The sequence below is a fragment of the Ursus arctos genome, unplaced genomic scaffold (genome assembly GCF_023065955.2).
Source record: "Ursus arctos isolate Adak ecotype North America unplaced genomic scaffold, UrsArc2.0 scaffold_12, whole genome shotgun sequence".
NCBI lineage: Eukaryota > Metazoa > Chordata > Mammalia > Carnivora > Ursidae > Ursus > Ursus arctos.
Genome location: NW_026622786.1, coordinates 24,329,613 through 24,617,970, shown reverse-complemented (window position 1 = coordinate 24,617,970; position 288,358 = coordinate 24,329,613). Strand labels below are relative to the sequence as shown.

The 288,358-nt window shown below is 36.8% G+C and overlaps 2 protein-coding genes and 1 non-coding gene across 11 annotated transcripts; 2 read left to right on the top strand and 1 right to left on the bottom strand.

Annotated features, from left to right (window-relative positions):
• Nucleotides 1-41,394: 41,394 nt before the first annotated feature.
• On the top strand, nucleotides 41,395-41,829 carry LOC113254231 (mediator of RNA polymerase II transcription subunit 21-like). The gene has a single exon (XM_044383941.1). It carries the CDS (start codon nucleotides 41,395-41,397, stop codon nucleotides 41,827-41,829), a length of 435 nt encoding a protein of 144 aa, XP_044239876.1.
• A 46,041-nt stretch (nucleotides 41,830-87,870) lies between these two features.
• On the top strand, nucleotides 87,871-248,067 carry SNX7 (sorting nexin 7). 9 transcript variants are annotated; one of them, XR_007190312.2, is made up of 11 exons: nucleotides 87,871-88,082; nucleotides 112,524-112,706; nucleotides 118,395-118,505; nucleotides 118,846-119,010; nucleotides 121,086-121,284; nucleotides 125,870-126,069; nucleotides 129,098-129,184; nucleotides 159,336-159,488; nucleotides 241,488-241,862; nucleotides 245,032-245,168; nucleotides 246,987-248,067. XR_007190312.2 is itself a non-coding variant. In XM_026497554.4 (9 exons), exons 1-9 carry the CDS (start codon nucleotides 87,903-87,905, stop codon nucleotides 241,512-241,514), a joined length of 1,305 nt encoding a protein of 434 aa, XP_026353339.1. In that variant the 5' UTR covers nucleotides 87,871-87,902; the 3' UTR covers nucleotides 241,515-245,370. The 9 variants fall into 9 exon arrangements, 5 of the variants coding, with proteins under 5 accessions (XP_026353339.1, XP_044239555.1, XP_048076235.1 ...); XR_003315755.4 differs by adding an exon at nucleotides 208,674-208,794 and having other exon boundaries at nucleotides 245,032-248,067; XR_007190311.2 differs by having other exon boundaries at nucleotides 245,032-248,067.
• LOC113254867 (U6 spliceosomal RNA) lies at nucleotides 241,303-241,404 on the bottom strand. The gene has a single exon (XR_003315989.1). It is a non-coding gene; the product is annotated as a U6 spliceosomal RNA (small nuclear RNA).
• Nucleotides 248,068-288,358: the final 40,291 nt, after the last annotated feature.

The window sequence follows — 288,358 nt, the reverse complement described above, 5'->3', positions numbered from 1 at the left end:
GTGATGATACTATAAATTGTTTTATGTGCTGCCTAAACATTTCCTCCTGTCACTAAAACTTTCTCTTGATTATTTTTCCATAGCACTTGTACATTTATTGAGCATGTAGTGGGTGCTCAATGAATGTTAAAAAGATCCACTACCTGGACCTTCTTTAAATGCTAATTATCTACTGTATCTCTTCCTTTTTAATTGCCACTCCTCATTGCAGCCGTTAGCATTATTTACCTTCTCCCCCCCCACCAACAGTTTATTTTGAACAGATTTCAAACCTATTATTGCTCAAAATAATAGTGCAATCAACAGCCATGTACCCTTTACCTATGTGCACTCATTCTTACCTTCTGCCACATTTGCTCCTTTTTTAAAATCTACACACACTTTTTTTTCTGAAGCATTTGAAAGCAAGTTAGAAACTTCTCGATACTTTGCCATTAAATACATTTGCACAAAACTCCAAAGAATAAGAGCATTTTCCAACATAACTACAAACCATTTTTATACCTAAGAAATGTAGTATGTATGTAATAATGGTATCTAATATGGACGGAGTTTATATCCACATTTTCCCCACTACCGAAACTATGTCCTTTACAGCTATTTTGTTATTTTTTGTTCTGCCGTTGCAAAATACAATCAAATATCATTCATGGCATTTAGTCTCATCTTTTTCCTGAACACTTTGGTTGCTGTGTAATAGATCTTGTAGTGCCTCAATTTAACATTTCCTTATTGCTGAATAATTGTATTGTCATAAGTAAAATTTTAAATTCAAATATTTTACCATAAAATTAATTTATTTCATAATATAGAAATCAGAAAATATAGACAAAAGCTGAAGAATAGCTCTGCTTATATGTTGATGTATATTCTTTCTGTGCATGGTAGAGATTTATATAAATGTGTTTACAAAAACATATAGCAAATGTATATTTTACATAGGTATATTACACACATGTATGGACACACATGTATTTTTTAACAGTATGTAGGGAAGTATTTCTGCATCAATAAATAGTCCGTAATTATATCATTCTAATGGCTGCTTAGAACTTCTTTACTATTTCATCATTATTTAATCAATCTATTTTTATATAATTAAAATTTCAGTATTTTAAGAAAACAATAATTATTATTTTTTATTGAATTATTTTAGCAAATAGTCATTATTTCTTTAAGCTATATTGCTAATCTTGAAACTGATAAATTAAATAGAGTCATATTTTTAGGCTTTTGTTCTTTATTGCCAGAATGCTCCAGAGAAAGATTGTTACCAATTTCTACCCCTATCAGAAGTTTGTACACTGTTTGGAAGAATATAACTTTTAGTTTTCAAAATGTTTGAACCATGTGTTCAATAAACTCTTCAGTAAAACTTTCTCTGCTGTGTAATTTGAAATGCTTAATTTAGCCAGCAATTCTCAAACATTTTGGTTTTTTGAATCATGTTACACTCTTAAGTATTTCTGATGACCTCAAACACCTGTGTGTGGAATATAAATAACAAAAACAGGTTACATCTCTCAATATTGACTGTGTTAGAGATGAAAACTCAGATATTTGTATAATATTTATTTATTGAAAACAATAATAGATCCATTACATACTAATATAAATAACACTTTATAAAAAATAATATTTCCAAAAGAAAAGCATTTAGTGAGATGAGTGGCTTTGCAAAAATATTTTTGCAAATATCTTTCCTGTCTAGCTTAGTAGAAGGCAGCTGAATTATCTGCATCTCTATTGAATCTGTTGCAATAACACATGCCATATAGCCTCTGGAAAACTCTACTATATGCTTGTAGGAGAATGAGAGAAAATATTTTAGTGGTATTATAAAAATGCCTTTGATCTTCTGTTTGGAAAAGTTTCAGGGACCCGAGGGGTCCTCAATGCACACTTTAAGGACCTCTGCTTTAGCTACAGTAAAAGTGGTTTAATGCATGTTTAGGACCATGGGCTCCAGGAGCCAGACTGCCTAGATACAAATCGAGTCTCCGCAACTGCGTTGGGTGGCTTCAGGAAAGTTATTTACACCCTACCAAGCTGTATTTGCAAATAAGTAGCTAACGGTGCCTACCCCACAGAGTTGCGGTGAGAAGGAAAGGAATGCCTGGAACATGCCTGGAACAGGGTTAGTGCTGTATGTTTGTGCAAGCTGTATATTGGAGTGTGATTCCGTATTTGCCATTCTTTCCCATGTATCTTTCTATATCTGTAACAGTCCCAAGCTGTTTTAATAATTATAATGTTAACATACATTTTTAATATGTGGTAGGACACAGCCTCCTTCATTAATCTTCATTTTCAAAATATCTTGGCTGATAAAGCATGTTTAGTCTTTCAGATCATTTACCAAATTCAAGGAATATTGAGAATTGATCAGGATTGCATAATAATTAAAATTAATTTGGCTGGAGTTGATATCATTATAATATTAAGCTTTTAAATTGTGAAACAAAATATTTCTGTTTATTTGAACAGACACTTTGAAATCTCAGTAACTTATAAATAATTCAAGCTCTAAAGTTGCTAGGTAATCATGGAAGAGTCTTTGTCATGAAAAGATTTCCATTTTTAAAACTGAGAAATAAAACTTCAGCTTAGAAAAGTTTTATTTGTAACCTCTAATAACAATGGTTTTGATAAGCATGAAAAATATGTTCAATGCCTTTGTTGGGTCTGGATGCCTAGAGGCATAATCAGCAGCATTTTAATTTGGGTAGATAATTCCTCTTTGCAAAATAATTCACAAGTAAATACATTTCTATGATCAAAATTTTCTTATATCAGTAATAGGAACAGATTTTCTTTCACACTAATATTTTTTTATTTCAGCAGATAATCATATAAATCCCCTATAGCTATAGACTTACCTGATTACAAAACTAGCAGAGAATGACATTGTTAATTGTTAATATGTAAGGGAATACCTATAGAATGTAAAAAAATATTTTCAGTGGAAATTTATATGTAAACACTGCTTAAGTACATATTCATTGAATGCCTACCATGTTACCAGTAAATACATTGGGCCATTGCATATGATATACAGCCTCCTCCCTTGAGCTCTGAATGGTTAAGTCATTTGCTAGAGATAAATCATACAGCTATGAAGTAACAGAGACCAGTTTTTAACCCAAATCTGTTTGACTTCATATCCTATGTGCATTTTTTTTTTCTCCTGGGAAATTTGGAGGCCCTTTCTTCTCCTTCTTCTTCTTCTTCTCCTTCTCCTTCTCCTTCTTCTTCTTTTTCTTCTTCTTCTTCTTTTTCTTCTTCTTCTTCTTCTTCTTCTTCTTCTTCTTCTTCTTCTTCTTCTTCTTCTTCTTCCTCTTCTTCTTCTTCAGATTTCATTCATTTGAGAGAGAAAGCACGCGCCTGAGGGGGGGGGGGGAGGGGCAGACTCCCTACTGAGCGCAGATCCAGATCCCAGGACTCTGAGATCATGACCTAAGCAAAAGTCAGACACTTAACGGACTGAGCCCCCCCAGTACCCCTGGAAGCTCTTTGACGCTGCAACAAATCTCCCGAGAATAAGGAGAGGCTGTTTATTCACAAGTGGTTACTCCTGTGTAAGCCTTTAAGACCCCTTCGTTTCTGAGGTCTCCCCCCATGCTGTAAAGGCTCCTTCCTGCCAGCTTGACAGTATCTGCTTCATGCTAGTATGGTGGTCAGAGTTCCCTTCTTACTACTTCTCAGAACACATTTTCCATCAGTTCTCATGGCTACAACCTGTCCACAACCCTTTCCTTTTCCTTCTCCCTCCCCTATTTGTTCTTCCATCCATGTATTTATTCACTCATACTCAAGTATTTATTGTGTCTACTATGTGCCATTGTGCAAGGTTCTAAGTGCTGGTACCTTCCCGCACCCCTCTCTTTTAGCCTTTCTGGTCTTCTCTTATTAAAGTCCTATTCTTTATTTCAAGGCTCTGTGGTTTATGAGTGATCTGAATTAATCCTTTGAAGGGAAGCAGAGCTAAAAATCTTGCCTGGCAAAATGCCATGAAGACCTAAAATAAAGTCTTCCTTTTAATTATTCTGTTTAGTGACCTTGGTAAAAACTTGCCTTCTCTGACTTCAGACTTTTTAAAAAAATTCTTGTTGAGTATATGTAACTGCTAAAGCTGGGTATTGATTAACTTCAGCAGTATGGATCACCTCCCAGTCCTGTAGTCTCCGCAGAGCCAGGTCACTTGTATTATGTTAAATCGCATGCTAACCCAGGAAAACTCTTACAAGGTGAATAGTGACATTCCATAGCTATCCTGGGATTATACTTTCACTCTTCTCTATCAGGAAAATTTGAATATTTGTTCTGCTAATAAATGATATTCTTTAAACAGTAACCTCTTTGTGGAAAATAAAAAATGCTTTTCATATTTAATTTTTCCAGGCAAAAAAGTCCCCCTAAATCAACTAACTTTGTATAATTCAAAGTAGGGCAGGTTAACATCAAACCCTTATATAGATTATAAAAAATCCATTTGTTGACATAAATACCTGTTTCTAATTCACCTATTAATTTATGGATGCTACGAGGCATTAATTAGAAATTATGATATCACATTTACCACCAATTTTAAAAATGCCCAAAACCCTGGTCCCATAGCAGTAGCAACAAAATATTGCATTGAGAAAGACCAGTCTTCTAAAGAAGGGTCAGGTGAACTGGTCAGTGTCCCTGGGCTGCAAATACACAGTTGGCTTTATGAACATGATCTAGAGTACATTTTTACACACTCAAAATAGAAACATTAGTATGAGAGGATAAAAGGATGTATTCCTAAGAGGCTGAATTAATCATACATCTAACTTTACTCCTTTTCTAAACTTGAATAAAGCTCATGAGTATAATTTTTGGAGGAATATAAATTATTGTACTTTTTCTCAGATTGCCAGTGTAAGGTGTTGGTTGGAAAATAATAGAGACGATTTTTCATGTATTAAAAAATCTTTTCAGACGTGCAAAAATGAAGACATCCAATGACAAACCAAGTGTTTGTTATAATATTTAGTAGAAAGTTATCTTGGCACTCTGACAGTCCTAACATAATTTTGTTGAACATCTAACTACTAGAATGTAGATCTCTTTGAAGTCTGCAACACCAACTTTTTATCTGTGTACTTACAAATAGAAATAATATCAAGGTCAGGAGGCTTGACCACATAAACTATGTCTGAGAAAGTTGTCCTCTGGTAGAAGAATTTACAGAGGCTGCCACACAAATATTGACTGATAATAATAGAGCAACACACATCCATACAAAGAGAGCCAACCACCCCATCCTACATGAAGCAGGGGCTATCAGCTTCTCATGGGATCCCTTATCAGTGCTTTTGCATCCAGGTTAAGTCTATCACTAGCTCTCGCCAGTGGGCTCCAACCTCTCCAACACCTGGAACTGTCTGATTTACTGACTGACATTTATTTAAATGTCTTTGCGAGTAGTGAGTATATATGAACTTCCTGTTTGGTACAGAACGGGGCCTTACCTGCATTCTTTTCAACATTATTGCAAAAGCCCTCATGCTGCTTATGGATATACCTGCTGGCCAGCCTTGACCTCCAGTCAGTGTTTATTCTTTCGTTTTTTGTCTTGTCTGCCTCGGTTCCTGAACCCTGCCTGACTCTAATTCCTAGTGTCCATCCACTTGCCACTGATAAGCTCTTGCTCTGTCCTTCCCTACCATCTCAATCACTCCTAGATTTCCACTAATAACCTCGGGTTCTGGGTGCTCTGAAATGTCTAGTAGCATTTCCACTCTTTCAGTCTTGTTAGTCCACGTTTTTAGGCTTTGCCAAAGTTTGAAGGAGTGATCCAGCAGGATGATTGGATCACAGTTTGTTTCTACATTGTATTTTCCTTTGACTACATGTATTTGAAACAAAATAGTATTGGGAACTTAAAATGGATGAAGGAATGAGTAGCATACAGATAGACAGAAATCCCAGAAAGTTGGTTGGTTGGTTGGTTGGTTGGTTGGTTGGTTTACAGTAAATGTCTACCTTCCCTCCAAATCTCTGTTCCAGCTTAGCTGCCTGAATTTGTTCTTGCTTTAAAGTGTTAAGATCAAAGTTTCAAAATAGCCGAAGTAAAGCCAATGAATCACTAATGTAGTAATTAGTAAAAAATTTACTGTGCACACACCAAAAAGTTTGCAAACAGAGAATACTCAAACCAGAATATGCAGTAAAGCTCAGTGGTATATTGTTATAAAGCAGTTTTGGGGTGCCTAGGGGCCTCAGTCATTTGGGCATCTGAGTCTTGATTTCGTCTCACATCATGATCTCAGGATCATGTGATCGAGCCCCGTGTCAGGCTCTGCACTCACCACACTCTGCTTGTGCCTCTCAGCCTCTGCTCCTACCTCTTGCTCTCGCTCTTTCTCTCAAATAAATAAGATCTTAAAAAAAATAAAACAGCTTATATCACGAGAGCAGTGGCTGTTTATTTTTCATAGCGATTGCCTACAATATTAGAACTTTCAGTGATTACTTCACATCAACCTTGGGAAAGGGTTCAAATTTTGAGTATCATTTCCAGAGGCACAAGCAAGAAATGATCCAGGTCAAGTTAGCCTTGCAAAATAAGCTAAATTGAGCTTTGGATGATTAAACTGGTTTAGTCTGCTTAGAATTAAAAAGAGAGAGATGGGGAATAGTGTTAAGATCAAAATAAAACCCACTGTCCCCTGGAACAAAGATCTCAACAGTAAGTGTTCAATAAGTATTTGTTATTGCTATTATGATTGCCACTTTTGACATTTCAGGAATCAAATGGCCCCATTAAAAGCAAATTCAGTCATATTTAAAAAATTTAGAAAAAAGAAGTCACTTGATGCCCTAAGTGACTTTGCTCCTTTCTCGTGGATAAAAAGAAAGAAAGAACAGAATAGTCTCAAATCAATTTTAGGATTTTTACAAACTTTCAAGTATACCAGTCTTTCAAAATGATCCCATCATGCTGTGACCTTCTCTGAGTCATACGATGTCTGTAATGCTCAGTTTCTTCTTGTAAAACACGGGGAATGGACAGCAGGATTATAAAGCAGCATTTTCCCCTAAATATCTTAGATGTATGATTTTAAACATATCAGTATGTTGGATATACTGAAATGTGTTGCTGTGGCAATCATGCCTTGTCATATATATTATTCAAGGATTTTTTTTTTTTGTGCAATGAGTTTTTTTTTTAATCATTCAAACTGTCATTTATAATTTTAAAAATTCTTAGTATGGGGCGCCTGGGTGGCTCAGTCATTAAGCGTCTGCCTTCGGCTCAGGGTGTGATCCCAGGGTCCTGGGATCGAGCCCCACATCAGGCTCCTCCGCTGGGAGCCTGCTTCTTCCTCTCCCACTCCCCTTGCTTGTGTTCCCTCTCTCACTGGCTGTCTCGCTCTCTGTCAAATAAATAAATAAAATCTTAAATAAATAAATAAATAATAAAAATAAAAATTCTTAGTATGGAATGCGTACAGCTTTGAAATTGATAGAAATTTAGTTGATAAAGTACCTTTGATGACGTTTAAGAATTTAGGATGAATTTTGGTATTGATAAAGAAATTAAATCAAGCACAAGTTCCCTATCCTGGGAGAAACTAGTATTTTGCCTGAGTTTTATATAGTGCCAAAGATCATAAATAAATACCTGAACTTTAAAATGTACTCAAGCTGAAACTTGAAAACCTAGTTAATTTGTAAAGTTGGAAATTGTTTTTATAAATTTGTGAAATTGAAATACCACTTATCTTTACAAAAATCACTTGAATTTTCACAATTGTTGAGATATCTGTCCTAAGTATATTACTTTTTAAAGTTGAAATAAAATTCTAAATATGAATGTAAATATGTTCCTTGCAATGTTTGGCAATTCTTGAATAAGAGGAGAAAATTATCGAAGAAAATTATCTTAATCCAAAGGCTCTGGTTCCAAAGAAAGCCTTCCCTTAAAATTTAACATAATTCAATAACGTTTTATGAGAAAGAGTGCAGAACAAGGATTTCCACTGCTATATTCAGCCCTGCCACTAATTTATAATACATGTCTTTGTATATCAGTTTACTTCACTGGACCTAAATTTTATCCTATAAAATAAAGGTGTTGCCTTAGAACAATGCGTCCTAAATTGTGATTCTGAAACAGTAATTGTTCTTCTAGTAAGGTCAGGTTGTATAAGACAATAGAGGTATCTATTTCAATTTTTATGTTTGAGAATATCAGTAAAGTAAGCATTCAAACTTTTCCCTTTAAATTGGAACTGTATTGGAGCCTGTGTAGTTGCACACTGGCAGAATGTCTCCACAGTAATGTTTTCCCAGTAAAAACCCTTCTTAATTTCAATGCTCAAAGTTCCCAGAATGTAAATATCCTTCAGTAATTTTTTCACCTGATGTTTACATATGGAAATTTTATATTGACATCCTTGGAACTCAATACAAATTAGAAAAACAAAAGTTTTATGGGAAAAGTCTTGAAATACAATCCAATTATAATTAGTAGTAAATAGAGTATTTGAAAAGTATCAACAAAACAACAATAAAGTGATTATGATTCTTAAATGTTGCTGGTATTAAGGGAGGTCCTGGCATTACATACGCAGAGATTGTTTTGTTTTGTTTTTTTACAAGCATGTTGTTTGATGGTTACAAAGTGATGGTTTCCATGTTCCTAATGTAATAATTTGTTATTATATACAGGCCTTTTCCCCCCTAGCTTTTAATTAGGAGTTTGGAGTTGACCAGCATCAATTTTCCCTCTTAAAGTACTAGAAAATGCCTCCTGGCTAGATATTTTTTAATTAAGTTTCTAATTTTAATTCCACTATAGTTAACAGTGTTATATTAGTTTCAGGTGTACAATATAGTGATTCAACAATTCTATGCATTACTCATTGCTCACTGTGATAAGTGTACTCTTTAATCCCCACACGTATTTCACCCATTCCTCCACCCACCTCCCCTCTGGTAGCCATCAGTTTGTTCTGTATAGTTAAGAGTGTTTCTTGGTTTCTCTTTATCTCTCTCTCTCTCTCTCTCTCTCTCTCTCCCTCCCTCCCTCCCCCTCCTTTTCTTTGCAAAGAATGTCTGAATGGATTAATAATGTTAAGCTAGAGATTCCTATGTATAGCTTTCTACTTTTATCACATTTTGGTCTATATATATATATATATATATATATAATAAAACATTTGTTAAAGACAAAATAATGGGAAAGAAATAAATATCTGTTAGAACAGTGTATAAATTAATCACCAATAAGTTCTTTTCTAGTTAATGGGCAAGACAACAATAATTGTTTCTGTTTTTTTAATTTTTATTTTTTATTAAGTTTTTAATTTTAATTCCAGTATAGTTAACATAGTTACATTAGTTTCAGGTGTACAATATGGTGGTTCAACAATTCTATACATTACTCAGTGCTCATCATGATAAGTGCACTCTTTATTGTTTGCAATTAGAGGTATGGAATAAGCTTGAAATAGGATAATAAGGCAGGCCAACACAACTGTGAAGGAAAAAACAGCACAGGAGGAGGGGTAAAACCTCATATTTATTGAGTTCCAACTATGGTTACAACATGGTATATTCTGTCCTTATACATCTTTTCCAGAATGCTATCAGATAATCAGTAGCGTTTTTATTTTACAACTGAGGACGCAGCCTTAGGGAGGTTATGTAATTCACCCAAACCTACATGAGTATGCAATGTAGAATTCAGATTTGCATCCTGTGTCTCAGTCTCCAAAGTCTATTCTTATTCCTCCATAAAAAAATATTACCTCTAAGAGAGCAAGTTTAGAGGAAGGAATTAGAATAACTACTATTTTAGCTAGGTATTATTAAGTGTTTGTTTGCTGCACACTAAATGGTAAGCACGTTGCTTATATTTTAAAATTTCTTAAATCTGAATTGATTTGCATTCAATACATTTATCTCAAGTAAAATATGAGAAATGAACAAGTCTACTGGGATCCTGTCTAAACCATACTATTTGTGATATGCTTATTCCTAAGTGCCCTCTACTCCATTTCTGCTTCATTTTTATCTATAGTTCCCACCATCTAGCATAAGTTACTCATTTTGTTTATATTCTGTCTCCCCTATCTAAAATATAAGCCTCATGAAGGTAGAAATGTTTATTTTATTGTTTGTTTGCTTTCTAGTGAATGCAGCTCCCAACCTTGTGCATGTATGCTCACTCTGAAAGCTGTTGGAATCTCCTTAATTTTTGTGTTCCAAACTTTGCTGATGCTGTAGCTTTTAGGGGGTTTGGAGGTGATAGTCTATGATAGTTTTCAATCTGATGATTTTTGATCTTCACCTCTGGATAATTTTCCTCTATTATTAATTTGATAGTCCTCAACACCACTACCCATTTTCTCCTGTCTGCTTCTCTGGACGCCTCTTGGTCAAAGTGTTAATAGATGTTTTTTTCTTCTATGGTCCATTTATGTGTTATTTTTTCTTTCTGAGAAATTTACTTAGCTTTATCTTCCACTCTCCTTTTACAATTTTTATATGTCTATTTCATGTTTCCTGATTATTTTTTCATAGTACCATGTTCTTTGATGGAAGCAATATTTTACCTATCTGATATCATAGTGCTTATAATGTTTGTTTGAAATTTTTAGCTTTTCCTGTCTCATCTCCATTTTCTTAGAATTCCATTTATCGTATGGGGATTTTTTGTTTGTTTTTTAGTATCCCTCATTCATTTGGAAGTTTCCTCAAACATCTGATGTTTTCTGTCTGCTCATTCATATTTTAAAGTGTAGTTCTTAAAAAGCTGATTAGGTCAAGCCTGGTGGATCTCACCCTAGCATGACCAATTAGGCAGTAATCTGACCATTTAATTTAGTGCTAGTCCCACTTTACAATTTGTTAGAATTGTAAGATCTTTCTGTTAGACCTTTAATTTCTTCAGAAGATATTAAATGCCCACAGTTTTTCTGGAAATAGAGCAAGGTTGTCTTTCAGTATGCAGACTTTTTACTCAGTCTGTATATATTACCCCAACCCTCTGGAATGCTTAGCATTCTATAATCCAGGCATCTTCTGCTTAAATTATCCCGAGAACACACCTCTGGACTATGCCAGAGAGATATGGAATTTGAATGGTTGTAGGAGGAGAAGAGGGCACCACAGGTACCACTCCATTTACAGCTTCCTAAGCAATCTGCCTCTGTTCAGCCATGTACCACCCTCACAGATCTGCTATACCAGCTCACTCCAAGCCTCAATGCCCTCAGCGTTTCTTTGTGGCAAATCAGAAAGCACCTGTGGATAAGTCCTTATCCAATCTGCAAGAACACAAGATTGAAGCTCCTTCTGTCCAGCTCATTCACATACCATCCACCTGCTTTAAGCCTACAAACTTTTTGTTGAAATAACTGGTCCATTAAAGTGTTTTCTCTTTTTCTTTGTCTTCAAGACTTTACACACTTTTGTTCTTTAATTCTCCCGTTAGTGGGAAATGAAGAGGTGAGGAGGACAATGCACATAATGCATTTACCTTTATGTAGCCAGAAACCCCCCGATACCAATTTTTTTGAGAAGTACTTAGGCATGGCTATCTGATAAAACTTCCCCTTTTTTATTGTTTAGGAACAAAATACAAATACTAAAAAATATAAAACAAAACCATTTTTGCAAGAGTAAAAAATAGAAAAATTCCAAGTATGAGGTCATGGAAGCTGTTTCTGTTTATCTTGATACTATAGCAAGTAGTTAAATTGTAAATGCATTTACAATGATAAAAGTTAAATAAGTTTATTTTATTTTGAAATGCATACTTATACTATATACTTTCTGTTACAATTATTTTAAAGTAAACAGAATGGGAAAATTTTCAATAGATCAAATTCAAAATTTTCTTTATGTATGATGAATACTAGAAAGTCTGCATTGAAACTAATTATATAAAAATCTTTAATAATAAATTGGTCTAAACCATTTTATTTCAAACAACTTCACCATATGCTATGCAAATTTTTTAAATAAAATTTTTAAAGCATCACATGATAAATTTTATTCTGAAAAGAATTTGTGATTTAATACATTTTATAAAGTGCTAAGTGAGATCCCCTGTAGCCCTTTCTGATGTTGGTGAAACTCTAATAGTTCTATTATTTGTAAATTATATTTTAACATTCACTTATTTCTTAAAGTGCATTCTGAATGTAAGATATTTTTAAATTATTTAACAAATACAGATCTTCCTCAACTTATGATGAGGTAATGTCTCAATAAACCCATCCTGAAATTGAAAATATTGTAAGTCAAAAATGCATTTAATACCCCTAACCTACCAGATATCGTAGATTAACCTAGCATGCCTTAAATGTGTTCAGAATACTTAAATTTGCCTGCAGTTGGGCAAAATCATCCAACACAAAACCTATTTTATAATAAAGTGTTGAAAATCTCCTGTAATTTATTGGACACTGTACCAAAAGTGAGAAACAGAATTATTGGATGTTACAGAATGGTTGTAATTGTATGGGTTGTTTACCCTTGTGATCAGGAGACTGACTGGCAGCTGTGGCTGCTGTTGCCCAGCATCTTGGGAAAGGATCTCACTGCATATTGCTAGCTAGGGAAAAGCTCAACATTCAGAATCTTACCGGTTTCTGTGGAACATGTATTGCTTTCACACCATTGTAAAGTCAAAAATTCCTACATTGAACCATTGTAAGCTGGAGACTATGTGTGTTTCCTAAACAGTAATTATATGACAGAAACTCTTCTTGGCACCAAGGATATAATAGTGAAGAAAGTAGTAAGGTCTTTAATGAAGCTTACATTCTTGGGGTGGGAAGTGGAGATAACAGTAAACAAACTAACATATATGGACAGGATAATTCAAATAAAAACACATGTAGGGAAAAATAAAAGGATATGATAGAGAATATCTGGCTTATGGAGTGGGAAGCATTACTTTTCAGGTGGGTGACATTCCTCCATCTCTTCAGGTTTTGGGGGGAAAGTGTTGGACCAATTGTTGTTTCATCCTTTCTTTCAAATTATTGAAGTAATAATTTCAATATTATTGAGGCATAGTGGCTAGACACACCTAGCACTTTGGTCATGGTCAGGGTGGACTTGATGAAAGCCTGAGCACAGATAGTAGACAGCTTTTGGGATGTCTGCTCACTCACAGTAACCCTTGTGTTATTCCTTCCCCAACCCGTAGGATTTGGCTCCTAGAGTCATCTTTGTAAAACAAGATACTCCTGCTCTGGGCATAGTTGATTAGACTAGGTCAGGATCAAGACCAAGTTAGTGACTCAACCCTCAATGTGGTTGGAAATAGAATAGGAGCTAGGAGCCACCAACTTTGACTATCTTGTGGAAGCCAACTGAATGAGAAAGATGAAGCAGGTATGCTAAGAGAAGCATCATCGACAGGGGACAGAGTTCTCAGTCAGTTACTTGTCCCAACTACCTTCAGGTACTCAAATTCAGGCCTTTAGGCACTGTAGCCACATTCTAACTCCCAATTCTTATCAGAAAAGAACATTTTAAAAAATTAAGTCTAGTTCCCACTGGTTTCTATTATCGAAGAGCCTATGCTTAGAAAATATATTAATGACAATGTGTAATTTATCTGAATATTGAAAACATGATTAATTTTAACACAGACACGCAAGTCATAAATGAGTAACATTTGACTCACTCACCACTCACTAAAGAATTATGCATACTACTTACTAAATGACTCTACTGCATGTGATTAACCTTCATTATTTGATTTTATTTGTATCCCCCCAAACAAACCCATCTTGATTCTGATGTTTAATATAATAATTTCTGGTGAATTCCTAAACTGATTTGTAGTTAGTCCATCTAAAGGGAATGTGAGCACAGGGAAAATTGTGACCCAATTAATAATATTAAAATCTGAAATATTGTTTTTATCTTCTTTTTTGTTTTGTTTTTATCTTCTGTAAAGTTTTTTTTTTTAATTGTGGGTAAGCATCTACAAACATAAAATTTACCATTGTACCCTTTTTAAGTATACAGTTTGGTTCATTAAGTACATACTCATTTTTCTGCAAAAAATCACACCCACATACTCACACCACTTGCACGCAGACTAGAATGATTATTACCATTTGCATTGAATATTTTAAAAATTAACAATGTTAGTAACAATGATATTATTCTGAAAGAGATAAGCAAAATTTTTATTAATTCATTCATCAAAAGTTTGCTTATTTTGTATCTGTCACTCTGCTAGAAATTAGAGATTTGAAGATGAGTAACACTTGTCCCTGCCTACAAAGAATTTGCAATCAGTTAGGGAGTTCGATATTAGGACAAATACTTGCACTATAGTTTAATAAAGGACTTTATACAAGATAAATAAAAGAAGATAAGTAAAGGCTTCATATCGGAGTAGATGCAGAAGCTAAGTTAAGTGGAAAAGGCTGGGGGAGATACACAAGCTAAGGCACCAGCACAGCAAAGGCACAGAAGTCTGAAACAGCAAAGTGTATTTGTAGAAAGGCAAGTAGTCTGGCTTGGTGGGGATCCTAGTTGTGTTTTCCAGACTTAGTGATCTGCATCTTAGGTTTCTGATTTTTACCATATCCATGAAACAAGTATAATACTTTCAAAAGATTTTTTCCCATATTTGCACATCATTTATATTTATTCCTTAGTATCATCATTAAACCACTCAATTCGGTTCTTAAATAAAATAAATGTATTTTAAAAGGAAGTTCTATTTCACTGTCCTAAATTTTTACAAAAGTTTTTTGATAATAAAAAGTAATACAATAAAACTAAAACAAATAAATTATTTAATTCTAGCTATATAACATTGACTGTTAAGAGGCTGTAAAAGGAGACCTATTAGCTTTTGGTTTAAAGGAAATTAGTTCTAAAAACAAACAAAAATGAGCCTTTCCTCTTGAAGTAGTCTGAATATATGAGGGAGAATTGAAAGAATAATGTTTTCTTGCTGTGTGGTTCCATCTTATTTAAGACCATGTTCGTGTATATCCCAAAATCATTTCAAGTACTACCAGGGGACACATTTCACACTTTAGAAAAGCTGGCTTACAGAATTTTGGTGGTGGAGGTGATAACAAATAGACAGGAAAGACTTCAAATATTTAGGGCCTAAGGGGCCCAGCCTACACAATTGTTAAAATGTAGTATAGATTACTTACACCATAAAAAAGTTAGGAAATGAGTCAGGGCTTAAAGGAGAAGCAGGGCTGTTAAGACAAAGAGGGAAGGAGTTCATACAAGGGAAATTGCTTTGGCAAAATATATTGTAGATGCTCAAAAAATGTTTGTTTTGTGGTCCACTGAGTCAGGAGTCAAAAGAGCACAAGTGTTGGACATTAAGGAAAGAGTATTTGGAAGAAGTAAGAAATCCATTTAATAAAGAGGGTGTGTAGGACGCCTGGGTAGTGCAGTCGTTAAGCGTCTGCCTTTGGCTCAGGGTGTGATCCTGGCGTTGTGGGATCGAGCCCCACATCAGGTTCCTCCGCTGGGAGCCTGCTTCTCCCTCTCCCACTCCCCCTGCTTTGTGTTCCCTCTCTCGCTGGCTGGCTCTCTGTCAAATAAATAAATAAAATCTTTAAAAAAAAAAAAAAGAGGGTGTGAGTTAACATTTTATGAGACTGAATGAATTAGTTTTATTTCCCTCTAAAGTCTGTTCCTTCCCTGCTTCCTCTTTTGGTGAATGGCACTACTTCCTGGATGTGAATTTCTCTGGTTGCAGGACTGGAAGCAGTTATGAGTTTCTGTGCCAGCGGATTTGTTGCTACCTTCCAGGGAGCTGCCTGGATGTTGTAACTGATCATGTTCCTCTTACTGAATAACCTACTAAACAGCTTGTGCTAAATCGATTTGTGACCCATCTCTAACAAGTTTTCAAGCCTTCATTAAATTTGTTCATGTACTCATGCCACTTCTGGTTTTATTTTATTTTGTTATAAGACCATACTTTTCTATATGCCTCTTTTTCTTTTTCCTTTGATCTTAATTATAATTCTTTGTAAGCCACCTTAAACATTTTTGAAAAATTGTGTGTTGGTGTATAAGATAAAGAAACAGACTTCAAATTCCACTCAGTTACCCAAATCAGAGTCTGCAGTCAGTTTCAATATCAACTTTTTTCTATATCCCCTTATCTAATCAAGCAATACATGTTACCTATTCTATTCTCAACATCTTTTCAATCTTTTTACATCAATTCAGAGTTGCTGCTTTCATTACGGATTCAGATTTCTTAAATAAGTTGATACAGAGCTATCTAACTGATCAGATGGCCTTCTGTTTCTCCTGCTTTAAGCTTTTCTTCATAGAGTTTCCAGAATGAACTTTCACAAAATAACAAAACAAACCAAAACAACAATTCACTAATATGTTACTCTCCTGCTCAGTGTCACTCAGGGCCTCTCCAACTTTCAGAATCAAGTCCAAACTCTTCCCTACGGCATATAAGACACCTGACAATATGCCTTCCATCTTTTGCTGACCCCTCCTTCAAACTTCTCCAGCCCCGTCCGTCATAATGAATCTCTCGAATGCTGTGTTTTAGTTCCACTGAGCTATTTGTGATTTTCTACCACACCATGCACTCTCAACTTTCTCTGGTTGAAATACTCTTTCAGAACTGTGCAGCGCTGGAACAAAATGCCCTTGAATTAATGAAGTATCAGATGGCTATTTTTAAATTAATGAATATTGGCCAGTAGCCTAGTCTATGAGCAAGGTCATCTTAGGAGGTAGATGACAAAATGGATGGATGAGCTACATCTTGTCCAGGGCTGCTAAAAGAACTAAGAGAGAACAGGCAATTCTCAACTCCACCTTGCCTAAGGCAATAGATATATTGCAAATTCATGAAAGAATACTTTGTTCCATCACCATCTACCATCATACATCTTAGATTATTGGCAGATGGCCTAGTGTTATGTGAATAACAATGTAAGTGATTAGAACTTCTGGTCAAACGGGTACCATGACTTCTTTACTCTCAAAATGCTTTTCTTATTTTTTATATAGGTAGAGTAAGAAATCTTCATTTCTGTCAGTCTCTGCAATCCCTAACTTCTTGAAAGAATCTGTACAAAATGAAAAAAAAAAAAAGAAGTGGCCCTATGTACCCCAATCTGGAGAGAAATACCCAGCTGATCTCAAAAGATATAAGGTATGTTTATTATAGAATAAAATTCAAAATTCTATGTTACAAAATTCTGTATTTTAAAATTCTGTGTTATAACTTTTATGATAACATTAATTATTAACATCCAATTGCCTCTTTGCTTTCTGGCATGGAAGGCTAACTTTAAATTTCCTTGAGAGAATATATAGATTCTTAAACACAGCAATATCAGTGGCAAAAAAGGGAACAGTAATTACTTGGAAACAAGAAACTGCTCCTTCAAGAAAGGAGCGGATGTTGGATTTAAGCGATGGACTCCATTTGAGAAAAGTGTACCCATTAAAAAATCAATACTTCTAGCTCTAGGGGGTCAGAGCAAATGTTTTCAGATCCTGCCAAAAAAATTAAGAACTTGGGAGCATTTCACCTGGCAAACATTTTAAGCTTAAGATTTGTCAGACTTTTAAACTTAAGAAGATATATCAAACAAACAACCAACCAACCAACCTCTAAGTATTGATGGACAAAGCCTTTGCAGAATCAAAATATCATAAAGGCAGTATCTATAGAAACAAGCTGTATAGTCATACCTATGATAGAATTGCCTAAGTCAGAAGGGAAGATGCATATTGTTTACTAATGTAATTTTTTCTTCTTATACTAAAGACTAAATGAGACAACATGAACTTAGTTTCCCCAATAATATAAGTTGAATGAGTTCTTAAAGGTGATTGGCACAGATTTTATGTTTTCTGGGGTTTTTTTTTGAGGGGATTTGGAAAAATTTTAAAGTCTTGCCATTTTTGAGGGTAATATTCAACTGCTAGAGGTTTATCTATCATCCCAGTGGCATAGTTGATAATTCACTTCAAAATCAATGACAGTTCATCATTCCCCACAGGGCTTCAATGTTTCTATTTGAAATCTACAGAAAGCTGAGCCAAGTACATGCAGCAAATTTTATTTTGGATCCCCAGCTGGGATAATTCCGTGGTAAGCTAAAGAATGAAAAGTCCAATTCTTCTAAGGCTCAATCAAAATATCCCGACTTTAAAACCAGGAAATCATCAATGAAAATAACATATTTGGAATCAGTTAAATGTGTTTATTCTTTTCCCCCTCAGCTCACCCTATATCAACAGATCTACCTCTCACAATAAAATAGAAGGGAACATGCCACATTCTCCCATCTCACTATTTTATGAGTTACTGGAAATAAAAACCAAATAGAACACATATGTGAACTCTGCTTAGAAAGGTGAGTCACAGAGGCAAGGTAGTGTGAGGGAATTACATGGAATTTCCCCTAGGGTGCAGGATTATTTCATTCTGATTGGACACCTGCACAATTTATTTGTTCATGAAATATGAAAGGGATTATTAGCAACACTAATGATATCTTTTGCTTGTAAGTTAAAAAAAAACTAAAAGTAACTGATGTTTTTATTATATGAAACAATTAGACTGGCTAAGGAGAACAAAGGAAAATGCTGGGTAGGTGTGGCTGTTTCAGTTGCATGCAAAAGCCTCATTCAATCTGTGCACTTAATTTCTACTCTAAAATAACCTAAGAGATTCAGGGCTTTCAGTTCTTTTTCTTTTTCCATATCCTTTTATAAATACTTAAAGACATCTAACAAATTAATATCCTTTCAAACGTTGTTTTCTTCTTGCAGGGGAATTTTTTTTCTAAGCAACTAGTAAATATTAGCTCCAATCCTAACATCAATTTGATTCCTGATTTGGGTCAATTTTATAAGTCACCTTTGTATTTCTCCTTGACTTTGCTTATCTTTCCTTGAGCTTTTCTCTCTAAATCACTCTTTTTAGATTGCTTTCCAATAAACAGAGCTCTGTATCATTCTGTTGATATAAAGGGCTGCATTTTGAAGACGGCAAAATGGCAGTTAGATATTGATTTGTTGATACACTGGAACTTTACTGCCACATTTCCCACCAATCTCAGACTCCTGGGCCATGATGGATTCCAAATTTGATGATGCCGTTGTCTTGAGCTATTCAAAAAGTAGCACGAGCAAGGGGCAAAGAGTCTTACAGAGTAAATGCACAGGTGGGACCTCAGAAATCGTCCACCCAAATCCCTCAGTTCTACCGATGAAGAAGTGACCCAGGAAACACTAAGTTATGCACCAAAGGATGCACATTTACTAAGTGGCAATGACAGCACTTGAAATCGGGCTTTATGATTTCCTCTCCAGGGAGGAATACCACAGATGACTTCCCTACATTAAATATGGGCATGTGTTAGTAACCTATTATGCCTCCTTTATAGGACTTAATCACTCATTTGCTTTTAGTTGAATAGTTCTTCCTTCATCAAAAGTAAAACCAAGATAGGAGAGTATAGAGAATTAAATATATGTATTTCCACTAGCATCTGGAAACCCTATGTATTGAAGTCTAAGAACTATCTCAATTTTAAAATAATAATATGGGGGCGCCTGGGTGGCTCTGGAGCACCTGAGTGGCTCAGTCGTTAAGCATCTGCCTTCGGCTCAGGGCATGACCCCAGGGTCCTGGGATCGAGCCCCACATGGGGCTCCCTGCTCTGCTGGGTGTCTGCTTCTTCTTCTCCCACTCCCCCTACTTGTGTTCCCTCTCTCACTGGCTGTCTCTCTCTCTCTCTGTAAAATAAATAAATAAATAAATAAATAAATAAATCTAATATAATAATAATATGCTCCGTGTTTTATATAATTGTTCTCATTTAGACCTCAAAATACTCTATGAGGAGGGTATAAATAGTATCCCTACCAAAAATTCTTTTCTAGGGGCACCTGGGTGGCTTAGTCAGTTGAGTGTCTGCTTCAGCTCAGGTCATGATCCTGGAGTTCCAGGATCGAGCCCCTCATTGGACTCCCTGTTCAGTAGAGAGCCCGCTTCTCCCTCTGTCCCTCACCCAGCTTATGCTTGCTCTTTCTCTCAGATAAGTAAAAAAAATCTTAAAAAAAAACAAAACCAAAAACTTATTTTCTAAAGAATATATTCGTATTTTCCTCATAGGAAATTTAGGTTAGTGTTCACTATTTGTGTTATGACTACCATGAAGTTCAGCTTTAGGACCACAGCAAAAACATTGACAGACTAAATTTTTTCTTAGCTTTATTTTTTATTCTATTTTTGTACTTCCTGGTCTCTCCTATGTTTTATTTTATATCTTCTCACTAGCTTGAATATGAACATTTGGTGCACCTATAGTAGAAGACTGGAATTACAAGGCCAAGGTTTGCTACACATGAAATATATAAAACTGCCTATAGTTTTCAACAATTATGTTGTGTAAATCTCATTCCCATTGCTAACAGCGCCCTGCTTTTTTAAGTCTCAACAATGTAAAAAACCCATTTGGAAGTTACAATTATAAGATCACAATTTAAAGAAGAAATAATGATGAAAAGGAGCTTAAAAATGATAATGGAAATCAGAAAATAGTTAAAATTGAACAATGATGAAAACATTATGTATCAAAACTTATGAGATACAGCTAAGCATCTCTTAGAAGAAGTAGTATTAAATGCATTTATTACAAAAAGAAAATTTTTAAAAAATGAGTGGAGCATTCCATTCAGGAAACCAGGGTCACAAAAAGAGTAAAACTAAAGACAAAAGAAGTGATAAAATAGCGAATCCAAAATAACAAAATAGAAACAATAAGAAAACTTTTCTATTTTGTAAAATAAACGTAGTTATTAAACAAAATGTCTCTCAGAAATATCTTGATTAAAATTAAGAACAGAGATGTTTTTGAAAAAGTACAAATAAACAGGAGAGTAGTAAAATGAAATGGTTAATACCACAGACAATAAAGCTTCTAAGGGCCAGGCACAGGACAAAACTAAGACTCAGGTTAAACCAGGAAAGCAGAAAAACTTCCCTATGACTAGAATTAGGTTATCAAATACAGAGTAACAAAAGACAGTGGTAGTCTACTACTGGGCAGAGGCAGGACAGTGGAAAAACCTTCCTCCCTTGCCTGTTCCATGATCAGATATATAGGGATGCATGAATATCGAGGGTAGAGAGAGCACAAACATTGAGAAAAATTCAGCAGCACTCCAGCCTGCACCCTATGTACAAGATATTGCTAGACTAATTGAAGTCTGGGGTGCATTGTAGATGAACATAGCAGTAACAAAATCAAACTCATGACTACATTTACTCATCCCCCCACACTAACTGACAGAAGAAGAGTGTCCGTGACAAGCATAAAAACTATTTACTTCCGTCTCTATTGTTCTACCTATGATATGTATCATTAAGTCTTTAAAAACATTATGAAACACACTAAAAAGGAAGATAAAACAGCTCATTGTCAAGAGACAAAGCAATCGACAGACCCAGACTCAGAGGAGAGCCACGTGCTCGCACTATGAAACAGGAACTTCAAGTTAGTGTAACTAGTGTATTAAAGATTTCGTGGAAATGTGGACAACATGTATAAACAGTTATGGAATTTCAGCACAAAAAGAGAAGCAAACAAACTAAAAAAAGAAAAAAACAGATAAAATGGAAATGCTTGAAATTACACACACAGCATTAGAGAAGACGAACTTCTTTAACAGCTCTTTCTATAGACTGGAAATGGTTGAGGAAAGAATCAGAGAACTTGAAGAAAGGTCAGTAGAAATTATTCAGTGTGTGAAAAAAAAATTCAAGAATTGTGGGACAATACCTAACAAACTTTTAACTTCCCAAAAGAAGAAGGGAGAACATAGGGAGAAAGAAAGATGTAAAGAGATAACGGCAACAAATTTTCCTGAATAACAAAACATTACAAACAGCATGTCCAAGAATCTCAGAGAAATCTAAGCAGTATAAATAATTTTTTTAAATCCCAAAGACAATACATACTCAAATTGTTAAAAAGAAAAAAAAAACAATACAGGTAATGAGAAAATTTGAAGACTAACAGGGGAAAAAGACACATTACATAGAAGAACAAAAATTAAGATTACAATGGACCTTGTTAGAAACTACACAAGCCACAAGACAATGTTATCTTTAAAGTACTAAAAGAAAGACAGAAAGGAAGAAAAGAAACCTGTCAACCCAGAATTGTATACCCAATAAAAATAAAGGTCTTTGTATTTTAAACAAGAGATAATAGAATTCATTACCAGCATTCATACACTTTAGGGAATGTTAAATGGAGTCTTTCAGAAAGAATTTTGGAAATGTATAAAAAAAGAATAGCCCTGGAAATAGCAGAAATTAAAGTCTAAATAAAATAATATTTTTAAATGTAACCTAAAATTATCTAAAGCAAAACACAAAGCAAAACAAAAAAACAGTAACAATGTTTTTGAATTTATAACATAGATAAAATAAAAGTATGACAATAATAACACAGTGGAAGGGAAGGAGGAATTGAAAGTATGCTGTTAGAAGTTTCTTACAGGATAAACAAAGTGATATTTAATATTTGAAGTTAGATTGCAATAAATAAAATTATACTGTAAACTCGGGCAACCACTAACAAGAAAATTAGAGGAAGTAGTTTAACTAATAAGACAATTGTGGAGATAAAGTATAATCATAGAAAACATTCAACTAATCAAAAAAACAGAAAAAGAAAACAAAAGAAACAAATGATAAAAGGACTTCATTAAGCTGAAATAAAAGTTCACTAATTAGTAACAGGAAAACATATGGAAGTATTAATTTCACCAGTACAGGTAGATATATAGTAAAATTCAGAATAATCTGATGTTACAAAGTTTGTGGGTTAATTACTTAGAAAGCTAGTCTGAAGTTAAAAGTCAAAAGCAGTAAAATATGATTATATCTCCAGTAATTTGTTAATGAATACACAAGATGAAAAGGTGTATATTTTGACATCAAAAACATGAAGTGTGTTGGGGGGGTAAGAATGTAGAGTTTTAGAATGTGTTCAGACTTGTTACCAACTTAAAATTGACTGTTATAAATATAAGTTGTTTTATGTATGTCTCATGGTAACCACAAAGTAAAAACCTATAGTAGATATATAAAAGATAAAGGGAAAGGAACAAGTAACAGATATGAAAATAGAAAAAAAAAAACTAAAAAAGTATTGGTTTAAATCTAACAATAATTACATTGAATGTAATGGCCTAAGCACTCCATTTAAAAAGCAGAAATGGCAAGAACCCAATTTTAAACATAAAAATAGAGAGGCACCTGGGTGGCTTAGTCAGTTACATGCCTGCCTCTTGGTTTTTGTTCAGGTCATGATCTCAGAGTTGTGAGATCAAGCCTCACATCAGGCTCCACACTCAGTGTGGAGTCTGCTTGAGATTCTCCCTTTTCCTCCCCCTGTGCACTCTCTAAATAAATTAATAATCTTTAAAATAAATAAATATAAAAATAATGATATGTTAAAAATAAAAGAATGGAAAAGAAGACATGTCATGTAAAATTTAGTCAAAAGAAAAATTGATCAGTTATATTAATAGCAGACAAAGTGGACTTCAAAACAAGATTACCAAAAATAAAGAGATTACATAATGTTAACTATTATATCACTAATAAAAGTGTTAACTCATTAAGAAGGTACAATAATGCTAAATGTATATGCATCTAACAACAGAGCTTCTGAAAATACATGAGTCAAAACTGATAGAGATAAAAGTAGAAATCAACAAATCTACAATTATGGTTGGAGACTTCACACATCTCTCTCAGTAACTGATAGAATATATATGCTGGAAATCAATAAGGATATAGAATTGAACAACACCATCAACCAGCTTGAACTAATTGACATATATAGAACACTATATTGAACAAAAGCTGATTACATATGCTTTTCAAGTATATAGAGGCAATTACTAAAACAGCATATTGGACCATAAAACAAACTTCAGCAAAAATTTAAAAGAATTAAAAGCATATTAGGTATATTATCTGATCACAATAGAATTTAACTAGAAATCAGTAGTCAAAAGATATTTGGAAAATATCAAAATATTTATCCAATATTCCAAATATTGGAATTAAACAACACAGTTCCAAATAATTGCTGAATCATCAAGAATATCAAAATATGTATCAGTATTTTTAATTGAATGAAAATTAAAACATATCACATTAAAAAATGGATGTATCAGAAGTGCCTAAAGGAAAATTTATAGCATTAAATGATTAAGAAAGGAAAAAATATCAAAATCAATAATCTAAAGTTCCACTTTAGAAAACTAGGAAGAGAAAAATAAATTAAACTAAAAGCAAGCAAGAGGAGAAAAATAGTAAAGACAAGAATAGAAATCAATGAAATTGAAATATAGTAGAGAAAAATCAATGTAACCAAAACTGTTTCTTTGAGAAATTGATAAAATTGTCAGATTTATAGCCATATTTGTCCTTTAAAAAGAGGAGACACAAGTTAAAAACATTAGGAATAAAAGAACAGCATCACTACAGAACCTGGAGACATTAAGATACAAGGAAATATTATGAATGATGTTTTTGGATAAATTCCACAATAATGAAATGGATAATAAGTTCACTGAGAGACATAGTCTACAAACACTCAAGATGAACTAAATAAGTTGAATAGTTGAATGTATATGAAATTTAATTCACAATTAAAAACAGTTAGTAGATTTCTTATGAAGTTAAAAGCCATTTGATTCAGCAATTCCCAAACTATGTGTTATCCCAAGTCAAATGAAAACATACTTTCACATGAAAACCTGTATCATCATAATTATGATGGCTTTATTCACAGTCATGAAAAACTTGAAGCAACCTAAATTGTCCATCAACTGGGGAATAAACATACGTAAATTCATACAATGGAAGTCTACTGAGTAATAAAAAGAAATAAACTATTGATAACATGCAACAACATGAATAAGTCTCAAAAGCATTATGATCTGTAAAAGAACTATACTCAAATGTTCTGTATTTTTAATATTCCATTTATGTGACATCTTGGAAAAGGAATGTCTGTTGGGGCAGAAAACAAATCAATCATTGTCAAGGACTAAAAAGCAAGGAAGGAACTGACAACAAAAGGTCACAAGTGAACTTTTTGGGACAATATAATGTTCTTTTTCTTGGTTATGACAATAGTAGTACCATGAACTGTATTTTTCAATATTCATTGAACTGTACAACAAGGGTGAATTTTATTTACATCCAACAAGAGTGAATTTTATCAAGTGTAAATTGAACTTCAGTAAATCTTACTATAAAAAAAGAAACTCTAGTCTCTAAAAGGAGATTTAAAACAAAAATATATCAAAATAATTCAGTATATTGACATTATCATCTAATTAAAATCAGAAGGAGTATTTACTGCATCTTAAATTTCCTTTGAAGAACCCTGAACCAGATATTTAAGTAGAAATCTTCTGTTTAGTAAAGAACCTCAGAAAACACCAGTAGAGGAGTGGGGAAGTGTGACAGAAACAGAAGCAAGCCAATAAATTATGTAAAATCAAAAAAGTTACTGCTATGGGCAGCTTGAACTGCATTTCACCACAAAATTCTGGGAGGCGTGACAGAATACCCATCTCAAAGTCAGCCTACTTACGGGGCAAGAGATCTGGATAGTTATCTTTCAATTCCTATCAGTCGTTGGTAGAAGGTTGCCTCCAGTTGTTATCAATGTCTAGTGCTCCTGTTTGCCATAAACACTGAAACAGAGGGAAAGACCTTGAACACGGGGATGTATCTGCTGTAACCTGGATGTATTGCTGCTGTGACTAGAAATTGTAAGACCCAAGGATATAGACAGGACGGTCTTCCACACTTAACAAACTGGGAGAAGAGAACATTTCTGCAACTTGAAAAACATATAGACAATATCATTCCTATTGGCGAAATTATAGAAGCACTTTCCTTAAAATTAGAAATAAGACAAAAAATATCTACTATCACTGATGTAAGTCTGTATTATATTGGCAGACCTCACTGATGCAATAAAAACTGGATAAAGAGATAAGTGACATAAGGACTGGGAACGAAAAGATGAGATCATCATTATTTGCAGGTGATATATGTATATTTCTACATAGTAAATGCTGGTAAAGCCGTAGGCAAACTATGGAATAATATTAAGAGAATTCAGCATGATTTCTGAACATAGATCAGTATATGAAAGCATAACTCTCCCATATACCAGCAATAACCACATAGAAAATGTAATAGAAATAAAGACCATGTACTCACTAGTAATAAAAACTATAAACTAATAGTAACATAAAGAAAGTTTAAAAAATTTTACTAAGTAATATAAAATATCTAAGCAACTTGAAAGAAACATTTTTCACGAATGAAGATTCAATACTGTAAAGATGTCAGTTCATGCAAATTAATTCATAAATTCAGTGCCATTCCAATAGAAATTCAAAGAATAATTCTGAAGGAATTTGACAAAATCATTCTAAAATTCAGACAAAGTAAGAAAGTTCAGAAAGGAGTGTGGAAAAGGAACTTACCATATATCAAGATATGTTACAAAATACGAGCATTAAAACTGTATTTTTGGCACAGGGGTAGGTAGGTAGATCAATAGAAGAAAATAGAGAACCTGGAAATAGACACAGTTCTTGCAAAACCTGCTGTAAGATAAATGGGACATTTCAAATTAATTAAGAATAGACTATATTCCATTAAAAGCATTGACCCAACTGGCTTTTTCTATGGAAAAAATAATGAAATCATAGCATTACCTCACACTATACAGAGACCTAATTTCCAATTGGATTAAAAACCTAAATATAAGAAATTTTTTTATTATGTTCAGTTAGCCAAAAAAATGTTTAAATAATTGAAAAAAATATGAGATTAATTTTATGCATCTAAAATAGGAAGCTTTTCTTAACAAAAGTAACAAAAAGTAAATCATAAAAGAAGTATTGGTTACATTTGACATACAAATTATTTTTGTGTGTGTGGAACATAGGCGCTATAAAATTTTGTAAGAAACAGAAGGGGAAAATATCCCAACTCATTTACCAAAAATGTAAGTCAGATAGCTGATACATAGATTAGATATAGGTGATGATGATGGTGATGATGATGATAGATAGTTGATAGATAGATAGACGATATTTCTTTAAGAATTCTGATTAGAATTCCGTTAACCACCTTCTCTATATCTTTTCTACATCTAATAGAATTAAATTACATATACCATCCAAAATAAAACCACTTCTCAAATTGTGCACTCGGGCTCAAGCAACATCATCCAGGTGCTCACTGTTAACATTACTTGTGCTCACTTTTACATTGAACAAATAGGACTTGCGTTTCTATACATTGTGGATAAAAATCAGGCCATGTTTCAAGACTCCTTTGGGCACTCTCAGCAGGATGTCCTCTGATTCTTAAGCGGTCACCTACTAATGTTGTTCTGTTTTCAACTTTCAAAATACTGTGCAATTCAATATTCTCAAGCAACCTCTACTTTCAGTCAAGATGGAGTAACAGGGACCAGATTTTCCCCCATTTGAAACAAATAACAGACAGTATGTATGTTTACACCATACAACAAAAGCTAGTGCTTTCCAAGGGATGGGAAGCAAAAGAGATGAGCCCTGCAATCACTATAGCTTACTGCTTTGAATTTCTGGGAGGCCGTGCTTGAAGGGGGAACTGAAGCAGAATCCTGTTGACTCCCTGAGCTGAGGGGCAGAGCTGGTGCTGGAAACACTAAGGCAGCTGGAGCTGTGGGGCAGAATGACAGAAAAGTGAAAACTGCACAGATAAAGAACACGGGAAATCTACAGAAGGTCCCACCGAATTCTGTAGGACTATAGATCAATGTGAGGAAACCGCCCAAGGCTGGAGACAGAATCATCTGAAAGGAATAGAGGGAACAATGTCCAGTTCTCACCCTGCCTTGCCCTCAACCCAGTCTCAGCTAACTGTTCTCTTGTCTTTACCAATAACTGTACTCCTTCCATAAGGTCAGTTAAAACCTTCCCACTCTCTAGCCACCACCTGTTACCTTCTGGGCTTACTTTCTTCATATGCTGACTGCAACACTTCCACGGGGATAAGAAAGGAATAAGAAAACGTTAGCAAATCACTACAATTAATATCACCAAAAAAAGATAAGATTTATCTCATTTCTAGCACAAAAGAGATGCAATGATAAAGGGACATGCACACAAAGCACTTGGAAATTAAAAGTATGTTAACCAAAAATTTTAAATTCCACGGAATGGCAAAATACACCTTCAAAAAAGTAAGACTAGGAAATATATTTTGTCATGCACTGTTTCTCTGAAAGCTAGTGAAGGATGTCATCTAGAAAAACAAGGCAATAATCCACAAAGAGGAAACAATGGGATCCAGGAAACAAGGGTCTAAAGCAGGAGAGTAGAAAAAGAAGTCCCCAAAGGGACATCTGTGCAATAGATGAAACCTGTCCAGAATAGAGGGTACATGGAAGGGTCTGGAGGACATTCTCCGGAAAGAAATATATATACGTGTATACATACACACACACACACACACACAGAGAAAGAAAGAGAGAGATTATTTGTATAAGTACTTGGAAAGCTATATGAACTTACTGGTACTGTTGGGAAGAATTAACACACACTTAAAGTAAATGAAATGAAAAAGAGAATTATTTATTTGGGCAATGTGGAGGATAGAGAAGATTGTGCTAGGAAGGAAACAATCATGATGCTACGGGGCTTCACAATGACTAATATCCATATCGACATGAGGTAGGCACTGCCTATTGACTTAATCAAATGTTGTGATAGAACTGTTTTTTAAAGGATGCAGAGGAGAATCAATAGGGATAGAAGAATGAATATAAAATGAAGTTAATGATACATTAAAAATTAAGCCAAGTAATAGCAACAGAAGTGTATTATATGCAAATACTGGGGGGGAAATGGCAAAGAGTTGAAAAATGATTGTTCCTGAAGAGAAGGACTGAAGGATAAAGCAGAGAGGACTTTTTAACACTGACTTTTTCATCTTTACCACGATCAAATTAAAAATTTATTTTAAAATATGCTTATAAACATTTTTATTGTTAGCCACCTCAGATTCTTTTGTGAATCAAATGAGTGGGAAATATAAATAAATAAATAAGTAAATAAATAAATAAAGGCTTTTTGTGTATTCGTTTATCCACCATCACTCATTGATTTACTAGATAATTGTCCTTGAGCCAAAATGTATGGAAATGCAATTCAATAATGCTTCCTCATAGTAGTTATCAAAAGCTTATTGTTAATCTGACTCAGTATCCAGCATTTCAAGACAGATGCTGTCCAAACCGGGCAAGTGTCCAGGCCTGTCTCCACCGTGGCTTCTCAGTTTTTAATCAGAACGGTTTTAGTTATCTTCATGAGAGCTGGATGTATGTTTTTTCTCAAACAAAAGACGGGTATTCTCCTTCATACTAACGGCACGGACTATTTCTACTAAATGAAACATTTTTAGAAATTGCTATAGGTGTTGACTAAGTGCGCAGCCCATTCTCTTTTGTACCAGCTTCTGCTTCGGCTTTGCAAGAAGTTTCACTAATTGTGGCAACCGCTTTCCCCAGAGTGCTGCTGATTAGCGGGTGTCCACTGAGTGTTATTGCTGCTGCTGATTGTCTCCTCTTGGCCAACTCGGCTGATACTTCGTGTTTGACTACAGTCTTAGAAAATGCCTCTTTTCTGGAAATTTTGGAAACTTTTCTGGAAATGGTGCCGTGCCGGCATGCAGAACCTTACTGACCCTAATTAAGGACAAACCCAAAGTTGAAATGTGATGTGTTTTAAAGATACTAGGAAGCCTAACTTCAAATGTCTGATTACCCTCTGAGCTATTCTGCTCTTGAATTCAGCATGTAACATTACTTAATTCAAAGAACATGTGTTTCATCCTCTTTCTATGAATGATTATTGACTTCCCTCTCTCTATCAGCTGTCTGGCTCTCTTTCAGAGCTCTGGGCCACTCTATCTAGTGTTTGTCATATGTCACCATTTGAATGCAACCACAGTGACTCACTGTAAGTCTGTAACTTATCTTCTTCCCCTTCATTTATTCCTAGTCTTAGTAAATATGCCATTATTTATGTGATCCTCATTCTAGTTCCTGTGTAACTGCTTCTCTGTGCTGGCTGACAGAGTCATCCATGGAACCTTACAAAATGCAGATGCTTAGTACCCACCTAGGCCTATTACCTCAGAATTTCCACAGATGAGGTTAACTAGGTATAATTTTTAAAAACATCACAGTAATTATGCTAGGGAATTAAGTTTGAGAACCATGATATATCTCCCATTCCCCCAGTCACTGTCTACATTTGGACCTCATCACCTCTTGCCTAGATCATTGCTGTAGTTTCCAACTGCCTTTCATGTATTTTGTTTCAACCTTTTTAATATGCTGTCCTTTTTTTTAAATTTAACAAATATTAATTGGAGGCCTTGCTTGGCAAGGGTTTTTCTCCACCATGTTGCTAGAGTCATTTTTCTAAAACGCAGGTCTTATCATGATGTTCTGTTGCTTAAAATCCTGTAATAGTTCTTTCTTCACCCTCAGAATAAACTCTAAACTCATTCAAGATCATTGATCTTGCCGCATATTTTTTAACCAACTCGAATCCATTCAATACCTTGGCCATGGTATTTGTTGTTTTCTAAATAGTTAAAAATCTAATGGAATAATCTAATATAATATTTAAGGGCTCATGCATGGAATCACTTAGATCTGATTTCAATATACCACTTACATACCACTTTGGCACTTACTATCTACATGTCCATAGCAAGATACTTAATTGTTTAAGTCTCAATGTTCTTCTCTGCAAAATAGATGTAATAATGACTACCTTATATAGATATTGGGATGAGTAAATTAAATAATTTATCTAAAGTGCATAGCACAAAATAAGTCCCCAGTTTTGGTGACTATTACTGGTGGCTACTATTTACACATGCTATTTTCTGCTTAGAATGTTATTCCTTCACTCATTTTCACCTGAATTATCCCCTACTTGATATTTAAGCCTCAGCTAGTCATACTTTTCTCTCCAGGAAGCCTTCTCTTACAATCACTTTTCACAAGAACCCTAATCTTTCTTCTATCTCAGGGGTCACCCAACTAGGGCCTACAGGCCAAGCCTGCCCTACTACCTATTTTGTATAGACCATGAGCAAAGGATGTTTTTTATATTTTTATTTTATTTTTTTAAGACTTCTTCTTCTTCTTTTTTTTTTTTTTTTTTTGATGTAGTGTTCAACAATTCATTAGTTGCATATAACACCCGGTACTCATCACCACACCTGCCCTTCCTAATGCCCATCATCTGGTTACTCCATTCCCCTACCCCCCTCCCTTCTGTAACCCTCAGTTTGTTTCCTGGAGTCCAGAGTCTCTCATTCTTTATCTCCCTCTCTGATTTTTTCCCATTTAGTTTTCCTTCCCTTCCCCTGTGGTCCTCCATGCTATTCCTTATGTTCCACATATGAGTGAAACCATATGATAATTGTCTTTCTCTGCTTGACTTATTTCACTTAGCATATTCCCCTCCAGTTCCATCCATGTCTTTGCAAATAGTGCATATTCATCTTTTCTGATGGCTGAGTAATATCTGTGGTGTATATGAACCACATCTTCTTTATCATTCATCTGTTGAAGGACATCTTGGCTCCTTCCACAGTGTGGCTATTGTGAACATTGCTGCTATGAACATTGGGTGCATGTGCCCCTTCTTTTCACGATGTCTGTATCTTTAGGGTAAATACCTAGTAGTGCAATTGCTGGGTTGTAGGGTAGCTCTATTTTTAACGTTTTTTTTTTTTTTTAAGATTTTATTTATTTATTTGACAGAGAGAGACAGCAAGAGAGGAAACACAAGCAGGGGGAGTGGAAGAGGAAGAAGCAGCCTTCCCACCGAGTGGTTAGCCTGATGCAGGGCTCGATCCCAGGACCCTGGGATCATGACCTGAGCCGAAGGCAGACGCTTAACAACTGAGCCACCCAGGCGCCCCTACCTATGTGTCAGTTAATTTTATAGCCCCTAATATATATTATTTCATAAAGCACAGCCCTAAGAAATTAATCATGTTATTGTTCCTTTTTTATAAGAAATGAGGGGCACAGGGGCGCCTGGGTGGCACAGCGGTTAAGCGTCTGCCTTCGGCTCCGGGCGTGATCCCGGCGTTATGGGATCGAGCCCCACATCAGGCTCCTCCGCTATGAGGCTGCTTCTTCCTCTCCCACTCCCCCTGCTTGTGTTCCCTCTCTCACTGGCTGTCTCTCTCTCTGTCGAATAAATAAATAAAATCTTTAAAAAAAAAAAAAAAAGAAAAGAAAAGAAATGAGGGGCACAAAGAGCTCAAGTAATTTGACTAAGGTCCCAGAATTAGAAAGTAACAAAGCTGGACAATCTCACTCAGAGCCCTCTCTCTTACTATGTTAGAAAGCCTTATAGTGAAAATGAAGAGGGAGCTGAAATAAGATGAGGTGTTTGTTTTAACAAGCATTATTTTATTTTATTTTATTTTATTTTATTATTTTATTTTATTTTATTTTATTTTTTAATGATTTTTTTATTATATTATGTTAGTCACTGAAGCATTATTTTAAACAACAGTGTTCTAAAATAAGTTCAAAATAAAATGTGAAAATGTAGATTAGCTCATTCTGGACAGTCCTTCATGATAAAATACAGAAGAGTACATGTTAGATCATAGTATATGCTTGAATCTTAATGATCTGTTCTTGTTGTCACTTTTGTCAGGCAAATGCTGAAAAACATTCAAAGAGCCTTATTACTTCTCTATTATAAAATGTAACTTAAAGCTGGACTGTTGGTTTTGCTTAATGTTAAAAGTGAATAGCAAGAATACATGACAAAAGCAACCCTTTAGAAATATGATTCTGTCAGTCCCCAGAACACACCTCACATCTTAGATGAAATATAAAGAAACATTATTAAATGGAAACTTTCTAGAATCATGTCAAAATTAATAAATGATCATTTAAGTGCTAGAGTAGAGAAAAATTCAGTTGCATTCAAACATATTGAAAGTATTTGCTTAGACATTGATAAAATATGACAAAAATAAATAAGATCTTTAAAAATAGACAAATTATATGCTAATATAATCTCAGTAGTTGGTAATATATCTCAAGTTGCTTTATATATATTAAATAATTCCACTATTATTGTTTTAGCTGGAATTCTCATTGTTTAAGCCTTTTTTCATATCAATATCATTATTACTGCTTTTGTATAGCATAGGTCTCTCTACACACAAAGAATGATTATACTATTTTCAACTCGTTACAACTAATAGTAGGATAAAATAAAAATTGTAGCGATACATCAAGTACTTATAGTAATAAAAATGTTCTCAGAAGAGTTACATTTTTATGCATATTAAGTAGAATTTATTAAATAGAAATGATAAATTTAATGTTTCATTAGAAAATAATGGGCAGAGATGGTGGATCTTTATTTTAGAAAAGTAAAAAAATTCATAGCAATGTTGTAGATATAAACCCAAAGATAACAATAATTATATTAAATGAAAATATAATACTGAATAATATAATAATAATAATAATATATAATAATATAATAATATTTTACTGAAGGTAAAAGACAAAGATTTTCAGAGTGGACTAAAAAAAAAAAAAGACCAAACTCCATGCTGATTTAAAGCAACCTATTCAAATATGAAGACATAGGGGTGCCTGGGTAGCCTAGCTGGTTAAGCGTCCAACTATTGGTTTTGGCTGCGGTCGTGGTCTCAGGGTCATGAGATTGAGCCCCAGGTGGAGCTCCATGCTCAGTGCAGAATCTGCTTGAGATTCTCTCTTTCTCTTCTCTGTTCCCTCCCTTTCTAAAATAAATAAGTAAAATCTTTTTTAATATAAAATAAATAAATAGATATAAAGACACATATAGGTAAAAGTAAAAAAAAAAGAAAGAAAGAAAGAAAAACATATACCATGCTAATGCTAAACATAAAAAAATCTGGCTTTATTAATGCCAAAGTAAATTTTCAAAACAAGAAACATTACCAGAGAAAAGATATTCATTTAGTTATGACAAAAGGATCAATTTACCAAAAACATACATCTTAAATGTTTATATACGTAATTATAGTCTCAAAACAAATGAAGCAAAAATTGACAACTCAAGGGAGAAATAGACAAATCAATTATAGCTTGAGTTCAACTATATTCTCTCAGTAATTCATAAAACAGATAGAAAACCAATAAAGTTACAGATATTTTAATAACACCATCAAACTACTGGACCATACATATATAAATATATAATATAATAATAAAAAAAAAGTAATATAATAATAAAATAATTATAACATATAATTATTATGTATCTAAATAATCCACCCAACAACAGCTGAAAGTGTTATTTCTCACGTGTACATGGGACATTCACCAAGATAAACCATATTCATGCTAATTCATAAGATAAATCTCAGCAATTTTAAAAAGAATGAAGTCATAAAGTTTGATTACAGTGAATTTAGGTCAAAAATCAGTAACAGAAATCTTCCTAGAAAACCTTAATATCTGGAGATTAAACAATACATTTCTAAATAAATTGTTGATCAAAGAAGAAATTAAAAAGAAAAATATATTTTGAAATGAATTAACTAAATGAAAATACAACATGAATATCCATGAAATGCAGTTAAACTGTGATTAGAGTGCAATATATAATTATAAATGTTGACATTATAAAAAGAAATACCTAAAATGAATTATGTAAACTTTCACCGTAAGAAGCTAAAAACAAAATAAAAGAGATAAAGAATTTTTAAAATTTTTAAAAAAGTTTTTATTTAAATTCCAGTTAGCTAACAGGCCGTGTAATATCAGTTTCGGTTGTAGAACTTAGTGATTCATCATGCATATACACCAAGTGCTCATCACCAGTGCCCTCTTTAAACTCCATCACCTGTTCAACCCATACTCCCTGCCTACATCTCCTCTTGTAACTATCAGTTTGTTCTCCATAGTTAAGAGTCTGTTTCTTGGTTTGCCTCTCTTTTTTTCCCTGTGATCATTTGTTTTGTTTTTTAAAGTCCACAAATGAGTAAAATCAACAGCAGAAGAAACAGCAAGTTTTGGCAAGGGCGTGGAGAAACAGAGCCCTCTTGCACTGTTGGTGGGAATGCAAACTGGTGCAGCCACTCTGGAAGAGTATGGAGGTTCCTCAAAAAGTTAAAAATAGAACTACCTTATGATCCAGAAATTGCATTACTAGGTATTTACCCAAAGAATACAAAAACACTAATTCAAAGAGATAAAGAATTTTTTTAAAAGTAAAACCACATGTTAGTTTTTTGAAAATGTAAGCAAAATTGATAAACTCCTGTTAGACTGAAGACGAAAAAGAGGGCAAACACAAATTATCAATTGAGGAACATAAGAGGTGTTATTGCCACAGATCATATAGATATTAGAAGGACAATAAAGGAAAACTATGAACAACTTTATAAATTTGATAACCTAGATCAAGACAAAATTATCAAAACTACCTAAAAAAAAATTTAAAAATCTGAATAGGACCATCTCTGTCAAAGAAATGGGAGTTATGATATAAAATCTTCCTGCAAAAAAACTCAGCCCCGAAAATTTCACTGGTGAATGATATCAAGTCTTTAAGGAAGAAAATATTAATTCTGACTCTTTCGGAAAATAGAAGAGGCACTGCCTTGATACCAAAACTAAAAATAACCAGAGAGAAAGAATAGCAGACCAATATACTGCATGAACAACAACAAAACTTTTTAAAAGGTTAGCAGTCACATGCAGCAATAAAGTATAATAAATCTTGACCAAGTGGAATTTATCCCAGAAACAGCATTTATCCCAAGTTTTGTTTAGCATTTAAATATCAATTGTAATTTACCATTTTAACAAAATAAGGAGAAATTTTTTAGAATCATTTCAATAGATGTAGAAAATCATTTAACAAATTTGACATCCATTGATGATGAGCTCCTAAAAAAAAGGGGGGGGGGGGGACAGGAGAGGCACCTGGCTGGCTCAATCGGTTAAGCATCTTCTTGGTTTCAGTTCAGGTCATGACCTCAGGGTTGTGAGATGGAGCCCCACGTCAGGCTCCCCACTCAGCCTGGAGTCTGCTTGAAATTCCCTCTACCCCTCTCTCCCTGCCCCTCTCTCTCAAATAAATATATAAATCTTTTTTTTTTTTTAAAGAACGGAAAGGAGTCTCTTCAATTGGATATAGGGTTTTATTTAAAATCTTTTTCTAACCTCATAATTAAGAGTGAAATACTAGATGCTTTCTCCCTAATACTAGGAACAAGGAAGTCTTATTTAGTGTAATATGTAAGAATACAAAAAAAGAAGCACACAGATTATTTTCTAAAGTATGTGCACCATTTTACAAGCCCACCAGCAACATGTGAGGGTTCTTATTTTACCACATTCTTATCAATACTTGTTTTCTCTGTGAAAGATATATGTATATTTTCATAAATATTTCCACAAATATACAATAGGTATATTTTCATAAATATTTTTGTAAATATAATAAAGAGGCATACAAATTGGAAAGGAAGGTGTAGAAATCTCTTATTCATTATCCAGATGACAGAAAATACACCGAAACTCCTAAGAAATCTGTGAAAAATCCAGTTGAACTAAGAAGTAAGCTTGTATAGTCTCAGGATTCTAGGCATCATATACAAAATACAATTACCTTTCTATACTAGTAATGAAAAACTGAAATTGAAATTTTAAAAAATACCATTTATAATATCATTAGAAAACATGACTATCTTCTGGGTAACAATATATGCAAGATCTGCACAATAACAACTGTAAATTATGGCTGAGAAAAGACTGAAATAAATGAAGAGATATATTCATTAATTGGACGAGACAGTACTTTTATTTTTTTAATTATTTTTTTAAGTAGGCTCCATGCCCAGGGTGGAGCTCAACACAAGGCTTGAACTCAATCAAGACCTAAGCTGAGATCAAGAGTCAGGCATTTAACTGACTGAGCCACCCAGGCACCCTGGAAAAGTCAGTATTTTAAAATATCAAGTCTACCCAAATTGATGAAGAGATTTAAGACAGTCTTGATCAAAAGCCCAGCAAGACTTTTTATAGCAATTGACAAGTTGATTCTAAAATTAATATTGGAATTGGAAGAAGCTAGATAGACAAAACAATTTTGAAAAAGCAGAACAAATTTGGAGGACTTATACCACCTTATTTCAAGATTCATGTCATAGCTACAGCCATGAAGACAGCACAGCATTGGTGTGAGGTTAGATATATAAATCAATGGAATTAAATTGAGAGTTTAGAAGTAGATCCACAAATGTATGGCTAATTAAATTTTTTTTAAGTTGAGAAGATAATTTTGTGGGTAATAGATAATATTTTCAACAATTGGGCCTGGAAAAATTACATGTCCATTTGTAAGCAAATAAATCTGATCTTGATGAACTTTATCTCCTTCCACATGCAAAAAGGTAATTTAATAAGATTCATAAAAGCCAAAAGTGTAAAACACATAGAAGAAAATGTAGGAGAAAACCTTCATGACTTAGGGACATACTAAGATTTCTCAGCTAACACAAATGAACACAACTTTTAAAAAATAATAAATTGGTCTTTTTTTTCCCCCTAGAGAAAGAGTGTCTGTGGGGGGTGGAGGACAGAAAGGATCTTAAGCAGGCTCCACACCCAGCATAGAGCCCAATGAGGGTCTTGATCTAATGACTCCAAGATCATGACCTAAGCCAGAATCAAGAGTTGGATGCTTAATGGACTGAGCCACCCAGGCACCCCAAAAAATGATAAATTGGTCTTAATCAAAATGAAAACCTTCTGTTCTTCAAAAGACATGGTTGAGAAAATGAGAATGCAAGCCACAAACTGGGAAAAAGTATTTACAATAAGTTTATCTGATGAAAGACTTGCATCCAAACTATATAAATAGATGATGATAGAAGATAGGTAGGTAGATAGGTGAGTAGATAGATAGATAGATAGATAGATAGATAGATAGACAGACACTAGATATAGGTATAGTTACAAACTCCTACAACTCTGTCAGAAACAAACAACTAAATTTGTTTAAGTAGCAGAAATTTGAATGGAAACTCAGTAAAGAAGATGTAAGAATGGTCAATAAGAATAGGTAAAGATGCTCAACATCCTTCATCATCAGAGAAATGCAAACTAAAACTGTTATAAAATAACTTACACATTCACGAGAATGGCAACATGTAAATGACCGATGATACCAAGTGTTAGCAAGAATGTTGAGCAACTGGATCTCTCTCTGTTACTGATAGGATATAAAATTGTGTAACCAGTTTGCTCCGTTTGGCAATCCATCTGACAAAGTTTGACCCAGAGAATCCACTGTTGAGTCCCCTCCCCCAAAATGAAAAACATACATACATGCAAAAATTTATACACAAATGTTTATGGTAGCTTTATTCAAATATCAAAAACTGAAAATAACTCAAATATCCATGAATCTGTGTATTGTTAAATGAATCATATTTTTACAAGTGAATACTACTCAGCAATAAAAAAGAATGAACTACTGATAAATACAAAAACATGATTGAATCTGGACACAAATGAATATATACCATCCAATTTCATTTATGTGAAACTTGACAAACAACATATCTATTATATAGTAACAGAAAGCAGATCAATGGCTTCCAGGTGCTAAAAGATGGGTATGGGAATCACCTGGGTGAGGCTCAAGGGAACACTTGGAGTGATAAAAATATTTTTTATCTTTAATGTGGAGGTGATTATACAGATATGTAAATTTTATCTCAATAAGGTTGATTATAAAATATTATAGTAGATAAAACTTTTCATTCATCTGTGTAAAAAACTAAAAATTTTTTATTATAGGCATAGATTTATCAAATCAGTATGTTGTATACCTGAAACAAATGTAACATTTTGTGTCAACTATGCTTCAATAAAAAAATTGATAATAGGCTTTGGAAAAATAGATGCTTTCAAACATATTGCCTGATATATGAAATGCATAACTTTAACCTAAGGCAATTTCACAATATTTTTAAAAATTAAATATATATATACATATTTTAATATATTTAACACATAAATATATACTTAAAATATATAAAATAAAAGTATATTTAATATATATATTTTTTTTTCTGACTCTCTACTTCCAGAATAAAGAATGTATACTAGAGGTACATGCTCCCATGTTCAATGTGACATATGTATAAGGTTTTCATTCCATAACTGTTTATAATAGTAAAAAAATGAAATAACCCAAATGTCTATCAATAGAAGATTGGCTAGTAAAACAAATGAGAATATATTCATTCAGTGGAATACTATCCAGCTATAAAAAATAATGACAATGTCCTTTATATATTGAAGTGGAATAATCTGTAAGATACACTATTAAAAAAAAAACAAGGTGCAGATCAATTTTTATAGTATATTATTTTTTGGCTTATAACGTATTTGCTTTTGTGCGCTTAAAGTTCTCAGGGAGGATATACAGAAAATCTGTCAAACTGGATATTCTAAATGGGAAACACTGTGATTGGGAGTCAGAAGTTGAAGGAGAATTTTTAATGAATACAATTCTAAACTTTCTGACTTGGAACCACTTAAAAAATTAGTAGAATTAAAAAGCAATATAGGGGCGCCTGGCTATCTCAGTCAGTAGAGCATGCAATTCTTGATCTCAGGATTGTGAGTTTGACCCCCGCATTGGGTGTAGAGATTATCTAAAAATAAAAAAATCTTTTAAAAAAAAGCAGTGTAAATTTTTAAAAATGAGAATGCCATTGGTATAGGAATAAACAAAATAGGCAAAGAAGTGTAGTATTGTTAAGCAACACACTCATGAATTTTTGCAAATTGATGTCAAAGTAAAGGAGTCATCCAAATTATGAAGATAGAATTGCCTATTTCATATATAGTGTTAGATAGTTGAAAAAAATAAGACCTGAATTATGTGAGTAATGTTTTCAAATCAAGTACCTCAAAAGCAAGCTCAGACTGGTTTCAGATAATTTATTGGCTTACCCAGCAAATGTTTAGGGGGGTACTGAGTTCATGTGTGTCTTGATGCCATGCCACAATACATACAATATTATCAGGATCTGCTTCTCTTACTGTCTTCGTTTTGTTCTTTTTTTCTGTGTGCTGACTTCATTGTTCGATAAGGTCTTTGCCTAAGCTACAGCAACTCTAAACATCATATTTCTCTCTTCACATCCAGTGAATAGTCTTATAATTTAAAATGAATTGAGTTTCATCTATCAATTATAATTCATGATATTAATAGACTAAAGGGAAAAATATGTAATTTTTACAATTGGGGCTAAAAAGACATTTGCTAAAAGGCAAGCTATGGCTTTCCAAAAGGCATTAGCAAATTAGGAATAGAAGAGGACGATCTTGGGATACCTAAGTGGCTCAGCGGTTGAGTGTCTGACTCTTGATTTCAGCTCAGGTCATGATCTTGGGGTCATAAGATCGAACCCCATGTCAGGCTCCACACTCAGTGGTGAGTCTGTTTGAGATTCTCTCTCTCCCTCTCCCTCTGCCCCTCCCCTCCCATGCTCTCTTTCTCTCTCTCCCTCCCTCCCTCTCTCTAGAAATAAGTAAGTAAATAAATAAATAATCAAACTTTTTTTTTTAAAGTAGAGAAATATATTTTACATGGTAAGATATATATACCAAAACTTACAACAAACTTTGTACCTAATAGAAAAACTTTTAATGCATTCCCTTTAAGATGAGGAACAGTACTAACACTGCTACCATTTAACATGCTATTGGAGGTTCTGGCAAAGCTATAATGAAAGAAAAATAAATAATATAAGCGTTAGAGGGTAAGACATAAAACTGACATAATTTGCAGATTATGTGAATATCTACTTAAGAGAGATTTGGCTCTCTACAACCAACAATAGCCAAATAGAAATTAACTTTAAGAGGATAATGCAATAGCAACAATAACAATAAATTGCCTGGGAATATCCTTAAAAGAATAGGTAAGATCTCTGTGGACAAAACCTCAAAGCTCTAAATAACATAGAAGATGATTTAAATGAAAAGAGAGGTGTTCCATGCTCTTGGATGATATGTCTCAATATTATAAAGAGTCACTGCTGTCTAAATCAACCTAAATGTTCAAGGGAGCTACAAACAAACTTTGTTGTATTTTTTGAGGAATAATTACTCCAAAATTAATTTTAAAAGAAGGGCTTTAGCCTCCCTTAGCTTATGGAGGAACATGGCAGACGGGCTCACGCAGCTGCAAGACGTGATGCATTGGCTTGCAGATCGGTTTTGTAATGCCATTGGAGGGCTGGAGCACTGTAGCCCTCCTGCTTCCTTTACTAATATTCAGACAGCAATTAACAAAGATCAGCCTGCTAATCCTAACAAAGAGTATGTCCAGTTTTTTGCAGCAGTGATTGCACGAACAGCAAAAGATACTGATGTTTTGATAGACTCATTCCCCAGTGAAGAATCCACAGTGGCTTTACAGCCTGCTCGCTTGTATAAGCTGGAAGAAGAAAACCATGAAGCTGCTACGTGTCTGGAGGATGTTGTTTATGGAGGGGACATGCTTCTAGAAAAGATACAAAATGCACTTGCTGATAATATGCAGTCACAATTGAAGACAAGGAGTGGTACCATTATCCAGTTTCTTCTAGACTCGTAGTACCAGCATATACCGTGTGGCTGAGAAAAGAACCATTTCAGTGCCATTAAGAATTCTGCATCAGATTTAGATGGAAGCCTTACCAACAGCTACAGAAACATTAAGCACTATGACACATATTATCTTTTTAGCTATTTTTAATAATCTTCTCTTTTCACTCTTGATAAATAAGCCTCTAAAACTGCAATTGAACTAGCTTTAAACCATCATTATACCATCATTTTTTATTATTAGAATGAAGCTATTGAGGCAGATATTGCATTAATGGTTATAGTATAATTAAACAGATGTACTTTAAAATTTAAAAAACATAAAAAAAAATAAAAACAAAAAAGGGAGACTTGTTCTACCAGATATATTAAGATATTCTACAAAATAGTAATAAATGTTATATACTGTTGGTGCAGTAACATATAAATGAACCACAGACTATTCCGATGAGTCCAAACAGACCTATATAGATATGAGAACTTAATGCACAATAAAGGCAACACTGCAAAACAATGAAGAAATCTGTCAAGACCAAATGTTGCAGAGGATTTGGTTCAATGGGAATTTTTATGCCAGAGGGAATGTAAATTGCTATGGCCACTTTGGAATGTAATTTGGAATGAACATTCTCATGCACCATTATACAACTTTTGCACAGGTGCCCTGAGATTCTTTTTTTTTTTTTTTTTTAAGATTTTTTTATTTATTTATTCGACAGAGATAGAGACAGCCAGCGAGAGAGGGAACACAAGCAGGGGAGTGGGAGAGGAAGAAGCAGGCTCATAGCGGAGGAGCCTGATGTGGGGCTCGATCCCGTAACACCGGGATCACGCCCTGAGCCGAAGGCAGACGCTTTAACCGCTGTGCCACCCAGGCGCCCCATGCCCTGAGATTCTTATATAACTATGTTCTTAGCAGCACCATGGTTATAAAGAAAGAATGTGGAACCAATCCAAATATCAATCAATGAATAAATAAAGAATGAGAATGAAAAAAAAAATTATGTTGACTTAACTTTATTCACGAGAGTGTACATAGTAGTAAAATTAATGAATTACAAATATACAAAAAAACCCAAATATATGAATTTCAGAAACTTGATGTTGAATGAAAAAATCCAGAGAACTACATAACGTATGATATCACATACATGATACCACAAAACAATAATATATTGCTTAGAGGGATGTGTGTGTATGTGTGTGAAATTACACTAAAAAAGAACAAAAAGCAAGTTCTCTGGAACATCTAGCTTGCCTTATCCACTCCAGAGAAATCCTAGAGGCAGAAATCCCCTGCAGACACTTGCAGCCAGTACTCCATCCGTATTTATAGGAATGGTGAATGCCAAGAGGATGTAGGTGGGGCACTGACAATGTCTGCTACACAAAGATATGTGAACACAAATTGCGGAAAGCAATGACTTAGGGCAGAAACAGATGCATGCAATGCAGGAGAGCACTTAGCAGATATCTGTGACTTTCTAATTCTCATATTTCAGATGGTTTGTGTTGTTAATTTTATTATTATTCTTCCTATCCTACATATATTTGTTCAACACTTCATTAATATGATAAAAGGAAAAATAAAACACTTTTCTTGACATGAAAAAATAAATTAAAAAAATAAAACTTTCCAATTTGGAAAAAAATTGTTTCTAGTTACAAAAACCTGTTAATTGCCCAGTCTGTTTTCAGCAGAGTACAAATATGATGTTATTTTTCTTCAATAATTTACTTTTCCTTTTTGGTCTCTTAAGACAGTTGGGCAGAATATATAGCCACGTATTCATTTTCAGGTGTTAAAAGTCCAGTTGATTGCATCTTATAGATAATTCAGTGCTCACCCTCTCACTGCCAGTGTGTGCGAGATATCAGATGGAGAGCAGGTGCCCTGTGGTGCACATTTTCATTCCTCTTGCCCCGCAATGTCTCTCCTCCTTCAGGCATCTCCAGGGCTGGGAAAAGGAAGGAGGCATTAGAGAGAAGGAGTAAGGAAGCTCTTACCAGCCGTTAATAGTCTACTTTTGGTTGCTCGTGTCCTCGGCACAAGCAGGTGCCCATTTGCTTCTTGCCAAGCCATTTGGGAAGCCCCAGGAGAGGAGTCTAATTGCCACTGTTCATTTTCCTCATGCAGAGAACTCTGTCCTCTTCAATCTCTCTATGTTCCCACAGCCTTTGGTACATGTTAGAGGAGGTCATCGAGAGGATGTGACTGCCAGGTAACTGGAAAACTGGACCCAGGCAATTCGAGGCTCCTCATCCCTCCCCAGTGCTTGAAATGTAAGTTCTCCCCACACCGTTCCCACAATGGGAGCCATTTTCAAGGACACAGCCTTGAGAGATCGATATGTTGCTGAGACCATCCGGATAGTATACGTGACTGAATTCAGTTAAGGCCTCTATATAAGGCCTCTAGAAAGATTTGGCAGACAGGTGTGGAAATCTACTCATCTTGTGACTGCCCAAGAAAAGCCTCCTAAGTTAATTCCCTCACTTTTTTAACCTTCCACCTACCTATCTGGAGTTGCCTGACTCTTTCCTTGGGGTTTCCCTGCCCTCCTCCTCCCCTTGAGGAGCATGTTTCAGATGACACCCGGGAAGCTCCCGGGGTTTGTGAAGCAACGGTATATTCCGTAGCCTCTGGCTACTGGGGTTTTCTCATCTGGCCATGATCTTAAGAGGAGTGCCAGGAAAAACAGTGGAAACCCAGGTGTCTGCCATGTCCGTTTTAAAAGCTTATGGGATGCCCACTTTAGCATATTGGCCTATATTATCTTATTTAATTCTCATGACAATCCTATGAGGTAAGTACTATTTTTAACTTTATTTTGCAAATAACAGAAGTGTAACTTAAAGATACTGACAAGCCTGCAGCTAACTATTGAGTGCTGGAGCTGGATAGAACCAACCACTCTTACTTTAGAACCTGAAGCCAATTGATAATCAATATGATGCTGGGAGGAAATGAAATCAGACGAATGGAGGTCATTTCACCCAGGCCACGCTCAGATATGATGAATCATTCCTGTCTACAACAGAAACTTTATTCATTTTCCTTAAAATTCAGTGTCTATCATTCCTGAAATGTGCTGGTTGTTTAATTACTGGTCTTTAAATGTCAACACTTTGCCCTTTGACGTATGTTTTCTAAATTCCCGCATCAATTACCATTTTCTTTAGCTATGTTTAAAAACATCAGCCAGGCTACAGTTTTATCATGATTAGAATTTTATGTGGATTTTACTTTCTTTTTTAAAGAGGATAATCTTCTCTCACCCAAATATAAGTTATTTGGAAGACATAGTACTGTTTCTTACCTTTGTAACTACAAAAAGAGCTGTAATATCCAAATTTATGATGATGTATATAGGAAAACCAAAAATGTCTGCAAAACAGTTTCTGGAACTAAAGACCATTTTTAGAATGATCTCATGATACAAGATCGATATACAAAAGTTAATCACAATCTTAATTACTAGCAAAATTGGAATTTTAAATTTTAAAAATACCATTTACACTAGCTACTCTAAATATGAAACCATTAGGAACAAAGCTAACAAAGTTTGTGCAGAATTTTTATGCAGAAAACTAAAAAAAAATCGAAAGATATCAGAGAAAACCTAAATAAATGGAGAGATACACTGTGTTTATGTTTTGAAGACACAATATTGCTAAGACATAAATTCTCTTCAATTTAATCTATAGATTCAAGGCAATTCTAATCAAAACCCCAAGGTTTTGGGTTTCTTAAAAAATACTCACAAGTATCTTCTGAAATATAAACAGAAAGATAAAGAAACAGAATAATAAAAACAATTCTGAAAAAGATCAAAGTGGAAGACTCATACCACCCGATTTCAGGACTACATATGAGTTATGGTAAGAAGACAAGAAAGAACATTGTGGTATTGGTGAAAGAATAGACACACAGATCAATGGTACAGAATGGATTGGCTACCTGATATTGATCATTTGTGTCATCTATTTTTCCTTGATAGATAGAAATAGAGGTTTATCAATCTTCTTGATCTTCTCAAATACGAGATCAGGCCTAGCATTTGGGTCTGATTTGTATTTCATTGATTTTCTCTATGACCTTTATTATTTCTTTTCTTCTGCTTAATTTTGGTTCATTTGCTTTGTTCCTTTTCTTCTAGTTTGTTAAGATGAAAACTGAAGCAATTGATTTAGGATCTTCATTCATTCCCAATATAAATGTTTAGTGGCTTAATTTTCCCCAAAGGACTGCTTTTGGTTCATCCCCCAAATTTTAGTATATTGTGTTTTAATTTTCATTCAGATGAAAACATATTTTTAATTTCCCTTTTGATATTTTCTTTGACTGATGGGTAATTTAGATGTGTGTTACTTACTTTCTGTGAATTTATTTCCTTTTTTCTATAAAAAATTTAATTTTGTATGTCAACTTGACTAGACCGTAGTGACCATAGTTTGTTGGGCAAACACTAGTTTAGATGTTGCTGTAAAGGTAATTTTTAGGTGTAATTTACATTTATAATCAGTTGACTCAAAGTAAAGCAGATTATGTTCCATAATGTGGGTGGACCCTATACAATTAGTTGAAAGCCTTAAGAGAAAAGACAGGTATCACAAAGAAGAAGGAATTCTGCCTCCAGATTGCAACATAAAAATTCCTCCTGAGTTTGCAGCCTTTAGATGCAAAAATGCAACATCATCTCTTTCCTGAATTTCTAGTCTGCTGGCTTGAAAAACAGATTTCAGATTTGACAGTCACCACAATTACATGAACCAATGAGCTAAATCTTTAAAATCTTTCTCTTTTCTTTCTCTGTTATATATATATATATATATATATATATATATATACACATATATTCCATGGATGGGATTCAAGGGATCCAGGAACATCTATAAATTGTTATATATGTATGTTTGCAGGGAAAGGGATTCTTAACTTCCAGGAGATTCTCAAAGGACCCCTTAAGTCCAAAAGAGGCCAAGGATCATTGGTATAATAAAAAAAAAATGAAGTATTAGTACATGGTACAACATGGAAACATGGATGAACATTTAGAGAGAGAGAGAGAGAGAGAGAGAGATGATAGACAAAAGATATAAAGATAGATACAAATATAGATATAGTATATTGGTTCTGTTTCTTTGGAGAATTTTGACTAAAACAATTTTCAAGTATTTGGGGATTTTTCAGAGATCTTTCTATTTTTGATTTCTAATTCATTCCATTATAGTCAAACAACATATTTTATATGATTTAAATCCTTTTAAATTTAGTGAGACTTGTTTTATTGCCCCAAATATGACAGTCTTGGCAAATGTTATGTGTGCATTTGAAAATAATGCTGTCATTGGGGAAAATGTTCCAGAAATGTCTATTAGGTCAAATTCCTTGAGAATGTTGTTCAAATTTCTATACCTTTACTGATTTACTATTCCATTATATAGTATACTTGTTTTGTCCATTTTGCAAGAGGGAAAATGAAATCTCCCTCATGCAATTATGAATTTTTTAGTTCTCCTTACAGATCTGTGAGTTTTTGCTTCATTATTTTCAAATTCTGCTCATAAGTTTATAAATATTTAGGAATGCTGACATGAGGGTTTGTAAAAAAAAAAAAGTTTAGGAATGCTACATGTATGTTTGGATTGACCCCTTTATCTTTATGAAATGATTTTATGCATGACAGTATTTTTATTGATCTGAAATCTGTCTTTTCTGCTTACTTCTTTGTGCAGCTTATTTCTGAGTGCAGTGGCATTTTATTATTTATTTATTTATCTACTTACTAGTTTTCTACTTATTCCATCTGTTCTTTTTCTTTATTTGTTTTCTTTCTATTTGTTTCACCTGCTTTTTCTCCTTTTCCCCCCTCTATTTGCCTTCTTTCGGATTGTGTATGTTTTATTATTTCATTTCATCTTTTTCATTCACTTATTAGTTATAACACAGTTTTTTGTTATTTTAATGGTTGGATCAGCATTTACAGAGTATATCTTTAACTCTTTCCCATTGTAATATTATTTCTTACAACACCATACTTTCATTTCCCCCTTCTGGCCTTTGTTATCCGATGCTTACTTCTACACGGGTTATAAACCCCACACAAAAAGAAGTGTTACCCTCCTATGTTGTTACTTGTCCTGAAGCTGACTTACATGGTAGGTTACTACAGTTCTGGGAAAACAGTCCCCTTTCCTATAAATAAAAACAGATGGCCTCTCTTTGGCTACAATTAGAGGTATCCAAGTAAAGAAGGATAAACTAAGGTCTCTTATTAGTGCCTTCAGTAAACCATATTCTTTTTTGAAATAACTATTTTACACTTGAGGTGTATTTTGCCAAACTTTAGCTGAGCTTCTTTACTTTTGATGGTGCTAAGCAATAATTACACTAGCATATAATGATCTTGTGTGGGGGGAAACAAACATATATACATTATTTATATCATATAAGTCATTGTATATGATGTATATGATAAATATGTTTATGATATATATGATATTTATGATATATATCATAAATATGTTTATGATAAATATGTTTATGACCACATATAAATATGGTCTTTATAATTCAATATTCAAATTTTACCTTGTGTAACATCTAACATGTCAGCTATTTTGCATCTTAATATAATGTATAAAATGCTTACAAAAGTTACAGTCACATTGGAATTTTTTGGTTTAGATGCTTGATAAATTGGCTTCTGGCTTCTGGAAAAAAAATGGATATAGTCACAGACAAGTATATGGCAACTTCTCAAGCAATAAATCACTGGGTTCATTAATTACTACATGAGAAGACAATGAAATATTTGAGTAAATGAATGCATCATTTCAGTATTTTAGTAAATAGATAGACCTAATTGAATGGTATATGTTATCCTAAATATAGTTAATTTAATGAGAAAACTACAAGTTATTGAAGAAAACTATAAAATTTTTTGAAAATCATGCAATATGATCTGAATGAATGCAGAAACATTCTGTGTTTCAGTATTTGATCTTAGGTGGTCCTAAATAGTCCTAAATATTAATCCTTTCCAAATTTTTATGTGCTTGTCTATATGTGTATATTTAATGCAATTAAATTACATCTGATGTAACGCTTAACAAAATTTCTTAACTGGACAAAATCATTCTAAAGTTCATAGAATAGATGTGTGAGAATTTTCAAGAAAATCATCTTATCAGAGAATAAACCTTATTAAAAAGCAATGGTGAACAGAAATATAGTAGTGAACAAAAAACACACAAAAATATCAGTGAAAGATAATAGAAGTCCTAATAATGGATTCAAGAATATGTAACAAAGTTCATATATGAAAAGGGAAAAGAAAGTGTTATTAAATTAATATTTTAGGGCGATTGGCTCTTAATTCAGAAGAAAATGAATATATAACCCAATTTTATACTAAAAAAATTTCCAAATTTAGCAAAGATAAAAATATAAAGAATAAATTAACAAAACATGAAAAATAATATGGCCAAGTATACTTATAATTTGAATTGAGGAAGACCTTCCTAAGCATTAGAGGAAACTGAGAGTCATACAGAAAAACAATACTTGATTTAAATATGTAAAAATGGACATTTCTGTATGACAAGAGAACATTACTAAAGTTAAAAAAAAAGGAAAAAGGAGTAGGACAAAAAGGATGAAAAATTAATATTCCTAAAATTAATTTAAAAAACAAGAAGATACAAGTGGGCAATGATTATGAATAGGCATTTGATGAACAAGGAAATATAAATGGCCAATCACCATGGAAAATAATCTATCAGATAGTGAAAACAGAAATCACTACAAGCATTTCTAACAGGGAGGAATTTATTACAGGAAATCAAATGCTTACACACTCATTGAAATAGCTGAGAAAAAGTCAGAAATGGCCACCAAGGCTCTGATGTTCACCACCTGGCTTCAGGGACCCAGAAGGTTGCTACTGTTGCCAAGGCCAGGCACTGTGGTAATCTTTCTCTGGTAGTTACAGCTGCCACAGGCAGAAGTGAGAGATTTGCAGAGGTTGCTGCAAAACCTCACTTTCTTGTGTGTGTGTGTGTGTGTTTTGGGAGGTGGGTTTTTAAAATTATTTATTTATATTTCAATTTTTTATTTAAATTCCAGTTAACTAACATACAATATAATATTAGTTTCAGGTATAGAATTGATTCATTATTTACATACAACACCCAGTGCTCATCAAAACCAGTGTCCTCCTTAATACCCATCACCCATTTTACCCACCTCCCCTCCAGCCTCCCTCAGTTTGTTTTCTATAGTTAAGAGTCTGTTTTATGGTTTGCCTCTCTCTTTGTTTTCCCCTACGTTCATCTGTTACATTTCTTAAGTTCCACATATGAGTAAAATGATATGGTATTTGTCTTTCTCTGACTGACTTATTTTGCTTAGCATAATACTCTCTAGCTCTATCCATGCCATTTCAAATGGCAAGATTTCATTCTATTTTTATGGCTGAGTAATATTCCATTGTATATATAGACCACACCTTCTTTATCCATTCATCAGTGGATGGACCTTTGGGCTCTTCCTATAATTTGGCTATTGTTGGTAATGCTGCTATAAACATTGCAGTACATGTATCCCTTCGAATCAATATTTTTGTATCCTTTGGGTAAATACCTAATAGTGCAATTTCTGGGTATAGGTTAGCTCTATTTTTAACTTTTTGAGGAACATCCATACTGTTTTCCAGAGTGGCTGGAAAACATTCCCACCAATAGTGTAAGAAGGTTCCCCTTTCTCCACATCCTTGCCAACACCCATTTTTTCCTATGTTGCAAATTTTAACCATACTGACAGGTGTGAGATGTTATCTCGTTGTAGTTTTTATTTGTATTTCCCTGACAATGAGTGATGCTGAGAATCATTTCATGTGTCTGTTGGCCATCTGTATGTCTTTGGAAAAATGTCTGTTCATGTCTTCTGCCCATTTTTTTAGCTAGATTATTTGTTCTTTGGGTGTTGAGTCTGATAAGTTCTTTATGTATTTTGGATACCAACCCTTCATAGATATGTCATTTGCAAATATCTTCTCCCTTTTCATAGGTTGCCTTTTAGTTTTATTGATTGTTTCCTTCGCTGTGCAGAAGTTTTTTATCTTGATGAAGTCCCAATAGTTTATTTTTCCTTTTGTTTCCCTTGCCTCAGGAAATTATCTAGTGAGAAATTGCTATGGCCGAAGTCAGAGGTTACTGCCTGTATTCTCCTGAGATTTTGATGGTTTCCTGTCTCACATTTAGGCCTTCCATCCATTTTGAATTTATTTTTGTGTATGCTGTAAGGAAATCATCCAGTTTCCTTCTTGTGCATGTTGCTATCCAGTTTTCCCAACACCATTTGTTGAAGAGACTGTCTTTTTTCATTGGATATTCTTTCCTGCTTTTTTAAAAGATTCATGACCATATAGTCCATTTCTGGGTATTCTACTCTGTTTCATTGACATATATGTCTGTTTTTGCACCAGAATCATACTGTCTTGATGACTACAGCTTTGTAATATGATTTGAAGTCTGGAATCGTGATGCCTCCGGATGTACTTTTTTTTTTTCAAGATTGCTTTGGGTATTCGGGGCCTTTTGCGAGTCCATACAAATTTTAGGATTGTTTATCCTACCTCTATGAAAAACGCTGATGGTATTTTGATAGGGATTGCATTAAATGTGTAGATTGCTTTGGGTAGTATAGACATTTTAACAATATTTTTCTTCCAATCCATAAGCATGGAATGTTTTTGCATTTCTCTTTGTCATCTTCAATTTCTTACATAAGTGTTTTATAGTTTTTGGAGTATAGATCTTTTACCTCTGTGCTTAGGCTTATTGCCAGGTATCTTATGATTTTTGGTGCGAATGTAAATGGAATAGGTTCTTTGGTTTCTCTTTCTTTTTTTTTTTAAAGATTTTATTTATTAATTTGACAGAGAGAGACAGCCAGCGAGAGAGGGAACACAAGCAGGGGGAGTGGGAGAGGAAGTAGCAGGCTCCTAGCGGAGGAGCCTGATGTGGGGCTCAATTCCAGAACGCTGGGATCACACCCTGAGCCGAAGGCAGACGCTTAAAGACTGCGCCACGCAGGCGCCCCTGGTTTCTCTTTCTGCTGCTTCATTGTTGTTAAAGAAATGCAACATATTTTTGTATGTTGATTTTGTATCCTGCAACCTTACTGCACTTGTCTATCAGTTCTAGCAACTTTTTGGTGGAGTCTTCCAGGTTTTCTATATAGAGAAGCATGTCATCGGCAAATAGTGAAAGTTTGACTTCTTCCTTGCTGATTTGGATGACTTTTTATTTCTTTTTGTTGTCTGGTTGCTGACGCTTGGACTTCCAGTACTATGTTAAATAACAATGGTGAGAGTGGACATCCCTGTCTTGTTCCTGACCACGGAGGAAAAGCTCTCAGCTTTTCCGCATTGAGGATGATATTAGCTGTGAGTCTTTCATATATGGTCTTTATGATGTTGACGATGTTCCTTCTATCCCTACTTTGTTGAGGGTTTTTATCAAGAATGAATGCTGTACTTTGTCAAATGTTTTCTCTGCAGCTATTGAGAGGATCAGATAATTCATATCCTTTCTTTTATTAATGTGGTGTATCACATTGCTTGATTTACGAATATTGAGCCACCCTTGCAACACAGGAACAAATTCCACTTGACCGTGATAGAATGATTCTTTTAATGTACTGTTGGATTTGATTTGTTAGTATTTTGTTGATAATTTTTGCAACCATGTTCATCAGGGATATTGGTCTGTAATCTTTAGCGGGGTCTTTGGATTTGGAATCAGGGAAATGCTGGCCTCGCCAAATGAGTTTGAAAGTTTTCCTTCCATTTCTATTTTTTGGAATAGTTTGAGAGGAACAGATACTAACTCTTCTTTAAATGTTTCGTAGAATTCCCCTGGGAAGCTATTTGTCCCTGGACTTTTGTTTTTTGGGAGTTTTTTGATTGTTGACTCAATTTCTTTGCTGGTTATCAGTCTATTCAAGTTTTCCATTTCTTCCTGTTTTAGTTTTGGTAGTTTATATGTTTCTAGGAATTTATCCATTTCTTCCAAATTGCCCAATTTGTTGGCACATAATTTTTCATAAGATTCTCTTATAATTGTATTTCTGTGGTGTTGCTTGTGATTTTTTCCTCTCTTATTTGTCATTTTATTCATTTGGCTCCTTTCTCTTTTCTTTTTGATAAGCCTCGCTGGGGGTTTATCAATTTTATTTTTTTCAAAGAGCCAGCTTCTGGTTTCATCGATTTGTTTTACTGTTTTTTTCAGTTTCTATTTCATTTATTCTGCTCTAATCTTTATTATTTCACTTCTTATGCTGGCTTTGGGCTTTATTTGTTCTTTTTCTAGCTCCTTTAGCTGTAAGGTTCGGTTGTGTATGTGGTATTTTTCTTGCTTTCTGAGGTAGGCCTGTATTGCTGTATACTGCCTGTATACATCCCTCTTTGACTGTTTTTGCTACATCCCAAAGGTTTGGGACTGTTGTGTATTCATTTTCATTTGTTTCCATGTACTTTTTTTATTTCTTCTTTAATTTCTTGGTTGACCCATTCATTGTTTAGTAGCATATTTTTGAACCTCCATATATTTGTGGTCTTTCCAGATTTTTTCATGTTGTTGACTTCAAGTTTCATAGTAATTTGGTCAGAAAATATGCATGCTATGAGCTCAGTCTTTTTGTACTTGTTGAGGCCTGATTTGTGACCTAGTGTGTAATCTGTTCTAGAGAATGTCCCATGTGCACTTGAAAAGAATGTGTATTCTGCTGATTTAGGATGAAATATTTTGAACATATCTGTTAAGCCCATCTGGTGAGTGTGTCCTTCAAAGCCTTGTTTCCTTGTTGATTTTCTGCTTAGATGACCTGTCCATTGATGTTAGTGGGGTGTTAAAGTCCCCTACTATTATTGTATTATTATCAATGAGTTCCTTTATGTTTGTTATTAATTGTTTTATATATTTGGGTGCTCCCAAGTTGGGGCCATAAATATTTACAATTGTTACATCTTCTTGTTGGATAGACTTCTTTGTTATTATATAGTGCCCTTCTTCATCTCTTGTTACAGTCTTTGGTTTAAAATCTAGTTTTTTCTCATACGAGTATTGCTACTCTAGCTTTCTTTGCATAGTAAATGTTTCTCCATCTCTTTACTTTCAACCTGCAGTTGTCTTTAGATCTAAAATGAGTCTGTTGTAGTCAGCATATGGATTATCCATCCTGACACCTTATTTCTTTTGATTGGATCCTTTAGGTCATTTACATTCAGAGTATTGATAGATGTGAATTTATTGCCATATTATGGAATGATATGAATTTAGTGCCATATTATTACATTTTTGTCATTGTTTCTGGAGATTTCCTCTGTTTCTTTCTTGTCTTTGTCACTTTCGGCCTTTCCCACTCCAAGTGTCCCCTTTAATATTTTTTGCAGGATTGGTTTAGTGGTCACCAAATCCTTCAGTTTTTGTTTGTCTAGGAAATTCTTTGTCGCTCCTATTCTGAATGATAGCCTTGCTGGATAGAGTATTCTTGGCTGCAGATTTTCCCCATTCAGCATGTTAAATATCCCTTCCTTCCGGCCTGCCAAGTTTCTGTGGAGAGATCTGCTGCTAAACTTATTTGTCTTCTCTTGTAAGTTAGGGACTTCTTTTGTCTTGCTGCTTTTAGGTTTTTTTTTTTCTTTATCACTATATTTTGCAAATTTAAATCCAATATGTCTTGGTGTTGGCCTGCTTTTGTTGATTTTGTTGGAAGTTCTCTGTGACTCCTGGATTTGGATGTCTGTTTCCTTCTCCAGATTAGGGAAGTTTTCAGCCTTAATTTCCGGCCCCCTTTTCTCTCTCTTCTTCTTCTGGGACTCCTATAATATGAATGTTATTATGCTTTATGGATATGCCAAATTCCCTAAATCTACATTTGTGATCCAGTATTTTTCTTTCCCTCTTCTTTTCCACTTCATTATTTTCCATAATTTTATCTTCTAGATCACTTATTCATTCTTCTGCTTCTCCATCCTTGTGGTCATCATATCCATTGGTTTTAAATCTCAGTTGTTGCATTTTTTATTTCAGCCTGACTAGGTTTTAGCTTTTTTATCCCTGCAGTTAGGGACTCCCTGGTGTCTACTATGCTTTTCTCAAGCCCAGTTTGTATCCGTGTGATTGTTGCTTTAAAATCTGATCAGTCATATTATGTATATCTGTTTGGATTGGATCCTTCATGCTTTCCTTGTGCAATCCCCTGTGCACTCCTTTCTCTCTGTGGCTTCTATCCGAGACAAGGGCTCCTTTGCCTCTGCAGCACCAGAGATCTGTTTCTCCCTCAAATTACATCTCTGCACGCCCTACCTTCCATGATGTGGCCTCTTCTCTCCCTCCAGTTGTGCAGTTTGTTCTGTCATTCCTCAGATTGATTTCTTGAGTATTCAGAATGATTTGATATTTATCTAGCTGTGTTTGAGGGATGAGACAAGCCTGGGGTCTTCCTACTATTACACCCCTCACTTTGATTTAATCTCATTCATTTGCCTACCATCGACAGAGGAAGAACAACTTCTGTTTACCTTACACCTTCCACATATTGCAAGAAAATTCTAATTGGCAGAATTTTAACTGGAATGCTTCTGGCAAGGGATTCTGAAAAAGATAATTCTCAGAATTCCAATCTAGGTTTATAAGGGAGAAAAGAGAATGGGAAAGAATGGTAGTAAATGCCAAGATCATTTTCATCTGAAAACATTATGAATGCAAAATAAAACAAACCAGATACTATATTTTTTATTAGATTGGAAAACATTTTAAAAGTTGAGTACTTGTAGTACTAACATATAATCTCAAACACAATAAGAGAGCAAATTTGTAAAAATTGTTTTGTAGGACACTGTGGCAACAAATTTGTAAAAAAATCTCATTAAATTATTTTATTTAATCTAGCAATTCCATTCTCAGGAATTCTTCCTTCAAAAACTAAAGAAATAGTATATAAAGATGCATCAGTGTTTATTGCAACATTGTGCATGATATCAAAAAATGTAAGCAATTCTACTAAGGGGAAGTTCACACATATATTATGGAACATTCATTCCATGGAATAGTATTCAGTTATTATAAAGAATTAAGTAGATCTACACATAATGACCTATAAAGACAAATACGACATATTTAGTTAAATGAATACTTTACCTATATGTAGCTATATATATATGTCAATATATATTTGTATATGAATATAATATTCTTATATAAAAATGTGTACACATTTCTCATATAAAAATATGTGTATTTAGCTCTATTTGCATATATTAGAGAAAACTTAACAAGGTTATAGGCCAAATCATCAACAGCAGTTACATATGCATGATGAATGTGTATGGCAAAATGAATATGAATTAAAATTATTACCTTATAAATTCTTTTAAAAAGCTTGTGGCATTATAGTGACTTGGTTGTTACTATTTGTACATTACAGGCCCAGATTGATGACATAATCAAAGAATCAGCAAGCAAAAGTACTTCCAAAATAACTCTTTTTTATTTGCCTTTCTCGAAAACTGAAGGACACCTACAGATCAAAATCACACTTCTTAAAATCTCTTATGCTTCACTTCCTCAAAGGCAAATGGTTTCATGATTCTTTCTTTTAAACTATCCCAAACCAAGCTTATGCACAAAAATCTTGACTTTCTTACTCAAACAGCCACACCAAACCCCAAAGAACCAATCTTGTAAATGGTGGTTTTACCAAGTATAGCATGTTTGATATTTCCAAAATAATTGTTCTTTACCCCAGCAATCGCATGGGAATTGTCTGTTTCTCTGACATGTTGAGGTTGTGCTTGGCCATGGCACTTGTTTTGGCCAGTGGAATATACGATGTATCTAGGCCTTTAGAGGCATCCCCATGTTCTACTTGTTCTGAGTACTTCCGTTCTTGACCATAATAAGAGCATGCCAGTGAAAACTGCCACCCCTCACTTTGGGTTCCAGTTGACTCGCACATTGCTGTGTTCAAATGTCCTCATTGCTTTACATAACTGAGCAAATTGCATCCTCATAACAACCTTTGAGGTAGGTAAGGTTATTGCCTCTATTTTATAGATGAGGAGGCTGAAGCAAAAAGAATAAATTACTCACGTTTATAGCAGTAGGTAAGATTTAAATATACTCTGCTTCAGATACTGCTCTTTGACCAATGATATTTAACAATGCTTTTCTTTTCCAAAATGTTACTAGAAGATCATTCTAAGTTTAATCCTGTAAAGTTTTAAATATTTTGTATTACAATTTCCAATCTTTTAGCCATCTATGAAAAATTTGTGTCATATAGATTTTCCTCTTAGCATGAAATGCTGATTAAAATGTCCTCAGTACCTGATACTTATTTTTTTCCATTGGAAGCAATCAAATACATCTCTGCAGAATTTAATATTTCTTGGTGTTTCTTTATTTTATGCCATCATTAACAATTTAAACCAAAGCACATTGGCCGCTGTCTACTCCTGATTCTCTGGGCACCACTGCCCCTGTATGTATCCATATACAAATAAATGGATAATAATATTTATAATATAGAAACAGAAACATGTCCATCCTTGATGCAGAAAACCTTCAGTTTTATTGCCTGAAAGCTCCCCAGTAATCTCCATTCTCAAATTCATCATAAAACCAGACCACAGAATTTTTCTTTTCATATGGCTTAAAGAACCCCTGACAAGAGGCACCAATGAGTAAATGCACCCATAAGTTATGATTGAAGGTCATTAAGAATTGGGATGAAGAGGAGGAGGTGAAAGGAGAATGACTGAAATTGTTGACATGACCAGTGCACTTTAGAAAATAAAAGTTTATACTTATCTTTTTTACTTTTGGGTAACAATATAAAAGATAGAAAAGTATGATATATAATAGATTAAAGTGAGTTCATCTGTCACTGTCTTAAAAATACATAAAACTAAAACTAGATTATAATATGTGAAAAAAATAATTCATTTTTTGCACTTATCACTTTTTGAAAATGAAAAGGTGAGCCAAAATAATTTTTGAAAATGAAAAGTTGAGCTAAAATATAATTTAGGTAATTTTTTAAAATCTTATTTTATGAAGTGCTTTGTATACAATGTGTCAGTGACTTTTATTGTGCATGCTGTATATTAAAGATTAATTGAATCGTTCATGGACTATTTAAGGCTTGAGGGAACATAGTCTTTAATGGAAGTATAAACCCAATACTCTTTATGGATTATTTATTGTTTTCAGCTTCTCATAGCATTTATATTAAGTTATATATTTAAGGTGCTATGCAATTATTTCTAAATTTTGTCTCATCACTTGCCAGTGATCTAGCTCAATATTCCCATCTCCATTTAATTGGAAGAAAATGTGAAGTTGGAGATTGAATGAGGTAGTTTAGCTTCTCACACAAAATTAGGAGATGTAATAAGTTTATTATTTTTAGATTTCATAGACTAAGCTAACAACTTCTTTCTCGGAATTATAATTTAATGAAGTATAATGTGCTCTTTCTATTCAACTCTGGACGTTTCTAACATTGGCACACCATGTTCTCAAATAAGAAAAAAATACTCACTTTTGTAAGGACATATTAATAAATGAAGGCCAAGTTCTAAACTTATATTTGTGTGTGTGTGTGTGTGTGTGTATACATGAACCACCTAGCTCTCAAGGATACAGGGATTCTTCCTCTTGATGTCCATCAATAGCACTTTTCCTAATATGACTACATTTTCTAGAACATAATGCACAGCCCATCATCCACTATTTCCAGCATTTGCTTCCTTGAAATTGTAACTCTTGATGGATGTAGAAAGAGAGTAGATGCTAGTGTAGTAAGGGAAAAAAAGCAAAGGAAGAGACTAGATGTTGGTGTGGCAAAGGAATAAAGGCAAGGGAAGCACACTGATGTTTATGCATGAAATTTCACCTCAAGTCCTGATAGAATGACTTGGACAACCAAGTGTTAGATGCTATCTCCAGAGGTCATTCAAAGTTTTACATATCTTCTTTTGGCCAATACTTCTTTTCTGGGTCAGAATGAAAAGCATACATATTACTAGTTTATTCTTAAAAAAAAAAAAATCCCCAATGAAAATGATGCTAGTAGAAAATTCCCAAGGAAGGTCTATGTTTACTCTTTCTCTTCAAGCACACATGCAGGGGTGTGTGTGTGTGTGTGTGTGTGTGTGTGTGTGTGTGTGTGTCTTTAAGGACATTCCTATAGAAAGTGTTATGGGTTTCCAAGTCTTCTACTCAAATAATCCCTGTCCCCTACCTTTCTGACATTCGAAGTTTAGCTAAAAACTGACTATATGTGAAAATCAGCCTAGTTCCTGGGCCTAGATCTAAGAAGGTGAAGTATGTCACTGAATAAGCAGAATGTAAAGGGCTATCTGTAAGAAAATTGAGTCTACCTTATCTGACAAGTAATGTGACACCTGCATAGATCTCTTCTATTTGAAAACGAGAAATAAAGAAATAGAAACAAGAAAAGCAATATGGAGCCTTTGAAAAACATTTTGCTGCCAAAGGAAAAGAGACACTGAAAAGAAAACACTAACTTTGAACATGTCTTAACATAGGAAACAGAAGAAGATTTTATAAATATACTTCATATCTTCTGAAACTCCAATAGGCATCTTCACAATGTACTGTAATCAAGGAGCAGTTGAAAGTAAAGGCAGAAGTGAAAAGGCATATGGCTGAAAGAGAAATAATGCAAGGGAATGGGAATGGGTTAACAGAACTAGGTCTGCACTTAGAAATGTAAAATCATAGACACGTGATAAAAATAAATAACTGATATCAGGAGAGATGAGAGAGATTGACATAATTGAGAAAATGCAAGGAAGCATCAGCTCCACCAAAAACAAACTAGCAGAATGGGAGAGTGGAGGTAAATGATATGTGGCAAGATGGCCTTTCCCACCTACCCTCCTCTTTTTAGAAGAAACAAAGGTTGATGACCAGATTGCCTCACACAAAAACAATTATACCAAATTGATCTGTGTGGAACTGCTCCATTCACAGCAAATAGGGAGGGAAAATGCTTCCTTTTGTTATTGCCCAAACCAGCTTGACCCAGTAAGTGTAAGGACTGATAGTACCATGGGATAGCAACGCAAAAAAAATTCTAAATAAAATATTAGTAAGTAGAATTGAAAGTATACGTTTGCCGTGATTAAATAGGCTCTTGCTGGGAGTGGAAAGATGATTTAATATAAAGCAATCTATTAAGATCCACCATTTAGTATGTCCAGAGGGGAGGAAAATTGTTATCTTCATAGACTAAAAAGTATTAGATAAGATTTAAAACATCCATTTAAGAGATTCCCATTAAAATAGGACACAGAGATATCTACTTATTATGATGAATATATATATATATAATGTAAAAGACTAACATGGATGTGTGTGTGTGTTTGTATACACATCAGTCCAAAAGCTAAAATCAGACTGAATGTTTCAGCAATAGAAGCATTCATATTAAAAGAAGAAAAATGCTCATTATTGCTACTATCATTAATTATTCTGGCAGATCTAGCCAAGGTATTTAGCAAGAGAAAGAATACGAAGCATAACATTTAGAGGGAGAATGCAGTATTTTCACTAATGTAGATAAGTATTATTCTATTCTTTAAAAAGCAAAAGAATAATCTGTCAAGTTATTAGACACAAAGAAACCAGTAAGTATGCTAGATATATAAAAATGTATTACATTTCTATATATAAACAGCAACCTGTTAGAAAATATGATGGAAATAAAAGTCAAATTTAAAAGGAACATCCCATGTGAGACACTAAAGAAAAAACTTAATGAGAAGGGTAGTGTATTTATATAACAAAAATTTTAAATGCTACTAAGGGACATTAAAAAAGATCTGAATAAATGCCAAGATTTATTGTATTCTTGGGTAAGAGGAGACAATATTGTAAATATGGCAGTTCTTTAAATTTTAAAACCAGGCAAGCTAATTCTAAAGTTTATATAGAAAAAACAAGTTACTGAGAATAGCCAGCAACTTTGAAAAAGGAAATAAAGAAAGACTAATTCTACCAGACATTATAATGTCACAGCAATTAAAACTCTGCTGATATAAAACTATATGCAATAAAGGTGGAAAAAAGATGGATGGACTAAAATAAGCACCACCACATTCCTTTTATCAAATTAGGTTTGAAATATCAGTGATTTAGTAAAGCCATAAAAGGTCTAAAATGAAATATGGGAGCATTTTTCCACAATAATCTTAGCATTAGGAATGCTTTATAAGGCATAAACCCCAGACATGATAGGGGAAGAATGATTAATTTTACCATATAAAAATCAAAATATCTGCATAAAAACATATAAAGTCTTGTGACAAAAAGAGAAAAAGTGCAACACATTTGATAAATGGCTAATTTTTTTCATCTTTGTAGAGATATTTCAAATCAATAAGAAAAAAACAACAAAAAATATGGGCAGAGGACAGTTCTCAGAAAATGAAAAATATTAGGTGTTTAAATATTTTTTAAAAGTTACTTTATCTTATAAATATATGCTAGATGAAAGTGATGATATCACTTCTTAACCTATTATTTTAAGAAATGCACAGGTATTTGAAAACTCACACTGTTGGAGAGCAGATAGGAGAAAAGGCATCCTCAGACACAACCAAGTAGGAGTATAAATTGCATAAACTCTTTGGAGATCAATTTTGTAATGTCTATCAAAATTAGAAATGTGCACGCTCTTTTACCTAGTGGTTCAACTTTGAGTAATATCTTACAGTTATACTGGTGAAATTGCCAAATGACATGTGTACAACTTTATTGAATTATTGTTTTTAACATCAAAACCCTGGATTATATAAATGTTCATCAGTGGTTTCTTAGTCAATTCAGGCTGCTATAAGTGGATACCATAGACTAGGTGGCTTACATAACAAACATTTATTTTTCACTATTTCATTATTTCAGAGGCCAGGGAGTCTGAGATCAGGGTGTCCATGTGGCCAGGCTCTGGTGAGGGCCTTCTTCTGGATTTACTCACGTATCGAAGAGAGTGCAAGAGTTTGGGTCTCTTCATCCCCTTATAAGAGCACCAATCCCACCATAGTGGTTCTACCTCCACCTCCATGATCTCATCCAAACTTAATTATTTCACAAAGGTTCGACCTCCAAACACCATCACATTGGAGGGTAAAGCTTCAACATAAGAACTGTGGGGGCGGGGGGCACATAAAAATTCAAATCATAGCCGTGTTCAAATGAATTATGATTCATCCATGTAATGACACAGTTTGTAGTAATGAAAAATTTTTTTCAACATTTTTATGCAGCATTTTCCTTGGCTTACAGAATTTAGTGGTTTTGTGTGAATCTATGAGAAAAGAATTCTCTGTTTTAGTTTGTTCAAAAATCTTAAATTCATCTTCATTTTTGGAAAATAATTTCATTGTTTAGCAGTTGGTTTCTTGCAGCAATTTAATACTCTGCTTCGGGTTTTGGCTTGCTTGTCTTGAAGGTCTTATTTTTCTATTTTAAAGTAATGACTCCATTTCCTTTTGACAGTTTACAATGTTCTCTTTGTCTGATATACCTTGATGCCATTTCCTTTGTATTTTCTTGCTTGGTGTTTGTAACAATTCTTGAATCTATCAGTGATGACTTCAATTTCCAATTTGTAAAATTCTTAGCCATTATCTCTTTCAAATATTGACTCTTTCTCATTCTCCCCTCTGCCTGGAGACTTTAGTACAAATATTTTAATTTATTTTATTCATTTCCATGTATCTTTTAGGCTCTTTTCTGAATTTTTCATCTTATTTGCCCTCTCCATGCTTTAGTCCAGATATTTTATATTGACTTTTCTCCCAGTTCACTAATGATCTCCTCAGCTGTCTTTTATCTGCTATTAATCAATGTATTAATTTCTTAATTTTAGTTATCTTATTTGTGCATTCTAGGATATCCATCTTGCTCATTTATGGATTCCAGCAACCTACTGGAAGTATATGTTTTGTGATATATTTAAAAAATATATTAAAGTTATTTTAAAGTCTAAGTTTAGTAACTCCAATATATGTATCACCTGTGGGTCTGTTTATACTGCCTATTTCTCTGTTGTTTCAATTATTTAATACACTATCCCATCTTACAGGAATTTTGTCTTATTTTGCTTTTAATGCCAGATAACGCGTATGCACATTGGAAGTCTAGATGATGTCCTCTTTCTTCATAGATTTACATTTGTTTCTGGCTGTCAGCCTGATATGGCAGTGTATCACCTTAATCCAGTATGGACTGAGCTGTTGAAAAACTGGGTTCAATCTTTGTGAGGGATAATCTATTTTTTTGTTTATCCTTTGTAGGACTTTCTGTCTATCATATGTATTTGTAGGATGTAACTGTTAAGGAAACCTAACAGACTATCTAAGGTAACTTCTAGGGGCTTCATCCTTGGTAGGTCCTGAATTGAAGTTTGTCTTCCTCATACCATGAGTGCTGAAAATTCTGCTAGTTTTCTCAGTTTTTTAGTTGCTGCTTTCTGCTTGACTTCTCACTCTTAGCTACAACTTAAAAACAAAAACACTTCAAGGGGAATAGTGACACCAAATGTTAGGCTAAGCTCAATGCATTTTCCTTCACTCTCGGATCCTGGTTTCTCAGGTTCTGAATGCCATCCGTGGTTGTTCCCTAATAATTATGAACAGTCTTTATTTTTTATCTAAAATCATTTACAATTGTCCATTGTGGGAATTTTGGTCTAATACAAGTTAACTCTTAATAGCCAAAAGTGGAAATCTGAATTAGGTACTTCTGAGGTGTGGGCATTTTGAATAACTTTTTATTTACTATTGTCATCACAAAAAAGTTTCTTTCACATATGTCTATTGTAGAAAATACATTTAATTGTTAGACATAGAATGAATTCATTTGCAGACGACTAAAAATGATAATAGGACAGAAGTAAAAAACCAAGAGAACATGAAATAATTAAAGTCAAAAAAGTAGATTATTCAAGACTGTAAGAGAATAATTTGTTGACTGATTCTGAGAAGTTAAGTAAGATTAAAAAAAAAGGAAATGTGTAAGGATATCAATACTGATTCCAAATATTGATACTAAGGCACAAATATTACAAGTGTGGTATAGGTGTCAGATATATCGATTGAATAAAATAAAAAGCTGATAAGCAGGCACAAAAATCCACACAACCATAAATGTCATTATTTTATTATATAGGTGGTGTTTATATATAAAGGTGGTGTTTCAAGTCAATGAAGAAAATTAGTGTTTGAATAAATAGCATTGCCACTCCTTGGTGCACTTAGGAAAAAAAAATAGATCCTTAATTCATACCTTATATCAAAACAATTTCTAGAGAGATCAAAGACAGAAACCATATAAAATACCATACAGAAATAGAGATATATAAGATTCAATTCTTTTCTTTTGTTTTTCTTTTTTAACAAAAAAAAAAAAAAATTGGGAGCCTAGGTGGCTCAGTTGGTTAAGTGTCTGCCTTCAGCTCAGATCATGATCCGGGGTCCTGGGATGGAGCCCCCCCCATCAGGCTCCCTGCTCAGTGGGGAGTCTGCTTCTCCCTCTCCCTCTGTCCCTACCCCCTGCTTATGCTCTCTCTCTCTCAAATAAATTAATTAAATCTTAAAAAAAAAGAAAAAATGTATTCATAAATATTCAGGAAGATATATTTATTCTTAAAATGTAAAAAGTCTCTAGAGAAAATTTTAAAAAATAAATTAAAATTTATTTTAGAAATCATGAAAAAGTTGGAATTACTACTTTGTCAAACAATATTGGAAAAACTAAAAAAGATAAATTTACTTGTAAAAATTGAGAAATTTAGAAGTAATATGCAAAAGCAAGTAAGTTAACAATAGTAGGTTGTTGTTTTAATTTAAAAGAATGTTATATGCAAACCCAAGCTAGTGCATCTCAATGAAATAGATATTTTTGTAGAAATTTAAGAAGTATCATAATTGACAAAACTAGCTATTAATTAAACATACTATTTAAGGAAAATTTGAGGGAAAAGTATTAAATGATTATAATTATCACTGTCCAGAATGTTTTGGGCCATGTAGTTTTGTGGACATGAGTATTTAATATTTTGAAGAATAGAATTTTCTGATTCTAGTATAATTTATTCCAGGCTAAGGGAAATGATAAAGAGCTGCCCAATTAATCAGACAGATATAGGATAATTCTAAATCCAAATCAATAAAGATTGCAGAAAAAAATCATACACAACTTTATTTACATAAAGAGTTACACATCTTAAATTATTTAAAAAATATATTCAGCAGTTTGTTTTGAAAGTTTTCTATAATTAATAGATTGTACTTAAACAAGTATTCAATACCACTCAGCAGGCACGGCTTATTTTTAAAAATGTTTTTGAGGGGTGCCTGGGTAGCTCAGTCAGTTAAGCGACCAACTCTTGATTTCATCTCAGGTCATGATCTCCGGGTCAAGAGTTGAGCCTGCATGGGGCTCCGTGCTCACTGGGGAGTCTGCATGGGATTCTCTCTTTCCCTCTTCCTCTATCCCCTCTCCCCCCTCCTCAAATAAATAAATAAATCTTTTTAAAAAGTAAAATAAAATGCTTTGAAAAGTATGTATTAAAGAATATATCCTTAACATAAGGAAACTCTTCCCAATGGTGAAATCATATTTAAGAGTAATTTTAATAGTTTCTTCCATTTATTGGGCATTTATTTCAATTAATCATCTCAACACTAGAAAGTAAGTTATTGCTTTGCTTTTAAAATTTACTTTAAACAGAAAATAAATGGAAGAACTAGGCTATGAAGCGGCTTAACCATTACAGTGGAACAACAGAAGCATTACCATTTATTTTGAGTAAAAAAAGAGATCTGCTTTAGAAACAGTAAAGATCTTACACCAGAGACCACCAAAAGCAAAAGTGAAAAGTCACCTGCATTCTGGAAAAAAAATACTTCAATTCATCTGATAGAAAATGGGTTAATGCCATTAATATAAAATCAGAAAATGTGTTTTCTTAATTTAATATATTTTTTTAGAAAAGCCATCAACTCAAATCTTTTTTATACTTTGGATGTTATAACTGTTTTCTTTCTGATAACAATTATAGATTTCTCTCCTTCTTACCTAAGCTTATTGTCTTTTCTGGAGATGGAAAAGGAATAAGCATTAGAGAAATTTTTCATGAAAATTACTCTGTATTTAACTTCTATTAAAATGCACTATCTTTGATGATTCAATCCACTTTGACTTTAAAAATATTCCTGGGCTTCATAGTAAGATACTATCATCTTTGTATTTTTTTTTTTTGACTCTTCAAAACAAGTAATTAAATTTTCTCACTTTCATATATTGATTTTATTCTTAGCCTAAATATGTCCTAACTATATTTCAGGAAATTTCTGTCTTTAGTCATTGGAGAAATTTAATTCCCTTTGATCAGCTAACCAAGTTAAACAACTTCATCAGGAGATAAAATTTTAATTAACAGAGAAATATATTGGAACTAAGAGAAAAAAGTTACTAAAACAAGTTGAATACAAAATATTACCCATTGTTATTCATTCATGATAAAAATATTAGCCTGAGCCTTTATGAGATGTTAGGTATTTACTACATTCTCATTTTTTTCCAGTCTGTCCAAATCTTTTTTTTTTTTCCTTAAGATTTATTTATTTATTTTAGAGAAAGAGAGAGAGTGTGGGGAGGAGCAGAGGGAAAGGGAGAGACAAACTTTAGCAGATTCCTCGCTGAGCTCAGAGCCTGATGCAGGGCTTGAACTGGGGACCCTGAGATCATGACCAGAGCTGAAACTGAGAGTTGGATGCTCAACCAGCGGCGCCACCCAGGGGCCCCTTTGTCTATGTCTTTTATTTAAATGTTACAAAATAGTTGGGCAGAGAATTGTGTGTAAGTTAAGTGACCAACTCTTGATTTCAGCTCAGGTCGTGATCTCCACGTGGAGAGTAATTTTCAAAACATATGCTATTTTTAAAGAGACATTCCTAAAATAATTTTCATTCTCATTTTCATTGGTATTACGTGTGAAATAGACAAATACAGGCGGATCTATCTATCAGGGGTTCATGGGGCAGCAGGTCAATTTAACTTCTCCGTTCTCTCATCTTCTTTAGTGGGCATCAGTCTAAGGTATCATCAGTCTTCACCTGGAGCCTCAGCCAAACTTGGAGCCAATGCCAAAAGAACATTTCCTCACATGCTTTTAAGGCTTGTTTTCTTGTTTATTCTTTCTGTTCTGAACACACAGGTTTAGTGTTAAATCACCATCCAGATGTTAGTTGACTGGAAACTAGTCATAGCTATCTCTTATGCAATTTCATTATGAGAAGAATTTCTGTTTGAAGTTTATGTTTGAGGTTCCACTATACTTCCTTAGTTGTCTGCTTCCCTAGATACTTAATGGTGAGCTATAATCCTGTAAATGGTCCCTCATTTATTCCATTGTTCATCAAGTATTTATTGAGTGTTCACTGTGTCCCTGGTGTTACAGTAATTATTGGGGTTACATGTGGAAATAAGGCACAATCCTTTGTCTAGCTCTTCGATTTTATCTCTTGTCATTTCTTAGGTCACGTCTTGGGCTCTATTAACATCACATTGCTCAGGCTATTCACGTTTACATCTCTCCTGTCTTTCAAGATTAAGGTCAAGTCCCGTTCAAGCATCCCTGTCTCATATCATCCCTTTCTCATATCTGTTGGAGGCTTCACTAATTGCTCCTCGTCAGGGTTTCTTGGTGTCTAGGTAATCATTGTGTTTACTTCTTTGTACTGAAAATATCAGGTTATAAGCCAAGATTATAAGAACAGAATTGCATCATAGTCCTCTTTATATCACCCTCATTTGTCTGGTTATAATGTAATAGCCACTCTCTAAGTGTTGATTGAACTCATGTAAACTATACTGAACTGAGTCTAGTAGGTGAGTAACATATCCAGAGATATAATATGGCAAAATAGAGATATTAACAAGACAGGAACAAGGTGTTGCAGAACCAGCACGTAAAGAAGGAAAAAAGAGCTAATTTGGTGTGCAAGTTTTTTAGCTATTATCTCTCAGATCCAGACTCAGCCTTTTATATTTTTTCTGTGACTCTGGGACTGGGACTGTGGCAAGGGGAGGTGGAGAAGGGGCTTCCCCCTTTATGGTCTCCTTGCTGATCTTGACAGTGTTTCTCAGCCATGGAGTGATGCCACAGCCAGGAGTAGTTGGTTTCAGAGAGCAGCTTCTTTCAAGACTCCTAGAACCATCCTTATCTTGGTCCTTTACAGGAGCCATCAATAGCAGCCATGACTCCCTCCTTAGAAGGATTCAAGCTCAGCTCCATAGGACTTTACCTCTGAGCTTCTAGTTCTGATAACCCCAACCTCTTCCCTTTGTTCCCCAGCCTTTGTGTGGCAAAATAGAGATATTAACAAAACAGGAACAAGGTGTTCCTGCAGTTGTTATTTCTTCCTTACCCATGGCCTGTGTTTTGATTTGCCAGCTCCCTAACATCTCTGTAACTAGTTCTTTTTGCTAAGTCTTCTTTATGAAGACTTACAGTGATCTACTTCTAATTGCAGTATTGTAAGACTTCATTTGAACTAGGAATTCTTCAGCCTACAAAAATAAAGTTTGAGAAGTAATACTCTAATCCAAAAATATGAATGAACCTGATTGGGAATATGTCTGTGACCATTGTATTCAATCTTATTAATAATAAAATCCTTTCTGGTTCTCATATATGATCTGCTTTGATCTTTTCAATAACATTGTAAATTAACCTGTGTAAGTATTTTAAATGGGTGTCCCAAAGTCATATAGCTTGTGAGAGACAGATTCCATTAGCATCTATATTCTAATGTAAAATCCAATGTATTCTTTATATACCATGTGGTCTTTATTGCAGACAAAAGCTGTTTGGAGGCAGAAAGTGTTTATAGCTCTGTCAGATCATAGCATGCTCCCAGAGGGCCCTCTAAACATGGGCAGGGTACCCTTTTTCGTAGTAAGAACTAATAGTCATTTGGTAAGTACTATTTGCAAGGCATTTTACAAATCGTTTCTTATAGGTTATGTCATTCAGTTGTCACAACTATTACTCTACTATAGAAATGAGAAAACGAAGGCTTGAAGGTGTCAAATAATTATCACGCAGTTGGTAAGGGATAAAGTCAGAATTTTATAGCAGGCATTCTGAATCCAGAGCCCACATGCTTAATCACTATACTCTGGTATCTCCTGCAAAAAGGTATTCTTGTTTCTTAAATTCCACATAGGAGTGAACATAGGGGAAAGAAAAGAGAAAAAAAAAAGAGAAAGAGAGAGAGAGAGGCAAACCATAAAACAGACTCTTAACTATAGAGAACAAACTGAGGGTTGCTAGAGGGGAGACGGGTGGGGGGATAGGCTGAATGCTTGGAGGGCACCTGTGATGAGATCTGGGTGTTGTTTTACATGAGTGATGAATCACTAAATTCTACTCTTGAAACTAATATAACACTATATGTTAACTAACTAGAATTTAAATAAAAACTTGAAAGATTAAAAAAGAAAACACAAAGGTATTCTTAAACTATCTTGTGGGGAAGGATATTTTCATCCTAAATGTCTGAATGAATAAATAACATTTTTACATTATGAGTTAAAATGGAATGAATGTAGTCATTTGCATGTCGCTGTAAGCTTGAAACAAAGTGAATTTGTTAGAACATTGTAAAGTTGGAAGAAACAATTGGATTCTAACACTAAACTGAAACTATTTTTATTGAAGTATTATCAAACTTATTAACACTGGAAAATTGAAATTGTCTATATATTAATAACTGATGTAGATACATAAACTTTCATAATTTTCTGAATAACTTTTTTCTTTTGTGAATTTAAAATATGATCCCATGGTCAAAAGTAAATTTGTTGGAAAAGACTGCTGTTATTTTTCAAAGACTTTGATATTATTATATATTTATATACTAGAGTTTGTACCACCTTCAGATTCTGCTTTTTCCCCCATTTGTAGATCCTATTGAAAGGACCACTTCACTTTCTCTCACATGATCTGTCCATGATATTTCAATTCCTAAAGAACTAACATTAATTACTTTTTAAAAGCTATTCAATTGTCAACTAAACTGGCAAATAAAATCAAGATAAAATATGTCACTGCTTTTGTAGTCTAAATTGATTTTTTTAAAAAAACGAATAAAACATTTATAGAAAATTTATTTTTGAAATACAAACGAACGTCTAATAATTGCTTTGAATAACAATGTAAGTCATGAAAATTTTTGATAAAGATTTTTTAATAATCACAATGTAAACTGTCATTTTGGAATATACTGATGTGAAAAACTTCAAAAATTGGTTTTAAAGGGCATGAGAATAAAATTAGTTCACTTTATCTGTCCAGTATGTTGACCTTTAAATCAAACCAAATCAAGTGACATTCAGCTACCATTTTCTTCTTCTAAGGGCAGTGACCATGCAGCTGTTCAACTTAATAATAGCAAAGTTTGCAAATTGTCATCACTCTTACTGATCCGAAAGTCTAAAGCTTAAGCAACGAATTCAGGCAGTTTCCTACCAAAATTCCTGTAGGACAGTTAAGTTGTCTTGCTGGATTCTTTTGTCGGGGTCCCTGACATGTCTCATTTTGCCATCTCTCCCAGGACGGTAGGAGCCTCCTCGGCCTTCAGCTATCTGCTTCATTTCCTGTACACTGAGTCTTGCTTTTTCTTTTCCTAGTATTCTATCTTGACAGAATATTTGGAATGACACTGCTAGCCCTGTATCTGACACACTTAAAATCTCTATTCATGTTTGCAAAGCTGTTTCCGCCGACCCCCAATCACTTCTCTGCAAATCACTTTGTTCCTTTAGTTCCCTAATTCATTTTCAAACATTTTAAGATCACATGATCATATCCAAACAATATTAAATATAAATACATATGCATATACAAATATAGGTTTTTTAAATCATTATTTTATAAAATAAATTATACTTTTTTCTATAGTCCTATTTTTACCTATAGGCATAACAATACTTTGGAAAACCCTGCCAAGTTAACATATATGGCTGGAATTCATTTCTTATACTGGCTGCATAATATTCCAGAATACATTTCACAATTTATTTTTCTAATCATTTATAGATAGGCATTCAAACCCTTTCCAATTTCAGCCACCATATTTAATGCTAAAATTAAAAATTGTTATAGACTGGTTCTCTTGCTTTAAGGACCAGAAGTCAGTTCTTAAATTTTAATAGACATTTCAATAGATACGTTTTATACTTTAGCGTATATCATGAGATTTCTTTCACAAAGTGGTGCAATAATTTATCTACCCACTGGTATTTAGGAGAGTAGTTTCTACCTGTGCCCACAACAGCAGCAGGTCTGATTAATTTCCAGTCTTCTTTTGTAGCCACCTGGCTCCAGGGCAGAGGAAAGGCATCTGCATAGCTAACCATTCCTGAGCCCACACATTTTCAGTCAAAAATACTTGAGGCCTTTAATTCCTAAATGTTTATGAAGTGGAAATTAGGTACCTTTTCCCACTTTTCCCCCAAGTCCTGAAAACTTGCTTTCTTTGGCATGTTAAGTCAGGCAGTGCTTACCCATCTCCATTTCAGTGTCACCTAGCTTCCTGTCTAATCTTTGGTTTTCTGTTATTTGTTTAAAATTATTAACAAATAAGATAAATTTAAAGAATAGGTACATATGAAGAATGTATTATAGTTTTCAGTTAAACTTTGTGAATCCAGGTTTTATGTATGACAAATGGCTACCAATGAACTCTTTTAACGGATGGAAATATTCTATACCATGATTATGGTTGTGGTCACACTATTACATATAATTGTTAAAATTTATCAAGTTGTACATTTAAATTTGGTGCAATTTGCTATACATTATACCTAACTAAATCTGATCCAAATTTTAAAAGCCATAGTAGCATCTATATCCAGTAATAGTAGATTAGGTATTTCAGATCAACTTCTCTATCAGAAAAAAGTACTGAATTAAGTATTCAAAACGTGAAATATGCTTTTGTCTTGAAGGCATTTGGCAATCCAGAAGTATAGAACTTTAGACTTTCCAGTCTCATATGAGTAGATAAGAAATGTCACACCCTATATAATACGGGGGGTTTAACAAAAGCCCCCATCTCACCCCTCTCACATTCCATAATAATTGTGTGGGTAAGAGTAGACTGGAAGTGGAATCTCCATGTAACCATTTTTAAGTCAACTTGAATTTGGTATTTTTTTCAGAATGTAGGGAAAAAGAGTGACTCAAATAACTTAAAATTAAGACATCTATCATTTCAATCTGCATGTACAACCATGGAATCTTTGATAAGGACACTGCCAACTTTGCTTGATAAAAACTTAATACTGTCTTTATGGATCCAAATATTTTCTCATCTCTGTCTGTTAACTGTATAGTGTTGGTTTCGTTTTCAGGATAAAACCTCCTGTAGTCCCCAAATGGGCTCAACATTTCCAGATGTCAAATACAGAACCAACAAGTTCCAGGTCTTCAGAAGTTGGGCAAGTATTCCAATGGAGAGGGAAGGAGGATTGCATGTAGGCAGAAGTGAGTGAGTCTGTATGTTTGACACTTCTATTTTCTTTATAAAGTAGGAGATAAAGTCACCTGCTGAGAGTAAGGAGGGAGGTTATGCAAGCAGGGTTCAGAGTCTTCTCTGAACTTTTGAGTTCTATCCAACTTTTGAAACAGTCATCGCGGGGAGTAAGAAGAGGAGTGGAACAAAGAAACACTAGAATAACTGGGTATCGGTGAGGACCCAGTTGAGGTAGGTGATTATGAAGTTACACTGAGAACAATTTGTCATGTTCAGTAATTCTCACTCAGCTACTCATGTGTGAATACTGAGAAAATGAATAGCTGTAATTATCCAGATTGAGGGTAGTAGAGGCATGTGTAAAGGAAGAAAAAAGGGATGAGGGGACTGAGTACTAGAATGACTGAAATGAAGGAGCAGGAAATCTGAGCTGAACAGTGATGTGTTAGAGAGAAGTAGTGAGAGCAATGACCTGAGGGCCCACTGAGACACAAGAATAATCACAGAGGGAGCAGTTGAAAGAATAAGCTAGAATAATAGAAGATTCTGCTCGGGAAACACAATGCTTGAATTAGTGCTTTGGTGGCAGAGGAGCTTTTTAAAAATTAATTCTTTATAAAGCATGAAAACATGAATGCATTCCCCTTTAAATGTTGGAGAAAAACCAAAATCTTTGATGCATTTGAGTAAAAGCTAAAGCATTTTTGGCTACCCACATCCTCTCTCCCTTTCTGCAAAGGTAAACCACAATAAGAGTTTGATGTCTATTTCATGTCCAAACATACCTAGCCACAGAGAATATATGTTATTGGTTTGTGTGTATGTATAGAGCTAGGTGGCTATGTATTTGTTGTATATACATATCAATCTGCTGCTTACTTTTTTTCATGTAATGATGTTTTATTTAACAACCGCATCTGGCTTTATTGATACGTGGAGCTGCTGTTCATTCCTCTAACTAACATAGATCATTTCATTATATGAATATGTTATACTTAATTTTATCATTTCCTTATTGGAGGTACATTGGTCAGGGTTCAGTTCGGGAAACAAATAGCTGTATGTAGATTAAGCAGGTAGAGATAACATATAGGGAATTGGGACTTACGAAATCATTAGAAAGGCTAAAAAGACGGTTCTCAGTGGGCCCATCAGGAATATCTTCCAAAACAGTACAGAATTGACCAACTAATGTAGCTATTACCTCTGAGACCACCTCTGAAGTTGTACCAAAATCAAGATGCCAGCCCTGTTTCTGCTGCTTCCGCCACAACCTCCTATCGACACCCAGGAAGCTGGGGAATGGATCCTGGAATGCTGCTGCCCTGGGAACAATCAACCAACCAGAGCAAGAGCAAAAAGACTGTACATTTCTACTACTTTGCTGACCTTCGGAAATTACCAGGTAAAAACAAGAAGATGGTGTCCACCTCACTTCCAAATGCCACACGAATGCATCGAAGTCGTTGACCCAATTTGTACCCAGAGCCCCAGCTGCAATAGTGTCAGAAAATAAAGTTCTTGGTGTTCCAAATTTGAAGAGGAGGTAAAATGAAACCTGAATGAGCAAATTCACAATATCTAACACAGAAGAAGAGCACTGGAATTATTTCCAATTCTTTGCAATTACAAAAATGCTGTAATGAGCATTCCCAATTGTGTCCCCATGTCTTTATCTAGATAAAAGACCTATAACTGGAATTTCTGAGTCAAAGGTATTGTGTTAGTTAGCTCAGGCTGCCAAAATGATACCACAGACTGAGTGACATAACAGAAATGCGTTTTCTCATAATTCTGGAGGCCAGAAGTCCAAGATCACGGTGCTGTCAGGGTTTTGGTTTCTTGTGAGACCTCTCCTCCTGGCTTGTATATAACGTCTTTCTCATTTCCTAAGTGGTTTGTCCTCTGTGCCCATGTGGAGACAGAGAATGCTCTGGGGTCTTTTCCTCCTATTTTAAGGACACCAGTCTTATCAGATTAGGTCCCTACACTTGTGACCTCATTTAATTTTTATTACATCTTGATAGGCCCTATTTTCAAATACAGTCATGTGGGGGTGGGGAAGGGACACAATTTAGCCATAACATCTATGTAGAATTTTTATTTGATAAATACCACCAGGTTGCTCTCCAAAGAAGTTTTACCAAATTTATCAAATTCTCTAAGCAATAAAATTTGAAAAAGTAAACTTTGAGATCTTGTACAATCATATAAATAAAAACTGGAACTTACTGTGAATTTTATCTGTATCTTTTATCTTTGCATTTGAGTGTCTTTTTATAGGCTTAAAATCAAGTTTTATATATATATAATGTTTTTTATTTTTATTTTTTTGTGACAGTAGAAATGACTGACTGAGTCAAAACAGCCAAGGAAACCTTTAGAGTTGAAGAAGAGAAGGAACTTATAGGTCGGTCATCATGTGGAATAGATTTACTCAGGATGAGTGTAGGATTCTGAATATAAAGAAAGGCAGCGGACCTGATGCCAAAAATGTTCTATATTAAAAGGAGCAATAGAAAAGTAAGTAGATGGTGTTAACAAGAATGGGGAGAGTATGCTATATCCAAATGGCAAACGCCTCAATGGAGTTTGATATGCAAGATCACATAGTAAACAAATACTCTTTAGATTCTTATGAAAGATGGTATGCCAGGGTTTCTACCTTCAAAGGCTGTGCGCTCCGGTGGTTCACCCGTATTGTCACAATTAAATCATTCTTTGGATGTAGCCATCTGAAAGAGAGAGAAACATTTTTACTTTAGATTTCTACATAAAAAATTCTCATTATCTTTTTAAAACAAAACAAGACAGTTTTACTTTGTAAGATCAAACATCTATATGACATGTCTGAAGCAATATTCCATCTCATAATGACAACTGGAGTGTTTTCGAGAGGAGATGGCTGAGGTTAAAACTGGCGTTTCATACTTAAGAACATAAACTGTTGCCTCTGTTCTCAAAGTATATTAAATATTCACTGCACATTTTCTTTTTCCTGAAGATATTAAATGTGGGAGTTTTAATGTACTTCTTTGTCTTTTTTACATACTTACTTTGCATCATCATTATTTACAACCCAGTAGAAATTTTAAAGAGTTGATTTTTAAAATAACACTTTTTCTTAAACTGTATCTAATATAGATATTTTAAAATATTTCTCCAGGCCGAAGTGTTGATCCTAAGTTCTGATACTAAGGATATTGCTTGACAAGTTCCTTTTTGAAATAAAAATGCCATTTTAATTAAGAAAAATCAAAGAAATAGAAGTTTACCCTGGGATCATGCTGCATTACAATACTCATGTCTTCCAAAGTCTGCATCATAATGAAAAGGGGTGAAAACTACTCTTGCTCTGAGCAATTTTTTTGACTTTGTGTTATTCACAGAAAGTAAGCGTTTGAGACAACTTCCAGAATAGCTGCATGAGGAGCTCTGCAGACCTGCTCCCCCCACTCCCGAGAGACAACCATAAATGGTAACTGACCTAAGGGCATGTAGGAAATGTAGAAACATTTATTCAAGAAAATCTAAAATCTGTCAGAGCAGTGAGAGTCCGTTGGCTTGAGACACAACCTGCTCTCTCTTTTCTCCCTCCCAGCGCATGGTGATGGAAGCTCTACTCTAGGTGAGTGTACCTCAGAAGACAAGGTTCCTTCTTCCTCCAGCTATAGTTAAGAGCTTCAGTATCTCCCTGTGAGGGGTAGGCACCAGCGTTTCCATTCCTCCCCTCCCCTCGCTCATGTTCCAGAGGTTAAATCTGAGGCAAGTGCTATCAACGACCATACGGGGGTCCTTTCCTCCACCCGCTCCCACACATAGGTGGAGGCTCTACTGTAGTCATGACAGGCCAAGAATGTTGGGCTGCGATAATCCTCCTGTGGCTCAGTCACAGGACAGAATTTTCACCCCAGGAGGACAAAATCCCCATTATTCTCTCAATCCCCATTATTCTCTCAATCCTATGTGATCTTGCATATCAAACTTGAGACAATCCGAAACACATTCATGATAAAAAAAAAAAAAAACACTCAGTCAACTAGAAACAAAAAGGTATTGCCTCAGCCTGATAAAAGACATGTATTAAGACCACACTAACATCAAACTTAATGGTAAATTTTGAGTTCCTTCTCTCTAAAATCAGAAACACGACAAGGATGTCTGCTGTCTTGTGTCTAGTCAACCCACTGCAGTTTCTAGCCAGGTTAATTAGGTAAGTGTGAGGGTAATTTTATGTGTCAACTTGCTGGGCTATGAAGTGCCCAGGTATTTGGTCAAACACTATTCTGTGTGTGTCTGTGAGGTTGTTTCTTGATGAGATTCACATTCAAATTGGTAGGCTGAGTAAAGTAGATTGCTCTCTCTAATGTGCATGGGCCTCATCTAATCAGTTGAAGGCCTGAATAGAACAAAAAGACTAAGCAAGAGGGAAATCCTCCCAGTGGGCAGAACTCAAGCAGTGCGGCTGGTCATTCATTTTGTGTGGAAAGAGCAATGGCCAGGGATATGATTATATACCAATTCATTGCCTCTGGCTGGTGGTTTAGTTGAATGGTCAGGGACTTAGAAGGAATTTGATTGGAATATCGATGACAAAGAAATTTGGGCAGAAGATATGTAGCTAGACCTCTCTGAATGGGCAAACTAGGTGAAGATATTTGTGTCCTACATAAATGTTCACCAAACGGCAACCTTCGCAGAGGAACTTTTAACAATCAAATGGAGAGGATGACCATTCTGTAATTACCACTCATCCTCTTCCCTTGGTCACCCTTGTCACCAAGGAGAAATAGGACTGCTACTCCACAACAGAGGTAAGGAAGAGTATATATGGAATACGGGAGATCCCTTAGGACATTTCAGCATTGCCATGCTCTGTCATTAAAATCAATGGCAAACTAGAGCAACCCAAACGAGGCAGGACTAGTAATGGCCCAAACTCTTCAGGAATGAAGGTTTGGGTGGCTCCATCACATAAAGAACCATGACCAGCTGGGGTGCTTGCTGAAGGCAAAAGGAATACAGAATGAGTAATAAAGAGATGGTAGTTATAAGTGTCAGCTATGAACACATGACCTGTTACAGAAATTATGACTCTAATTGTTATGAGTATTTCATCCTTACTCCTTGTTTTATTATGGATATATTTGTGTATGGGTGTGTATGTGTGTGCATGTATATACATATATAAAAAGGACAAAGATGTTTGCCATTTCTTTCCTCTTATTCCCTTGTCATGTAACATAAGATGTATTGACTTTATATCATAGTAGTTAAGCATTGTTAATTTTACGTCATAGTATTTAGGTCATGGAATATCAAGGAAAACAGTAAACATCACCCAAGGACTTCACCTCTTCTTCTGGGACAGGAGCATTTTGGGTTGTATGCAAGATAGTTATATCATGCTGGGTAGAATTATGACCTTGTTATTTCTTGATTTGGATATGAAGTATGGCTTAAAGAGATGTGAATGGGAGTGCCTGGGTGGCTCAGTCAGTTAAGCATCTGCCTTCAGCTCTGGTCATGATCCCAGCATTCTGGGATAGAGTCTGCATCAGGCTCCCTGCTAAGCAGGGAGCCTGCTTCTCCCTCTCTCTCTGCCCCTCCCCCCACTTGTGCGTGCATGCACTGTCCCTCTCTCTCTGTAATAAATAAATAAAATCTTTAAAAAAGAGAGATGTGAATGGGTGCCAGATTGACAAGGAGTGAACTTGTGATGGTTAATTTTATGTGTCAAACTGACTGGGCTGTGGGGTGTCCACATATAAGCTTAAACATTATTCCGGATATTTCTGTGAGGGTGTTTCTGGATGAGATTACATTTGAATTGGTATACTGAGTAAAGCAGATTGCTCTCCCTAAAGTGAGTGGGTCTTAGCCAATCAGTTGAAGGACTTAAAAAAAAAAAAAGTTGAGTAAGATGAAACTCCTGCCTGACTGCCTTCAGGCTGGGACAATGGCTTTTTCCTTCTTTTGGACTTGAACTGGAATGATGGCTCTTTCTGTGTCTTGAGCCTGCTGCTCTTCAGACTGGAACTACACCATGGGTTCTTCTGGAACTCCACCATGCTGATAGCAGATCTTAAGACTTGTCAGCTTCCATAATTGTGTGAGCCAATTATTCATTATATTATTGGTTGTGTTTCTCTGGAGAACCCTGACTAATACAGCAAGCAAATGAAATAAAAGGCAACTATATTGGAAACAAAGATGTGAAACTATCTATATTTGAAGATTACTTGATTGTGCATATTGGAAATCTCAAAGAATTCACTAAAAAAATATTAAACTGAATAATCAAGTCAAGAAGCTTATAAGGCACAAGATCAAAATAAAAAAATTCAGGGTGTCTGGGTGGTTCAGTCAGTTAAGTGTCTGACTCTCGATTTTGACTCAGGGCATGATCTCAGGGTTCTTGAATGAGCCCCACATCGGGCTCTGAGCTGGATGTGGAGCCTGCTTAAGATTCTTTCTCTCCCTCTCCCTCTCAAAATAAATAAATAAAAAATAAATAAGTAATAAATCAATAAATTAATTAAAATTAATAATAGAAACAAAATTCAAAAATTCAATCATAATTCTATACAATAGCAATGAAAAGTCTGTAAATAAAATTAAGAACATAATTCCATTTATAGGAATATAAGAAAGAATAAAATATTTAGAAGTAAATTTAATAAGAGAAATGCAAAACTTACATGCTAAAAACTATTAAACATTGTTCAAAGAAGTTAAATAAGACTTAAATAAATGGAAAGACACTCCATTTTCATGGATAGAAGATTTAATACTATTCTATGATTCCACTTATATGAAATGTGCAGAACTAGGCAAATCTATAGAGAAAAAATAGTAGTTGCCATGGGCTGGGAGCTGGGGATAAATGGGAGTGCTTGCTAATGGGTATAGGGGCTTCTTTTGGGGGATGATAGAAATGATAGAAATTTTGTATATATGCAAATATATAAAAACCACTGACTTTTGTAACTTAGATGGGTGGATTGTATGGTATGTGAATTGTATCTCAATAAAGCTATTAATTTTTTAAAAAGAGAAAGAAAATATCTGAGTCTCACTTTTATGGCTTCTCTGTTACATAACCCCTTCATTTACAAGCATTACCTAGCACACGGGACAACTGGGTGGCTCAGTCAATTAAGCGTCGGACTCTTTAATTTTGGCTCAGGTCTTGATCTCAGTGTCATGAGATTGAGCTCCACCGCTGGCTCCAAGCACAGCAAAGAGTCTGCTTGAGAGTCTCTCCCTCTCCCTCTGCCCCTCCCCCAACTTGTGCTAGCACTTCCTTTCTCTCTCCCTCTCTCTAAAATAAATAAATCTTTTAAAAAAAAATTACCAAGGACATATTACTTGTTGGAAATTTTTTTCTAAAGTTTCCCTAAAGCAAATATCTTCAAATGAACTTTTCTTCTAGAATTGAAACGAACTGGAGATAAATTCCCATTATACTAGGTATCACTTAAATGAAATTCCATGATAGCAATGTCTTTCTAATGGGTCTGTCCATAGGAAAAGAGTATGGTAGATCTGAGAAACGGAAAATTTGTTAAACATCAGCATCTTATTTATTTTTTAGGATTTTATTTATTTATTTGAGAGAGAGGTGAGCATAAGCGGCGGTGTGCAGGGTGGTGCCAAGGGAAATAGAGAGGGAGATGGAGCAGGGAGCCCCACATGTGGCCCAGTTCTGGGACCTGGAGATCATGACCTGAGCTGAAGTCAGACACTTAACCAACTGAGCCACCCAGGCGCCCCAAAACATCATTTAAAAAGCAAGTTTGGCAATAATAAACTGTTTTTAAATCAGTTCATTCATCCAGTTAATTAGGTAACAATTTTTGAACAATTATCTTACTATGCCGGCCTTCTCATCCCTCTTACCTCCTTATTTCTAGTTATGTTAGATAGTAAATTTCCTTCTTGTTTTCAATGAAAATCATTTCTAGCTTTCCTGGTAGTAGGGTCATTGCTTTACATTCAACAGAAAAGCAGGCCATTATCGGTCAGGGAATTACATGCATATTCCATGTCCTTTGGGTTTTGATGAGTTAAAGATGTTTAAAATCATGTTGCCTTATTATTCTAACACATTTATTTGTTTCTTTGTCACAATTAATGACAGAGGACTTGAAATTGCCAGTGTTCCTTAATAAGTAAGGGAAACCTTAAAAACAAAAACCAAACCCATATATCCTAATCAAACTGCAAAAAATTATGTTACATTATGAGAACTAACCCAGACATTACTACTTAGGTGTCTAAATGAAATTATGGAGAAAATATGGCAATCATAGGCTACTGCTTATATTAATAATATTAATAGTAATGAAACAATTAAGATTTGTATATGTCTTTATTTCACAAATTATTTCACATATATTAGTTTCTTTGATCCTCATTGCCTTTGTAGTATATACTAATTATCCCCACTTTGTAGATGAGAAAACTGAAGCTAATAATTTAAAATACTTGCTTGAATTTTTTAAGCCAGTAAGGAATTCTCTTTAAAGAACTGTACACTTGCAGAATAAATGGGTATTAATCACAGACTTGGGTTATTGCTTTCCCTCATCTTGTCTTTGCCTCATGTTAATTACCTAGAATTAACCACATATAGGTTGTAACTGTCATTTGTGCTATTCATCAAGTATTTTTGACCCTCTGCCTATTGAACATATGATTGTACTTCATGACCCCCTTGGGGGTCTGACCAATTTGTTGTGAACAAAAGAGACATGAGTCATTTTGGGGCCAGAAGAGATGGGATGAAAAGCATACAGGGTATGGGGTATATGTAAGAATAGTTGATTCCATGTGCATGAGCTTATGATTTCCTTTGCTGTAAAATAAGTTTTTTCATTTTAATCAGATGGAATGCCTTATGGAATGCCATGATGGTGAATAAGATACTCTGTGAACTCATCAATGGTGGTGTTGGCAAAAACAATGGCAGGAAAGGAAAACTCATCCAGAATTTCTGTTTCAATGAGGATGAACCTCTACCTACTCCATGAAGGCATACATCCAGTGTAATCAGCTTGCCACCAGATGACTGGCTTGCCATCGCACATCCCCAAAATGGTACCACACTGAGGATACGATGTTGGTCTGAGCTGTTGGCAAATTGATATGCAACAGCAACACTAGTCAGGTCAGCTTTGGTAAAGGTACGTCCATGTTATCAGGCTTATGCGTAGACTCCATTCCTGCCACCACTGCCACTTCAGTTCACAGGCCCATTAAGTAAGGAATGTGATAGCTAGGGAGAAAGGATGATTGACATTCCTGGAGTCTATAGTTTTCCACTGACCATTAAGAACCTCCTCTGCAATAGAAGTCCTTTGGTAGACATTTCACATTCACCAATATTGTCATAGTCTGTGCCCCTTCAGAAAGTCCATTGACATATTTCTTCCCTAAGCTCCCTATTCATCAGCTTTCCAATATTCTTTCCAAGTCCTTAACCATCTAACCAAACCATTTACAACTACCCTTGAATTAATACAGACCTATATTTCTGGACATTTCTCACTCCAGATATAGTAGATGACCACATTTCATACCTGAAGTTCTGACCACTGAGAGGATTTTTCTTCACCACTGTTCTTCGGGTTCACCCTTAAGTGGGGCTATAATGCTGCGGCTGCTACTTGGAGGTACTACTAGCTACTAACATATCACAAAGACTCATCTGTAGGCCAGGTTCAGGGTTATTTTTTCCTCAGTCAGCTGATTGTAAGGAGATTCCCAGAATGCCATTTTTGTAGGTCTATCTCCTAGGACCATTCCTAGTACTAGTGCTATGTTGTTCAAGGTCCAGGCAGGAGATAGGACCCATGATCATTTAAAAAGGGAAAGTTTAATATAAAGCTTTATTAGAAAGGGATTGAAGGAGAGTTTCAAAGAATTCTAAAGTAAGAATAGCAGATAAAGATGTGACCACTACCCCTAGGGTTGAGATAGGTAACCAAGAAAATGTCCTCCACTGTTAGGGATAAGATCCAGATATCAATGGAAAGAATACCACATTGGATTCCTGAATGGCAAAGTCAGCAAAGTGCTTCATTAGTGGAACCTGCTGGAAATCTACCCTCTGGGATGTGCTAAGCCTTAGAACTTATTAGGCACCAAGAGAAGCTGCTAGACACTGTTGGAGTCAGGAGCTTGAGAGGTCCCCCTCTTCAGGAGTCTGGTGCACTTCTATGTTCAATTCAAACTGGATTGGCTCTGGGCTGGGTGCAGGACAAAGTTCAGGGGATGGCCTCCAGTTCCCCTGGTGTATGTCCATGCTTGGGACTGAGGAGAGGGTATGGGGTGTGGCAACCTAGGCTGGGGGCAGGCTATCTGGGTCTCTAGACTATTCCACCACAGCCATATGAGTTTAATGGTGGGTAAAACACCATCAAAGCTGTGCCCTGTAGGAACCTTACACTAGAGGAACTGCGTAGGGGCTGAACAAAGGAGGAAAAACAGCTCTCCACAGGACACTGGTAAGATAGCATAACAGAAACAGGAAGAGGAAAATCCTTCCTCCTCCAGTGGGTCCAGGCCCTCCACTGACAAGGCGTAACATCATGCTAAGTGGCGAAGCAGAAGTATTGACAAGGCCCAGCGCCATCATTACAGAGCAGACAACAAGAGTTGATCTGGAGTGAAGAGGCAAAAAAATCAACCATCAGCACAACTGTATTTTTCATTTCTCAATTTTTAGTTATTTTTGTAGCATCTTGTAGTTATTTTCACTCTTTATTTAAATTAAATAATTTATATTTTTATGTACTGCTTAAAATTCTTTAGGCTCTAATCCTTTCAATAGTTTTATATAGTGATTCTGGCACATGGTAGATGGTTTCCTTGAACATTTTTAACTTGAATTGTGATCTCATCTGCAGTACAGTTTTATCTGTAGAAACCCTGTCCGAAGTGTTTCGAAGAGAGATTTTGTGTCTGGTTGTGTCAGAGGTTCCAGGTATATATCCTTAGCCCAGGGACATTTGGAGTTTTTTGAAGTCTGACTTCCTAGGCCATGGTTAGGAACTTTTTTTTGGGGGTGGAGGGATATCTTTCCCACATAGAGTCAAGGCTGATGGAGAAAAGTTTTGTTATTGAGTGCATATTTTACAAACCTTCACTTCCATTATTCTTCCATGACAATTCAAGCTTTTAGATTAGAGAGACCAATCCTACCACCCCATCCTGGGGGCAGGCAGAGCGTCAGCTGAAATGTTTAGTCTCATTCTCTCAAGAACCAAGAATCCCCAAATATCCTTATAATTCCTCTTTTCTGTTTTTTTAAGGCAACACACATAACACTGTCTTTCAGTGAGCTATAAATTATTTACCACTTACTACTTACCTTGGATAAGTTACTAAACCTTTCTGTTCATCAGTTTCCTCATCTATAAAATGGGGATGTTAATAATAACACCTCTCATAAGGTGTTTTTGAGAATTAAATGAGTGAACATACATAATGTACAAATAACATTGTCTGACTCAAAGTAGGTACCAATTAGCTACCATTGCTAATATTATTGGTGAGCCTGTGGAAACGGGATGCTCTCTGGAACCTGTGACAAGTTCTGAAAGGGAATCAAAAACACCTAAGTTTTAAGGCAAAACATGTCCTCCTTTTTTCATTTAGGAAACCAGCCCTTGGCTTGCTATGGGGTTTTGACAAGTACTAAATACCTAAGCATGGGACATCACGTGGCTATGTGACCTGAGCAGCTCATCATGAAATAGGTGCCATAATATATCAACAAAAAATCATAAAATTAGATATGCCTTCAGCAAACCATACTCATGTGGAAATGGTGTATATAAAAATAGTCCTAAAAACATACATCGCATGAGCATTTGGCTCTTGCTACCAAGAGGCATACTGTTAGGATCTCACAGGGAGTTCCATTTGAACAGTTAACTAAGGGGTAAAAATTTCAAATCTGGGTTACAGATGGTTCTTTATCATATTCTGGAATCAGTGTACTGCTGTGAAAAAGGGCAATGGAATAGAGAAATCCTCGCCATGGTATTTAGCAACGCCCACTATGCTTCAAAGGAGAGAGGCTGGGATGAAGATTCTATATTTCTCCAAGGACACGGGCTAAAAGGGTTGTTGGGTGGGACTTAGAAGGAACAGGTAGGATCTAGAAGTCAAGGAGGCTTGAGAAAATGTATGTGGATGGGCCTCTTGGAATGGTCCCAGAATAAAAGCATATTTGTAGACCATGGCAATGTTTTGCCAAAACTCCATTTCATGAATTTATATGATCAAATAGTATGTTTGATAAGAATTCTTGTTCTGTGGATGCTAATACTATTGCTTTCCCAGGCACTCCTATGCTTGTTCCATGGCCATGGTTGTGGGGATCATGTATGCTATGCACCAGCTTAACAGCAGGGATTTCCCACACACTAAAGGACAACTGGCCATGTCCATGGCTAAGTGTTCATCTTGCCACAGCAGCAACTACTTCTGGTCCACCCCCTGCTACCCATCTGGAGGATGCCATGATTTGTCCTTAGTGGCAAAGATACATTGGGTTTGCTTTTCCTGCTCAGTTTCTCCCAACATGATCATCCATGAACTCACTGACTGGTTGCTTTCCCATCAGATTTTATAGGTAACATTTTTTTCTACTCAATTAAAGCATCTTCCAGCAAAAGAAGTAGAACCATTGGGCAATACCCAAGGGGTGGCCTATCGTATCATGAATCCCATTACCAGAAACAGCTAAATTTATGGATGGCCAAATGTAATATTAAAGACTCAGTAATGGTCTCAGGAGATTCCAACTGGAAAGGGTGAGCGAGAGGAAAGTTTTTGACAAGATGTACATTCTCAGAACCAAAATTTAATATATGATACTATTTCTCCTATAACCAGAATAAGAGTCCAGGAACCAAGGGACAGCACTGGGTAGGACTCCTCTTAATAGTACACCTGTACTTAAAATTTTGAACCATGCTGGTTCAGAGGCTTTAGTACCCAAATAAGAATTCTTCCATTAAAGAACCCAGTGATGATCCCATTTAATGGGAAGCTTAGACTGTTACGTGGCAGTTTAGGATTTTTCATGCCGTTGCATAAGCAAGCATGGCATGTTGGTGATTAAATTCAAACATTTAGTCCATAAGTTGCAGAAGGAATAGACTTATTAGACTTGGAGCTGCACCCGTAATGAATAGGTTTGGGTTTTCTTCCTTTGGGAAGGTAAGAACTATATTCCCCAGTGCTTGAGGCATAGCTGAACTATATTCAGCAGTAATGGAGGTGGGGGGAAGAAAGTATGTGAAGAAACATGATATTAATGTTAGGCAGTCAAAGGAGTGAACTCTAGTGGTAGGGCTTTTTTTTTTTTCCTTCTGACCAGCATCAATATGGCCTTTCTATGTTTAGAAAATTCTTTGCCTTAGAAATATCTGTGGGATTTGGCCAGGCGGGTCAAGCAGATCTTTCCTTCAGGGTTTTGAAACTGGAACTATGAACATTGAGAAAGAGGACTGTGGGGCATTTTTGTGGCAGTAATAGCAGAGGTGCTTCTCAGAGGCAGCTGTGATACTGATATTGGTGACGGCACCCCAAGTCCAGTGACATCAGTGTCAGTGGCAGGACGTGCAGGTCCTGGGGCATCCAGTGCTCAGCAACGGTGGCAGCAACGGCACATTACTTCTGTGGCATGGTTTTGGCTGTGATCCAACCTGTGTAGTCCCGGTTTGTTCTGCCCATTTTCTGAGCCTCTCTCTACGCTTTCTGGCAATCGTATGAGTCACAGTATCCTTAAGAATTTCCTGGTTCAGACTGCAGTTAGAAAACCTTGAATCTCTCACTAATCAGAATGAGCTTAGAGAGGGGAAAAAAATAGTCTTTTAATAACTTGTATTCCTTTTAGACATTAGCACAGAGCCTTTTTAAGCGAGTATATCTGACACTGTGGCTTATTAATAAATAATGTGAGCCCTAACCTTAAAATGTTAGTTTGCTAAGAAATATAAGGCATTTACGTGAAATAAATACAGTCTATCAGATGGCATAAAATTAAATGCTAAACTGGGAACAGGCAGTGTTAACTTGGAAAGTCTTCCAGAAAGAGATGGGACTATAGTTACTTCCTGAAGGATGAGCAGGAGATGGTATTCTGGGTACAGGAACCAAAGAGTGTAGGAAGAAGACTGTATATTCACAGGGCAGCTGACCTGCCTGACTAAAGATGCGCATATGTGAACTGAAAGCAAGGCGAGGTACATCTGAATGGTTAAGAGGGAACATATTACTAGGGCCATGTTCTCTAATCAGAAGTAGAGAAATGCTCTATTTCCCCAAATATCTTTATAAATATCTTTATTTTATTAAGAATTCTAAACATTGGGTTAAATATTTTGCCAGGAGTCAACTCTGACTTAGCCTCCTCCCTGCCTATGTGCAAACTTATTAGATATTCTTTCCAGGGCCAATGGAAAAAAGCTGGCTGAGACTGAGGGGAGTTAAATAGTAAAACATGAAGATAGTCCCAAAATATATCAATTTGTGTTCAATTTTCCTTTTTTTTTTCATTTTTTAAAAACAGCTTTATTCAATTTTCCTTTTTTTTAACTTTTTTTTTTTTTTTAAAGTGTTAAGCAGTGAATAACTACTTATAGCTTGGCATTGGCAGCGCAAAGATTGAAGATTATTTCTTGGTGGCAAGGTCCAGTGCTGCTCGTTGTCCTCGGCTCTTAGAAACGTTCCTCCTCATTAACTTCAGGAAGACTTCCAGAAGTAAAGGCACATTTGAAAGTGGCTGAAAATAGTTTTTAAATCCAACTTCCCAGGCTTGACAGTGAGATGACCACACAGTCTGGTCACTGGGTCAAAAATCAATTACAAAAACAGAGGGAGCTTTTCAGGTCTTTTATTTTTGCATTAGCCTTAGTAAAAAACGGACTCCAAAACCACAACCAAGAAGAAAGACAACCATTTAAAATACAGGAAATACAGTATTGGCTTTTTCTCTCGGCGGGATGGGTCGGCTGCCTTCCAGCCTCGCTGTGGATCCCCCGAAGTTGACGGCTCGCTCTGTCGCTTGTGCCCAGACCCCCGCCCCGCGGGAACCCACGCTCTGCAGTCCCCGAGCCAGGGCCGTGCGAGGACGCCCTCCTCCTACCTTCGAGTGCTTGGCTTTCCTCCAGCGGACCCCGGCCCTTTCCCCACCCTAGCCAGGGCCCGCGAGCCGCACTCCCGCGTCTCCTGCAGGCCCCACGCCAGGTGGGGACGAGCCGGCCCCGCGCTGGCCCCGGCAGTTCCGCGTCTGCGCAGCGGGCGAGGGGCTGGAGCGGGGCCGGCCGGGGAGGCGCAGGATGCGCGGGAGCCAATGGGCACGCTCGGGGGAGCCGGGCTGGCAGCGGCGGCGGGCCGGGCGCGCACTGTCGGGATGGAGGGCGAGCGCCTGGCATCTCAGGGGCGCTCCTCCGGCCTCCCGGCTGGGGGCGCCACGGGGGAGAGCCCGGGGGTCGACGCCCCCCTCCTGGGCAGCAGCGGCTCCTCCGCCCTGCTGCAGGCCGAGGTGCTGGATCTGGACGAGGACGAGGACGACCTGGAGGTGTTCAGTAAGGTGAGGGCGGCGGCGGCGCGTCCCGGGAAAGTTCCAAGTCAACTCCAGGAGTTGGCACCGTGCTGCGGCGACCGCCCCCAGCGCGTTCGCCGGGCCCCTGCGGAGGCTCCGAGCGGGAGGTGGGTGGGGTCTCCCCGGCCGCCCAACCCCGCCGGGCGGCTCGCCGCACCCAGGGCTGCGTCCTGGCCGGGCCGCGAACTGCAGCCGCGCCTTCCTCTGCACTTTGACCTTCCGTTCGGCACGGCCATGGGTCTGTGGAGTCGGCAAAGTTGCGATTCCCCCCCCCCCTTTTTCTCTTTCTCGTTTCTGGTCTGACGCAGACACCTCATCCGGACAGTTTCCGACCCCGGGAGGCGGTGGCCGGAGAGTGCCCCCGCCCTAGCCTCTCCTTTTCGGGCGCAGCCAGCCCAGAACTCCGGGAGAGAAATCACCCTAGTCGAGAGAGATTACTCCTGATTTAGTGGTACTGATTGTGGGTTTAAGACTGGGCTGACTGACACCAGAGGTGAGCCTCAAGCCCAGTGAGGATAGGTGGCAAAGGAATCCCCTCTTCAGGAGTAAACGGGTCCTGTGTCCAACAGGAAGCACGTCTGCTGAGGAGTTCAGGATTTTTCAGGGAACTACTGCCCCCCACCCACCGCCAGCCGCTTTCGTTTTTCCTTGCCCTGGGGAAATCCAGGACCGAAGGGCCCTCCTAACTTGTAGTAGAGTTTGGAGAGAAATAGACTCGGGTTAATGCTAGACTTGGGGTGCCTGTGACTGGTGCCTGTAATTTCTTTTTGGAAAAGAAAAATACCTTTCTTGCAGGGCTGTTAAAATGTCAACCCAGTTTTTTAACGTTGCTGCTGGTAGAAGATTTGAGATGGGAACAATGTATTAATTAATAAGAAGCCTGTGCAGTAGTTAAATGTTATCTTGGAGTGTTAGGTAAAGCGACCTTCCTAACCACTGGTATATTCTGGGAGAGCGAACTGAAGTTACAAAGTTAACAAGCATACTCTGGCCCCAGAGGACTATGTAAAACTCCTTTCTCAGAACTTTAGGATTAAATGAAATGGTAGGCACAATCAGATTCTAGATGTTCAGACGGAGTAACAGTTTTGTGCTTGAGAAAGTTATTTGACCTTTCAATGTGTTTAAATTGTAAAACAATGGAATTATTTAATGTTCACTTGTAAAAAAAAATTAACACTGCTGTTCTATATTCCACACGTACTTTATGTTCAGGTCGAGGACAACTGCCCTATCCTTCACATTGCCTTCTAAGATACTGTTAGTCTTTGCATATTAGTGTAGGGCTCTGCACTGTGAAACTTCCAGCGTGGGGGAGGGAGAGTGTTGGGAGTGGCAGTTGTGTTATCAGAATCATCTAGGATTGTTTTAACCTAGTCTTGTGCTTTCTCTTTTCCCAGATTCTAAGTCCCAGTCCCCTCCTGAGATTCATTGTTTTAATGGGGCCCTGTGGTCAGAGGCTGATCTAAGATGAAGCTAATGAAATTGAAGCTTCAGATGTTTATGCACTTAGGCCTCTGGAAATGTTGAGAGTTACTGGGAATTGTTGCTGTTTTAGGTGGGAAGGGAATGACAGATTGCGACCAGCAGCATTTCTAAGTTAGCATTTCTGGTAAATTGCCTAAAGCTATCTCAGAAGAAAGGCATCTAGATCTCCAAGGCTCCAAAGAGTTGTTGAGATTTCTTTTCTCATTCTAAATCTGTTTTTCTATCTGATTTTGTTTTGTAAGTTTGTATTCTTTTTGAAAGGGATGTAAGCTTCAGCTCCGTACACCTGGATCCACTCTACCTGTTGGTGCTTTGTAACTCCATGTGTTGGATGCTTAGAAAAAAGTTAAGAACCACTTCTATAGAGACTGGCCACATAGATTAAGGTAAAGATGTAATGTTAGTTTAAGTCTGAAAACAATACTTGGAAAAATTTTAAGTTAGCTGCCTGCGTATAAAGTGAATTTTATAACCATTAACCACAGTTAGTTAGACAAGCAGATTTAAGAAAGTCCTTTGCATTTGGCCTGCTCTCTCTACCACTCCCTTTCTTTTTTCTTTTTTTTTTTTTAATAAATGACAATCTTTAATTTCTCCTTGTGACCATTTACTAAGAAAAATGAAATGTGAAACTGAACACTGAACCAATTTCCAAAATTTTGTTTGGAAAGGGAAACTTCTGGAGATTCTCTTAATCCCAGCTGATAATGTCAACTTCCACTCCCTTTCTAACCTGCTCCTCTGTAGAACTCTCCCACTGAGCAGTTTACCCTGGGATATTTTCAACAATTTCTTCTAAAGTATACTGTCACTACCCTTTAGTACTTTGAGATCCACTGCTTTAATATTCAGCTTACATTTGTCATTCCTTATTCCCTTAGATTATTTGGGACTACATATCATAATCCCCTCCAGAAGCTTTTTAAAGAGTAGAATCTTTGGCTTATTACTGATTTTTTTCTTCCCACAATACCTTAAAAGCACAGAGCAAATACATGTTACATATTTTTGTGTAAGAAACTATTTGGAAAAAAGAAAGACATGATTCAGTTCTTGCTGTCAGTCTTGGAGTCCTGGTAGAAGATGTGACAGAAACTCCAAATGGCCATACAAATCAAGAGAGATGGGAAACAAAACAAAGTATTGTTCTAAGTTTTCAGGTAAGCCAGGGGGAGGAAAACGATACCAAATCTCAAGAGACCATAGGGAATGCAGAGGATATTGACTTAAAAGAGTAAATATAGATGTTGGAAGGTAGGGGAACCTGACCGATGATTCAAAAACAGAAAAAAGAAAAAGGATAACAATTATAACAATAGTGTAAGACTAGTATTAGAACGTGTGACTTGCAAAAAATTTAGAGGAAAGAGTCCAGTTTCTCTATATTAAAAAAAAGTTCTTTTTGTGGAAATAATATATTAAAATAAAATAGCCTTTATTTTAATTAAACACTGTAATGTGTAGAAGGAGGAGCAATTGAAACATAGCAAAGGTAACTAGGTCACAGTGAAGCACTGGGGTACTTATCTGGTACTCGGTAGATGATAGATCTTGTTATTGGTCTTTTTAAAAGGTATTCAGGACCATAAAATGAGATCTGTATCATCTAGGATAAACAGGGGATTTACAGATATAATTATCCTCATCACCACTAGTCATGTTTGAAGGGAAAGGGATTGTAGGCGTGGTGCACCATTAACTAAAAAAAGAAAAAAATTCTTTTTTTTTTTAATATAGTGGACAAAAAAGTCCTGGAAGGTATGGGCAGGCTTAATTTCAATCTCCAGTGAAGCTATCAAACCTATAGAACTATTTAGTATTTTGTTTATAACCACTTTGAAAAGAAAGAGGTGATCTGATTTTATAACAATGATAGAAAATAGTTTTGTGGTAAATCAGAAATATAACAATAAGTATGTTTATTTGAACAACACTTTTGAAGGAATCACTCATTTTTGTGAAAAAGGTTGTTTTCGAAGGAATAGTAGAATATAGCTGTTGAGACATCCAGCTCCTATCTATATTGGATCTCTGTTAATCCCGACATAGTGATAGAGGGACAGAATTGTACAATTCAACAATGATATCAGATACTTAGTAGGCGATATTGGAAGTTTGGTTATTAATTTTTCATATTTGTTCCCCGAACTGTCTCTATTTAGCTCCTATTGTGTGCTTGTATCAGTCATGGCCCTATTAAGAATCAGAATTCTCTCCGATGATTTAAACCAAGAGTGTTTAATGCAAGAACTACTTACAGGATTTTGGGCAGGGTTTAGGAACAAACAAGGGGTACCGAGGTACTTAGAAACTTGCAGAGGCAAAAAAGCCATTAGCATCCAGAGTTTAATAGGAAGAGAAATAGAGTGTTGCTGGAATCCAGTGAAAACTGGACCTGTAGGGAAGGGGCCACTTCCACGGGAGCTGTATGTACAGAGAGATGTCTGTAGATGTGTACCCCTGCCAGCAATGTGGTGTCAACGCAGGGAAGAAATAGTATATTCCCGGAGCTCCTCTTCTGCTGCTCTTGGATCGCCTGCTTGGGACCCTCCCTGGGCAAGCGGCTCAGGTGAGGTCATCCATACAGAGAGTAGATGGTGGGAGCTGGGAGATTAGGGGCAAAAATAAAGAATAACTAGCATAATACATGGTACAAAAGTGTGGCCAGTAGCTTTGGATAAAGATAGGCACATCTCTGTCTCCTATTCCATATGCTTTTCTGTAAAGTGACCTGCCACCTTCCTAACGAGAGATGGGGTCTCTCCCCCTCTCCTTGAATCTGGATAGGATTGTGACTGTGTAACCAGTAAGGCATGTGGAAGTGAAACCGTGCAGCTTCCAGGGCTGGATGACAAAAGGCGGTGCAGGCTGTGCTTTGTCCAGTGGGACACTGTACCATTACCGTTCCGAGCTGATATGTAAGAAATGTCTGTATTTGAAATCCTGGCTCCACCGCCTGATAGCTTTGTGTCCTTGGGCACATTACTTAACCTCTCAATGCCTCAGATTCTTCCTCTGTAAAATGAGGGCAGATAATAAATACAAGAATTAAATAAGTTGCTATATATAAAGAGCTTGTGACTAGTTCCTGCCCTTTAGTAAAGACTCTGGACCATTGATCAGCTATGCACAGACACCATAGGATTCTGTTGTCCACGAAGCAGTGCAACAGTGGACCTGTTCTGGATCTGCCTGTCCACTGTAGCAGCCGCTAGCCACATGTGGCTTTCGAGCACGTGAAATGTGGCTAGTACATCTGAGGAACTGGCCTTTTAACTGTATTTAATTAATTTACATTTAAACATAAGTAGCCACCTGTGGCTAGCGGTTATCAGTTTGAGCAGAAGTCTAAACAAATCTTTATTTCATTACAAGCTTGACTTATGAATACTCGAGAAGGATTCTTGAATGAAGGAGTAGTTCCCTTGGTGATCTGCACTGAACTATATAAAATACACACATGCACTGTACACAACATGTGCACACACATACGTGCACATGTGTGTGTAGTGTGTTCATGCATGGATGCGTACTTATGTCTATATTATGTGTGTTAGTGTGCGAGCATGAAGGTATGTGAATATTTGTGTGTGTGTGCTCAACTGTCCAACTCACTTAGAATCTAGAATGCAGGATTTCAGCATTCAGGTCATGTGTTGGATTTCAGCATTCAGGTCATGTGTTCTTTCCTGGTCTGTATCGTGATCCTGCCTCGGTGGGTCTTACCATTTTGATGGTTAAAAAAAGAGGAACCTCCTACCACTCGCGGTTCCACTAGCTGCCATCATAGGCCTCTTATATGTTAAGTACTCTTATATTCCTGCCAGATGAGGAAGTGGGGTGAAGTAGAGAGAAGATTAAAAAATCCTCAAGTTCTCCTTATGAGTGAGCATATACGGTCAACAATAGAATTTAAATAAATAAGGAAATTTCAGAGTAAGTTTAGGAAGACCTTTTCCGGGCCCGTTTTGTTTTTTTAAAAATGTATTTATTTATTTTAAAGAGTGAGCGTGTGTGCACGAGCAGGATTGCAGAACCCAATGCGGGGCTCAATTCCGCGACCCCCGAGACCCATAACCTGAGCCAAAAGCAAGAGTCAGATGCCCAACTGACTGTGCCACCCAGGCACCCCATATCCTCTGTATTTTAAAGGGGAATGGATTATATCAGAAAATGGGAAGGGAATGTTATCTCATCTGCAGATGCCAGTCGCTTGTTACTGATTCTTTGGAATGCCGTATTGAGATTGAGCCTGAGAGCTTGTCTGGGCTCCGCAGAAAGAGGGCTTGGGTCCATCTACACTGCTTTCCACTAGCCTGAGCAGTGGGGAGGGCGGCCCCAGCAACAGTCTTGCCTCACATTTGCCATCGTGAAGGAGAATAAACAAAGGGGTTTCACTGATGATATGTTTTGGCAACCATGGCCTATGAAGAAAGGCTGGGGAAGAACAATAAGTAGTTTAGATTGGAAAAGACTTGGGTTAATTCTTTATGGAGAGTTATTATGATCTAGGTTGATTAGATGTTTGTAGTTTTGAAGGGTGAAACTAGAATTGCTAGGTCAAAACTATGAGGAGACAAGTTTTAGGTCAATTTATTGAAGAATTTTCTCAGTGAAGGTTCCAAAATGAAAAGGATTACTCAGCGTGGCCATGAATTCTGTCACGAAAAATGTTCGAGCACAAGCTGGATGACTAACTGTCCCAGAGGAGAGGAGGGTGTGGCAACCGGACTGTCCCTTTGCTGTTACAAGTGGAATTTTAACTTATACTAAATTTAACTACAAGAGCAGTGGGAAGTCTTAATTAGATGGTCCTACTCGTCTCTTCAACTTAATTTCCAAATCATATTATCTTCTGCCATTCCCTAGTTTTTATACTTCTCTTCCCACATTGGTTATGGTTTCCTTTTGATTCTCTGCTAATGATGTGACAACTTCTTAGATAGCCAGGATAAAATGCCTAGTGTTACTTTCTATTTATCCCTTTCAGTCTCTCTCCATGTGTCTGCCATATCTAAGAAGTCCCCAACAGTGTATCTTCTTGGTGTCTCCAGAATCCAGGCCTTCTTTCTGTTCCCACTGCTACCATCAGAGTTGTTACACAGTTACTTCTGAGAACCGTTAAAATAGTCTCATAAAGTCTCAGTCTTCTCTTCTGCCTCTAGTCTATCCCATGTGCTCACAAGCACACTGATGTTTCCAGAGCACAGAGTTCTGATCTTATCGGTCACATTTTGCCATTCAAGATGCTTGATCCGGCTGCCGCCTGCAGCTCTCCCCGCCTCCGCGCTCTGTCCTCTACAGCCTTGCTCCTCAGAGTCCCTGAATCTGTTGCATCACCTGGGAGCTCATTAGGGTTGCAGTCTCAGAACCCACCTTCCAAGCCAGATGAATCAATCTGTATGTTACCAGGAGTCCGCATTGATTTGTTTGCACCTTAGAGTTTGAAAAGTACTGATCTAGAAGCACTGATCTAAGTTGGTTCCCTTGCCACGACATGAGCTTGCTTGGGATTTTTCTACCTCTGCGTGATTATTGTTGGGTTGACAAAGCAAATTCCTTTTGTGTTTCTTATGGCCTAATGTAAAGCTACCTCTTACTTAAGAACTTCTTCATTCTTCAGCTAGAATTAATTTCTCCACTCTGTGCTTCCCATGATTCTGTTTTGAATCTTGTAATACTTACTACATTACCTTACGAATAGGTATTTATTTCTCATTGGTAAAACCTTGATTGCTTGTCTCTCTCCAATAGATTAAACTTCTTGGTGGTAGGGGAGTGGGAACTTTAAATATTTATGGGATAATTATGTTAATGAATGATATGGCCTATGACTTTTTTCCTATGTATAGACCCATTTATTACAGTAATTTGCTAATGATCTGTTTTCCGTAAATTCAATTTATATTGTGTTGGTCCTTCCTATCAGGAGACTAAACCAAATGGAATTAGAACAAATTGTCTTAATAAATGGTGAGTAAATGTTATTGCTGGATGATACAGAGCTATGTTGAATGTCCGTCCTGGACAAAATCACCTTTTCGAATTGTATTAGAAGAAATAAACACAAAACCAAAAAACAAAACAACAACAATAAACATAACAACAACAACAAAAACTCCCAACAACCCCAAGGAATCACTTAAGAACCTTCTTTTACTAGGAAAAATAATTTTTAGAGCTAATATCACCTATCTCAATCAGAAAGCTTGGTGGCAAGCAGTGGAAACTTATTCCTGCAGGAAAGGAATGGAATGGTGCCTAGTAGGTACTCACAAAGTCGATGTGAAGGCTGGAGATGGCAGGTGCAGAAAGGGATAAGCACTAGTAGAAACTATAGTCAACGTTGTATTTGGAAAGGGGATTGGATGTTGTATAGCCGAAAGAAAAAAAAATCCATGAGAACCTTTAGGAAAGGTTTTTATGTGGACAACAGTATTTATTTATTGATCCATGACAATGGGAAATATTATTAAAAATATTTTGGGAAACTGATGTCAAAAGGCACCAGATTTGAACATAATAAAAAATCTAAAAAATACTTTATTGAGTTTTAAAGATGCAATTTTGGGGGCGCCTGGGTGGCTCAGACGGTTAAGCGTCTGCCTTCCCCCCAGGTCATGATCCCGGAGTCCTGGGGTCGAGTCCTACATTGGGCTCCCTGCTCAGCGGGGAGCCTGCTTCTCCCTCTGTCTGCTGCTGCCCCTGCATGTGTTCTCTCTCTCTGTCGAATACATAAATAAAATCTTTAAAAAAAAAAATAAAGGTGCAATTTTATTTCTGTATCCTTGAGGTTCCGATAGGGTGCTCTGGTACAGCTCTTAACTGATAACCTGCTCCATTGTTACAAATGGCTAGTGTGATCCAAAAGAAACACAGATTCAATAGCTATGTGGTTGTATTGTTCAAAGTGTATTTTATTCTTATATTTATTTGTATCCCACACTTTCCAAAGAAGATAGAAGACTAAAAGTTAAAGTAAACTTTCATAGTTACTCACTTTAGGAATGTATGTTAAAGTTTTCTCAATAAACCAAGGAAAAGTTACATGCTTGAAAGATTTTCTCTGGTTTACATAGAATATTTTATTAACTCTGACACTGCATATACCAATCATTCTGGATAACACAGTGTTGCTATCTGTAGTATTAATAAAAAAGGATAAAGTCTGGAAATCAAATTTATTAGGAAATACTGACATAAAAAATCAGTAAAATGCTCTTACGATAGAACGGAGGGTTAAACCAGTAATTTTTAAAATTAAAACTGAAATAATTATAGATACATATATATTTTTTTATTTTGAAAATGCTTTGGTATGACATACTCTTTTTTATTGTTTTAAAGTAACTTCACTGAGGTATAATTTATATACTATAAACTTCATCCAGAGGTGATTTTTTTTTTATTTTTTTATTTTTTATTTTTTTTTTTTTATTTTTTTTTTTTTTAAAGATTTTATTTATTTATGTGACAGAGAGACAGCCAGCGAGAGAGGGAACACAGCAGGGGGAGTGGGAGAGGAAGAAGCAGGCTCATAGCAGAGGAGCCCGATGTGGGACTCGATCCCGGTACGCCGGGATCACGCCCTGAGCCGAAGGCAGACGCTTTAACGACTGCGCTACCCAGGCGCCCGGTGATTTTTTTTTTTTTAATTAAATTTACCAAGTTGCATAACCATCCTTGTAAACCAGTTTTGGAACATTTTTATATCCCCCCAAAAATCTATGACATCATTTACAATTAATCTCTGTTTTCACTCCCAGCCATAGACAACCACTAATCTACTATTTTCTGTCTCTACAGATTTGTCTTTTCAGGAAATTTCATATAAATGGAATCAGACAATATGTGGTCGTTTGTGTCTGGTTTCTTTCATTTAATTAACATAATATTTTTAGGTTCATTTTTCTTGTAATTTTATTATTTTTTTAGTCATGGCTTTAATTTTTTGGTATAAGAAAGAAAGTTTTTATTTTGAAATGAAAAACAGAGCTTAATCATTTGAAATGAAATATTGGGGATAGAAATTCTGTTTACTATTGAAATGGAAGCCTTATTATGTGTGACCAAAAGCAAATGGAAAACTCTTTATATAAGAATCTTCAAAATTGGGGGAAAAAAATCCCCAATTTGTTCTTTTGTACTAACTCTAAGAAAGTTTAGTGTGTGTTAATACACACATATATAAATATGTATTTATATATTTAATCTAATTGAACATTGAATAATGTTTTCATCGGCTTTCACTAATTATGCTGTAGTATAAGTAACAAGATCTCAGTGACTTACCTACAATAAAGGCTTATTTCTTTTTCATGAACCTGTCAGCTGTAACTGGGCTATGAGTCTGTTCCAAGTTTTGAGTCTGTTTCACATGTCTTCTTCCTTTTGGGATCAAGACTGAAGGAGAGACCCCTAATTTGGACATGTGATTCCTCTGGCAGAGGGAACAGAATAGCACTGGTGGAAACAGGCAATGGCTTCCAAATCTGCACAGACACATGCCATTATCTAAACTAAGTCACTGATCAAATCCATTGCGGTGGGAAACTATTTTCCTTCCGTAAGGATGCACTGAAAGTTACCTGGCAGTTAGCCAGGAGATAAAATCCTCTTGTCGGAAGACAGAGGGCTACTGGGAACAATCCTACCATCTCCCACAGCGGTCTTGTGGCAGAGCCAGAGGCAAATGGCATGCTGGACCTCTCTGAATAAGGAAAAACATTTTTTTTTCTATTGGGTATTAAATACAAAAAAATTTTTTTCACTAGGTAAGGAGCATAACTGAGACAAATAGAAAAGCATTAGTCATGATTATTAGTCTCCAGTTGGCTAATGCTAATGATTGTCAGAGTAAGACCATACAGAGCCTTAAAAAAACCTCTAGCTGTACAACAAATGTCTCACTTTGGGATTTTTAGGTGAAACAGTCATTTATCATGGAGTTCTCCCCTCCCTTTTTACAAGACCTGTAAGATGAAAATGTGAATACTTATAATTCTGACACAGTAAATGTTAAAATGAGTTCTGTTGTTCATACCTTCACCAAAGCCTGTGTTCCCGCCATTTGCCACCTTTCTGGTCCCTGCAACATTCTGAGTCCTTTCCTGTCATAGGCTTCATTGGTTCTCCAGACTAGAATCCTTTTCCCTCAGTGTTTTTCATGACTGGCTCATTTTCAGTATTACCTCCTGAAAGACAGCTTCCCTGGTAGCTCTATCAGGAGCGCTTCTCTTTCTCCCTGCCCTAACCCCTTACCCCAGCAAGCAACCCCACTTTTGGGGGGAATTTATAAACTTGTTTATCAATATTTATTCAAATCTGGAATTTTCTTGTTTTTTCTCTGTGTTTACTTGTTTATTATCTCCAACCCTCCCACTTAACCAAAGTGTAAGCTTCGTGAGAGCCCAGGAAGCATGCCATCTTGGCTGCTGTTGTAGCCCCGACCTAGTGCCTTGACACATGGTTGACATTCAGTGAACATTTGTAAAATGAAGTAAAGCTTCTACACTGGGTGCTTTTTGTGTGTGCATATGGCTGTTGGTGATGGTCGTGGTGATTGAGTCTTGGCTCTGCCTGTTGAGATAAGTGATTTGGGGAGAATTATCATCATCCCTATGCCACAGATTTATCAGTTTATCTGTAAGATGCAGATGATGATGATTGCACTTACTTCCATCATGTTGTTGACAGGAGTAAATGAAGTAATGTTAAGTATATGGTGGTGCAAGACACAGTCCCTGTCCCTTAGAAAATCGCAGTATTTGCTATTGTGGTACATAAGACTAATGTTTCTAAGTTGTAGATGCATCTGTTTTGCAGTTTGTAATGAGATCTTCAGAGACTCACAGACATACGTTTGTTCCTATATGTTTTTTAGTTACTATTGAGAGTGCTATCAGAATTTTGGTATTGCCCCTTAAATGCTATGTCATAGGCTTATTCATTTTATTGTTCTTTCCTCTATTGTGGGCTTCGCAAATATTGCATTTTTTACTAGTTGAACATCTGTGGTAACCTTGTGTCAAGCAATTCTCTTGACACAATTTTCCCAACAGTATTTGCTCACTTTGTGTCTCTGTGTCACATCTTGGAAATTCTGTGATATTTCAAACTTTTTAACTATTATTATATTTGTTACTGACCTGTGATCAGTAATGTTTGATGTTATTATGGTAATTTGCTTTGGGGTGCCACGAACAGCACCCATATGAGATGGAGACTTCATACATAAATGTTGTATGTGTTCTAGAAATGATTAAGCTTCGTGAGGAAGCATGTCGAAAGTCAAGGTATTCTAAAAGCTATCCCTCTTGCACCAAACAGCCAAGTTGTGAATGCAAAAGAAATGTTCTTAAAGGAAGTTTTAAATGCTACTCTAGTGAATACGTGAATGGTAAAAAAAATGAAACAGTCTTATTACTGATATGGAGAAAAAGATCAAACCAGCCACAGTATTTCCTTAACCCAAAGCCTAAGCCAGAGCCAGGCCTTAACTCTTCAATTCTGTGAAGGCTGAGAGAGGTGAGGAAGCTGCAGGAGAAACTTAGAACCTAGCAGAGGTTGGTTAGTGAGGTTTAAGGAAAGAAGCCATCACCGTAACAGAAAAGTGCAAGGTGAAGCAGCAAGTGCTGGTGTGGAAGTTGCAACAAGGTACCCAGAAAATCTAGCAAAGATAGTTAATGAAGGTGGCTACACTAAACAACATATTTTCAGTGTAGAAGAAACAGCTTTCTATTGGAAGAAGGTGCCATCTACAACTTTCATAGCTAGAGAGAAGTCAGTGCCTGGCTTTAAAGCTTCAAAAGACAGGCTGACTCTGTTTTTAGGAGCTCATGCAGCTGGTGACTTTATAAGTTGAAGCCAGTGCTCATTTGCCATTCTGAAAATCCTAGAGCCCTTAAGAATTACAAATCTACTCTGTCTGTGCTCCATAAATGGAACAACAAAGCCTGGATGACAGCACATCTGTTTACAATATGGTTTACTGAGTATTTTAAGCCCACTGTTGAGACCTCCTTCTCAGAAAAAAGATTCTTTTCAAAATATGATGGCTCATTGACAATGCACTTGGTCACCCACGAGCTCTGATGGAGCTGGACAATGAGATTAATGTTGTTCTCATACCTGCTAACACAACATCCATTCCGCAGCCCATAGATCAAGGAGTGATTTCTACTCTTAAGTCTTATTATTTAAGAAATACATCTCATAAGGCTATAGCTGCCATGGTGATATCTCTGATGGATCTGGGGGCAAAGTCCATTGAAAACCTTCTGGGAAGGATTCACCATTCTAGATGCCACTGAGAACATTCATGATTCATGGGAAGAGGTCCCAGTATCAACATGAACAGGAGTTTGGAAGAACTTGGTCCCAGCCCTCATGGATGACGTGGAGGGTTCTGGACTCCAGTGGAGGCAGTAACTGCAGGTGTGGTGGGAACCGCCAGAGGACTAGAAGCAGCCGTGGAGCCCGGACATGGGACTGAATGGCTGCAATCTCAGGATCGAACCTTCACGGCTGAGGGGCTGCTTCTCACGGAAGAGCAAAGACAGTGGTTCCCTGAGCTGGAATCTACTGCTGGTGAAGATGCTGTGAAGATTGTTGAGATGACAACAGAGGATTTAGACCATGACATACACTCAGTTGATAAAGCAGCAGCAGGGCTTGAGAGGACCGACTCCAAGGGTGAAAGAAGTTCTCCTGTGGGTAAAATGCTTCAAACAGCGTCACACGCTACAGAGAAATCATTCACGAAAGGGTGAGTCAATATTTGCAGCAAACTTCAGTGTTGTCTTATTTTAAGAAACTGCCACCACCACCTCAGCCTCCAGCAGCTGCCACCCTGGTCAGTCAGTGGTCATCACATTGAAGCAAGACCCTCTGCCAGCAAAAAGATTACAACTCACTAAAAGCTCTGATCATGGTTAACATTTTTTAGCAAAAAAATGTTTTGCAATTAAGGTATGTACTGTACATTTTCTAGTCATAATGCTATTGCACACTTAAGAGACTAGAGAGTAGTGTAAACATAACTTCTCTACGCACTGGGAACTAAAATTCATTTGACTCACTTTATTGCAGTATTCCCTGTATTGTGGTTGTCTGGAACCAAACCCTCAATATCTCCAGAGTGCCTGCGTGTGTAAATGGCTCCCCAGTTGAATGATTCATGATATGTAGTATTTGTCATGTTATTTGAATTACTAGAGGATAAGATTATTCTTGGTATAGCTGTTTTAACTGTCTACTAGTTTTCTTGATATAAGTATATATTAAGTCTCTTAGGAATGCTTTTAAGGTCGTTGGTGTGGCTGGATATCAAGGCAACTCAGCCTTTTCCCTGGAAACCATCTAGTAAGTTGAAACTTTGGTTTAGGGGAGTAGTTATAATTTACTGTATGCCAGAATCCATTTTAGTCATGCCTATTAAGTGTACAGTCAGTTGGCTGTGCTCCTTAGGAACCTTTTTTTTTTTTTTTTTAATTTTATTACGTTCCTAAGTTCGGTCTGCAGTGTTGTCTGCCCATAGAACATATTTTCAACTTCTTCAGGAGTTCTGGTTAGAGTAATTCTTTTTCCTGGCTTGCTCTGCTCCTACTTAGTCATCACTGAATCTGTAATAGGTAGTTGACTGAATACTGTGTTTAATACATGTATCCAGTAGCCCACACTTATTTTGAGGCAAGTTTAATAGACCTTTGTCATTTGTGGATTTAACATTAAGGGCTTTAAATGTCTTTGGCATGCAGTAACGTGACCTGTTGGTGAGGCGTACATAGAACTGTACCAGTGGCTTGGAGGACACACTTCGTGTGGGAGCCTTGTCTGTCTTTCAGCCTTAACATTTTACCTGTTATTTACTTGTCCTAGCTTACATACGCAGTGATCTTTACTGACGTGAATAAGAGCATTGATGTGTGTGTGTGTGTGTGTGTGTGTGTGTGTGTGTGTTGTCTGAGTATAAAAAAAAAGAGGCCCTTAAAATAATACAAATGCTAAAAATCTGGAACTCACTTACCTTTGCCTACCTATGAACTGTCAACAGGACTTTATTTTTATTTCTAAGTTTTATGAGAAAACTTTAAAAGAAAATTACTGGACATTTTCAGTAATCAAGAATTTATCCTTATCCTGTTTGAACACACCTTTTATAACTTTTTTTAAAAGATTTTATTTATTTGAGAGAGAGAGAAGGAGCGAGCACAAGTGGGGGGGTAAAGGGAGAGGGAAAAACAGACTCCCCGCTGACCAGGGAGCCAGACACAGGACCCCTGGAATCCCCCAGGACCCTGGGATCAAGACGTGAGCTGAAGGCAGATACTTAACAGAGTGAGCCCCCCAGGTGCCCCCCTTTTATAAGTTTTTAAATAATTTTTTTATTATTGAGTATTTTCATGCATAGAAAAAAATATACAGATCTTCCTTCACTTATGATGGGTTACATCCTGGCAGACCCATTGTAAATTAAAAATATTGTGAGTTGAAATACATTTAATACACCTAACCCAGCAAACATCATAGCTAGCCTAGCCTGCCTTAAACATAATCAGAATATTTACATTAGCCTACAATTGGGCCAAATCATCTAACACAGAGCCTATTTTATAATAAAGTGGTGACTATCTCATTCACCTGTGATACTGAGTTTGTTGAATACTGTCCTGAAAGTGAAAAACAAGTTGACTGCATGGGTGCAGCATGGTGGTAAGTGTATTGGCTGTTTACCCTTGTGATCACGTGGCTGACTGGAACACTGCCATCCAGCGTTAAGAAAGAGTGTTGTGTTGCGTATATATCGCTAGCCCAAGAAAAGATCAAAATTCAAAATCAAAGTATGGTTTCTGCTGGACATGTGTCCCTTTCTCACTGTTGTAAAGTCAAAAATCGTAAGTATTGCTGTCTGGTTAAAAAAAAAAGGTAGGGAGGAGAAATAGAACATACTCAGCAGGGTTGTGGTAAGGTTTACCTAAGATAATTCATACAAAACCTTTAAGCAGATAATGTGTATATCACATTTCTTCTTCTTTTTTTTCCTCTCCGTAACCTCTGTGATCCCAGGTGAGATATGACCTCTCTGCCTGACTACAGAGACTTTTTCTTTTAATATACTACATTTTGGGGGAGATGGACAGAAGGGAATGTTCTGTCAAATAGAATGATGTGAAAAATTACTATGGTTAGTACATAGCTTTGTAGTGCACAAAACCTGAGGAAGTCCAAGTACATTCAAGGCAACAGTGTTAGAAAATAGAAATGCTAGAAACAGAAAAATGGATAAATAAATTATCATATATGCATACAAGTGGATATATCCTACATAGCCCTGGAAATTATGTCAAACAAGATTAGAGTGTTGTATGCCCCTTTATAGAACATGACACAGGCTGGCTTTTCCCCCAATCACATTTTCAACAGTGTTCCACAGAAGGCCTTTCTGATTTTTTATTATTATTATAAGCAGGCAGATTGGAAGGAGCTGTAAACCAAAACACAGCTGGTAAGTCTAAATTTAGGCCCATCAGGATGAGTGTCCCTCATAACACAGTTTCTCAAACTCCTTCCACTTTAAGTTGCTTTTTTACCAGATGTCTCTTGGCGGGCGTGTTTCTTGCGCATCAGCAAATTTTATTTGCATGGCCTTTTCATGCCACCGTTCTGATTTATCACACTTCTCACATTGATTTTTCCCCCTCTACTTGTAAAAAGAAAATAGCTGTTTGTGCACAGATGGTGGATACAATTTAGTATTATAAGAGCAATTCATGTTATATTTATGAGATGTTTCCAAGTAGCCTTTTAGTGGGAGATATTCAGGAAGGACACCTCTTAGAAAGGTCGTATCTCACCTTTTAACCTGTTCCTTTTGGTGTTTATCTCCTGAGTACTCAAATATTGGCAGGCCATTGTTTGTTTTAAATTTCAGTGATGTATTTTATTTATTTCAGTAGTAGAACCTTGGAACCACGGAAGAGCATTAAAGGAGGGAGGCAAAAATGTTTCTCAGAAATTACTAGAGTTGATTGTTAACCTGTAAGAAAATGAAGGAGTGGAGCAAGGATGAAATGCAGTCATCATAATTCCTTCCTTTCCACCCTTGCTTCCTTCCTTAAATTTTTATTGTCTACAACTCTACGTGTAGAAATGCTGTCAGTTTGCCAGGGCTGCCGTAACAAAACACCATACTCGAGGTGTCTGTGTCTGAAATGTCTGCAACAAGAGACATTTATTTACCTTTTTCACAGTTCTGGAAGCCAGAAGTCTGAAGTGAACGTGTCGGTGGGCTTGGTTCCTTCTGAGAGCAGTGAGGAAGGAATCTGTTCCAGCCTCTCCACCTGGCTTGGAGATGGCTGTCTTCTCCTTATGTTTCTTAACATTGCGTTCCCTCTATACATGTCTCTGTGTCCAAATTTGTTCTTTTTATTAAGACACCAGTCATATTGCATAAGGACCCACCCCAATTTGACTTAATAACCTCTGTAAAGACCCTCTCTCACATTCTGAGGTCTGGGGTGTTAGGTCTATTCAACATATGAATTTTGGAAGGACATAATTTAACCCATAACAAATGCTTATACTAAACCAAATGTAACAAAAAGGAAAACTTAGACTAAATTTGTAAGTGATGGTGTCAATAAATTTCAATATCATGCTAACAGAATTCTAATGTCCATTTATTTCAGTAAAGTCGTTTAAGTGGTTTCTCTCATGGATGGGTTGGTTTGGAATAAGGGTAGAAGACAGTGACTTCTTGCAATAATTTGGCTTTGCTGTTAATACATGTTCACATCTAGGCTTGAAACCATCCCAGGATTTTTGGTGTGTGTGTGTGCCTGTGTGTCTTCACTACGCTAGCTATAAGAAAGGTAGTCAATGTTATTTAAGAAGTAGAGATATACCACACAGATCATTTCCCTTCTGCTTTAATGTCTTGAAGAAAGAAAATGAAACGGTGTACTTTGATCGTCTGAAAGATCAGAAGATAATGGACATCTATCCAAATGCTAAGAATGAATGAATGTATAAATAAAGTTCAGGGGTGGGGGCGGGAAGAGAGAAAAGAGAAAGAGAGAGATAACAGGAGAAAGAAGCGCACATTATTGTGGAGGTGAGACCTTTGTTTGGAAAGAACAGATTTTAATGATCCATTTCTCCTGAAAAGCAGCCACCACAAAAGGTTAAATGGAGGGCTTTTTGGTTAATTGCTTCTTTGGATCTTCTCAAACACTTATTTTCTCCTCTTATTCATGTAAATCTTTTAAGCATTGTCATTATATTTTCTTTCCCTTTTTTGAAGTGAATATAAAACTCTTTGGATAGTCAGTTTTATTGAGGTTTTAAGAATGTTTTTGAGTGATTCATAGTAATTTAAATCCTTCTACTGAAATCTTGGATGTTGCTAAATTTCAGCCTGTAATTTTCTTCCTTTGCTCGATATTGAAGCATATTTTTGACACCACACTATGCTCATTGGAATCGTGAGCCTTTGTAAATTCATGCAGATCTTTCCCGCTCTACAAAAGGATGCATTTTAAGCAGAAGAAATAGAATGCTAAATTATGTAGTAGGTATAAGAAGTGGGTTGTGGTGAGTTAAGAGGGTGACTACAAAGAATACCAAAGCACATGGTTGTGTGCAGTGTCAGGGAAACTTAAAAGTATGTTTGCCTGTCAAATTACAATTTGTCGGCTTAAAAAGCTACTACAGCGCCCCCCCCCCCCCCATCTGAAAGTAGAGCATTCCTATGAAACCTTTTGTAAGCTGAAATGGTGTAAAGCGAAGGAGCAGTTACCATTAATCTATATGGAAAATTTTTCTGAGCATTCCCGGACCCAAAACACAACCTCTCTTAGGCTTTTCTGACACCTTAGGACACATTTTGCTAATGGATGCACCAAATCAATGGGAATAAAGCACAGATGCTCACAGACACAGTTCAAGCCATGATGCTGAGTGTAGTTCCTGGGGAAGGAGCTTGGTGGCGCCACTCTTACTGCTTGGGGTACACGCCCCCTCTCTAAGGGCTTGCTGCAGAACAGTTGCTGAACACTATTTTTTCTTTTCACCTTTTTTCATAAGAGTAAAAATCTTCTTTGGATTGCAAAAACAGATTCTTATGTAGTGAAGCGGCTATACTATATGCAATATATACTATACAGAGAGATATTTTTGGCCGTGCTGATTGCATATTCATTTGGAACCTCTAAATTACGTTTTTAGTGGCTCCTTAGTGACCATTGTGTTAGCGTTCCATGATTTATCTTGACAATCCAATTTCCTTGTGATTCCAGACATTTTAAAATTTCCTATTTAATTATGCAACTTTGATGCGTTGAGGAAAAAAATCGAATGTAATCCGAGGTCTTTTGCCCAAATGGCCCCAGACAATTGTTTTAACTTATTACAGTAGTTTTTACTGCCTTTGAACATACTATGCACAGTGTTGACACTAACAGTTTTAATATTTTTTTCAATATATGTTTATTCTGCATTTATATATAAATGCAGGAACTCATAGAAAAATATTAAACTCAACAGCAATCCCAACACCTGGAATAACTTCTGTTAACTTTTTTGGTATAGTTTATAAGTTTGTATCCTCTCTCTCTCTCACTTTTTCTCTCCTACCTTCTCTATCTTACACACATATAAACACACATACACACATAAGAATCTAATTGTACACAAATTTTATACCCTGTTATTCTCTTTTAATAATATACTATGGCCTTTTTTCCAACATACTGTATTCTAAGTTACTTCTAGAATATTACTTTTAATCACTTTATTGTATTCTATCACATGGATAGACTTTATTGTAGCTTATCAATAGGGATATACCATAATTTATTTTGCTAAGCTTTTATTGCAAGACATTTATTGTCTCTGTTTTTGTGTCTTATTAATACAACTGTTACTTGTCTTCTATTCCTTGGTCTAAAGCATGCCTAAATGTTTTTCCTTTCACAAATCATTTTGTAATCACAATAACCTGAACTTTCTTAATTTAAACAACCATTATTGTTCTTATCTCTTCAACTGGTGTGTCTTATCATAATATCTCCTGTATTATTGCATTGAGGGGTTACCCAAATGCTGTATTACAGTTCACATAACTTTTTGTGTGGGAAGAACCTTGAGAATAGTACTCTGGATATTACTGAAGCTTCAGAAGGATTTAAGTTGATTTGTTTTGAGGGGAAAAATAAGTCAGTATTATGATTTCAATCTTTCTTTCATTCCTAGTACTAAAAAGCATTCCTTTTCTTAAAATATCAGGGGTTTGCTACATTTTTCTATATTAATACATTTAGAAGTTCTACTTTTAGCCTTTGAGGTGGGAGAGATTTTGCAGATTTTCAACTCCAAATCCTCAATTTAACCTTGAAAGGCTGAATTAATTGTTCAAAGTTATCTGCTTAGTCAGTGGCCGAGAAAGGACTGGAACCCAGTTTTGGGCCTCCTTTGTAATGATTTTTTTTTTTTCATTTAGGACTGGCTGACTCTGTTGCTAAGTTATGATGGACTTTGTTGCTGAATTCATCTCCAAGTGTGTTGGTTAAATTCAGTCTGTTCATAACAACAGACAAAATTTTTGATTCTGACATCTGTATTCTTAATTTTGGAGGAAAAAGGTGGTATCTAAAAGAGAAAGTAGAGAGTTGGAAACAAGTCATTATTACTACTGAAGAAATAACTCAAATGTCATATTGATAGTTTTATCTTTGCACATGAATAAAACATTACTTGTAGAATTTACTGCATATTATCCTTTTGTTTCATTTAAAAATTTTTATTAAAAAAATAACATGCAGCCCTTTCTTTAAAAACAAACTATTGAAAATGCCTGAGGAGACAGTATGTCCAAGGAAGTAGCTAGTGGGCTTGGGGCTGAGGAGGGAACCAGTGTGGTTGTGAATGAGAATAAGACTGCCTTGGCTCATGTGGTCAGGGCTGAGGAGACAGCTGGCCTGGTTGGGAGGCTGGTTACATGTGGGGGGATTGAGCGTATTAGTAAATATTTTCAGGATACTGGGAGCCAGGCTTCTCTCTGCTGGAGAAAAGAGTTACAAATATGGAAAGAGGTAAGGCCAGAACAGTCAAATGGTGTCAAATTGTAGTTGGAATCGCTGTGAACTCATAGTATTTAATATCTATCTGTATATATCTAGATCCAGATGTGCATGTGCGTGTGTGTGTTATACATATATTTCCTATCATTCATATCTTGGTTTCCAAATTCCAGTTTCTTCTAGAAGGAACCAGAGCTCCTTGGAGAAATGTCTGATTCCATCGCTGGTTCAGGGAAAATATAAGATCAACCAGAAACCTTATTCTGCCAAGTTATGTTATATAAAGTGTTCAAGGAATAATGAAGACAAATAAAAAATACATACGTGCCACTAGTGGGTCTTGAACACTTAAAACATCAAAGTAAATTATGATAATAATGGATCGTAACCCACTGAATAACATAGGAATCTGAGTCTATACTTGTATAATTAATTAAGTAAATAAATACTCTTTATTCTCCTTAGTAGGAAACCTGTTGGATAATGTCAAAATTGAAAAAAAAAAGCAATACATATGTTATTTTGAAATAAGGACTGCTAATAGAGTTCTACGTTTGCTTCTGAGGAACATGAGCTGGGAATAGCAATTCTGGAGCAGAGGAAGCTGCTTTTAAATTTTAATTTGTTTTGTTTTATTTTAAGCTTTGTAGAATTATTTAACTTTTAAAAACTATAAATATACTTGTTATCTTGAAACAATTTCAAACTGGGAGAAAAGTTGCAAGAATACCACAAAGAGCCTAAATTTCCCAATGACTGCCATTTCACAACTTCCCCCCCCCTCCCCGTGTTAGTGAGTCAATTGGAGACATGATGTTTCATGACTCCTAAAAAGGTCTGCATGTATTTTTCGAAAACAGGGACACTTTCCTACCAAATTACAGTATACATATCCAAATCAGGAAACTAATATTGACACGGTACTACATTCTAATCCACAGACCCTTTCAGATTTCTCCAGTTGTCCCAATAACATAGTTTAGAGAGAAGAAACAAAGCTTCTCCTCCTTTGGTATGGAATCCAATTCAAGGTCACATGTTGTATTTAGCTATTATGTCTCTTCGGTCTTCTTCAGTCTGGAACAGTTGCTCGTCTTCCTTTTTTCCATCATAGTAATTGCATTTTTGAAGCTCTTTTATAGGCAATGTCTCTTCCCCTCAAACATATACAGTACCTGTATTTTTCTTCTGATCAGTATAATTACATCACCATTTTAAGTTAAATTCAGGATTAAGAACAATTTATTCACAGTCAAGCCATATAATGAACTAGGATTACATTTTCATTCTTGTACACCTTTTGCTTTCTTGAGAGTTCATCATTCACTTATTCCTTCATTCATTCATTTCCTCTTCTTCTTTATCCCTTGCTCTTGCTTTCTCTCCATCTTGGATTTCTCTGCACCCATCTCAATTCATCTACAAAATCTCACATGGCATGCTTCCTCTCTTATGTTTAAACATATCACATGTCCTGTCACCTGCCTCTCTCCCTCTTTCTCCCTCTTTCTCTTTCTCTTCTCTTTTCTCTTCTCTTCTCTTTCTCCCTCCCTCCTTCCCTCCTTCCCTCTCTTTTCTCTTCTTCTCTTTTCTTTTCTCTCTTTCCTTCCTTCCTTCCTCTCCTTCCTTCCTTCCTCCCTCCCTCCCTGTCTTCCTCCCTTCCTGCCTTCCTCCCTCCCTTTCTTTCCTCTCTTTTTTTCTTTTCCTCCTTCCTTTGCTCACTCCCCTGTGTCTTTCCTTCTGTCCCTCCTTCCTTCTTCCCTCTCTTCCTTTATTCTTTGTCCCCTTCATCTCCCTGCCTCCCTGGTGACTCTGTCTTCCTGAGCAGGTCTATATAGGTTGTTCTCTAGTCCTGCTGCAGAGCTGTCAGCCTGGAACATTCCTTCACAATCATTCAAAGAATTTCTTCTGGTTCTCTTTTCTGTTGAATCTACTGTTTTTAGATCCTGTTTCTCCTTTTTTTTTTTTTTAAGATTTATTTACTTATTTTGAAGGGTGGGGGGAGGAGCAGAGGGAGAGAGAGAATCCCAGACAGACTCCCTGCTGAGCATGGAGCCCTATGGTGGGCTTGATCCCACAACCCTGAGATTATGGCCTGAGCCAAACCAAGAGGCGGACGCTCAACTGACTGAGCCTCCCAGGTGCCTCTAGATCCTATTTCTTCTTGCTCTATGCCCTCATTTTGGAAAGTTAAAGAAGCTTCCAAAGAATGGGTGCACGGGAAGTCAGTTTTTGGAATCCTTTATATCTGAAATGGCTTTAAGCTATGTGTATAGTTGAATGACAATTTGGCTATATAGAGTTCTAGGTAGAAGATATTCTCTCAAAATTTGGAAGATATTTTATTGTCATTTAGTTTCCTGTTTTACCATTAAGAAATCTGGAGCCATTCGGATTCCTGAGATTCCTATTGTATTTTACCTGTTTATATTCTCTCTGGAAGCTAAACTCTATTATGAAATGTCATGGTAATAGATGGTTGCACCCACCACTGCGCCCCATACATTTGGAGGAGGTGTGAGAGGCCCCTATCAACCTGGAAACACTTCAGTTCAAAGCACATTTTCCTCCTTCATTTTATGGAGTTAGTTTTATTAAGGCACTGCCTGCCTGGATCCTTTAATTTTTTAAAAACACTTCCTTCTCCTTTTCCATCTCTTGTTCTTTTAATTCAACTTAGTTCTTGACTTCTAGCTTTCAAACTTCCTGTTGAGTTGTTATCTTATTATCATATTTCAATTTTCATGAGCCTCCTTTTTTATTGTCTTGCTGCTGTTCTCTGAATCTTTTAAGAATATAACTCCTGTTTTTATTCATGAATTAGCTATCATTCTTATCTCTGATGATTTCATCTATTTTTTGTAAGCGTTCTGTTCTCTAACTGCTTCCTGTCTTCTGTTTGTGAGTCTTTCACATCAGAGGCTTTCGGCGTATTTAGATATTTTGTGGTCTCTACATCAGGTAATAAAAAGTGGAGTAGATATTCAGCATGTATGGTAAGGGCTTCACTGCAGGGTGATTATGCAGAGACCTGGCTAATTCCTCAGGGACTGCAACTGTTAGCTTTTTCTCGGAATTGTGAGCGGAGAGGAACCCTCTGACCGCTCTGTGGAATTTTGCACATTGCTGCCGGCATCCTTGCGGCCAGATGAGGGAAGAGGGCTGGCTATCTTCCCATCTACTCTATAGGACTTTCCCTTGCTATCCCTTCCTCCATTCTGCCTGGCACCCTTGAGTTCAGACACACTCCAGAAAATAAACTTCCAGTTTTCTGCAAAATTGGGGATGAAATGTCACCTGATGGCATGGGGTAGGTGAGGGAATCTGAGGTGCTCTTTTTTTTTTTTTTTTTAAATCAGCTCTTCAACCAGTCCTCTGGTTTTAGCTCTACGAGCACTCTGTGTTCACAGGTTTCTGCTGCCTGTAATTCTTAAATGTTTCTGGGATTCTTTCTTAAAAATATGCCTTTTGAGTTTACCATTATCTCCTAGGTTTACTGTTCAGCTTTCTCTGCGCTACTGTTTCAGTTACCCCTCAACAATCAGATTTCCAGTTCCCAAAAAGTTGTTGCTTTGGTTTGCTTACTCTCTTTCTCTCTCTCTCTTTTATCACCTTGGGGGTTTATGCCTTTTTATGCCTTTTTGTCTTGTTTTAATTTATTTCTTTGCTGTCATTTTTAAAGTGGGATTTTAAGAGGAAGTGCAGATAAAAATACATGTTCAACATACCATATTTAACCAGGAGTCCAGTCATCCTTTTTGTTCTTGACATATTTCATTAGTATTCATGGTTTCTAAGAAAAAGAGGATTTTAAACTATTTCTTCTATAGATGTTAATTTTTGAATGTGTTTTATTCCTTAGGATGCCTCACTGATGGACATGAATTCCTTCAGCCCTATGATGCCAACATCCCCTCTGTCAATGATAAACCAAATCAAGTTTGAAGATGAGCCAGATTTGAAAGATCTCTTCATTACAGTTGATGAACCTGAAAGCCATGTTACCACGATTGAGACTTTCATTACTTACAGGATTATTACTAAGGTAAATTTTTAATGAACACTTTCTTGAATACAGTTGCTCTCTGAACTTTTGGAAGTGCTTTTTGTTCACTACGACTCTCAACAGTAGAGAATCTTAGCTGAATTGACTTATTTTTTTCAACCATTTTGGGTAAGACATTGTATCTAATCTATCCTTCACTTGTTCTGTATGAAGTCAGTGAAATTCCAATTACAACAGTCACTCATCTTTTTAGTGCGTCTTGAAATAGGAACATATAGTTTTAGTTTCAAAAATTATAAAGAAGTATCTTTGGAAAAGAAGAGCCTCAGTTTGCTAATAAAGAAAACTATTTAAAAACATGATATAATATTTTGTTGTAGCATTTCTTCTGAAGATTACAAACTATAATTTTGTTTGTTTTCCAAATAAGAACAAGTGGCCCCTTTATAAGATACTGTTAGTTGTCCAATAATTCAAAGGCAGAGTAAATCTAAAACCCAAGTCTCCTTAATCCTAGGACAAGGCTCTGCAAAAAGACAGTTTACTTCTGACAGAATAAAACAACCAAATAGCATAACTGGTTTTTTTTTAAATCCTTTATGTAATAGCAGCCTTTAAGAATTATATTCATAAGTTGTAACATTTTCTTGTCTTTCTTTTTTTTTTTAAGATTTTATTTCTTTGAGAGAGAGAGAGAGAGTCTGAGTGGGGAGCAGCAGGCAGGAGAGGGAGAAGCAGTCTCCCCCCTGAGCAGGGAGCCTGTGCGAGGCTTGATCCCAGGACTCTGGGATCACGACCTGAGCTGAAAGCAGACACTTAACCAACTGAGCCTCCCAGGTGCCCCTATAATATTTTCTTTATGAAGCCTCACCCTAATCTCTTTTGTAGTACATCTCTTTTGTAGCTGAAAAGGGTTTGGACCATCTTCCTGTAATCACTTCTTCCAATGCAAATTCCACCTTGCTGCTAGTTATAGTTCATAAAAAAATTTATTTGATCTCTTCACTCAGATTCTTAAAATCCGTCCTCGGTTCCTCACTTGCTATAGAACAAAGTGCGAATTCCTTTCAGTGACATATAAAGAACTTCTCAGTCTGATGCCAGCTTACCATATAAGACTCATTTCCTAACTCTGCATTTTTAATACTGCTCTCCACTTATCTAGAACTACTTTTGTTATCTGAATATCTGAAGACTCTAGGGTATTTCTTTCTTTTTTTTCCCCCTAAGATTTAATTATTTATTTGAGAGAGAGGGAGAGCCAGAGAGAGAGAGCAGGAGTGGAGGGGAGGGGCAGAGACAGAAGCAGACTCCCCGCTGAGCAGGAAGCCTGATGCGGGACTCCATCCCAGGACGCTGGGATCATGACCTAAGCCTAAGGCAGATGCTTAACTGACTGAGCCACCCAGGCACCCCTCCAGGGTATTTCTTACTCTTATGACTTTGCATATACTTTTCCTTGTTTGCTATGTCCCTCTTCTAGAGGAAGAAAAAACTGTTTATTTTTCAGCAACTCGAAATGAGGCCTGTTTCCCCCTTATCCCCTGCACCTGCAGGCTGGAAGTCTTCTTTCTTCTGTTTTCTCATGTTGTTCTAACTGAATTCTTGAAGACTATAAAACATTGGAGTCAGTATAGCAAAGAAATTAAAGGTCTATATTTAATCCTTCTAAGCCTCAGGTTTTGTTTTGTTTTTTTTTTTTAATCTATAAAACAGAAATGATAATCGAACCTGGTTCTGCAGGTTGCTGTAAGAATTGATTTAGGATTGGTAATCCATGTAAAATACTTAGCAAAATGCCTGACACATACTAAATGTTCAGTTCTTGCCTATCTGCAGGTAAGTCGATAACTATGTGTTTATTTGTATTTATTCCTAACAAGTCTGTGAGCTTCTTAAGGAAGGTAATTGTATCTTCAGATATCCATATTTCCAAACACAGTCCTTAGGATATAGTAAGTAAGCAATTTAACTTTTCAGTGAATGGATGAGTGAAGAAATTTATGGTATCATACCTCTATCAAGAGGCTGTGGAGCAAGACAGCATGGAAATGAATCTTGATTACTCCCCTTTCTTGCTATGTGTCTTGGGCAATTTAATTAACCTCTCTATGTTTAGTTTCCTCAGTTGTAAATAAGATAACAGTACTAACCTTGTAGGGTCTTTGTGACTATTTAATGTGTTTATACAGACATACTGCCAAGAATAGAATCAGATTCCTCCTGGTATTACTATTTTAATTCTAAGCACCCATTGTTATCATCCTTCCTAGCAAAGAATTTGTGCAACTGAATTATTTTCTTGTCATTATTTGTTTCTCTTAGAAAGACACTTTTTTGTAAGCCACCCTGTGAATTTTACTGTAAAAATCACAGACATGTAATTCTGATGAGTTATCCAAATTTACATCATACTTTAAATGTACTGCTCTTAAAATAGGTGTAATAGTGATAGTATTACGGTGTGCTTAACTACTAGTTATTGTGTGATTACTTAGTGCCAGGCAATGTTCTAACCACTTTATACATATTAACTTAACAATGATCCCAGGACCTAGATGTTATGAGTTACCCCCATTTTGTGCATGACAACGCTGAAACTCAGTAACTTGCCAAAGGTTATACACCATATGATTACCTGAGCTGGGATTTAAATCCAGACCGTTTACTTTCATACTGTATGTGTTTCCTGTTATATTTTTGTGCACCTCTACATGGTTATGGCAAACTGTCTTTCATTTCACTTTTATGAACTAGACTATTATACAATAAGTCCCTTTGTTCTACTTCTGATTGTTTTTACTACATCCTAGGATTTAGGCTGTATGTATATATGCTAAAATATGCCTTGCAGATCCAAATATTTAAACATTTAGTAGATGAATATTATGTTATCAGAAATAGTCTTTTCTTTGTTACTCACTTGTCATTTATTCACTTTCTCATATATTCAGTGAAGTTTCGTTGAATGCCAGTTATGCCCCAGGTACTGTGCTTGTATATTGAGACAACACCAGCAATCAAGGCAGACATACCTTCATGGAGCTTTCAACCTAGGGGGTGATGGATATTAAACAATTACATGTTTAATTGTTTAATTATAGTCATAAATGCTATGAGAGGAAAAATACAGGATTTTATGAGCATGGGCACCCCATCTAGTTTGGAGGTTCAGAGGTGGCTTCCCTGAGAAAGTGTTAGTTTTATGAAAGTTCGCGTTTATGACAGTAAGATTATCCGGGTAAATGCACATAGACACGCAAACACATGCACACTGACAGTATCTACTTAGGAACACTTAGGCGTGACCTGGCTGTGCATAATGGTGAGTGTCAGGAAGCCCACGTTCCTGGCATCTGTTTTCCTTGTGGGTAAAAATATCTGAAGTGACTGTTCTAAAGAAGAACTTTCTCTTTTGGAGATCAAGAGATGTGCCTTCCTTTAATACACAGAGAAACAAGAGCAAAGAGATTTAACAAGGGTCTGCTCTCTCACATCCTCATCATGAAGACAGACTCTGGAATGTCTGCCAGTGTGGAGTAGGGGTTAAAGTCTACTCCTGATTCTAAGATTCGTTTTCCCTCAAAAACAGCTTTCTAAATCCTCAGAGCCTAGAGTAACTGCCCTTGACCAAAGGTCAGTGTTTGTTGAATGAGTGCATTTTGGGGTATAGATTGCACGAGTCCATTCGCCCTAAACTTCAAGTACCCAAGCTTTTAAGGTTAGACATGAAAAATTAAACACCATTTACAATATAGCTTCCATGGAAAACTGTATTCTCTATCAGAAGCATTATTTGTGCCTCAAGTTTATTTTGGAACACATGGTCTTTCTAAGTTGGAGGTCTGTCATCAAACCCTGTTATTCCTACAGTTTGGAAGCTTCTATTTATCTTCTCATGACCAAAATTGGCCACTTTAGATGGGACAGTGATTCTGGCCCTGCTGTTGGGAAATTAACCATGATCTGAGCCCAGCTGATAATACTTGTTTCCCTTGCCATATCTTAGTCTTATAACTCTTCGGGAATAGAATAAATTCTTCAAGTAGCATGAAAGCATCACGCTGTCTTTGAGACTTGTACTTATCTTCTGTTTTCTTCCTCTGCTAGTGCAGTATGTTAGCAAACTCTTCTAAGTCAATGACTGAGTGATGGGGACAGAATCAGGCAATTATTTGACTTGGTTTTACATACTCCCTTTGCCAGAATTTATATCAGATTGTTCTATGTTTACTTCAAGTGTTGAAAATTCTTGAGGACATATAAAGCTCTTCACTGCCCAATTTCTGAGTATTTTAGTGTTGGTTATGCCAATTTATATTTTTGGAAATTGGTAGTGAACCTATACATATGTGCCGCATACAAGAAGGTGTTCAATAAGTATTTTTTAATGAGTGACTATAAACCATGTTTTGTGTGCGTATATATGTATGCATATGTGTGTATTTGCATATATATGTATACATACCAACTCGTATATATGTTGTTAAACTGTGTTTCTACTAGATTTAGTTTTCCTATTTTTACCATTTCTATAACTTGTACCCATAGTTAAGATTTCATAGTGTTTTGTGAACATTTAGTTCTTTAGACTTCTGCATCTCATTTACTTCTACTTTTTTCCCACTAAAAAGGAAATGTTTTGATAAAATATATTGCATAATATTCTAAACATTCATTTTAAAAGAATAAACCTTGGAAAGTATAACTTTTATGAAAAGTTCATGACAATTTCGTGACAATTAAGATTGCATCTATGACTTGAACTCCTTAATTTTACAATTGCATTCAACTATGTGGGTGATTGATATTTCTGGTGAGTGTGAAATATGCATGCAATGTGTTATTCCATCATTATTCCTCCAGGAAAATTTCAACCTTAATATTAATGTGTGTAATTTTTAATATGCAAAAATTTTAGTTAATGAGATTATTAGTGTGAGTGAGTGCATGTTAGATAATCTTTTTTTATTTGGCTTGGGATTCATGCAGTGAAAGTGAGGTTGATATTGTACCCATGTTCTTCTTGTCATATGTGTTGGCGTAGATTTTTGGTTTGTTGAGAACAGATATTTTAATTTATTTGCTTAATTTTTAGGAGTTTAGGCATATAACTCAAAATCCCTTGAGAAATGACAGGAAGATTTTCTTTTCACATCAAATCTTCATTAATAACATTTTTTAAACAGTGGTAAAATCACTCTGTAAAATGTTAGAATTTTCATATACTAAAAGCAAATTTTACCAAAGCAATTCATTTGAGCAAATTCCAGGAAAACATTTTTTTCTCAGTTATGTTCAGGTTATTTTCCAAATTACAAAAATAGAACTTTCCTCAAATTCTGAATTCTAATCATCTTGAGAAAAATATATTTGAAACCTAAATTCAGAACACACTTTCTTGTTAGCAAGAAAGTCATGCCAAATATAATCGTAGTTAAAATCTTGTGGAAGGCAGATGGCTGCTCTAAGACAGATTTTTCAGTTTGGATTTTAAATTTGAGCATGATGTTTGCTTTCTTTCTGGAAATACTGGAAAGTTTGCTTTGTTTCATCTGCTACATGAATTGATGACTGCAAAAAAAGTACAGGCTGACAAACACTGAATAATTAGAATTTGTTAATTTTTCTTAGAGACCCATTTATTTCAGAATGTCTAAAATAACATTAGGCAAATGTCTTCCGTCTTATATTGCGTGTGCTGTTATTTTCTCTTTCTTTCTTCAGACATCTCGTGGGGAATTTGACTCCAGTGAATTTGAAGTTAGGAGACGTTATCAAGATTTCCTTTGGTTGAAAGGAAAACTTGAAGAAGCACACCCCACTCTGATTATTCCAGTAAGTCTACTTTTTGTTCCATAGGGTGGCTACCATTTTGTCTTACAAATCATTAGAATGCCAAAAACCTAATGTCAGACCGTTAAACTCAGTGTAACTCCTTGATCTGAGAAACATTTGCTCTTAAACATTCAATCTATGTACAGATTTGTTTTTCTAAACTATTCTAAATATGTTAAGATTTTGGAGGTTTTGGTTGTGGCATTGTGAATCTTGAAAAATTATTTTTATAAGAAATCATCACATGTTCGAATAGTCTTCCAGAAAGGAAGAGCGTAGAATTCCTTATGATCCCATGCCACACAATGCTCATATACGTTTAAAAAATTTTCTGCCTCAGCCATTGCCTGAGAAGTTTATCGTGAAAGGGATGGTGGAACGCTTTAATGATGACTTCATCGAGACGCGAAGGAAGGCACTACAGAAATTCCTGAACCGAATTGCGGATCATCCAACTTTAACATTTAATGAAGACTTCAAAGTGTTTCTTACTGCACAAGCTTGGGTAAAGAATTTTGATTTGTATAATCCTTTAGTGTCTTTATGTACAGTAGGTTGTATGCTTCCTCTTGTCGACCTTTCTAAATTAGGCAGCAGCACCCTTGAATTAAGATGGATTATCAGACATTGGAGAGATATCGTTCAGTTTTAACCCTGTGTCAGATCTACGTGTAAACATCTCAGACATCTTCTGTCTTCCTCACAGAGACATATTCATATTTCTCTTGGTAGCTGATTTTTTTTTTAATGTCAGGGTAGTCCTTGCATATATAGCTAATATTGAACAACATACACAAATATATTTTTATAATGGGTTAGGACTTTCAAGTTAAAATAAAAGTCTTTATTAAATGGATAGATGGTTGGATGGATAGCCAGAAAGAGATTACAGTTTTCTTATTTTTCTTTCAGTTACCTAACGAAGGTGAGTGTATCTGTTTCTAATGCAGAAACTTCATATGTTCTTCTTCTTTTTTCTTTTCACCTATGAAAATATAACTCACCAAGAAAAATAATGGATAGGGAAAATGGTCCATATTAAATGATTGCTGACCAGTATTGAGTTTTATATCTCTCAGTTGTTGCCAAAGTGATAGAGGCTAGAAAGTGGTTCATCTCAGTCTTGACAGATAGTACTATTATTTGAAAGCCCTTTGAGACTTCTGTGAAATGAATTTGTGGCCTGACTCCAGAACCTTAGAAGCTGCTAGAAGCATTCTGTGTAGTCAACATTCGCAGTAATAGCTTGCCAGTTGTGACTTGTGCTATGCTATGACTCTATCGAGTGACCCTGTAGCACTCCTGGGAGATGTGTTACCTGGTCAAGGTTGGCATCTGTCGTTACATGCACATAAAATCATGCTGACTTGGAAATAAGCAAGTTTACTTTATATGTATTCTTCTATGTAAGACCTTCAAGAAAGAAAATCCGGATAAAGATAATATATTATTTATTATTTGGGTGAATAATACATAATAATATTTTTATATGTGGATTTGGTAGTTAGCATTATTATTTATAGATTTTTTTTTCTTGTGGGTAACCTTTTATTTGATCAACTTTTATTTGATCCCAAACCTATGTTTATAAGTGTTACAACCATCACCAGAATCCCTGGGTCATCTTCTTGGTGTTCTTTTTTAATATGCTGTACGTCTAAAGGGTTACTTTTGTGTGCTGTATCCTTTTATTGAATGTCTTCTTTTTGCAAGTCTGTAGCCCTCCCTCCCAGATTAACTATGAGACAGCTTGCTACGTATGTTCTTTAAAATCTTTCTCTACAGCCAGCCAGCCAGCCAGTAGAGGTAGTGTCACAGTTTACCCAACTTCAGTTGATTGAAGAGCCATGGTCAGGGAGTATCTGTTTACAAACTACTGTAGAAACATCACAAAGACAAAGCCAGTTAGTGCTTAGCAGCGAAGCCTCTGGAGTCAGACTGATCCTTGTCTACCACTTAATTGCTCTTGGACTTAGAGCAAGCTCCTTAACTTTCCTGTGTTTGTATTTTCTTCTGTAAAATGAGGGTAGTAATAGAACCTACCTCATAATGTTATTGTGAGTTATAGATTAAAAAATATGAGTTTAGTGCCTGGAACATACTAAGCTCTCAATACATGTTAGCTATTATTATAACCAAAGAATTAATGAAATTTTCCTTTTTTTTTCTTCCCAGAGAGTAGTTTAGACCCTAAGAAATCTTCTCTCAATCATTTTTCCATTAAATTCCTGTTATAAAATATAGATTGCATCTCATATTATCCTCTTATCTTCTCCAATATCCCCTTAAGCACGATTCCCTCTGTTAAACCTCATTCTTTTAAAGATCCGTGCTGAGAGGAAACATGTATATATGTTTAACACAAGTACTTTGGAAAGAATATTATCAAGAAGACAGACTCAGAGGAAGAACTATACCCCAATAAAACTCAGCTGCTTCAAACTACATGAAAAAAAAAGAGTATATGAAGCATTTTTATTCTCTATCCTTCCAATTAGATTTCCTTTTGTTGGGAATATTAGGATATTTGCTTCACCACAAATATTTCATTCATTTGTCTGTCTGTCTGTTTGTTTCTAGGAACTCTCTTCTCACAAGAAGCAAGGACCTGGATTACTCAGCAGGATGGGGCAGACCGTCAGAGCCGTTGCGCTGTCAATGAGAGGAGTGAAAAGCCGCCCAGAGGAGTTCATGGAAATGAATAACTTTATTGAACTATTTAGCCAGAAAATAAATTTGATAGATAAAATATCTCAGAGAATTTACAAGGAACAAAGAGGTATGTAGAGTCACTGGAATGTGATCGCAAAGTTGTTCAGTTTCTGGTGGGTCTTCACAGTTGCTGGGGTAGGAAAGCCACAGGAATTTAGCATTTCTTTTTGGTTCTCTCTTGAGATATCCGTCTGTCTGCGTACAGCCCACATCTGCGCTTGCACGCCGTTGACGTTCTCCATTACAGCCCTTAGCCTGTTAATCATTGTTGCTTTTAATCCCTGGTCTGATCTTTTCAAGGTCCCTGCCATGTCCGATTCCAATGCTTGTTCTGTCTCTTTAAATTATCTTTTTTGTGTTTTAATATGCCCTGTGATTTTTTCTTAATAGCCAGACATGATACTGGGTAAAAGGAACTGCTGTAAACAGGCCTTTAGTAATGGGCTAAGGCGTGGGGGTGGAGAAAGCTTCTATAGTTTTAAACATGGAAGAGTTCTGTAGTTCTACATATAGAAAAAGTTGTTATACCTGAACCGTTCTAGAGTTTTGTGATCAGGTCTCAGTCTTTTAGTGAGCCTGTGACTCTGGACTGTGAACGGCACAAAAGTTTCTGTCTTTCCCTCTCTGCTTAGTTGGGACAGAATGGCCAGAGTGAGCTGAAGTTGAGTGTCTCCCTTTCTCTGGTTAACTAGTCTCCCCTGAGGGCAGGCCTTTGTTGAGAACGGAGTACTCTGGCCATTTCAAAATGGTTCATTTTCCTCTGCAGGAAGCAGGACTAGTTTTTATTCAGTATTTACTGTGGGAACCTAGTTGAGCAACTCGGGTTAAGTCTCACAATATTGTGGGAGGCCCCCAGAACTGGGTCCTCCCGAAGGTTTTAGCTCTTACAGTTGTCCACACTAAGCCGCCAGCAGTTCCCCAATCACAGTTCCAGTCTCCCAACCCCCGCAGTGGGTGGCTGGAGGTGGTTTCGCTCTTCAGGGTATGCCCAGGAACCCACGATTCCTTGTATTCACCGGTCTTTCCAACCTCGAGGGCAATGGTGTGTCCTGTGTCTTCTCCTATCTTACAGATTCAAGAAAGCTTGTTCATTTTTCAATCTACTCAGCATTTTACTTATTAAGATTGAGTAGCGACCTCTAAGCTTCTTACATGAGGAATCACATAACATTAAGTTAGAATTTCCCCTTCAAGTGTGGCTTATGCCCAGACTTATTGAGAACATTTTTGATTTCTATACGATTTCGAAGGTAGTCATGACCAGTCTCCGTTTGCTTTAATTAATCACTAGCTATTCTTGTTCCCATTTATAATAGTGGCAAAGTAAGCCCTGAGCTTCAGATTTTGAATGTAGTTGTATGAAGTTGGTCTCAAATGTACATCATGGATCATAGCTTAAAATCAAAGAACTGATGTTTCAGGAAATAGGGTTTCCACATTTTCTAGTGGTATTTTTGGAACAAGTGCTCTCTGTTAGGCCTATCGCAGCATGGCAGACAGATTTATATATTGGAACTTAGGTCCCTCTTCCTATTTTCTGTCAGCATTTCCTTTTTCAATTTTCTTTTTTTTTTTCAGTTTATAAGTTAGACTTTATTCCATGATGATTTTTTTCCAATTCCGTGATGACTTTTTGCTAATTTTCTAATTGCATTTAACTACATTAAAAGTAAGTGGCTAAGTCAATTTATATTACTTTCTAACATAAATTGGTTTGAGAGTCTCTATATTGATTATTATTTTTTTTTATTTTCTGGGTCCCCCATTAAACAGTAAATTCCATCAGGACCAAAAAGGGAAAAGATTTATTTCTATATCTAGATAGTACTTAACACATAGTAGGTGCTCAACTAAAACCTGTTCAGTGATTGAAAAAATAAATGACTTAACATATCATTTGGTGGTAGGAAAATTTGCTTTATCAAGAATTGATTGGTTATTAAAAGAAATATAGAAAATTTTTTATAGCTGAATGTACATTTCCCTTCATCTTTTTTTTTTTTTTTTGGATGCATTGATACTTGATGTCATTGTGGTAAGACTTATTGGTCTGCCCTTGTTATTTACTTTTTTTTTTTTTTTTTTTATCTCAAGAGGCTAATTGTTTTGAGTGGGTTCTGTGATTCCAGTTCTGTTAAGTATATTCTTGATGCATAGTTAAGTGGGAGAGCAATTCAGAGAAGCCCCTGGAAACTCTTGAGATGTAGGAGTTCTGTAGAATATCAATGTGCTGCTTCACATTTGCTGGTGCAAGGGAATAGTTTTTAAATCTTTGGTATACTCTAAAGTTTGTGAAATGCTTAGAAGGAAAGCTGAATTTTATGGTAGACTTTACAAATATGAGTTCTGATTTTCAGGGAGTGATTGCCCCGGGCCCAGACTTGAGGGATTTCTTAGTCTTTCCAATGTGAAGCCCACTTGTCCGATTCTATTCAAAATGATGGAATGTTTTCATTTGTAGCCTGGGGAGCCTAAGCTATATAGGACATTTCATTCATATTCAAATCATGAAAATTTGGTATTCATAACTAGTGGTTTCTCTTTAAAAAAATTTTTATTCAAGTTTTGGAATGCCTGGGTGGCTCAGTCAGTTAAGTGTCTGCCTTTGGCATAGGGCCCTGGGATAGAGTCTGCTTCTGTCTCTCCCTCTGACCTCCCCCGCTCGTGTTTTCTCTGTTTCTCTCTCTCAAATAAATAAATAAAATCTTAGAACTTTTTTTATTCAATTTTTTTCTTTGATCTTGATTTCCTTTATGTTCCCCAGTTTATTTGCCGTATTCGTATTGACCACATGCTGTGCTGCTTCTCTGTGCTGGAGGCTAAAGGAGGAATAAGATGGTACCTGTCCTTGAGCTCAGAGTCTAGTTGGGGAAACAGATGCATTAATAGACATTACAGTGCAACTCATTAAGTGTTTGCATATAAATGTGATCTGAGTGCTGTGTGAGCACAGTGTAGAATTTTAGGAAAGCTCTCTATATAAGCATAAATATTGCAGGGTTTAATGATACACACTGATGTATACAAAAATTGAGAAGAAGAGATAAAGGAGAACATTTTTCTTTGCTAGAAATGTTAGTTTAGTGTGGCCTTTACTTAAAACAAAGGATAGGCCCAGATCAGGAGGGTACAGTTGGAAAGGCTCTAGTGGTCATGAAACCTAATACCTTTATTCAGTGACAACTAATATTTCCATTGTTTTTAAAGTTTTAAAAATATTTTTCAGTTTACTTGATCATATGAACTTTTGATATTTTAATAGCTTAATTTAGAGTAATATGACATATTTCAACTAACCCTAATGAGTAGTAAGCTGATAAAATATAGAGAATTTTATTGTATTTAATGAATAGTAGACAAAAAATTGCTCATTGCTTATACATTCTCCACCATAAAAAGCTATCATTGAAAGATGATAGTATAAAAGCAAAAATGTAAAAATATTCAGATTTTAAAATGAACTCCAAAATTTTGAATTAATGGCTTATCAAGCACTGAATAATATTTTGTTGTTCATTCATTCTCTCACTAATATGAAAATATTTATTGAACACAGTATGTATCGGGCTTTGAGATAAAAGAAAATAATGAGACTCAGCCCCTGTTTTAAGGAGCATATGGCCTAGGAGTATATGATTTATGCAAGCAATTATAATAGAATGGGATAATACAAGCAGAAAATTATGATAGACATTAATAGGAGTATAAAATTATGATCGGCTCATTGAGGACAAAGCATCTACAAATCTTTTGGAACAGAATCAGAAGGAATTTATTTGTGCGAGGATTTAAAGGATTAGAAGTAGTTTGTCAGATGGTAGAAATGGCAAAGGGCAAGGCAAATGGATATGTGTAATGTTTAAATGAGGAGAAATCATGAGATATTCATGAATGAGTGATTATTTTGGCCTGAATTAAAATATCTTTGGCAGTGAATCTCAAGAGTAGGACCTGGAGAGGCAACGTAGGGACTGATCATAAAGGACTTTCTAATTCAGTTAAGCAGCTTCAATGTTTATGTACTGTGACAAAAAATAAAAGAGGGAGAATAGTTAGAAGTCCCTTGCAGTAGTGTAGTTACAGATGCTGATGAGCTGAGGACAGTGGAAGCAAGAACAGATAGGTAGGTAAATGGATGGATGGATGGATGGATGGATGGATGGATAAATAGATATCAAGAAATATGAAATTAGTGATTGAGTAGCTCTGTGCAGGTTTATGTATAGGATGATACCTGGGTTTTTTGCTTAGATCATTAGAAACAATTACTGTTAATAGGATATGTATTCAGGAGAAGGGGAGGAAGAAGGCAAGTCTGTTTAGGTAATGTTGCCTACGAGACACTGAGGTATAGTTTATTTGGTACGCAGAGGTCCCTGATAGATAATGGTGATTGTATAATTTATATTCCAAGCCAGGATAATTTTGAGAATGAAAAAGGATGCAATTACTGATTACTCTTGGACAGTAGTCATTCAAGAACTGACCTCAGTGGATTGGAATGACCACTCAATTTAATGAAAGATGATATCCATCTTCTTTTGTTCATTTAGAAGAACATATGCATAATGAGAAAACTACATTTCTTACTGCCTTTAATATAGGGATTTTCAAAACTTCTATAAATTGAAGAGCTTAATTTTTGTTTTTAGAATATTCTGATGAAATGAGAGAATATGGCCCAATTCATATTCTGTGGTCGGCGTCAGAAGAAGACCTGGTTGATACTCTAAAAGGGGTTGCCAGCTGCATTGACAAATGCTGTAAGGCCACTGAAAAACGGATGTCTGGACTCTCGGAGGCCCTGCTTCCTGTCGTCCATGAGTATGTACTTTATAGTGAAATGTTAATGGTAAGAACGCCTCGTTACACTTTCACCTCAGTCCCGGACCTGATTATAAGTTTTACAAAGGCAGTTTCTATTTCTGTGTTTTCACCACTGTCCTCTTGTCCTAGCAGATTACTTCGCATATACAGATGCTCTGTAAATATTTGTTCACTGTGTGAGTAAGTTAATAGTAGAATATGTTAATAAAAGGCAGAATACTCAATAGCAACAGTGATGTTTAAGATTACACCTACATTTGAAACTCCCTCAGTCACAATTTACATAGAGAATATGATTAGTTTTTACAAGCTTTTAAAATTTTACTTTAAAAATTTTTAGTGCTTTAGAAATTTCTTTTCATGAAAGAGTGGCTTACCCCCTTCTAGGTACATTTGATTTAGCAATTTATTTAGTATCATTATGTACAGAGTACTTGAGTAGGATCTTGATGTTTGTTCTGTTTTCTGGATGCTTCTAAAAAGAAATCCTTCAAGTTAAAATGTTTTTCTTCCACTATTTGCAAAGGCTTTTATTCCTCTTATATCAAAGTTTTGCACTTAACCTCCTCAATTCAAGTTAATATCCCAGATATTTGGGATTTAGCAATGCTATCTGCAGAGCTAATGTTTTTCATCCTGTATTATCCTCTGCTCACAGTACCTTGCACAGACTGGTACCCTCAGGGTTCTGGTGTTTTAGCGTGGCAGTGGGGGAAGGAGTCTGCTTGCATTCAGATATAGTCCATTTCTTTTGCCATTTCTAATTTGAGCCAATGTTTTCACGTACTCTTGGTTTGGGAGGATTTTTTTTTTTTTTTTTAATTTTGCTTCTATCTTGGTAAGAAAAGCTCTCTTAGCCTTTCAGCATGAGGTTTGCCCTTTTCATGGTTATCACATTTAGGTTTTTCTTTCAGAGTCATTAAATATTTTGTAGCTATTTCAGGTTGTTGCTGTTACTTGCCTTTATTGGGGTCTTCTATAAACAGATCCTTCTTGCTTCCCAAAGGCCTCTAATGTTTCATTTGGAGGAGTCTCCTCCTTGTCCCCATCAATTTCCTTGGCTACATTTCATTTTTTTGCTTCATTATTGATATCCTCCTTGTGTGGCTCTTCAAAGAGATCCGATTTGTATAATTAAAGATAGTAGATTCTTCTCCCTTAATTAGATGTGTTTTTCTCTTTATTATGTCAAGATGAAAATTATGTAATTTAAGTCGTATATCATTATAGGTGTGGAAAAATTATAATAGTAACCAGAAAGAATTGTTTTATAGGTTCTCATTTGATTATATTATTTTGTAGACTCCTAAGGTATAATCAGTAGCATTTATATTACAGTTCTGGTCTGTTTTATATTGGAAGGTTTTCTTCAGTGTGAGCTAACATAATGAAGTGAATGCCTTGACAAAATGATTAAGTTTGTGTAATTTTACCATTTATCTTCTGAAGCAAACTCTTGCTTAAACTATTTCTACCTATGTGAAGCACAGTTACTTCATATTTATGGAAACAGACCTTAAATAAATGAGACTAAATTATAGTACATGTCATTTGGGTTAGAGAAAGGAAGGGGTTCCTGATATTAATGTAATGAAACATTGAAATAAATATAAAAGATCTGTGATAATTAGCTGAATTTCTGTTGATTTCTTTGAAAGTAGTAGAAATGTTTATCTCTTTTGAGTGTTGTTTTTTTTTTTTTAAGATTTTATTTTCTGGACAGAGAGAGACACAGCAAGAGAGGGAACACAAGCAGGGGGAGTGGGAGAGGGAGAAGCAGTCTTCCCACGGAGCAGGGAACCCAGTGCAGCGCTCGATCCCAGAACCCTGGGATCAGGGCCTGAGCTGAAGGCAGATGCTTAACCACTGAGCCACCCAGGCGCCTCTCACTTTTGAGTGTTTTTAAGAGTGATTCCATCAGGCACAAAACTAGACTGAGTAGTTTTTAGGATGCTTTTTATCCTTAATGCCTCTCAGTTCCCAAGTACTGTGACCATCTTATCTGGTCTCCATTTAACTGCAGTATGGGTAGGTTCTTCCCTTCCTCTGAAAACCCTTGAAAGACCTGTGCCTCCTTAAGGCCCTTTTCTTGTATGTCCTGCATTTCTACTCTTTCTAGTTTAGTTGTTTACTTACCTGGAACTTGTTTTTTTTTTTTTTCCTTAAACTGTTTAGGCCTCTTGTGTTCATTATCACAATTTTATTGTTTAAACTAATATTGTGAAAACTAGTGAAAGATGAGTACAAATAAAAAGAGTCCTTGGGTCCATAAAGCCCAAGTAGCATGTCTGGGAAGGAAAGCGAGTCACTCAGGGAAAGACATTGTAAAAGACTGGCAAACATTGTAAAAGGTGAAGGTGAATTCTGCACTCAAATTCCTTCACAAGCGTGTTTAAAGTTTAAGGACACCAAAACATGAAATCATGGTTATTCAAGAAAACAAGATGGAACTCCTCTCAGTCAGAGAAGAGGCTGTGATTTCTCATCAAAAGCTTGGCTAATTGATTAATATTGATATATTTTAAGCTAAGACAGAGTCTCAAAATGTGAGCGTGCACTTCAGTTTTCTGATTCCCCACTATAATTAACTCTTTGATTAACCATGCCTTTGGAATCGGATAAGTGGGCTGCCAATTATTATAGACGTTTTTAGGTGAGTGGCCCGTGTGATGTCCCAGCTGCAACCACTTTACACCGTTTTAAAAATTTGATTATTTGGTTTGGTTTTTTTTTTGTTTTTTTTTTTTTGCTCTTTTTGAAGAACTGTATATGTGTGGAGTGTTCCATCAAGAGTTGTACATAAAATACCTAACCCAGTAAGATGTGTATTGGGAGAATGAAAAAAAGATTCATGAAAAAAATCTCTCTTAAATGCTTGCTTTCAGCTTAGCTTTTAGAGATTAAAAAAAAATTTCTTTAAGTCATTGTATCCCCAAATGACTAATGACTTGGGGAAGAGATGTTCTTTAGATTCTAAAGTGCATGTTTTTTGTCATACAAATATTATTAAACCTAAGTACAACCTATTCCCGTCCTTGTGTTTTGATATGAAGGGCGTTATGAAAAGGAGAGACCAAATACAAGCAGAACTGGATTCCAAAGTAGAAGCTTTGATGTATAAAAAGGCAGATACTGATCTGGTAAGTTTTTGAGTTTCTTAATATTAATCATATAGAATTCATTGTCTGAAATTTTTATTAGCAGCGTAGAACTCCATTGCATGCTTGTTTTTAAGGATTCAGCAAATGATACTAAACTTTCGTCTAAAAATCGATTATACATTGAGTACTCAGTGAGTCTGCAAGCTAAACAATGATGCTTTTCTGCTTTTCCATCTTATATTGTCTCTTACGATGAGTAAAGTATGAAGTTATTTTTTTTTAATTAGAGTGTTAGAAGAAAGTATGGAAAGTACCTAACATTGTTCAAGAAGATTGGTAGACAAATCCATTTTTTGCTCGTTTTATAAGGTGTTTGTACAAAATAAGTCAGTGTTTGTATACACTTTTTTCTAGTTCTTGTAAAAATCTTTATAGAGGAAGTGTCTTCGTTTTCAAGTTTCGTCTTTCCTTGCAGTAGATTTTTATGGAAAATTTCAAACATAAAAAGTGATATAATGAACTCGTATACCCATCACTGGGCTTCATTAATTTCCACCATTTTGTCCACCTTTCTTCACCTGTCTCTTTCCTCTTTTTTCTGAAGTGTTCTTGTACTAACTCCAGACGTTATAGTATCGCCCACAGTATTTTAGCATTTATATTTTATTGTCTTTGCGTATCTTCAGAGTATTACTTTCAGCTTGGAATTATTATTCTCATTTTAAAACTGAGAAAGAGTCTTTGAAAGTGGAGTGACTTCCCCAGGTTCGTGTAGTTCTTGAAGCACAAGGAGGCTCAGAGGTGGTGTCACTTCCCTCCTAAGACTGTGATGCCTCCCAGAGGGCAAGTATGAAGGTGGGAAAACTTGAGTATTACTTCCGTTAACTTCTACTGAGTACTCTATGATCCTTTTTTAATGTTAAGGATTTTGTTTAGTATTGAGTACAATATTGAGTATGCTTATGGCAGGTGCATGGGGAGTTCTTGAAACCCCCCCATTAATCCTTGTATCATAGCCCCATCCCATCCTGGCTTGGGGTCACCCTCCCTCTTCTCTGCTTTAATTTTCTTCCTGACTTTAATCATTTTCTAATAAGAGATGTGATTTCGTATTTACTGGTTTTCTTTGTACTATCGTTCTCTCTCTCCCTGTCTATAATCTAAGCACCTGAGGGGGCAGGAATTTTTTATTTGATTCCTGAAGTGTTCTCAGCCCCTAAAACAGTGCCTGAGAAATGGTAGCCTCTCAAGAAATACTTAGTGAATAAATGAGCGAATGAAAAATGCGGTGATTTCTCTGATTCACAAAAACATAATAGAGGTTTAAAGCAAGAAGTCTCTACAAATTCAGACTTTGTGTGGAACATCGAGACTTCACCAAGAAGTGACTATGAGTTATCCTCATCTTCCTTGAACTATTTTTGTTTTTCAAACTCAAGTTCTTTCTCCTGGTTGGAAGGTGAATGGGCAGTGGTTGACTGCAGTGGACAGAGTTAGGAGAATGGCATCTGAGAGAGAATCATGGGAAATGTAAAACCAGTAGAACTAATGCTCAATGGGAAAAATCATGTTTGCCATTGTCTCAAGATGAGAAGAAAAAAGAGGAAACCCAAGGTTAACCTTTTCTTCACAATAAGGAGTGTGTGTGTGTATGTGTGTAAATTTAAAGAGTCACTTGGAAAGAACAAAAAAGAATGGGCACATGTACAGAAATTATAATTGTATCGTTTGAACTGTTTTTATTTGTTAAGTAATTTTTAAAGATATTGAAATTAGCAATTAGATAAAATTTGCCCTTGACTAAATACTAGATAAAGTACAGTAATTTAAAGTTTCCGGAGAATAGTTAAATGGCTTAAAAACCAAGCATCTGTTCAGAATGGTTTATATTCATATTTTAAATTGAAAGGAAGAGTAATTGAGATTGTTCCAACCACAAAAATACAGGAAAAAATAGCTTGGGCCCAAATATGGCTAGGCTTTCCCAACTCAACTAAAAAAACACATTTTTTTTTCCATTTGACTTGCAAATATTTTGTCTTTTGCTCTATAAAAATTTCCTTGATATCTCATTATAACCTAATGATCCATCTGTATTTATGATTTCATTTTGTGTGTATGTGTCATATCCACTATAAAGTATTTTTTACCTAGTTATCTGCTGTGTTTTAAGATTGGAGGAATTCGAAACTTTAATTATCTGCATTATACTCTATAAGATATTTTAAATTAAGATTTGAAACAGACACATTTAACAGACGTTGCAAATGGGTTTTTTTTTGTTACCCATCAAAACAGATCCTTCCTAAAACGTACAGGGACTAATTTAATGATTTATGAATGGTACCATTTACATTTTCAAGCAGTTTATTTGTTTACAGACCTCACTTCCAAATCCCTATGTGTTATGACGGTGTCTTTGGGAGAAACCTTCCAGGGTGACTCTCAAAATGAACCTGCCATGATTGGTCACAGAACAACCGGAGGGAAGTTGCTTAGAAATATGCAGGATAGGGTCACCATGGAAACACGCCCTTGTGAGGTCCTTCTAAGGAGCCATCCTTTGCAGTCACCATGGCGACCCTGGCAGAGAACTGAATATAGCAATCTAGCCTGGTTGTTTACCATGGCAACTCAAGCAGGGCCACTTTGGAGACAACCCTGGGGCCATTTCTATGGAGACCTACCGGGGCTGTCTTTAGAGGCTTCATCAAAGTCACCTTTGGGTGGAATGCTATATGCAAACCCAGCAAAGCAACTCATAATGAAAAGGTCCATGAAATGAAGCTTTACCAAGAAAGGCAAAAACTAGGAGAGTTATAATTATTGGGTAGAAATTAGCAGAGTTGTAACATTCCAGAGGTCCTTTTAGATGTATCAGGTGACCGTTATGTAGGCTTCGTGGCATACAAAAACAAGGTTCTGGACTTTCACCTTGCCTATAATTTTGTAAATGCTGTAAATTGACAGTGATGGCATTATTGTTACTTTTTCTCATCACACAAATATGCCTACAAAAATTATGTGTTTTCCTGCAAACTAAAACAGTGCTGTAGAGTGAATTCTTTGATTTATTATCTGGGGAGTTGTAAAGTGGCAGCTTCTTAGAGCTTGTGGTTTGTAGTTCTTATCTCACAGCAATAAAATACAGCATTTTAAAATGACCTAAACTCAGTAAAGACTTTCAGAATACCCATTTGAAGGTCAGTTCAGCTGTTTATTTGGAGTTTTGACATTTAGGCTTTGGAATTAGATAGATGTAGGACCCAATCCTAACTCATCTGCTTATTAAGTCTGTGCCCTAGGACATGTTTCCTAACTTCTTTTAGCCTTGTTTTATCATGTATAAATTGGGGGGAAATTATTTAGTACCTTTCTAATAGATTTGTTTAAGGGTTAAGTGATACAATGCAAAGTAAATTATTTGAATCCTAATAAGCATTCAGTGGTTGTTAGCTGTATTTTGATGACTTTATAGAAGTAATATTTGAGATGGCTCCTGTAAAATGACTTCAGAATTGTTCCTTTAAGAAACAGGGAGCGTATTTCATGTATAGTCAGTATTATGAAAAGTAGTAAAATCTCAAAAAGCATGCTAAGCTGAGGAAACTAGGCTGATGTGTAGGGAGCAGGTATAGGGGAGATGAAGAGATGGGGCTGTACAAGTAGGCCACAGATAGGAAGGGAGCCTTGTTGTCTGTCAGGATGAAGAACATAGACTTGATCCTTTGGGCAGTGTGGATCCAGTGGGAGCCTGAACTGAAGAGGTAGTGGAGGTGTTACGGGGGGAGTAAATTTGAGAGAGTTGGAGGAGAAAGACAGAATCCATAGCAGTTAAAGAATGAAAGGAAGCCAATGTTTCAGGTTGTTAGTGACTCTTCACATTTCTAACTTGCAAGGAGGGCAGATAATGAATGGCTCTGTAGAGGGAACTATAGCATATAAAATGGAGGAGAAAATGAAAGATGTGCAACTTTATGTCATGATAAGATGACCTATAAGGTAGAGGTATTCAGTGAAACCTGGAGACAAGTGTTGTTGAGGACGTACTATAAGAGAGACACTACTGCAAGCAGTGGGGGATTAGCAGTCAAGAAAAGAAGGGCCTCATTCTAGTGGATGGAGACAATAGTAAACAATTAATTCATTAAAGTTTTAGTTGATTGTCCTGTAATGGTAAGAAGGGAGAAGTGTAGAGAAGAGGGAGTGTTTGGGAGCAGTGAAATTTAAAGTTGGGGATCAGAGAAGGTCTTATACCAAGAAGGTGACTAAGTAAAACCTGAAAGGGGTGAGGTCTTGAATGACATGAATATCTGGGAGAAGAGCATTTCAGGTAGAGTCAGTAAGTGAAAAAGGGTAAATATGCCTGCATGGTTCAGAAAAAGCCTGGAGGCTAGCATTGCTGGAGTGGAATGAGCAAGTGAAAGACTTATAGGAAATGAAGTCAGAGGGGTCAGATCATGAGATCTGGTCTCAGTGAAATAGGAAGAGAACAAACAGTTGAACTGAGAAGTAACACCATCAGATGTAAGTTATGAAACAGTTGCTGTGCTTGGGAAAGACAAGAGATGGTGTGTATGTGGTGTGTGCATGGGACAGGAGAACACCAGAGCTGGAGACTAGCTCTTACAATCCCACTGAGACATAAAAGCTTGGACCAGGGAGGAAGTGGTGTGAAGTGCTCAGATTCCAAATATATTGTGAAGATAGAGCTGTTTCCTATTTGCACATCTGCAGATTGTGAGTGGGCAAGGATGATACCAAGGTTTTTGGAGTCAGCAACTGGAAGGTAAGAGTTGGCATGAATTGAAATGGGGAAGACTTCAGAAGGGGCGGGATTAATGGGGAAGATGAAGAAATCAGATTTGGACATTTAAAGTTGATGTGCCTATCAGATATCCAAGTGGAGATTTTGAGTTAAGAGTTACATATAAAAATCCAGAGGTCAGGTCAGGGATCCAGCTGGAGATACGTATTTGGGAGATGTTAGCAGATAGTATATAAAGCCATGAGATTTGCTGAGGTCACTAATGGATGAGAAAAAAAGAGGTCCCAGGACTTAATGGGACTGAGCATGGCATATTCCAATATTAAAAACCAGAGAAAGAATAGCTGGTGAGGAGAAGGAAAGGAAATTTATATGCTTTGACGGGTGGTTGGTAAATGATGGAACCAACGCAATGAACTCAACAGATTTGTTTAGGGTCATTCAACTTTTTAACCACTTCTCCATTTATAAGGCATTTATAAAAACAACTTGATACAGAATAATTAAGGTAAGTATAGATAATAAAGTATTTCAAGAGAAACTTGCCCCAATAAAGAAGATACTCAATGAAATAGATACTGTTCAACGTAAGAGACTTTCTGACTATGGAGGTAAAGGTATAACAATAACTGAGAGTATGACAAAATTTCAGATATTTGAAGAAACTTGTGGTTTTTGCAGTTTAGTTATTAAGTTTTCAGAGTCAGAGCTTCTGTTTGAAAATGCTTATTCACTTCGCTGCTTAACTGCAAGATAAATAAGGTTCATCTGTGGTGCTAAATAATGCTGCATATCCATTTTATTTTTGTTTTTATTTTTGAATGGGTGATTTATAGTTTTCCACTCAAAGCAGCATTCAAATATAAATGAATATGAATACATTTGACATTTAGCAATCTGTGCATAGAATCTGAGAGTTGGATCTAGGTATAATGCCGTAGCTGTTTAGCAGTATATTTATGTGAGCAAAAAAAAATGCATTTTCATAAGATCATTATGATCTGGATTTGCATATAGCCACATTCAGTAGATGCAAACAGATACCAAATTTATTCAAGCTGGTCTTTGCTCTGTATGACTTGCTATTTTTGAACCAGTATTTTACTCTTGTCCTCAAATAGTGGCTGTTAATCTTCAAATGCTCGTGGTAGTGTACTCAATGCTACACAAAGCAAGACTGGCTTTCCTCTAAGCTTCTAGGAAATGAATAGTATTGACATAACTTTTTGTGTGTGTGGGAGGGCAGAGGTCACCTCTACCTGTTCTCAGATGTTTATTGTCTTACCTCTCTCCCCTGACCTTTTTACAAGTGTATTCCTTTCTCTAGGCCTTACTTCTTAGTATCTGGTTTCCTCTCTCTACTTCTTTTTTGTCTGTTTGCATCTGTGTCTCTCACACGCACACAGGTACACACATGTGCATAGACCACACTCATCCAACAGTAAAGGACACAGCACGATCCAGTGGAAGGAAAAGGGAATTTTTTCTTGTATTTTTCCTTTTATCCATTTATTCTAGAAGGGATCCAGCCAGCAGACTTTTCCTCATTTCTCACTAGCCAGAGTTGTGAAAAGTCCATGATCGGGTCGGTGACTTGGAGTGGGAATGTGGCCATCAGTATTGACTTAGATAAGCCAACAATATGCCCCCTGATGCAAATACCAGAAGAAAAACAAGGCTCTGTCGGGTGGTAGTAAGGGGAGTAGAGAATGCATTCTGCGTAAACAACTGATAGATCTGTGCCACAAAACACACAGTGTAGCACATATTGGAGTAGTATACCGTAGCTGGGTGCGAGTTAGGGACAGAAGAGTGGGGGAGGCTGTAATCAGAACGGCCCTCAGCCGCTTCTCCTCCCAGAACAAAGTCCCTGGCAGTGCCTAGAATTCCTCTCCTTTTCATACCTTCATTGACAGGCCTCTCATTCAGGGCATCGTTGGTTTGAGTGGGTGGGTGAACTCCTATTTATAGAAACTTGTAAAGGAAGCTAATGGATATTTGAGTCAATGGTAAACCATCATGTCCACCCTATGAATGGGAGTCTTTTGAGCCTGGGATCTCCATTTGAAATTGTACCATATTACTTTCCCCCTCTAACCTTTATTTTTATGCTCCTGGCACTTCTTTGTAGAGCAGTCCCTGCAAAGTATTTCATACAAGGTCTCGAACCCAGTTGCAGTGTTGCATGTAATTTCAGCCACAGCATTGTGCTCCTCTGTAGTTTTAGGCAAGTTACTTACATTTTCCTTGCTTTAATTTCCTCAACTGTAACAGTTGTGGGGAGTATCTTCCCTAGAGTGTTGTTAAATCAGCATCTGAAAACTCTTAGTCCAATGCCTAACTAGTATTAGGTTGTAAATATTTTTATAATCAATATTAGAGGGCTTTCTTTGAAGTGTATATTGGATGTTTCATTCTCCTAGAGCAAAGTTTAAGTGGTAACTATAATTTTGCTTCTCAGACCTTCACAATGTCAAAAAATATATAAATTAAAAAAAAAAAAGCGGCAGCAGTTAGCTTGGCTGGAAAGTGACGGTTTCCAGTGACCCCACCTAGTCACTCTAGGTAATTGAATAGATACTTTAAAATGTACCTGAATTTGTACAATCAAAAAGTTGTGTTTTGGACTCCATAGGATTATTTTAATTAAACTGTACTTGGTATTATGCCATTGGTTTATAATGAAGGACATTTTAAGAAGGAGAACCATCAGTCCCTTTATGATAAGCATCAACAGCACTGACTACATTTTATTTTTCATTTATGAGGACTCTTGAGAAAAGTTTCATTTATGTCTTAGCATCAACAATAGGATCTAATTTCTCCTGAGCCATTAACTTTTTTTTTTTTCAGCATATACACATCAGGTTTTACACCTGATCCTATCCCACCCTTCACATTGGTTACTAGGGTATTAAGAGCCCCAATTCAGACCCAGTTCTGCCTGGCAAGTAAGTGTGTCTTCTGTGTGTCAACCTCACCCCTGGCTTTAACCGTGTTTTTTCCCTGCTCTTATTTTCCCTTTGCTCTAATGCCTTTATCTACTTACTGGGTTTAAGCTAATTGTAGAGTTTAACTTTTGAAGTCATCTCAAATCTAATATGGAACAATCAATAAAAAGAACTAAAGTATTTCAAATCAACTAAAAGATCAACACATTTTTTTTTAAAGATTTTATTTATTTATTTGACAGAGACAGAGACAGCCAGCGAGAGACGGAACACAAGCAGGGGGAGTGGGAGAGGAAGAAGCAGGCTCCCAGCAGAGGAGCCTGATGTGGGGCTCAATCCCAGAACGCCGGGATCACGCCCTGAGCCGAAGGCAGACGCTTAACCGCTGTGCCACCCAGGCGCCCCGATCAACACATTTTTTTATCACATATTTGTGATGAAAAACTGTGTTTCAGTCACTTTTTTTGGAATTCACAAACACTAGCATGCCTGTTGTAAACGCAAACTTGAATGCTGACTGGCTCATATTAACTGTTACCAAGAAAATTAGGAGCTATTTGAAGGTGAAGTGAAAAACTTGTATTACTTCCAGAAATTTTTACCTATGAAATTTGCTTAGGGAATGTAGTACATCTTAATGTTTACTGTTTTGGGAAAAAAGAACACATAAACCTACAGTCTTGATGAATAAGGCTTGTGTATGCTTGTGGTGGGTGAGGGTAGAAGGAGGAAGGAGACAATGGAAGACTGTAGAAAAACAGAGGCAGTATAACATTGTTGTACATGGTTTTCTAAAGGAAGATTGTTAGCTCTGTGTCTTTCTCTAGGAACATTTTCCCCCCACTGTCTTAACTGCAACAGAAAACGTAACAAATGGATAAGTGAAAGAAGTGGTTTAAAATTCTAGGCATTTCTTCTCAGGATTTAAGAAATTCTACTTACGGTGTCCTTGTGGATTTGTGGTTTGGTCTGTGGAGTTCTGCCCACCATAGATATAATAGTTTAAATAGCTGTCCCATATAGAAACTCAAAATAGATTCAATTTCCTTTTAATTTAGATTTTTTGTTAATAAGAAATGTGTCCTAAGGGTCTGTCTTACATATCTTTTTCACTCCCGGCCCTGCCTGGGCAATCAATAAATATTTGATTATGCATAGAGCAGTAACACACTGGGAGTCTGAAGCCTGGAGAGGGCTTTGATTCACTTTTACTTAACTTGTGACCTTAATCAGACATTAATTATTCTTTATCCATGAACATGCAGAAATAATGCTTACTTTGAAGAAAATTTTTTTGAAGATGAATTAATGTTTATAAATCTAGAGCTTGTGTCAGTAAAAATTTTGGTAAGTTAGAGGAAGAAAGTATAAAAGAATAATATGTTAGGGAAGATATAATGGTATTATAAAACTATTATTTAAAGTATGAATCATTTAAATAGCACTTCTAAAAATAAAAAATATATATATATTTCCACAAAGAATAGAACCAGTAGTTTTTCTGCCAGCACAGTGCTGTATCACTAAAATTCAGTGCATTTTGATTTGTTATATTTCTAGGCTTTGGAAAGGAAGCATTTTCTCTCCATTAAATGATAGTCAATAGGGCAGTAGGTTTAGGGGGAGATACCCTTTCAAAGCACCATTCAACCTTCAAAGAAGTTCTAGACCCAAACTAGTGCTTTCCATTGTATATGCATATTTTGCATCTATTTAGTACCTGTTGTGTGCCAGACACTGTGCTAATCATGTGCTTATATAATTCAATGTACAATACTCTAAGGTCTGTAATGGTTTATTCCCATTTTGTAGATGAGAAAATCGAGGCTGAGGTTGTCAACCAGTCAAGAGTTATTAGGTCCTTCCCTGTCCAAGCACTTGGCTGTGGGGAAATTGTAGGGAGGGAGACCGACAAAGCCCCTATCCTTAAAGGTGATTACAGTCTAGTTGGGGGATACTGAAAATAAAGGAAAAAAATAAATATAATAAATGACTGTGATAATTTTATAAACACATTTAATAATAGTAAATTTAAATTAAATTAAATAATTTAATAAATTATGAGGAGACTAAAACTGGATGATATGATAGAGAATACCAGGAAGGGAAGAGAAGGCCTTTCTGAAAAGGTAACATTGAGAGGACAGCTGAATGTTGTTAAGGAGCAATCATTCCAAGATCTGGACACAAGTGTTCTAAGAAGACTCCATGCAAGGCTCTGAAATGGGAATGAGCTCTGCATGTTACGGGAGCTTAGTTGTAGCTAGTGTAGCTGGAATATAGAAAACAAAGGGTTTGTAAAGGCTGGGGATGAGGACCAAGCAAGCAGGAGAAGAACACGGAGGTCTTGGGTTTTATTCTAGTTGCCTTGGAGAGCCACTGACAAGTTCCAAGCAGGGAAGACTTATGATGTGATGCTATGTTGTGTGCTTTTAAGTTTGGTATTTTTTAAATCTTGAATTGACTTACAGAAAAATTGTAAGTACGGCTCAAAAATCTTTCCCCTGCCCCGAACCATTGGAAAGTAAATTGCAGGACTCCTTGAGAGTTCATGTTTCTTACAAGGACACTCTCCTACATAGCCACCATACAACTAGCACTATTGATAAATTATCATTGAAACATGACTTTCATCTAATGCTCAGACCCCATTCAGATTTTGCCAGTGTCCTGTAGTGTTACTGAGAGCATTTAGTTACATGTCTTCTTCAGTCTGCAACAGGTCTTTCATCTTTCCTTGACTTTCATGACCATTACAGAGGCCAGTTATTGTGCAGAGCACCTCCAGTACTAACTTGTGTGATTTTTCCTTATGATCAGATTTAAATTATCAGTCTTTGTCAGGAATATTGCTCAAGTGATGCTGTGATCTTTTCATTGATGTCTGTCAGGTAGCACAGGATTTTTCTTTGGCCCATTAATGACAATGTCCTCTTCGATCAGTTGGTGAAGGTGTAGTCTGTCCAGCTTCTCCACTGTAAAATCACTCCTTTCCCTTCATAGGTAGTAAACGCTTTGTGCAGAGCTACTTTGAGACAAATTATTATACCATCCCTTATCATACTTTAAACTTCCAGTCGATTCGTGTATGTATGTATGTGTGTTGTATGTGTGTGGTTTCTGTGTTAGTCAGTAGGTCTCTTACTATCACTGTGTATTTTGATATGCAAATTGCCCCCAATTTGACTAATAGAGAAATCTTCAAGCTGCTTTTTTCCCCTTTTGACATGCTCCCACCATTCTTTCTCATATAAGAAAACATTCCAGGCTCTTGTACTTTTCTTGTCCCAGCCCTGGAATCAGCCCTTTTTCTAACAAGCCCTCGTTACTTTTAGTAGAAAAAAATTATATTTAGAATACAGTATCTTGGCATGAGGTTTCTTCTGAGTAGCTCAGTCAGTGAAGCATCTGCCTTGGGCTCAGGTCATGATCTCAGGGTCCTGAGATCAAGCCCTGCTTCGGGCTCTCTGTTCAGCGGGAAGTCTTCTTATCACTCTCCCTCTGTGATCTCTCTTACTTTCATTCTCTCTCAAATAAATAAATAAAATCTTTTTTTAAAAAAAGGAATATAGTATCTTGGCATTAGAAATGTTTGTTGCTTTTGAGGTATCACTAATTCCAGGACCTGAGTGGATAGAGATAGGGAATATATCTATGTGTAATAACACACATACATATTTTTATATCTATATTTATTTGTTCAATTATATATATTAAAAACAGAATTTGTACCAATGTCTCTAGTTCAAATTCAGTATCATAAAGGTTCACTCTAGTTTTCTTTCTTTCCTTATTTAGTTCCCTTTCTGACAATGAGAAACAGGTTCCCTTTATCCTTCACATCTACCTATTTGATCAATCCTCAGTTTGTAACTAATCTTACATAGGTCTTGTCATCTTTCCGAAGTACCTCACTCCACATGGGATTTTGCACCCCATGCTGGGCCACACCCATGCAAGAGCATCTTTATACTCTAGGATCTGGTTCCCCATGCCAGCTCCTCCTCCCCCCCACCATAAGGCACCCTCTTCACCCTGCTTGGGCTGTTAAACTTCCCATTCCAGACCACTTTTTGCAGGGACTACTTCATCTTGCAAATGCTTTGCTATCCTGCTCTGGGCCACCATGACTTTGCCTCCCTTCCTCCACCAGCATGGAAACCAGGTTTGCTCTGCCCCACCAAATAAGTTTCAGGACTGGATTGTTCAGGAAGAGAAAGGGAAAGGGAAGAACTTGCAGTCACTTTCAGATGCTCACTCTGTTTCCTGCATGGGAAACAAGACCTGCTGAGTCCAGTACGGTAGGAAGATGATGATGGCGTACACTAACGTGGTCGTTGTGGAGATTTTGATAAGAAAGGTTAAGTGTAAGGAGGGCACGTATTGCATGGTGCACTGGGTGTTAAACGCAACTAATGAATCATCGAACTTTACATCAGAAACCAGGGATGTACTGTATGGTGACTAACATAATATAATAAAAAAACATTAAAATAAAAAAAAAAAGAAAGAAAGAAAGGTTAAGTGATTTTTCCCCAGTTATACAGCTAGTTTACCAGCAGAGCCAGACCTGTAACCTGGCACTGCACACCCTGGGCTCTTGCAAATACTTTTTTTTTTCCTGATGGGTGGGTCAGAAGCCCAGAAAATTTGAAGACAATAACAATTATTTTCTACTAAAATCGAAACAGAAAGGAATTTTAAGAGTTTAGTGCCTTTTCCTTTTACCCCTCCAAAAAATTGTATTTAGAAATCATGATACATTAGAAATTGCAACTTGAGGGGGCACCTGGGTGGCACAGCGGTTAAGCGTCTGCCTTCGGCTCAGGGCATGATCCTGGCGTTATGGGATCGAGCCCCACATCAGGCTCCTCCGCTGGGAGCCTGCTTCTTCCTCTCCCACTCTTCCTGCTTGTGTTCCCTCTCTCTCTGGCTGTCTCTCTCTCTGTCTAATAAATAAATAAAATCTTAAAAAAAAAAAATTGCAACTTGAAAACACTTTGGAACATACAGAGTTGTTGATGGTCTCAGAAAGTTGAAATTCTTTTTTAAGGAATTACTATATGGAATTTTATTTTACCAGGTCTGTATGTTATGCTAACACTAACTGATGATAATGATGATGACGGTAATAGCTGACATTTCTTAAGCACTTTCAGAGCTTCAGAGTGCTGTATATGTGCTATCTCGTTTATGTCTCACACAATACAGTGAGGTAGGTACTGTTACTTCCTCATTTTACAAATGTGAAAACTGAGGCATAAAGTTACTGGCTCAATGTCGTACACGTTGGAGTTGTCAAAGCAGGACTCCAGAAAGTGTGCTCTAAACTGTATTCCAATTAGATTAGATGAGATATAAAACTGTTTTCCAGGGCAACATGTGAACAGATGCTTATCAACATGCTTCAGACAACTAATATCAATCAGTTAGAGTTTGCATGTGTGATAAATTCTATTTGCCATTCCTGCTGCAGAACATTAGTGGTGATTTTGAAATATTCTGTCACAGTGAACTGGCAGTTTTCATGGTATTAATTTTAGAGTAAATTGACCTGCTTTGCTTATCTCTCAGGAAAAAGAGGGTGTGAAATGAATTAAGGGGGCACATTTTCTTCCCTAAGGTGTGTCAGTGGTTCTCAATAGCAGTGTGGCTTGAGGAGGGGGTAAGAGTTCAGGATCAATGGGGCATTTTCAAAATATACAAACTTCCAGAGGTTCTGCCCTGCCAGGAGACCTTCTGATCCAGAAGATTTTAATTTAAAATGAATAAAAAAGAGGACAGAGAAATGCATTCAAAACAAATCTTCCGTGTATTAAAAGAGCTGGCGCAGACCTGACACCAGGAGAATGCCGGGCACATTACGCACAGTCCATAAACGAGACTGCAGAAAGGGTGTGCACACACACCAGACCTGGTCATCACGATCGCGTGTAGAAATGCAAATGTAAGGCTCCCCTGACACAAGGGTCCCAATGAAGATTGCTCACTAAAAGACGAGGTTTTTGTCCAATGTCAAATTTTTAGTTATAACATTTAGATTAACTCAGTTATACACATTTAAGATCACATATATGTATGAATGTGGGGTTTCTAATATTAAATAATATTAGAATTAATAATAAATTAAATAATATATTAGTGTAGAAGTACCACCTTTGTCCACTCATATGCATCTTCAACATCTCTTTTGAGTTACCTAACAGTCCCTTTTCATTAGAAAAGGTTATATATTCACACAGTTCAACAATCAGGAAAAAGGAGCCCAGATACTCTATTTCTGTGCCTTACTTTTGAATCCTTATGTGATATTTCCCTACAGAACTCATTTATATGACATAAGAAACTTCAACATTTCATTTCTCCCAAAAACATATAGTTTTGATCTCTAACATAAGAACTTAGCATGTTGTTTAAAAAAAAAAAAACTAAAATGATTTATCTGAATAGATAATATCTTCACATGGTTCGGAATTTATAAATTTTAAAACTCACATTTAATGAAAAGTCTTCTTCCCATCCCCAAATCCTAGGTCCCCCCACTCCCACCACCCACATTACAAGTACATGCTGTTGTTAGTCACTTTTCTGGCCTTCGATGATTCTTCTTGGATGTACAACAAATGCAAATATACATCCTGATTTCCCTTTCCTTAATGAATGTAGTAATATGCTATAAAGTTTTCAGCACTTTGCTTTATAAATACAGTATCTTGGACAGCATTACAGTCACTGGCCTTTTCACAGCTATGTGGTATTCCATTGTATGGATGTGTCAGAACTGATGTAATCTGACTCCTACAGGGCCTGTTTACTTCTAATTTTTGCTGCTATAAACAACGCTTCTGTGAATAACCTCATACAAAATTATTTTGTAAATGTACCAGTAGATTATAGAATAAATACCTAGAGGTTAAATTCTGAATCACAGGCTATTCTGTTTTGGTATTTCCTTACTAAATGTGGCATCTTGGACAAGTGAGCTAACTTCTTGTCCTTGACTGAGTTTATTAGTTTGTAGAATAGAAATAACAGTACCCAGCTCATAGGGCCAAATGTGTTAACATATGTAAGGTACTTAGAATAGTGCCTGGTACAAAGGAAGGGTTAATAGAATTAGATGTTGTTGTTATTGTTGATGTTGTTATTATTATTACCACCAAATTGCTTTCCACCAGGAGAGCTATTTACATTCTCACCAGGATGTTTTTGATTGCCTGTTTACTCCTGTACCCTCCACCCTAGGTTGGTCAGTGTTAAACTAGAATGCTCCCATCTGATAAGTGAAGAGGAGTAGTTTTAATTTGCATTTCTATTACGATGAGTGGGATTAAGAATTTTTATATGCTTAACTGTATTAAATTTATTACATTTTATTTATATAAAATTGATTTCTTTTTTTATGATTCTCTATTTTTTGATCATTAGATTTTCTCTGTTAATTCTGGGTCTTTCCCTGATTTTTAGAAGATTCTTATTAGGGAATCTTATTAGGGTTTGTTTTGGGGTTTTTTGGTCATTTGTATTGTAATTTTCTTTAGAGTGATTTTTGTTATGCAGAAATGTTGAGTTTTTATGAAGTCAAATTTATCTTTTTCTAAAGGATTTTAGTTTTAAGTACATGTGACACAGTCCTCCCCTACTTCAGGATAATAAAAGAATTGTCTCATGTTTCATCTATTAACTTTTGTGGTTTTCTTTTTTTATGTTTGAATCTTTGAGCCATTGGAATTGATTCTGATTATGACTGTGAGGTGTGGATTCAGCTATCTTCTTTTCTAAATAACTGTCCTCTTGTGCCAAAACTATCTATTGAATATTCATGTTTTCCCGGTAATTTTTGATGGTACCTGTGAAAGTCACTACCTTTGAAAGTTTTTGTTTTCGTTTGTGCCTATTCTAAGACTTTCTGCATGTTCCTTTGATCTGCCTGTTGGTTAAGCACACAACCTTACTGTTTCAATAATGCAAGTTTTAGAATGTATTTCATGTGTGATGGGAATAGGCTGTCTCCACTCGTTGCTCTTTTTGTTTGTCTATTTGCAGTTTTTTTAAGAAGTAGACTTTAAAATACTTATTGTAGTGATAATCAAACACTTGAATTATGAGTCATTTCCTAGAAATAATTATTGTGTTGTCATCTTCAAAAAACACAAAATAAAACCCTAATTCCATTAGTGGACTATTAGTGGATATACATATCCAAAAGTACCATTAACTGAGTTTGTTCAAGCTAATATTTCTTCCAAATTATTATCATTTTTTTAAAAAGAAGTAATTCAGAAAATATTCAATAATATAAGAGGCTTTTTAGGAAAACAAGTAAGAGCTTTATTAAAGGATACCTTTGTGGGAGAGAACCTCTAACTTACATACTTGAACATAACTGCTATTCCAGTTATATTAATCATAGCTTTCCAGAGCTGTGCTGAACAAGATAGTAGCCACTAGCCACATGTGGTTATTCATATTTACATTTGGATTAGTTAAAATTAAATACAATTTAAAATTCAGTTCTTCAGTTGAACTAACTATATTTCACTAGTCATGTACGGCTATTGCTACTTTTCTGGACACTCCGGAATAGAGCATTTCCGTCATTAAGAAAGTTCTATTGGCTAGCTCTGTTTTAGAATATGTTGCAAGAGCTGTTTTAGAGGTATGGTAATTTGGTTGATTGGGTCAAAGAGGAAAGGTCATATCTAATGGAGGTTTTAGTTTTGGTAGGAATTCAGATGGAAAAGAGATGAATGTTTGAAGGAAACATCAAGAGAATTCACTTGAATAAAAGTGAAATGTAACAGTACTTCAGCAAAGATAACATGTAGTCACTAGACTTTTTGATCACATGTTTCATCACTTAAATATTTCTGTGCACACCACCCACTATATGTTCATTTTCAATTCACAAATTATCAACTCATACTACTAAATTCACATATTTTACCTGTATTATAAACTATGGAAATAAGTTAAAAACGTTGAGTAAGAGTTGAATATAAGGTTGTCAAGAGATAGAAACTTCCAGTTATAAAACAAGTCATGGGGATATAATGTTCAGCGCAGTAACTATGGTTAATGATATTGTATTATGCTATTTGAAAGTTGCTAAGAGAGTAGGTCTTAGAAATTCTCATCACAAGGAAAAACATGTGCAACTCTGAGGGGTGATGGATGTTAACTAGACTTCTTATTGTGGTGATCACTTTGCTGTATGTACAGATACCGAATTGTTATGTTGTACACCTGAAACTAATATAATATTGTATGTCAATTAAAAGAAAAAATTACATATAAAATGGAAGTTCTTGTGTGTAGCTCTGTGAGCTGTTTTTTCATGCTCTGAAGTTCACTGGCCCATTTTGAGTTGAGTAGTGTGCTTGGGACTGGATCACAAGTTAGAGAACCTGGGTTCCAGGAAGAAGTTATAAAAAAGTCACTGAGACCTCAAAAACCTTACTTTTTTCTGGTTGGTAAAATGGGAAAAATAAGGCTTGCCTTACGAGTGAGAATTAAATGAGATAATATGTGAGATATTGTTTGGTTAAGCAGTGAGTAAAATAAAAGTCTCTCGACAGAAAATTGTAGAGCCTGTAAAGGCCTGTAAAAGACATGTTTGGATTTTGCTTTGAAATGATTTTTAACGTCAGTAAAACCTAGTGATAATATAGCATATTGCTTTTCTAAGCTTAGATTATGCTTTTCAGAAACAAACACAGGAAATTATTATATCTAAAGAGTCAAAGACCGTGACTTCCTTTTTAATTTTTAAGGAGACACATGATTCCTTTTTAAGAGGTTTATATGAGCAAGACTCATGGAAACACCTAGAAAGCAATTAATCCTCTTTAGTCCAATGTATATTTACTATGCCTCTGTTGTGCAGAAGATTCAAAGGAGATCACTACATTTTTTAAAAAATAGGACCCTTTAAAGAATTGGCTTTGTTTCCTCCAATGTTACAGGAAATCATATTCTTTATTTGAGGGATGTTAGTGGTGCTGGAGATGCTGACTTGAAAGGTGATGTGTCAACTACATTTGTGGGCGTTTGTGACTCAAATTGACATTTTTAGAAAATGCATTGTGTTTCCTGAACATGTACATTTGGATAACAAAATTGTCAATGGGTTTCAGGGAGAAAGGTTTCTACTTTTTAAGAAATGTGTGTATTGCAAAGTATATAAAAAAGGTACTACTTAGTAATCATATGTACGCCTGAGCAGCATTGTATAATCAGGCATCTGATTTCTCTAGACACATCTTACCTCTCTCACGAATCAGAAAATAATATAATTTTATTGTTAAGAGCCCTCTTATCTCTCCCCTGCAATTTAATTAATACTTGTTAAGAAGACGTAGCTGTCAGATTAGAATTGGATTTTTGAATTTTCTATTGTCTCCTGATGGAGTGGCAATCTAAATCTTTTTATTTAGGTATATTATTTTCAAGAACTTTTCGAAATGATAATTTCCCAGCTTTTCTGATGAAGAGAAATTTTTAGCATTTGAATAAATAGACTGAATGGTTGATTTTTTTTCCATAAAAGGAAATAATAGAGAAGCCATTTTTAAAAGAAAACAATGAAGATATTTTTAAGAAAGAATAGCTATTATTCTCAAATTGTATTGTCTTGTTCAAAATTTGGGTGATAATACTACTTTAGGGTTAGGTACAGGCTCATTTTAATTTTGTGTGGTATTTAAAAGTGTAAAGAAATAATCATTAGAAAGGCAGTAGGGAAACAAGCCTAGATTGATTACTAATATTTCACTTTTCTGAAATCATTCATCCATTCTACAAATAATTATCAAATTCCCACATAGTGTAAGCACTGGGGATGTAAAATGGTCAAAAAGACATATAGTCCTCATGGTACAACTTACATTTCAATATAGGAAATAAAAATAATAGCTATTTCTAATCAATGTTAAGGAAATGAACAGTGGACTGAAATAGACAATTGCAAAAGAACCTACTTTGTACATAAATGCTTTTCTGGAAAGGATTATCTGAGAAACACATTGAAGCTGAAATTAGAGGAAAGAGAACTAGCTAGAAGATGTAAAATAGAATGATTTGTCAGATACTCACCATTTATTTGGATATCTCTCAGTAAAGTTCAAAAATGTCTTTTCCAAAAAGTTCTTCTATATTTTGTGATAAATTTATTCCTAAGAACCTTATTTTTTTGTTTCTATTTATCTTAAGTTACAAATCTAAAAAATGTTATTTTACAATTTTGTTTTCAGCTTGAGTACAGAAATGTAATTCACTTGAGCATATTTATCTTATATCCAGCAATATTGTAAATTAGTTTTAATTTTAATAATTTGTAGATTCTTTGGGATTTACTATGTAGAAAATCCTATCATGGGTGCATATTGATAGTTTGTTTATTTACTTGATATTTGATAGTCAACCATTATACTTTATATTTCTTTTTTTTCCCATTTCTTACTGAGCTGGCTAAAAAATGCATTATAATGTTATTAGTGATGGGACATTCTTGTATTATTCCTGATTCTACCATAAATGCTTTCAAGATTTTTTTCATTAGTAATGATGTTTGCTATATTCCCCCTCATCCCATATTTTTAATCAGGTTCAGATAATTTTTATTCTCTGTGATAAGAAGTTGGTTCATAAGTGGGTGGTGAATTTTATTAAATAGTTGTCTGAATCTACTCATATAAGTGTATGATTTTTCTCCATTATACACTTACTGTGGTGTATTACACTAAGAGATTTTTCTCATTTTAACCATCATTGGATCCCTGGGCAAATTCAACTTGACCATTGGCGATTTGGCTTGCTCGGTGTTTTAGGACTTTTATACCTATATTTCTAAATAAGAATGATAAATCATTATCTTGTATACTTCAAACATACACAATTTGATTTGTCAATTATATTTCAGTAAAACTGGGGAAAGAAAAAGAATGACTTGTAATTACAATTGCTTATGAGAATATCAGTTTTTATATCAAGGTCTTGCTAACCTCATAAATTGTTCCATCTTGGACTGAGTTTTGTGAGATTGCCATTGTTTGTTAATGAAGAAAAAATTCTTATAGTAACACTTTTGGAGCAGACCCTCAAGAGCTGTTTCAATATTAGGTTAGGGGCTTAGTCATCACACTGGAGAGACTCTGAAGTTTTAATTGTGCTGTCTGTATGTCCTTACTACTGTACTTGCAAACGGGGACCCCGATGCGGTGAGGAAAAGGGATGTTTACTTGCCACTAGTTCTAGATTAAAATGTAAGAGATAAGCAATGAAAGATGGGTGATTGAATAGTCAGCTACGGTGATTCTTAGAGAGGTCAGTGAAATCCCCCCTAGACTACTATTTAGCAGTGATAGACCACAGTGATTGAAAAAAGTTTGACTGGTATTTTCTTCCATCATCCTGGCAGCTATTCCTAGAGAAATAGACTGTGAGGAAGCTGCTTTCTCAATCTGTAATTTTTATAAATGATACTTTGACAAAATTGTTGGTAATCATGGCAATTAACTCCCCTAGAATTATCATGCCAAAGTATATTAATTATTTATTAAATATATAGTTCAGCAGTCAAGCAGATTTGCTTCTAACACATATTTTAATGTAGTGTGTAATTCAAACATTTTTACCAAAAGAGTTTACTTTCTTCGATATAGAGAAGTTGAAACATATACCCCAGTTGTCTGAGAGAAACCCATTAATCGCCAATGTAAGCTCAACATTTTTTTAAGCTCTTCTATTTTAAAGTTTCATTTGAGTTCTGCTACTCCATAATAGATTTGTGTTTGTGTTAGTTTAAAAATATTTGTATATGATCTCCATAAAGTATCTATCCACATAAAATATCAGAAAAGATTATGCCGTGTTTATTCATGACTTTAGCAATTCTCTGGGCCATCCCTGAATATTAATGTGGATATAGGAATCCCAATCTGAGAAACATAGATTAAGGTATTCCATATTGGTCTCATCATGAAATTGTATCAGAATTGAGAGAATTTTCTGATGTTAGGTTAAAATCTGTCTCTATGAAATGAGTATGCCAAAAAAAACTAAAGGCCTAAGAAAATGTTTGGAAATATGGTGGATCTTTTTAAGTTGCTGAACAGGTATTGTTAGTTACTAGGAAGTATACTCTAACGTGCCTTCAGAGTCAGGGGAGCAAAAGGTCCATTTGCATTTTTTGTTTTAGGATTTTATTCCATAATTAACAAGATACGAATATTCCTTGGTTAAAGTGACATGGCAGCCTAGTTCCTTAAAATGGTGGTAATGTCTGGACTTTTTCTGATTTGGAGGCTGGCCCGATAGAACAGCCTTACATAGACTTTTTGGCCTGGCTGCATTGTCCAGTCCGGCCACCAACAGTCTCAGGTATATTGGGGTTTATTAATAGCTTTCTGAGCTATTGATAAAGTGTCTCTTTGTTTCCCTATGACTGCCGTTCCTTTTTTTATGTGGGTCCTTAATAAGGATTCTCTAAGATAGTACAAATGAGTGAGCGGGCCGCTTCCTTCGGGACATTTCTGACACACCAATCCTTCCGTGGTCACTTTGGAGTGCCACTCTATCCCTAACGTGTGCTAAATGCTTAAGTCCCAGGGTTTTTACCAACACGGTATTCAAAAGAATCCTATTAAGTAGGGACTTTCTTTCTCCTCATATTACAGATGAGGAAACTTAACTATTAAGGAGCCTATTATACATGCATGTGATTATGAAATTTTTAAAATTCAGGAAAAGAGAAGGAGCCCAAACCAATGTATTAATGCCCTAAGGCACTGAAGAAACACAAAAGGTTACTTCTTCAGAGTGGCACTGCCTCAGTGGACAGTACATGTGGAATCTGGGTCAATCTAGACACAAAAACATCTTGTCACTAGGCAGGTCACTCTCCCTTGTAACAGGTACGTGTCTTGCTCCCCACATGCAGCAGAGCACTGGACATACAGAAATGTTCTGGAAATGAGGATATTCAGCGTAAAGGACATTTGAATTACTTACTTCAAATCCGTAAAATGTTGCACAGTTTTCTGAGAACCTTGAATGCATAGTGCTACGAAATAATTGATTGAATCAAAAGAGGATATAGCCAAAAAATAGAACCAGATTTATCTATTTGTGTATTTTAATGAGTAGGATTAGGCAGCCATTTTATTGAAACAGGTGTTTCAAATGAACCACATCACTGTTTTCTGTTCTAGAAGAATTTTAAGGCAATTTAAGCATCATTAAAATATCACGTTAAAAACCTTGATAATAAAGAGAAGTCTCGTTTTGCCCAAAACCCAGGGAGTATGCATCAGCTGCGCTGAGATGCAGACCACTTCTCTGGGTATTTTCCTTGTAGTTTTCCTTCTCCTCCACAAACATATAGCTCTCATTTTTTGTTATTTAAAATACTCATCTGTGTTTGCATATAATTGGTATTTCTCTGTCACCTCCCTCCTTGCCCAAACTACCCAAATTACTACAGCAAAGTCCACTTTGGAAGTTTCAAAGCTTAAGTGTGACCTTGACTCCTGTTGACCTCCAAAAATTGTTTGATGCCCTCCATACACCTGAGTGGTTTTGAATGTTTACATAGACGCGTACCTCACCCTATAAGACTATTGCTGTCACCTTCAGGCCTTCATTTCCTATCTCACCCTACCCCATCCCTTCTTCCAGTTAATCTTCACAGCAAAACAGAATTTTCTCCCAATGCCCACATATTGTCAGTTGACAAAACCTACTGATTCTGTCTCCTAGCATTTAAGTTTTCCCATCTCAGTGCCCCTGCGTCAGGAATCTGATCATTACTACCGTCCCCGGGTCCTTTGCTTTCCTCAGCCTCCTTCAGTGATTTTACTTGTCCTCTATTAAGGGAAACCCCTTGGGGACCTGGCAGCTGCCTGCCTCTCTTTCCCCATCTTTTGCAATCCCCCTGCTCACACTCTAGGTACCAACTTTAATGAACCACCTGTAATTTCTCAGATACTCCCAGGTATAAACATGCTTCTAGGACTGTAAACTGCTATTTCTTTGCTCTACCTGAAATGCCTTTCACGTTTCTTTATCAGGTTGATTTTTTAATCTCTCCCCTTAGGCATGAGTCCTTCGGGGCAAAGGCAGTTTCTTCACTCTTCATCTTTGTTCTTTTTTTCTTTTTTTTAATGAAGTGCGATCGACATACAATATCCTCTTTATTTCAGGTGTACATCATAGTGATACAATATTTTTATACGTTGCAAAGCAATCCCCATGATAAATCTAGTTACTTATCATTTGTCACCACGCAAAGTTATTAAAATATTATTGACAGTGTTCCCTATGCTGTACGTTGCATCCCAATAATTTATTTATTTTATAGCTGCAAGTTTCTACCTTCTAATCATCATCACCTATTTCACCCAACCCTCAACCCCTCCCCCCTCCCCCTATGGCAACCAACAGTTTGTTTCCTGTATCTATGAATCTGTTTCTGTCTTGTTTGTTTTGTTTTTTAGGTTCCACATATAAGTGAAATCATCAGTATTTGTCATGCTCTATCTGACTTATTTAACTTAGCATAATACCTTCGAGGTCCATCTGTGTTGTCCCAGATGTCATTATTTCATTCTTTTTGTGGCCGAGTAATATTCCATTGTATATATACACCACATCTCCTTTATCCATTCGTCTATGTATGGACGCTTGAGTTGCATCCATATCTTGGCTACTGTAAGTAATGTTGCAATGAACATAGGGGTGCATATGTCTCTTTGAGTTGTTTTCATTTTCTTCGGATAAATACTCAGAGATGGAGTTGCTGGATTATACAGTTCTATTATTAATTTTTTGAGGAATTTCCATGCTTGTTTCCATAGTAGCTGCACTAATTTTAACTTACATTCCCACCAACAGTGTTCAAGGGTTCCCTTTCCTCCGCATCCTGGCCAACACTTGTTATTTCTTATCTTTTTGGTTGTAGCTATTCTGACAGGCGTGAAGTCATACCTCATTGTTTTGATTTGAATTTCCCTGATGACTACTAATGTTGAGCATCTTTTCATGTGCCTGTTGCCCTTTATGTCTTCTTTGGGAAAATATCTGTCCAAGTCCTCTGTCCATTTTGTAATCAGGTTGTTTGGGGTTTTTTTTATATTAAATTGTAATGTTCTTTATATATTTTGGATAGTAACCCCTTGTTAGGTATATGATTTGCATATATCTTCTCCCATTCAGTAGGTTGCCTTTTTTGTTTTGTTGATAGTTCCCTTCACTGTGCAAAAGCTTTTAATTTGATGTAGTCCCATGTGTTTATTTTAGCTTTTGTGGCTCTTGCCTGAGGAAACTGGTCCAAAAAAAATATCATTAAGACTATTGTTAAAGAGACCATTACTGCCTATTATTTCATTCTAGGAGTTTTATAGTTTCAAGTTTACATTTAAGTCTCTAATTTATTTTGAATTTATTTTTGTATGTGGTATAAGATACTGGTCCAGTGTCATTCTTTTGCATGTGGCTGTCCAGTTTCCTCAATACTATTTATTGAAGAGACTGTCTTTTCCCCATTGTATATTCTTGCCTCCTTTGTTGTATATTAATTGGCCCAATTTCTGGGCTCTCTATTCTATTCCATTGATCTATGTCTCTTTTTGTGCCAGTTTCACTGTTTTGATTGCTATAGCTTTGTAATATAGTTTGAAATCAGGGAGCATGACACCTCCAGCTTTGTTTTTGTTTGTTTGTTCGGTTTCCTTCAAGATTGATTTGACTATTTGGGGACTTCTTTGGTTCCATACAAATTTTAGGATTATCTGTTTTAGTTCTTTGAAAAATGCCATTGGTATTTTGATGGGGATTTTGTGGACTCTGTAGATTGACTTGAGTCGGATGGACATTTTAATAATATTAATTCTTCCAGTCCATGAGCATGGACTATCTCTGCATTTATTTGTGTTGTCTTTCATTTCTTTCATCAGTGTCTTACAGTTTTCAGTGTCCATGTCTTTCACCTCCTTAGTGAAATTTATTCCTTGGTATTTTATTCTTTTTGATGTAATTATAAATGGGATTGTTTTCTTAATTTCCCTTTCTGATAGTTTGTTATCAGTGTATAGAAACACAGTTGATTTCTATATATTAATTTTGTATCCTGACACTTTACTGAATTTATTTATTAGTTCTAATAGTTTTTTGGTGGAGTCTTTAGAGTTTTCTATGTATAGTAGCATATCACCTACAAATAGTGACAGTTTTACTGCTGTCCAATTTGGATACTTTTTATTACTTTTTCTTGCCTAATTACTGTGTCTAGGACTTACAATATTATTTTGAATAGAAATGGTATAGTGGGCAGTTTTGTCTTATTCCTGATCTTGAAGTAAAAGCTTTCAGCTTTTCACCATTGAATGTGATGTTAGCTCTGGGTTTGTCATATATAGCCTTTATTATGTTGAGGTACATCCCTTCTATATCTACTTTGTTGAAAGTTTTTATCAGAAATGGATGCCTAATTTTGTCAGATGCTTTTTCTGCATCTACTGAGATCATCGTATGATTTTTATCCTTTGTCTCTTTAATGTGGTATATTACATTGATTTGCAGATGTTGAACCAGTCTTGCATCCCTGGAGTAAATCCCACTTTATCATGGTATATGATCCTTCTAATGTACTTTTGAATTTGTTTTACTAATATTTTGTTGAGGATTATTACATCTATATTCATCAGGTTTATTGGCCTGTAATTTTCCTTTTTTGTGATATTTTTGTCTGGCTATTCAATCAGCCCTCAGTTCTTCAGGAGAAATTGCTCTGTGTAGAGGTATAGATTTGGTGTGTCCATGGCAGAAGGTGAGTTCTGGGTCTTTCTATACTGCAGTCTTAGATGCCCTTTATCTTAAATCCTAACACAGACTAGATGGATGCTGAATGAATGCTACTGGATGAGTGAGTGAGTGGGGATGAAGCAGATCCTCCTTATCATTGTTTTTTTCATGATGCCAATGCAGGTTAGCTGGTTTCCTTTTTTCCTCTTCTCCTTCCTTTCTCTTTAACCATCCCTGTGTATCTCTGACTTAGGAAATACAGCTCTTTCCTGGTCAAAAACTTTTAGTGATTTACCATTTCCTGAAGAATCCATTTCATGCTTAATATCATTTATACCCTCAAGCAGTGAATCTTCAATCAGCCTGTCCAGCACCATTTCTCGTTTCTGCTTGTCTACCTCCAGACTCCAAACCTACCTCTTAACCATTGCGTTATCACAGTCTGTAGCATGCCACCTCTGTGATTTTGTTTATGCCTTACCTTCATCCAGGTGTTTCTTTCCCAGTCTCTGCCTACAGAATTGACGGTCCGAATGTCCCCTGCTCCAATCAGAAATAATCCTCCATTCCGTGTCCTCCTATATCACTTTTAATTTTTTCCTCCATTTTGGTATATATCATATTCTGCTTCGTATTATAGTCTAGGGTTTTTATTTCATTTTTGCATACATATATTCTAATAGATTACAAACTCCTTGAGTTAAAGCTGAATCAGTTCAACCTCGAAAGCCACAGGCAAGCTAGCTTGGTGCCATGTAGTCAGCCTGGAAAAAACATGGGCTTTGACTTAAGCAGACTGTGGTTTGAATCTCTATAATGCCACAAAAAGCTGTGTGATCTCTCATTTTTTTCTCCTGGTTTCCTAACTTGTAAAAGGAAGATAATAATACCAAATTTGCAACATTATTATGCAGATTAAATGAAATAATATATGTAAAGTATATAGCTTCATGCAATGGCCCACGGCAGAAGTGCAGTAAGTGGTTATTATTCTCCTTGCTGTTACTGGTACTATAGTAGGGAGTCACAATTGGACTAAGGCTTTGTTTTGTTTGCCTGAGCTCTTAGTATTAATGGTTTTCATTTAATTGTGTGGCTAATTTCTAGCTGAATATAACTGAAGCTAGAAATTACCCATTAGCCTTGCTGTTAAATATAAATCTTCCCTTTTTTTTTTTCCACTATCTTACAATCTTGTGTTACTTATTCTGGTATTACAACATTTTCCTGGCCAAAAGGGTTGCTTGCTTCTTCTGTTTTTTCACTAACGGAGGGCCAAATTGCTTCCAGGATTTGTGAAAACAATTATTCAAGCCTTAATCCTTTTTAATTCAGTCTTTTCTGTGCTATTTTATTGTAGAGAACATGAATTGAATTTCCTACTTTTAGAGTTATTGAAACCTGCTGTGTGGCCAAGAGGCTTCTTTGACCTGCCGGGTTCTGGCACATCTTACTCTCCCACTTCGGTTGACTTTGGTTGAGTGTATCGTCCTCAGCCCGGATGGCACCACCCAAATGCACACAGCTCCTAATACCAAAGAACTTCCTAAAACTGAAGTCAACTAAGGGAAAGGACATACTATGCTTTTGTAAATTATTAGGAAAGATAGAGTCCAGCTCATTCTTTATTTGAATTAGGTGCTTTGTGCTTATTATCAATTCGAGTTTCCTAGAATTGAAATTATGGGAAGATGATTCAGTGTGGGGGAATACCTGATGTCTCTTTTCTCCCTTTCCAACTGAAATAATGATGAAATCATCAAAGAAAGAAAAATTACTCATGTATAGCTACAAAAAATGACAAGAATTGATCATACGTATTTAAAGCATATGCATCATCATCTACCCTGGTGAGAACAGATTAAGCAATAGCCCTAGAAATTGACTGAAGACCAAGACCCTGGCAGAGGAATGCAGCACTTCCAGAGATCAAAATACTGGAAAAGGAGAGGGAATCAATCACAATTTCACCAGCTCCTGCTACCGATGATGCTGGTGATGGTGGTGGTCATAGTGGCAGTGGTGTGATGGTAATATGTAACATTCAGTAGGCAAATTGTCAGGCACTGTGAAAGACAATTAGTGTTCATTATTTTATGCATTTAAAATCCCTGTGTGTAGGTATTGCTATTTTTATATCCATTTGACAGTTGAAGAAACTAGGGCTTCAACAGCTAGTCTTACCCAATGTCACATAGTTTATGTGGGACAGAAATGGGACTTAAACTGAAGTCAGTCTAACCTGTCATCAGTCTTCTTAATCCCAATGCTGTGCTGTTAAGGCTACAAGCCTTTCTGTAGGTGAGAGTGAGGTCAGAGAACAGGACAGGACTTCTCAGGACAGTAGCTCTCAACCAGAGCAGAAGCACCAACCCACCAGACCACAACTTCCAAGGGCTTTTATGAGGGGGAGTTGCAGATTGATCAAGGGAAAGCTCTTATAAACCCCTTATGGCAGGGACATCATGTTAAACTGCCAGGAAGGGGAGAAAGATAGAATATATGGCTTAGATACTCTGTTTCCTAAAGCCAATTTTAGTAGCACAGTCTGCCAGTAATCCCACCCCAGTGCATAGCAGTTTCAGGCTGTAGAAGCTAAGCAGAGGGGAATAGTGTGCTTACAGTTGGTGTGGGTACCTCCTGATCTTACGTAAGAAGGACATTTTGTTGATAATTTCCATCTGGCAATGAAAATGGCACAATTTCATCGAACAACCCAGAAGAGTGAAGTTCTCTAACCTGCCCCTGAGCTTTTTCCAGCAGACCCAGATCCTGTGCTAAACGTTTGGACTTTCAGCAATTTACTCTTAGCTTACCCCCTAGCATTCACAGCCCACCATGAGACATCCCATTAATATCCCATTAACAAATCATTAGATGGGTTCTCTAAGATTTAACAAAATAATCACCCCAAAAAGTACATGTACTCATAAAGTAATAAGTGGCCTCACTGAGATAGTTAACAAATAAAACAAGAAAAAAAAAAATCCCCTCCCCCAAAAAAACATGAAACCTTACTATTGAAATAGATCTCCTATTGGTAACGGAAGATTTATAAAATACCAAATGTTTATTCTTAGGAAATAAAAGCAAATATAGCTGCAATGAAATAAGGACAGAAAAGTGAAATTCCATAACAAAAATCATAATGATGGTGATGAAGATTTATTTTAATAAGAATAATAAAATTAATAAGGATACTAATTCACATGAGCATTTGAATCAAAATAACATATTTTGATTCTAAGACATTTTCACATTTTAATGGCTCTGAAATGGGGATCTTCTTAAGTAATCGCCTCTTTCAGATAACTTTCAGTCACACCGCAGTGGTAATGTATGATGCCCCTCTGAAAACATGAGAGAGATGGTGTCATTTCTGCTTGAAGTTTCCTGGCCTTGGATCTCACCCGATAAACTCCATGAACTTTACCCCAAACTGCATGGCTCAGTAGGATCTGGTTACCCGTTCCTTCTGTGACTTCATCTCCTAGAACCTTCCCTTTGTTGTTCGCTCCACTACATGCCACAGCCGTGCTAGTCTCCACGTTCTTGGGCCTTCCAGGCGTGCTTCCACTTCCAGTCTGGGGCCCTGTGGTTTCCTCTGCCAGGAATGATTTTTCTCCCGAGAGGCTCATGGTTCACTCTCACGTTGACTGCAGATATTTAATCAAATGTCGCTTCCTCATTTCGGCTTGCCCCTGTCATCTTACGTGAACTCACATCGTCCTACATTCCCTAGATACCTTTCTGCTTCATGTTTCTTTTTAGCATTAATTTTCAATAGATAGTTCCTGTTTCATTTATCTTGCTTTTGGTTGGTCTCTCCTCGGTTGAGTACAAGCTCTGGTAGAGGCAGGGATTTTTGTTGTCTTCACGCTGAGTCTCCAAGTCCTAGACGAATGCCTGGTACAGAGAAGGCATTTAATAAACATATGCTGAATATACAAATCAATACTGTACATAAATAAAGTATGTATAAATATATGTATTTATATGTAAATACACCAAACATAAAACAATAAATTGATGGATTACACACTCAGAGGTTGGGTGAGATGGGAGGAGGCATAAATATCACACTAAGCCTCTCTGATGGCGCATGGACTAGGTGTCAGGCGTCTTGAGATATAAACCTGCCTCTGTTACTATCTCAGTGATATTTGGCAGGTTAATACCCTGGGCCTCCAGGTTGGACTGAATAATCTGAATGGATGTTATAACATGTCAGTTAATTGATCCTTCTACTAAGAACAACTGAAAAATGAGGACCAGGAATGGGAAGCTGGGGTATGAAACCATACCTCTTAACATAAATATTATCACCGTAAACGATAGTGGTTATGAGACTTAATGCAAAAGAATTTTGAGATAACTTGTAGTTCAATTTCCTCTGTTTTGTAAATAGTGAAACCCAAGCCCAAGGTTTGAAGGACTTAGCCAAGGTCAAATGCTAATTGGTGGCAGACCTTAGAACTCTACTCAGCATCTCTGACTGAATCCAGTCTTCTTTTTCCTATAACTGGTTTGTACAAAGGGTAAATGCTGGTGACTTTCCAAACAAAGAATTATTCTTCAGCTGTTTTGATATAATGATTGGCTTAGATTTGATGAATTCATCCAGTAACAAGAATACGTAGATCGATGCATCTCTCTTTGTGATCTAATTCAGCTTACAGAAGAGATTGGAAAACTGGAAGATAAAGTGGAATGCGCTAATAATGCCCTGAAAGCAGATTGGGAAAGATGGAAACACAATATGCAGAATGATATCAAGTCAGCATTTACAGATATGGCTGAGGAGAATATCCACTATTATGAACAGGTAATTAGCGATAAGTGATATTGCTTCATTTTGTGAAAGTTATCCTCTCTTTAACTTTTTCTCTGTTGTGTCCTTTGTTGAAAGAGTCTATTAAGGAACCAAGTGTCACATTCAGAAGCCTCGTTGGTGGCTCAGTGCCAGTAGAGTAATGCTGAACCCACCCACTGAAACAAATGTGTTTATGTGGAGGAAGGGTGAAAGTCTTCCTTCTCACACAGCATGCCCCAAGTGCCTAATTTGAGCCTTGATGTGAGAAAGAAATATGATAGCATTTTGCTTTATTTGTTTTCCCCACAGTTTCTTGTTTGGGAAGGATTTGAATTTTTCAAAAGCACTCGGTAATGCTTCCTACTGATTCTCCTATCTTCTTTCCTCTTCCTCTCCCTCTCTTATGTTAGAAAGGTTTGCAACATGAGAAAAGGACCAGAAGTTTGAATGAGCAAAACATCAATTCGGGTCCTATATCTTGTGTCCCTGCCAATTCCACTTTGCCTTCTGTAGCTGTTCAAAACCTCAACAAAAGAGCATGCTCTTTTATTTTATTTTATTTTATTTTAGTTTAGTTTAGTTTAGTTTAGTTTGGTTAGTTTAGTTCAGCTTTTCTCTTCTTCTTTTTTTTTTCTTTAGTTCAAGATAGAACCTAGTCATCATTTTGCTTTTCAAATGATTATTTTTTATTATTTTTTTACAACTAACAGTTCCCCAAGGTAATTACTATTTTAAATGAATTTTATACTATCACTTTTTTTAATCTAGCGTATTCTAAACATACTCTTCCTAGCAGGTACATTTTAAACATACATCTTTAACCTTATCTCTGGCTGGATTAATGACTATATGAAATAGGTACATTAAGAATATTATTTTGTGCTTTTCTAGTCTGTAGTGCATGTCAGTTTAATACTATAAAATATTGTATATTTTGAAAGATTAACTGATAATGATATTTTCATTTAACAAGAGTTTCTTAAGCCCCTACTTCCAGCAGACACTGTGCTGGGCCCTGGGGGGACCACAGCATGCAAGACAAATACAGTGCCTTTCTCATGGAGGCGCAGTCACCAAGGGGACCAGACAATTAATACAAAAGATCATAATAAAGTATAAGACGTTCTAGCATAGAAAAACATTATGAAGGCATCTAACCTAACCTAGAAGGAATGAGGGAGGTTCTGCTGGGGATGTGTGAGATCTGAATGATGAATAAGGTAGGTGGATAAAGATGTGAGAAAGAATTCCTGTCAGAGAAAATACATGCAGAAAATCCTAGAAGTGAGAGAACATGTTCAAATAACAGGTTCTTTTTTGGAGGTCGAAGTAGAGGTCGTGTTGAGTTGAAAAGCGAGGTTTTTGTAGAGGAGGAAAGAGTTTTCCTGAACCCTCTTAGGGTCCCTGGCTAGGTCTGAAAATGAAAATGAGAAAGAAAATTGACAGGAGAAAAGCATACAAATTGATTTAATGTAAGTTCTCTGAGACATGGGAGGCTTTCTGAGGACATAGAGTCTGGAAGAAACAGAGCTGAGTATTTTATGCGAGGATTGATGAAGGGTGGGTGGTTGTGTAGAAATATGGTAGATTAAGGAGTATGAGGTAAGTATAATAAACCAGGGAAACGTAACAAGTCCTGTTTGTTAGGTGTCTTCTTTGGGTTCCTTCCCTTTGATAAGGACGTTTCTTTCCTCTGGATATAAGGAAGGCACCTTTCATATGAGGTTTTTATCACCTGCATTGGGGGATGAGGGTTGTGAAAGGTCCAAGTGATTTTCCTGCCCCTGCTGTAGTCTCAGACTCCTTCAGCGTAAAGTACTCGATATGGCCAGGTGCCATATTTCGCTGCCATGTAACCCACTGGGCTGAAGAGAGCCTAATATAAGTCTTTTATTTTTCATCCTAAAGGAAATAGGAAAGGCCACAGAAGAGTTTTCAGCAGGGAAACGACAATATCTATCAGACTTGCCTTTTAGAAAGGTCACTCTGGCTTTTATGGGTCAGAGTGCAACACAGCTGGACGTGATGAGACCTAATCGTTAGGGAACTGTTGTGGCACCAGACAGAGATGTGACCTGACACAGGGATTTCATGGCAGTGGCCTAGCGCCTCAACTGATTGAAAAGATCATTTTCTCTCTCTTCTTAATTTTTTTATTCTACATTAACAACCTTAAGTAAATTCAAGGATCTCAGAGGACTTTCCCATAAGTCTCAGATTTTGAAATGGTTTAAAATATTTTGTTGAATAAAGTACATTGACCACCATAGGCTTTATTACCACTTAACTAAACCCACAAAAGCAAACTTCTCACTCCCGTACATTAGAACCGCCCATTCTGATGTTACGGAATTGTTAGGACAATGAACCAAAATAATCCATAAGAAAATGCCTCGAAAATTAAAATATGCAATATACTATAAGTGATTATGATTATAAAACATAAGTATATTAGGGTATAAAAATCACATGACAAATGCGAGGACTTTATTTTCCTTTAAATGATAGGATCTGCAAATTTTTTTTTTTCTAAGTTTGGACTTTATTTTTTTAAGGGAAAATGTTCATAGCAAATCCACTGAACTCCAACTAAAATGTCTGGATTTTGACTATACCTGTCATATAAATTCATATTTTTTGTCATTCTCATGGACCGAATTCAGTTTATATAAAATACTGTTTTCTTAGAAACAGTTAAATTAGCCTCACTGTGCCATATTGCCAATTTTGTTCTTCACAGCAGTTTATATCTGTATGTTTTAACTCTTTCCTCCAAATGAATTATATTTCTGAATTTTACTAAAATGTATCAAGTGCACTGCATCTTAAATATGTAACTTTGAAAGAATCATTGGTTTTCTTTAAATTCAAAAGAACCCCACAGTTTCAATTATTTATTGTTTTTTCCCTGAGTGAATAACTTTCAACTGATTTGCCATATCAGTCCAAGCATAATCAGGAAGTTGGAGCCCTTAAATAATCAAGGCTTCCTAATTAGCACACAGACTGTGTGGCCTGAAACAGTAGCAGTCTGCTGTTATCTGTTAACTTCAGAATATCTTAGATATACAGAGAAGTGAAATGTTCCAGAATCTTTCCATTTCCTTTTTAATTTAATCACATTCTTATGGAAATACGTTTTCTTTTCATCAACATTTGCAAATATAAATCCCCAAAGGGGTTTGTTCCTAGTATAATGGATGAATTGGGGTATAAACATTTGCCTTTGGACTTGTTTTATGAAGTGAAATGGTCACAGCTTGTTTATGACTTAAAATTTAAATATCAAAGTAACAGGGGAAAATCAGATTATAAATATGAGAGATGGGTCTGTATCAGAAGCCAGCTATTATCATATTGAATTGTAATACTTAGACGTGTGAATTTACTTGAAGACAGTGGACACCAAATACAAAACGGGTATCTCCAAGTGAACTCTAAATAAGTAAAATGAAGCTATTTCCATTTTGTCCTACATGACCAATAATTAAGGATAAATTTCACTTATTTTTAAAAGCAAGATTTAAAAAGCATTACAGCAAAATTCCAATTGAACATGGGTAATTTCAAAATATATTGGTACCCAAATAACCAAAGAAAATGACTTCCTGATAAAATGTGGAGGGATGCTAAAACCATAACACATGGCATGCTGGATTAAGTGCGTGGACATGTTCTAATTGTTCTCTGGTAGGTACAGAAGAATGTCTGTTTGTGTGGTTGTTTATGCTGATGGTAATGATGATGATGGTGGTGGTGGCGGAGGGATTTGACAGGAAGTGGGCCTTGGTAGGTATTGCAAACTGAAAGTGTATACTCTTTGAAAGTTCACATTTTAATACCATAGTGAAAAGTTCACATAGTGTTAATTTTTGCCAAACAAAGCAGTTTATAGGTTAAGTGAATGTAACACTTAAGTGATTGTAATACTTAAAGTAATAAAATTTATTCCTTGGCACAGTTTACTTTACAGTATTAATGTGTGGAAGTCCTTGTTTCATAGTCTTATTTTCGTGGTTATAAAGTTAATATATATGCACACGAAAAACAACAACAACAAAAGCTAGGTACACTAATATATAAATTAAAAATAAAGAATTCCTGTAACCTTTTCTCCTAGAGAGAGTGGCATATTTAAATACAATTATAGAAAAATAATTTGCTATGTTCAGATCAAAATATTTTAAGATTTCTACATGGCCCTTTCTGAATGTGTCTGCATCAAAACATGATGACATATTTATTTTATGTCATGATGATTACAATGACTATGTGTTATTTTGAGTTCCATACTTCTCATTTGTTTACTTTTCTATATAATGATATAATTTTAACATAATACAATCACATTAATATACTTCTATTAGCAAAAGTAACAACTAATAGTTGAACCTTTATGTTATTTTTTTGCTCTCACAGATAATACTATTATAAATAATTATGAACATTAGACTTTAAAAACTTTCCGGATAAGAATTTCAAGAAATAAGCAGGCCAGCGGACATTTCATTTCAAATTATATCAGTCTTATTTAAGAATGTCTGTTGCCTCATGTGAAATCATTCATTTAAGATTCTGTTAACATAAAAATCCTGTGCTAAGCACTATGGAGCATCCAAATTCAAACTTCGAATCTTGCCATTAGGACCTTAGAGTTTACTGGGGAAGAATAGCAAGTATATGTATTTTTCACTTGATTCCTATGGCTTTATTTTAATGGAAGAGTATTTAAATTAGTTTTATTTACTTGAATTGTAATGAACAGATTTAATTGAAGGGTTCTATCACTACGGAATAATACAAATGTCAACATGGAAGTGTAGGAAACAAACAAACAAAAAAAGATGATTCTAACATAGACCATTTTCTGGAAAGTAAATGAAGAAAGAAAAAAATCATTGTAAGAGTATAGCATCTAGCCAGATGAATAATACAGCTAATGTTTTCCTAAAATTCAAGTCCAGTTATTTATGGACCACTTAAAAATTAGAGAAATTTTAAAAAGACACACACACACACACACACACACACACACACGTTATAGTAGTTCTACAAAGTAAGTAATGGATGAGCGTTAAACATCCTAGAAGTTCTTCAAGTATAGTTGTATTTATTTGAAAAGGTATTCCTTGCTATATTGGGGAATGGTAAAATAAATTCTAGCAAAAGAGTTGTTTGTTTTCAATTCAGGGGTGTACTACATAGTTTTGGAACATGTTGTAAATTTTGTAAATTTAAAACACCTTGGTCCAGGTAAAGACAGCTCCCAAGCACTGTGACTTGAAGAGGTTAATCTATATTGATCATGATTATAAAACTGCCAGATAAGCAGGATTCTGGGTTTCATTTAGATTTCTGTCCAAAATTTCATTCTTCTTTTAAAAACTGGGCATCAGATAAGGGATGGACTGCGTGCTCATCTACTGAATGAGAAGAAGCAATGAGGGGGATTAGCTTCCCTAGACTTAATTCCATCCAACAAAGAGGAACTATTATGTAACATGACAGAAAGCTGGGGAGAAAGTACCTTTTTCAAATTCTGGGAGGCAAGAGCAAAGGAAGGAAACCCTGGCCATTTTCGGTCATATTCCCTAGAATTTAGTAAAGTGGCTTTAAAAAGTTACAGAAAATTTAGTTGTAATGACAAAGTCACAGAGTGACAAAGAGAATATGACATAAGAGGAATGAACAATGCCAAAAAGTAAAAGTGAAGCAGTTAAAGAATCAGATATGATTATACCTGTGGACCATGGACCATGAAAGGCAAAGACGCAAAGGGATACAGTCAAAGGTGAAGACAGAGGAAACAATGTCGGGAGGCACATTTCACGAAAAAGTGAGGTTTGGGGGGAAAAAAGCGAATGACTTCCGAAGAGTAGCAAAGTCAAATGGAAGTGGGTGTTGAGGAGCCTCTTTGGATACAAGAAGGCTAGGAATTAATAAGCTCTAATAAAATTGGTAACGTGACTCTCTAACGGAAACCATGTTATGAAAGCTGAAATAAATAGAACTACTTCAATTCTATTTCATTCCTGTTTTCTCCATTGAGGAGAATGAAAGTATAAGTTGAAAGATTTAGACAAATAGAAATAAAAGATAACTAAAATCCAGTATATTTGAAGAGATAATAAAACAACAGCCATCCATTTCCACAAAAAGAGAAGTCTGGGTGTATTCACTTTGCCAGTGAGCAATGCAGAAGCCCTTCCTTTACCAGCCCAAAAGCAGCGCCTGCAAAGCCTTAGTTGTAGCCCTTAATTCTGAGGATCAACAGACTTCTGCTTACCCAGGAGAAATGCAGACTGCTTTTCTTTCCTAGGTAAATACTAAAATTAGTTTCAGAGAAAGTTTTGGGAAATACTGGAACAATGACACCTGTTTCTAAAATAGTTAACCTCTGTCATTTCTGGTATATACTATACACAATCACATAATAACTGCTCAAGTCTTTGTGAGTAGCCTTTCTCAGAGAAAGAAGCATAGGAGTGCCAGAAGATCTACCCAGAGAGAGTTATTTAGTATAATTTTGACCCCAAGGAGTGACAGGTAGTTTTTGAGCTTTCCTTTGACATGTTGGGACAGAGGCATAATAAGTGGTCTATATTGAACCATTTAAATTATTTTTTATATTGACAGTCTCTTAGGATGAAACCAAGTAAACAGATAACTTTCTTCAAAGTTAATGTGTCTCAACTCCGTAGTCATAAGAACAAAGAAGTTGGCTACAGCTGGGAATAATTCAGTTATCTTGGACAGGGATTTTCTAATCACGTCAGGGGATTTTTTTTAAAAAATATATTAATGCCTCATACCATTTACTAAAGCTGGTACCTAACCTGATCCCTAGGAGCCAAGAAGACAGATTCTTGATGGTGCTAAAACAGTCCTTCAGAAGAGTGTATATCTTTGAAACTCTTTGAAGAATGTTTCAGAACTACATTATATAGACCCCAGGATTGAACAGATTCCCATTGTATGTAGGCTAGATTTTCTGGAAAGCAAACACATCCATCTTGAGAGACTAAGATGCTTAGATTTCTAATCAGCCTAACCATTTTTATACCAGTTAAAATTTTCAATCCATTACGTTCTTGTGTCCATGTTATCTACTTTCTTACTCACTGGAAGTCACTCACTGGGGGCCTGAATGTCTGGATTAGCAAATTCAGGCTGCATCACACCACTTTTCTATGGACCATTCAGTTTATTTAGGGATGGTCATCTTCATCAAAAAGAAAACACCAAGTTTTCATTTTACCGCCATTAAATGGTTATCCACTGAATACCTAGGAATTTTCCCTTTGCATTTTTAGTATAGAGACCAACACTACTGATTATTTAATGATTCGTCTTATCTTTCTTTTTACTATCTATGCCATGGAAATCATTTTTTTTTTGGTGAGCAATCAGTTCCTGTTTTAAATAGAATCTAAAGGTACACAGTAATAATGATCAGAGCAGGGAAAACAGAGATGAATAACTGTGTTATCCTAAGATTTTAAAACTTTATATTCTTACAGTTTGATGAGAGGCTTCACCATTGATTACAGAAATAAAATCATCAGTGAAAACCTTAGAATGTTCGTGGAAGGCTATTATAGTTCTCTATTATCAGTTGTTTGCGGGGAGGGGCATCTTTGGAGATTAGCTACCACAGAGGCCAGGAAGCTGCCTTCTCAGTTTGATAGATTATACCAGGATTCTTGGATAAGTGAAGAGGTGAGATTCTGAGCTGAGGGAAAACTACACTAAAGACAGTTTATAAATAACTTTTTAAAATTGACTATTGCAAATATCAGAGGAAGTCCCTGTGTATAGTTCTTTCGTCTCTTAACTGTTGTATATTTGGGGGCATAGTTGATCAACTGTCATTTAGTTCCATTGATTTTACTTTGGCTATCATTGGTTATGACAGTTGAATAGCCAAGTGCCTTCCATCTAGGTTATGCTGTTTTTCATTTTATTGGACAAGGTTGGCAATTAGCACATTCACATTTCCGAGAAACTCTTTAGGAAAAAAAAACCTGTTCACCTTTGTTTAATGTCTCAGATTTATTTACTCACACAAGCAATTGATGGAATAAACAAATATTCTTTAGAAAAGACTTAGGGAACTAACAGATGTGAAACCTTTAATGCTCATTAGAATCTTTATTTTAAAACCATCTGAAGTTTAGGTAACTGTGAGCTCGTAGAGTAAATTTCAGTTCTACTTGGCTTAAAAGACTGCTCCATTTTGAATTTATACCTCAATAAATTGATACAGGTTTTTGATGATACAGGTGAATGTTCCCCTACTCTTGCAAATAAGAAAGTAAATATTATCCTCTACATTGATGACAGGGTCCTGCTTTCATATTCCAAGTCGTAAATCTACCTCTAACTAGTTTTTTTTTTCCAAAGGAGTCTTTATACTCAAGCCAAAATTATTTTGCAGTAAAATTATCTTCAGCATGTGAAATGATAGTATATTTTGTGGAGGTCAACTCTTTAATTCACTAGGTCTTTATCTTGGTGACCGCATTGAAATTTGCTCTTTTCCATATTTAAGTTTTATGAGAGCCATATTAAGGTCTTGTTATGCTAGAAGATACTTCTGACTAAAAAAAAAAAAAAAAAATAGAGCAAAGTAATTATCTACATCCTTCACTAGCTATTCAAAATGCTGAATTCAGTCCTAATGATGCATTTTGAAAGTAACATTGACAAACTAAGATGTAATCAGAATAAGGTTATGATGATAATGGTCTTAGAAATGCATCTTAATTCAGAAAATTAGAAAAGAAGAAAGGTATTTGGAGGGCAGTCATGGAAGAAGGATTACATGTTTTATCATTGCTTCAGATGATATATCTAAAACCAACTCTTGGAAATTGTCTAATTTGAACTCACACACACAAAACTATTTCCTATGCATTATAATTTTCTAAATTATATTAAATTGCATTGTAAAGAAATAAATTCCTTGCCATTGGGAATTTTTAAGCAATTGTTGAATAATATAAATCAGTAATTCTGTCAATGCTAGCGTCTCTCAATGCATTTTATAGAAAATTAGTGTTTTGTAATGTTAATGAGTGATAACTTTTGAAAGAAAAATTTCTGTAGTCAAAGAAGTTTGGATTAAATAAAGTTAAACAGGTTTATTTTCTAAAGAAGTTCTTAGCATAGTTTATGGGCTCACATGGTTTGTGAATCTGAGGATATAATTTCCTTGACTAGATCAGCATGTCTTCTTGCAGAATTAACATGTCCTGGAACACAATTTGGGAAACCTTGGGTAATTATGTTGATCTCTAAAGTCATGCTACTTGAAGTATGGACTGACGCCCAGTCCATAGTTGTTTATTACAGATTCATAACAAGATAAATCAGAAGTTGAAAGTAATCAATAAAAATCTTCTAGAGCAATTAGATGTCGCCATGACATCCATGTAGATAATTGGTAGACTTGTTATGTTGATTAAGTATTGGTCAGTATTGTTAGGCTGTTGTGGTGATTCATGGGGCATGCACTGCAGACTGGTCACGCTCAGTAGGATCACTTAATGGTCCTTGGAGATTGAAAGAAATTTGTGTTCTTCACCATCAATAGTTTAAGAAGCACTGCTCCGAAGTTCCATCTCTTTTCTAAGAGTCTGCTCATCTCTTATGCTTAACATAGTGTCCTTTCTCATTTAGAAGTTTATAATCTATTTAATATTCAAGTGTTATATAATAAGTATATAAAACACAGTCAATTATAGAATTAAGTTTAAATGCAACAGGCTGTGATTTTTATTTACTTCTAAGGAAACCTTAAAATAAATTGTCATTTTTAGAATTCTAAAGTAAGTAATTAACTAAAGTTGATCCTTGAACAATGCAGAGGTTAGGGGCGCCAATTCCTCGGGCCGCTGAAAGTCTGTGTACAACTTTTGACTCCCCAAAAACTTAATTGCTAAGAGCCTACTGTTGGCCAGAAGCCTTACCAGTAAAATAGTCAATTAACACATATTGTGTAAGTTATATATATTATATGCTGTATTCTTACACTAAAGTAAGCTGAAGAAAAGAAAATGTTATTAAGAAAATCATAAGGAAGAGAAAATACATTTACAATACTGTCCTGTAAAAAATCTGCAGATAGGTAAACTCGCGTAGTTCAAACCTGTCGTTCAAGGGTCGGCTGTACCCTGTTATTTTATTAAGTGAGAATTTCTGTCTGAAATGTACATTCAAAACCCATAGCTACAGTTCATGTTTTCACATAACCATGGACATCTTTTATTATGTGTCATATAAGTCTTGAAGATTTTTGTGGTTTTCTGGTTTCTGCTTTCTTAAAAAAAATCTCTTAAAAATATTCTCATTAATCTCTTATATTCTGTGATATTAATTCTCAATTATCTGTACAAATGAAGTTAAGTTGAGGTGGGAAATGGACAGTTATGCTAGAGCATAGACCATCTGTACCTCTTTCCCGTCCTTTGGATTAGATGAGTTTTTCTGTTGTTAAGCTAATCACGTGTTTGAATACAAGATTACATATTTATAATTTATAAAAGTTTCTAGTTTCTGAATCAAAGGACTTCCATCTTATTGTGCTTTGTAAGTGATAGACTATATTCTACAGACCAATAACTGTGTAATTCCCATAAAGAAAAGGAAGGGATTTAAGACACACACATGCACATGTACACACTGCAAGATACAACGTCTTGGAGAAAAAAGGTGGTTTGATTAATGAAAAAAAATTAAAGTTGAGTATCAGGATGCTTGCCAGTAGCTAATTGTAAAGTCTTAATCATATCTTCTCTAAACCCATTGCTCTAATCTGTCAGTAGAGGTATTGATGATCCTCCCCCTCTCCACCCCTCTCCACTCACTGCCCTCATAAATCTTTAGCAGAATAAAATTAGAACACATGTGTGGAATGCTTTAAAATAATGCACTGAAACATCATAGCTGTGCCTTGATAATTTTTCAGTAATTCAAAGGTAAATGTGCTCTTCTTTATAGTTTGCTGTATTTTCAAGGTATGGTTAAACAAACGCAGATAAGCTTGGTGTTTGAAGTGTCTAGAAGTAAACTGGACACCATGCATTTTATTGGTCGAAAACAATGAAGATAAAGAATAGAAAAAGTATGAGTTGAAAAGATTTGAATTCAGATTTTGGCTCTTGTAATAATTCTTCCTCTAAAGATTTCCAATGTATTAGACCTTTTGGAGCTCCAATTTTCCCATGTGTAAAAATGAGGGAAAGGGAATAAATTATATCCAGGGTTCGTTCGTTCTTCAGATCTTGAGTCAGAGATCCAGACTAATAAGACAAAGTAATAAAAACGTGGACCACAAGATGGCGTTTGTAGCTAATGAGTCCTTTTGCATTAACTCTGTTAGTCTTTTAAGTATTTTCAGGATTTATAAATCAAGCTTATCACTTATATTCTTGAGAGATATGTAAAAGTAATTTTTAGAAAAATATGCAAATTCTGTTATTTTAAAGTTGTTGATAGTTCTAAAATTATAAATTGGCTGATGATTCTTAGAAGCTGAATTTAGACTTTTCCAAAAATGAAATGTAATGAGCCACTTCGAGCTATTACAAAATAATAGAAGTTGCTTTCCTCTAGCAACATCATCTCTAATTTCTTTCTGGACTGATTACATTCACAATTTAAAATATGCAGTTCCTGTAAGTATTCAATAGTGTTCTGAATCTTAGGTTCAGGTGGTAAAAAGCAACTACTGAAATGTTACATATCCCATTACCGTCATTTTAGGCATGATGTACAATTTTTATAATGATTTATTTTGCGGCAAAATTGGCCTAGTACAGAGATGTTTACATATTTGAGCTTCAGTGTTCCCTCAAATGTAGGTGATGTCATTTGCACCCAAGATCATTTGAGACAGCATTAAAATACTTAGAGGACACTCAGTCATATTTTTCATCTTTAATTTATTAAAAGACATGCAGTTATCATGGTACTGTCTAAAAGATATTTTTAGATTAGGAGGAAAAAACTAGAAGCTCAGCAACTTTTGGCTTAATGTAGAGACTTCTGGTTTAAAAAATATATGGTAAACTTTGGCTTTTATCATATTTCATAATGATAGGTTTCATTGTTATTGTTTTAGGCAAATTTATAGTTATTTTATCTATTGTCATAGAGATACATAAATATAAATAACATTTTATTATTTTGACTTATGTGATAATGGGGATGAAACTAAATTTTCTATTAGCTGTTCCACAAACCGGGAGGTAGCATTACCAATGGAGACATTAAACTTTATGTTGACATGGCATGTTGGCCAAGAGCATGGCTCCGGATAGACACAACTTGTAACTTTGAGCTGAGAGACCTCGAAGACTGTATTTGAGTGAGCCTCAGTATCCTTCTCTATAAAGTGCTGAAAATAATAGTATCTCCATCACAGATTTGTTTGGGTATTAAAATATGTCTGTATGTATGTGTGTATGCATGTATGGAATGGAACAAGGAAAGATGAAAGAAAATTCCTAGAAGCAAAATTCAGTATTCCCTGTAAGTCAGTAAAAATAAATTATTTTGTAGCTTTTATACTCATAAACATCCTTCTAGGAATCTCATGCAGCTATTCCTTAAGCCATAACTTACTCTACTTGAGGCTGAAATTGCCAATATAAGAAATAAGTTACAAGACTGTAAGATAGATAGATAGATAGATAGATAGATAGATAGATAGATAGATAGATAAAAATACATGTGGTGTCCTTAGCTTAGTGCCTAGCACCTAATAAGGTTTCAATAAATGTAGAGTACCAATAGAGCAACAATAGTAGTAATTGAAAATATTTCTCAGTTTATGAATCATCTCTTTGGAAATTATTTATAATGATAATTATCTTGCAAATATCAGATCCTGAGGAAAGAGGTAAAATTTTACGTTTGATGCATTTCCACACTGTGTCAAGCCAAGGAGAGCAAGACAGACTTCTAAATTGTGTGCGATCTCATTTCCCAACTTCTTGTTGGCTACAGTTAGCCCCGGGAAGCATTCACTTTCAGTTCTAGGCTCACATTTAATGGACATATACAGTCCAAAACCCTTATTTTATTAATGAGTAAAGCCCAGAGCAGTGAAGAGATTTGCTTGCAGTCGCACTGCAGGACAGAACCCCTTCCTACCCCACCAGCTTGAGAAAATACTGATTCGTGAACATGCAAGCTTTCATCGGAAGCTACATTGTATCTGTAGAAACACCATTTTTGTCATCACTCATTTTCTGGGAAACTTGGTCACATCTGCTTGTAGGATTACTACACGCTGATGAGAACTGATAAAGAGAATGTATCTTTTCTAATGGCGAATTCTCATCACCACATTTGCCGAAGTAGCAACAGATTTCCTTCAAAACTAGGTTTGGAATTAAAACTTATTTTCTAGATATTCTGTCCGTGTGTTTGAGAAGTTTTTCAGCACATGTATAGGAACAAAAGGGCTTTTGTTTACCTGTTGGCTCTGTCTCCCCTCGGCCCTGGCTCACCTTCCTAACTGTACAGCCTTGTTTTCCAGTCCTGCCCTTCAAAGAGAAGCTATCGTTTTTGGCCTTTGGCTACAAACTGGGGCCACCTGGAGAAAACGTGCCCTGGATTCTCAATTAATGAGGATTTGTGATAAATTTACTTTTTGGTCACCCAACATGCTGCCCAGTAGCGTGCACAGAGGATTGACTGGCTCGTTTTTACTGCAGTGAGGCGCAAGAGGCCGTGGGAAGAAGTACTGAAATCTAGAGGCACAGTTTTCTTAACTATAAGGTGCAATTCCTTGCTTTTGTCCAAGTATTGTTGTATCAAGTAAAATGATCTGTGTGGAAGATTATGACACACTCTTCAGCTCACAGTGGAATTCCTGTTGTCGATTCTCTGGCGATAATATGAGAATCTAAAACTAGACTGAGCTGCTGGGTACTGCTAAAGGTCAGGCCGACAGTGATGCTGGGTATTTTCGATTGTTACTCCAATTTTGAGAGGTATTCGCTTGCTTCACTAATTGTAATGATTTAAAAGTGGAAAAAATCAATTCCTTGAGAGAAAGCAATGAGAAGCCAAATAACAGAAATCTCTTTTAAAAAAACATGATTTATAATTATAAGCAAGTCTCACACTAGGTTTTGAGATTGTGTTGCTGTTGTTTCGATGACTGTTTATCTCCTCCAATTATCACAGTCCTGGACACAGTAGATACTGAACTAAATTGCTTAACTACGTGGTACAAGCAATCCATTTCTTGAGTCTTTACTTGGTTTCTCATACTTAAAAGAGAAAAAGGATTTTTTAAAAAGTTTTAGGGATTATCTCTTACTATTTTAAAATAGATTTATGTACTTTAATTGGATAAATGTGCAAATATCAGGTAACAGGGTAATATTAACTATTGGCAGGAGGAGACAGTTGACATATTTATTTAGAAAAAATCTATCAAAATTCCAAAAGAGTTCTGGTAACATCAGGAGCTACCATGTCAGTTAATTTTCAGATTGAAAACTGCAGTTTTTGTAACGACCCGCGTATGCGTAGTTCAATACATTCCTTCTCTATAATCATCTGCATTTACTGAGTACTTAATGTATGCCTGGCATGTATGAACTAGGTCCTCTTCAAAGGGTGTGTGTGCTCCTGGAAATACGTAAAGAATTTCTAAGAGGTATGTAGGGAATCAATTTCTGCACACTCAACCAGCATATAGACACTTTCCTAAAATTTTTTTGGCTTAATGCCCCCTGCAGTCATGCATTTTCTTACCCACCTCTCCTTCCAGAATTGCCCTTTTCCCACTAGGTAAAAGAAAGGTATCTCATCCTGATGGCCCAGTGACTTATTGAGTGTATCCTGGTGGTCATTCAAGAGATTAGTTACTTTCCATTTGTTGATGAATAAATACTGGCTGTACTACTTGCCAGACTTGTAATATCACAGATGTACTTAACCATTTGTGCCTCAACTTTCCCATCTGTGAAATAAGATATGTTCACAGTCATCGTAAGGTGGTAATATGCAGGTAATACGTAATAAAGCAACCATTACAATGCCTGAGCAAGTCTTCATATTGATATGTATTGCAGGTGTCATGTTATTTCTGTTGTTTTTCTGTGGTAATGTTCTATAACTCATTTCAAAATACATAAATTGTTTTTCTTCCTGTGGTGTGGTACATGATAAGGAGATAGTTCCATAGCTAATTTGTCTTTTTTACTAAGTTTCACTGTCCCATTTAAGAGTTAGGTGAGAAATGAAAATGTTAATTCGCAACACTAATCAGTGTGGATGCCTACTGAATATCTTCCTTAGACATTTATTAAACTAGGATAGTTGAAGCAGAATATGACAATAGAAGCTTCTTCACGGGAGAATTAATGCCGTCTTTGGTGTAATTTGGATCACTTATTTGACAGGAATTCTAAATAGAGCAGACTGCTCAGAATTGCATTTTGAGTTTTACCTTGAGGACTTCAGAAGTTTATTCAAATGATAGCTTGGCAGAGTTCTCAAAAAGATGTGATATCTCCTGAAAGCAGTAATTGCTTCGGGCTGCCCTGCAGGGTTACCAAGTAGTAGAATTGTGTATGGATTTGCAGAGGAGGCCAGAGGGCTCTAGTAGAAATGAGGTTCACAAGGGAAAGGGGCTCTTCCCAGATGCAAAGTAGGGTCTGCTGTCTATTGGGCCATCGGTCCCAGTTAATAACTTTCCTTGTTTTGTAGATATTGTAGCTAGAGATTTAAAGTGATTTGTATTTTGGTATTTTTCTATTTCCTGCTTTGTTTATACTTAAATTTTGGTGTAGGAGATTTTTGAGTACATGTAAAGCTGAGTTTTACTTTCTTTTTTCCCTCGGCATTGAAAAGAAATAAAATACTAATGACGGCTAATACTTAATGCATGTCTGCCTATGATGTTAACTTTAGGGTTTTTGTAGGTGTTCTTCCTCAGGTTGTGGAAATTCTCCTCTATTCCTAATTTGCTGAAGGTTTTTTAGAATCAGAAATGGACATTATAATTTGACAAATGCCTTTTCTGTGTCTGTTGAGATGCTATTACATTTAATACAGTTAATTACATTGATCAATATTTGAATGTTAATCCAGTCCTACAGTTCTGGGATAAACCCCTTTTGGTCGTGATGTGTAATTCTTTCTATAGATTGCTGGATTTGCCAAAATTTTGTTTAGAATTTTTGTATCTGTGTTTATGAGAGATATTGGCTTGTAGTTTTCTTCTCTTACACTGTCTTTGGTTTTGGTAAATCGGAAAGCATTCCTATGTCTTCAATTTTCTGGTAGAGTTTGTGTAGAATTAATATGATTTCTTCCTTAAATGTTTGATAAAATTCACCAGTGATGGCCATTGGGCCTAGAGTTTTCTTTGTGAGAAGATATTTGATGACAAATTCAAATTCATTGGGTTATCTATTTCTTCTGGAGTGAGTTTGTGTAGTTTGTGTCTTTAAAGGAACTGGTTCATTTCATTTAAGTTGTCAGTGTATAGGTATAAAGTTTGCGTAATATTCCTTTATTTCCTTTAGTAGAATCTGGAGTGATGTCACCTTTCTCATTCCTAATAGCTGGAAATTTGTGTCATCTCTGTTCTTTAGGTCTGGTTAGTAATTATCACTTTTATTAATCTTCTCTAAGAGCCAACATTTGGTTTGATTGATTTTTCTATATTTTTTTCTCTTTTCTCTTTCATTAATTCACACTCTGATCTTTTCCGTTTCTCCCTTCCTTCCTTCCTTCTTTCCTTCCTTCCTTTCTTTTCTTTTCCCTTTTCTTTCCTTTTTTTCTTTTCTTTCTTTCTTATTCTCCCTAGTTTGGGTTTAATTTGTTTTACTTGTCTGTTTATTTATATATTAGTTTTTAGGGTGGAAACGGAAATCATTTATTTAAGATCTTTCTTTCTTTCTTTCTTTCTTTCTTTCTTTCTTTCTTTCTTTCTTTCTTTCTTTCTTTTCGTTTCTATTTTAATTCCAGTTAGTTTTTAGGGTGGAACCTGAAATCATTTATTTAAGACCTTTCTTCTTTTATTTATTTTTTAGTTTCTATTTTAGTATTCCAGTTGGTTAACATACAGTATAATATTAGTTTCAGGTGTACAACACTTCCATACATCACCTGGTACTCATCGTGAACCTTTCTTCTTTGCTATTAAACATTTAGTGCTATAAATTTCTCTGTATGTACTGCTTTCTTGACATCCCAGAATTTTTTATACGTTGTGTTTTTATTTTCATTTAATTCCAAATACTTCCTAAATTTCCTTCTGATTTCTTCTTCGACACAGGGGTTATTATGTATGTAAGTTTCCTGTTTAGATTTCAAATATTTGGGGATTTTTCACATATCTCTCTATTACTGATTTCTAATTTAATTCCATTATGTTCAGGGGACAGACTTCATGTGACTTGACTCTTTTTAAATTTACTGAGACTTCTTTTGTAGCCTGGAATATGGTCTATTTTGGTAAATGTTATATGTGCACGAGAATAAACATGTATTTTCCTTTCTATAGTTATCAATTAAATCAACTTGATTGATAATGGTGTTCCAGTTTTCTATATCACTGCTGATTTTCTGTCCATATATCCTATCAATTCTTGTGAGAGACCTGTATCAAGATCAATTGCAACTGTGGATTTGTTTTTCTCCTTATATTTCTATCAGTTTTTGTTTCATGTATTTTAAAACTCTCCCATTATATATATATTTTAAATTATGCCCTTTAGAGAAATTGATGCCTTTATCATTATGAAATAACCTTTATCTATGATAATAACCTTTGTTCTAAAATCTATTTTATCTAATATAGCCACTCTAGCTTTCTTTTGACATGTGTTACATGGTATATATATATATTTTGCCCTTTTAATTTAAATGTATTTGTGTGTACTTCTTATAAGCGGAATATAGGTGTGTCTTGTTTTTTATTTAATAGGACAATCTGTGTCTTATTGGAGTATTTAGCTTATTGACATTAAAATTGATTATTGATATGACTAGGTTTGAGTCTATTATTTTGCTATTTGTTTTTTATTTGTTCCATCTGTTCTTTGCTCCCATTTTCTTCTTTATGTCTTCTTTTGGATAATAGACAATTTGGTAAGATTTCATTTTAGATCTTTTGTTGGTGTATTAGATATACCTTTTATTTTTAGTGGTTATTTTCAGGTTTATTGTTTGTGGCTTAATCTTATCATTGTCTACCTTCAAGTAGTATTATACCACTTCACCTATCGTTTAAGAACCTGTAATCATATTCTTCATTTTCTTTCTCCTGGCCTTTATGCTCTTTTTGTCCTAGATTTTATCTGTGCATGTATTATAAGCCTCACAAGATCTTGTTACTATTATTATTCATAATTAAGTAGTCAATTATATATCAAATAAATATAAGTAATATGAAAAATATATACATTTCCATGTCATTGCCATGTTCTGTGTTCTTCATGCCTTTGAATGGATTCATAGTTCTATCTGGTCTCATTTTCTTTTTGCCTGATGAAATTTTTCTCTTTTTAAAAACATTTCTTGTAGTATGGTCTGTTGGCAACAAATTCTATAACTTTTGTATGTCAGAAAATATCTTTATTCCACCTGTTTTTGAAGGATATTTTTGCTAGGCATAGGATCCTATATCTTTTTTAGTATTTTTTTCTTTCAGTACCTTAAAAATATTACTCCGCTGTCCTCTGACTTACATTATCTGCATGAGATACTCATCCCTGTTTTTCCTTCTTTTGTATGTAACATTATCATTTTTCTCTGCCTTTAAAGATTGTCTTTATCACTGATTTTGAGCAGTTTGGTTATAAAGTGGCTTGAGGCATTCTTCCTCATGTTTCTTATGTTTAGAGTTTATTGAGTTTCTTGAATTTGTGGGTTTATAATTTATCAAATTTGGAAAAAATGTTGGCCTTTATATTTTCAAAAGTTTTTGTGCACCCCACCTTTTCAGTGATGCTAATTACATATGTATTATAACTACTGCAGGCTGTGTCCTCTGGCTCACTGATGCTCTTTTCCTTTCTTTCTCTTTAACTTTTTTGTGCGTCTTCTTTTAGATACTTCCATTCCTATGCCTTCACGTTCACTAATTTTTTTCTTCTGCATTGGTCTTATACATTATTAATTCCATTCATTATGTTTTTTCATCTCACACATAGTAATTTTCATCTCTGGAAGGGTAATTTGTGTCTATTCTTCATTTATTCCATGCCTCTACTTAACTCTTTGAACATCTAGGACACTTGTGTAATAACTGGTTTAATGTCCTTGTCTGCTAAATCTAATCTCTTTGTCAATTTTGGGTCAGTTTCTTTTTCTTTTTTTTTTTTTTCCAAATTTTTATTTAAATTCTACTTAGTTAACACAGTGTAACATTGGTTTCTGGTGTAGAATTTAGTAATTTATCACTTACATACAACACCCAGTGCTCATGACAAGTGCCCTTCTTAATCCCTATCACCCATCTAGCCCATCCCCCACCTACCTCCCCCCTCCAGTAACCCTCAGTTTGTTCTCTATAGTTAAGAGTCTGTTTTTTGGTTTACCTCTCCCCCCCACCGCAGTGTTCATTTGTTTTGTTCCTTAAATTCTACATATGAGTGAAATCATATGGTATTTGTCTTTCTCTGATTGACTTATTGCATTTAGCATTATACACTCTAGCTGTATCCACACCATTACAAATGGCAAGATTTCACTGTTTTTTATGGCTGAGTAATATTCCATTGCATATAAATTTCAACTGACTGATTTTTCTCCTTATTTTGGGTTATGTTTTCTTGCTTCTTTTTATCCTGGTAATTTTAATTAGATGCCAGATATTATGAATTTTGTTGCATGTTGAATATTTTTGTATTCGTATAGCACTTAACTAAGTTGCTTGGACACAATTTGATCCTTTGGGGTCTTAGTTTTAAGATTTATTAGGTGATACTTGAGCAGCTTTATTATAGGGCAAATTATTTCCCAGTATTGAGGCAAGATCGTTGTTTGTATCCTACCCAATATCTCATGAATTGTGGGACCTTCCAATCTCTTTGGTGGGATCCTGTGCTATTCTAGTCCCTGGGAGAACGTGGGCAGTGTTCACTCTAATCCTCACTAGTGGCTTTTTTCCCAGGCCTCAGGTAGTTTTCTACATGCATGTACTGATCAGGACTCCACTGAAAACCCAAGGGGGGAGACCACAAGTCTCCAGAGTGCTCTTTCTGCACTCTTTCTTCTCTGGTCCTCTGCTCAATGAACTCTCCTGCATTAGTTTTCCATAGACTCTTAGCTCCACATCTCTTCAACTCCGGGAATCTGCCTGACTACATCTAAGTTCACCTTCTTCCACCGTGGCCTGGAAATTCTCTTAAGGCAGTAAATCGGTATATTGGTTTGCCATAACAAAATACCACAGACTAAGTGGCTTAAACAAAAAAAAAAATTATTTTCTTACAGTTCTGGAGTTTTTAGATGGCCAAGATCAAGATATTGGCAGGCTTGGTTTCTTGGTTTCTTCTGAGGCCTTTCTTCTTGACTTTGCAGATGCTAACCTTCTCCCTATGTCCTCACATCGTCTTTTCTCTCTGCTGTCATTCCTATAGTCTCTTTCTATAACCAATTTCCTCTTATAAGACTACTAGTCAGATTCGGTTAGGGCCTGTTTTAACAGCCTCATTTCAACTGAATCACCACTTTAAAGGCCTTATATCCAAATTATTTCACATTCTATGGTACTTCAACAAATGAATTTTTTATTGTATTTATTGTATTTATTTTATTACTTTTTAAATTTAAATTCAATTAACATATAATGTATTATTGGTTTCAGAGGTAGAAGTCAGTGATTCATCAGTCTTATATAATGCCCAGTGCTCATTATATCACATGCCCTCCTTGATGTCTATCACCCAGTTACCCCATCCCCCAACCTCCCTCCCCTCCATCAACCCTGTTTGTTTCCTCTGATTAAAGGTTTCTTGTGGTTTATCTCCCTCTCTGGTTTCATCTTGTTTTATTTTTACTCTCTTCCCCTATGATCCTCTGTTTTTGACAAGCGAATTTTGAAGTATCTCAGAATATGCTTCAACAAATGAGTTTTGGAGACACAGTTCTGCCCACAACAGTAGGGTAATCATAGAGCTCAGATTGTTTTTATCATGTCTCTCAGGGATCACTGTCCTTTATTGCCTGATGTTCAGGGTCTTGAAATATGTCATTTCATATATGTTTTCTTTATCTATCTATCTATCTATCTATCTATCTATCTATATCTTATTTTTTAGCAGAAGAGTAAATCCAGTCCTTATTACACCATCTTGGCCAGCAACAGAAGTCCTAAGCGCAAGTTCTTAACCACTGTACCAAACATTATTCCTTACATTGCCCTTCCACAGACATGCACAGAGATTTATGGGCTTACTCCTACTAGGAAACATTCGTTAACTCATTCGAGTCTGATTTAGATCCCGCTACTATTTATTTTCATCATACCCTGTAACTTCATAGACCCTGAAGTTGCTTATATTTGCTTACTTATGTTTCTTTGCTAAATCATAAGTTCCATGAGGCCAAGGATTGTGCCCCAGAACCTATCATAGTGCCTGACATAGTAAGAACTCAAAAATATTTGTTGAGTGAATGGATGTTTTATGTCAATCCCCACCTCCCAAATTATGTATAGTTTGGACAGTTACAAAAGACATAAGGTCTAAAAGTTGAAACATAGATCAAATGTGAGGTGTTTATCTTTAATGCCCTTTCATGGGTATAAGCAATTAGATATAAAGACATCTATTTCTTCTCCTGTACCATGTCAGAGAAGGCACTCTTGCCTCAAGGTCCCTGTCATAGCTACTTGGCCTTCTCTCTTTTCCCTGCCCTCTCCTTTCTTAGCCTTACCTATCTTATTTTGTTATTTCTTCATCCCAATGAGATAGGTATTATTATTGTACACCCAAAGTAGAAAATCAGAGAGTTAGTAACTTACAAAGAGTAAAGGTAAATCCCAGAACTGATTCATCACAGTGACTAAAATTATGCTTCGTGGCTTAGACCTGGCGTCCAGTCTCTAAAGTTTTTAAATCAAAATATCCCTTAAAGTCTTGATAGACTTAATTATTCTTATGAGACCTGTGTTATCCCAAGCCTGACTTTCAAAATACATGTATCACAAAATAAATACTCAAATTTTACCCAGTAATTTACTCAGTTTTTTAAAAATTTGGCAATTAAGTCTTCAACAGTATTTTCTACTGTTCTCATGCAAATATATAATTTTCTAGCCTTATTATTCATTTCCTAGGCTTTTGAAACTGTCTCAGAATCAAATCACTGCATATAACCTTTGTAAAAACCTTATTTGGCAAAATGCTTTCCATATTCTAAATCTTCAGTTTGAAAAAATATTGTACACACACACACACACACACACACACACTCACATACGTAAGTCCATATATACATACTTTTTGGAACACAGCACATTTATAGTTTGGGAGGTTTAAAATTTTGAGTTTGTATTGTGTTTGGGAAATTGCTGGTCTGTCACTTAGTACTTGTCAGACATGGACATATTAAAGCTATAAAAGGATTAGAGGATAAAAAAGTGATGTGAAAGTTGTTTCAGCAAGTAAACCAGTGTTAATCAGTCCAACTTTAGAGTGTATTATATAAAAAAAATACATATATATGTATTTGTATATAGCAATCTATCCACATTTGGAAAAAAAACATGATTTCTTTTCTAATTAATTTTAGCTAGTGCTAACTATATGTTAGAGTAAGTATGTTTTAGAAGAATCCTAAATATGTGCAAACTATTAAATTTATACTGTGGATATACTTCATACAGAGAGCTGAGACGAAGCTAGTAGGCAGCTCAGCCCTGGGCAACATCACGAAGGTGGCCACATGCCTGTTGGTGTACCCCACCACCTTCAGTCTCCTGTGATCCTTTTTCATTTCCTGTGGCACATGAATAACCAAGTTTCACCACCTAGTCCCAAGAGACCATCATAATATAATAATTTCTAATTTTTTTAGCACTTACTTTGTGCTAAGCATTCTGCATAGAGATTTATACAGATTATGGAACTTTGGTTTTTACAGTTGTCCTAGTGGTAAGTACTGTCATTAATCTAATTTATAGCTTGAGAAACTGTAATAAAAATTCATCAGCTTGCCCAAACTCAGACTTGTAGTGGGGTTCAAGTCTGATGGAGGCATGCTTATATCCTCGCTCCTGTGTCCAGATGCTTAATGCCTACCTCCTAGGGTCCAGATGGTCCATCTTTTCCTCCATAATTTAGCGGTTTCCTTTCCTGACAGTGAGGTAATACTGGATTATTTTAACAAACTAATCCATGCTCATTTTTTAAACCTTTTATGTTTTCCTCTTATTTAGCAATAGTATCTGTCATTAGAAATTAAAATATGTAGAAAACAGCAAGTATTCTGGCCTGCTGGTGGGAGACGGGAGCAGGGCAGATTGCTCTACAAACAAATACATAAGGATTTATTAATCCTTTCGCCTCTGGAAGTTAACTACTGTTGATCTCCTCGTGGTATATTTCCATTATTCAGTGCCTTGCTACATGGGAATCCTTCCTTGCATCACAGACTGACCTCCACATGGAAGAAACCTCTGAAGATAAGCCTGAATCCCATTGAGGACTTCTGTGTGATCTTTGGGAGACAGCATCTATTAACCAAAGTTATTCTTTCTGGATGGGCTGTGTCCTTTATGAAGTGGATGAAAAATGTTTCACACTATCTGGAAAACCAACAGCTTGAAACTCAGCTATTCCAGATAATTGATATGAATTTGGAGATACATACATATATGTAAATATATGTATGTATTCAGCTTAGTTTTTATTTTAAATTTGTGTGCCAATAAGTACGTATAGAAATTTTTGCCCAAATATTTGTTTGTGGAACATGTCGTTTTAAATATATTATGAAGACTCAGTTTTAATAAAAAGTTTAATATGAAATGACTGGCTGTGGTGTGTTCTTTTTGTACTAGTAGCTCAAGCCTCTGAAGCAGATTCTGACAAGAATTCAATCTGTTACCATGCATACTATGCTTTCACCTTATTTCGTCACGATTTTCTCTAAAATACTATTCACTTTGACATTGGGAACTTGAAGTAAATATATAAAAATTAATTTAGTTTTATTGAACGTTAACGATAACTGTTCACAGGTTGGTTTGGTAAGAGTAAAGAAATTGTTTTTCACAACTGAAAAAAATTACCATGATAGATTTACATTATTCTTTGAGTTATTAGTTAGTGATCCTGTGCAACCTAGTAATCAAGCGATACTGACCATACAAAGTGATTTCATATTTATCTAATGGCTATATTTAGAAATTGCATATGTTGGTTATTTAACATTTGCTAATTTTTTGAAAGAGCTATTTCTCAAGACTTTAAAGTTTGAGGTATTTGGTCATGATGTTACATTACATACAGGACCTTAAGTTTCATTTGGGTATTATCCTTAAATAAGTGTCACAAAAACAACCTAGACATTTGTTTTAATCAAAACAATAGATACACAAATGCAGATGTAAGCTAAACATTTTTCATAAATATTGGCATGTATAATTTTTAAACCATTTGTGGTAAAGAATCTGACTCCATTTTTTGATGTTAGACTGCTGGTAGCTTTTAACCACACTTTCCCTCTTCCCCTCCTGCCACATCTGGTCAGGCTGCTAAGAAAGCCCAAATGCTCCCTCCTTTGGCATTGACACAAAATTCAAACCATATGACCCTCTCTCTGCATGCAGGAACCCATCCCCTGATCCACCATAAAAACCCCAAACCATTCTCCTTCTCCAGCTCTCTCAAACCATTTTCAGAACAGCCTGAGAGGCCTGCCCAGATCTCCCCAGAAAGCTTCATTATGTAAGTAATAAGCTTTTCATACCCTCTCAGTGTGTTTATGGCATCACCAGCCTTGACATCTAACACCAATTTTGGGTGAGAATCCTTCCTGTTTATTAGGATGGCCCCAACCATATTGTTTTGCAAGCTATTTTACTACTCCAAACTGTGTTTTCCCTACCTAGAGATAATGGAGATAATAATCTGTAACGCACAGGTTGTTAAAATGATATAGTAAACTTAGAACCCTACCAGATGGAAGTTGGGGGTGAGGGAGTTAGGTGGGGTGGTGGAAAGGTACAAACTTCTAGTTACAACATGATGACTATATGTTAACAATACTGTATTGTAACCTTGTAAGTTAGTAAGGGAATAGATCTTAAAAGTTCTCGGGGCGCCTGGGTGGCTCAGTCATTAAGCGTCTGCCTTCGGCTCAGGGCGTGATCCTGGGGTCCTGAGATCGAGCCCCGCATTGGGCTCCCTGCTCTGCTATGAGCCTGCTTCTTCCTCTCCCACTCCCCCTGCTGGTGTTCCCTCTCTCGCTGGCTGTCTCTCTCTCTGTCAAATAAATAAATAAAGCCTTAAAAAAAAAATTCTCATCACAAAGGAAAAAAGTTGTAACTTTGCTTATGTGATGAATCTTAACTATTGTGGTGATCATTCTGTAGTGAATACATACATCAAATCGTTGTTATACACCTTTAACTTAGAAATGTTAGGTGTCAATTATATCTCAGTAAAACTGGGGAGAGAAAGAATACCTGCCAGAGAAATGGTAGCCAATAAGATCATTAATTATTTAAATGGGAATCACATAAAAATGCTTTATATTTAGATACAGTACATTTCTTTTTCCTCTTTAGTTTTGCATCCTCCTCTCTTCCTTTCTGTCCACGTGACTGCCAGCCCCCATACATACCATACATACCACACAGCTAACTCTTGTTAAGTAGTATGTGTCCTTCCCTACATTTTCCCATGTTCATAGTATTCGGTACAGACTTAACATACACACACACACATACATACGCTCCCAAACACAGTTTTAAAATTTGTTTTATAAAAATGAAGTCCTGTTATACATGCTGTTTTGCCTCTCATTTTGTCACTCAACAATACCTTGTGGAAATGTTTAAAGTCAAGAATAGCTCTAATACATTTCTTAAATGGGTCTACAATATACCATGGTGTGACTATGTAGTAATTTATGCCGACATTTTCTTGTTTATAGTTATTTACTTTGCTTCTAGTTTTTCATCACCTCAAAAAGAAACCCTGTACCTTTTGGCTCTCACTTTCTAACCGCCACCCCCTCCCCTATCTCCAGGCCTAAGGAAACACTAATCTGTTTTCTGTGTCTATAAATTTGCCTATTCTCATTATTTCATATCAGTGGTATCCTATAAATGGGATCTTTAATAACTGGCTTATTTCACTTAACATGTCCTCAACAAATAGTGTAACATTTGTCAGTACTTTATTCTTTTTTAAAATGGCCAAAAATATTCCATTGTATGGATATACCACATTTTGTTTATCCATTATATTTGTTTATTCTTTCATTGATAGACATTTAGGTTATTTTCAATTTTGATTATTATGAATAATAATGCTATAAAATTGGTGTATACATTTTTGTGAGAATATGTATTTTCATTTCTCTTGGGCCTTTACATATCACAAGTGTATTTAACCATATAAGGAGTTGCCAGATTGTTTTCCAAAATGGCTACACCATTTTACATTTCAGCCAGCAGTGTATGAGGGTTCTGATTTCTCCACATCCTCATGGATGCTTGTTATTTTCTGTTTTTGTTTGTTTTTGTTGTATTATAGCCACCCTATTTGGTGAAGTGATACCTCATTGTACCTTCGATTTGTATTTCCTTTTGCATCTTTTCATGTGCTTTTTGGCTATTTGTATATATTCTTTGCAAATATGTCTGTTCAGTTCTTTTGCCAATTTTTAAGGTGAGGTTGTCCTTTTATTATTGACTTTAAGAGTTGTTTATATATTCTAGATAAAAGTCCCTTATCAGATTATGATTTGCAGATACTTCTTTTCACTTCATGGTAATGCACTTTGAAGCAAAGAAGTTTTTAATTTTGAGGAAGTTCGTTATTTCTGTTTTTTTTTTCTCTTGTTGCTTATGCTTTTGGTGTCTCAAATCTGAGGTTATGCAGATTCACCGCCATGTTTTCTTCTAGGACTTTCAGCTTTTAGATTTAGGTCTTTGATCCATTTTGAGTTAATTTTTGCATATGATGTGAGGGAAAGGCCCAATTTCATTCTTTTATATGAGGCTCTCCAGCTGTCCCAACACTATTTGCTGAAGAAGCTGTCTTATAAGTTTCACACTGGGGAACAAGAGTCCCTGGAGCTCCTCATGTTGTCATCCTAGAAGTGGAACACGTGGTATAGCTTTCGAATTGGTGTTGTGATGTGTGCTGTGACGGTGGTTGTTATTAATAGGGAAATATGACTACTGGATACTTCATCATAAAAAACTTCTTAACAACAACAAAATAACTCATTTGATTTTTACTTAAAAGAAGGCTCTCCCCTGACGTTTACGTGTACTGTTCATTCAACACATGCCTTCTTTCAATAACTGCTTTCCAAAACACACATTTTCTGCTTTCAGTTAATTTTCTCTGAGTCATATAGCCTTTCAAAAAAAGACAAAGAAGGATTTTAAGTGGATGTGCCAGTAACTGAATATAGAATTGGTGTATAGAATTGGTAATAGACTTAGTATGTTTTGAAAATAGTTTAAGTCCATCTTGTAATACTGCTTGTAGCTGGGTGTTACTGTTCTTTTTTTTTCCCCCCCTGAGGATTCCACTCCATCCACCCCTTTCATTCCAGTTACATAGGGGAAATTAAAAGTCTTTTTACCTCAACTGGCTCTTCAAAGCAGAAACATCAATGCTCAAACTGTCATTTTGACCTGAAATCCTAGGGAGAAAGAAACTTACTTCCTGTGTTTACAGGGAAATGAGGTTGTACTTGGATCAAGTCATCATCATAGAGGATGACTCGTGAGCTTTGGAGTCAGTGGGCTCAGGTATGAGGTCTGATTTGGAGATATTACTTGTCTGGTCCACAGATTGTACTTTTCTTTCTCTTTTTGTATTACTGGCAGTTGATTGGATAGGAAACATATATGCTCCATTTTTAGAGAACTACAAACACACAGACACATACTTTAAGTAGGAAATCATCACTGGACATGTGTATAATCCCAGGAAGATACAAATAAAAATCTGTGTTTGTTTCTTTTCTTTTTTCTTTTTTCCTCATGCCACGACTACCCTGAAGATAAGAGGCTCTGAAGTGAAGATAAGTCCACTTATGTTACTGACCATCTATTTCATAATCAATTTCTTTATCTTCTCTTTGCTTTAAACAGGTTTATAAGTTATTATATTTTTTTCAAAGCTCACAGTTGAATCTATGCCTTGATCAAGCCCTATTATAGGTTGATTTCTTTTTTTATCGCGCTTTGGCTCTGTTCCTCCATTTGTCTTTTCCTGTTATTTTTTCAGAATTTTTATCATCCCACTTGACAAAAGAACAAATCAAACTACTTTAGATCACAGGGAATTGATGTACTTCTGTAACCGAGAAGGAAAAGGCTATATTTGGGTATAACTGGTCCTGAACAGGTGTATTTCTCTGTCTTTATTTCCTACTTCTCTTGAAAGGGTTGACTTCGATTACTCCTATTGCTACCTTTACATGAGGCTCATTCTGTGGGTCTCAAATGGGGGATATTTAGCAAAATCTAATAATATATAATATAATATAATATAATATAATATAATATAATATAATATAATATAATTAATATAATGTAATATCTAGCGATATTTTTGGAAGCCACCCTATGGGAGGATACTACTGGCATCTAGGTGGTAGAAGTCAGGGATGCTACTAAACATCCTACAGTGAACAAGACAGCTTCCACAACAAGAAGTTATCTGACCCAAAATGTCAAGACTACTGAGGTTGAGAAATCCTGGGCTATGTTAATGTCTACTAGTTAGTAGCTCCCAGATCATAAGTTCCCAACTATCTACAAGGAAGGAAAGCGCTCTTCCCTTCCAGTTTTAATTCAGTTGAAAATTCCTAGGGAAGACCTGGCTTGGGATATAGCCAATGCCTGCCTACCCACCTCAGCCCTGATGCAGCCCAATCTTTGTGGCTAGGAACCAAAATACTGCAGTCAACACAGCTTAGGTCAGGTTCTCAGGTTTATACAAACTACAGCAGGCAAGGAGGTTATGAACAGAGGAAGATGGCAGCTTTCACTCAGACCACATATTAGATGTTCACTTGCCAAAAGAAAAGAGCTACTCTATGCAGAAGGAAGCAGAATATCAGGGAAGATAAAATAATATATGTCCACACTCTCATTTTAAAATGAAGATATGATTTTATTCATTTAGAATTTTTCAACTTCTATACATTTATTTAATTAACAATATTCTGTTCTTATGCCTGAAATTCTTCAATGAGAAAAGACTAAAGTAAAAATAGCTCTTCAAAGAACATAAATTAGAGATTACAAGTGTAAATAAACCATTAGTCCAGCATATATAATTACATAGGAAGTCAATCATAATTTTATTGGCTAAGAAATAGCACAAGACTGTGAAATTAGAGTCATCAGTGCATTTATCTGTATTGAAAATACAACCTTTAGATTAGGTTTGATTGAGCCCAGTGTATAAAGAATATTCCTGTGCTGAAATAGGCATTGAGATTCCATCAAAGTACACTGATGTGAAGAATATATTGAATGACAAAGCTGTGATTCTTTTATAAATATGTTCAAATACATGATCATCTTACATGAAAGGAGTATTGAGGGACTGCTACACCCAATTTCACTAAAGATCAATTCAGTATTTTCACTGTTTCATAAAAATTTGAAATTTAAGGATAATGAAATTAATCTACTGTATGGAGATAACCAGGTATTTTAAACCAGGTTAGCACTTAAAAAATGGCAGGTAGGCACCTTTAATTTAAATGTAAGGGATGACACCTGTAACTGATCTTGTAATTAATCAGTCTGTTCCTGGACTCTTTCACCATGTTATATGATTACCCCCTTTAGCAGTGTACTGCTTTGTTCTGGCAACCTGTGACATAGAATGGATGATGGTCCATTTGAAAAGCAACTAATTTTTTCATTATGTCTCAAATGGCACTTGCACAAATACATAGTATCTAAAAAAACATTTCACAGCTCAAGCAGTAGTATTGCGCCCATTTATTTCCTTCCCTACAGATTTTTGCAAAGGACTTAATTTGCTGTTTTATTTTGTTTTGCTTTTCTTAAAAGATAAGATCAAGCCCTATTTTCTTTCTCTTCTGAAAATAAAAGGAACAAATCATGGATTTTCTTAGAATGACTAGAGCCTTCTGGTAGGAATAGTATGACTTCACAATTTTCTGTCCATAACACCATCATTCATCAGGTCCCTGAAGCTTACACTCTTGATATATGGTTTTATTTCTGTCATCTGGCAGGTGTACTTCATTTGGACATCTAGAATCATGACATTTGACAACCAGATCTTAATAATATCTCAATCAACCTTTCTCATATGAGAAAAGAAAAGCTCAAGGAGTATAATGACTCTTAGTTGCTTGCCCGCTGTAATTTGTAAAAATTAATAAGAGGAAACCTCATTTAAGATGAAGTCTGGAGGCCAGAAGGGGTAGCTTTCATGCCCTACAACTTGCCATCATGTGCAGACCCAACAGGAAGAGCCTTACCTTGCAAGTAGATAGCCTTAGCTACAATGTTACTGTTCCAGCAGGAGGAAGAAAGGTTTCTCTTCTCAACCAGGCAACAGCCCAGCAATGAGAGACTGCCATAACTCAGCCAATGAAAAGCCATTATCCTTTGAACTCCCAGTTTACTTCGATGGCCTTTTTGTTTATAACAGCCTTCTCAACTTCCCCCTTTTCCTCTATAAAAGAGTTTTCCTTTCCTTTGTTCTCCAGACTGCCCTATGGTTTTGCTGTAGCTTGTTTGTCCCAGAGTGTAATTCTCCGCTCTTCCTGAATAAATCTTTTTTTTTCTGATATAATACTAGCAGTTTTATTTTTATGGTTAACAATTTCATCACTCCTTCCATGCTCTCATTAACAGAAAATCAGGTCTTTGTCCCATCATTCCTGGATTTAACAGCATCCCCCCTTAATATTTTACTCCCTTGCAGGCTCTCTCCCCATAGTCTCCAAACCACAGTTTTCTTTTCTTTTTTTTTTTTTTTTTTTAAGATTTTATTTATTTATTTGACAGAGATAGAGACAGCCAGCGAGAGAGGGAACACAAGCAGGGGGAGTGGGAGAGGAAGAAGCAGGCTCATAGCGGAGGAGCCTGACGTGGGGCTCGATCGCGAAACGCCGGGATCATGCCCTGAGCCGAAGGCAGGCGCTTAACCGCTGTGCCACCCAGGCGCCCCCAAACCACAGTTTTCTGACTCATTTCATCCTGGCGGAGTTTTCTTTGGGCCACATTAAAATCAGAAAATTAAGGACAACGCACTGTAGTTTTCATACAACAAAACTGAATTCAGTGTATTAATTGTTTAGAAACAGGGTCTTTGTTAAAGTCATAAATGTGCCTCTTCTTTTATGAGGTATTGGTAATGCAATGTCCTTAACTTGGTAAAATAAAAGTTTAACTATCTGTAATTATTTCTTTGTTGACTGGACCTCAGGGTGCCCAGGTAGTTGGTCAAACATTATTCTAGGTCTTTCCATGAAAGTGTTTTTGATGAGATTAAAGTTTAAATCCATAGACTGAGTTAAGCATATTGCCTTCCTTAAAGTAAGTTGGTCCTCATCCAATGAGTTGAATGCCTAGATAGAACAAATAAACTAAGAGAAGAACTCCTGCTGCCTGACTGTCTCCAAACTGGGATATTGGCTGTTTTCATGCCTTTGTATTCAAACTGAAACACTGGGTCTTCCTGGGTCTCCAGCTTGCCAACTGCGGATGGGGACTTGTCAGCTTCCATAATGTATGAGTCAGTTCCTTATAATAACACACTCTCTCTTTCTATCTCTTTCTCTCTCTCTCTACACATACACACACACACACACACACACACATACACACACTCACACTATTGGTTCTGTTTTTCTGGAGAACCCTGACTAATGTACTATCATTTTGTCTTCTCTTATTTTTTTTTTTAAATTCACTAGTTAGTGAAATCCAAAAGCCCAGAATCTATGCTCTGTTCCACCCTACTTTATCAATCTGATTCTATTCCTTAATATCTATTGTTTCTGCCTTAAACCCATCAGGGCCTAACCTTTTGCACTCAGAGTTTTCTCCGCTGGCCGACTGTATAATCTCATTCTTGTGGCCATCAGTGCCTGGACAGTCTAAGTGACGTTGAGAAGATGCTAAATAGTACAATGGAAGGAAATATTTTGATTGGTATTCCAATGTATTGTCCCACTATATGATTAATTATTTTAAAAGAAGAGGTATGATCTTTTCAGGAATTCCAAACCTATCAGAAGCATAAATTAAGTGCAATTTTAAGAGATATTTAATAATAGTTACCAGTTATTAAGTTCCTTTTATGTGTCAGGCAAGCTTGGTCACGATTTCCCTGCATTTTCTCATTCCTACCAATTCAGATCCAGAGGTACTATGATCTCTGTTGTTCAGGAGCAGACTGGATCTTAGAAAAATTAATTTATCCATTATGATCAAGTTAGGAAATAATGGAGGATAACCCAGGTCTCCTCTCAATGTCCTTGTGTCCTATACCACTGCTTCTCAAACTTTAATGTACATTAGAATCACCTGGGGATCTTGTCAACATGCAGATTCTGATTCCGTGGGTCTGACCAGGATCTGGGGTTCTGTATTTCTAACAAGCTCGCACTTGCTTGATGCTGACAGCTTGCTGGATGCTGATGCTTCCAGCCCAAAGCCTGCATTTTTACTTGTCAAGGTTATGTCATCACTGGAAAGGTGCACACTGTGAGAATGTATTACACGATGTGTACAAAATCCTCTGTTTACTTGAGACTTAGAGTCACTCTTTGGTCTGGCTCTATCACTTACAGTTCTGTGCCCTTGGGGAAATTACTTAAATTTCCTTTACATGTTCTATAGAAAGACTAATAATAATACCTAATTAATCTCACATTGCATAAAATAACGTATGTAAAGAAAGGTCAGTGTATATTCAGGCCACAAGTTAAGCATAAAAAATAAGAGGATCTTAGGAGGATATAATTGTTTTCCCAGAGAGATCGATCTTACAGTATAGGTTTCTTCCTAAATGGAAAAATCAATTTCAATGCTACATAATCTAAAATAGGAACATGGAACTATTAGGCACTGACAAACCCATAGGTATTATACTAATCAAGAAAACCTTCCCAATTTCTAGGTTTTTGTTTTTTAACCAGATGTAGGGTTATAACAGTGTGATCCATGAGCAACCTAAATTCAGAGAGAAATAAAAGTTATCTGGAAACATTCTTTCTGGCAACCCAATTCTGACATCTAGCTTATAAATGTAGAAATAATGTTCTTGTGTGTTTAATAATGGCTTTAGATAAACTCTTAGATCGTTAGAGGTAGAATTAAATTCTGAGCATACTGTAAAAAAGAAAAAAAGGCATTTTAGCATTTAAAATTCTGAGCTTGTTAGTTAAGTATTCTAGGCCCCAATTTCCCATCTGTGGAAAGGGGGAATTAATCTGCCAAGATCTACATTGCTGGGAAGTACAAGAATAAATTATACCCAGCTGACTTTTACTACTTTCTTTAAAAAAAAAAGGATTTAATTTTACATCAGCTTCCCTCGTTACCCCCATATACTTAAAACTTACAGTCCATCCATGAATTTAGGCTATCCTGAGATAAGGCAAGCTAATGGTCATAGTTAATAAGGTATATTACAGTAGAAAAGATTCAGAATGTGATGCATGTGTGTGAATAAAAATAGATGTAGATATATATTTAAGTTATATTTACGTACATGGGGTGTGTGTGTGTGTGAGTGTGTGTATGCTTGTATAGTGTGTGAATGTACAGTGTAATTAGTGGAAAGACATATGAATTAAAAATCAATGGAGCTGGAAGCCGACTGCATGCATACTACTACTTATCTTCCTCGCTTTCTTCATGTATTACTATTCCCCCAGGTTGGAAAGTGTGTTTGTGTTGATGTTCATAAGGTTATCATACAATGAGATCCTTTAAAATAGGACAACTATTGGTGTGTGCTTGCTGCCACGTTAGCATGTGTAATTCTTTAAGGCTATAATTGCATTTGTTGGAGAGGGAAAAATGAACTTCCACAGTTCCTGTTTATATTTCTCTTATTGTGAAGTCATGGAGATTAAAGAGATTGTTTGTATTTTTTTCTAAAACATGACAGTTAGGGTGATCTTTTGGTAAGATCAGAAGAACAATGCTTTCTCATTTTAAGAGAAATCATCCCAGAACATGCAATTTAAATAGCTAATCAGAGTTGGTTAAATGAGGCATTTGATAATTATGCATAAAAGATTTTCTCTTCCTACTTGAAGTATTATGATTGCTGATGTTAAAATTAAATTATTATTGCTTCTAAGTGGTTTATTTGAACAACCTGAGATTCTAAAATCTTTTGAAACACTTTGCATTCAAATATCATCATATATGCATCCATTCATGCAGTAATTCACTAATTCCATAAATACTCCACTGCTAATAGGTGCCAGACACCCTCATCTGTCCTGTTGTAAGCAATAATGCTAAATAAAATAAACCTAACTTGCCCTCAGTAAGCTAAAAGTCTAAGGAGGAGACAGGCACCATACATAAATCATGACTAAATCTCAATTAATGCACGCATCAATCTCAGCATTGGCCGATGGGGAAAGTATAGAGGCTAGAGACAGAGATGTAGCTGGGGAAACGAACTCTGTCCTCTCCCTCTGAAAATCCAGCAGTTTGGACTTGATTCAGGCTGGTAATCATATTCAAACCGGTCCCATTCCAAAGAGCAAGTATTAGAATCTGGAGGCTTCAGCAGAGCAGCCCAGGTATGAGGAAAGGTCACTCGATGCGGGAGAGAACTGGCCCGTGTGGGATGCCGGACAGGTTCCGATGTCATCAGAGGAACGGAAAGCTAACACTGACCAAGAAGTAGGATCCATTTGGCTATAAGAAGTAGGAAGCTGACTCTACGAGGTTTAAACAAGGAGAAAATGTATCCTCACTTAACTAGGAGGTCCAGAAGGAGAGGGTGGTTTAGGATCAGCTTAATCAGACCTTCCCACCTCTGCCTTTCTGCAGAACTTAGTCCCTGAGTGTTTATCTTGTTGGCCTGTCCTCTGCCTGTTCTGCTCACAGCATGAAAATGATGGCTTTTGGTTGGAATTCACACACACAATATCCAGAGGAAGCTAGAAACTGTCTTTCCAATGATTCTGTTTTTAAGAATAGGAGAACTCTTGGGGCGCCTGGGTGGCTCAGTCAGTTGACTGTCTGGTCTGACTCTTGATTTTTGCTCAAATCATGATCTCAGGGTCCTGGGATCCAGCCCCGTGTTGCCGGCGGGTGGTGGGGGAGTGTCCGTCCTCAGCAGGAAGTCTGCTTGAGATTCTCTCCATCTGCCTCTCCCTCCACTTTCTCTCTATCCCTCTCCCTCTGTCTCCCTGTCTCGCAAATAAATACATAGATCTTAAAAAAAAAAAAAAAAGGAAAATTCTTTTCCAGAATAACCAATAAACTTTTCCTTGTGTCTCATTTCTCCAAATTGGAATTTTTGTCCATCTTGAACCAATCCCTATGACGATTTTGTTTTGTACAACATTTTGCCTAGGCCTGAATTCCTGAACCAATCTTAAACAAGGGGAATGAGATTACTCTTTTTTTTTTTTTTTTAAGATTTTGTTTATTTTACTTGAGAGAGAAAGAGCAAGAGAGAGAGGACAAAGGGAGAGGGAGAAACAGACTCCCCGCTGAGCAGAGAGCCTGATGGGAGACTCAATTCCAGGACCCTGGGATCATGACCTGAGCTGAAGGCAAACGCTCAACCAACTGAGCCACCCAGGCACCCCCAAGGGAATGAGATTACGTTTATTCCATTTAGCCTACTCCTCGGTTTATTATCAAAATTTGTTTTTCTTTATTAGTTAGCACTGGACCATTTGATTAGATCCTTCTCAATTTTTTTGAAAGAAAAGAATCAGATAGGATTTCATACCCTAGTATTAGAGAGTATCTGATAAGTAGGCAGACTCTGAGATAAAATTAGAAATGTCCAAGATTCATGTAGGATATATCTGTAAAAGATAAAAGGGAGAGGAGCAGAGAAAGGAAAAGCTTCAGCCTGCAATGCAGATCTGAACCTGAGAAAGGAGAGGTGGAAAGAAAGGAAACTGGGTCTCAGTTGGAAGGGCCTCAGGATGTAACACAACCCTGAGAAAGTCCTGGTGCTGGGAGGGAGCCCCAGAGCAAAGATGACAATTTAGAAGAGTCCTGCATTGGTGGAAACGGCCTGGCTGTAGTCCCTCTACCAGACTGTTGTTGGCTGTGAACAGCCTGGGGAAAGCATGACCTCCCCTTGAACATCATGGTGGATCCCAGTATGTGGGGGCAGGAGGCTGCCTTCTGACCACACTTCTTGTGGCCGGTTTTCTCTCTCTAGGTGACATACTTAGCTGCTGTCTGTGTGGTTGTCATACAGTCGTTCTCTGCTTTTCAGCTTCTGGAAAGTATAGAAAGATTTTACCAAAACTTATTCAATGACAATTACTATTCTTTTTATTCTTTCACATAGAAGCACCTTGTTCTATAGAACAGGGTTTGGGAAAATTTTAATATTGCTAATTTTAGTAAACTTTGCCATTACAATAAGTTTTGATAAAGTGTTTTAATATTAGGTATTTTTTTAAAGATGTATTTATGTTAGAAAGAGAGAGAGAGTTGAGGGGCAGAGGGTGAGAGAGAGGGAGAGAATCTCCAGCAGACTCCCCACTGAGTATGGAGCCCTACGGGGGCGGGGTGGGGGGAGCGGGGATCGATCTCACAACCCTGAGATCATGACCTGAGCCGAAGTCAAGAGTCAGATGCTTAACAGACTGAGCCACCCAGGTGCCCCTAATCTTAGGTATTTTAAATATGTTTTTTGTCAATAGGCATTTTAAATATATTTTTTGTCAAAACTTTGGATTTATAGACTTAGATTTTTCAATTTGTGGAAAACACCTGCCATATAACCCAAAGTCTGTCTGTCTTGTTCAATTCAAAGAAATATATAAATTCATATTTTCATGACAATCATTTCCCTTCTGAATTTTGAGGTAGTTACATGGAGAGATAAGTGATACATGGGAAGATGGGTGCATACATAAATAAATAGATCAGGCTTGCTGCTAGTTTTTCATTTGGATAAAATAAACCATCACAGCCTTTAGCATTTTTTATATGGACTCTTAGCTTTGCTCATGAAAGGCATTCATTGCTCACTGGAGCAATGCATTTTTTTCTGATCTTCTGAGATGGATAAGATGAAGTCATTAAATAAAAATTAAATAATCCTGCCTTAGCCCAAATTCCCAGCATTGACAAGAATACAGAATTTTAAATTACACACACACACACACACACACACACACACACACACAAATTGTCTCTTTGTTTAGTGACCAGTGTCTTTTACCCCTGGGCAATTAGGCATAGTAAAATTCACGTTGTGTAAGAGAAAGACCTCTCTTTTGGAAAGTGGAAGAAAGTCAACTGTAAAAGGGAAGATGAGAAAGAAAATAAGAAAAGACTTCTAGAAAACAGAGACAGTCTCACGTAGTTTTAGAAAGGACTATATTTAGGAGTTAAGTATCTAGATATTGGTTACTAAAAAGTTTACCCATGCCAGATTAGCTCTTGAGAATTTTCTTCTGCAGCCCCAGGCTATGAAGACTGCTGGTCTGTATGATCTTCTAGGCTTTTCTCCCTGCCCACTCTAAATTCCAATTACATGCACTTGACTGGCATTCTTCAATCCAAGCACTTAGTAGATGTTCATACCTGTGTAATTTTGCTCATTTTTTTTATACTGGTAAGTTCTTCCCTCCTGCCTTTCAAACTTCTACTCATCCTTTAAGACTGACCTTAATATTACCCAAACTTTGATTAATCTATTATCTCCAAGTCACTCTTCCTTTTATCCTTCCATAGCAGTTTATAGCTAGGTTTATTTAATTATTTAAAAAAATTTTTATTGAGGTAAAATTGACAAAATTGTAAGATATTTGAAGTGCACAGTGTAATGACTTGATATATGTATACATTGTGAAAGATTCCCTTCATTGAGTTAATTAACACAGCCATCACCTTACATGGTTACCCCTTCCTTTTTCTTTTGATGAGAAGGTGTAAGTTCTGTCTTAGCAAATTTCAAGTATGCAATACAATGTTATCAACTAGCCAGCATGTGTACATTATATTTTCAGACCTTATTCATCTTAGAACTGAAAGTTTGTACCTTTTTACCAACCTCTCCCTATTTCCCCCACCTCCCACCCCTGGCAACTTTTCTACTATTTCTTTAAGTTTGGGCTTTTTTTTTTTCTTTCTTTCTTTCTTTTTTTTTTTTTAAGATTCCACATATAAGTGATACCATGCAGTAGTTTTCTTTCTCTGTCAGCTCCATCCATGTTGTCACAAATGGCAGGATTTCCTTCTTTTGTAAGGCTGAATAATATTCCATTGCTTATCTATCATCTATCTATCATCTATCTATCTATCTATCTATCTATCCATTTGTGCTCACTTTTTACATTGTTGTCTTGCAGGGAAACTTAGTCTCAGCACATGGGCCAACTTGAACTACTAAGTCCCTGGAAGTTTTTTTAAGATTTTCCTTATTATAAAGAAAGTCTCAAAAATGTTCTCACATATTTACATAACTCAAGAAATAAATGCCAATACTCATTTTTTATTCTTGAACTTACAGCAATTATTTCTAAGTCCTGGTACAACCTAGATATTAATTTGCTTGACAATCCTAAAGAGACTGATCAACACATTTATCACCAATTATTAGGTATTGATCACCCAAAGGGCTGAATATGATCAAAACCTCAGGAGTCCTCAGCATCTAGTTATTCAGAGAAGAGAACCAAATGCTTTCTTAATTCATGGTTAAGAGTGAGGACTCTGAGGTTAAGACATGGATTTGAATCAATCGTTTCTTATCTGTGTGACCTTGGGCATATCTACTAACTTTTCTGAATGTCAGTATTTTGTGTTTGTTCCTGTACTGTTTCATTCAGTAATAAACAAGCATCTTTTGAATATCTATTTGTGAAATTAATGGTGAAAAAGATAAACATCATCTCTGACCACAAGCATTCACCAGACCCCACATTTTACAAAGTATGAACACAGGAGTGTTAACACTAAACTACCCACCTGGAGGTAAACTTGGTTGTAAGATCATTAAAATCTGAGAAATTTAAATAAAAGTGTTATATTTGATTTTGCATTCTTGATTTATGTTTATATTACATTAGGACAGATTTGCTCTAATTGCTATTTAACAGCTTGCTATTTATTGTTAATATTTAGTCTAGAACAACTATGACTATGTGGCCCCCCCCCCCAATGTATGCCATGTAACTTTCAGGGTCCTACTTTTAGGATAATGTAAGTATCTTGGCCGTGATGGGGATTAACTGTACAGTCATGGAAATACCATTAACAATCAGAAAAAGAAACTTTATCGCAGATTTGGCAAAGTTAATTTATTCCTTTTAGCTTTCAGAAATCTTTCATAAAAGTAGATAACAAAGAATCTAATGTATAATCTTGTTGTGAGTGGGTGGTTATACATTGAGATATCTGACACCCAGTTGTTAGAAGATCAGAAAAATGCAAAGCCCAACTGAAAGGCTAATTGTGTTTGGTGTCACATGTGGCAGAGCAGTAAAAGAGGCACACTGTGTGGGAAGAGCTCTCTTTCTGAAGGCTGAGAGCCACTCACTTTGCAGCATGTCCAAACAAAACTTATAGAGAAGAATAAATTCGTTCCACTTTCCTTACCTTCATTCATTAACTTGATAATTCATTCATCAAAAGATCTTTTAAAATAAGAGGAAAACAATTTATTTATATACCATTTCAACATAACTTTCTCTGGTTCTAGTACAAAGAGCAAAGAGACACTTGACAGTAAATGGATTCAGTGATTCTCAAACTTTCCTTTTCCTACCTCCTCTTCCCTGACTTAACAGCTACATTGAGCTTTCAGCAGCTGTTATCAGCTAGGCACATGGGTCCCAGTCCTTTGAATTCAGCTTGCCTGAAAGGAAAAAAAGGGGTGTAAAAGGGGTTGAAGAGGTGGAAAAACTATGTCATCAATTCCAAATACTCATGGGTGACTGCCTTCATCGGCACACTGGCTTTGAAGCTCCGTTGCTGCTGTATTTCTAAGCCCATCTTCCTTCGAGAAACCTGAGACCGCAGATGAATCTGAAAGAGAACTTGGGTAATGATTTGGTATTGATTCTGAGATGATGTGTTTATAATACTTTATATTTGATACGTGAACACGTGGTTGCCTCAATAAATTTGTAAGCTATCAAAATATCATTTGTTCCCCGTTGTGAATCTTGAGTAAAACAAAGGGCTACCAGAGTACAGTGCTCTTCCAGGAAAAGAAACATAGGGGATGAACAATGCTATTTGATTATATAGTAACAATGAGTATTTTTTTGATAGACTCTGTGTCCAACACTTTAAATATGATTAGTCTTGACTTGATATTATGAGACCAAAATAACTATTACATTTTTACAGATAAGAAAGTAAGGCGTGGAAAAGTCAAATAGCTTATACAATCTCACATGACAATTAGTGTGATTCACACCAAAGGTCTGTGCTCTTTACTACCCTAAACTGTCTTCCCTATTTAAGAACTCCAGGCTTTTGCTTATTTTTTTTTAAAGATTTTATTTACTTATTTATTCAAGAGGGTGGTCGGGAGGGAGAGGAAGAGGAGCAGAGGAAGAGGGACAAGCAGACTCCATGCTGAGTGCAGAACCCAACTCAGGGCTGGATCCCACGACCCTGAGATCATGACATGAGCAGAAATCAAGAGTCTGACGCTCAACCGATTGAACCACCCAGGTGCCCACTTATTTTAATAAACACAAACCATTTTGCATTTCCCTGAATCATTAGATGTATGGGGTGGGAGCAGTGGAGTTCTCCCAGTAAAGTCCCTTGCAAAAGGGGAGGGTATCAACCCCACTACGTAGAGGGACCGCTGCCAACCACAGCAAATGTGTCTCACCTTTAGAAACCCTGCTCTGTGGCAGAGAGGAGGAAATATCCATGTTAGCAGATTTGGTGATCTACCAGTTAAGACTTGGAGAACTAACAGTTGACCTGTGTGGATTGGCCTTTATCCTGTCTCTGTGTGAAGTCACTTCACTTTCTAGAGTATCTGCAAAGTTCAGGAATGTATTAGCTGACTGTTAATGTATTTTCTACCTCTAAAAGGATGTGAGTCTATGCGACATTGCATTCAGATTGTAGATCCCCCTACCTTTACCCCAGTTTCCATCTTAGATCATGTGATTTCCCTTCTAATGCTCAGTTCAGCCTGTATCGTTTCTTTCTTCATGAAAGCATGCAGACTCAGGAGGGAACTAGAATAGTAAATATGAAAGTGTCAATGCTACTTTCACATACAAGACTTCAAAGAAACTGATGTTCTTCCAGGTTAATCTTTGTTGACGTCTCTTAATCCACAAAATAACATTCTAAGCAGAAACCTCAAAAACCTTGCTATTAGGAGGAAGTTTTAAGCAAGGCCTATCGTTACTGTAATGCTTTAATGACAAGAGGTGCCACGATACACTTTGTAAATACAGCATAAATTACTAATCTGTTTCTTGAGTATCACTCGAGGTTTCTCTGTCAGTTTTGCAGTGGTCATCGGGTAAATATTAGGCCAGTTTCTTACTAGTGTTTGTTTAACTTAGTTAATATGAGTGTTCTATCATGTGAGCAGGGGGTTATTCTAAGTTCTCCTTGTGATTTCTCACTTTGTACTTTTCTGCAAATGATGCATGCCAGAGACTATTTGTAATCACTACCATTTTCCCTCAAATGACAAAGACACCTTACATCTAAGGCGCTTTAATACTGTTGTAGCTTCAAAGTCCTTTGATAAAAATATTGCAAAAAAAGAAATAATTCAAATATGTTTTCTTGGTGCTCTCCAGAACCCATAGCACCCAACATAAGACTGCTATTCCCATGTTGTCTTATGGCTCCATGTATAACAAATTCAACCATTTTTGATTGACATGGTGAGTCAGTTCAGTGAAACAATGTGTCAGTTTCATCTTATGTAACAGTCCAACCAATTTAGCTGAATTGCCAGGGAGTTTGAAACAACCAAGTAATCAACTCAAGCAAAGCAATTAAAGTGATTTTACCTGTAGGTATAGTCTAAGTGATTGATGTGAAGTTCCATAAGTTGGTATGTTTTAGCCGCACAAAAATTATGTTTTCCATATTATAAAATATTCCTGTTGCTTTATTATGTTTTTACCTGTATATGCTTCTAAAATTAAGTTTACATGGAAACATTCTGAATTTTTTAAAAAGAAATGTAAAATGAATAATTTCTAGATTTATCTCTACAATCTATTAAGAAGAGCTTTAAGTTGGCATTGAAAAATAAAATTAACACATGGCCTTCTAACAACTATAGCTAATCAAGAATAGTATGAAAAATATTAATTTTAAAAAGCAATTTTTAAAAGATAAAGTACAAAACATTTACTGAAATGTATGGCCATTCAATGACAACAATTCTGATGAAAGCTATTTTTATTTTTCTTTTCATAAGAATTATTTCCCAGAGAAATATTTGAGTTTCCATGATTATATGGACACTATAATTGATTATTCACTAGTCAGAATGCTGAGCCTTGCAGATTGTCACTTAAGATCAGAATGAATACATTGAGATGTATCCACTTTCAACGGAGGTGGACTATCAGAACAGAATTTCCACTGAAGCTGAAAAAAGAAACAAATGGACAAAAATATGCAATAAGAGTTAACAAGGCGGGGCGCCTGGGTGGCACAGCGGTTAAGCGTCTGCCTTCGGCTCAGGGCGTGATCCCGGCGTTATGGGATCGAGCCCCACATCAGGCTCCTCCGCTATGAGCCTGCTTCTTCCTCTCCCACTCCCCCTGCTTGTGTTCTCTCTCGCTGGCTGTCTCTATCTCTGTCGAATAAATAAATAAAATCTTTAAAAAAAAAAAAAAAAAAAGAGTTAACAAGGCACTAGCCCCAGGTAACATAGGACAGTGATCCTGAAAGGTGGGGGGAAATGATGTGCACCCTATGATTTCCCTAGTTTACTACTGCCTTGAGACCGTTTCCAGGTCATGGAATATGGAGGCAGAACCCAGCCAGAGCCTGACCAACTCCCTGAGTTGAAGAGGCAGAGCTGAGGGTGTGGAGACAAAAAAATGCTAGAGTTTGCCTCTGAGAGGGACTGGAGAGGAGAGAGTTGCAATCAGAGCAGGGCTCTCCATGTCTTTAGCATCGTGTCGATGAGTACATTGTGTGAGGAAACTACCCAAGGCCAGGGAAAGAACCACCTGAATAAAGTAAAGGTGACAGTGCCTGGCAGTGACACAGAGCTGTAAATAGCCCCTTCTGTGATGCACAGGGCATCAGGTGGAGCTCGCTGAAGTGTCTTTATCAATAATAGGAGATAGTTAGTTTTAAACACTTCTCTATTCTTACCTAACAAATCTTAAAAGCAAGTTCAAACAATATCCAAGTAAATTAACTAGGACTCAAAACAAAGCTCAAGAATATATATGATGATAAAAAGTATCCAGCATCTAACAAAGTAAAATTTATCATGCCTGGTATTCAAATAAAAAATAATCAATAATTCTGCCAACTAGGCAAAATAGTAGAAAAATATGACTAGTGATGAAGGTGAAAAAAATCAAACAATTCGAAACAGATGTTAGAATTAATAAATAAAAATATTAAAACAGTTATCATAACTCAGTATGTTCAAACATTCAGTATAGACATGGAAGATATAAAAAAAGACAAAAATTGCATTTCCATAAATGCAAACTAGAATGTTTGAAGTGAATAATACACTGGATGAGATTAATGACAAATGCAACATTGTGGATATAAAATTAGTAACCATGAAGATTTGGGAATAGAAACTATGAAGATGAAACACAGGACAATTGAAGGACATTTTTATTTTAAATGAACACAGAATCTATGAGCTATGGAACAACAAAATCTGAAACTTGAAAAGTGGTGAATATACTTCTAGTCCAAGCAGCCAAAAGAAGGGGACAGGGACAGAAAAAAAAATATTTGATGAAAGAAAAGCTGAAAGATTTTTAAATTCGATGAAACCTATGAATCCATGGATCCGAGAAGATCAATGAATCCAAGCCCCAGAAATAAGAAGTCAACTGCAAGTCACATCTTGATCCAATTGTTAAAAACTAGTAGTAAAGAGAAAATTCTTAAAATCATGTATATGATGAACAAATATCCAGAATATATAAAAACCTCCCCAAACTCAATATAAACAACCGATTTTTAAAAAATGAGCAAAAAATTTGAATAGCCCAAGAAAGATATACTGCTGTGGCAAATAAGCAAAAGAAACCATACACTACACCATCCACCATTAAAGAAATGCAAATTAGAACTACAATGAAATAGCACACTGCTACTAGCATGGCTAAAATTAAAAGGTGTGAACATCCCAAGTGTTGACAGGGATATGAAGGAACTGCATCTTTCATTTATTGCTGATGAGAATTAAAAAAAAAAAAAGAAGAATGTGAAAAACAATATAATACAGCCACTTTGAAAAAAGTTTGGCAGTTTCTTAAAAAGTTGTACATACTCTATGATCCAGCCATTCTTTAACTAGGTACTTACTCAAGAGAACTAAAAGTCTGTGTCCATAAAAATACTTGTACAGGGCTGTTTAAAGAAGCTTTAAGATTAATTGCCAAAATCTGAACAAATCAAATGCCCATAAACAGGTGAATGGATAAGCAAACTGTTATATTTTATACATATATGTATAGTATAATTAGTTATGCAAAATTTATATAATGGAATACTGTTTACCAATAAAAATGAACTATCGATATATTCTGCAGTATGAAATAATCTCCTAATAATTTTGCATGTAAAGATAGAGTACTTGGTATAATTCTATCAAATTCTAGGATATACAAACCAATCCCTAGTGACAGATTAATCTATATTCTGTAGTGACAAACTAATTCAGGTACAGAGTATGTGGGTGGAATCAGAAGAGGCCAGAGAGGATTTATAAAAAGGTACAAGAAGACCTTTGTGAGTGATGAAAATGTTCATTACCTTGATTGTATTAATTTTGCATGGTGTATACATATGTCAAAACTCATCAAATTTTACATGTTAAATATGTGGTATTTGTTGTGTGTTAATTTTACATCAATAAAGCAGTCTAAAAAAATAAGGACACTTAGGAAAGCATACCTTACTCTGTCCCTCGCCACCCCTGTTAACACTCGGAGTGAGCTGCCTTGAAAGGTGAAGTGCATTTCACAGCAGCAAAATGTGAAAAATATATGTATTTTCCATTGACATTACCATTATCTTATTCTATGATACCAATGATTGACTAAATATCTTTGCATATAAATATTTTAATCATTTTGGAAATCCTCTTTATTTATTTTTTATTTTGATTTAAATTCAATTAGCCAACATTGGGGAAATCTTCAATGTGATGTTTCTTTTGGGGCTGTTTTGCCAATAACTAGGTGTGTTGTCTCCCCTCATCTCAGTCCTGGAAACCCATACACGAAAATCCCACTCTGTGATGATTCACCGGTTAGCATTTCATTGTGCACCTCTCTTCAGCACTGAAATCATTTAATCCATGCTCTTACCAAAGAAATTATTCTTACATTGGGGAAGTTTCAAACTTTTTGTGGAGGGGTGCCTGGGTGGCGTAGCCAGTTAAGCGCCCAACTCTTGGTTTGGGCTGGGGTTGAGATCTCAGGGTTACGAGATGGAGCCCATCCTCCCTTTCTGCACTCAGTGGGGAGTCCGCTTGAGATTCTCTGCCTTTCCCTCCGCCCTTCCCCCCACTTGCCTGCTCTCTCTCTCTCTCTCAATTAAATAAATAAAATCTTTAGGGGCGCCCGGGTGGCTTAGTCAGTTACGTGGCTGCCGTTGGGTCAGGTCATGATCCTAGGGTCCTGGGATCGGGCTCCCTGCTCAGCGGGGAGCCTGCTTCTCTCCTTCTCTCTGCCCCTCCCCCTGCTGTGTGTGCGTGGGCTCTCTCTCTCTCAAATAAACAAATAAAATCTTTATAAATAAATAAATAAAATCTTTAAATTAAAAAAAACTTTTTGTGGAAAAATAGTTTTCTCATTATAAAAAGCAATCCATCCTTCCTAGAGAAAAATTTAGAAAAATACCGTAAAATGAACATTTATGTATGCATATAGTTACAACTACTGTTAATATTTGGTGTAATTTACCTGTGTTATTTAATGAAAAATCCTATTTACATGTTATAATACTATATAAAATCATGTATCCTGTTTTTTCCATTTGATATTTAAAAAGTCATTTTTGTACTAAACATTCATTTTAATGGCTATCATAAATTCAATCATTTAGACTTACCATAGTTTATCACCCATCTGTTGTTAGACATTTACATAGTTTTAAATGGCTTACTATTATAAATAATATTGCGGCATTCACCTTTTTACATAAAAATGTTTTCTTGGAGAAGTGTCTCTGGAATGGAATTACACTTGAGCCTTGAACAACACAGGGGTTAAGGGTGCCAACCCTGCACAGTCAAAAATCCACGTATAACTTTGGACTCCCCTGAAACGTAACTTGTTTTGTTGTATGTGTTCTGCCGCAGGACGTCTTTCGTGCTCTGGGTTTGCCTGTTTTCTCAGTGGTCCTCCACAGCTGTCAGTTTAACTTGAACCAGACATTCACGTGCTAAATAACAACCACTTCTTGGTATGGCTTGGGTCGAAATGTCTAAATGTCTACCTCTCTGATTTTAATAATGGTTTCTGAGATGAAACCAAATTAAAAATTTGAGTTTGTTAATGTTAGTATGCAAAGCCTCCCTCCCCATCCCTCCCTCCCTCCCTCTCTCACTCTCTCTCTCTCTATGAGAATGTCATAAAATAAAAATGGTGTCAGTATTTTTTATTTCTATTTTTTTTAATTTATTTTTATTATGTTAGTCACTGTACAGTACATCCCTCATTTTCGATGTAAGGTTCCATGATTCATTACTTGCGTATAACACCCAGTGCACCATGCAATACGTGCCCTCCTTAATACCCATCGCCAGCCTTATTTTTAAAATGTATTTGGAATTTTCTTCCACAAAGTTCAGATTTTATTAAAAAATTTACGGGAAAATGTGCTGTTGGAAATATTTGAGAAACCATTAGTGTTGATGGGTACGGAACTAGGAACTACTTAGCAGAAGATCAAAGAGAGAGCAAAAGAGTAGCCAGAGGCAAAAAAACCCTGGCTGAACAAACACATTATGGGTAATAAAGTTATATTGATATCAATGAAAAGACAAATAAAACTTAAATTGAGCACTCTTTGGTTCACTACTGTGAAATGTTTTAAAATGTTTAAAAGAGGGATCGTTCACTTTGAATGGCTAACACTGTGGACAGGATGGAGCTAAGGAAAAAAATCCTGGAATTTATTCTGTGCAGTACGGGCTTCGAATAATCTGGGTGGGAGAGACATAAGACCACTAAGTACCACTTAGTACTGAGTACTCAGAATGCAGCTGAAGCTTCGTAGTAAGGGGCCATTAATACTATTAGTCTTTTCTTTTTTAATTTGAGTATATTGACACACAATAGTATGTTAGTTTCAGTTACACAACACAGTGATTCAACAAGTCTCTATGTTATTCTGTGCTCACCACAGTGTAGCTACCGTCTGTCACCGTGCCACACCATATCGTTCACCATATTCCCTATGCTGTACCTTTCATCCTTGTGACTTTTTCATTCATAGCTGGAAGCCTATGTCTCCCACTCCCCTTCACCCATTTTGTGCTTCCCCCACCCCCCTTCCCACTGGCAACCATCAGTTTGTTCTCTGTATTTATGGGTCTGATTGTGCTTTTTGTTTATTCATTTGCTTTGTTTTTCAAGTTTCACATATGAATGAAATCATATGGTATTTGTCGTTTCTCTGACTTACTTAACTTAGCATATCCTCTAGGTCCATCTATATTGTCTCACATGGCAAGATCTCATTATTTTCTTTGGCTGTGTAATATCCCATTGCGTGTATACATATCACATCTCTTTCATCCATTCACCTGTCAATTGACACGGGTTGCTTCCAAATCTTGGCTATTGTAAATAATGCTGCAATTAACATAGGGGTGCACATATCTTTTCAAATTAGTGTTTTCATTTTCTTTGGGTAAATACCCAGTAGTGGAATTAATGGATCATATGATAGTTCTAGTTTTAACTTTTTGAGGAAACTCCACACCGTTTTCCACAGTGGCTGCACCAGTTTGCATTCTCACCAACAGTGCATGAGGGTCCTTTTTTCTCCACATCCTCACCGACACTTGTTATTTCTTATCTTTTTGATCCTAGCCACGCTGACTGGTGTGAGGTGATATCTCATTGTAGTTTTTTAAAGCAGCTGAGAAAAGGACAGAAAGGATTAGCAAATATAAAGACTTGTGCCACCACTTCCTGTCCTGAGTGCCCCGACAGACATTTTCAATCAGCTGCGGCTTTCTTTCCCATTAGGCCTCAACATGACCTTGGGATCCTTCTTATTATTACACCATGGATATTCAATACCAACAGATGTACTTGAAAGCCCTTAAACATGACTTCCAAATCTGAGGTATATGGGTGTTTCTGTTTTTTCATTACCTGCTCATTTGATAGAACTGTTGTGAAGACTAGATAAAATAGTTCATGTTAAAGAACATCGTCAATAAAATGGTGGAAATTATTAAACGCGAAAATGGCAGCTAAGTTGATATTAGCCTATAGTTTTTAAAATGTGGCTAATGCAATAACGGGTGAAATTCCTTTACCTATAGCCTCGGAGTCCTTACTGTATGCAGATTTTTTCATTAGAATCACAATAGACTCTATTGTATGTATGTCTCCCATTAGACTGTGCTTCCTGAGGAGAGGACATGTGTCTTTCATCCTTATATTTCTGGCGCTTGACGTACTGTCAGGAACACAGGATATATCCAATACTTGTTGAACCGAAATTAGAATAAAAATCTGGGTAAGTCACTTTTTCTTCAACTTTTATCACAATTTCAATTAAGGCTAGGAGTTCGGAATTTTACCTTAGGCTACTTGAGGCATTTCCCAGTCACTGTGAAATTTGGATTTCATATAGTTTAGTCTGGATGGTTTTTTGTCCAAATCTGTAGTGATGTTTGTAAATCAACACACAAGATATTCTTCTAAATTATGTAATAATGTGCCTGCATTTCACTGGAGATGGCTCCCAAGAGGAAACTATTAATCCAACCACAAATATGTTTACGTTTTGGATTCGAAACCTAAAATAGTGATAGAATCTTTGATTTTTATCTCCGTGTTCAGTCTTGCTACCCACTGCCAACTGATTTCTAGATTCCAAAGGAAAATCTTTTCATATGTGCCTTCTTGAGCATCGTACATTTTATTTCCTAAAAATTTAGAATTCAACTTGCTCTGCTCTGAGGGTGGGGTGTTTTAGTTTATAGAAATATTGAGACAGCAATGCATCAGCAAATTTGTACTGGGAGGAGAGATGAATATTTCAAAGCTCATATTCATACTGCCTTGGGAGGAATTTGTAATCTGGATCCCACAGCTGTTGCTAAGTGAACCAGTGGGGTCGTTTTCCTCTGGCTAAGCCAGTAGGGTGTTCCCAATGCCTGTCTCTACTGCAAGATGCTCTTTGCATTTTTATTACTTTCTGTAACCTTAACGACTGTGTTTGGAAATGCATGATTTTTTAAAAATCCCCTTATAAATTATGTATGTCTCTATTGACTTGAAATCATGCTCATTCACAGGTTCTGCATTTGGGAGAAAACAAAGAGCATTTGCATGGGGCTAGATTCTTAAGATATTTTTCAAGAGAGGGAGTTAAATGGAAAAGCCAATTTATCTGAATATTCTAAGGGTTTTTGAAATGATTTCATAAAATGTGTATTTGTGTGTGTGTGTGTGTGTGTGTGTTCACACCCGTGCATGAGTGCATGACATGCTCATGAGTGTTAAGACGGGATCCATCTTTTTTACCTACATCTCCCTTGGTAGCATTGTGCTTCAAAAATTGACTCTAAATCTCAAAGCTGTAAGGGATAATGTAAGGCTGTCAGCCAGGAGAGAGGAGAGGCATCAGATTTTAAGGGAGAGAATTTTCTGATAGTAGACAGACAAGGAGGGGGCAGTTGGTACCAAATTTTTATGTCTCTGTGTACCTCAGAGCAAAACAGTGCTTTACACATAGTCGGTTGTTAGCAAGTTTTGTCAGTCTGATATTATACCATCTATTTTTACGTTGAGGAATTCTTTGGGACTGTTTAATGATTATATTTTTGGAGAAAAGAACACATGAAGATATATTAACAATATATGGTTTACATAATATAAATATACCAACCTCTGAAAACACCTGCTGTTTGTTTTCATAGAAACTGTCTTAATGAAAAAAGAAATAGTTTCCAAGTTTTGCCCCTGATATTAATGTTCTCGTTTCAAGAGTTTCTCACTTCAATCTGAGAGGAGACATTGAGTCCTTTGGGCCACACTGTTCTCATCCTTGAGAAGCTTGAGCCCTAAACTTGATTTCTTGTTTTTAAAATGCATATTACATCATCTGTCTGTGTGAATAATGGCACGGGAATGAACTCATGGTTAAAAATGACTTGTGATTTTGGAAAGGTTGGTTTTTATAGCTTTTAAGTGCACAATACAGAGTTGATGTACATAATGAGTCATGGGTTTTTTTCATTCAACAGCAATATGTTTCCTTCACTGAGTTTTGAATGGGTCTTATGAAGAGGATTTTCAAGTGGCTCCTGGGAGAGCAAGGCAGTGATTACTGACTTTACAAAAGCTACTGTGGATATATGTTGCCATATCACCAACATTTCTGGTGATTTAAACTCAGCACTCAATTGGCTCTGATAATGTTAACTAACAAATTGGATGCAATTCCAGTAGCACATATTCTGACATCTTATCTAAGGGATCTCAGCTGTTCTCCTGCAGAAATAAGTTTGGAGCAGGGCTGCAATGCAACCTTAATTACAGGGCAGATGGACCAGCTACAAATGGATGTTCTGCTGCTAGATGTTCTGTTCCAGAGAAGGATGCAATCAGTTCAAGCTGTTTTTGACTGATGCTTCAGATTGTGGTCTTGTAAACAGGTCTGAAAATAGCCACTTTTTAAAGACTGTAAATTCCTGTAATTAGGGTATGCCTTAAAAATTAACCCTAAAAAGAATACGGGTTGGAGGCTGGAATAGCTTTGCGTTTTGAATTAGTAGCTGGATGGTTGTAGCACTCTGTTCTTAAAAGAGGAAGAAGCAGGTCATTAGCGGAGATGCGTCTAAGTGCTGTGTGTCAGAACTGAAAGGAGAATGGAGTTTCCTTGGTGCTGGAGAACTGTGTAATTAGCTGGGATAACAAGCATTGATATTTATTGTTGTGGAATGCAAGGAAGAAACTGAAAAACAAAACTCCTGGTGTCTCTGCTCCACATCTGCCGAACTAATTTGGGGATAATTTTATCATTTTAATCTGCGTGATGCTCTTCCCCTTTTGCTAAAGTCCCCTGGTGTTTACCAGATGTCAGACATTTAATGAGGCCTCAGAGGCTCAGGGTGGGTTTGATTGCAGGTGTTTCGTGCCTACCAGGCCTTTAGACAAAGCCACAAGCTGGTGTTTTCTGGTTTGCTTTGGTGCACACTACTTAAAACCTTTCCGAAAATGTCAGTGGCCACTCGAGCCACTAGGGGGAGCTGGAGGCTACTCCATCCGCTCTGCTCACCTTCACCCAAGCCTGGTTCAGATTCCAGAGCAAAACACTCAAGTATTAGGGTACCAAGGCGTTAGCATTGTTAAAGGCGGAGTTAGGCTCTCACTCCACGCAGGTACTGGATATTGTATAAAGTGATTAGAAATATATGATTCCTAGCGTCTAGGATTTAAGTGCTGGCAAAATACCGATTTTCTCCATTTCCTCAACTTCCATATAAGGATAATATTAATACCTATCACTTAGGTTTCTTATAAGCCAAACAGAAAATAATCCAGATAAAGCATTTAGCTTGTGTCTGGTAGAGTGTTAGCACTGCTCCATAAATGGTATTTATTTTTGATATTATTACGTGATCCTTTGAGTGTTCCCTTAATCTTGGGAATCCTCTTCTGTGGAGCTTGGCCTCCAGCTCAGGTAGATAGGAACTTAGGTCACCTATGCTGTAGTCATTGGTTCTGTTTCTCGAAGTAGTTTAGCTCAGTTGCTTGAAGCACTGGGTCTGGAGTCATACAGACCTGGGTTATGACATTTAGTGATTCTGCGACCTTGGGAAGTTTATTTAACCTTGTTAAACCTCACTTTTAATGATCTTTATTTTTTCCCAGTGTTATTGAGATATAATTGACATATAACATGGCAGAATGATCACAATAGGTTAACCTTTCAATCACTTCACATAATTACTCTTTTTAGTGATGAGAACATTTAAGATCTACTCTCTTAGCAACTTTCAATTATATAATAGTGCTGTTAACTCTAGTCACCATGCTGTACCTAAATGCCCCAAACTTATTCATCTTATACCTGAAAGTTTGTATCCTTTGAGCATCTCCCCCTTTTCTCCATCCCCCATCCCCTGAGAAACACTTAACATAATACTCTCAAGGGCTGTTCATGTTCATGCAAACGGCAGGATTTCCTTCTTTTTCATGGCTGAATAATATTCCAGTATTCCATGGAATATTATTCATATATAATAGAAATTATACATAATAGATAATGGAATATTGTATATAATATGTAAGGGAATGTTATATATAATATACATATATATGTATATATAAATATATACATTATGGCATCCTTTTTCTATTCATTCATTCACAGATGGACACTTAAGGTGGTTTCCATACCTTGGCTATTGTGAACAGTGCTTCAATAACCACAATTTTATGATTTTTATCTCTGTTAAACTTATTTTGCTTTTGTTTCCCTGAGTTCATTGAATTGTCCTTCTGTATTTTCTTATAGCTCATTAAGCTTCGTTAAAACAACTACGTTGAATGTAAATTACAGATCTCCATGTCTTTGGGGTTGGTTACTGGAAAATTATTATGATGCTATGGTAATGTCATGCTTCCTTGATTTTTCACATTCCTTGAAGTCTTGCACTGCTGTCTTTGCATTTGAAGTAGCAGACACCTCCTCCAGTCTTTACTGATTTCTTTTCAGGAGAAAAATATCTTCTATTAGCCCTACTAGGGATTCTGAGGCTTTTTCAAACCTTTTATGGATACACCTGCTCCATGCTTCTTGCTCCCTCTTGAATGCAGTCTCCGGATCCTGCAAAGCACAGGGGCTGAATGCTGCCAGCCCTCCTCTTGCTTTCCTAAGGATGGTGCTAACTGCTCAGGCTGTGTTGTCTCCCAGGCCTGCAGAATCAGAGTGGCTTTCTGAGCATGCTTGCTAGCTATCTGCAGCAGCTTGCTCTTGGGAGCATGCACGGGGAACCTGCCACGGGGTGGGTGTGTGGGTGAGGCATTTGGGGTTCTGGAGGTACCAGGTAGGCCAGCTGGGGGGATCTGAAGGTGGTCCAGTGGCTTGTGGACGGACCTCTTGACGGAATCTGTACTGCGGTAGGAGGGTCTGCGCCCCTTTGGTTCTTTCATTGCAAGCCCTGGCTGCCACTCTCCCAGCCCCTCACTGCTCCCCACCCCAACCCCATCATGCAGCTCATGACTTAGAACTCGGAACGAGGCAAGAGACAGATGGGCCTCTTTGACAGCTTCCTGAACAGCTGAGGAAGCCAGGTGTTTCCTCACACGCTCTTGCTTTTCCTCAAATGCGAAACCAGAGGTCCGAGAGGCACTCTCTTGGCCCTAAACTGTGTGGCCTTGGGGGAGGGGTGATTTGGGAAGGTCCAACAATTCCTTTTGACTCCAATGTGTCCAGTCTCAGGTTATGTTGCTCCACTAGTGTGCTGGAACGTCTCTGCCGGCCTTCCACAAAGTCTCTTTTGTCTGTGGGGGACTGTCTAAGACAGTGTTTTCCAGGGGCTCCCAGACCATGGCCAAAAGCGCCTGGTTCTCGGGCCACATCAGGACCCACAGCTGGGACGGAAGTCTGTGTGGTTATTACTAGATGGAGGCCTGGGCAAGAGGCTACCCCGTCACTTGGTGGGTGGCGCTGGATCCCACAGATCCACAAAGGGACTTTTGTCCACGGATGGATGCCAGATTGTTGTTGTCGAGGAAGGATATCATGAAGGCATCTTATGTGGCCATTTTGCTGATAATCATTCTCACCATCTTTAAATGAGTAAAACAGTAATAATTTAATCACATAGTTGTTACTAGGATTACAGATAAGATAATTCATGAAACTGTACTTCGCATAGTCTCTAGTGCATGGTCAGGACTAAATACGTGTTTGGGACCATTATTATTCCTTAGTCCCAGTGCTTATTTTTTTTTCTAATTTCTATGCTTTTTTACTATGTTTTATTTTCAGTGTTGTTTACTAAACAAATTTGGGCATCACTGGTCATAGGAGATTTTTTTTCTTTTCTTTCTTTCCATTTTTTTTTTTTTTTAAAGAGAGAGAGAGTGGGAAGGGAGGGGCAGAGGGAGAGAGAAAATCTCAAGCAGGCCCCACACCTAGCTTGGAGCCTGACACGGGGCTCAATCTCATGACCCGAGATCATGACCTGAGCCAAAATCAAGAGTTGTATGCTCAACCAACTGAACCACCCTGGCGCTCCAGAGATTTTTTTTTTTTTTTTTTTTTTTTTTTTTGGACAAGAAGATCTTCCTATTTCCCCTGAACTCATACTCCACCTATTTACAACTTTGATTCTGATGATAAATCTACCTCAGTTATTTTAACATTGTGGACTTTTGGTTCAAAATGTGTGGTCATCATTCTTTTACTCTTAGATGTCTCATTCTTTTAGCTAAGTATACATGGATTTGAAGACCAGCTAGATGTGATATTTTGAGAAAGATCTTCTTTTAGCATGAATTTTCTTATCCTTAAAATGGGAATAAAAATATCTAAGTCATGGCATTGTGTTTTAAAATAAGCTTACATGGGGCGCCTGGGTGGCTCCGTTGGTTAAGTGTCTGTCATTGGCTCGGGTCATGATCCCACTGTCCTGGGATGGAGTCCCTGGAATCGAGCCCAGTGTTGGGCTCCCTGCTCAGCAGGGAGTCTGCTTCTTCCTCTCTCCTCCCCCTGCTCATGCTCTCTCTCACTATCCCTGTCTCCCTTAAATAAATAAATAAAATCTTTTAAAAAATTAAAATAAAAAATTAAAATAAAATAAGCTTACAGATAAAGCACAGTGCTTGGCACATGGTTGGGTCTCAATAAATGAGCCTGACTGCTGGAGGAAAGAAGGTGGGAGGGTGTGGGAGGAAAGAGGGGATTGGATAATACAGTGTAGCTTGGCTCTAGGATCTGGAGCTTAACTCCTCAGAGGATAGATTGTAAGCTTTCACATAAATATACCCCCCTTTCTCTCTTCCTTTAGCATAGACCCTTTGCCCATTCTTATTTCTCTTTTCCCCATGCCACTAGACCCAACTCCAAATCAACCAGGTATTAAATATGTGGATGTAAGTTGGTGCCCTTGTATTGGTCACTGATGCTTTGGTATTTTCACTGCTGATGGAGAAGAGACAACAATGGCTAAATGCATTGCTTAGATTCTGGAGAAAGTCAAACAGGAGGATATTGCCTGGCTAGGAAGGTCATCTGTGGACCCTTTACGGATGGAGGGCAAGGGCTGATGGGCAGGGCCGAACATGAAGATGCCTGGGGCATCAACATGAAAGTGACTCTAAAACAACTAGAGTGCATCGAAGACGAGGTGTCATTTAATTCAAGTTTCTGCACACAACTCCATTTGGAGTTGGCTTCTTTCATAGTTTAGTGTCTGCCAAATGGAACTGCATCTTGCAGTAAAATTACAACAAACCAAAACCCTCCTTGCCACCGCTGACAGATATCTGTTGAGGATGTTTTCAGCTGGTGACAACTACTCTGAGAACAGCCAATTCCCAGCTGCTTCAAGTCAGCAGTTAGAGCTGAAATTGAAAAATGTGTGAGATACTGTGCTTAGTGAGAACTAGTCATTTTTTCCCCTAAACTTGAAACCGTTTAGTATACCTGCTGAGGTGTTTTCTAAGAAATTTCCAAAAGAAACTAAAACATGAAAGAACTAATAAGAAAGTGAAAATATTTTCTGCTGACATAAAGGACAAAAAAAAAAGAGAAAACTTTCAATGATATCCTGAACAGGACTTGGTAATGTATCCTTGTAAGTTACGTCTATGCTTGTGCACGTAAGCAATGAATGAGGAAAATCTACGGAAGAAGAGAAGATTCCAAATTGAGTCAGAATATTACACTGCACTCGGTGTATGTGACTGAATTCTCTTAAATATAATGACAGAGGCATAAAAATGCACTTTTCTCTTTTAATAAATAATTACTAGGTAGATATTTTTTAAATATTGGTTTAAATATGCATGCAGTTGTCATTAGCTCGTCCAGCTTATCATATGTCCAGGTGTGGCCCTGTCAGGGAGCTCATGATATCCTGCTATGGAGTTACATAAATTGTCTCTGCTTTTATTCTTTTTTGTTTTTTTTAAGATTTTATTTATTTATTTGAGAGAGAGAGAGAGGGAGAGAGCACAAGCAGGGGGAGCAGCAGCAGAGGGAGAAGCAGACTCCCCACTGTGCAGGGAGCCTGATGTGGGGCTCGATCCCAGGACTCCAGGATCACGCCCTGAGCTGAAGGCAGATGCTTAACTGACTGAGCCACCCAGGTGCCTCTCCACTTTTATTCCTAAATTGGATAAGAAATAAAGTATTCTAGGTATCTAGTAACAGAGATGCTGATAATCCATCCTGGATAAAAGGAAAGGCAGTGTACTCCACAAAGTTCATTTTGCATATGTCACTTTCCATAAATGTGGATTCCTCATCTCTAACATAGTCTCTACGTGCGCTGAAAATCCTCGTGTCTTTTTTTGAAGGATGTAATCACAGAAAGAAATTTAATTTTATTTGGATTAATTAACCGATTACACAAATGTGTTTGGAGTACCTACACTGTGTACTTCTACGGATTCATGGAGTGACTGGTGTGAAGGACGAAATTCAATCAGATGAAAAGAGCTGCCCCTGTAAGGAGGTGACATTTGAGCTATGACGTGCAAGATAAGAAAGACCGAACATGTCAAGATCTAGAGCAAAAGAAATAGCTGATGCAAAGTCTTGAAGGCAGGAGTGAACTTGCTATCTGGGTGCATCGAAAAAGAAAAAGAAGTTTTCATTAGGATTTCTTATGCACAAGCCTGGATCCAGAGTATGGAACGCTCTTGTGTGGCTCCCCAAATACTACACCAAAGAATCATTTTAAAGTGGTCATGGTTGGCAGGGCCCCAGGGACTTAGCAGAAGTGAACATAAATTTTCTCTGAGCAGAGAGGCCTCAAAGTACTGTCCCAGTAAAGTTCCCCTCAACACAAAAGGAAACGAGCCGCCATCACCGGGAGACAGCAGACACCATAGTGAACAGAGTCAAAAGCCCAAAGACCGCAAGTACTAGGCTGAGCAGATCAGAATTTAAAATGAGCATATTTAATATGTTTAGAAAAATGAGAGAGAGTATTTAATGTTTCTCTTTACCAACCGACACGTACTGAACACCTTTTATGTGTCAGGGAGTGTCTCAAGTGCACATCCTCAATTTCCTAACATCTTAGAAGGTTCCTGTTCATTCATTGCCCGAGTGTGTGGGTGCGACTCTGGAACACCTGTGTACCTGTATCCTCCTTCTCCTGGTACATCTGCAGGGTTACGTTTAAGGAAAGTTTATTTTTCGAAATGTGTGGAACTGTATCTTTTGGTCCCATGTGGTGGGGTGCGTGGCAGGCTACCTTTCAAGGGCACACCTGTTCTCTACTCTTGCTTGTGACCTAAAATGAAAGAATGCATAGCCTTGGGCTTGACGCAGGTGGGCGGATTTGAGAAATAATGATCAGTTCGATGACACAATGCATAAAATAAGCACAGACATTGTGAATGAGAATTATAAAGTGTTTGAATTATTTGGAGAGTTTAATGAAAGGTGAAGGACTCTAACACGCATACACTCGCTCACGCACACACGCGCACACGCAAAGAAGGAAAAAGAAAAAGGGAGCAAGAGAAAGAACATTCCTACATTAATGTTTGAATTTCAACTCTTTCGTGGTTACTGTGACTGATTCTACTCAATCCACCCTAGAAATGACTAAAAATGAGGCATGATCTGGTGGCATTGATTAAAATAAAAGTATTTTAAAATGTGAGTGGAAAATTTTAATCAGATATAAGACCCTTAAATCTTTATTGAAGAATATAAAGGCCTCGTTTTTGGAGCTCCTTAAAAAAGAAATTATGGAACTCCTATATTCTTGAAACCATAGAACTTCCTTTGCAGGCTAAGTGAAGCTTTGCTTAACAAAAAAAGAGACACATATGAATGACCTATTAAATGTGGTTTCAGAATTCCAGTTTTATGATATCTCACTTAAGAGGGGTCCTTTCCTGGGCACTCCGGCTATGATCTGGATTAAAATAAACTGTGTGCTTGTATATATGTGTGTGTTTGTATTTACAAATATTCACATACTTTTTTTTTTTTTTTTTTTTGAGAGAGTACCATTAAAAGCATATGCAACCTTCTCTTCTTGGGAGGACCAACTAATTATAATGGGAATAATAATGAGAACAGTAGAAATCCGCCACTCCAGTTTTTAAAAAGAGGTGATGGAGAAGCACAAAACTTTAATAATAATATTAATAACACAAATATTTAATAACAATTTTAGTAGTGCTTTATCTTTTAACAAGCTTTATTTCCCTTTGAGTCTTACAACTGTGTTTAACAGATACTTTTTATCCTGCCTTAATTAGGGATTATTTGGTAGCAAGAGACCTGACTTACTCAAGTAGATGAAGTAAAGGGAGATTTATTACAAGGAGAAAGGAAGTCTAAGAAAACTGAAAGGCAGGCTGTATGGCTAGGTCTCATAATGTACTGAAATGAAAGAAGAAAGCCTTTGGTAAAACATGCCTCTTTCTACTGCTTTGCATAGCTTTTCTATCTCCCTCCAACTTCCCCGCCAACCCCACTTTCTCTCTCTCTTGAATTCTACTTCTGGCAGTTCTAGCAAATTACTAGATGCTGTTGAATCCCAATTTAAAATCCCTGGGAGCAAATGGAATGGGTGGGAGTGAGGAGCAGAGGAAGTGAAATGCCCTGTATGGATGAAATAGAGCAAGAGGTGGGGCCCTGCGTTAAATAGTTCTCTAAGGGTAACTCATAGGGGAAAGGGGTGGTTTAGGGGCTGGATATCCAACCCCAAGTGTGTCAAAATATATTCCCTTTACAGATGAGGACACAAGGCTCTGTTTTCTTCACTACCCAGCATCTAACTGAAATCTGAAAGCCCTCAGTGTGGTAACTTGAAATAAAAACAATAGGAGTCATTAAAATACACGTGGCAAAATTCATTAGTGTGCTGAGGACTACTGTGATACTTTCTGAAATATTAAATTTTTTCAAAAGGTGTTTTTCTCATTCTTTTGTACATCTGTTTTCTTAATCTCTAAACACATAAACTAGGACACGAGCAAGTTCTTTGCCACTCAGAAGAAAATTCCATGCCAGACTGAAAGTTGGAGAATGCAGGGACTGACCTTTAAGTCCTTTCCAGTTTCCTGAACATAAACTTGGTCTTAGAAGGGCCTTTGTGAATTAGGAGACATTCTTTTCTGGTGATGGATGATAAACTGGGGCTTTCTGCTTTCTTATATGTAATGTCCAGAAAAGCATATTTGATCAAAAAATACAGCATGCTTTGTCATCCATTCTAAAGGCATTCAAACACAGATTTATTTTTTGCATTATTTGGAAGTTGAAGAAGGGTAATTTTTGTTGCTTAGATAACAGAAAACAGGTGTCTGTAAATAACCAACAGTTTGACAACTTGAATGACATATAAGTGAGTCTTATCCTTGCATGATGACCCCAAACCTTCTGACAGGTCCTTTTCCAGCTGACTTATCAGTTTTCAATAGTGGGGCTCTTGGGGCTAAGTGGACGGGGAGCAGACGATGCCGGCTGTTTCTTACTTTCCCAGTCTGCTCACTAAGCAGATAATCCCAGGCCATGACTAAGAGTGAGGAGGGACTGGGACTCCCCTTTATTGTTTCAGCCTCTGTTATGTCTCAGTGCCTTCTCAAGAGTAGGTGCTTAATTATTATTTATTAAATCAATAAATTCATTTTTTCACCTTAAGTTTTCATCTGAAATCAGACATTTAATTGGAAATTCCTATCACTGGGGATTTCATCCATACAGTAAGTAGTCCAGGTTGAAAATAAACTGTAAGCTAAACTAACCCAAGACGAACACAATTCTGAGTGACCCAGAAATCATCCAGTATTCACCATGGCCATTTCTCTGGGATATTCTGGAAACTGGTTAAGTCTTCTATACTCATTCAAGGCTGAAATAATTCTAAGCCAATACTCCTTATATTGGCCGGATTATAAGATATAGAGTGTAGAATAAAATAGTTTCTGCACTGTCCCTGGGCTCTTATTCTGCTTTCTCTTCATTTCCGTTCCTTCATAAAATATTTAGTAATGTCAAGTACGTTGTAGGCCATGTGAAACAGAAGTGAATAAGACATGGTTTCTACTTTTGAGAAACTTTCAGTCTGAAAGAGACAAAGGGAGTTAATGAACAGTAATGGAACATTATGGATGTGCTAAGAGCGTATGGTGGGTACTATGGTTGTAAAAAAGGAACCATTGTCATCTGGAGATTTGGGGAATGGAATCATGATATTTCCGTAGAGTTTAAATATGAACGCCAATTCTTTATATATATTTCTTAAAGTTCATATTGTTTCACTTTGGAAGATAAGGAAAAGAACAACAGGTATTAACCTGTAATTGGGAACTTTCCACAAAGTATTTTTAAGGTTATCTCCTTTTGAAAGAATAGTACATGCCATACTAAGCCATTCTGGTGCAGAAGTTTCTCAAGCAGACCAGCAGGTACCAGGGTATTCCCAGGCACAGGGAAGGGAGTCAGTGTGGAGTGCTTGGGGAATGCAGCTACCTGCTATGGAGCCCAGGGTGGGGGCAGGGTTGGTGCTAGAGATACAGCTCTCATTTGCTGATACGCAAATTCGTGGTTTTCTTCTGTCAAATATCCTTACTGCGTAACTGATTCTGGATTTGAATTTAGAAAGTTTTTGAAGACATTTAATGGTCATTTTCTAAGGTATGTCTATATAAAAGTTGAGAAAGGGCAGATAAGGCAAAGAGGAAAGAGTAGGATCACAAAATGCTAGAGAAAAAAATTGAGTATATATTTACTAGATCTAGGTGCTATTTTCTAAATCCTAAAATTTCTCATGGGGTTTCAGACCATATGGATTTAATTATTTTTCTTTTTCTAGCAGATGTTCAAAGACAATTTTCACTTGCCAAAGACTGTAGGAAATGTCCAACCAAAAGGAGGCTGGAGTGATAAATCTGACAGGTTTTTGGTAATGAATGTATTAAAATAACAAATACAATTTACATACTTAGATGCTTATTTTTATTGCAAAAGCCTTTGGAGAAAATATTTAAACCACTATTTAAGGTCTCTAACATCATAAATGCCTACTAATTGGCCTGTATCTACCCTTGCCTGTTATTTCAACTCAGCCTGTTGTATAAACACTACATTTTCTAAATCCATTTCATGAAGTCTAAAAACTGAATAATGTTCAGATGAAAAGATGGAAAGGGAAGGCAAAAAGCCTCGTCAAATGGGTTTCCCAAGTGCTTTTTTTTTTTTTAACATTCTAGTGTTTTTCTCACCTTTGAGATCCAGTAACTCAATGACATAACCACAGTTCATTGGCCATACTAAATATTAACTCATACTGACCAAATTTAAGTAAACCAGATGGCTATTTCACTAACTGAGCCTGAGGAATTTTCATTCCCAGCAACTAGGATATCCTTCTACCCAAGTCAGTTCTTCTCCAGTGACAGAGTCTGGGGTTGTTCAGTTGGCAACTGACATGTTTCTCAGCAGACACAGAAACAGAAAGAGAAGTAAAATGTTTTACGGATGGTTTTACTGAACCATGGTGAGGCCCTACCAACCTCCCCTGCTTCAAAACAGGTTCTATTTCTCCAGTGAGTAAGAAATGTATTTGTCAGATTTCTTGTCTGTTTTCTTTAGAAAGTGCTGGGGAAGTATCACCAAAACATTTTCTGCTTTCCATTTTCCTATGACCCATGATGATATATCCACCTCTCTTAATACATTCTTTCTTCAGGAAGATTTGTATCACCCAGATTTGGAAGTCACATAGCATCACTTCCATGGTACTCGGTGGGTTGAGACAATCACAAAGGTCTGCCCTTGTTCCCTGGGAAGAGACATCAATCTCACTACTCAGTGGGAGGAACATCAGGATGATACTGTAAGAAGACCACGTGGAATGAGAGATACCGATGATAGCCATCTTTGCAGAATACAATCTACCACTGTCTACCATCTGGTCATAACAATTCACATAGTTTTCACATGGGAATTACATCTACCCTGGCCTCAAAATTTCCAAAATTTTATCCCATTATAGCATCAGCTCGCAGTCCAGTATTTCATCATTTAAATTAGCAACTTGGTACAGTTCAGTCTAAAGACTTAAGAATTAAAAGAGACAAATGATGTCCTCCAGCTCCCTATCCCCAAAACATACAATTCTGGTACAGGAATAACACAGTTGTTCAAAAGTGGGGATGTGAAAAGCACACAGTATTCACTGGCTCACAGCACTTCTGAAATCCCACAAGAAACATTTTGTGAGTTCTTTGATCAGGGCTCAATCTTACTCTATAGGAGTTCTCAATCTCTTGGTCCTGTTCCCTGAGTTCTTCCTTTTTCACAAGAAAAAACCTGTGGTTTCAGTTGAGAAAACTTCTTAGCTTGTTCTTGCCTATAAGATGGTGCTGGTACCATCTCTTTTCATTCAGGATCTTTTTTCATTTTGTACTGTCTCTGCCCCCTTTCAATCTATGATAGCAATGCTTGTGCCAAAACAATCCTTTTTTTTAAAATCTTGATGACTTTTCTATAAATCTTGTTGCGGTTGCCTCCTGTACACAAAAGCCACAAGAACAAGTATCTTTATGACTGGCTCTTTTCTACCGTGGGCTCCCTGAAAAGAAGCTAAATGACAAAACAATTTATATTCTTACAAGCCCTATTTTTTGGTGGACTCACAAGACATTCTCTTAAGGTCGTTAAGGGGCCTTTTGTTTGTCTGAACTTTCTTTTTTATAAGACACTATATTAGAATTTTCTGAAGTCAACCAAATCCAGGATTTGGTCTTTCCTGTGATACTTAATTTGAGAATCATTTGCCATCTGGGGAGGCTGGGAATGAGAAATAGTTTTATTTTCAAGCCCAACAAGTCCTGAATCTTAGATATTTAACAGTTTCTTTTTTTCTTTAGCTCAACTTGTTCTTTTTATATTTTATCAAAGGCTAGAGGAAGAAGCCAGGTGGTAATTTTAATATTTTGCCTGGAAATCCCCTTAGCTAGAGCGCGATGTTCAATGGGGTACATTTTCTACTTTTTCACATATCAGTGGGCAATAGTGTTGCCAAGCTTTCTGCCTCTCCATAAGAAGGAACCCATTTCTGTAGCTTCCAGTAATATTTCATTCTTACTCATTCATGGCATTCCTATTTTCCTTTAAATCCTCACCAACAGTGTCCGGGCTTTGAGGTCCTTTATGTACCTGTTAACTCTCTCATCCAATCCATTTAAGATTTGACTACATCTTCTCAGGCTCCTTCTAGCGTTTATGCCTGCTGCAGCCCCAAGCCAATACCACAGACTTTAAGTCTTTGTTTCCAGATATCAAATTAGGTATGACTACTGATTGTTACATAACACATTACTCCAAATCATAGTAGCTTAAAACGACAACAATCATTTATTTTATTCACAACTCTGCTATTTGGGTGGGGCTCTATGGGGATAGTTTATCTTTGCTCCAGGCAGCATGGAATGAGACAGCTTGATTGTGGCCTGAAGGATTCATTTCCAGGATGGTTCACTCAGTCAAGGCTGTTGCCCCAGAGTTGTCAGCCAGGGGCCTTAATTTCCCTTCCTGTGGGTCTCTCTGTGGGTTTCTGGGACTTCTTACAGTATGATGGCTGGCTTCCAGGGCTGAGCATTCCGAGAAAGTGTGGTGGAAGTGCATGACATTTTTATGACCTACCTTCAGAAGTCACGTAACATCACTTCAGTGGCAATCTATTGTTTGAGGAACATCAAGGTCATGTCGTTGGAAGAACGTGTTGAATGGGAGATATTATTACAGCTATTCTTGGGGAAAAAAAAACCAGCCTGCTACAACTAGTATTGTTGAAAAAGTCTTCCTGTTTACGGGCCACTTGCAAGTTACTTATTGCCTTTTAAAAAATCTTCATATTTGACTTATTTTTCATTGGTATATGTGCTTCGTATATTGAGAATATTAGCCTATTATCTATCATATCCATTGCCAATGTCTTTTTTGTTTGTCTGTTTTTGTTTATTCCCCTAGAACATTCCTTTTTGGGTGGATTTTCAGTGGGCCACACTAGGGTAGCCCTCCCCAGCACAGGTGCTGAAAGAGAGATATGAGAGTTCTGGCCAAAAGAAAAAAACGGAAATTCACCATCCCTCCTTCACTCCCCCCCTCTCCCCTTCCTTCTTTTCTTCAAATGTACAACTCAAAGAAAATGCTGTTGTAAAATATACATGACCAAGCATAGATTTAGCCCATAATACCTTTGTCTTTACCTTTTATGTCACCCTGGAACTTCTTAAGGTAATGACATGCCTGTGATTATTTGTTGCCTATTATTTAATATCCATTTGGCCCTTCCAAACTGTATAGTCTTTACATTAGCGCCAAGCTGTCACAGTCTGATTTCCATTCGGTACTGATCTCCCAGTAAATGATAACAGAATTAACTTAACAAACATACAGAGTAAAATGAAATGTCAACTTTTATTACATACTTTTCTTCCATCTGCCAGAGTGATTTTAAATGCCAGTTTTAAAAAGTAGAGAGACAACCAGCCGGCCTTTCAGTGGAGTTTGCATATGGCTGCCTATGGCGTATGGCATTTGGGTGTTGTCCTGCATGGCGGCTCAGAGCACTGCTGAGCCCTGACCCGGTGGTGGCATTGGGCTGCACATGGCAGTAATCCCTTGTCCATCTGTGTCCTTTCTCTGCCTGGGATAAGCTGTTATGGTTGAACAGCTTTTTTTGTCCTTTTTCTGAAAATTTCTTGAATTTCGAATTTGGCTGTTGCATTGGCAAAATTTCTGCTTTCCTTTTTCAAGAGAGATGCTGCATCTTTTCTTCCTTTCCAGACTGCTATCCTAGTTGATTGTGATCCAACAATATGCATCCCTCTGTTTGGGGTTTTGGTGGTAATTGTCTGATAAAATATGGCAGCTTGTGAGATAGACTGAGGACAATATGAAGAGTTTAATTTTTAAGGTCCCTGGCTGAATCCAACAGCCTACCTGGGATATTAGCAACCCACCCAGAATGAATTAGGTACATCAGTCTGAATTTACAATAGCATTGTACACATCTCCTTCATACTACTTGTCAACACTTATCTCTTATTCCCACCCCACCCTTATTTATTATTTATAATAATCTTATTTATTATTTTCTACAGTCCCCTTAGAATGCAAGTTCTAAGAAGGTAGGAACTCCATAATACACCTGTGCAAGTATACTTCTGGCATACCTGGTACATAGTAGGTGCTCTATAAATACATTTTGAATAATTGAGTGATTGTCGTCTTGCTGCCTGCTGAGTCCATCCATTTTAAAGTGTATTGAGCTAAGAATCAATAAAATGGGTGACAACTGAACTTACCTTCCTAACAGGATGTTACCTGGAAGGGCAGTTGCAGATTTGCCTCAGAGCAGTTCTTCCCTTGTCACTGTAGCATATAGTAAGTTAAAAATGAACAAATCAGAGCACCGAACCATCTCATTTCATTTCTGGCAGGTAGCACCTAAGGTAATCCGAGTTTTTGGCTGGGAGGTACAAGGTCACATTGCTTTAAGGTGCCATGTTCATGACTGGAAATTGCAAGATAATGGATAAGGGGCTCCAGAAAGTAGTGGTGCGAGTATGAACAGCAATGCAGAAACGGGGGCGCCTGGGTGGCACAGCGGTTCAGCGTCTGCCTTCGGCTCAGGGCGTGATCCCGGCGTTCTGGGATCGAGCCCCACATCAGGCTCCTCCGCTAGGAGCCTGCTTCTTCCTCTCCCACTCTCCCTGCTTGTGTTCCCTCTCTCGCTGGCTGTCTCTATCTCTGTCAAATAAATAAATAAAATCTTTAAAAAAAAAAAAAGAAATGCAGAAACGATGCTGATTAGAGAGGCAAGGGTCAGAAGCCGTGAGCACTGGCAAAGGAATGACTGGAGGGATATTCTGGCGCTGAGGTAGCTTCCAAGCTCATCAAAGGCCGTGGTGAGGTGAGAGGTAAATTGCTGGGTGGCAGCAGCTTCCAGAGAGGTGACTAGTATTTTCTTGCCGCCATTAAAAAGTTATAACACCCTTCCAGGCAGTCTTGCTAGGGACGCTCCTCTTCTTAAAAACGACTGCCTCTTCCAGGGTGATGCGGTTCTCTGTTGGAGTGCTGGTCCAGTCATCTGTGAAGTGCTTCAATCCCTTCCTCAGGGTTTCCAGTGTGCTTACTTCTTACAGGGTCAAATTCATCTTTGTAGACCTCGGATGATTGCAAAATGGTTTGTCTTTTAAAAATATTTCTTTCCATAGGTTTTATCTTGGGTTTGAATTCTATTCCTTGGGGATTTGTTACTTTTTCACATGACTAGCTTCTCAAAATACTTGAAGGCACTCATTATTCCCTGTATTAGGGTAATTAACTCTGGTGACCGTATCAGAGAAACCCCGAAATCTCAGTGGCTTCTCATGATCGAGGCTTCTTTCTTTCTCACGCGGGTCAGGATGCCTTTCTGAATCTTGTAAACTAGGCTCTCTGGAATATATGGCCCTCAGGATCACTTTGACGGAGGAAAAAAGAGATGGAAACAGCAATCAACTTAACTGCCCCGTCGTTGAAGGGACACACACGGCTCAGCTCGACCCACCGGCCAGATTTAGTCATGTGACCGTAACCTGCCCGTAGAGGACTCTGTGAAATTGAGGGGAGAGAGGAGAGCACATGGGATTATTTTTTCAACTGGTTGAATTTCCCAGAACCTTTGATTCGTTGCTTTGCTTTTCTATTCTTTCAATTATCTCTTCTAGAACAGAATTCCAAGTACCCTCATCGCCCAAAACCTTTAATGCCAGCTGTGCAGTTCATTAACAACGCTACCCTGCCTGTACAGTAATTTTCCCCTGGGTCACCATTGCATGAAGGCACCTTTCCCCACAAAGCTGAAAGACCAGCGGGCGGGTAAATTGGAAATTAAAATAGGACATTAGAAATGTGCTGCTCATGCCGGTACAGACCTTAGAGCCACACAGAGAAGGAATAGCCAGTCCAAATACTTCCTGCATGGGACGGTATCTAAATCTCAGGTCTGAGGGCTTAATCAGGGTCCACGAGGTCGGAGGATGTGTCAGGGCGTGGGAGAAGCCAAAGGCCCAAGTACAGCAGTGAGCATGATGCATTCAAAGAACTCTGGGGCGGGGGACGGGGGGCTGGGGGCTGGGTGGCGCCTGGGTGGCTCAGTCCTTAAGCGTCTGCGTTTGGCTCAGGGCCTGATCCCATCATTCTGGCATCGAGCCCCACATCAGGCTTCTCCGCTGGGAGCCTGCTTCTCCCTCTCCCACTCCCCCTGCTTGTGTTCCCTCTCTCACTGGCTGTCTCTCTCTGTCAAATAAATAAATAAAATCTTAAAAAAGAAAAAAAAGAACTCTCGGGAACCCATTTCTACCAGAGGCTAGAATGTGAAGGGGCACTGGACAGAGACGAGCTGAGATATAGGCAGTGTCCACGTCATTCAGAGGCCTAGCAAATATACTCATGGTTTTGACTTTATTTTAAGAACAATGGGATTCATCAAAATTTTTAAGCAGGGCAATTTAAGAATCAGAAACATTTTATTTTATATTTTATTTTATTTAAGATTTTATTTATTTATTTGAGAGAGAGAGCATGAGCAGGGGGCAGAAGGTAGAGGGAGAGGGAGGAGCAGACTTCCTGCTGAGCAGGGAGCCCAACTTCACTGGGCTCGATCCCAGGACCCTGAGATCATGACCTGAGCTGAAGGCAGACATTTAACCGACTGAGCCACCCAGGCCCCAGGAGACACATTTTAAAAAGACTATTTTAGGGGCGCCTGGGTAGCGCAGTCGTTAGAGCGTTTGCCTTCAGCTCAGGGCGTGATCCTGGTGTTCCGGGATCGAGTCCCACGTCGGGCTCCTCCGCTGGGAGCCTGCTTCTTCCTCTCCCACTCCCCCTGCTGTGTTCCCTCTCTCACTGGCTGTCTCTGTCAAATAAATAAATAAAATCTTTAAAAAAAATAAAAATAAAAATAAAAATAAATAAAAAGACTATTTTAGCTTCTGTTTGAAAGATCAGATTCAGGTGGAAATGGGATGAATTCAGAGGCAGAAATCAGTCAGGTGACTATCGTGATAAACTCAACAGGAATGTGTAGTGCTCTGTCAGAGGGTAATATGAGAAGTATTAGGAAGCTTAGAAGATAGATTTTCAAGATTTTTTCTACCTGCTCCATCTAGAACTTGTCTCCACTGGAGTTTCTGACTCAACAAAGGAACCACATCCAAGGAGGTGTTTCCAACTCACCAATGTTACAAATTACCAAACTTTCAGTTTGGGTTTAAATAAGACACCTGGAGAAATGTATATTTATCTTTCTTTCAGCTAAAATTTGAACTTATTTGGGGAAATCACATTTTGTACTTCATTTTATTTCTAGCTGGAGTTCTAGGGACACACATATAAAATAAAACTAAATTTTGGAAATCATTATTATAACAAGTACATCTACTATCTCTCAGATTATCTTTTTAGTAATTCCCTGATCTTACTAAACTGCTTTGGTATATATTTACGGTTGAATGTCTTTACTTAGCAGAGGGAAGAAAAATAACAAAAGTATGGATTAAGTGGATGAAGGGGCCCCCCCAACAGTGATTTTGATTGGAGGAGGATTTCCATGTGATTTTATCTTTCAGCTATTAATCTGGCAGGAAAAATATTCAAAATAATTAGGCTCATCCTTTAAAGATGGATTAAAGATCCCCGTATTTGAAAGTTAGTGAAACATGTTTATCATAGGAAACATTGCAGGTGGTGCAGTGTCTTTTTGACATGAATACAGAAAGAGAACAAAGCTTTATTCTGATCCTTCGACCTTATGGTATAAGATGCCAATATCTAAAGAGAAGATATTACTGACTCTACCTTTACTATAGATACGGAGCTTTCTTGCCCATAATTGGAGCTGCAGTGTTGATACGTATGCAGGAGGATATTTGTTAAAATTGCAAGTGCACGTGGCATGTCCCCGAAGTAGCGTCTTCACACACATACCTGCAGATGAGGTATATTCACCATCTGCCCCAAACGGAGCCACATTGCGCTGGCATAGTTAGAGAGGATCACTCTGGCACCGAAAGGAACATCTCAGTGGGAGCTCAGCACCACCACAGAGTCGAAATTCTTGTTAAATTAAGATTATCCAACCCCACTGAGGAAGATAATCCATTTACATATTTACACCCCGAGCTCTTAATTTTCTAGACAGGCCTTAAGAAGAAAGACTATACTCTGCACAAGGAAACAGGGAATTAAATATTTATTCCATTCCTTTCTTTTTTTCTCTTCAATCATATAATAAATAGCAGAACAATGTGATTCCTAACAGGCTTCAATTTCCAAAGTGTTTCACTTTGAATATTGGAGCTTACGAGGGCAAGGATCGACACAGTTTTGGTCTTTGTTATATTCTTACCACACACAAAAAAGGTGTTCAGTAAATATTCACGGAGTGAATACATGAATGAACGATTTACATTGATTTCATTTTATTTCTTTGTCTCCTAGACAGCTCTATAGCTAATTTTATGAGGATTTTATTCTAATTAGGACTAGGTTTATAGAGTAAACATCATGTTTCATTACCAATAGAGTACAAGAAACTATTTTACTTATGAAATAATAATAAAGTCACTTACAAAAACTATACATTTTCACATAGAAACATTTTTTTTGGTAATTCTTTTAGTTCACAAACAATGTTACATTAATTTCAGGTGGACAATATAGTGATTCTTTATCCCTATACTTTATGCTGTGCTCCTCGTTTTTATTTATGTTTTATTTATTTAAGTTTTTATTGAAATTCCAGTTAGTTGGGACACCTGCGTGGCTCAGTCGGTTAAGCGTCTGCCTTTGGCTCAGGTCTTGATCTCAGGGTCCTGGGATGGAGCCCGGGCGTGGGACTTCTCAGTGGGGAGTCTAGCTCTCCCTCTGCCTCTCCCCCACCCCCACTCCTGCTCTCAATCTCTCTCTCTGTCTCTATCTTGCAAATAAATAAATAAATAAATAATTAAAAATAAATAAATGAATTCCAGTTAGGTACCGTACCGTGTTATACTAGTCTCAAGTGTAGGATGTACTGATTCAACACTTCCATACATCACCCAGTGCTCCTCGCCACAAGTGCATAGATACATTTTTAATAATGTTAAATCATTCAAAGTGACTCTTCATGTTGTAGGAAATATGTTGAAGGAAAATGTGTTTGTTTTTGTTGTTGTTGTGGTTGTTACTGATTTGTACCTTGGCTAGTGATAAAATAATAATCGTAATAATCATCATCATAATTCAAAACACGTCCAGAAAATTTTAAAGATAATAAAGAGACTTCAGGGTAGAAAACCTCCTTTGATCTTCACAGACTCTGAACTTGAGTTGCAGTATTTACTTTTAGGAACCTGCAAGGACAGGAATGGGGCATTTGTAGTTACAGGTACCGATGGAAGAAAAGTCCCAATTCAGCGCAGCCAATTCAGTATTTGAGATGCTGTCTGCCTAACTCTTCATCCTGCCAGCAGCACTGCGGCAGTGCTCTCGTAGCTAATTGGTATGAACTTTGTACCTCTCTTTGTTTTCTTTAAGAAAAGGAAACACAAACTTCTTAGCTAACATTATAACCAGTCTCCTTTGAAAAGATACTCACATGACTATAAGCACGGAGATTATTCAAAAGCATGAAGAAGTGTATGGGATCTGACCTAAAGTGGAATATATGTTATGTAGAAAATGTGGATGGAAATATATAAAGATTAGAAGCTAATGTGCAAGAATTAGAATAGCTAGTTAGGGTTTAGGGTTTTAAGTGACTATTTTTCCTTTTACAAAATGACATTCAAAACTGGTGTAGCATTATTGTTTCCCTATGTTAAGTAGGGAAGATACATAATATAGTCTGGTCCCGTTATAAGACAAAACAATCATCCTGGAAATGTGAACACACAGCTTAGGATTACTTTACAGGAGTGGATATGATGTCTTTGAAATTGCTACGCTATTCTGTGTTCCTTGTATAGGGATTCACTTCATACTACCTTTATCTTCTTGTTAAAAAAAGTTCCTCATTCATTCTTGTTATGACAAACTGTTAAATCCAAGCAAGTCTAATTTTTAACAGTTATAAACAAAAATGAGCTATAGGTTATAGGTATTCAGATACACTGCAAGATTGGAATGGACTAAAAGAGAAACAATGATTAACAAAAATGAGAAGGAAATAGTTCCAATCGGATCTATTAATCCAAGTAAATACTGAATGATGTTTTGATATTATTTAAAAAATCTTCCCTACATTGTATTTTTCCTCTTAAGATCCAACATTTTAAAATGTTATCCCTCATCACATACTTATTGATTTGTGACATGGATATAAATAATACTGTTTTGTGATTATAAACCTTGAACTCATGCGTGTGGTTCAATGCATACCTATTGGTTATTTGCAACAGAGAGGAAAAACTAATAATGGACACATGATTTATTTCATGAGTGGAATAAAACTATTTTTTCTTGAAATTACATCTTTTCTGAAACAATATGAAAGAGTTGTAAATGGGAAAGAAATGAAAGCTTTGCATGTATAGTGACCTTGTCATTTTCTCTGCAACCCTGTCATCTTCTAGAACGTGCAAGTGCCCTGAACTTTTATTCTCAAGAAATTTGCAAATAACCTTTATACTAAAAATGAGAAATCATTCCTCCCATCCACACCAGCAAAAGAACATCATTCATGACAATTTCTATGTCAGTGATCAAATGAGGGCTATTGTACCTTAGCGCTTAGAGAAGGAATAGAGAGAAAAGGAATTGAGTTTGGTGTAGGACTGCTTAACCTGGAGAAACTAGGTCCTGCAAAAAAAAGAGCCCTTTTGTGAGAAATACACAACCGGTTAGGAGGAAATGTTGATATTATTAAATACACAAGGGTGCCAAATCTGCTCATGTATACTAAGCATCAAAATAACATTCTGAGCATAAAAGATTTAGGAAGAAAAAGAACCATGGCTCTGGAATGAGCAGTCAATAATATGACAACTATAAAAGGCTTACTTTGGAATTCGGAGATCAAAAAGGAGCTGTAGTCTTTGCAGCTCCATTAGGAATTAGACCCAAACCACTTCTTTTTTTTATGACAGTATTCAACTGTGCACTTTAGATCTTCCCAACAGAAAGTCTAATGAGCCCTGTGGAGGCCATACTACCTGCCAAGAAAATAATCCATCCTCCAAAAGCCCCAGCAACAATATTCCTCAATGTTCAGAAAAAGTGCTGAAATGTTGTCATTCAAAAGACTCTCGACAATCCTCTCTGGCAATCCTAGAGAATCTAATGAGTGAAAAGCCAAAGTATACAAAAGAATCATCATCTCCGGATTTGGAAAGAAGAAAAAAAAAAAAGCAAGTGCTCTAAGTCAGAAAATTAACTACTGACTGTCAAAAATGACCTTCCTGGAGTGTCAAACAATGCCTGCCATGGCTTCTCGGATCACCCCAGCAGGAAGGCCCAGGAACTGAGGAGAGGCCACAGTGCACTGACTCCCTGCCCCACTAATGTGCAACCTGTTCTTACCATTCTTATTTCCATTTCATTTTGGAAATATATTTTAAGACTAAATAATCCTTAGGCCAGCGAGTGAGCAAATCTGGTAACAAGAGTGTTGCAAAGAAGCAAGCTGTCTTTAAAAAAATTTTTTTCCTACTCTTTTCTCTCATCTTTTTATACCACTCACTGGTTATTGTTCTCTTCTTTTCTCATCAACCCTCAGTATTATTTTTATCCTCACATTAAAAAAATAGATAGGATATCCTCTGAGGCATATAGAAATCAACATTTCTGACCGACCCTGAGGTAAATTCTTCCCAGTAGATTGCTAGGAAAAAAAAAAAAAGACATGCAACAGTGAGAAAGGCACCATATCTGCCCTCAAAGAGCTCGTAGTATAGTTATTATTCAGACAAGTATGTTGCAGTTACGATACAGGGTATTAACTACTGTGATAAGGCAACACCAGAGACTTACCATAACACAGAAGTGTATACCAAATTTAGTCTTAGAGAACTGGGGATATTTCTGGAGAAAATGATGATTCAGCTGAGATCTGAAAAAGGTGACAGAGTTGCCCTCTGAATGTGCTATGCTTTGATTAATACAAGAAAGAATTTAGAAAATCAAAGGTGCGATTTTAGCTGGCAAGTCACAAAAACCGTCTGTATCTTGACTCTCTTCTCTGAACTAGTTTTGCCAATCTGATTGGGTTATTGTGAGGAGAAGAATGTGTCAAGCTAACTAACTGAAAATGGGTACACAATGACAAAATGTTGTTATATTAATTATAAAAGCTTACACGGTGTGATAGGCAATCTTTAAGATGGCTGCTAGCGATTCCCACCTCCTGGTATTCACTTCTCCTGTGTAATCCTCTTCTTAAATATGGCCTGGACTTAATGACTCCATCGTTAAGGTAGAATATGGCAGAGATTATGCTATATAATTTCCAAATATAAGTGGTAAAACAACTGGGTCTTCTGTACTGGGGGCCAGTTCTCACTCCCACTCTTCCTTGGACTCATGACTCTGGGGGAAGCAAGCTGCCATGTGAGGAGGTAGCTCTGGGAAAAAGACCATGCAGTGGGGAGCCAAGGTCAACAATAACCATAGAAGTGAATTGAGAAATGGATGATATTCGTGCACCCACCCAGTTGAAACTTCAGATGAGACCACAGCTCTGGCCAACGGCCCCCTCATTAGAGACGATGAGCCTGATGTAACCTGCTAAGCTGTGCCCAGATTCCTGACAGGCTTGTTAAACATGTTGGGGTTTCCATGGAAACTACAGAGAAGTCACAGATTAGAAGAAAAGAACATAACCAGAATGAAGGGATTCTCATAAGATTAAGGGCAAAACTAAAATAGTTCCTCCCTAACAGTGTATAAAGTGAACCTCCATAAGATCATTATTTTTTTATTTATTTTTTCCTATGCCTTTATGTCCTCAAATTTTTCTAAAATAATAGTGTGTTTATTTTATTATCAACCAAAAAATCATTAAATGTTAAAAAGACTTTATTTTTAAAAATTATTTCTCTTGGGGCACCTGATTGGCTCAGTTGGTTAAGCGTCTGCCTTCAGCTCAGGTCATGATCCCAGGGTCTTGGATCCAGCCGCATCAGGCTCCCTGCTCAGTGGGGAGCCTGCTTCTTCCTCTCCCTCTGCCACTCCCCCTGCTTGTGCTCTCTTTCTCTCATAAAAAGTTTTAAAAATTGTTTCTCTTGTGCAAAAGCTTGATTGGAATATCATGAATACTAATGTTTAAGAGTATGAAACAGTTAAGACCAGAAAAGAGAAGAAATAAATAGAATTAAAAATACAAGTGTGCATTAATACATTTAGAAGGTACATATATAATAAATTGGAACTTTGAGTTTGGCAAGGTGGAGACTAAACCCATAGCTATGAAAAATTATCATTAAAGTATCCTCCAAGGTCAAATGAGAGAGTGTGTTGCAAAGTCAAAATCTGGATAAAAATGCAGCATTATTTTTTAACTGAAAATCAAGAATCACAGTAGTTCATAAAAGAACATGTGTCCTGATTCTAGGTGAGAAGTATATTAGCCAGACACTATCTGGCACTTTTACTCAGGGAATGAGGTCATGGCAAGGGATGTGCTCTGTTGACAACAACCAGTATTCAAGAATTTTGACCTTTACTAATCAAAATTGAGTTCCACCTGGAATTTGTGGACTTGGAAATCAATGAGAGCGAATGTTTCTCAGCTTCTAATTGGATCTCCTCTTCATGGTGCCTGTAAGAGACTAGGATCTGCCAGAACAAATATTTGGTGTAATTTATGTACAAGAGCAGTATATTTTTACATGACTTAAGAAGAAAAGCACACCATTGCAACATTATACTGAAATGACTATTAACACTTTTGAGTAGCATTTTAATAATACTATGCATACCAACTTGAAGGTTTGTACTGAGGACTTTATTCTCCCTTTCAGCCACTTTTTTTTTTTTTCTGTTTTGTGTGTGTGTTTTGTTGTTTTGGGTTGTATTTTGTCCAATGTGGTATGCCTACAAGGAGAGTGGAATGAAGAAATTGTTACTGAAATAACATAGTGTATGACTTATATAAGAAAACAAATGACAGATTCTCACTACCATTTTTAAATACATGCAGACTATTTGTGGGGAAAGAGTCATGGATGCCTTGCGTCTCCCTGCTTTATCCATCCTCAGATTGCTCATATTCTCTGAGTCAGCATGGACTTTACAGATGTATGTAAGAAAATTCTAGGTGAAGTCTCATCAATCAAACTGAGAGATGTAAGAATACTATAATACTCAACTGATACATTATAGAATCATAGAGTTTCTAAACCAGAAGTATCTTCTAGATCTTCAGTCTTCTTATCTTTTCCAATTAAGAAACTGAGACCCAGAGAAGTGAATGATTTGGCCAAAGTCTTATACCCAGAAAACCAAGAATAGAATCTTGGTCTTGCTTGACACCCAGTTCAAATTCGTTAAAAAATAAAATGAGAGTTAATCAAATAACTTGCCTTTTGGGGATGCCCTATAGTTTACAAGACATTTTTCATTTTATCTTATGTAATCCTTTGAGGTAGGAGGGAGGTATTGTTTTTATTTTACAGAGAAAGTGAGGTTCAGATTCTTTATAAACAAATTTACTGGGAGATCCAGTGCATACACTCAGATCAATATTTAATGTCTCCTGACCAATTAACATGGACTAGGCATCACGTTAGAGAAGTAGTTTCAATCCCTGCTACATATCAGAAACACCTGAGTAGGTTTCAAAGCTTATCCATACCATAGCCAGAGTCAGATTGAGTTTGAAAATCAATATTTTTAGAAAAGTCCCTAGAGGATTCTATGTAGAACCAGACTGAGAATGACTGTACTATAAGAAAAACGTATGTTTGTTCATTCAACAATATTTATTATATGGTTATTATGTGTCAAGAATTGTCTAAGTGCTAAACATGCCACAGTAAATACCACAAAAATATCTGTCCTCATTGTATTTACAAGCTGGTGGAAGAGACAAAGAATAAACAAATATAATATTGAATATGGTGATAAGTGAAACTGGAAAAACAAAACAAAGTCAAGGGAGGGGAATAGAAAAGGAGATAAATATTGCCATTTTAAATAGTGTATCATTTGAACAAAGACCTGAAGAAGATGGGAGAGAAACAGAGAGCAACAGAGAGGGAGCACATCATGCTGATATTTTTGAATAGAGCCTTCTGGACAGAAAAAAGTCAAATACAAAAGCTTTGAAGCCGGATCATGCCTGGTGTACTCTCGGAACAGCAAGGGGTCATTGGTAGGAGCCGATTTAGTGAAGGGAAAAGTAACAGGAGATGAAGTAGGAACAGGGAGCAGATCATGCAGGACTTTGTGGGTCATTGTAAGAAATTTGGATTTTATATAAAAAAGATGGAAAGCCAATGCAGTATTTGGAGCAGGGGCGTTAACATGGGGCTGCTTTTCTTTTTCTTTTTCTTTTTCATTTTATTTTATTTTTTTTTTAAGATTTTATTTATTTATTCAACAGAGATAGAGACAGCCAGAGAGAGAGGGAACACAAGCAGGGGGAGTGGGAGAGGAAGAAGCAGGCTCCCAGTGGAGGAGCCTGATGTGGGGCTCGATCCCATAACGCCGGGATCACGCCCTGAGCCGAAGGCAGGCGCTTAACCGCTGTGCCACCCAGGCGTCCCTGCTTTTCTTTTTAAAGACTCACTGTGAATAGAAAAAAAATGGTAAGGTGGCCAGGACAGAAACTGAGGGCCCAGCAGGAGGCTCTGCAATGATCCAAGTGACGGATACCGTGATTTAAACCATAGCGATTACAGTGAGGGGGTGAGAGACAATTGGATTCTGAATATATTTTAAGGTTGGAATAACAGTATTGACAGTTTCTGGGATGTATAAAGAATTTCAATCTAAAATGGAACCAGAGGATGGAAAATGGAAAATCTCACTCTGAGGTGCTCTCAGAATTGCAAGGCTTAAGGACTGAGAAACTGATGGCCATAAATGCCTGATTTATAGAAAACTGATAATATTTGGAATTTTCTTAAATGATAGAGAACTGGTCAGGGGTTGCCTCATATCATCCTTGGAAATTTTGGCTCATGGTTTACAGAGGCAAGAGCAAGAAATGACCCAGGTCGGGTGGGTCTCACAAAACCAGCTGAACTTTTGTTTGTATGATTGGATAGGTTTTGTCTCCTTGGGAAATTTTTAAAGCTGGTCTCCACGTGTTTTAATTTTAACAGACTTTACTGATCTCTCTCCTCCTTACATTCCCTGCCCATAAATACAGCCTCGCCCCAAACTTTAGCAGACTCACCTGTACCTTGCTACATTTTGCGTGTCCCAAATTGCAATTCCTCTGCTATTCCCAAAAAAGCTCATCTTTTTGAGCTAGCCTCAGTTTACCTCTTTATTTGGGTTGGCGGATGTGTGCCATGAGGTAGTGAAATTAGCCCAGACGACCCCCAATTTTGGGTCTGAGGGACTGGGATTTCAGAGCACCCAATAATAAAGCCTCAAAATACATGAAAGAAAGCGGATCAAATTGAAAGTAGGCAAATCCACATACAAAAGGAGACTTAATACTCTTCTACCAATAACTAATAGAGAAAGTAGACCAAAAATCAGTAAGGACATAGAAGACTTCAGCAACTTGACCAATTAATATTTGTAGAATACAGCAAACTGCAGAAAACCGACTTGTCTAATGCACATGGCATGTGTGCCAGGATAGATTGTCTGCTGGAGTATAAAATAAGTCTAAATAAAGTTCAAATGCTTTAATTCTTACTAAATGTGTTTTCTGACTTCAGTAGAAATAAATTAAAATCAACAATGGTAAGACATCTAGAAAGCCCCTAAATATTTAGAAATTGGAACACTAATTTCTAAATAATGTATGAGTTAACTGTTGTAATATTCCCCATAGAAATATATACAAAACTTCTTAATTAGCAAAGTAAATTCATCGAAGTTTATAAGAGGTGAAATATCATGAAAAAGTAAAGTTTATTCCAGGAATATAAGGTTAGATTACATTCAAAAGCCAATCAATGTAATTCTTCATATTAACAGAATAAATGAGGAAAATCTTATGATCACTTCAATAGATGCAGGAAAAGAATTTTGGAAGATTTAATACCTAGTCATGATTTAAAAAAAGAATTCTCAGCAAGCTAGGAATAGAAGGGAATTTTCTCAATCTGATAAAGGTCATCTATGAGCACTCTATAATTAACATTATATTTAGTGAAGAACTATAAAATGCTTTCCCCCTAAAGTTGGGAACAATGCACTTTCATTCAACATTGTACGGGAGGTTCCTAGCCAATGCAATATGGCACCAAAAAGAAATAAAACTATGAAGATTGGAAACAAATAAGTAATGCTATCTTTATTCACAGGCAATATGGTTGGTTATATAAACAATCTTAAACTACGTTTCACACACACGCACGAACCAATAAGTGTGGTCAGTTTACAAAAATACATTTTATTCCTGTATGCTAGCAGTTATCAACGAGAAAGTGAAATGTAAGAGCACCGTTTCCAATACTATCTAACAATGTGGAATACATAGGGATAACTTTAACAAAAGAAATGCAAGTCTTAAACTTAGACTTAAACTACAATATTGCTGTGAGAAATTAGAGAAGACTTAGATGGAAAGATTGTGTTCATGGAATAGAAGACTCGGTATCGTTTAGATAGCAGTTCTCCCAGTTGATTCACAGAGTCACTGTAATGCCAAACAAAATCTCAAAATTATTTTTCATAGAATTTGAGGAGATTCTAAATTCTGTATGGAAATTAACAGGACTTAGCATAGCCAAAAGAATCTTGCAAAAGAACAAATTTGGAAGACTCTTGCTATATGGCTTTACTATAGATCAGTGTTTTTTGACATTTTTTTCATGATTCCTCCCCTCTCTCAGAAGAAAGTTAAATTAAAATTCTCCATAATAAGAGAAATTACAACTTAAATAAAGATTTTGTCAGGTAAGGCTGAAATTTAGGGTGTCACTCACCATTGTAATATCCGAGATTTTTTTCACCCATTACTGAGAACCAATTTTCACCCCTTTGGGGATGATACCTCTATTGAGAACACATATTAATGAGCTATAGTAATATGGACAGTATGAGTCTACTTATAGAAGTTCTAGAACAGACAAACTTAATCTGTATGATAATAGACAAAGCATTGGTTACCTGTGGTGGGTAGGGTTTGACCCAAAAGGAGGCACAGGCAACTTTCTGGAGTGGTTGAAATATTCCATATCTTTGTTGGCCTATGATTATGGGGATGTCCCACATGTCGTATCTCATCAATTTTGTATACAAAGTCCTTTTATTTGTCCTTTTATTTGTCATCCAATAAATATGCAAACAAATTAGGCAATAAGGACATCTTAGAAAGTTATACGTTATATACTATATATTGATATCCAGTGACAAGCAAAATATTTTCGTTTGCATTTCTAAAAGTTACATGAACATTAAATCCAAAAACGAAAAGCATAACATGATGAAAATAGATTTTAATATATGCCACCCTATTGTTTTTCTACCTTTGTAAATTGCCTTAAATATTTTCAGGAAAAAAAGTCTTCTGGTTACAAATGCTACATGGCAAAGTACCTCAAAACTTTCCATATTAAAATAACCATTTTTCTTTGTTCAGAATTTTTTTGCAAGTCAGGAATGTAAGACAGACTCATGCCAGCAGTTCTTGCTTGGGGAGTCTCACGTGGTTGCAGTCAGCCGTTGCTGGGACTGCAGTCATCTGAAGGACCGACTGGGCATAATGTCCAAGATGGCTCACTCAAGTGAATGTGAATTGCTGGCTGTTTGCTGAGCCCTCACTGGGCTCTTGGCTAAAGTGACTACACGTGGTCTCTCCACCATAATGGTCTGAGGGTAATAGGACTTCTTAGATGGCAGTTCAAAGCCCCAAGTACGAGTGTACCAGTGGACAAGACAGAAGCCGTGTTATCTATTCTGATCCAGCCTTGGATGTCATGCAGAGTCACTTCTGCATTCTATTAGTCACTGGTTTACCCACATTCAAGGAGAGAGAGGACACAGAGCAGACTCCTCCATGGGAGCAGTATCAAGAAATTTCCAATCATTTTTTTCTTCAACTGCCACAGACGAAAAGACGATGAATGAAACATTTTTGTTTAGTTTTTGTTTTGACTTGAAAAGCTGAGATCCACTGAGAGCCAGCATATTCTAGCCTGAGTGGAAAATATTTTTGAGAGATTACGATTTCATCTAGAAGTTGAGATCAATGTTATTATATTCATATAATTTCTCTTAATAGTTTCACCTAATCAGTATCCCTGTCAGTGGAGTAGCTGGGGTGGGGTGCTAAGGATTGGGAGCAATTCAGTTTAAATCTGTCCTTTTTGATTCAGCAGCTTCTCAGGGATGGAGCTCTAAATTACTTGTTAGTTCATTTACAGAGGAGCGGGATTGGGTAAGAACACAGAGCTATTGAGGATTCTAAATTCAGAGGATTTAAGAAGATTCTTTTTCTTTTAACTTTTTGCGTGTGGTTGACACGCAACATTACATTAGTTTCAGGTGTACAATATAATGATTCAACTTCTCTATATGTTACGCTATCCTCACCACAAAGGTAGCTCCCCTTTCTCACCATACAACGCTATTACAATGCCATTGTATTCCCTATGCTGTGCTTTTTATTCCCATGATTTATTCATTCCCTAAGGTTAGCCTGTACCACCCCAACATATGGAATGCTTCATGAATTTGCGTGTCATCCTTGTACAGGCCATGCAAATCTTTGTATTGTTGCAATTTTAATACGTGTGCTGCTGAAGCGAGCACAGGAAGGTTGTTTTCTATCCATTCATATATACACTCATGATGAATTCATGCATTTATCAGTAACTTTTCATTCCTTTCTCTAGGGAGCAAGAGGAAGTTGCCTAACCTGAAACAGCCAGACTCTAATTATATGATTTCAACTCCCTGTTGTGAGAGATCCCTGGAAAGGGATATCAAGACCGTTTTGCAGGAAGGAAACCAGCTATGAAGCCTGGATGGTGGTCATGAAGGATGCTTGTGTTGGGACAAAGGACCCAATAATTTAGTGCCAACCAGTCATGCTTGAGAGGAAAAGCTGAGCTCCCTGACACGTTTGCAAATTCTCTTTCAACTCGGCAAAACCCCTCTCATCTCCTAACAGGACCTGGCCCGACTTCCTGCGGAGGCAATGAGTACTACAGCTGTGTAGTTTCCCTACAATTTATTTACGTCAGCCTCTTGAAACACGTTGAACCGAGGTAGGTGGTAGGGCGTCTGTAAGTTTAGTCTTTATCTCAAACTTCACTCTTGATTTTGGAATAAAGCCTGGGAAAATGCTTATTTACGACCACCTGGATTCCTTCATTCAAGATGAATTTTATGGTAGAATAGCAATTTATTTGTTAGTTTTCTCGGCTCTGACACAATGAGTTTGGTAAATATGAAGCCATGTTACTCTATTGCACAAGAAAAAAATGATATAATCTGAAATGGTCCTTCTCAGACTCATTTTTCAAACAGGTCTCCTGGTTTAGTTGGAAACTAATGGCTTACATGCCGGCAGTGTGTTGGGAAACTGTCACTCTGTGATGGTGTGCAAGACTAAATGAGATGTCAGCTAAGCCGATCACTCAGCTCTGTAAAAGATCACCTGTTCTCAGTAATGAAGAGTTTCTCTCAACATTTGGTTAATTTTTCTTGCTGGGATCGGAAGAGTCTTTGGTGAATCTAAACTACAGAATGATATATGGAACTAGGGATCACTTATGATGATGTCACCTTGCTGCTCTGCCTGCCTTCAGAGTTGAGTTTGGGCTACTAGATGCTTTTAAAAGTTCCTGCTTCAGTGATTACTTTGCCAGCTGGTGTTTCTTCTCTCCCTTTCTGGACCATAAATGTGGAGTCTCTGGGAAACCTCCAGACTGCTGGACCAACCCTAGCTTGAAAGAAGTGCCTCTTCCCTCTTTATGTCATTGAACTGGGAGCCCCAGTACTACAATGATAAAGAGCCTCAGAATACTGGAGCAAAAGAAAGATTTGAGTCATTGAACATTAAAACCTGCTGTTTTACTTCTCAGGCAATAGAGGCCAAGGGTGCATAAATGATTTTTCCAAAGTCACACCTTAAATGTCTCCACGTTCAGCAACCAATCCCCCTCCCATGGAGCTCTTCTGTAATAAAAAATTAAAGCAATTTGAAAAGTTAGCACTAAAATGTGTGATGACCATGAAACTATTATACTCCTCTTTCTATTCCTTTTAGTTTCTAGTCCCTAGGAACTAAATATTTTGAATATTTGGAGCTCTTGGGATAAATTACTGGTGAAATTACTGGTTAAAGCCCTCCTGACTGTGATAATCTCTTTCATTTGTTTTGTTTTGCCTTTTACTGCTGGACAGAGGATTCATTCTTAGACCCTAAATTTTCTTCCTTGTAATTTATAAACTATCTTGTAGATTTTCCCTATTGGTAAGAAGTCTTCTTTTTCCTGCCATAGAAAAAAGGTAGCCTTTCACTAACTGTCTTAGCCCATGTAGGTAGGCCCCTGCTTTAATGCCCAAACCTATACCTTCCTTAATACATAAGCCTTTAGCTGTAAGAGACAAACAGCATTAGATAAATTGGACTTGTCTCATTTGACCTAGCAAATAGAACAGCGAGCCATTTGATGCAACTTCTAAAACATTATCTCCTATAAGCAACTGCATCACTGTCATTATTTTTGATATGCCAATTTTCATGTATTAGTAGCTACCTTTTTGTACTAAATTATAGTGATCATATTTTTCTTTGATGAACTTTAGTGGAATATTTAAATAGCTTTAGAACTTCCATCAATACTGAATATTTTAAGGAGACCCTACCATTAAATAGGAAAATATTCTGTAAAGCAGAAGCAGCACATAGAAATTTCATGTGTTCCTTCAGTATCATTTGACCCACAGCCCTACTATTTGCTGATAAAATTACAGATATCTTTTTTTTAATCATTATTCATTGAAAATAGCATTTTAGAGAATACAAGTGAGGAAACTCTTCAGCCGCAGCAAGTATATGTCACACTGTGATTTCATCACTCATTATGGATATTTAAAGAGAAACAACTCTACATTGTTAAATTATGCAACTTTAAAAATTTACTAGTGAAATAAGAGTAAACTCCACCCTTCTGTTATGAGGACATAATTTTTTTTTTTTAAAGATTTTATTTATTTATTCGACAGAGATAGAGACAGCCAGCGAGAGAGGGAACACAAGCAGGGGGAGTGGGAGAGGAAGAAGCAGGCCCACAGCAGAAGAGCCTGACGTGGGGCTCGATCCCATAACGCAGGGATCACGCCCTGAGCCGAAGGCAGACGCTTAACCGCTGTGCCACCCAGGCGCCCCGAGGACATAATTTTAATAAGAAATTAACACAAGGGATTATTTTCAAATTGAATCCAAGCCTGTTTAAGTCCTCTAGGAAAGCATTTTCTGTTGACTGCCTTTAATATGGAACAGTTGGCTCACAAATAAATTAATGCTAGTCGGTGCGCATTTCCCTTTGGATAGCTTTTTTTTTTTCTCCAGCCTGAGATCAGCCATCAGCCATTCGGTTAGGTTTATTAGTTCTTTGAAAATGCTTTCGCGACCTGGAAGGTTTCTTACATATCTCTATAGTATGCATTGCATCTCAATGTCTGACTCTCTCAGCATGGGGATTTGGAAGCTCTCGCTGGGCAGCTGCACATTGTACAGGAGTGCTGCCGACCTGGCTAGTTTGGGGAAAGCTCTTCTGAAAAGCTAAGTGCTGCTACTGAATGCTACCTTTGTTTTACTGATCTTTTATTAAGCACAATAGCCAAAATTGGAAAGTTCAATCATACCTCATAAGATCAGACCTCAGTTTTATTTGGAAATAAAACTATGTCCAAATTCTTCAACCATAAACTTAAATTCTTGCATTAAAATATAACTCTGGAATCCTGGAATATTAGTTTCCTGAAATAGGGTTTAATAGCATTTCCCCTCACTCCTGCCTCTACCACCAAGGAGGAGTTTCTACTGTTTGTTTTATGGCAGACAGTGGGTTTACAAGTACTCAGAACTCCAGAGTTCTAACGTAGAGCATTGAGAATGGCTGGTTTCACACCCAGACCGTATACTTCTTCCTCATCCTGGGCTCACTCCATTTTGTCACTGTATATAGATATCTCTCTGTGACAGATAAAGCTACATCTCCCACTTTCATGGTATGAGTTATTGCTGGCAGTTCTTCTGGGCCAGAAACTATGTTTTCCAGACTTTTTGCATCCAGGTCAAATGATTTTCATCAATGAGACATGAGCCGAAGTGGGATGGTCCCTTTTGGACCCGGTTTTTGAAAAGTAGTTATGCTTCTCTAATCTCTCTCATACTCTCTCCCTTTTCCTTTCTGCTGGCTGGAGGCGGATGACAATGAGGTCCTAAGGGAATCCAGAGCCCCAGGCAGACGGAGTCTAGTTGCTTAAAGGAAAGACACACCTGCCAAACAGGAACAGCCACCTTGGACTTTTGCATGAGTAAGAAAGAAACCTCTGTGGAGGTAAGCCAGGGAAATTCCGTGGTTTATTTGTTCCAGCAGCTGGCATTTTCTAACTATGGTAGTTTCATATGCTTTTTTGAATTTACTAAGGAGTAAACCTGACTTGTTCACTTTTGAAACTTCTTATATTCCCAACTCCTATGCAGTGTCTAGCACAGTGTTTTTGTGTTCAATGGGTAACAATAAAACTATCTTTTACTGAGTTCTTGCTACGTGGTCATCACTATGCTAAGAGATTTTCATATATGAACACAATCATCTTTACATCCTATCCCAAAATCGTTACAAGAGAGCACAAAGAAATGTAACCTCCCCAAGAACACAGACAGACTGTATAGCTTGCTCAAGGTCGTACAGTTAGTAAAAGTTTAAATCCATAATGTCTAAGTGTAACACATATTTCTTTTACACTAAATTAAGCTATTATCTTTGCAAATTTCATCTACCGAGGGCTATCTCTGCGCAATCTTTGTATGTTGCAAAAATCATCGCAGTTAATCTTCAAGCCGATGCAGGAGCTCCCTAACAGAAGAGACAAGACTTTTATAGCTTGTGTACACTTAAGCACTTTTTTGAGCACTTGCACCGTGAGCAGTTTTATGATATGTGAACACAAAGCTCGTAGGTTTATTGACTATTTACAGAGTCGTTAGGTGTCCAATGCTGACATAAACACAACCGAAGAACTCACACAAGTCAGAGTGGAACATTAAAATCAAGACAGCCTGTAACTTGGATATTCAAGACTTAACTAGAAAGATGCCATATTAGTTTGTTAGGGCTTAGACAACGGGGTGGCTTAAACAACAGAAATCTATTGTCTCTCCGTTCTGGAGGCTATAAAATCTGAGGTGAAGATGTCAGCAGGGTTTCTTTCCTCTGAGGGCTCGGAGAAAGTCTGTTCTGAGCCTCTTGCCCATCTTCCGGTGCTTGGCTGGCAATTTTCACTCTTCCTCCGCTCGTAGAAACATCACCTTCATCTCCACCTTCATCAATACGTGGTATTCCCTTGTGTGTTTATCTTTCCTCCTATTTATCCCCCTTTTTTAAAATCAAGATTCCTGTCCCATTGGATTAGAGCCTACCCTGATGACCTCATTATAACTTGATTACCTTTCCAAAGAGCCTGTCACCAAATAAGGTCACACTCGAGGTACTTGGGGTTAGGACTTCAATATATGGATTTGGGTGGGAGGACAATAATTCAAACTGTAACAGGTATTCATGCGTTCACTTAATGAATATAAAATGACTACGCATCTACTGGGTGCCAGGCAGTGTTGTGGGGGGGGGGGAGTAGGCAATGAATGGGCGGATAAGGTTCTGCTCGAATGGCAGGCTGTCTCACCACACCGCCTCCTCCAAAGTGTTGCGTGCTGCACCCCACTGGACTCCTTATGAATTTTCTTGATAAATTATTTTAACATTTTAATCCCATATTTTAAACAGCTAACAGGGTGTCTCCCATTTTCCAAACCCTATACAATAAATAAATTCTTTGGCTATATTTAACAAATAAACTTATACCATCTAGGGGTAAATTTGGGATGTTAGAAAACCTATCGAGTTTCTCTTTTCTTAGGTCCTCAGCATGACCCTTAGTGAATTCATCTGGGCTGTTTGTTAAATGATGTAACATACAACATGGTAGGCCAATTAACTGTTATGTAACGTAACATTGCTTTGCATTAATTTTGCATTCCAAAGCTGTTAAAATGCCTTATACAGTCTAGGCCTGATTCTTCTGGAGTTAAGCAACTTGCCAAGTGGTGTAGTAATGACACTTTAAGATGGTCTTACCACATCTGTTCTTTCCAGGGCAGGGAAACTGGCAAGATTCAGGGAAGGATATCCTCATGGACAAGAAGGAGCTAACAAGAATTGATACAAAGACTGAAAAGATAAGTGTGTTTTAGGAATTGTCCTCGAAGGAGTCAGGAAACAGCCATTTTAGATATGCAGTGCACAAATTAACATTTTGATATCAAACAGTTTTACTAATTTCTTAAGAAAAATAAGGAAAGAAAGAAGTATTATTTCTACGCAGATGGCCTCCTGGATGGACAAGCAGACTCAGCGCTGTGTCACTGGTATCTGGATAGTGGCCTTTGTTGAATAGTAAGTGTGTTACCCAATGTGGGGAGAGAAGGCAGTTCTGCTGTATTGAAACATTCTTGGAAACTCATTCTCAGCCCCTCTTTATTTATTCTTCCTGGAACATCTTCCCGCACCCCCATCTCCCATTTGCTGGGCTAATTTTCTCAACTTGACAAATTCGAGTTATCACTTTTGAGAAATCCTCCCTGGTGTCCCCAGTCCCATCTTAGTGTGCCTTGCTCTCTGCTCCTTACCCCTATCATGGCCCCCACCAAGCCTAAGGGCAAATACCAATCTACCAGCTTATCTCTTCTACTACACAATGAACTTCTTAAAGACAGGGATTTCATCTTCCTCACAGTGGTAGACCTGGTGCCTGGAACATATATATTTGTCAAAAGAGAAAGTTAGAATGATAAACATTTTATCCAGGTATTTTGCTAAGAGCACTTCGTCTTTTTTTAAATTTACACTAGAAAAGCACAGTGTAAAATGAAGAGGCATGTGGCTATACAGTGTTTATAATTAAATGAGGGATTATCTGTTGTTGCTCCGTCTTTCATAGCTGGATGACATTTGAGAAGTCAACCTTGCTTGAAACTTTGGCTCTTCATGAATAAATGTAAAAAAAACAACAGTAAAAGTCTCAGTCACTTCCTAGGATGTGGGGATGATCACCTGAGACATGTATCCAAAACATTTTGTGGAAGGCCATATAAGTACTCCAAAAGAAAGAAAGAAAGAAAGAAAGAAAGAAAGAAAGAAAGAAAGAAAGAAAGAAAGAAAGAAGAAAGAAAGAAAAGGAAAGAAAGTCAGTGCCATTAGTCAGATTGCATAAAATTCACTTATGGAAAGAACAAGTACCCAAAGATCCCCAAATATACTTTATTGCCAAAACTGCTCTTTGTTAATTTTGCTCTATAGCATGGCCAACAAATATTTATGGAATTCATGCTGGAAACACAATTTCTTTCATTTGCATTTTGGGTGAAAGTGCAGAAGGTTTGGCATCATCAGATGCGTTTCGTCCTTAAATGATGAAAGTGTCTTGACCCTCTTTATTTTCCACTAGGCTCAGGGAGGTTTTTGTAAGATTAAGTCCTGACATCAACCACTGTTTTGACTCCTCTTTGTTTTTCTTTCCTTGTGGCATACATAGTATCAGTTTACCCTTTCAGATTCCCATTGCTTCTGTAACAAATTGTCCCGAAGTTGTTACAACACATTGTATCCTCATACCAAGCTGGAGGTCAGAATGAAAGCCAGGTGTCACCACAACCAGCTTTGCTCCTGAAGGCTTCACTGGAGAATCAATTTCCGTGTGTGTGTGTGTGTGTGTGTGTGTGTGTGTCTGTGTGTCTGTGTGTCTGTTCAGCTTCTAGAGTCTGCCTTCATTCCTCAGGTCTTTCCTTGTCAGCACTCCAAGCTCAGCCTCCGTGGTCACATCTCCCACAGCTCCTTTGACTCTCCTCCCCTGCATAAGCACTCCTGTGATTCATCAGATGTTAGGAATTGATTCCTGCCTATAGTCTAATTATCTAGTAAGTTAACCCGTAAGAACAGTTTCCCTCTGCCAAGAAAGCAACCTAAATGTATGCAGCATTTTGAGAGAGATGAGCATTTGGCCATTGATTGTTTTTCTTCTTTAATATAATTTTCTGTCTGATAGTTTCCCAGCTTGGAGGGTTCACCTGTCAGAACTCTCGCTGGTTGCTTTCAGGATCCACCACATCCCACTGAGTGTGTTACAGAGTATTGACAAATTGCATACTTCAGTTTTATATTTGGTGTTTTCTGACTATAGTTTTCCTACCTTCTGCTTCTAACTGTAGCCAAATGTACTTTAAAGTATCCCATCATCTCCTCGTTTATGCTCCCCACTAAAAGACGAGAAAGAGCGCCCGCGCGAACCTCTGTCTCATCACATGGAAACTAATTTTGTCAAAAGGCGTGAGATCTTCAAAGTTGTGAGTGGTTTGAGGGTTGGTTGAGTCTGCCAGACATGCAGCAGTAACACTTCCTTATGGCACCAAAGGAAGTGTCAAGATAGAGCATACACTTCAGCAGCCAGAAACGCAGTTTTAGTGACAGCCACTTTCTCCTGGGCTATTTCTAGAAACCAGGATTGTTCTGTCATTAAGAACAAATTTGAAACCCGATTCTCCACTGAGGACAATCTTTCTGGGGGTGGATATCCTTTAGGGTATCTTTCTTCCCTCCTGCTCTTGTAGTACCTCAGGCACTAGAGGTGAGGCAGGAATCCTTCGTGCTCCTATTGTACCTTCTAGACTGTTCTCTTTCCTTTCTAAGCCAACAGACTGTGCCCATATGCAGCCCAACTACCAATCTATCTGCCAACCAATATCCCCTTATTCCTTGAAGATGTTAGCTCCTGGCTTGCTGTCACGCTCTCCAACACTACCCTTGTCATAACAGTGGGTGATTTCAAGATTCACTTGGTTTATTTTCCCAAACCCCTAAAGTTTCAGTTTCTTTAACTGCTGTCATTCCATGACTTTTTTCCCTCTAAACCGCTGCAGAGACTCATTCTCACTGACGGCCCCAGCCGTGAAATCCCTCCATAATCTTAAATCCAAGCACTGCGGTCTCTGAACAACATCTCTTACTCTTTCTGCTCATTCATACTCTTGTTCTGATACTCTTTCAATACCTTCATAGTTAAAATTCATTGATTCTACCAGCTTTTTACTTATCCTCATGTCCTCCCTCCCCTTTTTAGATTCCATTGTCAATCATTATAATCATTTCCTTGAATACACCTCTACATATCTTGTATTTACTTGGCAAAGTCCCAATCCTCATTAAACCTAAATCTCTGTCTGTCTGGTCCCTATACCTGCTCAGGTGAAAATGTCTGGAGAAGAACACATGCCACGATGATTGATTTCACTTAAGTTCATAATCAATGACTTTAATGGGCTGTTAATGCGCTTAACGATAATACCACGTTTCCTGCTCCATTCATTTCCCCATCCTCCCCAATAACTAACTCATAGCTCCTCTTCTCTCCTCACACTCCTGATCGCCAACACCTTCCTCATCTTCCTGATGAAGCAATCAAAAGAGAATTTCACACTTCTTGCCATTTCTATATACTCTGTATTACTCTATGTCCATATTTTATTCTGTGTCCATTTTCTCTTGAATTAACCAGTCAGGTTTTCACCCACACCATTCCCCCTCAGCTAGTCTTTTCCAGTCACCAGCCGACTCACATGTTCTAAATCAAAGATAATTCACAGTTCTCATCTTATTGACCTACAAGTTAACAAGTTTGATCATTTTCTCCTTGAAACACTTTCACCTGGCTTCCAGAACTTCACACTCTTGGTCTTCCTGCCACCTCACTGGCCACCCCTTGGTTTCCTTTGATGATTCTTTCTTTCTTATCTCTCTGGACACTTAATGTTGGGGTGCCTTGGGGCCCCAAGTCTTAACTCTACTAGTGATCTTAGTATGCAAGCATACAGTATTGAATTTATTTCAGATATAAATTATTTCATATGTTTTTAAAATGTATGTTCTAGTTCCAACCTTTCCCTTGAGTAACAGACACCAGCTGTCTACTGGATATCTCTAAAATTGATGATAGGCATCTAAAACTAGTGTCTGTGATCAAAACTTAGCTCATGCCATTTCCTCTCAACTCATTTCTCTTTCAGTCTTCCTCATTTCAGTTAATGGCAGCTCCATCTTTTTGCATACTCAGGCTAAAATCGCACATGAATCCTTGACTTCTCTCTTTCTCTTCATAGTTACCTCTATTTACTTAACATTAAATAAATACTAATAATACTAAAAATACTAATACTAATATATTAATACTAAATAAATATGAATACATACATATATTCATTTGTCTATCCACAACTTCTATTGTTTATATCTTCAAACATATTCAGAACCTGACCAATTCTTCCACTCTGTTACCACCGACACCTTGTCATCGTCTATCACGTGAACACATGTAATAACCACCTAATTGCTCTCCTTGTTTCTGGTCTTTCCCTCTCCCCTTTGTCCATTTTTACACAGTAGTCAGGTGAATTCAAAATATTTTATGATTTTCCAGTACAATTTCCAATACAATTAATTCTTTGATCCATAAGTTATTTGGAAGTGTGTTATTAAATTTTCATATGTCAGGAGATTTTCTACTTTCCCAAATTTATTTTAGTTTAATTCCCACTGTGTTCAAGGAACATACTCTGTGTGATCTCAATCTTTTAAATTTATTAAGACTCATTTTTATAACCCAGCATATGATCTGTTCGTATCAACGGGACAATGGACACTTGAAAGTAATTTCTGCAGCTGTTGGCCATAGTGCACTGTAAATGTCAATTAGGTCAAGTTAGTTAGTTGTGTTATTCCATTCTTCTATATCCTTCCTGAATTTCTTGTCTGCCTCGTGTATTAGTCATTGGGAGAAAAATGTGAAAATCTCCAAGTAGGATTGTGGATTTACCTATTTTTTTCCTTTTCCTTTTTTCCTCATTTTTTTCAGGTACTTTGAAATTGTTATTCAGTTAAATATATTTAAGATCATTGTATCTTCCTGGTGAATTGATATTTATCATTAAGAATTCTCCCTGCGTTAATACTCATTGACTTTGAATCCTATAGCATGTTCTCTTTGTGTAATCATAGCTGTGTCCTTACACCCAAAATAGATTCCTTACGAACAGTATTTAGTTGAGTCTTTCTTTCCAATCTGGCAAGTCTTTTAAATAGAGTGGTTGAATCTACTTAGATTTATTGTAATTACTGATATGGTTGGGTTCAAGCTTACTATTTTACTCTTTGCTTTGTGTATACATCCCATCTGTTACCTGTACTTTAAAGAAAAAATTTAAAAATAACCTTTTGTATTTGCCCTCATATTTACCATTTTCAGTGATCTTCATTACGTCCCAGAGGTCCAGACCTTCGTCTAGGAACATTTCTCTTTAACCTTAGAACTTCCTTTGCGTTTGTGTGGCGTGGGTTTGCTGGTGTCAAATGCATTAAGCATTTGTTTATCTGAAAGCTCTCTATTTTGCCTCATTTTTGGATACCTATTTTTGCTGGATATATGATTCTAGGTCCTTGGACATGTCAGGAAAGATGTCTTTATATTCTCTTTTGGTTTCCATTTCTTTCTGATAAGAACAGTAGCATTTTTATTGTTGTACTCATGAATAGAATGTGGTTTTTGCCCCTTGCTGGTTTTAAGATTTTTTTCTTTGTCTTTGGTATGCTTCAGTTTCACTTTGTTTTTGTCGTCGTTGTTGTTGTTTGTTGTTGTTTTAGAGGGAGAGAGGGACAGAGAGGGAGCAGGGTGGGAGGGGCAGAGGGAGAGGGAGAGAGCTAATCCTAAGCAAGCTCCATGCCCAGAATAGAGCCCCATGTGGGGCTGATCCCACCACCCTGAGATTATGACCTGAGCCGAAATGAAGAGTCGGCCGCATCTTCGGTTTCACCTTGATGTGCCCCAGTGTGGTCTTCCTAGCGGGGCTCGATCCCAGGACCCAGGGATCATGACCGGAGCGGAAGGCAGGCGCTTAATGACTGAGCCACCCAGGCACCCCGGCCTCTATCTTTTCATATATTTTCTATTCTGTTCCATTTTCTGTCTCTACTCCATCTGGACTCTAGTTGCATTTATTTACGTTAAACTATTTGACATTAGCCCACATATGTGGAAACTGTGGCCAGCAGTTTTCAGTCTTTTATATTTCCTCTCTGGAGGTGAGTTAGAAAGTTTCTACAGATTGATATCACTGATTTTGGGATTACTCACACTTCTTCTGCCTTCTCAACTCCATTAAATATTCCAATAAATTCTTTGTTTTGGAGAGACTTTCTCTTCAGTTCTAAAATTTCCACTCAGTCCTCTTTTGGAGTTTCAACTTTTTGCTGAAATTCTCTATTTGTTCATACCTGTTGCCCATATCTTCTATTAAATTCTTTAACATATTTATAATAGTCCTTATAAGTCCTTCACTGCTTATTTCAATATTTGAACCATTTATGAAATCTTTTATTGGCCAACTTCCTGTGGACATGGGTGTCATGAGTCATCTTGCTTTTTGCATATCTGGTAGCTTAACTGTACACTGGACATTATAAATGATATCTCATAGAGCTTCTGGATGATGTCATTTTCCTGTAAAGAGGGGGTTTTGTCCCGATAGACAGTTAAATTCGTGGCAGGTTACTTTGTTCTCATTTGCTGTTAGTCCTAGCACGTTCTCAGCGGAAGGATCTTAGGCTACGGGCCTAAATGCTCAGGCTTAGGCTTTCTGAGTTCTCAACCGCATGCTCAAGTTATTCATCATCTCTCCATCTGGCTGGGTGGGCATGCCAATGTTTCCCCCGCACTCGGAGGCTCTGAAATCTCTGTTCACCTCTCAGTCCCCCAGCAGCTGTTCTCTGCTTATCCTCACAGACTCCTGCCCTGCACAGGCACAACTTAGAAGCCGGCCAACGACTCCAGGGGAAGCTATGCTAATTTCTCAGGCTTCCTCTCAGTGCTTTCCTCTCTCCAGGGCCCCGCCCTAACAATTACCGAAGCCTTAGAATCCCCGAAGCCTAATACCCATTTCTTTTACCCACTTAACTTTTTCCTCCATCCAGTCATACAGCTTTTTTACTTCTTCAATTCTCTGAGAAATGACTTGGAAATCTCTCCCAGACAGAAAGCCAGCAAGAATGGGAAATTGGCCTCATGAGCCTTCTTTCAAGGATCACAGCCTTGTACTGTCCATGTTTCAGGGTCTGAAATCAGTTTTTAAGAATTGTTTTCCCCGGTTTCATAGTTTCGTATTTCATGACGATAAATCTAATACTACCTCCTCGATCATGAACTGAATCATGATATCGTTATTTTCAAACATTTTCAATAGAGTTTTAATTTTTTCCCTAAGGAAAAATATTTTAAATGGCATACTTTTTTTCAGTCTCCAAAAGATGTGCCGTAGGGGGCGCCTGGGTGGCTCCGTGGGGTAAGCCGCTACCTTCCGCTCACGTCATGATCCCAGGGGCCTGGGATGGAACCCCCCATTGGACGCCCTTCTCAGCAGGGAGTCTGCTTCTCCCTCTTCCCCTTGCTCATGCTTTCTCTCTCTCACGATTTCTCTCTCTCAAATAAATAAGCACATAAATAAATAAAATCTTTTAAAAAAAGAAAATATGTGCTGCAGAAATTATGAGTAATTAATACAGTGAATCACATTTTAAATGTTGATGGTGGTAGTGTGTGTGTGTGTGTGTGTGTGTGTGTGTGTGTGTGTGTGTATAGAAGGTAAGTTCCGAAGCTGGCATGGGAAGCTAGCTAGCATGGAATGGGGTGCCTGTTCAGTCAGTTAAGCGTCTGACTTCAGCTCAGGTCATGATCCCAGGGTCCTGGGATGGAGCCCCGCATCGGGCTCCCTGCTCAGTGGGGAGCCTGCTTCTCCCGCTCCCTCTGCTGCTCCCCGGGCTTGTGTTCTCTTGCTCTCTCTCTCTCTATATATCAAATGAATAAGTAAAATCTTAAAAAATAAAAGTTGGCTTGTAAAACAACAACCTCTTATCTTCCAAATTATCATTGAAGACTCCTTAGAATGGAGATGTACATACCACCTTTCAGGAGACCCGACCTCTTTGAGACCAGATGAGGAAGTTGGCTGCTGTAAGAAAACTGACATCTTTAAGCACTGGATCCCACTTAGTGCTCACACCGGGAGGGGAGATGGATGATGACTGAAGGAAGATCAGATTCATATCAGCTATTTTATGCTCTCCTTGAAGATATAATTTTTGAATAAAATGGTAGGCTTGTGTTTTTTCCATCTTTTTTTTTTCCTATAGAGTGGTGAATTTTATTTTCTCTCTTCCTTTTCCTTTCTCTCTCTTTCTCACCTGAGTACTTGGCTAAGGGCATTTTTCACAAGCTTACTATGCGGAGTGGTCTCCAGCGCAGTGTATGGCCAGAGGGCTGAGTAGCTAAGTTGGTTATAACATAGAGCTTCCCTTAGTTTCTTTACAGGCTAGTTGGTTCCCCTTGGTTGCCTGATCACAGATATCATTCTGACTCTCATGATGTATTATATTCAGTTTGTTTTGCATGAAATCAGTAGATGTTTGATCCGAGTCTGAAAGGTGCAAGGGGTCTGGCAAAGCCAGAGAGGGTTGAAAGCAAGTGGTCTTTGCAGAACTGAGACTAAATATTAGATTGTTTGGGAGAACACCGAAAGATAGATAATTAGGTATGAATATTTATCTGATTATGGTAAAACCCCAGTCTCAGAATATTTATTTGCGCAGCAGTGTGAATGATTGGAAAAATGGGCATGAAACTTGAAGTCGGGAAGTAATTGAAAGCCTACTGTAATGGAAGAAGAGGAATTAAACTAACAAGAATTGATTTGGTGGAAGGGAAGAGCTGGATATATATATATATATATATATATATATATATATTATATTATATTATATTTTTTTTCTGGACTATATAATCCATAGTTCGGGTATTGAATATATAGCATGCTGTTCAAATACACTGCATGGGCCAAAGTAAACATAATACACTAGATTACTAGTTAAGGATTACTAGATTACTAGTTAAGGAGAACCCTGAAGGAAAAAAAAAAAACCAAAAACATTCCGTCCATTAGGTTATTGAGGATCATTATTTGATGATATGACTGAGCTATATTGGTGGCTCAATAAGCTACAAAGAAGCAGGGAGGTCTGTAAGAATAAACACAAAAAAACCCAATATAAAAAAAAGTGAATGTATAACCCAGAAAAAGGCAAGGTTATTCTAATATTATTCAGTACTGTCGATAGCCAGGACTGCCCTAGGCAGGAGCTCGGAGAAAGGACCGTAATCATTATTAATAGAGGGCGCCACATGACACGTAGCTTCCCCCACAGTCTGGTAGAATAATGTGTCCTAACATAGATGGCCAAAGGTCTTAGAGAGCCAAAGGCTGCATGTGTCTTGAGAAAAACAACCAGAGAATCATTATCTTAGAGTCACAGACCAACTCCTAGCATTGGATACACAGACGTACATATATAGCTTAAAGTGGTTTATAAACCCCAAATTAGAAGTTTTCTCATAAAAATCCAGATTTCTGTCTTCTCTTGAAATATCGGAAGATCCAGTGACTCAAGGTCAATGGCAGTCACTGACAGGAGCTGCACATTGCAGCCACCAGCCCTTTCTCTAGTCATGCACCCCTTATTTATACAATGTAAACATGTTGACATAAAGACCAAAGGATCATTCATTTATATTATCTTCCTGGCCTTGCAGGCATTTGAGTTTTCAGTACTTGATTTAAGTTGCAAGTAAAGTCACAAGTGCCAGAGTATTTCATATCTGGATCTAATAAAGGAAAAGCAATAGGACCCCTAAGGGAAAGCTAAAGGAGTTGGGATTATTTATTGTGAAAAGTACAATGAAATGTTTCTAGAAATGTCTTCAGCATGAAGTCTTTCATGTAGAAAGGAGGCTCTCAATTGCATTAGATTAGATTTTCTGATGAGGACCTATTTAAGGCAAAATTATCAAGTGACCAAATTTTATCAGGGGCCAAAAGAGCCACCTTTCCCATTGTCCCTTCCTTTCTCTTCAACATTGGACTATATCACCAGATCGCTGGGTCTGCTCAATGTCTTCTGTAAAATTTGCATGTGTGTGTGTATTTACGTGTTTGTATTTATAAAATATCTAAGAAGAATGGGATTTTATAATTATTACTGGCTTTAATTTGGGGGTACCATCTAAGGCGTGGGGTTTTTAGATTATTCTTTCACCAAATGTTTATTTAGTTCCTGGAGATAAAACAGGTTTGAGGTTCTTTCTTTCTTGGAGCTTAAATTCTAGTGGAGAAGAAAAATAACAGATAAATAATAAAAATAAACAAAATAAATAAATATGGATATTGGTAAGAGCTTTGAAGCATCCAAGGGTGATGAGGAGGGAGAGTGAATAATGGCTGAAAAGTGGCTGTAAAAAGTCAGGTCACGGAAGGCCTCCTGGGAGGGTGACACTGCACCGAAACTGAACGTTAAGGAATCAGCCTGGGGTTCGTTATTTTCTGGACAATGCAAACAGCAAATATAAAGGCAAGAAGGACCTTGATATGTTCTAAAAGCAGAGTGAAAGCGGAAGAGAGCGGCAGGTGATTATGACGGAGGTGCATTTCTCACATCTGTAAGTTCCTTCTGATCTCAGGTTTCCTATTGTAAAATGAGGGACATACCAGCTCTCTCGCTGGGTTGTATGAGGATTAAATATAATCAAGGACGAAATAGTCACCTCTAGAAATAGTCCACATTTCTGCGCGATTAATTGTGGAACTTCCTGGGAGCAAATTCATTCTGGGGGAAGGAAGAAGTACACGTGCTTCACCCAGTAACAGATACCTCCTGCATGTGAGAGGGGAGAGATGTCTGAGCACAGAGTGGGAGTCAGCCAATTTCAGTCCCATATCTAACTCATTTCTGACTACTGTGAAGCGTGCGGAATGATGGTGGTGGGGCAACTTTAAAGTGCTATTTACTTCCACTCACAACCCTTTAAGATATTAGAACACGAGCAACAGTTTTGGGGGGCACTGTGAGAAAGCAGAGATCTACAGGTCTGGAGAGTCCTTCTGTGTATTTCTGCAGAGACCATGGCTGGCTTCGATACTTTGACTTAAGTGACAATACACTGGGCACTAGATGGCACTCCCCAGAGAAGGAGCCAAGTCAGGTGGACAAGATGGTTCCTGGTGGATGTGACACGCCTCAGCAGAGGCTGCTGTAGCACCTGGTGGCACTCACCTGACAGGGGTTGATGCCAGAGCCACTTAAGGACCAGGGTGGGACCCAGGAGATGTGGTGGCACTGGACAAGAGTGGAGTATCAGTATTACTGCCTTGATGTTGCGGCCAGACTATCCTGGCAAAAGAAAAAAGCAATGAAGAGAGAGAGAAAGAGGGAGACAGAGGGAGAGAGAGAGAGGGGGAGAGAAGGAAAGAGAGAAGACAGTGTGATAGAGTAACTGTTCGCACATAGGAAATGCATGCTGGAGGTTTCCAGAGAAACTTAGGGGTTGGAGAGTAAAGGGCTGGGGAGCTGAATAAGGGTATAAGAGATAGAAAAATGTGTGTGTAATGCCTAATGCTATGCCAGATAGACAAGAGGTGTCCCTATAGAGTTGCCAGATAAAATACGAGATGCACAGTTAACTTTAAATTTCAAATAAATAATAAATAATTTTTTTTCTGTAAATATGTCCCAAATATGACATAGGGCATTCTTAGACTAAAATGTATCCATCGTCCGTCTGACATTCCCAGCTAGCTGGACATCTGTATTTTAGTTTGCTAAATCTGTCAACCTTATGCCCATAAAGCTCTGTTTGTTTTTAGGAGGCCCTATAGCTTGAATAATTGCCCCTTGCTATTTGGAAGCCATTATCAGTGTAGCAAACGTCCCAGCAGGCTTATTGCAGTTGGGTTAAAAATTATTTACTTAAAACACAGTGCCACCTAGCTGGGATTTGCTGTTTAACTATTTCATACCCATTTTGCATGTAAGATTGATCCAAGCAGTCACATCTGCCCTGTACTGCTGTACAAAACTTCACACGGTTCAGTATCATTCATTACCTATTGGGAAGAACCCCTTGTATCTAATGGGCATTTTTTCCTTGACCCTTCCCTGTCCCCACCCCAGTCAGCCAGCCAGCATTTCTTAAATACCTAAAAAGCACTCAGGCTAAGAGCTTAGTGAATGAACTACTAAGTTTTGAGGTGGAGGAAGTCGTTCAAAGAAAAAAAAAAATCACGGGGAGGAACTGGTGAGGGATTCTAGGCAGTCTGGATTGTGAAGAAACTGAAAGGTGGACATGTGAAAAGACATTTGAATTTTAGTCTCCTTGGTAATTTTGTCTGAGTTCAGTCCTGGCTATGGCTCAGGATATCCAGGCTTTGAGACGTCCATCTCTAGAATTAATTTTCCTGTCCCGTAGTAGATGTAATGTCATCAGAGTGAATCCCACGTCTCATAGATCCTTGCTCCTCTTGGTGGTCAGGGGCATAGATGCACTTGATTCCTAGCCCTGAGTAGACGGTGCCCTCCCTCTCCACTCTGGGTTGCCAAGTTAAGCCTGATTCTGAAGCTGATTCGGTGATGGATTAGCAATGTCTGCCATGAAAAAGTGGTTGGGGGAGGAGCAACGGACTGTTGAAGGTAAAGTTGGGCAAAATGGACCAAGAGTGATTTATTGTAAAGCTACCTTTAAAGGTTTCTTAACCTATATGTTTAGGGCAAGAGCAGCAAGAGCCAAGTGCGTTTTCAGGCCAATGACCCAGGACACTTGGTAGATCTTGGAGTAGACTTAATGTCATGAAGAAAAGCAAATGGGACTGAGTTGGCAGCGCGGGGAGGCGGGGGTCGGGGGTCACACAACAGCTGTGACAAGAACTCCCAGTCTCTGCATGGAAGAGCAGGTTTTTAGGGCTGCCAGAGGGTTGGTTAACTCATTCATTGTTTCCAGTGTAGGTGAATGAGAATCTCACACGTGAGTCCTATCTAGGCTGTGCTAGAAATGGAAGCCCCACGGGACATAGAGGCCAAATACAGCACACAGTCCCACAGTTGTCCCCTCAGCGTCCCTGCCTACGGGGCTCATTGATCACTGGATTCTGTCCTGCTGCGCCTGGATATTGCTTCACACTCTTCACCGAAAAACAAAGGCAACAATTACTGATCTATTGGGCTGGATTTGATTGGAAACTCATTTGACATATCTGGTCTGAGACCAGATTCCGAGATAGCACAATTTTTACACTAAGTTCAAAAGAGTGAGGCTAATGACCCAGCTCTGGGACTGAACAGAGATGGAAGAAGAGCTGAAGTTCGAGAACAAGGTTACAAGAAGTCAGAGCACAGCCCGTTTCCTGAGCTTCATGATTCTGTTGCCATTAACTCATCTGGAGACCTAGATGGAATGCTCTGAATAAAGTTCCTAAAAATGAGGATGCTTTTGGTTCAGGGCTAAAGGAGACTTTATACTATCTGACATTTCGAGCTCCCTTAGCATTTTACTATTAAAATGTTTCCCCCTTTCAGGTGCATGTATTACTTGAGGACAAAAAATATATATTTTTTTTTGACTAAAGAATAATTTGCATACAAGTGTGAATTGTTTGAATGGCTCTCAAAATTCCTGCCATATAAACTGACTTTTTAAATAAGGCTATTTTACTTGCTGTTGTATCTATCTCACTTACATCACAGGGTTTATTTAATACCCTTGGTCTTTCAGAGTCATCAGCAGGATTTTAAAGCAGATATTGTATAGAGGATGTAAATGCCAAGGCCTTTTATCTTATCCTCTCTACCCTCCAACACCTCCCTTCCATGTGCCGTGTCTCTTTACACTACTGTGACTCCTTTTCACAAATGCTGACGATATTGACTTTGAAGAACATGTTTCTTACACTTAGAAGTGGACATGGTTGCTTCAAACAGGTACCACTTTGCTTCAGAACTGGGCCCACTTTTTGATCCACTTTGTCAGGGTCTGCCTGCTCCTGGCCTGGATTTTACACAGTGGCCGAGAGCAGAGACTCTAACTAGGGTTTGGGTTTCATCATTGTACCTTAGTATCTGTGTTACTTAGAGTAAATTATTAAATATGTGTTACTTTCCTTATATGTAAAATGGGCGATAATAATATCAATAATAAAAGTGATTCGTAAGGATCACACGTGTGTTTCTGGCACATAGCGAGTGATCAATAAATGTTAGCCATTTTGTCGTTGCTGTCTTCTCCTTCCCTCCTCAAAGATTCCATAGCCTTCTTAATCCCCTCACCAGCTCCGTTCTCTGCTCTATCTCATTCCCTAGAACCAATCCTGATCTGGACAACAGATATTTCACTATATTCAACCCCGAGTTACAGGGGTAGTAATCTATCCCTTCCTTTCTCTCCCTTTCCCTTCTCTCCCTCCACCTCCCTTCCCTTCTATCCCTTCTTCTCCCTCCTCTCTCTCTCCCCCTTTTCCTCCCCCTCCTTCCTTCCTTTTGTTCCTTTCCGTCCCTCCTTCTTTCTTTACTTCTTTATGAAAAACATTTACCAAGGGCCTATTATGAACCATGTTCTGCCCTGGACTTTGAGAATAAAGTGGTAATGAAAAGTTATCTTCTCTTTTAAAAATATGATCAATTAATACTTTCAAAGTGCTTTAGAATAGTCTGACACATAAGTGTTCTACAAGTGTTTGTTAAATAAACCTGAGCTTCTGCTTCATTCCCAGTATCTGATCCTAATCTTGTATTTCCACTGGGAATCAAAGTCTTATCTTGATTCTCACGTTTTCATGCCCGTTTTGATAACAAGCCTACTGAACACATTTCAGGACTAAGGTTTGCTTTACATGTTTCTTCAGAAACAGGGCAGGGGTAAAGGAGACGGAAGTCAGAGGCACAGCCCCAATATCCCACCTCATTCAGTGGTTTCTGAACCATTGTCCTGATTCATTGAATGGCAGCTGCCTGTTCGTATCTGCAATAGCAACTACTCTGGGATCCTGTTCTCTGCCGCTTCAAACCATAGTGCTCCACACTGGGCCCCTCTGAGACAGACCAATGTACTAGATGACCTCTTGTTTTCTACTTCCCCGTTTTGGGAACGTTACTGTATTATTACCTCCCAGAACGGCCTTCTATCGTAGACAAGATGCCTGCTCCCCTAGCCCCGCTACCACTGTCAGAGCTACCCCATTGCAGCCCACCCCAGTAAGTTCTGTTCCTTTAAAGAAGCATGAGGCTTATTTCCCTTCAATATTGCTCTTTTTAAAAAAATCAAGTATCTCTAGTTCTTAATTGATGTGTAGGCTACTATACATAGAGAGGCTGCCAAGTAAACATTAGTTATACCATGACTAACTAGTAATGGGAAATAGATGGAGCCAAAGTCTAAATAGTAATGAATATGGGCCTCATCTCCTGTCTGTAATTTCTGGGTAGGTAGTCCAGCAAAGAAGATTGCACTGACTAATCTCTGAGAATAATTTTTAAAAAACATTATTTTTAAGTTTAAACTGTATTTCAGAATATTGAAGCTTACAGAAGAGCTGTGAAGCTGGTACAGAACTGTTTCCGTGTACCCACACCCAATTTCCCCTATTATTAACCCCTTTCGTTAGTATGGCGCCCTTTTGCAGTTAATGAACCAACAGTACTACATTGTTGGCTCAAGTCCATCCTTCATTCTGATTTCCTTAGTACTTACCTAATGTCCTTGTTCTGTTCCAGATTACCATATTGCGTTTACTTGTCATACTTCCTTGGACTCCTCTCGGCTATGACTGTTTTCCAGACTTATTTTGTTTTAATGATCTTGATAGCTTTGAGGAGTACTGATTAGGTATTTTGTAAAATGTCCCTCAACGGAGATCTGTCGATATTGTTCTCATGGTTTAGATTGGGTTAAGGGGTTTTGGGAAGAGGTAAAGTGCCATTTTCATCACATCAAATCAAAGGCACATACCATAAACATGATTTATGACTGTTGATATTAATATTGATCATCTGGCTGAGGTAGTATTTGTCAATTTTCTTCACTGGAAAGTCACTCTTTTTCTTCCCTTTCCATACTGTCCTCTTTGGATGAAAGTCACCCAACTCAGTCCCCACTTAAGGAGTCGGGCATCATGCTCTATCTCCCTGAGGTGAAGTATCTGTCTAAATTATTTACACATATGCTGCACAGAATTGTCTATTCTCCTCCATTTCTTTATTCAATCATGTATTTCTATCAGTATAGGATCATTGGTATTCATTTTATACTTTGGATTATAATCCAATACTACTTTATTCATTTTGTTACTTGAATTGTTCTGGCGTTGGCCATTGGGAGCCCTTTTAGTTGGCCCCTATATTCCTTCAACATACCTCCATCACTCAGTGTGTGTGTGTGTGTTTGTGTGTTTATCACTTCCTTTCTTTCCAGGACTATAAAATGCCCCAGGCCCATCTTGCATATTATGTGTCCCAGTCCTAGAATCAGCTGTTTCTCTGAGGAATCCTGGGTCCTCTTATTGGAAGTTGGTATTAAAACCAAGATGTATGCATTGAGTGTGCTTCTGCTACCCAGATGTCATTGTTTCTATGCATTCTCTTTAGCAGCTGGAACTCCATAAGGGAAGTTGAAGTTAATCTGAGCAGTTACAATGAAGAAATGTATGGGTTATATACCAGTTGGCATTGGAGTGAAATGGAGGTGAGAAATTGGTAGTAACAAATAAGAAATGGCTAGAGGGAAAGTAGTATACCCTGAAGTGGAACCCAGATGGCCCCCCAAAGGATCCTGGGCATATCTGTAGCTAACGGCAAGAACCCAATGACAGTAGAGAAATTCAAGGCACAGGATGGGGGAAGACAATTGATTAAGGAAACTAGATTATTTTATTTGGAAAATATCAGTAAAGTGGCATTATTTTGTTATGGTTTTCATTAATATTCTCCAGGGAAACACAGCAAATTTAAAATGTCAGAAGCGGTTACTCATAAGCTATTGAATGGTTGGTTCTACCTTCATTGTTTTTTTGTGGTAACCAACTTAAAGAGATTTTTGAAATATATATAATGATAGTATTTATATGGTACACTTTAATTTCTTAAAGCACTACCCCATTATCTCCATTTTACTCTCAGAACCATCCCCTGAGGTATAAATATTATTTACCTTCGTTTTGCTAATAAATAAATTGAGGGATAAAATGTAGTGGCTAGCTTAAGGTCAACATTTTAGCAGTGAAAATAAAATTAAAAGTTGGTTTTCTTTACTGTCAAGCTTGCATTCCTCCCACTGCCTATTCTAGGATTTCTCAACCTGGGTACTAAGAGCATTTTGGGCCAGGTCATTCTTAGTTGTGGGAGCTGTCCTGTAGCTGTCTTGTATGTTGTAAGATGTTTAGCCACATCCCTGGCCTCTACCCACCTGATGTCAGCAGCACAAGTCCTTCCCCCAAGTTGCCACAAGGTTTCTAACTATTGCCAAAAGTCCCCTGGCAGACAACATCGAGCCCTGTTAGAGAACTACTGGACTTGGTCCATAATCTGCTTTCCAGCAATGAAGGCACAGATACTACCCCCCACCCCAAATTCCAGCAATCAAGATATCAAATGTCTTTAAATTTAAAATCCACATTCCACTGCAATGTCTCAGAAATAAGTTCTGGCTGATTACATCATTTACTCAATTTTAGGATCTATTTGTTTAAGATGTAGTACGTCATTTACAATATCAATTTAATACAGAAATCACAAAAGTGGTAATTTGAGGATTATCAATTTAAGATAGGATAAGGTTCAGTCAGATGAGAGCACCTAACTAGTAAGATTTCAGTCAAGAGCAAATCCATTGAGTGGGGAATCATTGTTCTCCATGGCTCTTTTAACTAGAATTTTGAATCCATTATATAAACAATAGTGTGGGAGTACTTGTGAAACATTTGATAAAGATAACAAAATGAATAAAATATATTTTTAATTACTACAAATTTGTACCTTCTAGATTTCACTTTTCCATGTTCTCTTTAAATTTTATGCATTTACATATATGATTTTTACATCACATAATTATAGAGTATAATTTGCATCCTTTTTAAAATTAAAATTATATCATAAACATTTTTCCTGTTGCTACATAATGTGCATAATTATCATTTTAATTACTACATAATATTCTATATAGTTGGTAAGCCATAATCCATTTAACCATTTCCCTATTGCTGCATATTCATGTTGTTTTTGATATCACAAATACCACTGCAATAATCATCTTCGTGATTATTAAATTATATTACTTTTGGAGACAGATTCATGGAATGAAATTACTGAGTCAGGGTTATGAGCATTTTAGTGGATCATGAAATGTATTGCCAAATTGCTTTCCAAAGGGATTTACACCGCCAGCAGAAATACATGCTTGTCTCGGTTACATTACATCCTTGCCAGAATTGGGCATTTTAATCCTTTCTCTATGTTTTATAATTTAATAGTCACAAAATTCACTTTGAGTCTTCTGTTGTTGATGCCAATGATCTAGGCTGTTGGGGGAAAGAAAAAAAACATTTCTTGGGTGCCTACACTCGCTATGGACCATGCTAGGGAATTTGTACTCATTGCCCCAAATATCGACCTTACCTTCCCCCTCCTGTGTCTCTCAGTAACCTTGCCCTGCGTCACTTCTCTTCATAACACTTATAAGCATTTGAAATTGTACCACACATTGACATCCTTCTTTATTTTCACTATAAACTTGAATAAAATGAAAACTTGTTGAGGGCTGGGATTTGATCTTGCGTGTAGCTCTCTGGGATAGTAGCTAGTGTGCAGTAGGGCCTGGATAAATATTGTTGAATGAAAATGTGAAGGATTTAATTAGCTAATCTCAATTTATGGTCATATCAAAGCTGACAGATGGCGGTTGGGACTGTTTACAGATATTTGGTGCTGTTTCTCCTTTCTAAGTACTTCTTCACTCTCTTGCAGTCAGGCAATGGTTGATTTGCTTTGGCCGATGAAAAGTGAGTAGAAGTGATGTGCGTCTTTTGGGGGTGGGCTATTTAAAAGCCAGGCACACTTACCACTGGTCCCTTTCCCCTCTGCCAGAGTTAATGCCTACATTCCAAATAGCATCTCCTCCACCAGCCTGGGTCTCATTTTAGAGTGGTTATTCAATTAATCAGAGCCTCCACGTGACCCTTGGTGGGCATGTGTGAAGCGGAAGTTAACAATAGTTCTTTGAGCTGAGATTTGGGGGTTGACTGTTTCTGTGGTAAAATTTAGTGTAACCTGACGGTATAGAGATTAGTAAGTTTAAATAAGGGGGACTAACCCACAGAACTGGCCATGGACACGTGAAAATTCAAGCCTTTCTGTCTTTGCCTTGCCCCTGTTGCACAGCACCACAGGGGGTAAATTGTTCTGTGGGCTTGCTAGGGCTCTGTGCTGCAAACTGGGTGGTAGAATTCGGAGAAATTTACTCTCGCACAATTCTAGCGACTAGAAATCTAAATCAAGATGTCAGCAGACCTTGTTCTTTCTAAAGGCAGTGAGAGAGAGTTTGTTCCATGCCTCTGCCTGGCTTCTGCCAGTGTGGTGGCAATGCTGGGGTTCCCCTGGCAGGTAAAAGCATCACCCAGTTTCTGCCTCCGTCGTCGCCTGGTATTCTCCTGTGTGTGCTTGTGTCCAGATTTCCTTTCTCTCAGGATGCCTATCATGTCGGATTGGAGGCACATTCTACGCCAGGAGGACCTCATCTTCATCACTGGTATCTGCAACTACTCTATTTCCAGATAAGGTTACCTTCTGAGATACTGGGGTCAGGCTTCAGCACAGTAAGTTTAGACGGGCACAATTCAATCCATAACAATAGGAATAGAAGTGCTTGCTTGGTCTGTTATCCAGAATGAAATTATATATATATTGAATTTTTATATGTAAACATTAGCATTTATTATAATACTTATTTAATATTATTAAAGTTAATGTTTATAAAATTTATATGTCATATAAATTTATAATATATGACACATACAATATATAATATTTAATATTAAAGTTAATATTTTATATATTTCTATAATTTATATGTATATAAACTATATATGTAATATATTATATGATATATATCATATATCACAAAAATCTACCATGGGTTTATGGATTTATTTGTCTATTTAGAAATGCATACATTTTACTATTTTTTTCTTTCTCCAAATTTTTATTTAAATTCCAGTTAGTTAGCATACAGTCTAATATTAGTTTCAGGTGCGGAATTTAGCTAGTGATTCATCATTTACATGCAACACCCAGTGCTCATCACAGGTGCCCTCCTTGATACCCAGCACCCACTTATCTATCAGGGTATAAACAGTGTATAACATTTCTGTAACTACATCTAGATTAACCTGGAGAGAAGAGAATTTAGCTTACTCTTGCTTCTGCTATTGTTACAGTGTTCCTGGAAATCCGTTGAATTAGAAAGAGGCAGTAATAATGGAGAGGAATATGGAGTTGAAAAATAGCAATGCTATCTTTTTAAACTATATATATTGTTAAAGTGAACAATGTTAGAGTCTCAATTGATGGTGGCCCAGCTGGTATGTCCATATGTCTTTCGTATTTTGAGATTAAGACCAAGTATTCAGAATAAATATAAAAACATCTAAAATAGTATGGATACGATCCCAGATGCTGTCACCATATGTCTTATGAATTTCTGACTTAAAAAACACCAGGTCTATATTATTTGGCTTATCTAGTCCGATATACAAGTTGATCTTCCTTAACACAAAGCACCAGATCACAATGACAACGATCTAGCTAAAACAGCTGAAATTTTCACAGCGTTGAAGTTTTACATTCAATCATTGACATTTAGGATCTCAAAAGAACACTTCATTTATAATAAAATGGTATCAACATTGTACCATAGACTAAAAGCATTTTCTAAGAGAGCAAATACAATTATTTGACGTCTATTTGAGTTCTCGCAGATCATGCCTTAAGATAACACCTGGAAATCTCATGTTACACTTTCTTATTTTCAGTAGTGGGGAAAAAAATACCCTGCCTTCAGTATACTTACCCACAACAAATATAACCATGGCCACATGAGGATCAGATAGCTTTAATTTGAACCACTGAAGGCCATCTGAAATCAGTAGCACAGCACATAATTCAGAGTAACAGCAGTGGAAACATCTATCACAAAGCCCATACATTTTATTTCATGAGAGAGTAGAGGCCACCTTATCCTAATTGAGTTTTTTTGTTTTTGTTTGCTTTTTTGTTTTAATTTATTATGTTGTGTTAGTCACCATATAGTACATCATTAGTTTTTGATGTAGTGTTCCATGATTCATTCATTGTTTGTGTATAACACTCAGTGCTCCATGCAATACGTTCCCTCCTTAATACCCATCATGGGGCTAGCCCATCCCCCCACTCCCCCACCCCCCTCCCCTCTGAAACCCTCAGTTTGTTTCCCAGAGTCCATAGTCTCTTGTGGCTCATTCCCCCTTCTGTTTAATCGACTGAGTTTCACATCTGATAACACCCTTTTTACCTGTGTTCCACTGGCATCCTTCAGTTACTCGGTAGGACATTGTAACTATAGAAGATAAAATGTTAAGGGAATGAGTGCATAGCTGTTTTGGACTGAATTGCATCCCCCTCCCAGATTCATATGTTGAAGCCTTGACCCTCAGTGTGACTGTATTTTGCGACAGAGCCTTTTGGGAAGTAACTAAGTTTCAATGAGGTCATAAGAGGGGGCCTATTCTGATAGAACTGGTGTCTTTGTGACAAGAAGAAGAGACACCAGAGCTGTTTTTCTCTGCAGGTAACAAAGGAAAGGCCACGTGAGGACACAGAAAGAAGGCAGCTGTCTCCAACGCCAGGAGAGAATCCTCACCAAACATCACCTTGATCTTGGGCTTTCAGGCTTCAGAACTGTTGGAAAATAAATGTCTGTGGTTTAAGCCACCCAGCCTGTGGTACCGTGTTGCAGCCGCCTAGGCTGACTAATACAGTAACATACTGGAAACAGGTCAGAAGGATGCTAAGAGAGGTTTCAAGACAAGAAATAATGAGAATTAACAGCAGAGGGCAGAGAAAGCTCTAAGAAGGTAGACAGGAAAAAATCAAATAAATAATCCTTAGATCAAGGAAACAGACCCCCTATATAACTTCATAACTCATTATAACTCCCAAGAGCTTTACTTTATTAGAGCACCGAAAAATGATTCATACTCAAAAGGCGGAGTGGGTTAAATTCTGCATATTTATGTACTAAGCCAGAATAGCTGCAAGATAATTTAGAGAGATTACTTACAGTATTAAGCTTGAGTTTATTTGGAAAAAAAAATTGCTTTTCCTGATCTCTCTTCTATTCCTTCTAATGAATAGTCTGCATAGCTGAGATGGCACTCTAATACAAAGACATTTCTATCCATTCATAAGACGAATATTTCTTAATTTGACCAGAGAAAATATGTGACCAAATAATTGCAATAAAAAGAGATCTATAAAATAGTGAACAAATATGAGATGACAATTATGTTGTGTTATAACATAAAGCATGGAACATTTCTTTTAAAAAGAAAGCTTTGATATATTATATATATTAGGGATTTATATATATATGTATAAAACATATATATCCATATATAAAACATATATATCCATATATATATCAAACATATATATATCAAACATATATATATATATATCATATATATCCCTATAAAGGTCTGTATATGCTTCTATATATAATATACAGAGACTAGAAAAAGTGCTCCACTGAACCACAGATTTGTGAGGATTACTTTAGCACTTTAGGGCTTTTAAAATTCAGCAGTCGTCAAATTATACCATGTTGTTTATGGAGGCAATGCTTTTTGGTTAACCTTACCTGTTGCTGTAATCCACAAAAGCCTTCTTTGCTTTGTCCCAAGAGTAGGTAGCTGGCCAACCCCAAGCCGCTTCTCCCACCCTAACTTTAAACAGACCTCTTAGGGTACTATCAGTGTTGGGACTGCTGAGCTGTCTAATCTGAAAGGGAAGGGACCGTGTCTGTCTTTCTAGCCACTGTTTAGTTGGCACATTGCCAAGTGGCTGGTGTGCAGAACCCATCAGTAAATTTGTTGAATGAAAGAAGGCTGAAGGACCTTCCTGAGTAGGAGCAATACCTCCAGGGAAACCTGATTACTTACTACTCAATGTGTCTCACTAGTTTGGAAAGATTTCTCTTTCTTTTTCTAATATTGATTTAAAAATATACCTTTTCTCCCTCCTGGGAAGAGAACATTTTTTCCTCTTTTGTACAAGAGATAGTGTTTCAGTGCAAAGTGAAAAATGGACCCAATTTATAAATGCAATAATATGAAGGTAAATGGCGCAGGATGGTGTTAGGATCGCCCTTGTTACGGATGGCATCTTTGAGACGTGAACTTCGCATTTTCAGCTGAATGCTAAAGGTGGTTGTATGTCCACTCCTGTATATTTTCTTATCTGGAGGCCCTTGTGAGCAAGGGCACAGATTTGAAAATATCGGTCTGTGTTTAGAATTTAGATCCTGTAATCCATCCATGGCACACAAAGCTTGGGGCGGGGCGAAAAGACATACTTTTTTTTTTTCTTTTATTAAACCTTGACCATGTCCCAAGGTTTATCAGCCTAAGAACCAGCTGTAATCTAAAGTAAAGGGGATAGCGAAGCAGAATATAAATACTCTTATTTTTTTCTTTTTAGAAGAAAATCACTCACTTAAAATCTGGAAGAAATGTCCTTAATTGATATTTTAAAAGAGTCCAAAGTCACAAACTTCATTTCAAAGCCCATGTCTGGCAAATTGTGCAAAGATGCATGTTTCTAAGGTAAAAACAGAACCATTTGGTATATGTCCAGGGAACCTTTTGAAACATGCATTCAAAATTTAATAAATGGTGCCCTAGAGGCAAGAACGAGATCATTTACATCCATTCTTCAGCACCTTGCTGATCCAGAAGAGGCAGGTTACGTAGTAGATGGTACACCTGCTCGGTGTCCCAGGTGGCTTCAGCGGCTTCTGATTTGCAAATATGGAGGTTGTTAAGATCCCAGGACGGCCCATGGGACATAGGTGCCCAGTGAACTGGTCTAATGTCAACCAATGTGATTCCTTTGCAAGCGTTCTCCAGTCACTCTGACAATCCTTCTGCCATCACACAAGTGTTATTTATTCGTCTACCCCAAGAAAGGATTTACCCCCCCAAAACAACAAACAATTTTTTTTAATTTTTAAAATTTTATTTGAAAAATACAATACACAGCAGAGAATTATGTCCTCCCCTACTGCTCTTTCACAAAGGAAACTGTATGGTAAATGTAACTGTGATATTTGGCTAGGATAGATCCTGAGAAAAGAGAGGCCCAGTTAGAAGTGGAAAAGACCAAGTCTGTCAAAGAAGGTTCACCTCTCTTTTAACATAAAAGAGCCTTTTAAATTATCTTAGGAATCAGATAAAACATGTGCAGAATTTCTGCCATGCAAACAGAGACTACTAAAATTTTCAGGCTGACCAATTTATACTGACCTGGGCCCCGAGTAAGTAGAATAAAAAGATGTCTTTATCAGAAAAGTAGGTGTTTGCCTGCTTTTACTAGACTAGATATGTACATATTTACAGATTCATATTTTCTTAAAGGTGTTTTTCATTATTCGCAGTTATAGCATCATGGTTCAGGGCTCTTTGCTGGCTTTTTGCCTTATGCGTGTGTATCTTTTTATTCTGAATTTCCGTCATGGCAGGATCATTCAATGCACAATCTTGGGCCCATGACATTTAATATTAGAGATGACCTTACTCCGATCCTGGATCAAATCTGGGTTTCTGGGGAATGTATATAACTCCTACATTTGGACCTGGTTTAACAAGGTGCAAAGACACAACATTTACACATGAATATATATCTAAGGCTTCCAACAGGAAAAACATTCCAAATTGGCTCCTTGGAAAACGGATTCTAGAACCTATAGAACTAATTTAACTCCAGAAGTCTTACTGGGAATCCTGCCTCCGAAGACATTATAATCATCCTTTTCACCTCCATTCCCTGTAAGTGAACTCCCTACTACTGTTATTGCCTAAGAAGGTCATTAAAGAGGATCAAGGCATTCTACCCTTTCTCGTGTTTAAAATTTCCAACAGAGTTGAATTGCTATAGAAGTCTGATTTGGTAGAAATATGGATTTTTCTGCTTTTGGCCCTTCAAAAAGTGTTTTAACTCCCATAGTGATGGCAAAGAGCAAGTAAAATCTATTTGGGGAATAATGGACAAGTCTTTGGTTATATTTATTTGCTAATTTCTGTTGAAATTATAGAGAAAATTTAAAGTTTAGTTTTTTTATTGTCAAGGTGAGGAAGATTTATTTCTGTCAATTAACTACTGCTCATATAAGACAAAGCTACTCAGGGTGGCTTTAAAGATTGTGAAGTTATGGTAGAAGAGTACATTTAATGGTGAAATCATAGCCCGGTTCATCTTCCAAATATTGACATGGTTTCATCCTTAATTTCATATGCTCAGTGTGAGGTACGTCTCCTGAGGGGTGGGGTTTAGGATATAGGGGTGAGGGCTGCAGAAGAGATACCTTACTTAGGTTTGGACTTTACAAAAGACCTCACATCTAGACTCTTGACATTATTTTTAAAGAAAATTAAAAATAGGTTACCATACAGTTGCAAATTTGAGAAGTGTTCATTCTTAAAACATAAATATTTAAAATATACCATAACTCTTATAACTCTATTTTGGTATTTCTTCATTTTTTAAAATCATAGGTAGTTGTCCAGGACTCTACTGACCTCTGAAAGATTTCAACGTGTCCAAAATGATATGATAGTTGTGGTGTATTAGAAGAGAATATTAGTTCGGGATCAGAAAACCTGAATTTAAATTTTAACCGCCTCCTACCAGTTGTATGGAGTTGGGCACATTATTTACCTTGCCCTGGCTTTATTTTTCTGATTTAAAGCCATTTTCAGTGGTTACACAGGGTTACTGTAAGGATTAAGTAAAATTATAAATGAAAATGTATCTTGTAACCTATAAATTATTACACAAATGCAAAGTAAAATGAGTTTTAACCGCATTTCTGGCGTTGATAGACTTCTGTGTCAGAGTGTGGTTCCTTCCTGTTTAAGTTATGTGGAATTTTGATGAGTAAAAAGCCTAAGAATGGAGTCTTTCCCCCTCTTGAGACACTTTAATCAGGGAAAATTGCACAATACATAGGAACCTTTGCTAGATTTTGTCACTTAAAATATCCTAAGCACTGCCTGCATTCCAAAGCTACAAGTCAACAATTAAACCACAATTGTCAGGAACAAAAGTCCAAATAAATAATTTTTAATTATGATACATTACTTATTACAGTAAAAATTGGCATTTTCCCCTTCAAAAGCAGAAGCACCAGTCTTAGAATGTATAGTATGAATGGTATTTTACGTGAAATATAGCATAATATTATGTGCAAACATTATTTTAGTATAGAACATACTTTCTAAAAGTAAAGTAATTTCACACACTGAAATCTGTTAGAATGGAAATAAGGTCATGCTGAATAGTAACATAAAACCCCCATGACTTTCAAAGTCCGCTTCAAATGAAATGTGATATACTGCTGAATAGATCTAGGAAAAACTAAAAAGCTTAACTAGCCCCAAATGGAAGGATTTCTTATACAAGATGACTTGTGTAAAGGTTTCCTTTCACATAGTACCGGTGATTCTGTGAGAAACTAATGTGAATGTTTTATTTAAGAATTCATCTTTTCATCGGGTCGTCACATTTTATTTAACACCTACTTTGTGCGAGGCTTTGTTGTAGGTGCTGGGGATACAGTGAAGAAAGACACAGTCCTGCCCTTGAGGAGCTCACAGTCTAGTGGGGGGAACAGATAAGTTGACACTGATTTTAAAATTATAAAAATTATTAGACAACTTTATAAACTTCTGTTGTCATCAAACAAACTTTGGGTGTTATGAATGGATGGTGACAAGGGACGATGTCCAATGCAGTGACAAACCATCCGCGTCAATATCATGTGACTTCTGCAAAGGCGGTGATATGGTTCTGAAAAAGAGAAAGGAATTGCAACATCAGAGTCCCGGGAAAATTGGCTCTGGAAGGTATTTAGTGCTTTTACAGATGATCATTAGCTTAATAGAAATCTGCAGCCCATTGATGTTTCAGTTGCAGAAACATACGTTTAAGTTCTATGTATTATTACATACGTTTAACTGCTAATGATATATTTTATTCAATATTCTTAATTCACCAAACAGATTAAGATGTGATAGTCACAATTAACACCGCAATTTGGAGAGATGAAAATGGCAATCCCACACATGTTAGTATTCTGCTCACTGGTAATGGAATTTTAATGCTGCGTGTTGCAGATTCAGATTCATTGCTCCCTGTGAGACAGATGGCACACAACCAGTTAGTGAAATGCTCTGACCGAAAGGCTTTTGCTGGTTGACAAAGATCTCCTTAAACACTTCATTTGTTTTCCGGTTTTATTGAGAAGTAACTGACATACATCACTGTATAAGTTTGAAGCATACAGCATGATGGTTCGATTGACATGTTGTGAGATGATGACCACAATATGTTTAGTTAACCTCTATCTTCTTGTATAGATACAACTAAAAGAACGAAAAAAAAAAAAGGAAAAAAAATCCCTTGTGCTGAGAACACTTTGGGTTTACGCTCTCAAGAACTTTCCTGTATGTCATACAGCGGTGTTAGCTATTGTCATCATGGTGGTCACTACAGTCCTAGTACTTAGTTGCTTTAGAGCTGGAATTTTGTATCTTTTTACCAGCTTCCTCCAATTCCCCCTCCCCCACACTCTTCACCTCGGATAACCCAAGTCTGATCTTTTCTCTCTGTGCATGAGTTTAGGGTTTGTTTGTGTTTTTGTTTTTATAATCTACATATAAGTGAGATCATATGGTATTTCTCTTTCCCTATCTGACTTATTTTATTTAGCGTAATGCCTTCAGGGTCCATCCATGTTGTTACAAATGGTAGGATTTCTTCATTTTAATGGCGAATAATATTCCATTGTATATACATATACCACAGCTTTTTTTTTTTTTTAAGATTTTATTTATTTATTTGACAGAGAGAGAGAGAGAGCCAGCGAGAGAGGGAACACAAGCAGGGGGAGTGGGAGAGGAAGAAGCAGGCTCATAGCGGAGGAGCCTGATGTGGGGCTCGATCCCAGAACGCCAGGATCACGCCCTGAGCCGAAGGCAGACGCTTAACCGCTGTGCCACCCAGGCGCCCCAATCCACAGCTTTTTTATCCATCCTATCAATGGACACATAGGTTGTTTCCATGTCTTGGCTATGTAAATGATGCTGTTATCAACATCAGGTACAGATATCTTTTTGAGTTAGTGTTTTTGTTTCCTTTGGATATATTCTCAAAAGTGAATTGGTGGATCACATGATAGTTCTATTTTTAATTTTTTGAGGATTCTCCATACTGTTTTCCATAAAGGCTGCAACAATTTACAATCCTACCATCTGTTATGCCTTGTCTTTTTGATGATGGCCATTCCAGCAGGGATGAGGTGATATCTCATTGTGGTTTTAATTTGCATCTCCCTAATGACTGGCGACGTTGAGCATCTTTTCATATGCCTGTTGGCCTTTCATAAATCTTCTTTGGATAAATGTCTATTCATGTCCTTTGCCCATTTTTAAATTAGGTTATTTGTGTTTTGCCATTAAGTTGTATGAGTTCTTTATATATATTGGATATTAACCTCTTATCAGATATATGGTTTGAAAATATTTTTTTGAATTCCATAGGCTGTCTTTTCACTTTGTCGATGGTTTCTTTTGCTGTGCAGAAGATTTTAGTTTGATGTCCCACTTATTTTTGATTTTGCTGCTTATACTTTAGGTGTCATATTAAAAAAATCATTATCAAGACCCCTCAAGGAAATTTATTTCTATGCTTTCTTCTAGGATTTTCATGGCTTCAGGCCTTACATTTAAGTACTTAACCCATTTTGAGTTAATTTTTGTAAGTGGTGTTAAGTAGAGGTCCAGTTTCATTCTTTTTTTTACATGCAAATATCCAATTATAATAGCAACAGCATTTATTTAAAAAAAAAACTGTCTTTTCTCCATTGAGTATTCTTGGCTCCCTTGTCAAATGTCAGTTGACTGCATATGCTTGGGTTTATTTCTCAGCTCTTGATTCTGTTCTTTTGGTCTTTTTGTTTGTTTTTATGTCTCATGCTATCTTCTTTCTCAGGATTTCTTTGGCTATTTGGGGTCTTTGTGGTTCCATATAAATTTTATTTAGTTTATATAAAATGACTTTGGAAGCTTGATAGGGGTTGCATTGAATCTATAGATGGTTTTTGGTAGTGGTATTCACATTTTAATAATATTAGTTCTTCCAGCCTGTGAACATGGGATACTTGCCCATTTATTTGTGTCTTCTTTGATTTCTTTCATCAGTGTCTCATAGTTTTCAGAGTAGAGATCTTTCACATCCTTAGTTAAATTTATTCCAGTATTTTATTGTCTCTGATGCTATTGTAAATGGAACTGAATTCTTTCTTTCTTAGAAAGTTCATTGCTAGTGTATAGAAATGCTACTTATTTTTGTATGTTAATTTTGTATTCTGCAACTTTACTAAACTCATTGTTTAGATCTAACAGTGTTTGGTCTTGCTCCTGATCTTAGAGAAAAAATGTTCAACTTTTCACCACTGAGTCTGATGTTAGCTGTGGGCTTGGCATATATGGCCTTTATCAGGTTGACATATGTTCCTTCTATGCCTAATGTGTTAAGAGTATTATCAGGAAGGGATGTTGAATTTTGTCAAATGTTTTTCTGTGTCTATTAAAATGATCATACGATTCTTTTCTTTCATTCTATTAATGTGATGTATCATACTGATTGATTCGCATATGTTGAGCTATCCCTGCATCCCAGGGATAAATTCCACTTGTTCATGGTGAATGATCCTTTTAATGTACTACTAGTACAAGGATACCTTAGAGGTATTGAAGGTTTGGTTCCAGACAACCACAACAAAATAAATGTCACAATAAAGCAAGTCAAATGATGTTTTTGATTCCCAGTATATATAAGAGTTATACTTATACTATACTGTAGTCTATCAAGTGTGCAAGAGCATTATGTCTAAAAAAACAACGTGCATACCTTAACTAGGAAATACTTTTATTGCCAAAAAATGCTAGCCATCCTCTGCGCTTTCAGTGAGTCATAGCATGACTGCAGATCAGCATAGCAAATATGATCATAATGAAAAAGTTTGAAAGAGTGTGAGGATTATCAAAATGTGAGACAGAGGCATGACGTGAGCAAATGCTGTTGGAAAGCAACACTGATAGACTTGCTTGATGCAGGCTTGCCACAAACCTTTAATTTGTAAAAATCACGGTATCTGAGAACTGCAAGAAAGAGAAGCACAATAAAATGAAGTAGGCCTGTGTTTTATTGGGAATTTTAGCATGTGTAGACATCAGGGATATTGGCCTTAATCTTTTTTTGATTAGTATCAGGATAATGTTCACCTTATAAAATGAGTTTCAGAATGTTTCTTTCTCTTTGATGTTTTGGGAAGAATTTGAGGATTAGTGTTAATTCTTTACATGTTTGGTAAGCTTCACCAGTGAAACCATCTGGTCCTGGGCTTTTCACCATGGGGAGATTTTTGATTACTGATTCAATCTCCTTTCTAATGATTGGTCTGTTCAGATTTTCTGTTTCCCCCGATTCAGTCTCAGTAAGTTGGCAGACAGTTATTCACAGTAGCTCTTATAACTCTTTAAGTTTCTGTGGTATCCATTGTAATGTCTTCTTGATTTATAATTTTGTTGATTTGGGTCCTTTCTCTTTTTTCCTCCATTAGTTTAGCTAAGGGTTGTCAATTTTGTTTATCTTTTCAAAGAAACAACTCTTAATTTGGCTAATATTTTCTATTGTTTTTCCTGTTCTTTATTTTATTTATTTCTGCTCTAATCTTTATTATTTCCAATCTTCTGTAACTGTGGGCTCAGTTCATTCTTCCTTTTCTCCTTCTTTAAAGTGAGAGGTTGTTTATTTGGGATTTTTCTTGTCTCTTAATGTAAGGATTTATTGCTGTGAACTCCCCTCTAAGAACTGCTCTTGCTGCATCCCACAAGTACTGGTATATTGCATTTCCCTTTTCTTTTGTCTCAAGAAACTTTTTTACTCCTTCTTTGACTTCTTCTTTGATCCATTGGTTGTTCTGGGAAGTGTTGTTTAATTTCCATGTGTCCATGAATTCCAGTTTTCTTCTTGTTATTGATTCTGGTTATATGTATTTCTGGTTACATGCCATTGTGGTCAGAGAAGACACGAGGTATGACTTCAATCTTCTTGAATTTGCTAAGACTTGTTTTGTGGCCAAACATATAGTCTGTCCTAGAAAGTGTTCTGTGTGTGCTTGACAAGAGCGTGCAATTTGCTGTTGTCAGATAAAATGCTCTGCATATATCTGTTAGGTCCACTTGGTCTCTAGTATTACAATCTCCTGTTTCCTTATTGATTCTCTGTCTGGAAGACCTATCCATTGTTGAGAGTGGAGTATTAAAGTCCCCAACTATTATTGTATTGCTGTTTATTTCTACTTTTAGCTCTATTAGTTTTTGCTTTATATATTTAGGTGCTCCGATGTTGGGTGTATAAATACTTACAATTGTTATATCTTATTGATGTATTTACCCCTTTATATTATATAATGACTTTTTGTCCCTTTTTACCACTTATAGCTTAAAATCTATTTTGTCTGATGTAAGCAGAGCTACTTCTGCTCTTTTTAAATTACCGTTTGCTTGAAATGTTTTTACCCACCCTTTCACTCTCAGTCTATGAGTGTCTTTAAGGCTAAAGTGAATCTCTTATAGGCAGCATCTGTTTGGATCTATTTTTTTAAAAATCCACTCAGCCATTCTATGTCTTTTAATCGTAGAACTTAATCCGTTTATTTTTAAAGTAATTGTTGATAGGTAAAAACTTATTATTGCCATTTTGTTGTTTTTTTAATAGATCCATTGTTTCATGTTTTTTTTCTTGCTGTCATTTTTGTGTTTTGATGCCTTTTGGTACCAGTACACTTTAACTTCTTTATTGTGTTCCTTCGTGTAACTTCTACAGAATTTTCCCTTGTGGTTACCTTGAGGCACACATAAAATAGCTTAAATTTATAACTTATTTTAAACTGGTAACAACTTAACTTGAATAGAATTTATAAACTTTACACTTTTATTTTTCCTTTCCTTTACATTTTAGGTTACCGCTAATACAAGTTACATGTTTTATGTTTTGTAAAAACAGATTATTGTCATTATGGTTATTTTTACCATGTTCTTTTTTTAACTTTTAAACTAGGGTTTTAAGTGAATTATATACCACTATTACCATATTGCAGAATCTAACTATGACTTTATTTAATTATAATGTGTAGTTCACTAATCATCCTTAAGAGGGTTATTCTGAATTCTTTGACAGCTCCTAGATCTCTATTTCTTTAGATATTTATTGGAACTTTATTAGTTTCTGTTGGTGGTGCCATTTTTACCTGATTTTTTGTGATCCTTGATTCCTTATGTTGGTATCTGTGCATTTAAATAATTGGGCTCCTCTTGCAGACTTTACAGGTTTGCTTTGGCCGAGACAGCTCTTCACCAGTCAGCTCAGTTTGGGTTTCTCGGTGTGTCTGCTGGTAAAGTCCTTGGACAGGTGGAGCCTGCCATTCGTCCCTGGTGGGACAGGCTGAAGGCTGTACTCAGTGATGAGTTGGGTATGAATTAGGCTCCCTGCCTGGACACAGCAGGAGAAGTAGCTCTGTAGTTGGTAAAGCTCTATGTGTTGTCTTAACTCAAGCTGACCTGTACCCCAAGTTCCCTCACCTAACATGCCAGTGGCTTTGTTCTGCAGACTATCAGCTCTGCCTGCCTGCCTCTTGTCTCTCTAATGCTGCTGGGCTGCATAGCTTCCAGTTGTCTGTAGTCCTTCTGCTTGTGGCAAAAGATACTCTTTGGAGTGCCAAATGACCCTCTCAACAGCCCGTGAAGTTATGTCGCTGCTTCCTGGCCTGGACAGGAGGGGAAGAGGCACTGCAGGCCACTCTCAATTTCTCAAACCTGCTCTCTGCTTGGGAGGGACAGAGCTACCCTAAGTCTTAACTATGAATGAACCCCCCTGCCTGCGGAGAGCCCAGGAACGCTCCATGCCCAGCGTTGGCTTTCTGTCTGCTCCGCCTGCCCACCTCTCAAGCACCGCTGGGCCACACTGCTTACGGGGGTTGTCGCCAGCCCTTCTGGACTGAGGGGGCTGGAAGACACTCTCTATAGTAGGTGAGGCTGTGACTTAGCTCGTCACCTGGGTGTGGGGAAACCAGGCTCCGGGGCTGGCAAAACTCCTTGTTTGAGGGTCTGGATTAGGCAGATTCGCACGCTGCCGAGTTCCCTAGTCAGAGTGCACCCCAATGTGGTCGCGTGGATGAGTAAAACTGCTGGTTGGGATAACTAGTTGGTCATTGCAGGTATGAATTCGGTCTGCCAAGATCTTGTTGCAAGCCCCTCCCCGTTTCTCCATCAGTGATTGAGCCTGCCGATTTCCCTGCAATTTCCATGGTGTGAGATCAGGATAGGGACTCCTACAAACCACCTGCAATGCCGGGGGGAGCTGCTTGTCCTTTTCAGGTTCTCTTTGCTCACTGGAGGAACTGAAGGCTCGGGGGAGAGCTCTCCAGGTGGTGCTGTGCTGCCTTCAAAAGGGGCAACAGGGCCAACATGTCGCTGCCTCCCTTACGCTTGTAGTACAGTCTGTCTCGGTCTCTGTGGCACAGGGGGGTGCTTAAGCCTCACTCCTGTCTTCTGGGATTCTCTCAGTGGTGTCTTGTCTTCTGGGATTCTCTCAGTGGTGTCTTGTTCTTAAACAGTCTTAGTTGTTCTTCTTTTGGGGGGAGCAAAGTCAGGAGCAACCTGTGTTGTCATCATGGTGACATCACTCCAAACACTTCAGTTTTGAATTCATGAATCCAGACTACAGACCACAATCTCTGTTGTTAATTCAATCAGAGGATGCCTTACAGGGCTTTCTCCTCTTTCTCCTCTTCCTCCTCCTTCTCCTCCTCCTCCACCTCCTTTAAAGCAAAAAAGCTATGTACCAAAAAACCCTCTGGAAGGGCTGATATGTAAATGGAGTTAGACATGCAGCAGGCCAAATCATGGCCACTGAAATACCGCAGTGGAAAATTGATATGACATAATTAATAATGCTACATATAGGGTTATGTCAAGATGTAACATACTTGACAGCCCCAGCCCACAACAGCTGCCTTATAAAAGGATTTTACCATCAGATTACCTGCTTTAAGTGTTTTTCTTAGTAGTTTCTGTATTGACTCCTCATAAGTCAAAGACATCATGAATAGAATTTCATGTAATGAACGGACGCCATGAGATTTCTTCCACGTGTGTTGTTTTTTTCAAGTTAAAGTGTCTTAACTAGTTAAAACACCTACAAGATGTGTGTTAAGAAATGAAAACTCATTTTCACTGAATTTAGGCATATTAACCCAGAAGTAGAAGAACACCATTGACTAGTGCTACCGGCATTATTTTCCAGGCCTGACCCACTGAAACCTAGAGAAAAACAGTATCATAAGGAATCAGTAGTGAGCAGAACACACTGTCTTTTTCACTAACTACCAAGAACACTGTAGAAACTGTAATTTCTCACTTTAAAAACGCATGGTAAAAATGTGGGGAACTCGGCAACTCATCTCTGAGTTTTCTTGATTTTCTCTTGCAAAAGCACAAGCATGATTTTAGGACAAAAAAAGATTGTCAGAGTTTTATGATGTGCTTTGATAGAATAAAAGCCATCAGAACTGTGCAAACAGTACATCATAATTTTATTTCCAGTGGCCCCATAGGGACTTGAAACCTGTGGACTGAGAAAATACAACCCGATACACAGTGTTTCAGTACAAACCTGGCAGGAGCGTCATATCTCTGGACAGGACCTAGCACATAGTGGTTGCTGGAAAGATGTTAAGATATAAATTGAAGAGTAACCAGTCAGTGGCAGCGGTGAGTAGGGAAGGAGTGAAAAAGTGACAACAGATATAAAGGAAAGAAGACAAAAAGAGAGAAAATAGATGGTGTCCTGTAGGCCACTGACCTAAGTGTCAGTGTTCCCTTGACCTAGATAATCAAGTGTCCACATAGCTCATTAAATTTGCTGAAGATGAGCCTAAGTGAAGGAGACAACCGTCACCTTCGAAGGTAGAACTGAAATATTAAAAGACCTTCATAGAACAGGGAAAGTATCAGAAACAAATCACTAATAGTTGATGCAAAGCAGGACAGAAGCAGAGGAAAAGCCAAGAGACAAGTGCAAGCAGAAGAGAGTGACCAAGAATGTGCAATGACCGGAGGGCAACCTGCAAGTTATCATCTAACCCAGGAAAGAGGGTTGCTAATAATACACAGTGGACAACAGACTGAAATTGGGACTGTCCCGAACAGGGACATAAGGGCACTAGAAATAAGGCATTGGGTGTGTAACTCTAAGTGTGCTAGGAAATACTGGGGTCAGTCTGGGCGTTTAAAGTCATGTTTCGGTGGCCACTAGGGTTTCCTTTCATTACCCGTTGAGTCCAGACAATATTACCCTTTCCATTATGCCAAGTCATTACCAAGTTAAACCGCCGTTTCCAGATTGACTCCATTTTTAGATCCCAAGTCTCCCACTTTTTTCCAATTAGCACCCTTTTGGTTTCACATCACACTTAAGTTTTAGCTTCTGAGATGATTTTTTTTTTCTATTTGACTGGAATTAGAACAATTCTGCTCGGGGCTTATCATTTAAGGTTGGCGTTAGCAGAGGATTAAACAGATGAAAATAAAACATTAAAGTGACTGTACAAAGGGAAGAGAAAGTTAAGGGGAAATTTAATAATAGGTTTTAAGTACATGAAAGGAGTATACAGAGAGCACGGGGGCCATCTGTTCATTAATTTCACTAAGAGCAAATGAACCCACACCATACAATGAGGGAGATGGATTACTTATCTCAGGAAGATTTAAAAACTAAGATTAGTTCTCTTCTAGCATTGGGGTGATTTCCCCTGAAGGAATCTAGAGAAAAAACAAGGGTAATTATTTAAGGTTCTTACCATCCCTAAGACACTGATTCTATGTTATAAAAATTACATTATCAACATATGTAAATGCATAATTTGAAATATACAAATGACGTAATTCTTATGCAGGAAGTTATGGCAGTGCTCACTTCCCGTCAGCATTTTTCTCAGTAATACAAAAAGCCAGCATTGTATTTATTATTTTCAGGTCACCTGTCTTGAGTAATGGACTTCTTATGAGGCAAACCAGGTAACAAGAGGTTTCTCTTTTTAATCTGGCTGAATACTTAATCTCCCAATACTAAATCCTATTAGTAGATAATACTGCAAACATGTAGTAAGCCAACTAAAAACTCATGCATAGAAGTTTAATTCAGAGTCACACAAAGAAAGTGGTCAGATAATTGATCAGTGCAATTACTGCTTTTTGCAACTACACATACAGAGGCTTATAGTAGAGATGGCAGAGCTCGAGCCCAAAGAGTTGAAGATTAAAATGTGCTACATCCATTAGAAAGTGTTCATTCAAGTCCACAGCAAATCAGGGTGCAAAATACTGAATCCAGTCCTTGAGTGCAGAAGGCCCATGGAAAAACGAGTACTTGTTTCTGAAAAGTAGTTTTGGATTCTTAAATTTGGTAAATTCTAATGTTTATATAGCATGTCCATTTTTGAAGCTCTAAGTTCTACATAGAAGTCTCTATTTTACTATTTATTCTATACTTCCCTTTGTAGAAATTGTACTGTTATTTTTAAAAATGTTATTTAAAACAAAACTATCATCAACTTACGACAATGCGGCAATGACTTGTCACCTGACAAGACATGCCACGCACCATGTCCCTTTAAAAAAAATACAAGGGAGATGCAAAAAGAGCACTTCAACTGGGAAAACAAAAAGGCCATTATTATTAAGGGCTATTTGGTTGAGGAATGACAAATTTCCGTTAAGTGAAAAATCAATAAAAAAATTTAAAAAACATTTGAAAGGTAAACTAATAACAGTAACAACAACGATCAAGCACTTAGAGTCTTGGGTGGACTAGAAACCTGCACAGAAGGACATTTTCTGTATTTGGCTTAGCTTCGCAGCCCGACTGCAACACCAGTGCGCTCTGGCGCTCATACGTTTATTGCCTTAATCGAAGACGTTCGCAGTGGCTTCTTCCCAGTATCCAGCTGAAGAGCCTTGCGAGACAGTCTTTAAAGGACCTTCCCTGTGAATTTTCTTCTTGACCATTCTCAATAGGTTGCGTTCGGGACACCTACAAAATGTGTTTGATTATTTAAATGCTTATTTAATATGGACTTAACTTGGACAAAGGACTAGTTTACTGAAAGTTCTCGATGCTGAGGTTAAATACTACTCCAGTTTCCCTCTTTCAAGGTGACTATGAACAGCTTTTGTGTTTTAATAGGAGGTTGCCAGCAATCAGCTGAGGTGTTTAACCGAAACATAAAAGGAGATCTGTGCCTACAATGTCTTCAATTCAGTGATTTCTGTCTTTGGCTCTATTGGTAAGGAGGCTGTGGAGTACAGTGGACGCTGCTGCCGGTAGTATGAATGTCAGTATGGAAGGTGGGTTCCATAGCAATTGAAATGTTCACAAGCAGTTTAAACTTTCAGAGCCTCCGCTTTCTCATCTGTGAAATGGAAATAATAATATCTCTTGGCAATGGATTCTTATTTAGTGAGATTATATGCACCAAGGTCCTTGTCTCTAGTCAAACATCTATAATTGTCTATAAAGGTAGGGCAAGATAAAAAGTAAAAGAAAAAAGAGAAGGAAAAAGTACAAAGAGAAAGAAATCAATGTATGTACCTTATAACTGGTTGGAATTTCACAATGCTATTGTCTACGGTTCTAACATCCATACAAACTGTAAAACCAAATGTTTCTTGTAAGATTGGTGCAAACTCTTCTGGTGGCGAAACCCACCCCGAATTGCTGTGAGGTAATTTATCCTCTATATCGTGCTGCAGAAATATTCATCTTTGATTACAAAGCTCTGCCCAAGACCCTGCTTGTGTAACTGAATACATAGTATTTTCCCCTCAAATATGAAAGATTTTGAAGCCTGAAAAAGTCTAGCACCAAGTGTAGGATAAGGAACCCTCTAATAACGATTTGAAGCTGTAGACAGGCAGCCTACATTTTACCAGGGGAGGCTAGATGAAGGCCGTACTCCTAAATATCGGCCCTCTATATTTTGCTATTTGCTTCCTTTGTTTGTTCCTGTGTCCCTTGAGGAAGACAAACTGAGCAGGAGAGAGAAGGAGTCAAAGGAGTCAGGCTTGCAGTGTGTGCCCTAGGACCCTACATTGTCACATTCAGTGCTCCTCCTGGTAGGAGGTAGTTTCAGTGAGAGAGAAACAATGTTAGATCCTCCTGAGAAGAAATTACTAGAGAACTTCAAATTTAGGCTGTGAAACAGATTGAAAAATTCGTGTTCAACAATTTCATGTTTTAAGAACTTGGGGAGATGAAGACATAAACGCTGAAATGTGATAAACCCCAAATTTCTCTTGGGAAAGAAGATTGTTTTGAACCATGTCTTCCTTTACCGTGGTTCTCTGTTCAGTTCAGAGACTGACATTAGCTCAGGAATTTCTTTTTTGTGCTATTTGGAGACAGGGGCTAAAAGCTTCGTTGTGAGAGAATCGTAGGTCTCTAGAGAAAAGAGAACTCTCTCGGCGGCTTTCACTGATAAGCTAATTAAACCAGAGGCGGGCCGGGGCTTTTAAGGGAGCGTTAGCTATAGATCTTATGAAGTATTTCCAAGTCCCGAGGAGCCCCGGATTTAAGTCTTTCTACGTGGCTGTTTAGGAGCACAAGTTCTCAATCTTGGCTGCATGCTGGGGTCACCTGGGGGCTTTAAAAAAACACTGACACAACACCAGGGACTTGGATTTAATCGGTCTGAAGCCTGGCCTGGTCAATGGAAGTCTTAAAGGCTCTCCAGATGACTCTAACGTGTAGTCAATATTGAAAACTGTTTCGAAAGGTCTGCAGGCCCAGCTGGATGCAGGCCAACTGCTGGCCCCGTACCCACGTCACCTGAGTGGCTAATACGCTACAGATCCTGAGGCCCAAGCTTGCAGAGGCCTCCTGGATCCGAGTCTCTGGGCGCGTATCCCAGAAATGCACACTTGGTGCAAATGCTGTAAGCCACGGATTCCCTTGTACACCAATCTGAGAAGCACTGCCTAAAGGAGTAGTAAAGTGATTGGTTAGCAATGTAAACACTGTCAGGTGTATAAAATAAAGTCTTTTTAAAAATGCTACCATTCCTCTGGTAAAAAGAGCACTGCCTTAGAAAGCAGTAATCCTGAACGACTCCTCCCAAAATAAAATCATTGTGTTCAAAAATTTCTGGGAATCACTGCACATTATATTCCTTGTTTAGAGCGTCACTGTGCATAACGGTGTTGACATCCACAGCAAAGACTCGGTTTTACTGGAACTCAAAGTTTCCCAGCACAACATGAAGCTCCATGTGAGTCTAGTAACATTAATGGACTTGTGTACTTGGTGGGTATCCATGTTCTCTATCTGTGGTTCCTTAACCTCCCTAACTCTCATGACCTGTCCACCACGCTTGTAGCACACATTCACGACTACATTCCCAGACACCGACGACATCAGAAACGTAAAACCCCAATTTACCTCCCGTCCTACCTCCTACGTACTACAAAGTTTCTTTAACCATTTTTGAAATTTCCCAACCACTAATCTGTTCTTCTGCTCCAGCCCCTCTTGCCCCTTCTCAATTCTATTTCTTTTACCCTCGTTCTGGACCTCACCTGAACACTCTTTAATGGCACCCCCAAGTCTCTCGCCTCTGTGCTCTTATCTCTGCTGCCACAAAATCTTCACGCAAGCTGCTTCCTCCATCTGGAACATTCTCTCTCCTCCTCCCTTGGCTAACGGTCCTTCGGATGTCCCTTCAGAGGCTGCTGCAAGCATTGCTAAGTTCGGGTAGGTCTCCCTTTATGCCCTCCCCCAGCATAACCATCACCATCCTGTTCCATATTGGCTTATGAGATTATTGATCTCCCCACTAGACTGTAAGCTCATGAACCCTGGGAAATGCACCATAGTGCTTCTTATTTGGTATTTGTTCCATAGCTCATATATTACAAATCTAATTACAAATAAAATATATATACTATATATATTATAAAATATATATAGTATATACATATAATGTATATATAAAAATAAAATATATATACTATATATAGTATATAGTATATGTATATATAGTATATATAGTATAATATATATGTATATATATATATTATATACTATATATAACAAATATATATATATACTATATATAACAAATGATGATAAGAAAGGGAACTCTTCCATAAATTGTACCCAGGACTTGTGTTATACTGGTATTTTAATCTACCTAAGTAATTGGATTCCTGTGTATTTCATTGCTCTTTAACTTCTTAAAATGCTTTACATTTGCGAACTAAGCACCCCACTGCTACTTGACAGAAGAATCAGAGGATGTGGGTAATGGATCAAGTGCACGACAAATTCTTGTATAACCAGGAGCTGATCAAAACTCATTTTAAAACTTCCCTTTTTTGGGCACATGTTGTGTTGAGCACTGGGTGTTATATGTAAGTGATGAATCACTAAATTCTACTCCTGGAACCAACATTACACTATATGTTAACTAGCTAGAATTTAAATACAAATTTGAAAAAAAAAAAGATAAACATTTAAAATAAATAAACAAGTAAATAAATAAATAAATAAAACTTGTGTATTTTCAACAGAAGGTAAAAATTTAGATGAGCTACATCAAGATTCATTTCAGAACCGTTCAAAACCATAAGCACCGTGAGCCATGACACAGATACCTTGGAAAATTTTGGTAAAGGTAAATACACATTTACCATAAAACCACGATCCCTATTCCTGAGTATTTATCCAAGATTCAGGAAAATATGTATGTACACAAAAACCGGTACATGAATTTTTATATCAGCTTTATTCATAATTGTGAAAAACTCAAATGTCCTTCAATTGGAAAATGGATTAAAAAATTGTGGTACATACATATGACAGAATACTACTCAGCAATAAAAAGGAAAAAAAAAACCCTACCAATGTAGCTTATAACATGAATGAATCTCAAATGCATTACACCAAGTGAAAGAAGTTGGACCCGAAAGGCTACATACTGTGGGAGTCCATTTATACAACATTCTGGGAAAGGCAAAACTATAGGAACAGAAAACAGATGAGAGTTTGCAGGAGTTTGGGCTTCAAGGAAGAGTTGG

Coding starts and splice junctions, on each gene's coding strand:
- LOC113254231 (XM_044383941.1), top strand. CDS start 41,395: ATGGCAGACGGGCTCACGCAGCTGCAAGACGTGATGCATTGGCTTGCA.
- SNX7 (XM_048220278.2), top strand. CDS start 87,903: ATGGAGGGCGAGCGCCTGGCATCTCAGGGGCGCTCCTCCGGCCTCCCG. Junction 88,083..112,523: donor ACCTGGAGGTGTTCAGTAAG/GTGAGGGCGGCG, acceptor TTTATTCCTTAG/GATGCCTCACTGATGGACAT. Junction 119,011..121,085: donor TTCTTACTGCACAAGCTTGG/GTAAAGAATTTT, acceptor GTTTGTTTCTAG/GAACTCTCTTCTCACAAGAA.